Raw genomic sequence first — 275434 nt, forward strand, 5'->3', positions numbered from 1 at the left:
ATAATGTTGGGGTATTGTAAGGGTGAGTGAAAGGGGCAATTCAGAGTGTGCAGCTGGCATCCCCAGTGCTCTGTCAAATGCAAAGTGAAGCTAAAAAATTCAGAAGAGCTTCTCAATTTTTAAATTTCCAGTTACCACGGCCACATTTCATATGGGGATACAATATCCAAATGGGTTTTCCCTGCAAGTAACCCTACTAAACACATTGCTGTGAAGATGTGCAGTGATGCTGGCGTGCCTAAACCTCAGCACATAATCTGAAGCATTGTTAAAATAATGCAGTGGTGTTGTGGGCCTCACTGCCCTGCAGCCCTGAGGAGCCTCTGCCTTAGCAGGGAGCTCTGAGGGGGCTGTGGTCCCCTGGCAAGCCCCAGGAGCAGTTTGGTGCCAGGGTTTGTCCCTGAAGGTTTGTCCCTTTGTTTCGTCCAGGGTTTGAGCCCCTTCTTGAAGGACTGCCTGAAGAAAAGGGGGTGATTTTTTACATGTCATAGGCAGCTGCTAACTTTAAACAAACAATTCTCTCCAGGTGTCAGGACATCAGGGAAACACTTTGCCATTCTGACAGCAGGCATCAGTGGGAGCTTCTCCCAGACTCTGCAGTGCACTGCCCTGAGCTGGAGGAGCTGAAGAGGGAAATTAATCTTGCCAGGTGTGACTGCAGGTGTGTGTTTATCTATGGCAGGCGCTGTGAAGCATTATGAACCCAGTGCTCTGCTGTGGGTCTGAAAACCTCTGACCATTGCCATCAGGAAGAATGAATGAATGAGCCATTACCAAATTCCTGCTTGTGCCAGGTGCACTCTTAGTCTGCACCTCGAGGGAGCATTCAGACTGTGTTCTGACAAGGAAGGAAAAAAAGACCTGGATGCAGTGGAAGAAAAGAACTGCACTGAAGCCTGGGGAGGTGGGTTTGGTATTACTGGGCTGCTGGTGCTGTCCAGAACAACCTCAGCAGGCTGTAATGCCTGTGGCCACAGTGCAGACAGATAATGATGGTGAGCCCTGCTCTGTCAACAGAGGAGCTTTTCTGCCTGTCCATGTGAGGCTTCTTGTATTCATGCCAGATAAGCACTGTTTTATTCACTGCTGTTTAATTCCTGGAGAACAGGTGAAGTGTGTGAGGATGGGAGCATGCAGAGTGCTGCTGCTGCTGCTGGGTTTGCTGCTGGTTTTGGGGCATATTTGGTGACAAGGCACAGCAGGGATAGTGCAGCTGTGTCTGGGCCAGGATCTGCTGATGCAGAGCAGGAACCCAGGGTGTGCCTGGGAACATTTGTGCAGCAGGAGATTATCCAGAAAGACAGGCCCTCCTCAGCCTTGGGAGAGTGAGTGGGGTGTAAAGAAACAAAAACTTACTGGAAAGCAGGGAAAAGCCTTACTTTTATAAGAGATTTTTGCCTTCAGTCCTTCTGCTGCGGGTTGGGGGTTCTCTGTCATAGCAGAAGTCCTTCTCAAAGAGAGCTGAGAAGCTGCTCTTGTGGTTTTCTGTTAATTTTTTTTTGAGAGCCCGTGGATGAAGACAGGGAGGGAGGGAGGGAGAGGCTGCAGTCCCTGCCTCCTCGTGTTTGTGTTTGGTTATTTGAAAAAGTAACTGCAGAATGTGCAAAGCAAAACACATTACCAGGAGCAATCACCTCTGCTGCTGCCAGACAACATCTTTCAGTGAGGGAATTCTCCAGAGGAACTCTCTTTGTGTTGCATAGTTTTCCAGAGGTATTTATAGAAGTGACATGAATTTGCTAACACAAAAGTTCACAAGGTGTGTAAATCAATTTAGGGATCACTGAAATGCCAGCTGAGTCAGGTATAACAAAAAGCATGTTTCCTGCAATGAAGTTAATGTTTGCTATTGATAGGTATCTAAAAGTAAATTATCCAGATATTTCCACTCTATGTTAAAATACTGCTAATTTATTGAAATTATTTTAGTAGAACTATTGCAGTAGTTTTGACATAAATTACTTTTTTTTTAGGTAAATAAAGTTTTGGTGGATTGAGCACAGAGACATAGTGGGACTTCTTCAATTACATTACATTCTATAGAGATTTTTTTCCCTGCCTAGACTTAGGGACAAGTAGAAAGCAAAGGATATTTTCTTAACCTCCTAAAAATCTTTACCACTTTCTGAAACAGTCACCTTGATTTAAGATGCAAGTCCTTGCAGGCCAGGCTGTTCACTGTGAGGGACTCTCTGAAACTGGACTGGTTCAGCCATAAGTGAACTGTAGAGAGAGACTTCTAACATGTATAGTTTTCAAATATTTATGTTTTTTGCACTTGCAAAGAATCTGTAATTTTTTTATTGCCCTTTTTCCAGGTGTTTCCTTGAGAGTAGGTAAAAGTGTTTTTTCAGGTGTTATAAAATGAGGTTGTTTTTATTTAAAATACTCGTAGCTGCCCCTAGTAACAATAATGAAAAAGACTTCTGATGTTAATGGAGTTTTTAACTTTTTTATTTTTTAAGCAGTCAGTTTCTATGACTTTGCAATGTGCTATAGGAAGAAGGATGATTCTCGGGAAAGAAGGGATTGGAAAATACAACACACAGCAAATTTCAAATGCACAATCAGCAATTAGGAAGCAGAAATCAGTGTTGGGTTTTCTGAATCATAATAATCCCAATATCTAGGGTGAATTAAAACTCAAGAGTGTGCCATGAAGATTACTAGATATAATTATCTCTCTCTTATGTAACACCAAATAAAAGTTCCAGTCGAGTGCTGAGCTTTTCCCTCTGCCTACATTTCAGGTTATCTTCTTTGCATTTTGCTCTCTGCAGAATGCTGTAGGAATTGAGGTTTTTTGTCCTGGTTTAAGCCAGCCGAACCACAAAGTGCCCTGCCAGGGATTGATGCACCTTATTATTCGGATTTTTTGTCCCCAAATGGGTGTCAAATTAATTAAGGTGTAGTAATGCTAGGTGGAGAACACCATGGAGCCCTGAGCAGCCTTCCCAAGACCATTCCCAAGGAGGCAAGGACAGCGTTCCTGGTGTCAGGAAATTTAATACACAAACAGCAGAGGTTTATGCCCAAAAAGGAGACGCAGGAGTCCTTTGGCTTTATTCCAATAAAGGGAGAGGCCATGGGGCATCCCCTGGGGTCTCTCACATTTTTGGAGGGCTCAGCCTCCTTTTTATCCCAATTTCCCAGCCACATTTCCCTTCTCTGTTTCCCCATTTCTGAGGCACTTGAGAGGTTCAGCCTTTCCAGAGCACCTGATCCCAAAGATTCCCCTCTAATGCACAACCCTCCCTTTTCATTTTTAATTCTTATGGAATTGAGGGGTTTTCCTTCCCCATTGTTTCTTTCACCTTTCAATGTTCAATTTCATTTCTCAGCAAACCCAAAGTTTATTTGTAAAAGCAAATCTCTTTTTCCACTCATCAATCAGTGGGATCCTTCCCATTGTTTCTTTTCTCTCCCAGAGCTGTTTTATCTACCAGCACACCCACAGCTTGCCTGGAAAGACAAATCCCCCATTCCTGTCACTGGGACCGCCCTGCTGCCCACAGCTCTGTCCTCCTTGGTGTCCTGTGCCCACCCTGAGCTCACCTCGCCTCTGCATAAATTGAGATGCTGCCTCTATTTGCAGTACTTTGCCTAAGCAAAGGCTCTATTAATGCAATTAAGTAGCTATGTTAAATGAGCTGATCTTCTAGGTAAGTTCCTATTCTTAATAGCTCGGAAAAGAAAACTTTGCTAATCCTTTAATTAAATTGCAAACTAAATCTGTGTAAGCCCTTTGACACATTTTTTTGAGAAGCAATTAAGGCTTAGAAGGGATCTGTGGCTGATGATACCTTTGGTCTGTCCCACAACCATCAGGCAGCTTTCCTTCTCCCCTTTTCCCCAGCAGCAAGGCAAAAATCTCCACCTGATTTCCTCAGGATTTACCTTCCCTCCCCTTTATAACTGTTACAAAATGTTTTGTTTTCTGTTCTTCACTTCCAGTGCTGTGTGCCACACCCATCTCATCTACAATTGCCTTTTTCTTCCTCCTGATCAAAAAAGAGGCTGCTCAGCAGAAAAGAGCTATTTTTTAAAAGCCCTAGATCCTATAATGTAAAGGATTTCAATTTAAACTTTATATAAATAAAAATATAAATAAATGCCAACTTTCCCCTCTACAGTAGCTCCTTGCAGCTAAGGGGAATCCCTCTCCTTCAGTGGAGGCTCCAGCAGTGCTCTGCAGTTTATATTCCCCACACTTTGGTGTGAATATGGGACATTCCCCGTGTGTGTTCTGCGTTCTGCCCTGCCCGGGGTCGGCACAGCCCCATCCTGGCTCACAGCAGCAGCTGAATCTTCAAAAGGATGGATCCCTTAAAATGTGCCCAGGACTTCAGCAAGGGTCTGTCTAGGCTCTGGGTTTGAAGTCCCTGTTATTTATTTCCCTTGTGTTTCACCAACTCTCACCTGACATCCTCTGTGCTGCTCTTTGTAAATTGTTACACATTTAATAATTTCTCTCTGCTGTATTTTTGAACTGTAGGCAAGAGAACAACAAGGGGAAGCATTTTGACTCTTTCCCACCTTTGCACACCAATCCAGGAATGCCCTGCTGATCACTACAGTATTGCAATAAAGCAATAATAATCTGACATTTTTTCAAATAAAAGTAATCTGACATATTTTCAAATCTGTATCTCTCTTGGTTTCTCAGGTTTAGGTCCCCAGAGTTTTGAGACAAGCTCGCAGCAAGTCTCCAGTGCTGTGTGTGAGTTTGCCTGAGCTCAGCAGATCTCCGTGGTCACCATCAGGGATTTCAGTCCTCCCCTTTTCTCTCCTGTGCCAGTTTCTTTCTGCATCACTGACAGCTGCCCTGCCAGGCACTGCAGGAGCTGGGCACAGCACTTGGGCTGGGCTTGCAAGTGAGGAAATGGAGCTTCTGACAGGACCCGAGGCAACACAACCTTTCCTTTGCTGGCAGCACGAGGCAGCAGTGTCAGAAGAGTTTATAATGCTCACAGCAGGGAGTGCAGAGGAATTATTTGCAAGAGCAAATCCTGGCTCTGCACCAGTGCCAAAGTGGTTTTGTCACACACGGGCTATGAGCTACACAGCGTGCTCCTGTGAGTGCTGGCCTTAAGGTTTACAAGCTATGGGGAAGGAAGTGATGGACAGAACTGCACTGAAAAGTGCATTTTTTGTTGCCTGGTCCTGCTCTTTTTTCAGCATCCAAGGGCTGTACATGGTGCACACACCTCCTGAGTGTCCCAGCCCTTGACTCACTTCAGCTCCACTTCTTGTTACGCTCACAAAGAAATTCATGTTTGGCTAGTCAGACCTCTACATGATTTGGAATTTATAGTTTTGTAGGATTGGAAGAGATTGTCCAAAAGGAAACAGGATCCCAAGCGAAACAAGGGTAGAGTCACGTTTATAAACACTGAAACATTTTCAGCTGTTTTACTGAAAACAAAGCCATGAGAACTGGACTTGGTGTGGCAGCTCTGAGGTTGTGTCCCACAGATGGGGCTGGGCATTTGCAGCCTTTCAGGGCTCTGAGCCTGTGCTCCCCCAGGGGTGCTGGGGGTGACAGCCCCTGCTCCCCAGGCAGCGGAGGGATCTGCTCTCACAAAGCTGAGCTTTCATATTCTCCAGATTCTGTACTGCATTGGTAAATGACTCTGAACTCCATATTAAGTGTCAGCAGTTCTCCTCACAGCCCAGTCACACAGAACAATCCTTTTCCATCTCCAGCCCCAAAAAGTGCAAACAACAGGGAATGGAGGGGAGCAAACTGGGAGGGTGGGACTGCATCACCTGGAGCTGGAATCGGGCAATCAACCCCAATATGGAAATGGACCAAAACTCATCAAAGTGTGAAAACTTGTGTCTTTGAGTCCGTCTTGGGTCTATCTTGGGTGCACCTTGGGTGGAGCCACAGCTGGGCTCTTATAGTGCCCAAGGTGTGTCCTTTGAAGGTCTTTTAATGAATACCCACTCTATTCCTTTAACACTGTCTAGCTCTGCTCTAGGCAGCCTCTCCAGGCATCACAACCTCCCCTGTCTTGGTTTGAAAGGACAGGTGTCTGCTGAGGAAGGCAGGAGCCTCCCCTGAAATGGAAAATGCAAACCTCCTCCCCCTGAATTACTGTAATTTTGAAAATAAGGGGCTCTCAGGCAAAGATATGGGAGCAGGAATAACAGTTCTGCACTAAGAAAAAATAAAAATAAATTAAAATAAAAGTGCAGTAATACACAACACCACTACCAGTGCCAGAGTGATCGCAGTCCCTGCCCCCTGAGTGCCAGGGCGGTGTCCCAGCCCCATCCCATGGGGGCTCAGCCCTCCTGCAGTGCCAGCTGTGGCTCTGCTGCAGCAGGGATCCTGCACGAGGGGGGAGTTTTCCTCTGCAGCTCCAGGGCTGCTGCAGATGGGCCTGGGCTCCCTCTGGCCATGCGGGGCAGCAGAAAGCCGCTCCTCTGGCAGTGCAGGGGGCAGAGGCTGCTGGGGCGTCCCAAAGCTCAGATTGGATCCAGGTAGGAATGCTTGGCTCCTCCCCTGGGCGGGGCATCTCCCCATGGGATGCTGGGATTGGATCAGCCCTGCAGGGACACTCCCTGGCCAGGGACAGGAGGTGATTAATAATGAATGGGCCATGAACTGAGGCACAGTGGAAATTTTCCAGGGTAGAAATCCATTTTGATTTAGGTGAAATGATTAGACTTGATTTAGAGTCATCTTTGGGTCTGTGGCTGGAAAACACAGCTATGTAGCCTGACTGCAAAGGCCTAGGCTCAGGGACACTGCTTCAGTGAAGGACAGAGAGAAGGGGGGAGACAGAGGGTGATAGAGAGAGACAGAGACTGCTGTGAGAGCAGGCCAGCCTGACCTAGGAATTCTTCCTGATAAACAAGAACCAGCGGCAAATGTCACTGAAATTTGTAAAATGAGTATGTATGAACCTACTGTGAAACTGTTCGCAGATGTATTTGAGAGGGGGATAAAAAGGGACCTGAAGTTCCCAGAGGTACATGTGTCATTTTAGGGGAACAATTCCCACATGCGTCCAGCGCTGTAATAAACATACCAGCTTTACAACTTTCACAAAGTTGTGGAGTTTTGATTATCTCTGCAAAACAGAACAGCAGAGATCTCCTGGAGGGAGGATTGGCTGTGGGAGAGATAAACAACAACTGCCCCACCTGGTTTTAACTGGTGGTGGTGGAATACATCTGTCTTCATGGTGCATTGCAACACTTGTGGTCACACCAAGCCCAGTGGATAAAACCAGCACTGAGGGAGAAAAGAAACAATGGGAAGGATTCCACTGATGGATGAATGGAAAAAGAGATTTGCTTTTACAAATAAACTTTAGGTTTGCTGAGAAATGAAATTGAACATTGAAAGGTGAAAGAAACAATGGGGAAGGAAAACCCCTCAATTCCATAAGAATTAAAAATGAAAAGGGAGGGTTGTGCATTAGAGGGGAATCTTTGGGATCAGGTGTTCTGGGAAGGCTGAACCTCTCAAGTGCCTCAGAAATGGGGAAAGAGAGAAGGGAAATGTGGCTGGGAAATTGGGATATAAAGGAGGCTGCGTCCTCCAAAAATGTGAGAGACCCCAGGGGATGCCCCATGGCCTCTCCCTTTATTGGAATAAAGTCAAAGGACTCCTGCGTCTCCTTTTTGGGCATAAACCTCTGCTGTTTGTGTATTAATTTTCCTGACAGATTGGATCCCTGGAAATGTGCCAGGCCAGGCTGGATGGGGCTGGAGCAGCCTGGGGCAGTGGGAGCTGTCCCTGCCATGGCAGGGGTGAAAGGGATGGGCTGTAGGGTCCCTGCAGCCTAAACTATTCTGGGACTGATTCTCAGGCTCACTTGGGAGATGCAGCAGCATCAGCCTGGATGTTCTAACTTCCAGCAGCTGATTGTACCTGAGCCTCTTACCCAGGAGTAATCTACCAACAGCAAATCTCACTGAGAGACAGCTTGTCTATTTTGATTCCTACCAAGGCTTTTTTTTTTCCCTTCCTCACATTCACCAGGAATTCATATTGTGCTGTAAACAAAATGTAGTTCAAGGATTTTTAATTTTTTTTTTTTTTATTTTATTCTGAATGGAAGGCCATCTGATGCTACATGAAAAGCAAAAGCTTTCAAGAGGACAATTCATGACAATCTCTGTAGAAAACACAAAACTAATTCATGCATCCCTCAGCTGGGGGTTGTTTATGTGCTGCAGCAGTGAACTGCTGGCAGAAACCTTCACCTCACACACAAATAGGAGGCAACAGTCTGTCAGTCATGTCCTTTAGGAGCAGACATTGTTTGGATAGCACCAGCATCACTTTCACATTTGTGCAGTCCTGTCAAGGTAAATCCCTCTGAGAGGCATGGAAGGAGAGCTTTAACATTGCTGTGGGCAGCAGCATTGCCCACTGCTCCCAGCCCAGGGCTGGGAAAATCCAAATTCTGCCTGGGGATTGCTCCTGGCTGCTCATTCAGGTCCCAGAGGGGCAGGGCAGGTGTGATGTGGGAACCCAGAACATCTCTCTGGCTGGTCAGGATGGCCAGGACCCTGCCAGGGGGCTCAGGGACCCTGGCGCTCAGAGAGCCCAAAACACCTGTGGGTTTGATTATGACCCATAGAGCACATTGCCAACCTTATATGAGGATCAGCAAGCTGCAACTGTTTAGGTAGAATAATAGTAAAGTTATCTCGGGGTGGAAAAATAGATTTTGGGGTTTTTAGAATGGGGGTTCAGGAGGCAAGATGGAGGGATCTGGGCATGTCCAGCTTTTCTCCTTCTTCTTCTTGGCCTCCATCTTCTGGGTGATGTTGGCACTTTTAGATTCGTCTAGAGTAGAAGCTCAGTGTCTAACACAGGTGATGGGTATTGGGAAGTAACTGTAAATATTGCACATGTAGTTTTTAGTATAAAAAGGTAACACTGCCCTGGGGCAGGCAGAGTGCCTCTGACTGTCCTGCTGGACGGACCTGGGCAGGGCAGGAGAAAGAATTTTATAGACAAGGAACAATAAACACCAAAAATGAAGAGCCCTGACTCCTTCTTCAAGTGCTGGGCTGGGAAAAGAGACTTTTGAACATTCTCGGGGTCACAGTGATCCAAAAGACCCCAAGAGTGTGATGCAGGGAGCAGGGCAGGGATGCTCAGTGTTTGGGTGCTGTTTGGGATGTGCCCCATGAGGAGCACAGGGGCAGCTCCTGGCGAGCACAGAGAGGGGCCAGCCACTGCCTGCAGTGAGAGCCAGCCTGCAGGACAACTCTGCACCACACGGCACTTGCCTGCCCCATTGCTCCTCATCACTTCTCATGGGTGGAGCGATAAACAGCAGGATTGCCCAAAGCACACGTTTTAGGCCAAAAATGCCCTCTGCACACAGAGCAGGACATAGAGGGAGAAAATGTCCAAACATGCCCTTTGGTCCTTGGGTGTCTGCTCTTGGACTCACAAAATCCCAGAAGGGTTTGAGTTGAGAGGAGCCCTAAATCCCACCCAGTGCCAGCCCTGCCATGGCAGGGACACCTTCCCCTGTCCCAGTGTCCAGCCCGGCCTCGGGCAGTGCCAGGGATGCAGGGGCAGCCCCAGCTGCTCCGGGCACCCTGTGCCAGGGCCTGCCCACCCTGCCAGGGAACAATTCCTCATTGCCAAGATCCCGGCCAGCCCTGCCCTCTGGCACCGGGAGCCGTTCCCTGTGTGCTGTTCCTCCATCCCTTGTCCCCAGTCCCTCTGCAGCTCTCCTGGAGCCCCTCAGGGCACTCAGGTGGGGGCTCTCAGATGTCCCTGGAACTTCTGCAGGCTGAACCATTCCTCTCTCTGCCTCTAAGCTCCCCTCTGCACAGTTAACTCTTCCTCTGCCAGCAGGTCCAGGAGCACTGTGTGCCCAGTCTGACAGCCCAGACACCTCACAGCTGCCTCCAAAAGCAGCTTTGCTCTTCCCCCAGACCAGTCACAGGTGGGGAATGCCGCGTATGGCATGTTAGCAGAAACCTCAGGTCTCACTCCCTGCCTTCAGATCCTGCCTTTTCTCTCTCTTTTTGAACTTATTTCTGGTCAGTTCTGAGGGCTGTGACAGTCACAGGCACAGGGAATTCCCAAATCCTTCCTTCAGGCTGTATCTTTCAAAAAATGTGAAAGACCCCAGGGGAATACCCCATGGCCTCCCCATTTATTGGAATAAAGTCAAAGGACTCCTGTGTCTCCTTTTTGGACATAAACCTCTGATGTTTGTGGGTTAATTTTCCTAACAGATTGGATCCCTGGAAACGTTCCGGGCCAGGCTGGATGGGGCTGGGAGCAGCCTGGGGCAGTGGGAGCTGTCCCTGCTGGAACAGGACCCTCCCTGTGGTGCAAGGGTTCTGACAGGAGTCCGTGCTACCTGGCAGGGAATTTTTGTGCTGAGTAATTTTTGTGCTGATAGCAATGCATGAAAATGGACCAAAGAACGTGCAGGAAATCCAGTAGGGGCTGGGCACCAGCTGTATGCTGAGGGTGTGAGGTGGGACAGGTTCCTCTGCTCCTGCTCAAGCATCTCCCCTGGCGTGGGCAGATTGTTGAGAATGACCACCCCACACCCCTGGTGACCCCTTGGACACCTGCTCTGGCTGACTGTCCTGGCTCAGAGCAAATGTGGGAGAGAACCCCCAAAGGGGCTCCTCTAGGAAAGCAGATTCGGCTCCTCACCCCAACCTGTCCGGGAGAAGACACCTCCTTAGGGAAGAGTGGAAAACATCTGTTTATTAAACAATAAACCCTAAACAATATTAACCAATAAAACCCCTTGTTGCTCCAAAAGAAATGACAAACTGAGAAAGTCCCTCCCTGGGTTGCAGCTGAGCTCACTCAGGCTCTGCTCAGTCCCTCAGTGCTGGGAATGTTGCAGGCCCAGGCCCGGCCTAGTGGGCCTCAGGTGTGAGCTGCCGGTGCTTCCCTGGGTGTTCAGTCCAGAGCAGGTTAAACCGGGCCAAAGAAAAGGGAAAAGGGAAAAAACCACAGTCCAGGGAACTTCTTTGCCTCAGCTAGCTAAACTAACTAAAGCAAAGGAGAGCTCTGTCCCGCTGTCTGTCCATCCGCAGACATCACAGTCCAGGAGCAGGAATGCGGAGGAGTGAGTGCAGTGTCTGAAAGCAAACTGTGCTTCTTCCCTTCCCCCTTCACTCTCTGGAACAAGGCTTAAAGGTGCAAAAGTTATTATTCAACATGAACAGAACGAGACAACTGGGGATAAAAGCATCATATATATAGTCAACCCAGGACAGTGACTGACATGCAGGCAGTCAGGATTCATCACCACCCCAGCCAGGAGCTCCCCAGTGGGTGCTCTGCCCACCAGGGCCTCTGCAGGGCTCCTGGCACAACCAGGTCCTGCCAGGGCACCAGCTCCTGGGAGGGTGTTGGGACACAGGACACCCCCCTGGCAGCCCAGACCCTGCCAGGGGGCTCAGGGACCCTGGCACAGAGCCCAAAATGCCCCTGTGGGTTTGATTGTGACCCATGGAGCAAGTTACCAACCTTATATGAACACCAGCGAGCCACAACAATTTAGGCTGAATATTAGTGAAGTTATCACGGGGAGGAAAAGTAGATTTTAGAGTTTCTGGTATGGGGGTTCAGGAGGCAAGATGGAGGGATCTGGGCATGTCCAGTCTTTCTCCTTCTTCTTGGCCTCCATCTTCTGCTGTGATGTTGACACTTTTAGATTGGTTTAGAGTAGAAGCTCACTGTTTAACGCAGGTGATAAGTATTGGGAAGTAACTGTAAATATTGCACAGGTAGTTTTTAGTATAAAAAGGTAACACTGCCCCAAGGACAGGCAGAGTGCCTTAGACTGTCTTGGTGAGCTGATGTAGGCAGGGCAGGAGAAAGAATTTTATAGATAAGGAACAATTAACAACCTTGAGACCGAGAAATGAAGAGCTCTGACTCCTTCTTCAAGTGCCGGGCTGGGAAAAGAGACTTTCCAACTTTACTTGGGGTCACTCTGACCACCTAGACACCCTGACAGGAGGGGACCAGGATGTTCCTGAGCCCGGCAGGGCTGGGGGCACAGGGGCTGCTGGTGCTGCCTCGCTGCCTGGGACAGCCAGGGCTGCTGCTCTGCTCTGCTGCAGAGACGTTCATGACAAACCCCTGGTCTCCTGGCTTTACATGAGGAAAAAGGTGCTATTGTGTACACATGGCATAAGGGATAGCTCGTTTGGGTTCTAATTTGCATGATTAGAGGCATAATTTGTTTTTTCTTTGCCATCCATAGAGCCTGTTATTCATGCTGCTACAGCTATGAATGAGATAAAGCCTGTCTCTGCTCCCACACCTGAAACACCGTCAATTTTGTGCATTTTGGGGGATGAGGTCAGTTCTGTGGGTTCAGGGAGTGGTGAGGGCAGAGAGCAGCTCCTCAAGGCAATGTGGATGGCATCAGTTCTCACCTGTCCACCCCTTCATCACCCGGGCCTGGTTCTCTGGCTGTCCTCCGTGTGCCGTGGGATGGCACCCAAGGCTGTCTGCTCCATGGTGAGTGTTATGCAAGCACACTTCAGTGCGACAGAAACATACTTTTCCTCCCAAGGGTTTAGATGACACCTTCACTCTTCACAAGAACTCCAGAGGAAGGAAGGACAGCACTTCTTGCATTTGTTGAGCAAGGAAGTAAATCCTTTGCTGTAGTTTCCTCATTATAATTTAAAGCATTCTAAAATGACCAGCCTTTAAGTCCTTTTCTTCAGCAACTGCTACTAATCCCCCCAAAAGCAGGGTTTAATTCCAAATGCCACCAGTCACTTTTGTTGGAGGTCATCCCCACCACACCTTGTCCAGTAACTAGGCCAAAAATTATATTAGCCTTTCCAAGTTGCTAATTACCAATTTTCTAGACCCGTGAGCTCATGGAGAGGAAAAGGCTCCAGGCTGGGCAGGAGTCACCAACAGCTCAGAGAGGAGGCTCAGCTGAAATCAGCCCCTGAAGTTAAAAATCCAGGCTGGTGCCAGTAGCGCCCTTCCAAACAAGGAGGCTGAGAACCCCAGAGTGGTTTGGGCTGTGTGAAAAATGCGTATTTTATGATTGGCTTTTGGCAAAGTGAATATTATATGTGTTTATTATAATATTAATTTTATTTGATATTATATGTCTTTATTTTAATGTTAATTTAAATATTATTTATTTGATTTTTTATGTGATTTATGTGATAAATGATTTTAAATTTATTTGATATTATATGTGTTATGTGAGAAAGTTATGCTGTATTAATTTTCTCAAGTAGTGTGTTAAATATAGTTTTAGGTTATAAAATAAAGTTAAAATAGAAACTATGCTATGTAGGATACTCTTTTAAAGAAAGAACTCATAGTGAGATGGCAGCCACAGGACACCTGAATCTTTCATTGAAAGAGAATTTATTGCTCCATTATCAGGAGAAATGAACTTTTCCTGCCTCGCTCAGCCCTGGAGACACCATCAGGATTCAGAGGAAGCAGCTGACACTGCCCAGACAGAATCCTGTGTTTGAATGGAATTTATGCATCATGGATGAGGTGTATGAATATGCAACAGGCTGTTGCTTTTAAGGGTTAATCCTCTGTTAATGTGGGGCTTTTTTTGGGCCTATTTTGCCCAGAAAAAGGTACCTGGGCTGTCCATAACTCTTTGTTTCTGTTGTCTCATATTGTCCTAATCCAAATTGTCCAAATTATTATTACTCTAATTATATTACTATTTTATAACCATTTTATTACTATTAAACTTTTAGAATTTAAAAAAACAAGTGATTGGCATTTTTCACAGCTCATTCCAGGGCACGGGCACCTTCCACATGGAGAGCAGGGGTTGTGGGTGGTTCTGGGGAATTCTCTGGTTTTGGGTAATTTTTACCAGCCTGTGAGTGGAAGCTTTTGTAGGAGAGAGGGAAATTGATGTAAGGCAGTGGTCTGGATTGTGGTTTTTGAAAAGCATACTGCCTTTCCTGCAGAAGTGTATTTGTGAATCAAAAGCACAGATAAAATCAGTAATAAGGGAAGCTCTGAATAATGGAAAGGAGAGCTGGAGGCTGGGCAAAAGTAGGTGAGAATAAGTTCAGTGCAAATAGTCTGCAGCACTCATGGAGGGAAATTTCTGTAGCGATTGAAGGATGAAAATAAACTTTCTCAACACAGTGCTAGTACTTCTGTGAGAATATATATTGATTTTTTCAATTTTTTTTTTTTGTTTTTTACTTTTGCATAGCTTTATTTCTCAGATGTTCTGACACCAAAACAACATTTTCTCAATTAACAAATCAGCTTGTTTGACTTGCCTGGAGGATTCACAGGTGGATTACTTCAACAGAAGACACAGAGATTGAGTATAAACGACACAAATGAAAAAAAAAAAAAAACAACCTTGTTACTCCTGGATTGAAAGCAGAATCTTTTACTGAGCCATGGTGTGTGTGTGTACGGTACTTCACAGAAAATAAAGGATATTAACTTATCTTTTCAGCATATGGAAGCCACAGGTTCTCATAACTCAGCTGAAATTGTTAAGAACTGAAACCAACCAATGCAATGCCATCTCAAGGGTTTCAAGATGAGTTTTTAATGCGTTCTGCAAACAGAATAATGTTGATTTCTTTCAGAAACAATGAAAAAAATCCATCTACTGTTGCTAATAAAATCACACTATGTCTCATTACAGTTCCGGGCTGCAAATTGTATTTATTTTTCACAAAACAAATTATATTATGTCAGGCTGCTGGAGTGAACAATAGTTATTGTTGGGAAATAGGTTCAGATAAGTTGTACAAGCTACGCTTCCTGCCTTTAGAGTTTCCCAAATTGAAATTGCAGGTTGTGGCCTGGGGACAGGGCGTACCCTGAGCTCTGCAGGCTCCTCAGTGCTGGCAGCTTTCCTTGGGGTCCAGGGGTGTGAAACAATTAACACAGCAGCCCAAGTTAAATAAATTAACACAGCAGCCCAAGTATTTTCTTATTTCATGAATCCCCACCCAGGGTCTCTGCACAGACCACAAACAGGACAGGGCTGTTGGGAACTGCCTGGAGCTGTTTGATTTCCCAGCATCACTCTCAGTCCATGGCTATGGCAATGGGAAGGTGCCAGCAGCTCACATCCCAGGCAGCAGACACAGAACTCAATGTCACAACTCACTTTATGAGCTTTGTGACCAATCACACAAAGCAAAAGCACACTGACAGTATTTATATCTGTACAGTGTATATTCTGTATTGACAGTAGTTCTGTCCAACCACTGTGAGCACAGGTACCTTTGGTTAAACAGTGCTGGCTTATTTCAAATGCAATAGCTGCTTGTGAGCCCTCAAACACAATGCACAGAGCTCCGTTATTAAGCTTCAACCTTCCTAATATCTTGCTAGATAAACTTTTCTGTAGCTTAGGGAGTTATTCTAGACAAGCATTAATACACAGACCATTGTTCTATTTGTCCTTGCTTTTCTACAGTTTCAATAATTTTTCTGCTGCCCAATCTCATGGCTGCTGCTTGGCTCCCATCACAGTTCTGCTGTCTCTGAGGCTGCCTTTTGCAGCTTTCCCAAACCCTCTGATTTTGTGGGTTCCCACACTTAGGGTGTGAAACAATTAGCACAGCAGCCCAAGTTTTCCCTTATTTCATGAATAAAGCACATCAACAACAAGGTTTTCCTTTCTCCCCATCTGGCTAACCCAGCACAGCCACAGGGACAGAGAGCAGAGTTTCCAGAGTTTTCAGTGGGTAAAACTCAATTTCCATGACCATCTCCCATGCGAAAGAGGGAAGGGCTGCAGGAGGAGCCAAGGCACAGGGCTCAGCTTCCTACATCAGTTACCCAAACCTTGCTGATGTGTTCAGGGCATTCCCCCACAGGGAATGAGGAAGAGGAGCTGTTGGGGAGTCTGGCTGCTCTTCCCATGCAGTTTCCAGCTGCCAGGAGTGTCCCTGCAGCACTGCTGGGCTGCAAGGAGCAGACAGAAATTATCTGGGAACCTTTCCCATCCCCTCCCCGTGTCCCTCTCCCCTCTGCTGCCTGAAACCTGCTGGAGAAAAGATGGCACAAAATATTCTGGCATCATCCTCCACCTCTTCAGTGCCTGAGGTACCTTTCTTCATTCCTTTTCCCTTCTCAGGCAGGTAAGTAGATGAACAAAAAGTTTTTTTTTTTTTTTCTTCTGCATCCATTTATCAAATTGTATGTAGGATGCATTTAGCCATTGCTCTGTATGTCCAGGAGGGCATTTTAATCAATTAATAAATAAATATGGTTCCTGAAGTACGACTGATTATCTAAAACAACTATAAACTGGTTCTCCTTGCTGTTCAAAGTAACTTTTATTATTATTGGCAAAAGAAGGCCATATATAAACACTCTGTCACTCTGACTTTGATTTGATATTCTTCATGAGAAATAAGCTCTAAAATGGTGTTACAGAAATGCTGACTTTCTCCTGGAAAATAGGAGTATGATGTATGTCTTGTGAGCTGGATTCACTAAGGTTTTTAAAACCGATATTTGGCAGTGATGTTTTGTTGGCAGTTGATGCAAGGAAGGTTTATTTTCATGAAATGCATTTATGTCCCTTCAGAAACGACTTCATGTCCCCAGAACTGAACCATGGAATCACAGAATGGTTTGGGTTGGGAGGGACCTCAAAGGGCATCAATTTCCAGCCTGCTGCTGTGGGATCCCACCCAGGGCACAGGAGATTTTTGGAGGTTTTGCTCCAGTTTGGAGGCTCCAGCAGCAGCTGGATGAAGACCCAACTTGGACGCTCCAGCATCCTGTCACCTGGCTGGATGAAGACCCAGAGCTCCTCATCCTCACCAGCTGAGCAGGTTTGACCTGGAGGGAGGAAGGCACAGCAGAGTGGGGGCTTTGGAGCCCACTGTGGGCCCCTGTGAGAGGAATGGGGGATTTGTCTTTCCTAACAAGCTGTGGGTGTGCTGGTGGATTAAACCAGCACTGGGAGAGAAAAGAAACAATGGGGAGGATTCCACTGACTGATGAATGGAAAAAGAGACTTGCCTTTACAAACTGGATATTGAAAGGTGAAAGAAACAATGGAGAAAACACTAAATTCCATAAGAATTAACAATGAAAAGGGAGAGCTGTGCATTAGAGGGAAATCTTTGGGATCAGGTGTTCTGGGAAGGCTGAACCTCTCAAGTGCCTCAGAAATGGGGAAAGAGAGAAGGGAAATGTGGCTGGGAAATTGGGATAAAAAGGAGGCTGAGCCCTCCAAAAATGTGAGAGACCCCAGGGGAATGCTCCATGGCCTCTGCCTTTATTGGAATAAAGCCAAAGGACTCCTCTGTCTCCTTTCTGGGTATAAACCTCTGCTGTTGGTGTATTAATTTTCCTGACACCTGCTTCAGCTTGGCTGGGAGGATCCAGCTAAATAAGAGGGATGGAAGCTGTGGAACTAGCCAGAAAATAAAAACTTTAACAGTGAAAATAACAAACGTGGTGCAGGTAGAGAAGCCCCTGGGTGGGGCAAGCACAGCCAGGTACAGGGGCACAGACCCAATCTGAAAGGTGAACTCAAACATGACCTGATAGGAAAAAGGTCTTGACCAACAGTGAAGGCAAAGTGGAAACTTGATCAAATTTAGGAAGGTTCTGTTATCAGGACTGGCTCCCAGAATGGTTTTTGTGGTGGCCTGGTCATGTGTCCCCTGCCCTCAGTGCCCTGCCTGCCATGGCTTGTGGCCAAATCCCTCTGTGAAAGCATCTGGGGCAAAAACCTCAGCAGGGTGAGATCCCACAGGACAATCCTGGGCAGGAAAGGCACGGAGCAGGCAGAGCTGTCAGCACGGCCCTGGGCAAACAAAACCCCAGGGGTGTGCCAGGGGAAACCTCCTGCAGGTGAGCAGGGCTGGGCACTCACAGAGATGCTGTGAGCTCCTGGGGGGGAAATGCACAGTCCTGGAGCGCCCTGAGCCTGCAGAGAGGCTGCTGGGGCGAGCTCCTCTGGCCCTCAGAGCCAGCTCCTTACAGGGTGCGTTGAGATTTCACACCCACACAGTTGCATCATGAACAGTATTCCTGGCTTCTAGCCACTCTGTGATTTCAGGAGTCAGGGAGGATTGCTGTCCTGCTGTCCTGCGAAACCCTCCCTCAAAAGCTCAAGGGTGTAAGTGACTTTTTTTTTTTTTTTACATTTTTTTGGTCGTAAGACACAAACCCATTTGGAACAGTTTAAGGACAAAAAGAACAGAGGGTGCTGGTGTTTGTAGGACATGAATTTGCTGTTGTGTGTCTCCTGTGTCTCGACATAAACAATACAACTGCTGCCTGAACCTTTTCAGCTCGAGCTGCACCCCAGGTGAGGAGTGTGCAGCAGAGGTGTTGGGGTGTCTGGTTTTTGGGATATCTGGTTTTTGAGGTGTCTGTTTTTTGGGATATCTTTTTTGGGAAGTGTCTTTTTTGGGATGTCTGTTTTTTCTGATGTTTGTTTTTTGGGGGGGGTCTATTTTTTGGGATGTCTGGTTTTTGGGGTATCTTTCTTAGGATGTCTGTTTTTTTCGGGTGTCTGTTTTTTGGGATGTCTGGTTTTTTAGGTGCCTCTTTTTTGGGATGTCTGTGTTTTGGGGTATCTATTTTTGAGGTGTCTGTTTCTTGGGATGTCTGTTTTTTGGGGGTGTCTTTTCTTTTGGGATATCTGTTTTCTGAGGTGTCTGGTTCTCGAGGTCTCTGTTTTTTTTGGATATCTGGTTTTTGGGGGGTGTCTGTTTTTTTGGAGTGTCTGATTTTTGGGATGTCTGTTTTTTGGGATGCTTGCTTTTGGGGGTGCCTGTTTTCTGAGGTGTCTGTTTTTTGGGGTGTCTGTTTTTCGGGGTGTCTGTTTTTTGCGATGCCAGTTTTTTGGGATGTCTGTTTTTTTGGAGAGTCTGATTTTTGGGGTGTCTGTTTTTTGGGGTGTCTGTTCTTTGAGATATCTGGTTTTTGTGGTGTCTGGTTTTTGGGGGGTGTCTGTTTTTCGGGGTATCTGGTTTTTGCGATGCCTGTTTTTTGGGATGCCTGTTTTTTGGGATATCTTTTTTTTTTTGGGATGTCTGTTTTTTGGGATGTCTGTTTTTTGGGGTGTCTTTTCTTTTGGGATATCTGTTTTCTGAGGTGTCTGGTTCTTGAGGTCTCTGTTTTCTGAGATGTCTCTGTTTTCTGACATGTCTGTTTTTGCTGCTGGCTTTGGTGCCTCGAGGAGCAGCCCTGAGATCTCAGAGTGGCCGAGGCTGTGCAGGTGGCCCCGGTGTCCCCACGCCCTGCCCGATGGCCCTGTGACAGGCATGGTGACATCTCAGCCACGCTGCCCTAATTATTTCTTCCTGAACAGTTCTCATTTTGGGCGTATGATTGTTTTTACCACCAGCTGTGTTTGGCCTGAACTTCCAATATAATTGATTGTAATGAAAGATGTGTTTGGGGAATAAACTCTTGTTTGTAATGCAAATAGATTCATACTTCTGCTCTTACTTTTTTTTTTTTTAGCTTTAATCTGGGTAGAGGAGCACTGCAGGAAACCTGTGTGTTTTGTTAGATTAATTAAGAAGATAAGCTGAGAAAAGCATGTTTTACCAGTAGCAGAATTAACAAGCACTTTGAGATTTTATTTTCCTGATTGTTTTCTTTACAAAGTGTCTTGCTCCATATGGGAAGAAAGCAGCAGAGAGAATGACAAGAGCGAATATTAGTGAGAAATCCAAATTAAAGCATAAGTTTGTTTCAGGCTTTTCCACTGAACTTCTTTACCGAACTCCTTTTCTTGACTGTTCCTCAGTTGTGCTTGTACTTCTAATTTTAACAGCTATTCTGATGCATATATGTTAATAGACTTATATAATTCATAGGGTACATCCCTGCTAGGCTGACAAGGCACAGCTCAGAGCTCAGCTCAAGTAGGAGCAATAATAATCCAAGACAACAGAGCATAGAAATGGTGCAGAGGAATGAAATCAGAACAATAGTTTTTATATAAATTATATATATTTCATTTATATTTCATACCCGTTTTTATGTAATGCTCAGTTTCAGTCATATCTGACGGCTCTAATTTTAGGCAATTCAGGTCTTTAAACTGTTACAAAGAAAGGACAGGCTGCACAGAACAAAAAAAAAAAAAAAGCCTTTATAGAACACTGGAAACAATAAACCCTTCATCCCTAACTATCTGTATGTTATGTGACAAAGCCAGATGCGAGTCAATCATTTAGCACAGGTATAAAGTGTTCCTGCAGCCGTAGGCGAACATGACAAAGCCAGTCCAGCTGTGAGAGCTGCCTGCAGCTCCTGCACGTGTGTGGGTAGCATTAATCACACAGGATTCACCTCAGAACAGCAGGAAAACCCCTGGCAGGGTTTGCTTTTGGGAATGCCATTGTGTGCCTGCCGAAGCGCTGTCACTGCCCCGGGGGGCTGGCCGGGGACAAGGAGATGCCAAAAGCACGGGAGAAAAGCCTGTTCACTACCTGGAGGGCTCCCCAAGGGCTTTTGGGGTGTTTTGTGGGAATCCACACAATCAGAGGGGTTTGGGAAAGCTGCAGAAGGCAGGCCTCAGAGACAGCAGAACTGTGAGTGGAGCCAAGCAGCAGCCATGAGATCGGGCAGCAGAAAAATTATTGAAACTGTAGAAAAGCAATGACAAATAGAACAATGGTCTGTGTATCAATGCTTGTCTAGAATAACTCCCTAAGCTACAGAAAAGTTTATCTAGCAAGATATTAGGAAGGTTGAAGCTTAATAACGGAGCTCTGTGCATTGTGTTTGAGGGCTCACAAGCAGGTATTGCATTTGAAATAAGCCAGCACTGTTTAACCAAAGGTACCTGTGCTCACAGTGGTTGGACAGAACTACTGTCAATATAGAATATACACTGTACAGATATAAATACTGTCAGTGTGCTTTTGCTTTGTGTGATTGGTCACAAAGCTCATAAAGTGAGTTGTGACATTGAGTTCTGTGTCTGCTGCCTGGGATGTGAGCTGCTGGCACCTTCCCATTGCCATAGCCATGGACTGAGAGTGATGCTGGAAAATCAAACAGCTCCAGGCAGTTCCCAACAGTCCTGTCCTGTTTGTGGTCTGTAAATAACCTCCGGCTGGCGATAGTGGTTTCCCCATTTTCTGAGCCCTGGGCCACAGGAAGGTGCTGTGCACGTCCCCAATCTCAGCAGACACCAGTAACCAAAGGGAGATAAATGAGCATCACTTACTGCGGTGTAATTTCGGAAGTCAGAGCAGGATTTGTGCTGATTACTGCCCTTAGCTGAACGTGACCCAGTGGCTGGGAGGCACAAAGCTGTGTGTGCCACGGCTAACCCCACCTCAGCTCACTCAGAGTGTTTGGAAAGCTTTTCTGAGCAGAGACTGGAAACCCTGTGTGAGGCTTTTGGGGGGATTGTGAGGAATAACCCCAAAATCCATCTCTCAGAAGCCAGGGATCCCTCTGTCTGTCCCGAGCAGCCCAGACCCTGCCAGGGGGCTCAGAGACCCTGGCACTCAGAGAGCCCAAAATGCCCCTGTGGGTTTGATTGTGACCCATGGAGCAAGTTACCAACCTCAGATGAAGATCTGCAAGCCACGACAAATTAAGTAGAATGATAGTGAATTTATCACAGGGTAAAAAATAGATTTTGGGGTTTTTAGAATGGGGGTTCAGGATGTGAGAAATGCATGTGTTTTATGATTGGGTTTTTCCAAATATTCAAGTATTATCTGTGTTGTGTTAGAAAGTGATGCTGTATTAATTCTCTTAAGTAGTGTGTTAAATATAGTTTTATGTTATAACATAATGTTAAAATAGAAGCTGTGTGATGTAAGATTCTTTTTTTAAAGAAAGGACTCACACCAGATAGCAGCCACAGGACACCTGAATCTTTCAGAGAAAGAGAATTTGTTGCTCCAGGATCAGAAGAAATGAACTTTTTCCTGCATCGAGGGTGCTGTCAGGATTCAGAGGAAGCAGCTGACAGTGCCCAGACAGAATCCTGTGTTTGAATGGAATTTATGCACCATGGATGAGGTGTATGAATATGCAACAGGCTGTTGCTTTTAAGGGTTAATCCTCTGTTAACGTGGGGCCTTTTTTGGGCTTATTTTGCCCAGAAAGAGGCACCCAGACATCCGTAACTCATTGTATTTGTTGTCTCATATTGTCCTAATTCAAATTGTCCAAATTATTATTACTCTAATTGTATTACTATTTTTAGAACCATTTTATTGCTATTAAACTTTTAAAATTTTAAAAACAAGTGACTGACATTTTTCACAATGGGGCAAGATGGAGAAATCTGGGCGTATCCAGCCTTTTTCTTGGCCTCCATCCTCTGGGTGATGTTGGCACTTTTAGATTGCTTTAGAGTAGAAGCTCAGTGTCTAACACACAGGTGATGGGTATTGGGAAGTAACTGTAAATATCGTGCATGTAATTTTTAGTATAAAAAGATAACTCCACCCCGGGGAACGTGCAAAGGGAAATTGAGAGATGCAGCCCGTGAGGATGACACTAATCTGTGCTAAGGTGTCAGCGATGGGGAGAGACAGGGAGGCTGATGGGGATCAGAATCCCGTTTTACTGTGGGACATTGATGGGGATCCAATCCCGTTTTGCTGTGGGACACTGATGGTGACCCAATCCCATTTTACTGTGGACACTGATGGGGATCCAATCCCATTTTACTGTGGCACACTGATGGGGATCCAATCCCATTTTACTGTGGGACACTGATGGGGATCAGAATCCCATTTTGCTGTGGGACACTGATGGGGATCCAATCCCGTTTTGCTGTGGGACACTGATGGGGATCCAATCCCATTTTACTGTGGGACACTGATGGGGATCCAATCCCATTTTACTGTGGGACACTGATGGGGATCCAATCCCATTTTACTGTGGCACACTGATGGGGATCCAATCCCGTTTTGCTGTGGGACACTGATGGGGATCAGAACCCCATTTTACTGTGGGACATTGATGGGGATCCAATCCCGTTTTTCTGTGGGACATTGATGGTGACCCAATCCCATTTCGCTGTGGCACACAAGCATTCCAGCCCCCACGGCTGCTGGTAAAGCCCAGGTAAGGGAGCACCAAGGGCCCTGCACGGCACCCACAGGTGTTTGGGTGACCCAGCCGTGCAGGGAGGGGAGCAGCTCCCAGGCACACACACAGGCAGGGCCCAGGTTTGTCTGTCCCTGTCCCCAGCCTGGGGCTCACCCTGGTGTCAGGGCAGGGCAGAGATCGGGGAATGGGGAGGGAGCAGCTCGGGGACACGGGGACAGACACGGGGACGGACACAGGGACGGACACAGGGACGGACACAGGGACGGACACACGGACGGACACAGGGACAGACACAGGGACCAACACACGGACAGACACACGGACAGACACAGGGACAGACACAGGGACAGACACAGGGACAGACACAGGGACCAACACACGGACAGACACACGGACAGACACGGGGACAGACACAGGGACAGACACAGGGACCAACACACGGACAGACACACGGACAGACACACGGACAGACACACAGACAGACACAGGGACAGACACACGGACAGACACACGGACAGACACGGGGACAGACACAGGGACAGACACGGGGACAGACACAGGGACCAACACACGGACAGACACACGGACAGACACAGGGACAGACACGGGGACAGACACAGGGACAGACACACGGACAGACACAGGGACAGACACAGGGACAGACACAGGGACCAACACACGGACAGACACACGGACAGACACAGGGACAGACACAGGGACAGACACACGGACAGACACAGGGACAGACACAGGGACAGACACAGGGACAGACCCAGGGACATGGGGACGGACACAGGGACAGACACAGGGACAGACACAGGGACAGACACAGGGACAGACACGGGGACAGACACAGGGACAGACACACGGACAGACACACAGACAGACACAGGGACATGGGGACGGACACACGGACAGACACAGGGACAGACACAGGGACAGACACGGGGACAGACCCAGGGACATGGGGACGGACACACGGACAGACACAGGGACAGACACAGGGACAGACACACGGACAGACACAGGGACCGACACAGGGACAGACACACGGACAGACACACGGACAGGCAAGGAGCCAGTGAGGCCTGACAGCTTCTGGGGGAGCTGCTTCTGTCCCCAGCCGGGGGACGCCCCCAGGGTCTCCACGTACAAATGTTTACGTGCTGTCCCAGGGAGAGCAGCAATGTGCGCTGCAGTGAGCGGGTTACGGCCACAGACACAAACCTACGCGTACAACATCATCTCTGCCTTCTGCAGAGTTTGATGGGATTTTCTTTTTCCAGTTAACCTGCCTGATTGAATCTTCTTGCAATCCAAAGATTGCAAGTTCTTTTGCTTTTGCCAAGGCACCCTGTTATCAAATCTCTCATGTTAACCAGGTCCGGAGTCCCTCATCTGCCTTGTGTCCCTCAACATTCCAACATTAAGGAAATGGGTGAAATGCACAAATGTGAGAGATTTCTGTCACAAGTTACTGAGAATGATGTTTTGGGTACAGGTTAAACTTCACCAGCACTGCAGATGCCACGGAGAGCTACTCAGGATGTGTTCTCCATCAGAATGGGGAAAATTGTTGAAAAATACAATTATTCTCATGCGTTCCTTCCCCAGGGTATTGGAGAACTGTTTTTAGAGGTTTCTGCACAGCCCTGCTCTTACTGTGCTGTGGGCTCCTGTGCCTATAGCACATGTTACATCCAGATATTTTTTACTCTTCTTGACAAATCCTCTAAGGCATTATCTAATTAGCCTTTCCTAATATCTGACAAAACTACTATGCAATAGCTGTGTCTGATCTGTGTGTCTACATGTGTCAGAAATTTAGAATTATTTCCCCAAAGCCATTAAACACCAGAGCGAGAAATAGAAAGAGCACAGATCATCAGGAGCAGTATTTTCATGTTGCCTTTTTCTTTGGTGAAAAATAGCCCCACTGAGACAAGGAATAACCTCACTCAAAATCCTCGAGTATTGACAATCTCAGTTTATTATTGATACAATCAAACAGGATGGTGAATTGGAATAAATACAATTTTCAGCACCACTTGCGACCACCAGTGTATAACAAAAGGGATGTGCTAACATTTGAAACAATACAAATGACCCAAGAATTAAAAACAAACAAAATAATAAAGGTGTGAACACAATTGTTTCTTTATTTTCTGGTAAAATTATTTTCATTTTATGTTCTTACTATGCATCCGAGGAGAACCTACTTGTGAAATAAACTCAATTTTTGCAATAAAAGGACCAAGTGTACTTTGATATGGATTCAGGCCTTTGCTCATTTTAGCATGTAGCAATTGTGGCTTTGTGACAAGTACAATAAATGTTTAGTTTTGTATTCTGTTAAAAAAAATATATGCATAAATTTGAAGTGCAATTAATATACTTATCCCCTGGAAAGCTTCCTACTATTAATGATGAAGTTACAAATTTTATGGAGGTTGTTGATACAATTACAGATGGATATTGCTGATTTTTTTTGCTTTTAAATTATATTTCTCTGAGCTATTTTTTCACTTTTTTTCCCTCTTCATTTTTTCCCCTCCCTCCACATAAAATTACAACCCACACCTCCCAGGCAGCCACAAAACTTCTCAGCTGAGAACGTGAACCACGCAAATATGGCACCAGGAAGAATGTACATTATCAACAGTGGGTCAGCAGTTAAAGACACCTGCTCTGCACCTCCCACCTGCCCAGAAATCCCCACAATAAACAGGGACCTGATGTAAAGCTCAATTAATTTTTATTTTTTACTTTTTCGATTTTTTTTTTTAAGTTTTGCCCTTGTTTAATTGGAGGTTGAGTGGTGTATCTTTGCTTGCATGTGAGGGGTGAAAACATCGGCTGGATCGCTGTTGTCAGGGCTGCTCTGCCTACAGCCTTTTAGGATTTTTTTTTTTCTTCTGCTGTTACACACATTTTCTCCAGGCGTTTGTGCAGCCCCAGCTGCATCTGAACAGATTCATTATAATGATTTTCGGCGCGTTGCATCCATATCAAAAACAAAAGCAACGTGGGGGCCTTGTCCCCTAGCCTAGGCCTAGCCTTCCACCAAACCCACCTAATCTCAGCCCTACTATGTTTAGAGAGCATAATATTGTCCATATACATCGCCCTAGCCATATGACCCACCCAAATCCAATAATCCGTCTCCACTATCCTGCCTATCCTCATACTAACACTTTCGGCCTGCGAAGCAGGTACAGGCCTAGCCCTACTGGTAGCTTCAACCCGAACCCACGGATCCGACCACCTACACAACTTTCACAACTTCCGACCACCTACACAACATTCACACCGCCCTGGGAGGATGAGGGTGCCCTGCACTGTTTGATTCCTGGCTCGGGGCTCCGTTTGCCACAAACCCCCAAGGGTTTCTGTGGCCCCCCAGGCTGGGTGCAGGCAGGAGCTGCTCGGCTGCACAAAGCAAACGTTAAATGTCTCTTCTGAGGCTTCCACGGGGGAATGCAACTGGTGGAGTATCAAACCTGCCTCTATTGAATTATGCACCCCTGCGGCAGATTATTTGCAGGCTTCATGCCAGATGGAGAGAATTCTCTGTATCAGCGCATCAGGCCTTGTAAACATCACCATTTCTTCCCAGGGTTACTTACTTATTCCAGATGGCACCCGCTGCGCTCTCTGTATCTCTCTTCCAATCTGTGGGGCTTACTTTTTCCCAAGAAATGAGAGTGCTTAATATTTTACACATTTTTCCTATTTCTATGCCAATATGTGAGAGTATCTTGACAGAATAAGCAAAGAGTGATTTGCATTTATACTCGGTTCGCATGGAATAAGGAATTAAAAAAAAAATAAAAAAAGAAAGGTCTTTTTTTATTTTTTTTTAAATTCCTTATTGCTTTGTCTTTTTAATTCTAAAGTAATTTTCCCAGCAACCAAAGGCTTTCTGAAACTGAGAGCAATCACAGCCCAGAGTCTGCTGATCCCCCTGCTCTCAGGAGCTCAGCCATCACACTGCCTCTCCCGGCTCACATTTGGAGAGCATTATGAAATCTGTGTTGGGACATGCCAAAGCCTCTGGAACACTGAGAGCACTAATTTGAGAGATCTCCCCAGAACGTCGAGACAGTTTCATGCTTTAGCAATTTGTGAGCTGTAGGACAATACCCTTCTTAAGGACACCACACTAATCACAGGGTCTGTGAAATTCTCATTACACAGCTCCCAGAGCAGAGGAAAAGGGAGTAATCTCTGCTAACTTTCAAATTCAGGGCTCTGCTCTGGCAGTCATGTTTCCAACAAGCGAGTGTGTGTCTCCATATGAAAATTTCAGTCATGTGAATAAAGTTTTGAAGCATTATTGTCACTATATTTCGCATTTAGCGCTTAGCCAATGCTTGTTGCATCTGTATTAAATAAAATAGTGCTGGAACTTTTAATTAACATGTCTGGTCAACAAGCTGAGTCCTGGCTCTTCCCTTTTAATCCCAGCTGGCAAACCTTTTGCTGAAAAAGGAACCAGCTGAAAACAGGCTTAAGGAGAAAAGCTGCTGTCTTTTCTTCCCCACGTGATTTCAGTGCTGATTTGGACTATCAGCATTTCCACGTCTGAAATGCCACTTTCCTTCCCAGCACTGCCCTGGACCCAATCCTTTCCCTTCACCTGCCGTGGTGCCCTGGCACCTGTGTCACCCAGCCCTGCCCTGCTGTTTCTGCCCAGTGTTGGCCTCCTGTCCTGCCCCAGGTCCTGCTCTCACTCCCAGCACCTCAGTGGGTGTTTCCAGCTCCTCCGTGCCCTGCTGCAGCCATGCCAGGCACCCAGGGCTCTCCTGGCACGGCTGCTTGGCTTTCTGCAGGGTTCCCTGCCTGCCCTGCTTTGTCTCCTGCCGCCCCTCAGCTCACAGGGTTTCCCTCTGCTCTCTGCCGACCATGCTCTCATTACCATCATTCTCCCTTCCCTTTGCCTCCTGCCTTACTAGCGGTATTTCTCCAGCTTAATTGAGTCCCTTGATTCCAGCTTTTCTCTTTTTTTTTTTTTTTTCCACTTCTGCTTTTGATTTTCTCCAGCCTGACTGTGAGACACCTTCCGCATTGCATTTATTTTTCTCGTTTCTTTTCAACAGTCCTTTGTATTTTCTCATGCTGTCCTTGACCACAGGCAAGAACTCGCCAACGACCTCTGCAGACACACCAAACTGTTTCTTTCAAAAGTTGCTCTATAACCTTATTTAGCTAATCTTCTCCCAAAATACCAGCAGCAAATATGCCAGCTGTGTGCTGGGGATGCCGCCTGTCACAAAGGGCAGCACGCAGCCCCTGCACTCCCTTTTTGCCTCTAGGGATCTGATCTTGCGCTCAGACTGAGTGGCTCCTGGCTCGGATGGTTTTCCTGTGCTTCTGCAACATTTTGCACCAAGAGGTTAAGGCATGATCATAAAAAATGATGATGATGATGATGATGATGATGATGATGATGATATCCTCACCTGCATAACAGGTGATTTGCAGTTGCCTGCCTTCTGCTGGAGCTCCCACTGGGCGTTGGGCTGGGATTCCTGAAGGAGGGAATCTCATGGACACCTGTGTCACCACCTGTCTCACCGCCCTGAGCAGCCACAAGTAAATCCATCGGGAATGAATTACCACTGTGGTATACAGAGTGACTTAAAATCGATTTAACAAGGAAACTCCATCCCAGAATGTCTCCACAAAGCAGGAATAGTAACTCTCAAAGGGCGTCATCAGCAGCATTAAACTCAAACTTGTTTGCAAGATATTCAGGACTTAGAATGGCAGTGATGTGAGGTGCGTATTTCACAGTTTTCCTGCTTTATCAGATAACTGAATCTTAGCTGAATATCACAAATACCTTTCAGGTAGCCAAGTTACACTGTGTGCCTTGAAGAGCAAACAATTAGATCAGCAAAAATGAGTAAAATCACAGAGAAGAGACTTGTTCAGTTCTGCTTCTCAAACAATCTGCAAGAGGAGACAGAGAGGGGCATCCTTAGCGAAACTGGTTTTTTTCCCCCAGAAGTTATTGCAGCACTTCTTCAATGGCTTTACTAAACCGTTTTGTACATGATACATTACCTTGATATGAAAATGCAAATAGTGATTTAGTGACATAAACATATTAAAAAGTAGAGCACGTATATACAAAACCAGACATAAAAACAGCAGTATAATGTTGATAACTTTTCCTCCATTGCTTTAGTCAGTTTTTACTGCCTTTACATTAACAGCACTTTTTCTGAAGTGCTTTTTAGGATAGAGGCCTAAATTTTACATGATTTCTAAACTAGATTTTCTAGATTTTTTTGTCACCCAGAGGACTGACAACTCACTGCCCCGTTCCCCAAATTCCCAGGGTCAGTTCCGGGTGTGGGACTCAGCAATTCCACTGCTGTGGAACACAACTCCATGTATTTCCCTGCTTATGGCATCTTTGAACACCTTGCATGGGACTAGTTCCCAGAGGAAATTTCAGGTTAAATGTAGCCTAATTGGGTCAAATTATCTCTGCTGAAACAGGACCACAACTTTCCCCTGTAGTTCCACAGCGAGGTCCTTGGAGCCCATCCTGGCAACACTTGGGAATGTGTTTTCATAAATGAATGCCCTGGAATTAAAATACAATAAAATGAAGATTGGGATATAAAATAAAGTAAAACAGTGTGCTTATGTGTATGTTCTCTTCCTCAGAGCCCCATGGAATAAATTACATCCACGGATTCCTTTTCATCTGTTTGCACATTTAACTTGATCGTGTTCATACATATGAATTTGGGCTAGAATTCCTTTTTTTTTAAAGCACAAAAAACCCCCTTCTTTAATGTTGATAATGAAGAATTTTAAAAAATAATCCCATATAGATACACAGAGACATTTGGATGCATTAGATAGCATATACATTCATATATATGTTGTATACATTTAAAGCAAGAAAACGAAAGTTGTACTTGTATGAGAATGATCAGGTATAAGTAATAAAGATAATATCATGGAGAGAACTAAATCATACTTGAACAATAAAGGACAAGCTGATGGTTACACAAACAGCATTTACTGTAGTGACCAGGAATATTAGACTCCTTTTAGCTCCTACAGATTGCTATGCAATGACATATTCAACATTTTCAGCTGAGGAAAAGTGCCTGCATGTCTGGGAGAAAATGATGCAGTCAAAGAAAACTCTCTCTTTCTTTCTTTCTTTCTTTCCAAAATTTACCTCCTGTCATTTGCTTTTTTCTGTGTGTCTCAGGTGACCTGGTGGAACAGATGACGTGTGATCATTCGTGACTTGTGCAAAAGCTTTATTAAAGCACAAATGACGTCAGCTGGGACAAAAGCCCGCAACTTTATCTTGGCAAGGATGGGCTCTTGCTGTAGGATTTCCCCGTGATGTACGGCGTGCTTGCTCTGGAAAGCCGCAGCTCCTCACTGAGTGTCAGATGTCTGCTTGCTGCTCTGGCTGCCTTGCCCTTTGCTGCAGGAATTCCATGGAATTCCACACAGGAGCTGGCGCACTGGCAGGGGCACCAGTCCTGTCACACCTGCCCAAAGCCACGGCTTCCCTGGCCTTGGTGCGCTGGGCTCTGATTTCACTGCGAGAAGGCACAAGGCAAAGGAAATTCCAGCAGGGTTTGTGCATCTGTTTGTGTTTTTCCAATACAAAATTGTCTGTCGACAAGATGAGAGCCTTACAACCCTGCACAGGCCCATAGTTCCTGCAAATAACGCACAGAACCACAGGTGCTGACACAGATCACACAGGAAATATTTTCTAACCCATCCTGCGCATTGTACGGCAATGCTGAGTATTGTAACTTCCACATTTTTATTCCTTTGTCTTTTTTACTCACGAGACGCAGCAAAGCGAAAGGCAGTGAGAGCTACATATGCAAAACAGGTTTTCAAATGAAAGAGTTCCAAGGCTTTTCCCGAAAGAGCCCTAAGAGGAAGTTTAAGTCGCTCCATTTCCATACTGGTGTGTTTTATGCAAAGCAATTCTGGATGCCAGCTCGCTGGCTGTGATGAAGGCGGGCAGGTGCCGGGGTGCAGGAGCCAGCCCCTGCTGCCCCCCTCGCTCCCCCATCTCACTCCCGAGATGTTCCTCTCATGTGTGCATCTCCCCGGCGCTGCGGGATCTGTGAATGGTCCCGTTTGCGGCAGGCGAGCGCCGCAGAGCCCCCCAGCCCGAGCCGGAGCTCTCTCTGCGCCCACCGCCCTGCCCAGGGACACGCGGGGCTGCGGCGACCCCCGGGACGCTCTCCCGCGCCTTTATCGCGTTAAATTTCGCGTTAAAAGTGACGGGTTTCTGGTGCTTCTCTTGTGTTTCCCTGCTGCCTTTTGCTTTAATTCTTTCGCCACAGCTCGAGAGCGAAGTTACCCGGCTCCGGCGGCCGCGCTCGCCCGGCCCTGCCGCTTTCCAAGATTTTCGCTCGAAGAACGGGAAAAAGGCGGAAACTATCGAGAAACCACGGGGCAGCCCCAAATCAGCCCCGCGGCTCCCGGGCCGGCCCGGACAGCGCTGCGGGGCCCGCGGGGAGCCCCGCTCCGCATCCCGGAGGGACGGGGGGATGGAGGGATGGAGAGATGGGGGGATGGAGAGATGGGGGGATGGAGGGATGGAGAGATGGGCGGATGGAGGGATGGAGAGATGGAGGGATGGGGGATGGAGGGATGGGGGATGGAGAGCGGAGGGATGCGGGGATGGGGGAAGGGTGGCGGGGGGCAGGGACCCGGGCGCTGCGGCGGCGGCGACTTTGCTCTTTAAATCGCTCTCCAAAGCGGATTTACGGCTGATCCCCCACGTCAGCGCCCGGGGGGCCGCTCGCCGCCGGCGGAGCCGGTGCCTGGGGCGGCGGGAGGCGGCGCGGGGCGGGGCGGGGCGCGGGGCCGGGGCCGCCCCGTCGGTGCGTGCCGGAGCCCATGAATTGCTCCGAGAGCGCCCGGCGAGGCTGCGCCGCGGCCGCGGGCTCCGGGCACGATGCAGAAGAGCGTGCGGTACAACGAGGGGCACGCCCTGTACCTGGCGCTGCTGGCCCGCAAGGAGGGCACCAAGCGCGGCTACCTCAGCAAGAAGACGGCGGAGACCAACCGCTGGCACGAGAAGTGGTTCGCCCTCTACCAAAACGTGCTCTTCTACTTCGAGGGCGAGCAGAGCGCCCGCCCCGCCGGCATGTACATGCTGGAGGGCTGCAACTGCGAGCGGGTGCCCGCTCCCAAGGGATGCGCCGCGGGCAGCGCCAAGGATGCCGCGCTGGACAAGCAGGTACCGCCCCAGCCGCGGGTGGAGGGCAGCGGGGAGGGACAGCGGGCCCTCGGGCCGCCCCCTCGCATTCCCGGCGGTGCCGCCCCCGGCCCGGCCCGGCCCCGCCGGCGGCGGCTCCCGAGCGCGGGCCGAGAGCGGGGCGGGCGGCTCCGAGTGCTCGGCGGTGGCTCCTCGTTCCTCGCCCAGCCTTGTGTTTGCACGCCCTGTGACAGCCGCCGAGTTTCGGTGCGCTGCCCGGCGAGGGGCGTTTCACAGGGCAGGTGCGGAGCGGTCTCGGTGCCAGCGCTTGTGCCGCGTGGAGGAACGCAGCCGTGCGTTTCTCAGCAAACTCAGCACGGGGCCAGAGTCCCGGAGCAGCACCGGGCACCGTGAGGAGTCCCTGAGCCCTTCCTGCCCCTGGGGCTGCCCCGCTGCCAGCCATGCTCTGGGGACACACGGGCGGGTGAGCCCTGCCCTGATGGCAGCCTGCGACATCCCGAGGGGTCCCTGCCAGGCACGGATGGCAGCCCTGGGATGGCACTGATGGCACTGATGGCACCGAGCCCGAGCCGGGTCCGGCCCGGGGCTGCGGGGCTCGCACCGCCCGGGGCTCGGCTGGGATTCCTTCCCCGGGGGGCGACCGTGACCTGCCCAATGCCGGCCCCATTCCTGCCCCATTCCGGCTCCATTCCTGCCCAATGCCGGCCCCATTCCTGCCCCATTCCGGCTCCATTCCTGCCCAATGCCGGCCCCATTCCTGCCCCATTCCGGCTCCATTCCTGCCCCATTCCCGCCCCGGCGGCCCCGCTGATCCTGCCCAAAGCTGATCCGTGTGACATGCGTGTGTCAGAGCAGCAGTGGTTAAACACTCGCGTGTATTACATAACCGGGAAGGGAAGGGCGCTCTGCTCGCTCGGCGTGGATAGAGAGCGGGTGTCGTACCCACACACCGCCTGTTGCCTCGCAGTCTGAATTCCTGATCTCGTTTGCAATGTGCTCGAAGCCGGTGCTGGCGTGCCCCGGTGCCTTTCCCCCGGCACGGGGCGGGTTTGGGGAAGTTTGGGTGGTTCCGGGCGCTGTTTCGGGCTGGCTGCAGGTGTTTCCTCACGCTGGTGAGAAAGTGACACGGACCGCAGCCGCGTGCTGAAACCCAGCGCATCTCTGAGCTGTCCTGGAGTTGGCATCTTTGCCAGGAGAGCTCAGAGCCTCGCCTTGTATTGATGTTTATTTCCCCCACCTGTAAATAACCCTGGTGTGCCCAGGCAGCCTCGTGGTTGAGCGAGCGAACTCTGGGGAGCCGGGATGGTTGTGGTTGTGTCGTGTTCACCCTCCAGTTGCTGCCCACTGCTCTGAGGCTCCTTTTCATGGCGTTGTAAATGGAGTGCTGGAGGATCCCAGATGATATTAGACATGGATGTCTCCTCCTTTACACCGGCTGTTTACCGGCGGCGTTGGTAAATTACGGCTTGGCCAAGGGAACTGCCTGAAACCAACCCCTGCCATGTCTGTTCTCCGCCAGCCTCAAGTTGTGCTTTTGTAGTGATGAATGAGTTGTTCATAATTACATCTAGTAATAATTGCAGGGCAGGAAGCTGAGCTTTTATTGCTTCAGACATCAACTATGTTGGGTGCTCTCAAGAATCGCAGGCTGCTATTAAAGAGGCAGAAGAATGCCTTCGTTTTGGTTTTTTTTTTTTTTTTTTTTCATGGGATGCTGTTTGAATTTTCAAGAGAGACCATCAGGAAATATCCTTTTCTGTTCACCTTTTGCTTGATCCCAAGCTTCGTTCAAAGCTTTTGAGTGTGAGTAGCTTTTACAGGTGTTTAATCATTGAAGTGTGCCCTTGTTTGTAAACACACATACAAACACAAATCTTTGCTGAGGTGTACAGGAAATTCCCTCAGTGGCCAAAGCTGATCCATTGCAAGAAAAAAAAAAAGAATGAAAACATTTGAAAATTAAGCAGTCTCTTTCATCTAAAAAATGCGCTCACATTTTTAAAGGTGTAAAGCAATAAGCCACGAACCTTCAGTTTATTAACAGAGGCAGGCAAACTTTAATCAGATGATAATGAAAAGTCGATATTGCACATGCTAACTCCTGGCAGTGAAAAAATACTGCATAGATTTAATTTGCTTTGATTTCACCACACAAATGTATTAATAGAATGAAAAAAAAAAAAAAAGAAAAAAGAGAGAAGCTCTGTGGCAGTTTTTGAAGAATCAGCTTGCTCCAAAGAAGGGACGAAAGACAAAAGTTATCTGCTTTAGTTTGGGTTTTATTTACCTGAGTAAATTAGAGTGATGTGATAGACATCAGAGTGATATGTGCTATAAAATTACACAAATGAGGGAGAGAAAGAGGAATTAATCACACGAGAGAGCTTCATCAGCATACCTTGAGTGGATATGTGAAAAAGCAATGCATTTTGTCCAAGTTACATAATAAAGATTACGGAAAATGCTTGTAGGACAAATAGATTTTGCTTTCCTTGTCTTGCAGGTCCTTTCAGTGCTGGTTTCCAGTTGTTTGGGCGCTGACTGTCAGGTCATGTGCCGGCTGAAACTCTGTGGATTGCCAGGGCTCAGTGGTGGGACGAGGGCTGGGCTGGGCCGTCCTGCACAGCGCGCAGGATTTTGGCCGCCAGATGTGTCCAGATGTGGTGTCCCTGTCCCGGCCAGCCCGGGTGCTGGGCAGTGACACATTCCACCCTGCTGGGATGTTCAGGTGTGACAGGAACCACGAATCTGAGGGCGATCCAAACGCCTTCACAAGACTTGCTCTGATATTGCAGCATTAAGGGCTCGAGAAACAATTGCCATGGCAGAATGTGCTTATTTTGCCTTTTCCATTAACATATTAGTGTGGTTTTTTTTCCCCTTCACAGGGATATTTGCTTCAAAGGAAAATCTGTTAAAAGTGCAGAGCCTGTGTTGATAATGACTGCATAAGGAGTGAATCAACTGATATTCTGGAAATGTGTGATCAGATTGAGCGTGCTGCATATCCTGAACGATTTGCAGAGGGAATTCTTGTTTTTAAAGAAAAATCTGAGTTTTGATCTCCCTCAGATTTTAGAAGAGTTTCTGTAAGCACCAAACAGGTGTTGCTGTACACTCTGATTTCACATTTCAGGCAGAAAAAAGAACACATGGATTTATTGAAGGAATGACAACGTGGAAGAGGCTGAGTTTCAAATCAGCAGATTAGGACATGTAAATACCACGTGCAGATAGGTTCTGATTTTAGTTAAACTGCTTCTTCCCAGGGGAGCTGAGGGCTGTAAACAAGAGCAGCTCCCAACAGGTCCTTCACTGTGGCGCTGGGAGGCTGGATGGGAACACATTTCTGCTTTTCTTTCCCAAACTCTGGAAAGAGAATGGCTGGCTCTGTCTCAGTGAGGGGTTAGACTCTTTCAAAAATAAAGCAAAATGCCCCAAATTATGCTTTTTGCAGAGCCTCACAGAAGGCTTGCGCTTGTTACCCAGCAAGTTCACAGATACTTTTTGAAATATTACTGGAAACAAGTGATTAGACGAATGTAAATATTAACATGATTATTATTGTCCACGTTGGGAGGAGGCCTGTGTGTTTAGTTTCTTTCGTAACTGTGCATTGAATACGTGGAAATGTTCTGGTACTGTTATTAATAACTGCCTCGGAGTATTTAAGGTTGTAAATGTTGCATGATTGGAGCAGAGGTATTCTTTGTGTCTTGCCTGCAATAATCTTCCTCCCACTTGGCAAAATTAAATGCAGTATTAGGTGCATGTCCCCAGAGATTAACAGAATCCAATCATTTGAATTTTTTTTCTGCCTGCTGCAGCTCTGGTTTTGTAGAGGACACAGTGGTTCTGTGGATCCTCTCTGTTTTACACTCACAGCTTGGCACATGCTGCCAACAGCTTTGCTCTACCTTCAGCTGCTTTAATGTTCAACCAACCAACAGCACTTAAAGGGCATTTTTTAATGAAGATGAAATTTATTAAAAGTTATTCAGATTTGTTTTTGGGCAACCCCCCTGAGTTGCTCAGCATCCTGTGCATTTAATACTGTAGATGACTGTTGGGATCGGCGGGAGAAATGCGGCACGCGATATGAGCGATCAGCAAATCTCAGACAGATGGCTGAGGAGTGTTGGGGTTTTTTTGGCACCCTCAGGATTTGCATTGCCCATAGATGTTACTGGCAGGTGGGCAGGGAGCTGCCTGTGGTGGCAGAGTCTCTCGATGTTCTTGTGTGGAGGCAGCTTTGGGGTGACCTGCTCTTGGCCACCTTCCCAGGTTGTCCCTGTCCCCCCAGTCCCTGCTGGGGACATCAGAGTTTGGGGGCACGTTCCCCAAATGTCTCAGACTCCTGTGGTCTGTGTTTGGGTGGGCAGCAGAGCACGAGGCACTGGCACTGAGCTTCCCTCTTTCTCTTGAGAGGAAATGAAAAGTGAATTTACAGCATCCCTCGTGACCTAAGGCAGCAGAGTGTGATGGTGCTCAGAGGGGTCCCAGGATGAGGGGAGACACGAGGATCTGACCCCATGTTTCAGAAGGCTGATTTATTATTTTATGGTATATATTACATTAGAACTATACTAAAAGAATAGAAGAAAGGGTTTCATCAGAAGGCTGGCTAAGAGTAGAATAGCAAAGAATGATAACAAAGGCTTGTGGCTTGGCTCTCTCTCCGAGCCAGCTGGGCTGTGATTGGCCATTAATTAGAAACATCCAACATAGGCCAATCCCAGATGCACCTGTTGCATTCCACAGCAGCAGATAACCATTGTTCACATTTTGTTCCTGAGGCCTCTCAGCTTCTCAGGAGGAAAAATCCTAAGGAAAGGATTTTTCATAAAAGATGTCTGTGACAGGTGAGAAATAAATACAAAAATTAATGAAACCCCCAAACCAACAAACAAACAAATGGAAAAGAACACAGCCCAAGCCAGCAACCAGACACACAAGTAAAAACCCCTCTGTGATCCACCCAGGGACTGAGCTCTGCTCTGTGAGAAATGTTTCGTGAGCGCATTTTGCGAATAAAGAGAAGGACGGGAAAACCTCACAGCCATATTTATTTGCAGATTTGCCAAAATTTAGGCATTTCCTCCCAGCTCTTCAAGATGTATGTTCCTTGTGTTGTGCTGCCAGGTGGGTTGTTTGTGGCTGTGCAGGTGTGGGGAGCCTGCACAGCTGACAGTGGAGCTGCAGGGACGGGTGGTTCATTCCTGACACCCCTCCTCAAGGGTCTGCTGGATCCACACAGACAGAGCTTGGAGAACATTGATGACATTTAATAGTTTATTATTAAACCTTTGGCAGCCCTCATCCACGTGAAGCGGTTTTGGTCAGGCACCTGAGCCTGATCCATTTTGTTTTCTGTTCTTGACTTTTGGTCCCCCTTGAGGGTGAAAGGCAGCAGGAGACCCTACGAGTAATTAAAATGAGTGCGGGTAATAAGATCAGATTGTGGTGAGACAAAGTTTTACTGGATAGAAAACATGGACTGAGATCCTCAGCTTTCCCCTGCAAGGCATTGTAATATCCCGAAACATCACAATGTGCTCTAACAGAAGTGCATAATGTGTAATTAAGTTATTGGATGATAATTAGATCCCCAGACAAATGACATTTGGCAAGGGCTTGTTTGTGGAGTTGCTGGGAAATGCTCTTGGCCAGCAGGTGAAATGTCAGTGGCTGCAAGCACAGGTCAGAGCTGGCTTGGAAATGCAAAATCCCAGGGCCTGGGGACCAGAATGTCGCTCTGTCCCTTCCCTGCAGGAATGATGTGAGCCACAGTGCCAGCCTCCAGCATGCCAGGGTGGCCAGGGGCTCCTGCTCGTGGTGGGCGTGAGAACGCTCAAATAAAGTCCAAATAAAGCGCTCCAACAGTTTAATGTGGATTCCATTCTCCCACCTGTCTCACAGCCAGTGCTGCTGCTCATTTCGTTTTGTCTCCCTTATTGATGGAGCTGCATCGATTTGGCCTCATCTGCTCAGTTCCTCAGATGTGCCAGGAGATCTGTGCAGAGCAAGTTCTGAGCACAGAAATAGCAGCTCAGTCCCTAACTTACTGAGTAATTGTGCTTCATTTATCTTAGTTTACCTTGATTTAACTTTTAAGCTTGATTTTTAATTTTTTTCACTGTTTTTTTTCGGGCCAGGGTTTGTCAGGGTGGAGAACGGTGCTGGTGGGGCTGTGGGTCAGGAACCTTCAGTTTTGGGGAGCACCTCTCCCCAGCTTTTTCTGTGTTCCAGTCATTACTGATTGAGGGATGGGTTTTTTTAACACTGTGCCTCTGCACTGAATGTGTAGGAACATATGCTTCCAATTGAGCTTCCAATTTTAATTTTTTTTTTTTTTGGATTTACCAATCCCGCAAGGTTTTCTGTTTGAGCTACAGAATCAGTATTTATAGAAGCAGAGGCTTCCCCAAGTCAGTCCAGCCATTTCAGTTTCTTTTGGTGTTTGCCATGAGCTCAGAACCAACTGAGATTTTTTAGGAAGTGTTATAAGCTGCCAATTCTGAAAAGAGCTATATTATAATTTGTAATTTTACTTTTGGAAGTGTGTTGGTGTTTTCTTTTTGGTGGTTTTTTTTTTAATGTGTGGTTTTTTGGGGGGTTTTTGTGTTTTGGTTTTTTGGGGGGGTTGGATTTTTGTTATTTTTCTTTAATTTGGGGTAGATTTGATCATCTCCACTACATATTTAGAAAAAAAAAGGTTGTGTTTTAGGACCCATGTTGGGTCCTGAACCTCTCCACCCTGCTGGTGTTTTCTCTCTTATCAAAACCAAGTTCCACTATTTAAATTTTCTTAAATCAAAGTTTAGTGAGCGATAAAAGGGACAATATCCAGTGCTGGGGTGCCTTGCCAAAATGCCAGAGGCACACCATTAGCTTAAAACAATTTTCCTATGTATTTTCATTACAGTGGGGAAATGCGTATTAATGAGAGTTACGCATATTGAAACATTTTCGTGAGTTTAGATGTTCCAGGAATTTCTTTTGCTTGGTTTTACCCTTTGACTTGTCTGCATGCCATCCTGTAGATTAAATCCATATATTTTATTTCCTCTCCATTCTGGTGTTTTGACACTGCTTGATAACTGGAGGGTTGGTAGTAAATTTCTCCCTTGGTGTTCTGGTTTTTGTCACTGTAATCTTATCATTCAGATAAAATGTGAGAAACAACATTGTTATTTCATAGTATTGCTTGAGTTAGTTACACAAATAAAGGCATTTTAACATTACATAGTGTCTATTTTAATATTATGCTAAGGCCTAAGATATATTTATCACACTACTATTTCTACATAACTGTAGTGTGATAAATATACTTTTATATATTTATTAAAGTATATTTTATAAATATACTTTTATAAAGGTTATGTTTTTATATATATAATATGTAAAAGAATATATTATAATATATTATAATATGTTCTTATTAAAATATATTATAATATATTCTTTATAAAAGAATATATTATAAGATGTACAGTGTATAAACTGACAGATTATACTATACCAAAAGCAGGTAAAAGGAATTACAAATAGCACTATATCAGAATATTCATGATAAATAACAACTTGCAAAAGCCAATATGTAAATGTGAAAGCCAATAACTATATTTTTCATTTATAACTAATTTATAAATGAATGTCTCAGGACTTGCTGGGTCCCCACCTGTTGGAAATTTAGGATGGCTGCTTCTGTTTCTTTCCGATTTCTCCTCACTGCCTCTGCCTTACACAAATTGTTTCTCCTGTTTCAGCAAGTGCCAAAGATTTGATGTTCTGTCTGGGATTGTGGGGATGATGCTCAGCACCTTTGGCAGGATGTGTGTGATGTCCTCCAGGGTGGAGCCAGGGTTGATTTTTAACCCTGTGCATTCACGGAGGATCAGGCACGACAAGAAAATTGCAGCCTTCTTCTGCACCAGTCACATTCTCTTCAGTTTGGCGCTCGCAGAACAATTTCAGTGAGCTATTAAAAATGCTTCCTCCTGATAAATAAATAAATGAAATCTGCTGGGAGGAACTGGAACGGTGCAGGCCAAGTGCAGAGCTCTCCTGAGAGAATGGTGGATAAGAAGTGGTGGGAGAGTGGAGGGCTCCAGCAGGGACACCTGTGCAGTGCCAGCTCTGTCATGCAGGAGTTGTGTGGGTTTTCTCTGGGTCTGCATTGAAGGCACTTGAGACAGTAGTTCATGTTCTGACTCAGGTGTTCATTATTTCTTAGCAGTAAAACAGTCTCACTGCTCTGAGTTCAGCAGCTTTTCATTAGAAGGCACAAAATGGCCAACAATCTCTTGTTATAAGATCTTTTAAGACTGAACCATCCAATTAAGAGCTGACACTTGGATTCTTTCCCTTTTAACCCAATAACTGATCCCACAGAGCTGCAATGGGGACTTTTCTGCCCAATTACAAAATGCCACCCAAACCCATGGAGACAGAGGAAGAAGCAGCATGAAGAAGAAACCCAGGATGACACCCTGTGCCCTCCACCTTGCTGCCATCCACAACACACTAAAAACCCCAAACCCTCAATTTCTCACCCAGTGACACACCCACACTGCTCTCCATAATCTGTTTCCCACTTTTGTGGATTCCAGTCTTGCAGTCTGGGAAACGTTCTGCATGGATGAGGGTCAGAGCCAGTGCTGCCCTGGGGGTCAGGGCACCCCAGAGCAGACAGAGATATAATTACATATAAATAAAAGAAAATATTCCCGGTGGTGCCATGGGTTTGCACAGTGTTTGTGTGCAGGTGAAGGGAACAGCAGAGCTGATGGCCCCGGGGTGATCCATGCAGGAGCTGATAACCAATTGATAATCAATGGCATTTGATTTCTGAAGCATTGTCTCCTGTTGTGAGAGCTTGGTCAGGAGCAGCAGGCAAGGCAGGGCTGCTGGGGTGCAACTGAGCCCTGTGTGTGTGATTATTTCAGGTTTTTATGTCGATTTTGTGTCGCTTTGTGAGGTCTTGCCGTCGTGCTGCTTTGGCCCAACAAGCACCTGATGGCTGAGGGAAACAGCAGGGCCTCCTTTCTTGCCAGGTACTCAGGAAGGAATAGAGATTGTGATTAATAATGGTAATTAATCCTTGTTTTGGGGACCCATATTGGCTCTGGAGGGAGGCATGCTGGGGGGGCAGAACCAACCTCTGTGAATGTAGTGGCTAAAATATAAACGTGCCACTCGAACACCAGAGATCAATGGCTGTATCTCACCAGGCCTCCAAGCTGAGTTGCATGAAACCTGCTGGGGCTTGTGCTGAGCGCTGCTGCAGTAATTCCTGCTTACCTGACTGGCTGTTGTGAAAATAAACGTGTTAATTGTAGGGGAGTGGTGAACGATGATGCAATGAGAGGTGTCACAGGACATGGTGTAAGAATTTCTGTCCTCTGCTGATCAGTGTGCAGGAGCTGTGCATCAGAACAGGTCCCAGCACTGCTGTGTTTGCACACTGGGGCTGCATTCCCTGCACCAGGCAGCCTCAAACACACGGCCTTGCTACAGAAGGTCAGAAATAAAAAAAGAACCCCCGAAAAACCCCAACCAAACAACACAAAACAAAACAAAACAAAACAAAACAAAAAACCAAAAAAACCCAAACCCAAAAAAACCCAAAACGAAACAAAAAACCAACAAACCCCAAAACCAAAGAAGCAACCCACTAAAAACCCCTGTACCTGCCTTTGCTACATAATGCCAAAACCGAAAAAAGGACCCCAAAACAAAAAACAAAAAACAAGAAACCAAAACAAAACAAAAACCCAAAGAACCCCAAAAACAAAATCAAAGAAGCAACCCACTAAAACCCCCTGTACCTGCCTTGCTACATAAGGTCAAAACCAAAAAAAGAACCCCCAAAAAACCCCAACCAAACAAAACAAAAACACTAAAAAAACCCCAAACCCCAAGAAACCCAAAACAAAACAAAAAACCAAAGAACGCCAAAACCAAAACCAAAGAAGCAACCCACTAAAAGCCCCCGTACCTGCCTTTGCTACATAATGCCAAAACAAAAAAAAAAGAACCCCAAAACAAAAAAACAAAAAACAAACCAAAATAACCCAACAAAACAAAACAAAAAACCAAAGAACCCCAAAGCCAAAGAACCCCAAAACCGAAGAACGCCAAAAACACATTCAAAGAAGCAACCCACTAAAAACCCCTGTACCTGCCTTTGCTATATAAGGTCAAAAACAAAAAAAGAACCCCCCAAAAAAACAACCAAGCAAAACAAAACAAAGAAAAACACCAAAAAAACCCCCAAACCCAAAAAAACCGCAAAACAAAACAAAAAAACCAAAGAACCCCAAAAACAAAGAACCCCAAAACCAAAGAAGCAGCCCTCTGAAACCCCAAACTGAACGTGAAATTGATGTACAAAACTTTCGAGGTTTGATAGATTTATGATTATGTTTTACCCAACTTGTGTTGTTATCACTGGGTTTGGGATATTTGGTTCTTTAGTGTGTAACTCCAAACTCCACATTCAGTGTCAGCTGCTGCTGTCCCATTTTGGGCAGGCACAACAATTCCTCTCCAGGCCTGGCAACCGAGGGCACCTCACTGCCCCAGGGCCCAGAAACGCAAACAAAAGTGAGTTGGGTGGGCAAACCTGGGGTAAATGACTTCATTACCTGAGGCTGGAATTGTTAGATTAACCCCCAATATGCAAATGGATCAAAGTTACAAAATCATGAAAACTCGTGACCTGTTGTTAATTTTGAGTGTAGCCCTTGGGGGGCTTTGCCTGCCCTAAATGTACCTGAAGACCCTTTAATAAATATAACTGCTTTTTATTCTCTTAATTCTGTCTGGCCTCTGTTTTCAGGTAGCCCAAAAGGCATCAACCCGACAAACTGAGAGTGATGCCAGGTGGTTCTGTTTGAGACAAATAAATATATTTACCTCCCATGAAACGAGGGGGAACTAAAAATAAATTATCTTCTCAGCACTGTTTCAAACAGGTTTTCCTAAAGATCATTAGCTTTCTACAAATGTGTCTTTCATTTTTTTATTTTATTTTTAATTTTTTTGAGGGTGTTTGAATGCACATGTTATATGTGTTCATTTTTGGATGATCCAGAGCAGAAGGATGCTTGTCTGGGCTATCTGTGTCCCGACTCGCTTGCCTCTTGAGCCCCTCTCACCCTGGAAAGGTGAATGTATGAGTTTTGAAATAAATGACATTCATTGCCAGGGTGATACCAAATGTTTGCTCACACATTTGGTCCCTCTTTGTGGTGTCCCCCTTCTTTGACCCTTTCCGTCCAGCATTTGTTTTGCCTCATGTAAATTTCAAGCTGCTTGTGGTGCACGTTCCTGGCCTGGTTTCTGCCCCACGGGTGTTAATGTGGTGCTTCCAGGCTGTGCCCTGTGCTGGGAGCTCTGGGTCAGTCCCTGCTGTCACCAGGACCAGGTCAGGACATAAACAGGACAGAAAGTTCTGCAGGAGCAGAACAAGAACCTGTGCAGGACTTTGCTCATCATTCGTGTCCTTTCCCATGGACTCTCCAGCTCACTGTGTCCTGCTTGTGCAGCTCCTTCAGCAGCTCCCAGGGCAGCCACACTTTATTTCCTGCTGTGAGCATCCCTCCTCTCCTGGCTGAGAGGTCCTGACTTTCTGCTGCTCTTTTAGGGTAGGTGGAGAACTGTAAGCAACCAAGCCCTTTTATTCTGTGCAGTGCAAGGCACCTCATCTTTCTGGATTGTGTTTTTCATCTTTCCTAATAAGTGTGGATATTTATACTTTCACACCTTACAGTAATGTCAGCATTTGACAGTTACACGCAGTAAAAACAAACATTTTTTTCCCTATAAATTACTGTGGTGTAATACAAAAGTTCAAAATTTTCTAAATTCTTGAGTGACTCAGAATTTTTTTGCTCACGAACACAAACCTGTTTGACTCGGAATCCACCCATATTCTTCAATGATTTCCTGGTGCAGTCCAATGGCACCCAGACTTTTTGCTGGAGTGACCCTTGAGAAGTGTGGCATGGTCACAGTGCCTGGAAAAAGCTCCTGAGGACTGGGAGGGAGCAGATCTCTCCCAGATATCATCCCTCACATCCCCAGGGCTGGTCAGGACAGGGCAGGACCGTTGTATTTGCAGGAATGATGAATCCAACTCCATGTTCTCAGAAGTCTAATTTATTATTTTATTGTGCTATGCTATACTAGAGAATACAGCAAGGATACTTAGAGAATGCTAAAAAGAGAACAATGAAAACTCCTGACTCTCTCCAGAGCCCCGACACAGCTTGGCCCTGACTGGCCAAAGAGTGAAAACAACTCCCAGCAGAGTCCAATGGAACAATCGCCTGTGGGTGAACAATCTCCAAACACATTCCCAAGGGGCAAAACACAGGAGAAGCAAATGAGATCAGAATTGTTTTCCTTTTCTCTGAGGCTTCCCAGCTTCCCAAGACATACATCCCGGCCAAAGGGATTTTTCAGAAAATGTGAATGGCACACAGGACCATCAGTGTCACTGCAGCCCCTGGGAGGGTGGTGAGGAAAATCCTCCTGGGAAGCATTTCCACAGACATGGGGGCAAGGAGGGGATTTGGGGTGCTCTGAGGGCTCCCCAAAGGGGAAATCACACCTGACCAGCCTAGGTGTGATATATAGGTGTATATATCACACCTATATACCCTCCAGGACTGATACAGGGATTAAAACTCCCTGAATGACCAGGCCCCAAGGACAGGGGAAAGATGATACTGAACCTTCACCCAGGACATTCAGTTCTAAGATCGGACTGTTGGCCCAAACAGTAGGAATTTTTTTCTTTTTTTGGTAAGGAAAACCAGCAAGGCTTCCCACTCTGCTTTCTTAAATTTTCCTCTCTGCTTGTTGTCAGGAAGTGGAATCACGTGTAAAAAGCAATATACATGCCAGGACATTGTTTCAAGTTGCTGTACAGTGATCAGTCTCGTCTTCTTTCTGGAAGAAATTTACAATTGGCTCAGAACCATAACGAAAAATTCAGAATTCTTACAAGTTTATTGCAAAATAAAAAGATGAAAACTCTCTCTTTTTGTGCCTTTGACATGCTTTTTTTTGTTAATGCACATGTTACTTCACCCTGTATGTGGCATGTATTTCCTGTTTCACTTATTTAATTTTTTTTTTGCTGGGGTAGTAAAAGAGGTTGTTTTCTTTTTTAATCGCTTCCCATCTGATTTAAATTTGAAGTAGTTCATTCTGGCTTGGCTCACGTTTAAATTATAGCAGGAAAAAATTGTGCAACTAGAATAAACTTAACTTTAAACTTTTATGCACTAATGAACAGAATGTGATATAACTGCTGCTAACTCAAGCTGAAGCCTTTTTTCCTTGTCTTGAGTTACTTGGAATATATCTGTCATTCAGTGTTTTTCTGCCTTTTGTATTCTCCTTGTGCTGAGCAGTAACAATATTCAAAAATTAAAAAAAAATACCAAGTTTTTTTGCCCTGGGGATTGTGAAATAAATTCTTTGGGCTGCATTACTGCAGAGGTGGAAGACATGGTTGTTCAGCTTCACCATGCTCAGACACTGCCCCAGGACTCGCCTTGGCTCCAGTGTTTGTCACTTGTGTGCCCATTTTCTTTCTGATTTTTCCCTTGCTCTTTCCTTGTCCCTGCTGTTCACCCAGGTGGCTTTTTAATTTAATCTCCTCCCCCTGGGGTGCATTTGGGGAATCCCTTCCTGGTACTGAAGATGCATCATGTGTAAAGCCCCCTAGCACAGCCCAGCATTGTGAAGATTTCTTTATTCCTACTCCGCTTTCATAAAAATACATAAGTGGTGTTTCTTACATCAAAGACATAAATTAAACGTCTGTCCTTTACCTGATGCAATTTCACAGCGGTGGATTATTTAATCTAAGTGACTTCAGTAGACTTTTCTAAATATATCAAGTGGGACCAGGTGCCTGATCTGCTTTAATACCATGTACCTTTTATTAAGGGTTGATCAGCTGCCATTTCCATTTATACTTCCTGATGTTCTTTCTTGATTCAAGGTTATTTTTAAGTCACCCAGGTCAGGAAGGATATGAGTGGGGTGGAGTGCTGAGGGGAGGGTGGATAATTAATGGAAAACATATTTGAAAAGGAGTTTTGAAAGCTTCCAAAGAACAGTATTCAAATGTAATTGACTCATTTGATTAAAAACGCTTACTAGATTCAGGCTGCTCCCTGAGCCCTCTTAAAACCCCCTGAATCATGAACCCATCCAATTAATTATTACTAAGTAATACTTATATCAATAATATATCCAGTTCTGCATGTATTTCATGTATAACCTGCACCTTGCATTGTAGATTACTCATGCCATGAAAATGTTGGTATATGTTCATTTTTAGTTGTTATTTGGAAACTGGAGTGTGTTAAATGTGCTTAGAGTACCAGCACTTTCCATGAGCTATTTGAGACAAGCACAGGTCTGCTAAGGTAAAATTATGGAGAGTTTCTGCCTGGAATTATTGGCACCCTGTCTTGTTTTCAATGTTGGGATCACAATGTGGCACCATACAATATGTCATAACATTGTTTCTTGGGCTTATTTATTTATTTTAATTTTTTTTAAAGTAAGGACTTAAAGGGCAACAACTAATTTAGTGAGATGCTGGAAACTCACTTTGTCAGTGAGGGCAGGCTTGGTTGTTGGCAGTGTTTATATTGAACAAGACCTGTGTCATGGAAGAAATTCTTATGGCTATTACTGTCAGTAGGCTACTAAATCCTTCCCTACCAGCAAAGAGTCTGAGTACCTCTCCTATTTTCCTCGTATGCCCCTTGTCCTCTGTCAGATGGCTGTGCTGAAAATCTTTGGTCTCTCCCTGCTCAATAAAGTTCTCCTTCACAGGCAGGAGTAGCTGCAGGTTTTATTTATGAAGCTGGCATTAGGGATTCCTAGAGGTGCCTGGCCCTGTGAGAGAGGAAATTTGGGGTGCTGTGAACTCCCTGCAGGGAGTGGGTCTGTGTGTGGGTCACAGCTGGACACCCTGTGCTGCTGTGATGTCCCTGGGGCACCCATTAGCTCAGCCCTGCTGCTGACACCGGGCTGCTCTTTGTACTTATTGGTGTCACCAGAACTACCCGAGCAGCAAACATGTCTGTGCCACACGGAGTAACAGATCCATCCATCCATCATCCATCCATCCATCCATCCATCCATCCATCCATCATCCATCCATCCATCCATCATCCATCCATCCATCATCCATCCATCCATCCATCCATCATCCATCCATCCATCATCCATCCATCCATCCATCCATCCATCCATCCATCATCCATCATCCATCCATCCATCCATCCATCCATCATCCATCCATCCATCCATCCATCCATCCATCATCCATCCATCCATCCGTCCATCATCCATCCATCCATCCATCCATCCATCCATCATCCATCCATCCATCATCCATCCATCCATCCATCCATCCATCCATCCATCATCCATCCATCCATCATCCATCATCCATCCATCCATCCATCCATCCATCCATCATCCATCCGTCCATCATCCATCCATCCATCCATCCATCCATCCATCATCCATCCATCCATCATCCATCCATCCATCCATCCATCCATCCATCCATCATCCATCATCCATCCATCCATGCATCCATCATCCATCCATCCATCATCCATCCATCCATCCATCATCCATCCATCCATCATCCATCCATCATCCATCCATCCATCCATCCATCCATCCATCCATCATCCATCATCCATCATCCATCCGTCCATCATCCATCCATCCATCCATCCATCATCCATCCATCCATCATCCATCCATCCATCCATCCATCCATCCATCCATCATCCATCATCCATCCATCCATCCATCCATCATCCATCCATCCATCCATCCATCCATTCATCCATCCATCATCCATCCATCCATCCATCCATCCATCCATCCATCATCCATCCATCCATCTGTCCATCATCCATCCATCCATCCGTCCATCATCCATCCATCCATCCATCCATCCATCCGTCCATCATCCATCCGTCCATCATCCATCCATCCATCCATCATCCATCATCCATCCATCCATGCATCCATCATCCATCCATCATCCATCCATCCATCCATCCATCCATCCATCATCCATCATCCATCCATCCATCCATCCATCCATCCATCATCCATCCATCCATCCATCCATCCATTCATCCATCCATCATCCATCCATCCATCCATCCATCCATCCATCCATCATCCATCCATCCATCCGTCCATCATCCATCCATCCATCCGTCCATCATCCATCCATCCATCCATCCATCCATCCGTCCATCATCCATCCGTCCATCATCCATCCATCCATCCATCATCCATCATCCATCCATCCATCCATCCATCATCCATCCATCATCCATCCATCCATCCATCATCCATCCATCCATCATCCATCCATCCATCCATCATCCATCCATCCATCCATCCATCATCCATCATCCATCCATCCATCCATCCATCATCCATCCATCCATCCATCCATCATCCATCCATCCATCATCCATCATCCATCCATCCATCCATCCATCATCCATCCATCCATCATCCATCCATCATCCATCCATCCATCCATCCATCCATCCATCATCCATCCATCCATCCATCCATCCATCCATCCATCATCCATCCATCCATCCATCACCCACCAGGCTGCCTGTGCTCACACTCCAGCTGTCACCATGATATTTTCTGAAAAATCCATTTGCCCAGGATTTTTCTCCCGAGAAGCTGAGAATCCTCAGAAAAGAAATGCAAACAATAATTATCTGATTGTTTGGAATGTGGTCTGGAGGTTGCTTCCTAACGGGCATCTTTGGTTGGTTCCATGTGAATTGTTTTTAATTAATGACCAATCCCAGTCCAGCTGTGTCGGACACTCTGCTCAATCACAAGCTTTCATTATCATTCTTTTCTGGCCTTCTGGATGTCTCCTTTCTCTTTCTTTAGTACCGTTTTAGTATATGTAATGTAATATAGTGTAATGTAATGTAATGTAACGTAACGTAATATAACATAACATAACATAACATAACATAACATAACATAACATAACATAATATATATATCAGCCTTCTGAAAACTTGGAGTCAGTTTTCATCTCTCACCTCATCCTGGGGACCTCACAACCCCACGACGCCCAAGAGCCATTTAGGTGCACAGAACGCCTCAGCACCAGCCCCTGCCATCACCAGCACTGAATACACAACACGGGCTTGGGAGGGTGGGGAGATGCACATTTTCTGTTGTGGGTGTTGATACTGAAGGCTCTGAGGATGTCCTTAGGCTTAGCAGTTGAAATATTTGTTTTAAAAACTTATGTTGGGTTATTTTCTTACATGCTGGATAAGCAGCATTGGCTTAATTTTTGGCGTGGTTTGCTGATTCTCACTGTGGGTTGTTTGTGGAGCTGGAACGTGCTGGGTCTGTAGGTGAACATAGATGTTCTAAAATATATTTAGTGTTATTAAATTCAGTGTTATTAAATATTACATAAAATTAACATATTTTGTGTCAGTAAATGTTAAATTTATTAACTTCTAGAGTGTGGCAGAGTATCCCAAAGCTTTGCAAAATTTATAAGTTAGGTTTCCAAAGTAAGCCCATTTAACCCTCTCTCATCACCAGGAAGAGCTCGTTCTTCAGTGCTGAAATGTGCTTCCTAAACAAACGTAGTTAAATGCATTTTTTGAGGTGTGCCTACATAACTCCTATCATCAAGGTCCTCCAAATGTGGCAGGAATAATTATTTCCTACTGTACTTGGCACCCATCACACACTTGGTAGTGTTGGCCTGAGTTTTTTCAATTTTTATGTAACTGCCATGTCCCTGCCACAGGCTGTGTTTTAAAAATAATGCTTGCACATCTCCTGCAGGGCTGGGCACATCACCAGCAGGCCAGAATTTCAGGTTTTCCAGAATCAGTCAACAGCCAGCAGGAATAATATCTTTGTTTTAAATATATACTGTCAAATAATCTATTTAAAAAAGAAGAGAAAAAGCCATTGAAAACCAGCAGTACAATTGGTCTCCTGGCCAGACACCCACACTCAGATGTGGAAGCTGACGCCTGGTGTGTGCTCTGATGGCTGCAGAACAGGACATCACCAACAATTATGGCACTGCTGCCTCTCACAGCTTTCCACCATCGGCACCAAACCCCCAATTTATTTTCTCCGAATTTTATAAAAAAAAATTAATTTTCTTATAAATTTATTTATTCATTGCTGTGTCCCAGCGCTGCACCCCTGCCTTTGTGCAGAGGAGCTCTGCTGCCTTCTCTGAGCTGAGTGTGAGCCCTTGGGGCGCTGCCGATGCCCAGGACGCTGAGGGCTGAGCCTGCAATTTGTCTGAGAGCCTCTGAACACTCGTGTGTGGCTGCAGACCTTTCATCCAGGGCGCTTTCTGATGGAACAAAAGACAAAGGAGGGACTGCAGTGCTCCTGTAGCGATGCCGCGCAATTGCGCCTTGTTGTCAGCAGACGATGTTTGCCGGCTGATGGCCTGCCTGCCCTGAGAGATGAGTGAGGCCAAAAATCCCTCAGGTTTTGAGGCCGGAGAAGCTGAGTTGTGTTTGCAGAGCCGCAGGCATGGGGGCTGTGGGTTGGGGTGGTGCTGGGGCACAGGGCACCCCTGGGAGGACATTTGGGGACAGAGAGCACGAGACAACCTCTGCAGAGGTGGCACCAGCGCTTGGGGTGTCAGCCCTGAGCTGTAAGGCATTAATTACCGGCCATTCATAATTGCTATGTAATTAATGAGGGACGGTTCCAGCCTGGCTCCTGCAGCAGACTGAGTGTGGATTATGTCAAAGCAGCTTCACCACCACACAACAAGAGTTTGATCTCCACTCTCTCCTGGGCTCAGCAACTGGTGGCTGGGTAGAGTTTTCCAGGGAATTACATGAATTTTAGACATTGCATGTGTTGGAAATATGCTGGTTTTATAAGCAGTTATTGTCCCACACCATGCCTTAAACATACACAATAATTTCACAACAAAAGAGGACAATAATTTTCAGGGGAAATCTTGTTTCTCTGGGTATGTGTGCAATACATTTAGCCTTTCTTTTATGCAAAAAATTGTTGGGAAACTGCATGGTAGCAGCCTTCCTATTTAGCAGTGAGAGCTTTCCTTTGTGGTTCAGGAAATTTTCACATTGGACTTCTGCCAAATTTTGTTATACACCTTAAATACATGAAATATTTGGAATGGCCACCTATGATGAAAGTAAGCAAGTAGAAATTGGCAATGAATGACTTGCTGGGCAGTTAGTCACACAAAACCCAGGGATTTTTTGACTGGATTGCCAGCTGAGCTAGAATTAGCAGAAGTCAGGAAGAGGGTTGAGGTCAGCTGGAGGCTGAGCGTGGTGCCTGTGAGAATGGGGCACTGGTTATGGGAAGCAGGGAAGAGCTTTTGGGGCTGCACAGGACTTGCTATGGGATGACTCCAGGAGGAGCCTAATGCAGGGAAAAGGATGAGTACACGTGGAAAATAATGGAATTGGCCAATTAAAGCGACCAGTCTGGCCTGCCCAGGTGTGTGATCACCACAGTGGGTCCTGTCCTTGCCCTGAGCTCTGAGGTGCAGGACATGGTCAGCCCTGAGCAGCGCAACCCTGAGGTGCTGATCAAAAACCAAAAGCTGTTTCTTTGTGATCGTGATGCCTTCAAATTTTAGCTTTTATAATTTCCATGTATTTGTGATCCTGCAGTTCTTTAATGTGACACTCCAAACTCCACATCCAGTGTCAGCTGCTGCTGTCCCATTCTGGGCAGACACAACAATTCCTCTCCAGGCCTGGCAACCGAGGGCACCTCACTGCCTCAGGGCCCAGAAATGCAAACAAAAGTGAGTTGGGTGGGCAAACTTGGGGTAAATGACTTCATTAGCTGAGGCTGGAATTGTTAGATTAACCCAAATATGCAAATGGACCAAACTTACAAAAATGTGAAAATCCGTGACCCATGGTCCATTTTTGGGTGTAGCCCCTGAGGGAGGGTTTGCCTGCCCAACATGTACATGAAGGCCCTTTAATGAATACTACTGCTTTTTATTCCCTTAACTTTGTCTGGCCCCCGTTTTTAGGTAGCCCAAAAAGCATCAATAGCACGGAGGGATCCCTCAAACTGCTGGCAGCAGCCACTGGGGACTGCTCCCGTTGGTAGGCCGGGAGGCAGGAAAAAGCATTTGGCAAGGCCTGAGTAGGAAAATGGCTATGGACAGCTTTTTAGAAGTGTGTCTGAATTGCAGAAATCACTATAAAACCTTTTCCTGTGTCACTGCAGCACCGAGCTGTGTGAAGGTCACTTGTGCACCTCAGCACAGGGGCAGCAAAGCCCTTTCTGGGGTGAATAGTGAGGAATCTGGGCAAAGTGCAGCTGTGGTGGTGCAAAGTGTAAGATAGCTTAGTAGCCTCCTCAGGACCAGATTGTTTTTGTTGTTCCTTCAATTATTTGCTGGAAGAATTTTATGCTCTGCTCACCTGAAACGAGCTCTTTTCCACCCTGGCTTTGGTGTAAAGGTGGAGAGAAAAGGTTTTGCCCCATCAGCATTACAATCTATGCCTGTGGCCCAGAAATGGTTTTTGTTTTCTTGACTCGTGGTAAGTTCCCACATTACATTAAAAATAAATTCCTAATACTTTTTGTGCCTATAAAAGTCTTCCAAAAGGGATACTAATTATTATTTTTCCAGCTCTTTGATTTGTTTTATGTAGCATGTAGTATTTATTTTCCTTCATAATCAAGTATGGAAAAGAATTAGGATAGCAGACAGAAAATGCAAATTTTCTATTCCTAAGGTACCTGCATCATAATGATAACATGTTTGTTGATCTGTGTTTGCGTTGTGTCTGCTTTACATCTTGTGGTTTCTTTTCTTTCACAGGTAATAGGTAAACACTTCAGTACTTTGTAATAACGTGTTTTCTCTTCTTTGTACTGAAGAAATAATGGCTGGTAGGTTTTGGTTGTCCGTTGAGTTTTTTCAAGTGAGCAGGTGATGTGACCTGCTGCTCCTCACACCTGCACACAGGACATGGAAAACTCACTGAGCAGTGCGGGTGGAGCGAAAACAGCAAAAAGAACCATTAATTTCTGTGAGCACCTCCAGCATGTGGTGTGTTGTCAGTGCCTGGAAACTTGTTTGGGAGTTAGTGCAGGAGGGAGAGGGGCTGGGAATGGTGGGTGGTGCGGGTTGGAACTGCAGCTTTTTAATCCCCAGTGACACCAGAGTCAGACGTGAAGGCCCCAGAGTCCTCTGCATTCAGGTGGAGCTTTGCATTTATTTTGGTGATTATGGGGTTTCAGCATTGTGGTCCTAATTCAGCCAGGTAAATCAGAGGGCACATTGCTGGGACTTGAACACCCACTACCCTTAATTATTCTGGTGCTGTTGGGTGAGTGGTTGGCAGAAGCACATTGAAAATCTTCATCCCAGCTCTCCACCCAGCAGTGTAAATAGCTGTATTTGCATGACTGACCTTCTTAGCAGGACATGGTGTTTTTCCTGTACACAGGCCCCACATTATACTGGGACATCTGTCACTTTGTTAGGCCGCAGAATCGCCTGCAGCTGGTTTTATTAGGACTCTGCTGCATAACCCCTTTAGCTGAATGACATTATCACTGCCCTGCTCTGTGCTCCAGAGGAATTGTCAGCAAGTTGCTGTTCAGTGTGTCACCTTTAAATGGTAGTCATTTAGCTGGAGCAATGGCATAGACCAGCACTTGTGGAAATTTAAAGATTTATCTGATATAAATATTTACAAGAAATGGGTTTCCCTGGTAACTTGAAATATCTAAAAGGCAAACCTGTAAAAATGTAGGGAGCTGTGGCATGTCTCTTAGTGTTAAGATTTGTTCAACTATTCAAGCTGTGGTACTAGAAAACCATCATTTTTTGGGGGGAAAGCAAACTTTTTTAGTTGTACTGCAAGACAAAATTAGGTTCATATCTCTTATGAAAAGAATAAGCTCCTTGCAGCATTGATAGTGTAAGTAAAGCATTTTGACAGCTGTGTTTTGTAATAGCACATACCTTCATTTAAAAATTATTAGAAAGAGAATAACTCTGGCATCTCAATCACTGAGTAGCCACTGAAAGCAGCCCCTAAAAGTTGTGTTTTTGTGATTTTATGGCCCATTTTTGGGAACACTCTGCTCTTCCCCCATTCTCTGATCATTTAAGGACCAGCAAGTGGCTGTGGCCACTGAGAGGTGGCTGATTTGAGCCAGCATAGCAAGACCTGCAACCACAGCTTGTGGCTACCTGTCCCACGTCTGGGCTGCGTTCTGTTTGTACACAAATTGTTTTATAACTCTGTTACATATGCGGCTTAACTCGGCAGCTCCTGAGACATGAACTTGTGTTCATAGAGCCAACAATGTTCTGTTGTAAGGAAAAGGTGTGGGAGGAGAATAAAAAAACGATCCCGTGGGTCTTGTCAGCGGAGTTTAAAGTGGTTTTTGTGCTTTTTGATTGCGCTTGGAGTTCCTCTGAGGAGGAGGAGGAGGAGGAGGAGGGAGGAGGAGGAGGAAGAAGTCCTCACACATCACAGTGACACAGGAGCTGTTTGCTGGGAGCCACACAAGGCTTGGGACGCTGGGTCTGCACACAGAGTTTGGGCTGAAGGCTGGGCTTGGTGATCCATTTCATGTGCCTTTTATGCCCTTTTTTAAAATTTTAACATGGGGATGTAAAACTGGTATGCTACAAGATAGTATGTTTCCCCAGCTGTGTTAAAAATGTGAACTTTGATTCTTCTTTCTTTAGTTATCTAAAGCACTTCTGCATTGTTTTGTCTTTGGAAAAGATAATTTTGAACGCTTGATAGAGATTGCTTTGTGGGTTTCTTTTTCCTAAGAAACCTGAATTAACCTGGTTATCTTTCTGACACCATGTCAAGCAGTAGGATGGCAATCTCCATAATTACTACAACTCCTGCAGTAGTAGCAGTGATATCCCATTTTATGCAAGTGCTAGAACAAAGACATTTATTAATGTTTTACATTACAAAAGTTAGAGAGGAGGTGTCAGAAATAGAATTCTAAGAATGAAGGCAAGAAGTGGGGGAATCCAAGGGAGGGGTGTCCCTGCTTGCTGCTCTTCACCTTTTTGTCAGAATTATTTTGCATGGAAATAAGAATTTCAAAAGACCTGGGGGGAAAAAAAAGTAATTGGTTCAATCAACACAAAGTGCTTTTTTTTTTTTTTTTTGCTTCGATTTTATATTTTTAAACAACTGTTAATCCAGAGAAGGATTTAAATTTCCTTTAGGACAGAAAGGTGGGGGGTTTTTAACCTGTGGCCACCCCCTACCCATCCCTTGACCCACGCTGGTGTAAATCAGAGCAGAAGATTCCAGTAGTATTTCTTTACCTCTTGTTAGAAATAGTTTTCAAGAAAAGATGACTTAAGGAATATTTTATCTGTTGCTGCAGAAACAAACCCACATTTTCAGCAAGAAAGTGATCGAGACATTTAACTGACCCGAAGGCTGTAGCTGAATTCCTACTGTATTTTTACATTATGCCCTGTATGCCTGCTAATGCAGAAAATGAGGTTTTTTATGGTTTCCCTTTCTTGTTATCAGCAGCAAAACTGGATGGCTTTTCCATCCTTACACACTGCTGTGTGTTTCTCTGCCTTTGGAAAGGGTAATATTCATGTGGGCTACAAAGCTCTGAAAAATGAGAGGATTTTGAGAGGAGAAATTGAATTTCTGACATAGTCTTCCCACAATACATTCCAGTGAGTTAAGAACAAAAAACAACAGAAACTCTTTGTATTTAGATGCAGTTCTGAGTGATAAACTGCTTCTCAGACATTTGGATGGAAACTGATGGTTTAAAGATGGGCTGTTTTTCTGTATTTAAGAAAAAAAAAAGATCAGTTTTGGTTACAATTAAAAGAAAAAAACAGGCAATGTACTTTGCTTGACAGGGAGAGGGATTTCAGCTAAAACCAAGACTTTTATGTGCAAATGGAAAAAAGAAACGAGAAGCAAATTGAATTTCAGCGTTTGCTATGTGGATACTTCTTTGATCATTCAGGCTGTTCTATTACATGATATGAGATATGTGGATCTTTGGTAGAGTTTATTGAAACTCCAGTAGAAGGGAAGAAATCCCAACTTCTAAAACTTGGTATTTGCACCACTAAAAGAAAGAGCAATAACATCCCCCAAAATAATTCTGTTTGTATCTAAGCTGAAGCTGGTTTTGCCACTCCGCTTCATTCGCTTTTTCCATATTTTTCAGCAATTTCAAATGAACAGCACTGTGAAACAAACATAGTGGGAAGCAGAGCTTTACTTAAAAGTTTCTTTGATTGTATGGCAAGTTCAAGACTTAATGAACTGCAGCTATCAAACACAGCTGTCTAACTGGCAAGGAATAGTAAATTTGGCCTTTTTCCTGCCACAGAGGAGAGATGAGGATGCTGTTCTGCACCTCTCAAGCCAGGGCTTTGCAGGATTTATTGTGGAAGAGCAACAATGGGGAGGCTTTCCTGCTCAGAGACGATGTCCCCTGGGAGCCCAAAATCTCTGTGTTTATTCAGGTTAGCTTGAGAAAGCTCTTGCTGCTGGGGATGTGTATTGACACAGAAAGCAAAATTTGAGGTTGCATAAGAAGGAGGAACATAAAATATTCTCTTTGTGGAAAATGAACAGAAAACCCCATTGTTCTGCATGCAATTTACTCTCTTCTGGGGGAGAGAAAGTGATGCCTGTGCCTCTCTGCCCCCCTTTTCAACCCTTCTGTAACCCTGTCCTCTCCAGATTGATGCTGCCTGCTTGGGATTGCCCTTGGTGGCCACTGCCACCTGTGCCTTGCATGGAGGTGACATTCCCAGATGAATTCTCCAGTTCTCAGATCCATGAGATTTGAGATTCTCAAATCCCCTGTGTGTGCACAGCAGGGTCAGGCTCTGCTCTGCCCAGGATGTTGGAGCCCTGACTACTGAGAGTTTTGAACTTTGTGTGCTCACAGACACTGACCCCCCCAAAAAACCTCAATATTTGATCTGAGACTGTAAAAAAAGCTTCTAAAATTAAATTATAAAACTGAGATTATGAGTATATAATTTAAATAAAAGTATATAATATCACATGATAGAAAACTTAGAGTTCAAAGTTTCAGAATATAATAATACATAACAAAAATATATTATTTATATATTGTTCATACTAGATATAATATAGTATATAAATTATTTATAATAGATATATATTAGGGGTCAGTGGTGGCCACTGGGCTCTGATCTTCGAGGGCTTTCCCGACCTAAACAATTCCATGATTCTGTGATCTCTGTGATTCTGTAGCTCCTTCTGGTCTGTTTGGTTTAAACCCCTTCCCCTCTCTCTCAGGGGTTCAGTGTTTGGGTGGGTGGGAGGTTCTGCACAACAGTGCAAAAGGAGGGCAATGAGTGAGGAAGGGATTAAACTTCCTCCAGTGAGTAATTTACACCTTTGCTGCTCAAATAATAGTGCTCAAATAGGATTTTCTCTCCTGTTATCAGAGAATATGAGTAATTGTTGAATTATTTAAAAAGCAAACTTCAACGTGTCCTTTGATATATCATGACACTAATTTGGGTGAGTATTAGGTGTATTGTCTCAGTGTTTAAAGTACTCCACGCTGAAAAACCTTCAAATGGAATCAACTCCAAAATCTCTCTTACTAAGCTATTGAGTGTAGCACAGTTAATATGATTGGGGACATATTAGTAAAAACCTGAAAAGAAAACATGTGCTGTAGTTCCAGTCAGGTAAGTTGTTAAAAACTGAATGTGTGCTTAAGTGGGCCTTTGACAGTCAATGTTATAAAATGTGGATTCTATCTCTAATGCCATTGGTTTTATAGCCCTAGCGTAATTTCATTTGACAAAAAGCCTGAACACATTTCAGCAATCTCCAGCCAAATTTTGAAAACTTAATTTTCAGCTCACAATTGGTGTAGTGCAACTCAGTTCTTATCCTTCTTATCAAATGTTGGTGGCTGTGGCCCTTGTCAGTGTGAGATTTTTTCTATATTTGCAAACTGAAGTATTGGAGTATTTACTGTTACAGCATGGCCAAATAATGTCAACAGTTAAGGAAATGTCAGACAATTATTTTGCAAAACCAGAAATTGAAAATGGATAGAGAGAAGTCCTGGGGAATAGGGGAAGGATTGTCATATGATGGAATCATCCTAATTGTTGCTTGGCCAAGGTGAGGTGCATCACTGGTTTGTGTTTGTTTGGTTTTTTGCTTTTGTTGGGGGTGTGGGGTTTTTTTTGTTTGTTTGTTTGTTTTGTTTTGTTTTTCTTTTTTTTTTGGGTGGGGTGGGGGTTTTTTTGGTTGGTTTTTTTGTTGTTGTTTTGTTAGCTTTGTTAGTTTGGGGTTCCTTTCATTGTAAATTTGGAGAATTCAAAGGTCAGTAAATTGAAGAATGTGTGTAAAAATGTCATGGAAATTTCATCTGTATTTCTTGGTGGGTGAGACAGGACAGGACTCAGTCACTGGATGGTTGATGTGCTGAGGTGAGTGTTTTATCTCCCTGTGATAAAACAGGCCAGTGTTTTATCTCCCTATCTCTCCTATCCGAGTGCACCCCATCTGCTCAGGGGGTCGGCGCGGTCCAGACCATCCCCTGGGAGGCTGGAACGTCCAGATGTGCTGGAACGTCCAGATGTGCTGCGGGAGGCAGTTCCAGGTTCCCTAAATGGGAAGTTTTCTCCTCGCAGTCGTGGAGGTGAGGCTGGGAAATGCAATTTTAGTGGAGACCCTGTTCCTCTGAGCGCTGTGGCTGGAGCAGCTCCGTGCTGTGCTCCGCGGCCTCTGGGATGTCCCTCCCTGCCCTCCTGCCTTGGATCCAGGTGGCCAGAGCAGACAGTGGTGGGCTGTGAGTCCAGGCAAGGCGCAGGTCGATGCTCTGGTGCTGCAGTTGCCTTTTGGTGCTCAAAGCCGCAGTCTGCCACTTTTCTTGCCACTTTTTTTACAGGGTTGCAATGAGGCTCTGACCCTTCAGGGCTGCTTAACCACAGAGTGTGGCTGCGAGGGAGCGTGGTGCCAACACAAGGGTGCTTCCCCGTGCAATAACATCATTCAGGTGTCATGAAAACCTTGTATTTTGCTCTTTGCAGGGGTCTTTCATTTTCCATCAGAGCCCTGTCAGTCCCTGGTGTTGGCGTGTGTCTGTAGCAGCCTTGTCCCTCATCTCACACAAAACTGCAGAGGCTTGAAATTTCAAGCGTTTGGTTTTTTCCCCTTGAAAATGTTTATAGATAGAAATTATTATATATAACAGGGGTGTAACAAGGTCTGAGATGTGCTGACTTCTTATTCTTGCCTCCCTATCGTGTGTTGGCTCACTTCAGGGAGAGAAGCTCTGTTTATAGCAGTCTTGAGTTGAACTCTTTTACAGCAGATCTATATTTGGGCATCTTTGCACATATCCTGGTGTCTAAAATGGGCACCATAATTCTTACCTTGTAGAGGAGTTTGGAGATTAGTTACTGTCTGTAAAGAGCTTTGAAAATGTCAAATGCTGTGTTTGCATATTTTGAGAATATAATTAGAAGACAGTAAATTAATCTTCTTCCTGTAAATTAATACATTAAAATTGTTTGCTCTGTGGAAATTGTATTGTGAATGCTTAGGGGTGGATTTATCTTTGTTCCTTTTTATTTTTGGTACATATGTGATGGTGTTTGCTGAGGAAGCCAGGCTTCACTTTTGCAGTGCACAGTATAGGAATGCAATCTTCAAAATCCAGGCTGTTCAGATAATTTCATTATTTACCTGCCTGCTCATTCTTTGAAATGAAGCTGCATGTTTTCGGCAGCAAGGGTAATTTATTACCTAGAAAATTTTAACTTGGGCTCAGGAGGGTTTTTCATTATTTTCTGTGTTTCTTTTCTGTGTTAGGATGGCTGAAGGAGGATGTGTGTCTCATCTTGATCCTGTGTGTTTGATGCAGGAGCTCTCTGGAGAGATTTTTCTGGTCCATATTACATAAGTAATCAAAATGGAAGGTTATAAATGTTCGTTCTGGCCTTTAAAGTCCGATCTTTTAATTAAAATACAGGGATGTCTTCTGCAGGGCAAGCCAGATGCTGAGGTTTGTGTCAGAATTGGTGCGGAGGAGCTCTCAGCACTGCCACTTTCAGAGGAAAGGGCTGGAGAGCTCTGGCTGCTGTTTGGACAAGGAGGGGAAGGCTGTCAGTACAAGCAGAAAGGTTAAGGTTGTGACAACTGCTGAAAAAATTAGAGCGTGTGGAAAAAAAAAAAGAGCAAAACACAGAAAGCTTTGAGTCCTGAAAAACGTTCAACACTGCAAATGATTACAGTACTCCCTTTGGTCTGTTTCTGTTTTCCCCATCTGTCCTTTCTGTGTCAGCTTGAACATCACATTTTCTATTGATGCAGGCACATTCCTACTGATACAGCTCCATTTCTACTACTTTAGTTAGATTTCTTCTAATTTATTTGTATTGTGCTTAGTTTTGTGGTACAGCTGTGGTCCCGGTTCCTGTCACCTGTGCCATGCTTGAGGGGGGACCAAAACGTGGAATGAGTTGAGTGTTCATTCCCTCCAGTTTGGGCCAGATGGAAGCTGCTGAAACCCTGAAATGGGGCAGGGGCAAGGAGTGAGGGGCTGTGCCCCCAGCCCACGTGCAACAGGGAAAATGGGATTTCTGTGCTCCCTCTCCATCACTTGCACTGCAAACATTTCACTGCCGCGGTCCCCGCGGGTGCCTGCCCGTTTGGTGAGCTCTCCACATGAGAGTGTGTGTGTCCTGAAAAACCTCTCAAATTGCCATTAAACCAGCACTTTCCGAGAGCAGTTGTTCCTTTGCCAGCATAAGGAATGTTTTGGAGAGAAACAAAAGCCTGGGAGGGAGCAGAGGCAACAAGTGGTGCTGGAATATTTTTGTGTTTCAGTGTGAGCTGCGGCTCTGAGCGCCGTGTCCTTTCCTCGGCGTTTGGGAGGATCACAATGCTGGGAATGGGGTGGAGGGTGAGCACAGAGCTGGCTGTGTCCACCACCAGGTGTTTGGAGCAGTTCTGTCTGTCTCTGGGCTTGGGCAGGCTGGGTTTGGCCGTGCTTTGTAGGAATGCAGCCTGCAGAAGTGTCCTCAGGGCGCATCTCAGCATCAGTCACCTGGGGAAATGAGATGCAGAGATGTGTCAGTGGCAGCCCCAGGAGCCCTGGTGCACGTGGGAGGGAGGCAGCAGCCCTGGCAGGGCTGTGAGTGTTTACTAGAGACTGTGCTGTCGCTGCAAGGCGGCTCTCAGGTCCCTGGGAAACAAGTGGCTTGTGGTTTCTGGCAGCAGATTCCCACTGGGCTGTGTCAAATGCGCTTTGAGATGGAGGTACCCGTGTTCAGTTTATTATGAGTGAATAATTTAGCTGCACTTACTTGTTGTACCCATTCCTGTAGGTTTTACTTGTTAAAATTTTCCTTTTATGTGGCAGAATTTTCCCTTGCTGATAAACTGCTGCTGAAGTACAAATGGTCTGCATTGAAAATACAGCAGATGGGGCCATATTAGCCTGGTTCTGTCATCCATGAAAACAAGTGCTGTAACCATTGTAATTTGGTGTAATTTCAATGCGAGTCAACAGAGTTGCAGGAGAATTTAGGTCCTCAGTGACCTTTGTGTATTCCTTGACTTCTGTTTTGCGTGCAAGTTGGTATTTTCTAATTGACAGAGTAAGAGTTTATAACACAGGGTGCATTTATGTGTAATCTCCCTAACTGGAAGACTGTTGATTGCATAATTACATATAATTACCTCAGTTGTTCTTGGCCTGGCAATATTTGCAGGACGGCTCAGGAAGGCAATTCACTGTCAGATGTCAGAATAGATTTTATGGAGAAGGTTGGCACTTGATTAATTCAATATTGGCTGAAGATAGGAGACATCAAGCCATCCCATCCCTCACCCAGTACAAGATATTTTGTATTTGTCCAGTTTGAAGCTAAACCTGGAGCAGATATCACAGCCCATCTCTGAATATTCTCAGTGTGGGAGATCCAAATCAGTATCTTCTAATGTGCTCTAGGCAGATAAAAGCCCTATTCTAATTTCCCTGTGGAATATTTTTCTCCCTAGTTCTGTTCAGTATCTGATGTCTGCCTATCAGGGACGATGAAGTAACATTAAAATGGTAAAAAAACCCCCACCTCCTTAATCCCCAGGTGTCACCAGAAAGAAACACAGAACCTGAAATACTCCAGTGTGTCTCTACCAGGTTTGCAAATTACTTCTTTATTTTTTAAAAGAATTAAAAATTGAACCCAAAATCAGCAAGAAAAACCCCAAGAAACTTGTTAGAGCCAGCACTTTATGAAGGCACCAGCACATCTCGTTTATAATCAGGTGCAGAGCAATCTGAAGGCTGTAGAAGACTCTTATGCCACCAAGGGAAGTTTTAATTAGCCCCTCTAGGACTATGAGAAAGGTTCCAACCAAAGGTCCAACTGCTCTAATTACCTGTGCCACACAGTGGCTGTGAGGACATGCTGGGGAAGGCATCTATTTAATGCTTATTTTACTTTTCCCTTCCCTCTGCTCTGACTTTCCAGTTATTTTCAGCTTCAGGACTGTTTGCATTACTAATATATGAATTCTGTGTGTTTGCTAGCCCAGAAATCCTGCACAGTGAACCCTCTGCTCTGCCTGCACATCACTGCCACTGCATTTACCACTTCCTTTGTCACAGAGCAGCGCCAGGCTATCACCAGCTCTGTGAATTACCACTTTCTTCTGTTTATTTGAAGCTGTTTTCTCTGACCTTTGTTTAATAGATTTTTTTAACTTTTAATTGGAAAAGAAGTAGACCTGTGACACCCTATTCTTGCACTTTGCACACCTCCTGGTTTTGCAGACTCCTGTTGTATCCCCAGAGTTGTTCCTTCCATGGAATTACAGAACATTCTGGTTGGAAGGGGCTTTTTAAGGGTTTCCTAGCCCAACCCTCCCTGCAGTGAGCTGTGACTTTATCAGGTGGGTCAGAGCCCTGTCCAGCCTGGCCTTGAATGTCTCACCACCCTCGTGGTAAAATACTCCTTCCTCATATCCAGTCTGAATTGGCCTCCTTCATCTCAAAACCATCATCTCGTGTCCTTTCCCTGTGCTGAAGAGTCCCAGATTAAATTTTTAGTCATCCAGCTGGGACATACCCAAAAGTGCCCACAGTACTCGGGATGTTTCATGGTGTAACTACCTTGCTCACGTTGTTCTGTTCCTCTCCCAGCCATCCCTGCAGTCTGATTTGCTTCTTTTGGCATTGCTGAGCACTGGGATGGTGTTTCCATGGAACCTTTCCTGGGACCTTGCTCCTGAGTGGTGCTACCAAGCACAAAGTCCATCTTCCCACATGTGAAGCTTGGAGTGTTTTTCCTCACGTATGTCACTTTGCATTTGTGACAATTAATTTTGTCTGCCCTCTTGCTCTCCAGTAACTCAGGCCTGTTGAAGTTCTTAATAATAGATTCTCATCGTTACTATCTCAAGTAATTTACAAACTTTGTCATCCTTTGTAATGGCTGTCCCAGTCCTCAACAGAATTCCCTGAGAAAGTCCTTTGATGACTGTTGCATTCTAAGAACTGACAGATGGCTCAATATTCCAACTGATTCCTAGCTTTTGAGCAGATTTTTTTTTTGCTTTTCTTTTTTTTTATTTTTCTTTTTTTTTTTTAATCTGTGGAATGACCTTTTTCTTTTAAGTCCTACATGCTGTAGCATTTCCCTAAATATCTGTCAAAATCACTGTGAAAACCATTTTTGTTGCAACCCAAACACCTGTTGACCCCTCTGAGAACTCCTCCGGGTTTAGAGCAGATGACATCCTTGTACAAAAACCATCTGACTCTTCCCAAGTACGTCGTGTTAATTCTGATGTCCACTAATCCTGTTCTCATTATAGCTTCTACTAATTGGTGTGATACAAGCATGAAATGTGTTGGCTCAGTAGATCTCCCTGGAAACTTCAAAATGAATTCTCAGTCCTGTCATCATTCCGTTCTCATGCTAATTTAGCAGCAATGGGATGTGGATTTCCTGCCAGGAGTGGTGGCACAGCAAGTCCCAGCATGGGGGAATCTTCCCTGGCAGAGAGGAGCTCTCCTGCCCACCCTGCTGCTGGCACAGCCATGGAATTACGGGAGGGTTTGGGTTGGGAGGGACCTTAAAGCCCATCCATCCCACCCCTCCATGGCAGGGACGCCTGTCCCAGCCTGTTCCAGCCTGGCTTTGGGCATTCCCAGGGATCCAGGGGCAGCCACGGATGCTCTGGGAGCTCCATCCCAGGGCCTCCTCACCCTCCCAGAGAACAATTCCTTCCCAATATCGCCGTCTCACCCTCCTGTGGTTGAAACCATTCCCCTTGTCCTGACACCACACATTGTTGTAAACGATCTCTCCATGTGAGGGATTGCTGCCTTCTCCCCCAAACATTTCCCTCACCTCCTCATATTCATCCTTGCCCGCTTATTCCCTCCTAGAGGTGCTGCCTTCTTCCCAACATTTCCCCTTCTTTTCCTTCCCTTTCCCCAGGGTGTGAGTAATAGAGTACACATTTTGTTCTGCGTTTCAGAAGCTGGGCAAAATACTGTCAGTCGAACACATCTGAAAACTCCATGAGTTAATGTGTCCTTGGATAGCATAAGCTGCTTTGATTTAGACTGCAATTTGCTGCTTTTCCTTCTGGGATTACTGAGGAGTTTTCAGTTGCTGTAGTGATTGTTCTCTTTTGCTCAGCAATTTGCTTGCATTTCAGGTTGCACACAGGCTTCCAGGTTCTGAAATGAAAATGTCTTTAGAAGTCAAGAACAATAAATATTTTTAACTTGTCATGTTAAATTTTAATTAATCACCCCTGCCACCTTTTCCAGCCTCAAAGGTTTGCAACACGCCCTTGCAAACATCAGGCAGTGAATGTAAGCCTTAAATACATGGCAAATGATTAAGCTTCCTCATGTCTCACATTGAAGACTGGCTTTTGTTATGGCTCTTAATGTTTTGGTAGCAATCTTGGTACACAAACAAATTTTCCACCATTGTTTTTCATCTCTGTTTCCCATTCTTATCAATATTGACACCCGTAAATTTTCTTTTTAACTTACTCGCAACATCCCAGCTTGAATAGTTAAACCAGGACTGCAGTAAATCAGTGAAAGTTCGGGAAATAGCACCTGGCCAGATCATGGCACAACTAAGTTTTAAAATTACGATTTCACAGTGCATTATTATAAATTAGTTTTATGTTTAGCGTGGAAATCTTTGGAAAAGGCAGTTGTCTGGGGCATTGCCACTTACTGACCTCAGTGGTCTGAAAAGCAGTATTTCTGTTACAGAGCACGTATCATTTGAGTTAATTTTTTTTTTCTATGGGTTTTTTTTTGGGTTGGCTTTTGGATTTTTTGGTTTTTTTGTGGAGTTGTGTGTGTATTTTTTGTTTGCTTGTTTGTTTGTTTGCTGTGCTGTTGCACTTTTTTTGGTGAGAGTTTGTCTGTTCCATTGATGTTTTGGTAATCCGAACAATGTTTTTTTCCCTTCTGAAGGGAGAAACTCTGGTCAAGCCCAGGTAGGGGCCAAGGAGTGACACACAGCAGTGCTCCTGATGTCCCTCAGCTCCTTCCTTGGCTGTCAGTCATGCCTTCGTACCTGTGCCAGGTACCTGAAGCTTCCCCTCCTCTTTTTTTTCCTCCAACTTTACCTTCAAGAACTCTGCCAAAGGTGTTTTTGTGCAAATGAAGCCTTGCTGTGTCACTGAACACTGAAGAGACTCCTTGAAATGAAATTACTTCATTTGTTTTATGTCAAAACACAGATTGTTCATATTACCCTCTATGATTCCAGTGGTTTTCAGAATAAACATAAACCACAAAATTGTCTAGCTGAAGTTGAAACACAAGTGTGTTCCTGATATCCAGCAGACAGGATAATGATGGTGATGAGGGTAGTTGATGTAAATATGTGCTACAGTGCTTAAATATTTACTGTTTTCCCTTCAGGAGGAGGATGGTGTGTATGCAGCAGGGTGTTTTTTACCTGTACTGTGCTGCAGTGATGTGCAAGCTGAACTGTTTGGCATTGTATGGCAGTGCTAAAATTATATTGTCTCTGTGTAATTATATATACAGGCCCACTCACATACATCACTTACTGGGGAATGTAATAGTGCATCACAGACACCATCTTATTTTCTTGTAGTACATTAGTTTTTTAAATGAGCGACATTTATTTTGAAAAGAGAATTTAAAGATGACTTTGAGATTCTTTTTAGAGTCATGTTATGGTATTTTTCTTGCACTTTTCCTGGTCTAGAATTGACGATTTCTGGATAAATGAAGTGAGACCTGATCCTGATGCTTGAATGCAACATGCCTGTTTAGGGGGCTGACAGATGTAGGTGATTTCAAAACAAATGCCTTCTGTTATTTAGCTTTAGTTGCCATTGGGTCCACAGCTGCTGTGGTTGCCCTCTAAGTTAGTTTAAATGTATGCGTTTTCTTGGTCTAACTGTGTGTTTCTGGCGTGCCTGTCACCATGGTAACTGCACACCTCTGAGTTTAAATTCCGTGACATGAGATCACTGCAAGTCTTGCTTTAAAGAGGTCTGAGTTGCTGCACTTTGAAAGTAGGGAGGACTCTGATATTGTCTCTCCCTTCAACTTGAGTCCCCACACAATGGGATTAAATCCAGTGCTTGTCTGCACTTGTGTCTTTATTCTAATTTTATATGTAACAGCTTTATGAAACGCAAATAACTTGTTACATAATATGCAGTGCTGAACAGTGTGATTTATCTTTAAATATGCTTTTTAAAATAGACTATTCCACTCTATAAACAGAGTACATTTGTGTGTAATCTTGCTGCACTTTTCACTGTGCTGTAGGTTATTTTCAACTGCACTGTATTATTGTAAAAGTTTTTATCTTTCGCTGCTATGGAGAATCCTATGGACCTGATTAAATGGGTTTTTCCTTCCTATTCATGGTATTCAGGTTTAAGTGATATGCTCTGTTGAAACCCTACAGCTTATAAGATTGTTCTTCTACTCATTTATTATTCCTCATTTGGGCTCTGGAGCTGTTTAATTTCTGAGATTTAACAGGTCTGAGCCTGAACTTCATTTAGTTAAAGCCTGTTTAATGTGAATGCTGCTTCTGATTTGGCCTCGTTTCTGTTGTGATTGTCTGTAATCCTGGTGCTCTTCTGCCTGAAGAGTGCTTTTTATATTCAGAGCGATGTTTAACAAACTAATACAATGCATAAGTGAATATTTTCTCCTCCTGGAATGCCTTTTTTTGTGCTCATGTTACCCAAAAGGAAGCCAAATGTAGGAGTGCTCGAGTTTGGCTGTTGGAGCCCAGACAGGAATTTCTGTTCCCTGTGCACAGATGTGGAGGTGGACGAGGGCTGGGGGAGTTCTGGGCGGTGAGGACAGTGGAGGGATCCAGACAAGTTCAGTCAGAATTGCTCCTGAATGCCCTCCGACCCACACCCAGATGTTTTTATGACCCTCACTCGTCCTCCTGCCTGTGAAACATCTGGATTACTAAAGGGTGTGTTTAGGGTGCTTGTGGAAATTGAAGGTGTCTTTAGGTAGAATATTTTCTGACCTGTTTTCATCTGGGCTGGAAGAAGCCTGTTTGCTGCCTGGCTGTAAGTTGGTACACCAGCTGTGCAAAATAAGGTTGTAAATATCCATCCCTGTCATGTGGGAGCTAAGGTGGCGCTCCCCTCCCCACCAGCTAAATCTGCTCATGCTGCGTTCTGACAGTGGCAAAAACCTCCCTGAAAGTTCTGTGGAACACACCAGGGCAATGTCCTTCATACAAGAAATGCCACATTTTGGGTGAATAGCATGTTCTTGTGAAGAAAAAAAAAAAAAAAGATGGTTGCCATATAGTTATGGGTGAGACTTCTTGAGAGAGGGGAAAACCTGTTTTGGGAGTATTATGGATGACAAGGGTCCCCGTTCTTCTGGGAAGGTGGGGAATAAACTGGAGCCAGTGCACAGTCTGCATTTTTGGGAGGAGATGGTGGTGGCTCCAGGCTTGGATCCCCATGCTGGCTGAGGGAAGTTTGAGGTTAAAAATTGTGAGGGAGAACTGCAGACACCCCACTGTAGTTCTGTTATTGTGCTTGGCTGTAGGAGCTCTTTAGGGAATTGTATTTTGTTGTCTTGGATGTGGAAGTTTAAAACAATAACTTAGCAATAAGTACATGAAAGCTATTACCTTGATACACAGGGGAATATTTTCAGGGTAGTTTTAACTTCAATCCATGTTTCAAGACTAAAACTTAAAACACATCTTTGGGCTGGCAACACACTGGGCTGAGTATAGAAAGTCTTCTGGTGGTTTTTATTTGCTGGGTGGGATGTTTTTTGTGTTTTCTATTTTTTTTGTTTGGTCGGTTTTTGTTTATTTTTTAAATGATACATATTTTTTTTAATTTAAGAGTTTCTGAACCCTTTTTTCCTTTGTTCTAATTTGCAGCATTATTTTACTGTTCTCTTTGGCCATGAGGGGCAGAAGCCACTGGAACTGCGTTGTGAGGATGAGGTTGATGGAGATGAGTGGGTAGAAGCTATTCACCAAGCAAGGTATGGAACTCGGTTTGTGACCCTCTGATCCATTTTATTACAGATAAATGGATAATACTTTTTAGAACCTAAACCCATCTTCCAAACAGAAAGAAATGATTACATGTATTATCTGGGTGTTGTTTCCAATTCATGAGTACCTTATAGGAAAAAAACACCTTTAACATTCAATGCTTATTTCACTGCCTTTTATCTTTCATAAGCAATTGTGCTGCAGTTGAAATTAGTTCTGGAAGAATATATTATTTTATTAGAAAGAAGCCCTAGGATTAGTCTTCTGTTAGAGACAAGCGTGTCATGTGAATGAGGAAATTAATGATATGACAGATGAATAAATGAGTTTTTCCTTAAAAACTCTTGCAGAGAAATAAGTGTAAGAAAGAGGACATCAAGCCATGAAGATGATTAAGCGTGACAAATACATTTTTGACTTTGAAACCGAAATTCTGAATGACCTGAACCACAGTTTTGTGAAAAGGGACACGGTAGGACCTTGAGCCGTGCAGTATTCTGTGCCTGAGGAGAGGCCCGGGTGGCAAGTGGCCATGGTTTAGGTGTAGTCTAAATTAAAGTCATCTCAGTGAAGGCCTGAGGAATGCAGGAGGTGTGAGAAAAGATGCTCAATCTTCAAAGTTTTTAGAAGTTTAGTAAGGGATAAAAGGGATAAAATCCAGTGCTGGGGTGCTTGGCTATTTGCTAAAAGCGCACCATTAACCTAAACCATGTTCTCTATATACTGTTACATTGCAGGGGGTGCAGGCATATTCATACGAGTTTGAGTTGAGTATGTATATATTCAAACATTCCTTTGGGTTTAGATGTTCTTTTGCTTGGTTTTAACCTTTGGCTTGTCTTCATGCCATCTTGTAAATTAAACCAATATATTTCATTTCTTCTTGTGGTTCCATCCTGTTGTTTTTACACTCCCTGGTAACGAGGAGCCAGTAAATTGGGTTCTGGTTTTTGTCACTCTTATTTTACCACTCAGTCCACAAATGCAAGGAATCACATAATTATCTTACTCCATTCTCTGAGTTAGTTACATAAAGGCATTTTAACATCAGATAATATCTATTTTAATATTATGCTATGGCCTAAGATATATTTATCAAATATTTCAATACCTATATTTACAACTTATATTATACTTATATTTATATTTTATAATTCTATTTATATTTATATTTTCAATTTTTACTTCAATATTTACCAAGTATTTCTATAAGCTATACCTAAACGGACTGATTATACTATACCAAAAAGCAGCTAAAAGGAATCACAAATTTCACTATGTCAGGATCTCTGTGATGAACAACAACTTGCAAAACAAAAGCTAATACATAAATGTGAAAGGCAATAACGGTATTTGTAATTTATAACAGGAGGCAAAACTGCTGCTGAAATGCACTTTCTGCAGCCTCCTCCCATCCACACTCACCTCAGCTAATCTGCAGTGCCATGGTAACGCACAAGGAGCCAGGCAGCTCCCGAATTGCTTAGGACACGAGCCATGTAAACACAAGTGATTCTGCTTCAGAACTAAAATTGAACATGAGCAGCTCGTAGTTTTTAATTTAGAGCTTGTGAAGTGAGGCCCTGGGGCTGCAGGCCTTGTGCTGCCTGGGCAGCCTGCTCTGGGAGCTGTGTCCTCCTCTGGTGATGCCTAGAGCAGAGGCTAGACAGCGTTAAAGGAATAAAGTAGGCATTTATTAAAAGGCCTCAAAGGATGGGCAGCACGAAACTGTGGCCAAGGCTCCACCTAAGATGGACCCAAGATGAACTCTGAGTCGCGAGTTTTCACACTTTGATGAGTTTTGGTCCATTTCCACATTGGGGTTGATTGCCCGATTCCAGCTCCAGGTGATGCAGTCCCACCCTCCCAGGTTGCTCCCCTCCATTCCCTGTTGTTTGCACTATTTGGGCTGGAGCTGCAGCGGTGTCCTTGGTTCTGGAAAAGGATTGTTCTGTGTGACTGGGCTGTGAGGAGAACTGCTGATACTTAATATGGAGTTCAGAGTCATTTACCAATGCAGTACAGAATCTGGAGGATGTGAAAGCTCAGACTTAAGGTATTGCTGGTGCCACTGAGTGGGGCTCTGTCCTCTCCCAGGCCAGCCCTGTGGGTGGGCAGTGGAGAGCAGCTCTGGGTGACAACATCATCCCATGCCCTGGGGTCCCTGGGGCTCAGGGCTGGGCCAGTGTCCCCTGTGTGACACCACAGCCCCGTGCTGCTGCAGGGCTTGTCCTGGTCTGGGACAGCTTTTGCTGTGCAGTGTCCTGGAGTGGCTGCCTAGAACGGGAGCTGGATAACATTAAAAGAATAGAGTGGGTATTTTTTAAAGGCCTTCAATAGGTACATCTTGGGCAGTCAGAGGCCTCCCATGGGTTGCACCCTAGATGGATAATGGTCATGAGTTTTTCACACAATTTAAAGTTTGGACCATTTGCATTTCAGGGGTTAATCCTCCAACTACAGCTTCAGGTAATGAAGTCCTTTAGCCCCAGTTTGCTCCCCCTCAATTCACCTTTTTTATACTTTCAGGGCCTGAGGCTGTAGGGTGTCCTTGAGTTTCAGGCCCAGAGGAATGGCGTTGTGTGACCAAAATGTGAAGACAGGAACTAACACTCTAGATGGAGCTTAGAGTTATACCCTAAAGCAGCACAGGATTTGAAAAATACAAAAGCTAAATCAAGGCATCCAGCTGACAGTGAGTGAGGAAGGGAACAGGGCTTTTTGCCTCATGCTCGTGGACATTCAGGCACTGCAGCATCCTGGGCTTCCCTCTCTGCAGCACCAGTTTGGTTTTGCCACAACCTTTCCCTGCCAGGGGGGACACACAGGGGAGATTTGGGCTGTGCTTCCAGGGAACAGGGACAGGAGCAGAGGGAACGGCCTCAGGCTGGGCCAGGGCAGCTCAGGGTGCGCACAGCAGGGATTTCCCCATGGAAAGGGGGCTCAGGAGCTGCCTTGGCACTGCCCAGGGGGGGCTGGAGTGCCCAGCCCTGCAGGTGGCACCTGGAGGTGGCACTCGGAGCTCTGGGCTGGGGACAAGGTGGGGATGGGACACAGCTGGGACTCCATGGGCTGGCAGGGATTTTCCAGCCTCAGTGATTCTTGTCCATTGCCTGGTGTAAAAGGCACGTAAGCAAGAAGAACTTCATAACATGAGGCAAAATTTTTATCCTTGTAGTTCAGTTTGTAAGTGTGTCACACATGAATTTTCAAGGTAGAAACTGACATGAAATGAAGGCAATGGTAAACAATGCACAGCTGAAAACAGTGAGAACTTGCAGAGGAGTTGGTTGTGACATTCAGGGTCAGGGTGGCTGACTTTTGACTCCACCAGGGAGTTGTCATTGCAGGTTTTACAGGACAGCTGAGTAACTAAGATCAGTATTTTTATCTCTACCCCTTTTGCTATTTGCCTGTTTCCACCTTATTTGGGCCTACCTCCTGCTGATATTGAACTATGGGCATCTCCATGAGGGACAGTCTTGAGGTCCTTTGCCATTTGGGGGATTTTCTTCATCACTCTTTCTGCACAGGTATCTAAATTTTCTTTGGGAAGTTTCCCAGGGATACAGACACGGCTTTCTTGTGTTTTCTTGGACAAAATTCCAACAAGTGACCAAAAAAATTGTAAAATTTAGTTGGTAAGCATGGAGTGTCATTCCCTGTTGTGGGTTACCTCCTTGCTCTGATGATTTTCTCCTTCACTGGAAGCTGCTTTTGTTTGCTTTGCATTGTGTGGAGCAGAACAGCCTGGAGTTTCTAATTAGTTACTAAACCGTTGGGTCTTTTGCTGAAGATAGATAAAAAGAGGCAAAAATAATGGTTTTTGAGTATTGTGTAAGACTTTTCTTGCCAACTTAATTGAACAAAAGAGCACAGATTGTCGTTAGGGATTGAATTTTGCCTTCATCATGATCTAGACCTTTTCCCTTAAGTTTATCTGTATTTTTGACAAATGGGAGAAGTTTTGGCAACTTCTGAAGTGCCACTGTTGATTTGAGCCTAACCTAAGGGGTTTTTTTAGGAATTGATGAATGGCATTTTATGTAGCACTTTTAAGATGCTTTTTTGTACTGTCTAGGTGTCTTAGTTACAAATTGTTGGAGGAATTGAGAAGACTGCCACTACTCTTATATTGAAAAGAGACCTGGGAACATTTTGTTCTGTGTGAATATGCTGGCATTTGAGAAAGGGAAGTATTAAATTGCTTTCCAGAGGGTCATATCCTCATGAGAAGCTGTGGTAATCCCTGTGTTAGCTGAGACAATGCAATTGAGGTAGTTGAGGCTTTTTGTTTTCTTAGATTGACATATAGAAAATCTAATTTTGTACTGCTTTTTGTTATTTTTTTTTCCCCAACACATATTTGTAGCCATCAAAATTTCTTCCACGTCTAATTTACTTTGTCAGTTACAAACAGATTGTTGAAAAAAGGGTGCTGCAATCTCACTGCACCCCATGGACCACTCTGGGTAAATAAGAATTTTATTTGGGTGCCAGTACCTCATGAAAGGATCTTTTCTGCTGTGATGTTGTCCATTGTTCCTGTCCATAGAGCCCTCTTCTCACATGGGGGATTGTTTGGCTTTTGAGCAGGAATTGGGATCTATAATCCAGTATATTTTACTGGAACCTCATTATCAGTTCCATATCCTGTACTTACATTTTTCCACCTTCCATTTTATTTGGCTTTTCAATATTTTGGTTTCTCTTTAATATCCAGGGTGGCAGAGCATGGTTTGCTCCTTCTGAGCTACAATTTTGGGCAAGAGGATTTGTTCCTGGCAAGTCCTAGTTCCTCTGTCAGTGACTGCATCAGGAAGTCCTGTTTTTGGCTGTCTTCCAGAACTTGTTCTCTTATGAAAAAATCTCTTTCACCCTCAATACACTGAGGTGCACTTATCACTCTCTCTTAGAAAATCTTCTGCGTTTTAGGGCGTTTTTGTATTTCGCTCAAAAACTCTTATGCTTTTTTTTTTTTCATATGAATGCAGGATTAATAAAATTTATTGGACTTCTCCGCTTTAGCTTATTCCAAAGTCTTAAATTCCCACGTGTGGGAATAAAAACCCTCCTTTCATGCAGGCACAAGTGTGAATTTAATTGGGAAACTGATTTGAAAAGGAAATATGCTTTTTTAATTTATTGCCAGCTTAGTTGTAATCAATCTCATTCTTCCAGGTCTGCTCACTGCACAGGTGATGTGGGAGAAGATTAGGGAGGAAAATGGGAATAATTCTTTCACCTGGGTCACTGTTTAAGGTGTGCGAGGAACTACTGCCCTCTAACTGGCAATTTAAAATTAAAAACAAACAGGAGCAGCAAAGTTTTCTCTCAGATTTGCAGGCACACTTCTGCTGTATATTTTACACAGTATTTTGCAGGTGTAAAAGTAAGCTCACTGTGGCATCTCAGAGCTGCGCTGTGCTGATGCCTTGCTGTCAGTAAAACTGTATTAGCTGAGGCCTGGTGCTTTAATAACCAGGATTTTGTGGTTTCTGGTGGGCTGGGAGTGAGGCAGAGAGGTGCATCCAGTGCAGACACCCAGTGTGAGCCCCGCAAAAATCACTGAGCTGTGCAAGCTGTCCAGGGGCTGCTCCTGGACCTCCATCCCTGTGATGATGCCTTGGAGTGGCTGCCTAGAACAGAGGCTGGATAACATTAAAAGAATAAAGTGGGTATTTATTAAAGGCCTTCAATAGGTGCATTTTGGACAGTCAGAGGCCTCCCAGAGGCTACGCCCAAAATGGACAATGGTCACGAGTTTTTCATACAATTATTTTTCACACAATTAAGTTTGGTCCATTTGCTTATCAGGGGTTAATCCACCAATTCCAGGTTCAGCTAATGAAGTAATTTACCCCCAGTTTGCTCCCTCCCAATTCACTTTTGTTTATACTTTTTATACTATTTATACTTTCAGGGCCTGAGGCTGTAGGGTGCCCTTGAGTTTCAGGCCCAGAGGGACTGTGTTGTCTGACCAAAATGTGAAGACAGTAGCTAACACTATATATGTAGTTCAGAGTTATACCTTAATGCAGCATAGGATTTGAAAAATATAAAAGCTGAAATTCCAGAGGCATCGCCCTGCAAGTGCTCATGCTGCTCTGGTCTCCAGACGGGCACACCGGGGCCTGCAGAGCCGTCCCTCAGCCAGCCACCCAGGCCTGTGGTGTTCCCAGAAGCTGCTTTTGTTTGCTTTGCTTTGTGTCAAGCAGAGCACCCTGGAGTTTGTAATTAGTCACTAAACCATTTGTTTAGTAATTAGTTGGGTTTAGTTTAGTTTAAACCGTTTCCAGCAGCCTAATCACCAATCGCTGTTGGTGCAGGCCGGCCTCGGTGTGTCCCCAGTGCTTGGCTCTCCTGGCTCGGCCATGGCTGGTGGTCACACACCTGGGCCAGGCTCACACCTCCAGCTCTCCTGTGTGCCCCTGGCACTGCAGGGACCTGTGGGCTCGTGGTGCCAGCTCCAGAAAGTGGCACTGAGAGCTGTAGGGATGCACACTTGCAGTCCCCCTCACCAAGGAGAGGAGAGAGAGGTGGGTTTGGTGAGAAGGCAGGATGGGTAGTGGTGGTGATGTGCAGGTCTTGGCCAGACAAGTGTGTTGATCACTGTGCTTACCTGAGATCCTTTATCCCCTTTTATCTCCTTATCTCTGTGTTTTCCAAAGCTTGCTGCTCCTCAAACTTATTCCATGCCTCCCTTTCCCTGCCTTTTGTTCCTGCACTTCCATAACAGGCCTTGTATAACCCCAAAATGTTGTTCCCTCTAGCCCATAAGAAGTTTCACACCCCTGTGGTTGGTGGCTGCTCTCAGCCTGGGAGGAGATGAGGAGAGGCTTTCCACAGGCTCTGGGCACACCTCATGGCAGCTTTTCATGAGCTTCCCTCTGAAAGGGGGCTCCTGCAAAAGAGGGAGAATGATGTTTTACATGGGCAGATAACAAGAGGATGAAGAGGAATAGTTTTAAACTAAAAAAAGGACTTAAAATTGATATTGGGAAGGAATTGTTCCCTGGGAGGGTGGGCAGGCCCTGGCACAGGGTGCCCAGAGCATCTGGGGCTGCCCCTGCATCCCTGGCAGTGCCCGAGGCCAGGCTGGACACTGGGACAGTGGGAGGTGTCCGTGCCATGGTAGGGGGGCACTGGCTGATCTTTAATGTCCCTTCAACCCAACCCATGCCATGATTCTGTGGTTCATGGCTGCTCATGCTTTGAGTCCTGTCTGTTTTGCACAATGGGGTAGGGTGCCATTCTCCTCCATCTTGTTTGTGGATGAATTCCTAAAGAGTTCAGATCTGACCATTCCTTAATGGTCAGATTTTCCTGGCTGGAATGCCAGGACAATGGGAGCAGCTGGTTTTGGTGTGAGGTGGGAGTCTGGTGGGTGACACACTGGCTGGTGAGGGCTGTTTCCAGCACAGTCTCCATCCCACAGAACAGGGTGGCCTTCCCTCCCCTCACACCTTGCTCCTGAGTGAGCCATTCCCCATGGACATGGTTTGGGTGCTTTGGTTGTTGGGCCCACTTTTCCAAAGGCTCTGTCTCCCAGCTGGCATTTCCCCCCACTCAGTTAAAAGGATCGTGTAGTAAAAACCATTTGGGGCGTGGAGTCATCAAAGTGCCCTGTGGCTCTGTCTGGCACAGGGATCCCTCAGAACCCTGGATCGCACCCCAGGGCACCTTGCTTGGAGCCACAGGGGTGGATTGGTTATGTTCTAGTGCAGCTTTTACTGTTCCCATCCCTGCTGTGGCTGTGACTGTGCCATCAGGCTTTAAAACCTGTCTGGAGGCTCTTTCTCCTCTGTTGAGGAGTCCTGCAGCAGCTCAAGGTGGGTGTGGGGACCATGCAGGCAATTTCTTCTGCCTTGCAGACAGCCAGGGCCTCGTTTTCATAAGGAGTGAGTTAGGCTGTGCATTTTGCTTTTCAAGAGGGTGATTTGATGTGGCCAGACCAAGTGCTTGCTTCTCCCAGCACCCTGAGCAGCTTTAGGGCAATTAGCATGGACTGCTCCAATGAACTATAACTCTGGTCTCATTCTGGGACAAAACTCAAAAGTATTTGCTGGTAGCACTACTGGAACTTGTATCCTGGCTTGCTGCTAGAGGCTAAAATTTCTCCAGTTTTCCTAGGTTTTCTGAGTATGTCAGACTAAATGGTGCAAGCATGTTTTATCTGGGTTTTATTAATTTCTTCCTCTCTCCATGTGGTGGGTGATGGTCAATCAGGGGTTCTTGGAATACCTGGTTTGAGTCCTGTTCATACAGATGATGGTAGTAGACAGGTTCAGCCTCAGCTTTCAGGATGTTTTAGACACTACAGAATTGCTTCCCTCAGAAAAATATTAATAAAAAGTCATATAAGCAGTGGTTTGCAGCAGTTGTTTCTTTCTATAAAACGATACCCTAGACAAAAAAACAGACCTAGACTAGTTGCTTACAGGTTGTTTTATATATTTTTCTGTGTTGCTTTGACATCTGAATGTTTTGGTACAATTTTCTCCTACAAGGATTTTTTATACATGTGTGTTCATGTCAGTATCGATGCCCTGTCCTCTTGTAAGGCTCCTGGGTTTACTCTGGATATTCAGATTAACACATTTGGACATGGTGATCTCTACTCAAGCATGGAGAGAGATGGATGGAAGGGACTGTTTGAAGGATGTGAGGTTTATTCCAAAAGCCTCTGATTTTTCCTTTCCCAGCAGTAGTTTGGAGAAGGAAAATGGATTTTGCCTATTATAAGTTAGTGTAGGTGTAGAGAGTCTTTTCAAATTAACTCTTCTTCGTAGTGCTAATTATGGGAGTGAAGGAGATGTTGTTTGGTTTCCAGGCTGAATCTGACATTTTAGACAGCAAAAAGCCCCCCCACTGAATTGCTCTAAGAGCATCTCAAAATAACAAAATCTTCAGTCTTTCAGAGCAAAAGTTTCTTGTTCCCCAGTAAAGCAAAGCTGTCCAGCTTAATGCATTTAAAGAATCCAAGAAATACACATAATTTCTTCCCCTAAAGGAAGAAATAAAAAAGTGAAAGAGAAGCACTGTATGTAACAATATATTGAATCCTACATCAGCAGTTCATCCTTGTGAGTCTATGTCCTACTATTTTCCTCAGTTTAAATAAAACCAAAGGGAAACCCCTCAAATTCTCTATTGAAAACGATTGGTCGCAAAACTTCTAGAACATTTTGAAAATTATAAATAGAAAAAGAGAGTGTTTCACCTGTTTGGATTTGGCTTTAGCTGGGAAAGACTATTTATATTAAATTTAAATCAAAGCATTTTATTACATATGTTACATATATTTTTATCTTAATATTGTAAAACAGTTAGTGCTAACTCAGACATGATTAGTGCTTTTGATTCAGACAATTTTTAGAATCTACAAATGCCTTTTTAGGGTGAAAAGAGGTGAAGTACTCTGGTTTCTGAAGAAAAACCCCAGAATTCTTGCAAAACAAACAAACAAAAAAAATTGAAGAACTAATCTCATTCTTTACTGATGTTTGTTGTACAGCTGAATGATAAGTGCATTGCTTCATGATAGGTTTATTTATGTGTGATTTTTACTTCTTGGAAGAGGTGTCCTGACCTTCCTTTTTCCAATGTATTGTTTACTTCTGCAGCAGTGAAAATATAACAGCAAATGTAATAGAATTAAATTCCCTTCTTATTCTTTTTATAGTCTGTACAAGGAAAAAAACTTTTACTTTATGATAGCTGTGGGAACTTATTCTAATTATTTTAAATCTAAGCTTGTTTTCCAGGTTAGGTGTTGAATGCAAGAGCTGTGGTTAATATTGGCCCCCTCCAGTGTGGAGATGCACTAACACTGATTGAAATACAAGTAAATGTTTACAGGAAAACCACATTGTAGAGGATGCACATTACTGCAATTTTAGGAACCTCACGGTATTTAATAGCAAATATTTATTGTTTTATGAGTGCTGTAACAAGCAGGAAGATATTTAAAGGGAAGAGATTTGCAATCAGAAAGTTCCTGCTGTTAAATGCTGTGCTCAAACTCAGCAATAGAAAAAGATGTGATATCAAACAGTGATGAGTCCCTTGTCAATGATTTAGGGCCTGAATTCTGCTGTGTTTTATTTGGTCCTTATCTTGTAAATTTCCATAATTCTCAGAGGAACAACCTTCCTAAGACTCAGGGTAAGAGGCAGCAAAGTGTCTTGATTTTGCTGCTTCAGGGGAAGTCTGGTGAAGATGCTGTGTAGGGAAAATCTGATTTCCCCTCTACCTGAAGCTGGGAAGCATTTCTGACATGGTGCTCTGATTGTGGCATCTGATTGCACTAGGGATATTGTCCCTTTGCAGGGAAAAGCTGCCCAAGAGCTAAAGGAAAGACTGATACTGTGGTTCCTGATACTGATTGGATTAAAGGCATTTATTTCAGTAATTTTAAAAAGGCCTAAAAAATAAAACATGTGTTAGCACACTAAAGTGACAGTTTTGATGGGAATTCTTCCATAAATTGATCTGGCAGATGGAGAGAAATAGTTCTGATGAAGTGCTACATGCTCCCCCAAGTTCTCCCAAAAGATGGGAAAAAATCAGGACCTTAAAATACATAAAACAAATTGAATTTACTGAGTTCTTTGGCCAAGCATGAGAATTAGAAGCTCATAAAAAGTGCAGTTATCTTGCTCTCAGTAGCTGAATATTGTGAAACTGGGTACTGTTGCAGCAGTCTAAAAAAGGATGTTAAACTGTCTCAGTTTGGATGATTTGGTGATTAGGATTTGGGTGGTTTATGATCAAGCTGCACATTATAACTTAAGCTAAACAAGCATGGTTCTGCAGTCTTATTGCCACTGGGGCTCTATTATCTGTCCATGTCCCATGAGGGGCTTTTCATGCCTGAAGACACCTAGAACAGAGACTAGGCAGAATAAAGAAATAAAGTAGGTGTTTATTAAAAATATATTAGGCTGGAAAACGATTGTTTTGTCTAAGCAAACTTATATCAAGTTCAGAGTTATATACTGATGTGGTACAGAATATGGAAAATATGAAAGCTAAATCCTAAGGCATCATTCCCCCCTTTTAGATGCTTGATAAAGCCTCTTCCTTGTTAAGTCTCTATTCTAAGTACCTACTAATAATAGGTATTTAATAATAGATAAATATCTAACAACAGTAAATATCTAACGATAGTAAATATCTACCAATAGTAAATATCTAACTAGATAGTTAGATATTTACTATTGGTAGATATTATCTAACTAGTAGTTAGATATCTAACAGTTGTAAATATCTAACAACAGTAAACATATAAAAATAATAAATATCTAACAATAGTAATGTTTTGCACAGTTGGCCATCATGCCAAGAATAATAATTATTATTATGTGTGGCATTCACATTCTCTGAGAAATCCCTTTGCCCAGGATTTTTCTCCTGGGAGGCTGAGAAGCCTCAGAGAAAAGGAAAACAATTCTGATCTCATTTGCTTCTCCTGTATTGTGCTCGTGTGGAATGTGTTTGGAGATTGTTTACCCACAGGTGATTGTTCCATTGGACTCTGCTGGGAGTTGTTTTCACTCTTTGGCCAGTCAGGGCCAAGCTGTGTCAGGACTCTAGAGAGACTCACGAGTTTTCATTATTACCTTCTTAGCACTCTGTCTGCATCCTTTCTGTATTCTTTAATATAGTTTAGTGTAGTATTGTTTAATATATTATACCATCATAAAATAATAAATTAACCTTTTGGGAATGTGGAGTCAGATTCATCTTTCCATCCTTCATTGGGGCACCCCACAAATACAATAGTTATGAACAGTTCTTTAGGCACAGAAGAGGAATTATTTAAAACATGTTTTCACCTGAACCAGTCTCTGTTTTCACAATTGCTTCAGGACCAGAAGCCTTCTTAAACTAAAACCACTAAAACCCATTATGTGGCTGTTTTCACTGACCTGTTCTTTCCCTGGCAGCTACTCAGACATCCTGATCGAGCGGGAGGTGCTGATGCAGAAGTACATCCACCTGGTGCAGATCGTGGAGACCGAGAAGGTGGCGGCCAACCAGCTCCGGCACCAGCTGGAGGACCAGGACACGGAGATCGAGAGGCTCAAGTCCGAGGTGAGTGCCAGAGCCACCAGGCTCTCCCTGACTGGAGCCTTCTGCTGGGTGCAGGGCTGTGGGGCTGCCTTGGGAGGCTCCTAGAGCAGAGCCAGACAGAGTTAAAGGAACAAAGTGGGGGTTTATTGAAAGTCCTTCAAAGGACACACCTTGGGAAGTACAAGATCCTGACCATGGCTCCACCCAAGGTGTATAGCAGAATCAGGAGCCCTTGATACAGGGAATGATTGGCATCTCACTCCATTGATTCAGAATGCTGAACAGTTGCTTTATTGAAATTATATTATATTCTATTAATTATATTATACTATACTACATTAAAGACATACTACTCTAAATAATACTAAAAGAATGCTAAAAAGATATTACAGGAAAACCCATTACTGTGTGAGACAGTGAGGACACAGCTTTGACCCCATAGGCCAATTAATATAAACAACCATCACCAGAATCCAATTAAGAACTCTCTTCAATCTTCCTAGCATATTCCACATGTGCAAAAACATCAGGAGCAGAGAACAGAGATAAGAGTTGTTTTCTCTTTCTCTGAGGTTCCTCGCTGCAATTTCCAGGAAATATCCTCAGGAAGTTGTGCCTGCCTGCCCTCTATGAAGAGAGCTGTGGCTACAAAGGTGCACCCAAGATGAACCCCTAGTCATGAATTTTCACACTTTTGATAAGTTTTGGTCTATTTCAATGTGGGGGTTAATTGCCCAATTCCAGCTCCAGGTTCTGCAGTCCCACCCTCCCAGGTTGCTCCCCTCCATTCCCTGCTGTTTGCACTTTTTGGGCTGGAGCTGCAGTGGCATCCTTGGTTCTGGGGCTGGACAAGGATTGTTCTGTGTGACTGGGCTGTGAGGAGAACTGCTGACAGCACTTTATACAGAGTTCAGTTATATCCTAATGTAGTGCAGAATCTGGAAAATATGAAAGCTCAAACTTAAGGCATCAGTGATGGTCAGAATTTCTGTAGTATTCCGTGAAAATGACAGAACCCAGTGAGGCTAATATATAACAGTCCCCTAGTGACTCCTTAGAATAATGATTTTCTTTGAAATATTGAGGTCTGTTGGGCTGATTGGGTTACTTTTCCTGACATCCTGTCATGCTTTCATCCCCCTAAGATGACACACTGCTTTGCAGAGTGGGTGCCACTGATTTCACTGTTTCCTCCCTGCCTTCAGGTTTGAGTTTGGCTGTGATGGTGTTAAGGGCTGTCCAGGACTGCTCTGATTCCCTGGATGTTGTTAAAAACCTTGTGGCAGTCCCAGGCTGATAAAGCCCAAAAGGCATAGTTACTTTCGGGGGCAGAACCTGCTGGTTCTGGGTCCCCCTTACAGCTGGACAGGGATCTGTACTGGCCTGAAGTGCCCCAGTCCCTGTCCCCAAATGTGTACTGGTCATTCTGTGCCCCTTCCACAGGCTGGGGGAAAGGGAAATTGTTGGTCTGGTAGTTCTCCAGCCAAGGGTTTCCTTAACTTGAGGAAGCATTTAATGAGTGTTTGGTTTTGTCAGATTGTAGCACTGAATAAAACAAAGGAAAAAATGCGACCTTATCAAGGCAACCAGGAAGATGAAGATCCAGATATTAAAAAAATTAAGAAGGTAAACATGAAGTCTTTTGTGCTTAAAGGGAGGAGGGTGGGATGAGGGGTGTGCTTCTGTTTTTTGGTCTAGGTTTTATTTTTTTTTTTGTTGTTTGTTTGTTTGGCTTTTTTTTTTTTTTTAAGTACAGTCGAATAACAAGTTTTTCTTTGCTCTGCCCCTACTTAAATCTCTTCAATTACATGTATTTTTGTGCCACACTTTATCTTGTGATGTATTTGCATGAAATCCTTTATGGGACGTGTCTGGTTTCTGTCTTTTTCTGGGGTGTGCAGTCTGAGCCAGGGTCAGCCTTGAGCTGGTAACGTAGTGTGAGTTTTCCTTTTCGTGTAGATTAGCCATTGTTGCAGAAGCTGGGAATGCCCCTTTTAGTAGCAAGAGAGCTTTGAATCTGTATGTAATTCACTGTATTCTGTGTCTTGATCATTTTGACAGCTGGGCCCCTTTTATTTGAAGTTATTTTTTCAGAGTAAACTGATACCAGCAAAGTTTTCCACTTCTCATTCAAGATGAATCAAGATCAGGGCACAGACATAATGAAATTTCCTGTGACCAGATGTAGACCTCTTCTGTAATCTTTAATTCACTTGTAACTTCAACAGATATTATGCTTAGTTAGATTTTTCCATGACATAGAGGTGCTTTTTAAGAATGCCAAACATCTGTCTTTTTGAATACCATGTTTGTTGCCTTGGTATCTGATACCAAGCAATGTATTGATACCTAGCTTTAAATACCCATACCAATTGTTATCCATTCAAAATGGAAAGCAAAGTGACCTTAAAAAATAAAGAATTCTGCCAGTAATGATATTGAGTCTGTGCTGGACTGTGTTACCTGGAGGTATTGCAGGACACCTTTGGGGTATAAGAGAAATGTTCTAGGGGGAGGAAGAAGGAACTGCGCTGGTGGTGATGGGAAGGGGACAACACTCCAGCTTGCAGTGAAAGATTCCCTTCTGTGTATGCCATGCTTTACAGTCTGTTTCCTGGCAACAATTATGACCCTTAACAAACAGAAATGTAAAATATATTTAATTACAGAACAATTATGTATCAATAAAGGAACCTTTTTATTTTTGCACAAAGACTTTTAATTTTGCGAGTTGTTTCTACAGTGAAGAGCTTATGATAAGTCACGCAATATGTTTTTTTAACTTTCTTTTCCTGCGTGATCCCTTTTTAGGTTCAGAGCTTTATGCGGGGCTGGCTGTGCAGAAGAAAATGGAAAACCATTGTCCAAGACTATATTTGTTCTCCTCATGCAGAGAGCATGAGGAAGAGGAACCAGATAGTTTTCAACATGGTGGAGGCTGAGTCTGAGTACGTGCACCAGCTTTATGTCCTGGTGAACTGCTTCCTGCGGCCCCTGAGGATGGCAGCGAGCTCCAAGAAGCCGCCCATCAGCCACGACGATGTCAGCAGCATTTTCCTCAACAGGTAGAGGGGACCTTTTTGGGAATTTTTTTTGTTGGTTTGGGAGGTTTCTGTGGCTTTTTGTTTGGGGTTTTTTTGGTGGGTGTCCCAGAGTGCTTGTTCCCATTCTGGTTCAGCTGAAGGCAGAGTCCTGGCTCCTGTTTTGGATCTGGTGCAGGTGGTGTCACTGAGCCAGACACTTTCCCAGGCTGAAAGGCAAAGATGCTGCAGGTGATGCTGTTGGAAACCAGCATGACCTCTTTACCTCCCTGCATTCTCTGTCTTCCTCTGCTAAAGGCAAAAAAGGACAGATGGTGCCTCTTAGGGCAGTTCCCATAATTTTCTGTCACCTTTCCTGTTTCTTTTTTTCTCTTAAGAGAGCAAAACTGGACTTAGTGGCCTCATATGATCCCGATAAGACCCCGAGGATGAGAATGTCAAAGCTTCTATTTTCTGTTGTCCTGCCTAAGGAATCTCATTCCCTCTCACTTGTCTTTTCATATCCTGCAAAAAAGGAATTGTTCTTTCATTAGGCATCCAAGTACTGCTGTAATGAGCATGTTCAAGTAGCCCAGGAGGCATCTAACATTAGATACAGGACTGGGATTGTATCCAAGCCTGCCCCAAACTTCTGAGAAACAGAATATGTTCCTTTAGTCATGAGGCAGGTTTCCTTTCCCTTGCTAGAATATGAATACGATGTTAGAATATTTATATTGAATACTACGAGTTTTTTAGAAGCAGTGAGCTAGTATTTTTAAACAATGCAATAAAAGGAAGCACTTATTTCCATAACAATAACTGTCTTCTGTTTTTTTTTCTAGCAAAGTGCAAAAGAGGAAGAGATGTTTCTCTGTGAATTATTAATCAGAAAATAAAACAGAATTATCTTTTTGTTTGTTTAAATACTTGTTTTTCAGTGAAACAATCATGTTTCTTCATGAGATATTTCACCAGGGCTTAAAAGCAAGAATAGCTAACTGGCCTACCTTAATTCTAGGTAAGTTACTTTATTTTCTGTAGGGGTATAACTTTCATATTTATTTTTGAATAATCAGTAGGGATTTTTTTTTTTCTAAAGACATGACTTCTTAAAAGTCCCTTTTGAAAGGAATATGCATATGCAGGGTTAAAACCACAAGATGAGGTTTAGTGGGAATCCCATGCGGGCAGTAATGGTCTGTATATGAGAATTCCTCAGCCCTAATCATTGATTGGACTTTTATTTTTGGTAATGCTATCTGACTATTAGGTAATCAGAACAACCATCACTGGGCAGGTGAAAGAGCTATGTTTAATGTTTCTAAATTGTCAGTGTATTGGAAACAGAACTGATTATAGCAATTCACTTCCAGAGAAAACACTGGAAAACACATTTTCTTTAAAAATGTATTTCAATACATGAGTAGCTGGGGAAAAAAAAGGCATTTTCCTGCTTTTTTTTAGCTGACTTATTTGACATTCTGCTGCCAATGCTGAACATTTATCAAGAATTTGTTCGGAATCATCAATATAGCCTACAAGTGCTGGCAAACTGTAAGCAAAACAGAGATTTTGACAAACTCTTGAAGCAATATGAAGCCAACCCAGCATGTGAGGGCAGGATGCTGGAAACTTTCCTTACCTACCCCATGTTTCAGGTATTCCCTGTGCATTTTTTGTGTATATTTGGTTTTACTGTTTGGTAAATTCATTTTATGTTACTGACATTGCAATCGATTGAGGGCTCATCTTGCTTAACTAGAAATGCTCTCCTGAAAATCAGTTTGGTGTAATTTATTTTTTTGTTACACCAAGACTCTGCCTGTGGAGATCTCCTCCCCAGCTATGCTGGCTCATCTTTGCTCAGTCTCAGGAATGTTGAGGGGGAGTGTAGGATGAGGATGGCACCGAAGAAAATTAGCAGGGAGCAGGTCCTTGACTTGGGACCCCTGGTTATAAAGCCCAGAGAGAGGTGATAGTCAGGAACTTAGAGCAGCCATAGGCACCTTACTGGGAATTCATTCGGTATCTTTCTCCCTGCTTTGCTCTTGAGCGACTTGGTCTTTAGCAAATGAAAAATAAACTGCAGAAGTTTCGAAAACTGTGCTTGCCCTCCTGATTTTTACTGTGATCTGCCTGGAGTAGACATTTTCTGCTGTTTTAAGATGTCTGTGAAGCACTGGCATGAGAAATTGATGTCTTTTCCATTTAACCTGACATTTTGCTCATCAGAGGAATAGTGAACCTTCTCAGTTTGTGCAGTTATTGGAAAGCCAGATAGAGAAAAAAAAAATAAAAGGAGCATCAGTGACACTTATGTTGAGGGTAGTTATTCATATTAGCCTAAGGAGCCATTAGCACCTGCAACAATACTTTTTTAATTTTTGAAGTGTTATATTTTAAAGTTTTTGCGGATTTGGGGCTCCTTTGGGTTGAGTTGAAGCCAGGTCAAGGGAGGGAAGGAAATGGTCCTGTTCCTGGGTGATGAGGAATGTTATTATGTCATTGCTGGTGACTTTCCACATGAGCATTATTTTGCCTCTCCTCCTACATAAATCTTGTTGTGTCAGACCAGTTATGCTGCACCATCACTTAGTTAAAAGCTCTGAAGGGTCCTTCTTTCTGTGGTTAAAAGCTCTGAAGGGTCCTTGTTGCCCTGTAGCCTTTAATAGTCAAATACTGGACATTCTTCCATCTCCTTTTGTGCAATGTGAATGTTATCTGAATGCGGCCAGGTCACGTGGTATTTTCAATGTCAAAAGAAATTTACATGCTCGTAATTTATTAAAATTGAGGGAAGGTATATATGGATTTACTGATATTGTATCTTATTGGTTTCAAGATTCCCAGATATATTATAACACTTCATGAACTTTTGGCTCACACACCACATGAACACGTTGAGAGAAAAAGCCTTGAATTTGCTAAATCTAAACTAGAGGAACTTTCAAGGTAAGATTTTTCTACCTTATCTCTGATTATTTTGAATTTAAGGTTTTGAAAAGAAAAACCAGTTTTCTTTATTTTTACTTGTTTTTGCTCTTTCAAAAATATATGCATTATAAAGAAAAGGATCAAACCCAAAACAGAAGATAATGAAAAATAACAAAAATATCTCAGTGTTATATTTTGTCTGTTCTAATATTTTTTTCTTTTTGGCAAATTTAAATCTCCAAGTGTCTCCTTGTATTTTGGTTAGGGAGAATCGAAATCACTATAGAAACCACCTACTCCTGGATTATGAACAGAGCAGTTCTCTTTACATAAAGAAATTTTATTTTTCTTAATTTAAAGAGAGAAGAGCATTTTAAATAATTATGGTCTTGGAAAGCACCTAGTTCTCTGTCTGTGTTATAATTTTAGTGTGCTAGTGTGCAAAGTGAATTTCTTATTTGCTTTAAATCATGCCAGATAAGCAGGAACTAAAGATATAGTCTGAGAACTTTTGCTCCCTGTGGAAACCTGCGCAATGAAGCTCTTCCCTGAACCCCCAGACCTCTCTCAGATGTTCCTCTCATCAGCCCAGTGGGAAATGTGTTTCTCCTCTCTGGGAAATGCAGTTTTCTGCTGAGAACAAAGAGACCATGAGTGAACTCCAGGATATAAATATTCAGTGTCTGGAGTATTCACTTAAGATGTGCTTGGAGAATATTTAGTTGTAAAAGATCTGCACGAGCAGATAAATCAGCTTTGGACTGGCTTCATCACATAAGTCAGAGTTCACTGCTGATGCATCTGATTCACCGCTGAACACTCAGAAGTGTCTGTGGAGTCTGAGACTGACTGATCCTCTCTGCTCATAAAGTCAGTAGAGACCATAAATGTAAAATTAACTGACTCATTTCCATCCCTTTAAGGTAGTTCTGAGGGAGGAGGAGATTCCAAGAAGTGCAGTCCAGTCTCATTTTAGGAAAATATAATTGCAAGAGCATATAAACTCTTGGATTTGTTTCAGCACCAAAAAAAAAAAAAAAAAAAAAAAAAAAAAAAAAAATCTGTATTTTTCTCTGTAAGGGGAGAATGCCTATAGGAAGAACAATAAGAAAAAGGAAATGTTGAAATATCAAAGCTGTGGTTGTTGAGGGAAAGGAAAGGAAAGGAAAGGAAAGGAAAGGAAAGGAAAGGAAAGGAAAGGAAAGGAAAAAGGAAAGGAAAAAGGAAAGGAAAAAGGAAAGGAAAAAGGAAAGGGGAAAGGAAAGGGGAAAGGAAAGGAAGAAGGAAAGGAAGAAGGAAAGGGGAAAGGAAAGGAAGAAGGAAAGGGGAAAGGAAAGGGGAAAGGAAAGGAAGAAGGAATGGAAAGGGGAAAAGAAAGGAGAAAGGAAATGATACATTGAATTGTATCCTGAAACAGGGACAGAGGAGGACCCTAAAGCCATGGAAAGGAAATCTTAAATACGCCCTACACAATTCTAGGCAACACTTTCCTGTTTGTGCACTAAGGATCAGGTTCTCTTCTATCAGCTGTGAAGTGTTTGTAGCTCGGTGGCATCTGTCAGATGTGCTCAGGAACAGTCACTAATCTGCCAAATTGGCTCCTCTGCTGAAAAATCAAAATGATCACAAGAACGGTTTGAAAAGGAGAGGAAAAAAGGCAGGAGACCTGCGCTGGAGTGGTGAGGCACTGGGTGGGTAGATCTGTAGCAGGTGGTGAAGGGCATGCACTGTGTCTTCAGAGACACAGCAGGTGTGAGGCACGTTTTGGGGAGATAAAGTGCATTTTTGTCCCCAACAGAGTGATGCACGACGAGGTGAGTGACACAGAGAACATCCGGAAGAACCTAGCCATAGAGAGGACCATAGTGGAGGGCTGTGACATATTGCTAGATACCAGCCAAACCTTTATACGCCAAGGTAAGACATTCCTCTGCAAAGCTGCCCAAAAATCATGAAAAATACTGCACTGAAGGCAGCAGGGCTCACACTGCCATCATCAGGCTGGGCACTGCACTGGGCACTTGTCAGCATCCTGAGCCTGTCCCTGCAGGGTGAGTCACAAAGTGCCCTGAAAACGGGTGATTTTGGGCTGTGGTTGGACCTCAGTTCTGTGCTGCTTTCTGCAGGAAAATCAGCAGCACGTGAGTGGTAAAGCCCCCATGAGATTGTGATTCACATTCTGCCTGGACTGTGGTCCCAAGGGGATGGAGCAGGGGAAGAGCAGCACTCTTCTCCTCTCTGTCTATTGATGGCAGCTTTGGAAACTCTTTCTGTTGAAAATCAGTTACAGCAGAGGTGGAATTTGTTGTTAAGTTCCCAAAAACTCTGCTAGAATAACATTTCCATTTTAAATAAGGGACAGGGGTTTTTGCCAGGAACTGCAAATTGGTTGCAATTCTTACTTGGTGATGTTTACTTTAGCTGCTTATTTTTCTCCCATTTATATAATATTTTACTTTTGGATCTTTTGAAGCCAGTTACTGGGTTTGTACAAAATAGCTACAGATCTGTACTGCAGGATTATGACAGATTTTGCTCCTTTCTGCTGAAAAGCATTAAAAATACTCAGGAAAGGTTGGGAATATAATTTAGGTGCATCCCTTCCTCAAACTTTTCCAGATAACCTCAGCAGAACATCTGGTATTTGAAGGGGCCATATTGCACTTGGTAATTAATAGGCTTTCTGTACATTTTGTAATGCATTTTATGCTGTTTCTGTAGTTATGTGGCCAAACTATGAATTTTCTCTAATAACTTCCAATATTATTTTTACAGTACACTAACAATATTGTTTTTACAAACCCTGTTAAATTACTTGATTCTTCATTACATGCATTCATTTTAATCTCTGAGGTGTTTTAAGAGTTATGAATATGGCTTTCAGAAAAAAAACAAGTTGTTTTGCACCCACAGCCAAAAAATTATAATGCTGTGATTATCCTAGATTGACTTGTACTATGAAATCTAATTAAAGTTTAGAATTTTTTTAAAGATTATTACAATATGTAATACAAATATGTATTTTTATTTATTGGGGTTTTCCCATTAAGACTGACTGACAGTGTTTTGTCTGTGTACCGACTGCTTCAAAAGTAAAATTTAGAATTTTTTTCTGTGGGAATCAATCTGTACAAATTACTGTTGTCTTGTTAGTCGCAAGGCCAAACCCTGTAAGTAAATTAAATTCAGATTTATTTCTAGGCACACAGTCAGAGGGCAGTGGTCAGGAGTCTGTGTTACAGAAGGTTGTATCAGCTTATCTGGTGGAACATCCACTGCCTGTGATTCTTGCAAGGGCAGAAATCTGAATAAAGCAAATGAAGTAATGGAGCCCATTTTCCTTTTACATCTGACAGTGGGGTCACGTTGGCATGGTGTCCATCTCCTCTGGTTTCAGTAAGGCTTCCATTTGTTGTCTTGATTAATGTAGATGGGCACAGGAACCTCTTTTCCAGCTTAAAACAGGAGAGAGGAGCCACTACCTTTGTTCAGGCTTTTTTTGTGGATGTTAATGGCAACTTTTTTATGTATTACAGACTTAGAAGAGATTGATTCTGTTGAGTCGTACATGTTGAGACCTCAGGAACTGTCCCTGGCAGTGTTTTGCAATGCAGATTGTGAATTCTCATTCGAGTTTCTTGGGGTCTGATTTTCCCTGCCTCTCACTTAGGTACAGATTTTATAGTCAGGCACACAAACAAGTGAGGAATGTTTTCTTTGTGAGGCTGAAGGACACTCAGGGAGTCTCAAATGTGTTGACATCCAAACAGCTGAGCACCCCAAGCCCCTCTGTTGCCTTCAAACACTGATGCTTCTACCATCAGCTGCTGTGAATTTTCCTCTGCTGATAAAGATATTGTAACCACAAAGTCATGCTGAAGCTGGAAGGGACTTTGGAAATTACCTATTCCAGTCTCAAAGCAGCACCAGCTGGAGGAGGTTGGCTTCTGCCATGCCCAGTCAGTATTTTATTCTTTCCAAGGACAAAGACTCCACAGCCTCCCTGAATTCCAGTGTTTAACACTCTTCCAGTGTTTAACACTCTGAGCAGTAAAAAAGCCCAAAAACCTCCAGCATGGGGTAACCCAGACTGAGCTGGTAAATCAGACAGCTCAGTGTAGACTTCTGAATGCTTGGGTTTGTTTATAAATCCAGCCTTTTTTATTCCTTGGATTGAGCAAAGGCTGAGAAGGGTGACTGTTGAAGCATTAAAGTGCTGAAAGTGCTTAAGGCCTGAGGCTGGATAAAAATTCATGGGATTACACTATTGTCCAAACTATACTGTTAATGAATGTTCTAAAATTAGCTTCACTTGCTCATTGCATCTGTGCATTGGCCAATTGTGACCATTTTTTTTCCTTAAGAGGAAATCTGTGGTAGAGCCAATGCCCAGTTTTGTTAACCACTAAAGCCTGATGAGAATGCCCAAGGTCCTTGCTTGGGGTCAGCCATGCAGTATGTGTAGGAGATGTGTTCCTCTCTGCACGTTTGAAAGAGATAAAATGCAGTGTCTGTTTTCTGCTTTTAGAGAGAGGTTTGCTCTCTATTACCTTATTAACAGTATTTCAGCTCTGTGCAAGAATATTGTTTAACCTCAGCCCATTATGGCATTACAGAGCATGTTAGTCCTGAAAGCATTCCAATGAAAGTAAAAATAAATAAATAAACAAAAATTACCAGTAACCTTACTTCTGTAAGAATATCATATTTATAGGTACTATTACTTTACTAAGCAAAGCAGAAACAAAATGTACAGATTGAATATTGCTTCCCTAAATGTGTAGATGGAATTTTAGGACTAAAAGTACCCAGGGAATTTTGTCTAGGAGCTGTTTTGAACATGCTGGCCTTGCAGCGTGGCTTGAGGGACAATCAGCGTAACACGGAAAAGTCACGGTTCCAACACATGGAAATGATCTCCTCCCTCTCTCCTACAGCTGAGGCAGGTTGGCTGCTTGTCCGGGGGAAATGCACAACAGCCAGTAAATATTTATGGGTTTGGGTCAGAATGTAAGTGAATCTGAAATGTTCCAAACTCCTCTGCAAAATTCTAGAGCGTAACTTCACTGTTGTGTTTCGGTGACACAAGTTGTGTTATACATTTAGTCTAAGTGTGAAATGTCTGTCAGAGAACACTGTTCTCTGGCAAATTTACTGCTGTGTAATTTCCCATGTCAGTAGAACTTTATATATTAATACTTTAAGACTACTTAAATATATATAGAGAGAGTTAAGTGTAGAAAAAAATGTAGATAAATAGCACCTTTCTCAGTTACTGCAATTTCTCTGTTTGATAATTTAAGATTGCGTATGTGAACTTTCAGAAAGATAATCCTTTTGACAACACAGAGTAAGAGTTGCTAATTTAATATTCCATGGATAATTCTGTCAGGCTGACGTTGTGTCAGGGTGCCACCACTACTTTGAGCTTTGATGCAGCTGTGCCACTTCGTATCTGGAAGGGGCAGGTCAAAGCCTTCTCCTCCTGCTTGTTCTGCTGTGCAGCTCCCTTTTGCATCATCAGTTTCTTGGTGCTTTCATGACCTTGCTCCTATCAGGGAGCTAAGTCAGCTGCCTCTTCCCAGCATTATTTTCATGCTGCTTTAGCTGTGTGAGTACCTGATGCTGGAACAAGGCACGAGCCAGTGTAAAGGTAATAGTGAGGAGAGATGTGTGGGAAGGAGACTAGGAGGTCTCTTGGCTGCCCTGTCTGCTAGCAGCAAGTTGTATGGTAGAAATATTTCTGTTTAATCTACAGAGGAGTTGCACTTCACCGCCAAATTTAACTCCTGCTTCAAATTTGGAGGTGATACACATGGTGGGATCAATCTGGAAAAGTTGGTCACAGACTGAGATGTGAAACAGCAAGAGAAGCAGAGCTGTCCCCAGCCTGGAGCTCTGCAAAGCAAAATTCAGGCTTATGCAAGCAGGTTCAATTTAGTTCGGGAGTGTTTTACTGGCAACACATTTCAGATGAGCTGTGGAGCACTGACAGTTGTGCAGTACAAGATGAGAAGAAGAGATATGCTTCATTTCCATCTCTCTTGTACATGGGCACACACACAAACTCTTTTCCATCAAAAAGAACTTTCCATTCTCTGTCTCTTTGGTTTGGAAGTGTCTTTTGCAAGTGTAGTGTCTGTCAGAGTGGTGTTTGCTGTTCAGCCACGTTTTCTGATCAATGGCCTCTTGGTGTGTTTAATTGCCTAATCAGCCCTGGATCTAATCCTGCCATGTACACAAATGTTAGTCTAGACTGTACTTGAGTCTATTTATGATAACAAAAAAAGGGAATCTGTGCAGTAAAAAAGAGATTGACTTGTTCTTGAAAGAGACGCTGATACACATTGATACTGGAATGAAGAGTTGTGTTAATAATATAATAGTGTTCAATGAATTAACAGTTTGAACATTACCTACTAACTATATTATTGTAATACAGTAGATTTTGCACCTTCATTACCAGGTTCCCTTATCCAGGTCCCCTCAGTTGAGAGGGGAAAGCTGAGTAAAGTTCGCCTGGGCTCATTGTCTTTGAAGAAGGAAGGAGAAAGACAATGCTTCTTGTTTACAAAACACTTCTTAATTTGTACAAGAAGTTCAGGAGGAAAACTGCATCTTCTTAAGGTATGGACTTCATATTATGATTTAATTGTATTAAATTTAAATGTTGGCAGTTCATCTTTGGTGAACTGCCAACATTTTGCTGTTTTATGGGTTTCATGTGAGCTTTGCATTAGTGGTTATAAACAAAAGTGGGGTGGTGCACAATGTTTAGCTGCTTTATCTTTTCATTGCAAATAATAGAATTCAGTCAATTTCCTTTTATTAGACCCAGTTAATTCTAGTAAACCGGAGATTAGAAACAAGGCATTGATGTATCTATTTGTTTGAAGTGGTGAATAAATTCAGTGTATGTAGCACTGAATTTAAGTCAGTTTTCAGTGCATAAATCAGTCAGTACAACCCTGCAGAATTGCCAAATAACATTTTCCAGAGCTCTAATAAAATTAATTTTCAAAGTCAATTCAGTTTTCCTGAACAGCATGTTCTCTTAAAATAAAATGTAGTCTAAGAACAATCTAGTTATATTTGTTGAGAATCTGTCTTTCATACTGCTGGCTTGTGGGTAAGGAGATGTTGATAGTTCATGGAGTGGGTTATGTTGAATGGAATTTTAATTTGGCATACCAAGAGGTTATTAAGGGTCATGTACTTTACCACTTTGCACCTCTTACATAGTTCAAGTACTTATGCAAAATAAATAGAGTCTAACAGAACCTTTAAGAAAACTTGTATGTATTTCACTTACATTCAGAAGATGAAATTCTAGTTAATTTTTTTGGAACTTGTGAGCAAGTCTGTGTGTGCCATAAATTAAAGCATGGTAAAAGTGAAAGAAGTTTTGTGCATTGTACTATTAATCTGCTGGATTCGGAAAAACATTACATTTAATCAGTTTGAGTTTAGTTCTTTAAGGAAAAAATGTGCATCATGAAATTGATGTATCTTAGAGCTCTGAGTAATGTAAAATGTTAGAGTCAGGCCTGTCAACATTTAAAAAAACCTGTGACAAATGGGAATAAATAACATTTGTGTGAAATGTGCTTTGTTTCCACAGACAGGAGGTGTTCTGTCTCTGATAGAATGCACTCTGGTCGAGGAGACAGAAGCGAGTGATGATGATTGTAAGTTAAATTCAGCTGTCAGTAGTAAGTACAGTTTCTAGTTTCCTAAAATTAGTACCCTTTTCTATTTTTTCCATAAGAGCAAATAGATATGTTGTTGTGAAAGCAGTACAATACAGTGTAAAACTGATACATTAAAATTGCTGTTCTACTAATGGACATGCTGGCTTGGATGGAGCATTGTTTTGTTGTATTTGTTCCTGCTGTTAACACCCCTTACTGGATTTTCAAGAGGGTTGGCTGGAGAAATGTGGCTTTTGTATTCAAGCTCACCCAGAGCATCTCGGAAAAAAAAAAAAATTGAAAATTAAAAAAAAAGGAAAAAAGCCTTAAATAAGCTGCATAATAATTTGCTTTCTGGAATGCATGGGAGTTGACTGATTTGGAAGAATTAATGGGAACTTTTGGCCTTGGGCTCCCCACAAATCTGGAGTGCAAGCTTATTCAAATGGCATTACAAAATACAGTCTCAGGCTGATTTTATTGTTACTCCTTTTGTTTTCCATCCTGCAGTTTGTCAAGTTTTGCGCTTGAATTGTGAAAGTAGTTTTATTAATTTGAGTGATACTTGTAGTATGGTGAGGATGTATTAGCATAAAAGTGTTATAAGAAACTTTATCTTGAAGAGCAAATCCCAATATGTGAACAACAAAATGAGTTGTTGGATACCTAATTGGATTTGCTCTTTATCAGCAAGATGTTTTATAGCTTTTCCATTGTAAATGAAATCACTGTTTTCTTTGCCCTATGCTGTAATGTTTCATGGTGTGACTTTTTTTCTCCCCCTCTGGCTGTAAAGCAAAAGGCTCTGGGCAAGTGTTTGGACACTTGGATTTCAAGCTGATAGTGGAGCCCACGGATGCTCCTCCTTTCACTGTTGTCCTTTTGGCCCCATCACGGCAGGAGAAAGCTGCGTGGACAAGTGACATCAGCCAGGTACCTCAGTGCTTCTCTTTCTTGGTTTGAAAAGCCAGGTGTCTGCTGAGGGAGGCAGGAGCCTCCCTTGGAATGGAAAATGCAAACCCCCTCCCTCTGATTTATTGTAATTTTGAAATTATGGGGCTCTCAGGCAAAGATATGGGAGTAGGTATAACAGTTCTGTACTAGGAAAATTAACAATACAAATGCAATAGTACAAAAAGGAAATAAAACAACTGCCAGAGTGATCACAGTCCCTGCCCCCTGTGTGTCAGGGCGGTGTCCCAGCCCCATCCCATGGGGGCTCAGCCCTCCTGCAGTGCCAGCTGTGGCTCTGCTGCAGCAGGGATCCTGCACGAGGGGGGAGTTTTCCTCTGCAGCTCCAGGGCTGCTGCAGATGGGCCTGGGCTCCCTCTGGCCATGCGGGGCAGCAGAAAGCCGCTCCTCTGGCAGTGCAGGGGGCAGAGGCTGCTGGGGCGTCCCAAAGCTCAGATTGGATCCAGGTAGGAATGCTTGGCTCCTCCCCTGGGCGGGGCATCTCCCCATGGGATGCTGGGATTGGATCAGCCCTGCAGGGACACTCCCTGGCCAGGGACAGGAGGTGATTAATAATGAATGGACCATGGACAGGAGGTGATTAATGATGAATGGGCCATGGACAGCAGAGAGCTCCTGGAGGGAGGATTGGCTGTGGGAAAGATAAAGAAAACTGCCCAGTGAACATGAGAGAACTGCCCCAGCTCTGACAGGTGGGAATGGAATACACACCCCCATTTCCAACCTAAGACCTTTTCTCACCTGGTTTTGGTGAGGTCTTCCTTCAATCTGAGCTTCTGAAAAGCAACCTCACACAGGTGTGATGAACACCTTTGATTTGCTGTGAAAAACCATTAGTGCTGCCTGTTCTCCTCAAAATTCTGTCGTTGCATTTGAGTCACCAGGGAAGTGTGTTTCTCAAAAACAGAGACGGTGTATAAATTTCAAAATTGTCCATCAACAAACATAGTGGTAAGCATTTTTATGTCTAAGGAGAGCCCATCTAGACATCTATTTTGATTTAAGAAGGTTTATTCATGTACTGATTTATATATGATTTTCATACAGATCAAAACCACCTGAGTCCTAGCGTGAAAGTGATACCCTATCACATCACTAATGAAGTAAGAAAATGGGCTAAATTCTTTTTTCCACCAAAAAGGAATGCTAACAAACCATTATAAATAATTGCTGAGCATTCTGACAGTGTGCAGGAACTGTCAATGTTGTGAATAAACAAAAAGGGTATTTAATTTTTTTTAAATGTCAGGGATAAGTTGTTGGGGTTTTTTAAAATTGCTTTTTACTTTAAGCATAATAGACAAACTTTGTCATAATCTATTTGTGGAACGAAGTTGAATGCAAAAACAAACCAAACAAAACAAAAACCCTGAACTTCCAGCTAACCAGAGCTAAATCAAGGCTATTTGTGTTTTGTTTATGCACACAAACAAGAACATAAGTCTCTCATAGTTCTGAATTCAGATCCTATCCTCTATTAATTTAGAGAGAAATAGCTGATTAGAGGAATATCAGCATGGAATGTCATGCATTTCCAAAGTTGCTATCATTGCTGGCAACATCTCCAGATGAATCATCATCATAATGAGAAGAAATTGCTTAAAAAATAAGAATTCTGACTTATTTTGTGCCAGATTAACATTTTTGAAAGGACAAAAATATGCAAATAAAAATCTCAAAATACAGTATGAGCTACAACTTGCTATCTTGCAGACAGACCTGGTTGGAGAATTTTTTACAAAACAGATTTTTGGGAAATTATTGTTATTCCATTGATATGTAAAATTACTGGAGTAATTTCCTGGCACAGATAGACCATTGAAGAATGCTACCAAGTCCATTCTTAGCCTAAATTATAATAATTTTAAAAATCATCGGATACCATGATTGGTGCTAAGGGCTTCTTTGAACTATTTCAAGGTCAAATAGGGGAAATATAAGTACTTCTATTAAATGTGTTTCTCACTGCTTTTAGGTAATGATTTGAGAAAATCATATTGTGAATTACTGCAGCTGTACTTTTCAAATAATCCTAAAATCCTGAATTGAAACCTGCATAAAACTGCATAGATGATATTTTAAATTTAAAACTATAGATGCAATCTAAACCTGAAGAGGCCTGTGATTATCAGGTTTGAGCAATTCTGTATCAGTCATTGGTTTGAAATGAAATATTCCACAGCCTGAGGGCAACATGTATTCTTGAAGTCAGGATAAATGTGTGTGATAATTTCTGGAACTCCTTTTTACTGATGTAAGGAGGTTGTCCATATATTAAAAAAAAAAGTATATGTATATATGTATACATATATATGTATATAGATATACGTATTTATAAAAGTAGAAAATATAATGAAGACAAGAGCCCTGTAGGGTTTGGTAGAGGTCCAACCCCTTCCCCAGCTCTGTTCCCTTCTTTGGGCTCATCTGAATTACATAAAACTGCACTTAAAAGTCCCTCCTAATTCCCAGCCTCAAACATTTATACAAGGGTTTGCAGGGAGCAGCTTGGACAGCTTCCTCACAGCTGCGTTTCGCAAGGAGCACCACTTGAATTTGTTTTTACAAATGTGTTTCTGGAAGCTTTTATATTCCCTTATAGTCTTTTGCACAGAGGTAGAGGTTAAGGTATTACCATACCCCTTGGAGTATAAAGCCTTCTGACTTTCTTGTGGTCTTGATTTCTCAAGCTTACACTCTTTCAGGAAACACTAGAAATAATGAGTTTTGTTCCCTTTCAAAGGAGCTTCAAAGGAAATATCACTTCCAACTCAAAGTACTTAATCATGTGGAAAAGAAAAGGTTTCTGAACTGAATACCCTGAGAGGCAAAGGCTAGAGAAGCATATCGACTCTAATTCTTGCATCACTGCTTTTCATTTGAGATAATACCTTGTCTTAATCAGCCCATAGCCTGCAAAAGCTGTGCTTTGAGCTTATAGGGATATGAAAAGTGTTTTGACTTTAACAGTTTTCAACGTTTATTTCCACAGTGCATTGATAATATAAGGTGCAATGGATTAATGACAATAGTGTTTGAAGAAAACTCCAAAGTCACAGTGCCACATATGATCAAGTAAGTGCAACAGAGAACAAAATATGTTGTTGTGTTTCTTCAATAAAATTTTTAACAAGAGAAAGCATGTGTTTAGAGAATGCAAATCTTTAATTTCTTTTTTCTCGCATTTTTGTGGAATGGAACCGATTCTCTATTCCAAAGCATATATTTTCAAACTCCTTTCTTGGAGTTGTAGGGATCACTCAGAGTGGTAAATTCTCAATTCACAGTGTTGCATCACAACTCAGATTTTTCTAGGTTTTCAGTAGCTGGCTTCAGTTACGCCTCTGATGAATGATTTTGTTCTCAGCTTTTCCTTGTCATCTCATAATTTTATTGGACATTTTTACAATGTCTTCAGAATTTATGTGACTGCAGGCAAGTACCATTTTCAAAGGTATTTTGTTATAATAGCCAAAGTTTTTGTTCTCTGTATTTCTGTTATTTCTGTTAAAAAATTACTTTCTCTCATGATTTTAACTGATCACATCAAAGTAGCATCATTGTTTATAAGGCTGCTTCCTTTACCTTTGGATTCTCTCAGTTATTTATTGTAATAAGTGTTTTTTGTTTCTAGTGAGATATTTTCAGTACATGATTCCAGATTTTTAACACAACTTGGATCTTCTGCATACCTCAATTTACATGAGTTTTACTTTTTAGAATCCAATGAATATATAAGTGAATGGAACATAGGGATAGACATAAAACTATTACTTTTTCCACTATTATCTGTCACATCTCTTGGTTTTTCAAATGCCTCTTCTGTAGTTGTTTCCTCTCCTCTGTGCTTAGAAATGGGAGAGAGAAAGCATCTGGTGTGTGCACTGTTAGGGCACACACCTTTGATCCCTGGAAATAAGGCATTTTATTGTCCTCAGATTTATTCCAGGAACTCTCCAGTGTGTAAAAACTTCTGTCACCTGCTGAGTTTTAAAAGTACATTTGTCCCCTTTCAAAGTACAGCAGGACCTCAGTCCCCATGCCAACAAAAAGGAATATTTATTCTGTAGAACATACAGGACTTTCACAACAAACACAAATTTGGTGTTCTCCTTCTTAAATTTGACTTGCCTGATTTGCAGCACAGTTTGACTTTCAGAGTCAGACGTCATTGAATGATATAAACAAAAAATTGCCACTTTTTGGAGGGCCTAGTTTAAGAAACAAGATTTTGTGGTTGTTGGTTCTTTTATGTAATACAGTGTAGAATTGTGTGGAATATCCTGATCTTTCTTGTGAGAAAATCTAATAATTTATAACAAAATAGGCAGAGAGAGATGGGGTGTATTGAAAGATGCTTTACTTAGTATTCATCCCATTTATTTGCAAACTAGACAAAACAGAATTTGAGGGGAAACCCCTCTCCTATTATCGGTAGGGTTATGTAAATGATTCTCTTTTTTTATTTCCAAGCAGAAATTTATTGTTTTTTGATTTTGGTTTTTCAACTAAAATTAAGTTTTTTCTTGGTTTCTGCTTTGAAATTTGAAATGTTTTGTGCTGTTCCCTCTTTCTTCTCTTAAAATCAAAAGTAATTCTTGGAGCTGAAGGCAGGTGTTAATTTGCAGGTAAGCCTTAAACCTAACTAAGGGATTAATTTTTAAAATCCATTACTTTATTTTAGAAAAAGTTTGATCCCAGCAGAAAACGTTGCAATCAAGTATTCCAAACTGAGATTTTAGTAATATTGACCTATGAGCCACAATGGCCTGAAAGAGACAAGAGAGGACAATTCTGCCACCTGTTCCATTTCAGAAATGTAAGCATGATTAACAGTTTCTTAGGCTTTGAGGTGCAAAGCATTTGCCAAAAACAAAATTTAAGTTCCCTTAGTTATGGAAGCATTTGTCACCACAAATTAAAAGTTTTCCTGCATTGATGAAACACAATAGTGCATAAATTTTTGCTTCTTTTGTGTTGACAGGAACAGCTAAAGGGGTATCACTCCTCCGATGCCTTGAAAAGCTGCCTAGAACAGAGGCTAGACAGTGTTAAAGGAATAAAGTAGGGATTTATTAAAAGGCCTTCAAAAGACACAACTAGGGCAGTACAAGAGCCCAGCTGTGGCTACACCCAAGATGGACTCTGAGTCACAAGTTTTCACACTTTGATGAGCTTTGTTTCATTTCCATATTGGGGGTCATTGCCCAATTCCAGCTCCAGGTTCTGCAGTCCCACCCTCCCAGGTTGCTCCCCTCCATTCCCTGTTGTTTGCACTTTTTGGGGCTGGAGCTGCAGCGGTGTCCTTGGTTCTGGGGCTGGACAAGGATTGTTCCGTGTGACTGGGCTGTGAGGAGAACAGCTGACACTTTATATGGATGACTCCTCTCCTCTTGATGAACTGAGAATTGATTATCTCGGTGGTAGACCGAGAGTTGGTGATCTGAAAGATGAATGTACTAGAAATTTGGTGGTGGGGGGAGGAAATGTTTTTGGAAGGTTTTCATGTTTTCCTGTGTGTTTCTTGTTGCATTTAGTTGTAGTTTAGTCAATAAAGTTTTCCTTCCTTTATTTCTAAGTAGAGGCCTGCTTTGCTTATTCCTGGTCACATCTCACAGCAGGCACCAGAGAGAGTGTATTTTCATAAGAGCACTGGCATTGAGCCAGCGTTAAACCATGACAATGGAGTTCAGAGTTATGTACCAATGCAGTACAGAATCCAGAAAATATGAAAGCTCAAACTGAAGGCATCATCTTAGCCATGATGACTCCTTGGTAAAGTGTTTTAAATTTGACTTTTGCGTAGATCCGACGCCCGTCTTCACAGAGATGACATTGATATTTGCTTCAGCAAAACGCTGAATTCCTGCAAAGTGCCCCAGATCCGCTATGCCAGCGTGGAGCGCCTCCTGGAGCGGCTGACGGACCTGCGGTTCCTGAGCATCGACTTCCTCAACACCTTCCTGCACACCTACCGCATCTTCACCACCGCCGCCGTGGTCCTGGAGAAGCTGTCTGACATCTACAGGCGCCCCTTCACCTCCATTCCTGTCAGGTGAGCCTGGGGTTGGCACCTTCCTGGGACTTCTCTGTCAGAGATTTCTGGGAGAGATATCACAGCGTTGGTCATTGTTTGTTTTGTGGGCATTTTTCTCATTGTTTTCTGCTTGTAAATAATCTAAGAGAAAGGTTCTTAGTGTGTAAACAGGACACCAGTTTTATGGAGGGTCTGTCTCAGCTATATGCCCAAGCTTTGAGGATGAAGTGTCACACAGATTTTGCAGTGCTATGCAGATTTGTTAAAAATTGAAGCGTTTTTACTTAAATCTGTTCAGTGTTTGCTACCATGTGTCACATTCACATTCTCTGAAAAAATCCCTTTGCCCAGGATTTTTCTCCTGGGAAGCTGAGAAGCCTCAGAGAAAAATGAAAACAAACATCTCATTTGCTTCTCCTGTGTTTTGCTGCTTTGGAATGTGTTTGGAGATTGTTTATCCAACAGGTAGCTGTTTCATTGGATTCTGCTGTGAGTTGTTTTCACTCTTTGGCCAATCAGTGCCAAGCTGTGTCGGGACTCTGGAGAGAGTCATGGGTTTTCATTATTATCTTTTTAGCATTCTGTAAGTATCCTTTCTGTATTCTTTGGTATACTTACATAGTACAGTATTCTTTAGTATGAAAAAATAATAATAATAAATTAGCCTTCTCAGAACATGAAGTCAGATTGATCTTTCCTTCCTTCATTGGGGCACCCCACAAATACAATAACCGTGTGGCTCTTTTTGTGTCTCTGCCTCTCAGGTCCTTGGAGCTGTTCTTTGCCACCAGTCAAAACAACAGAGGGGAGTACCTGGCTGACGGGAAGTCGCCACACCTCTGCCGCAAGTTTTCCTCTCCTCCTCCCCTGTCCCTCTCCAGGACCTCCTCACCCGCCAGGACCCGCAAGCTCTCCCTGACCTCCCCGCTGAACTCCAGGATCGGCGCCCTGGACCTCTCGGCCTCGTCTGTGGCCAGCAGCCCTACCTCAAGCTACAGCCCGGCCACGTCGCCGCCGCCCACGGGCAGCAAGGCGCCGCTGGACCTGAGCCGCGGGCTGTCGTCCCCCGAGCAGAGCCCGGGCTCGGCCGAGGACAGCCTGGAGAACCCGCGCCTGGACCTCTGCAACAAGCTGAGGAGGAGCATCCGCAGAGGTATTCCATGCCCACTGGAACCCAGCGTGCTGCTGCCTGCTTGGGAACAATGGATGTGGGCGTTTGGATAAGTCCCTGCCCTTTGCCCAGGCCTCTGGCAGCAGGCAGCAGCTTTATGGAGGTGCCCAGCATCCCAAACCCCACTCTTGTTCACAAGTGCTGTGATAATGGCTGATTCGGTCTATTAGAGAATGAATTATTTATTTATTTGTTAGACAAAAAACTAACAGATATAAGACTTTTAACAAACTAATACCAGAGAGGAATAAGGACAAAAGCAAAACTACTAATAGATATATACAGCATGAGATTAAAAGGACCTATAAATGCTACAGCTAGTGAAGAAATGATAGAACTTAGGATTCAATGGCTTTTACCATCCAGTCAGTTGTTAGTGAGGCACACATGGAGATCCTTTCCCTCAATCCCCAGGGAAGCATCCATGGAATCTGTGTCCAAACTCCAGAGAAAAGTCTCAAACACTTTCAGGGTGTGGGAGGCTTCTGCCTCTGTGGTAACTCGTGTGTCTTTTACAGTTTGTAAGACAGTCAGGAATATTTCTTTTATCTCTTCCCACATCTGCTCTCCAGACTGAGATGTTGATTGTTAGCTGGGCCTGAGCCCTTTTGGTGCTGGAGATGATCCCTTTGGGCCTTGCAGCCTGGCTTATCTCTTCATATCTGCACCCAGTCTGTGGTAGAGAGGGGAGGACACTCCTGGCACACTGCTGCTCCTCTGGCCGAGGTTCTGCTGAGCTCTCTGTTCCCAGCCCTTTGCTGCTCCTTCCCAGGATCACAGAATGGTCTGGGTGGCAAGAGACCTTAAGGCTCATCTCATTCCAGCCCACAGCACTTTGTCTGTTTTCACTTCAGTGCAGTGTAAGGAGAAAGGCAGAAGAGAATATTTGATGCCAGTTGTGTTTGCTGAGGTGAGAGATTTTTGAGTTGTACCGTGTACTGCAGGAAGTGAAATATTAAGTTAAAAAGAAAGATCTAACAGCTTTAACATGTTTGCATAGAGGGCTGGTTTTCCAGGGAGATTCCATCAGTAATCCAAATAAATAATGCCTTTGATGTGCTCGGTACATTGGTGACATTTGTTCCAGGTGGTGTGAATGTCACCTGGTTATCCCTCCAGAAGGTACAAGTCTAAAATAGATTAATTGCTCCTGAGCAAATGCCTGTTTCCTCTAGGGATTCTGTAAGGCACCTTGAAATATGTTTTACTTCCAGAGGGCTGAAGCTGGTTGATAAAAGCCTCAATGTGGGTGTCTAGGGTTGGGAGCATTGTAGTTATAGATGGCAAAGCAAGGAAGTCTCATAGGAAACATAAGTGGACATTATTTCTCCTTTGGGGACAGAGGAATGATCTTCTTAATTGGAATAGAACTTTGCAGTAATCTTTTTTTATTGTTGTAACACTAAACAGAAATGATGCAATTTAAAAATGCTTTTATTATTCCTAAAATTAATATTTAAAAATGGTTGTACATGGCTGGGCTTACAATCTGAGGAATTCGATCTGTAAATCTGAGCAAAATGTAGCTCAATTTTAGTTGGCAGTACTATAATAACAAAAAATTAAAGAGAGGAAAAAAGAAAAGGATTACCAAATACAAAGTAAGACAAATGTGTTTGAAAAGTTATGTCTGCTCCCTACTGAATGAATTAGCAGTGCCCTGCTAATAAATTAGATGTTTCATTGTGCCAGGGGATTGTTTTTACAGAATGCTGCCTATTGTTTAACAAAAAGAAATCCCATTTTAACAGGGAAGTTATCCACTGTAGCGTTCTAGGAGCCTGCCCATCAAAGCAGGGGCTGGTGTCATTAGAATAATGTTGGGTTTTGGACCATGGGATGGTCTATACAACACCTGATCTGCTGACACCTGATGGGATGCACCTCTCAGACGGAAGAGAGTTTCTAGCATATGAACTAGGAGGATTCATCAATAGAGCTTTAAACTAGTTTGGAAGGGGGAAGGGACAAAACCAGATCGTGGGAGGCGGTGGGGTGATGCACTTGAGGAACTGAGGGCTGGTGGGAGGTGTTGGCTACAACAGACCAGAGCTGAAGAGTTTCTGCTCCAACACACACAGCATGAAGGCCAAACGAGAGGTGCATGGATCCTCGGCCCAGTCCCAGTGATTTGACATCACTAGCATAAGTGAAACTTTACCAGGATGAGTGCTGTGATTGAAGTGCTCTATTGAACAGTTACAGACTGTTTAGGAAGAACAGGGCAGATGAGGCAGAGGGAGGCACTGTATGTAACAGAAGGGTTAGAATGTAGGGAAGTCACAGCTGAGAGCCTCTGGGTAGGAATCAAGGGGCAGTGAAAGGATGCAGATGTCTCTGTGGGAGTCTGCCTTTTTCCCAATCTGGAAATGGAACTTGAAATAATTTTAGACAGAAGGTAATATAAGAGTGGAGCTTTATTTGAAGGCCTTCAGAGGCAGTTATGGAAAAACGTCCACAAAAAACCAGCCCCACAGGGGTGAGTACCTTTTATGGGTGTTAGGAATTTGTAAAATTGATAAAAAACACCAATTGGGAGTACAAATGGTGAGGTAACTCTCTCCCAGGTTAAATCCCTTCTTTAGAGTCTAAGATTACTAAAACACCTGGATGCCAACTTCATGTACAAGTACTAGGAGGGCTGACTAGGAAAGGTGCCCTCCTTGACTGGTTGCTTGTTAATGGAGAGGGTTGTATGAATGACATGATTGCTGGCTATCTTGCTACAGCAGCCACAAAGTGATTTAGATTAAAATCTCTTTTGCTAGGAGGAAAAGTGTCAGAAAATTTTCACCCTTGGACATGAGTAGAGCGGACTTTAGGCTGCTCGGGGAAATAGTGATCAAGATCCCTGGGAAAATTCTTCTGAAGGTGCTGGGGTCCATTAGTGTGGGTCACATTTAAGGTATCACCTACAGGCACGGGAAGCAGCAATTCCAAAATGCTGAAAGTCAAACAGGTGCGACAGGAGGCTGGCTTGGCTGAACAGGGATCTTCTTTTGGAGGTAAAGCAGAAAAGGAAGGTGTGTGCCCAGCAGGAGAAGGTAGGGTGACATGGCAGGACCACAGAGATGGTGCTCTGCAGGAAGAAAATGTTTGCAGCCAAAGCGTAACTGGAGGCAAAACTTGCCAGAACTGTGGGTGGCCATAAAAAGAGGATTTTAAAATACATTGGCAAAAAACAGTGCAGAAGTCACACTGGCCTATTCCAGAATGAGGATGGTCAACTCACAAATAGAGAACTTGACAAGACAGGGATATGTATTGTTTTTCTTACCTCTCTTCAGCATGGGCTAAGGGAGTCCCAGTGCCCTGAGCTGAATGACCATGGTTTGAGAATGATAAACTCACAGTTAATCCTGAAGTTGTAGGGATCTGCTGCACCAGCTGCATCCCTATAAATCTATGGAGCCTGATGGGATTCATCTCAGACTACTCAAAGAGCTGGCTGATGTAATTGTGAGGCTTCTCTCGATATTTGAACAGTCTTGGATGTCTGGAGAGGCCCCAGTTGAGTGGATGCTGGTAAACATTGTCCCAGTTTTCAAAAAGCGCAGGAAGGGTGACCCTGGAAACTACAGGGCCATCAGTCTCACTTCAGCACCTGGTAAGGTCATGGAGAAAATTGCCCTGGGAGGTATTGGAAAACACCTTGAGGCATCATGTTACAGAAAAGTGGACACAACCTCCCTAGCACCACTGCAGCACTGAGCAGCAGCCAGTCCTCATTCAGCTGGAGGCACAAGGGGCTGTCCCCTCTCAGATACTGTGTGTGCATGCTGAGCACAGAAAAGGCTCCTGTTCCCAGGCTGTGTTGTACAGGTGTGCTCACAGGTTCTCCCAGAACAAACATAGATAGGATAATCATCCCCCCAAAGTCATCAACCCTTTTCACATGAGTTTGTCTGTCTGAGGGGTCCAAACAATGGTCTCTGGTGGTGGTAGGCCCTGAAGTGACAATTGACCACCCCATGAGTTCAGTGTTACTTTCCCAAATATGGAGCTGAGTTAGTCTAACTAATGTAATTGGTTATTTTGGAGATGAAAGTGTATTCTCCTGCTCCTCTTCTTGGTTGATGTTTAACGTGATCCCCATTATGCAGTTCCACAGGCCAGTGATTTCACAAAATAATCATTGTCTTTTCCCTACCAGCTGAGCAAACAGGTATTCATCTGGCAACAATAGGTCAGCATGGCTTCACAAGGGGGAGGTCCTGCTGGTCACACCCGAGTTCCTTCTGTGACAGGGTGACACACCTGGGTGACCCAGGAGAGGCAGTGATGTGATCTTTCTGGACTGCATCAAAGCTTTGGATACAGTCTCTCCCAGGATCCATCTGGACAAAGTGTTCAGCCCACAGGTGGTTAAAACCATCGTGGGCAATGGGCTCCTGAGGCAGGCACAGAGCATGGCGGTGGCTGGCACTGGTCACTGCTGGGGTTCCAGGGTTCTGTCCTCAGCCCCTGCTCTTCAACATCTGCATTAGCAACCTGGACACAGGACTCTAAGGAGTACTAAGTAAGTTTACTGATGAGATTAAATTGGGAAGATCTGTCAACTCCCTTGAGGGCAGAGAGGCCCTGCAGAGGGAGTTCAGCAAATGAGGGGTGGGAATTCACCAAGTGTGCCGGGTTTAACAAGGGATTCTGCACCTGGGATGGGCACCCCTGGCTGTGTGGATGTCCTGGGGAACAAGGGCTGGAGAGCAGCTGTGGGATGAGACTTGGGGATCCTGGTCCATGTCCAGTTTGATCTGAGTCAGCGGTGGCCCGGAGCCAGGAGGGACATCCCTGTCCTGGGGGGTACCAGGCCCAGCATCACTCGCTGGGCCAGCCTCACCTCGACTCTCGGGGACAGTTTTGGGCATGTCAGAACGAGGTAGAGCTGTTAGAGAGTGCCCAAAAGAGAGACATGGGGATGGTAAAGGGTCTGGAGGGGCCACACGAGGAGCAGCTGAGGGTGCTTGGTGTGTTCAGCTGGAGCAGAGGAGATAAGGCAGAGCTCAGCAGGGGCTGCAGCTCCTTCCAAGGGACAGCTCCCATCTCTGCTCCCTGTGACAGGGACAGGAGCCAGGAGCTGGGACAGGGCAGGTCAGGCTGGAGGTCAGGAAAGGTTCTGCTTCCCCAGAGGGTAACTGCTGGCACTGCCCAGGCTCCCCAGGGAATGGGCACGGCCCCGGGGCTGCCAGAGCTCCAGCAGAGCTTGGACAGTGCTCCAGGGGTGCCCAGGGTGGCATTGCTGGGGCTCTGGGCAGGGCACGGGTAGCACTGGGTGATCCTTGGGTCCCTTCCAGCTCAGGAGATTCTGTGGTTCTATGATATTTGCTCACGCTTTATGCTTTCAAAAAATATTGGTCAGCTGTTGTGCGTAATCATGGATATTACATATGCAGTATGCTGGATGTTTTTACACTAATTGCGCCACAGAATATTTGTGTATATATAGAGAGAGAGAGAAAGATATTGTTTTTTCTGTGCAAAGTTGAGCAAATTCTTCGTGTGCACCACTTTAGCCACCGATGTGGCTAAAAATCAATGTGATGATAGCACAGCATATCCCAAAATACAGGCCATGTATTGAAATTAATCACAGACAGGTAACTACTGTCTTAGCTGTAACATTTTTTTCTAGACATTGTAAAGTGAACTGGTAAAGAGCAGGTTGTTCTACCCATGTGTAGGCAGTGGGCACTGTTGGGGAGTTATTCACATTTCTCACTGTGGTCTGTCAAAGCTGGAAGCATTACCTGGGCAGCACGAGGAGCATTTGGAAATGGCCAGAGGCCCATATAAATGATAAATTGCTGTCAGTGCAGTCTCCCACCCCTTTGGGCATCTCCTGCTGAACAGCTTGCGCTCAGTCTGGAGGAATTTGCAGGCAGAGAGTTCTCTCCTGCAGTAGCTCTGTCCAGCTGCATGCAGAATGCTGGTGAAAATGAGGAACTTTAAAAAGAAATCTCATCAGGGGGATGAAAATGGGTAGTCCTGTTGCTCTGATACTGCCAGAGTTCCAAAAAAACATCTCTGGCTTACTTTAAGTCCAGCACAACTGCACAAATTCTGTTTCTGAGGACATATTATTATGGTGATTGCTGTTCTCTATGACTGTTGTCCGTTTACAGGCTGGGATTTTCACCTTCTTTCCCTACCTTCAAAGTTGTTTGCTTTCAGAATTTCAGTTTTCCAGAGTTTTTGTTTATATTTAGCCCTGTAAACACAATGCTTGTGCTGCAGGCAGAGCTGTCATTCACATCAAATGCAGGATGTATTTTGTCAGCTTGTTTTCCCTCAGTTTGGAAGTACTGTTTATCCCATTCCTCTTTTTATTCTTCTGATAAAAGAACTCCACTGTAGACTAGTCTGCTCTCCAGTGCTGTTTAGCAATTCTATTGGTCAGATTTTGATTACCCTTTGTTATTGAACAAGGATTATTTTCCCTAGGTCATAGAATATTTGTGAGTTCAAGTACCCTTATTATGTGTGCATGTCACTGCATATTCTCCTGATTGAAAGTGCAGTTTTATCCAACACACTTTAAAACTGACAATTTGCTGGTTTTCACCAACTTGTTTGTTTATTTGTTTTTGCTGTTTTCACCGAGCTGTTTTTTATTTATTTATTTGTTTGTTTGTTATGAGCTTTTGTGTCAGTGGTACAAGACTTTCCCACTCCTTTAACTCCATCCAGAGGATAATTATTGCTGAGTTAATGGCAAAATCGCATGGCAAATTACAGGCGCGGCACTGTTTGAAACAACAGTAAACCAAATTACGCCTGATCATCAGCACTGACATTTCTTCTCTTTTAAAGCAGCAGTTCTGGAGACTGTGTCAGTGGACAGGACGATTCCTGAGAGCGCCTCAGTGGTGGACACTGCAGAGCTGTCCCCGTGCAGGTCCCCTTCGACGCCGCGTCACCTGCGCTACCGGCAGCCGGGAGGTGAGAGCACTTCCAGCAGAGCTTGGGCACTGTGCCCGTGGTCTGTGCAGGGCAGCAGAAAGCACTAATAACGTCCCAATCGTCCGGCTTGCTTGCGTTTTTCTTGTTTCTCAGGTGTTAAAAATAAAAGAGCCATTAAAATGTGAAGTGCGCCTGTTAAATTTGAGCGGCAATAATGAGGCATGGAAGCGCGTTGAGGCTTCAGTATGATTCAGTGTTCTGAAATAGCTCAAGCAGGATGTGCCCAAGTTCAAGACTAATATTGAATCAGTCCTGTTCTCACAGAACTCTCAAGACTCTGACATATTTTTTTCAGCTGATGAGGGGACATATTTTGGGCACCATCTGTAATCATGAAACACACAGCACCCATTGTTGTCAATGGGGAGGGACTGCGTCTGTTTCTTTGTGTGATGCTGAACATTTACAGATGGTCTCACATTATTCATTCCAAAATTTGAAAAGGCTGCTCAGTTGAAGAGGAAAAAGAGAGCTGGATCTCCTCAAATAACTCTCACGTGGCTCTTTGAAATCATTAGCAGGGCTGTGAGCTGCGTCCATGAAGACTTAAAATGCTAACAGCTCCTGCAGGACAAGTTTCTGGGCAGGTGTTTCATACCTGGGACTAAAACAGAAGCAGAGCAGAGCCTTCTCACCTGTTCCCAGGACATTTTAGATTCAAGCCAATAGTAATTTGATGTGATTGGGCACATTTGTGGCAAGAAGGCAAGATCTGGGAGCTGGAAACTGTGGACAGTGTCATCAGAATTCTAGTTAAAAGACAGTGTTCACAGCACTCCCTGTAGAGAAAGTTTGATAGAATCTGCAAAACTCTGCTCATCCTGAGCAGTGACCAGGGTAAATATGTGAATCCAGTTATCAGAAGATGGTGAATATCTTTAACTCTCTGACATAACTTTTTGTTTAGGTTAATTTTCTATGCCATTGCTTTTTCTTTAGATATTTTTCCCCCCTCCTATTTGGTTAATATCTTGTTCCACCTCAGCAGTGTCTTAGATGTTTTTCCTATGGCAATATTAATTATACCAATGTGGAAATATAAACCATATATATGATTAGTATACTTCTACTGTCTTTCACAGAAAATCATCTGACAGTTTAAATAAATACAATGTCCACAAAGTTACGAACATTACTGAAGATTCTAAGTCTTGTGGCTGGTTGATAAAATGTTTGTAGGAGTTAATTTTTTCCTGTCCTTCCCCTTTACAGTGCAGACTGCTGACAACAGCCACTGCTCGGTGTCTCCTGCTTCTGCTTTTGCCATTGCCACAGCAGCAGCCGGGCACGGGAGCCCACCAGGTGAGGGGTGTGCTGTGCAAGCAGGTGACACACAGGTGCTCAAGGGGTGAATGTTCCTCAAGAACAGACCTCTGTGTTCTCATGAGTGATGTTCTCATCTCAGCCTGGGCTAGTGGAAGGCGTCCCTGCCCATGGCAGAGCTGGAACTGGGTATTTTTAAGGTAATTTCCAACCCTATTGGTCGATTTCTTAGTATTTCTAATCCATCCTATTACTGGAAAATTAATATTTTACATGTACATGATGTGCTAAGCATCCAAATAATATCCTTCTTGTTTGGCTTTTTTTAAAAATCACTTACAGATTAAGATTTCATTTCTTAAAATGAGGTTTTCTATGTCCAAAGGTGGTCAATTTTACTTATTGCGAGTGTATACTGTATTTTTCTTTGGAAAGCAGCTACTGACTGAGGGTATTTAGTGCAACATAAAATACTTCATTTAAGTTTTGAATGTGCTGCTTATCTTGCTGTGTACCCTTTGACATAATAATATCTTCCACTAACAGGGTCCTTTCATAGGTCATGTTGCACATAAACAGCAATTTTTTTAAAGTCTACAAAATCAATTTCCCTTTGGCTTGACAAATCCACAGTTCATTTTGAATATGTGTGACAAAGCACAATCCAGCTGTAAACTCATTCTTGCCTCTTTCCCACTGGAATGTCAAAAAATTGCTTTGAAGACCTCAGTCTCAAAATCACCCATGAAAATCTGTGTAAGACTGTAAATGGTCCCTATGGATCTCAGTGGATTTTGTATCCAGTATGTCTAGAGCTCTGGTCATTACTTGATGGGTGAGATGACACCAGGAGAAAATAATTTCTGCATGAGCGTGCATCACTGCTCCTCTTAGCCTTGTGTACTTCCCATGATCTTTAGATTACAAGACAGTGATGTTCAGTGTTAGAAACTTTATCAGAGAATCATTTAGGCTGGAAAATCCCTCCCAGATCATCAGGTTCAGCCTGTGCCTGATCCCCACTGTGTCCCCAGCCCAGAGCTCCGAGTGCCACCTGCAGGTGCCACCTGCAGGGCTGGGCACTCCCAACCCCCCTGGGCAGTGCCAAGGCAGCTCCTGAGCCCCCTTTCCATGGGGAAATTCCTGCTGTGCCCACCCTGAGCTGCCCTGGCCCAGCCTGAGGCCGTTCCCTCTGCTCCTGTCCCCGTTCCCCCTGGCTGTGCCCTCCTGGCAGGAGCTGTGCAGAGCCACAAGGGCGCCCTGAGCCTCCTTTGCTCCAGGCTGAGCCCCTTCCCGGCTCCCTCAGCCTCTCCTGGGGCTCCATTCCCTTCCCAGCTCTGTTCCCTGGTCAGGCTCCATTCCCTTCCCGGCTCCCTCAGCCCCTCCTGGGCTCCATTCCCTTCCCGGCTCCCTCAGCCCCTCCTGGGCTCCATTCCCTTCCCGGCTCCCTCAGCCTCTCCTGGGGCTCCATTCCCTTCCCAGCTCTGTTCCCTGGTCAGGCTCCATTCCCTTCCCGGCTCCCTCAGCCTCTCCTGGGGCTCCATTCCCTTCCCAGCTCTGTTCCCTGGTCAGGCTCCATTCCCTTCCCAGCTCCCTCAGCCCCTCCTGGGCTCCATTCCCTTCCCAGCTCTGTCCCCTGGACTCTCCAGCCCCTCAGAGGGGCCCAAGCTGGACCCAGCCCTGGAGATGGAGCCTGGGCAGGGCCAGCACAGGGACAGTCACTGCCCCGTGCTCCTGGCACAGCCCTGGGCCCTCCTGGCCACCTAGCCCCCCTGGCTGGTGTGCAGCCTGTCCCAGCTTCCCAGCCCCTCTGCCCAGCCTGGATTGCCAGGGGTTGTTGTCACCCAGGGGCAGGGCCTGGCACTTGCCCTTGTTGGCCCTCATAGCCATGGCTGTGGCCCACGGTCCAGCCTGTGCAGAGCCCTCAGTGCTGCAGAGCCCTCCTGCCCTCCAGCAGATCCACACTGCTCCCACCCTGGTGTCACCCATGAGCCTGCTGGCAGAGCACTCGGTCCCCTGGAACAGGTTGTGAACAGGATGGCCCAGCACTGCTCCCTGGGGACACTGCTGGTGACGAGCTGGGTCAGCACTGTGCCAGCACTGTCCCCACTGTCCCAGCACTGTCCCCAGTGTCCCAGTACTGTCAGCAGTGGGGCAGCACTGTCCCAGCACTGTCCCAGCACTGTCCCCACTGTCCCAACACTGTCCCCAGTGTCCCAGCACTGTCCCAGCACTGTCCCCACTGTCCCTGGGCCAGGCCACCAGCCAGTCCCTCTCCCAGAGCAGATGCCCCTCTGCAGGCCCCAGGATGCAGCTTTTCCAGGAGGTGCAGTGGCAGTCCAGGTGACACATCCACACCTTCCCCTCACCTGCCAGGGAGATCAGCTGGTCACAGGAGGAGAGCATGTTGGAGCTGCCTTTCCTACACCCCTGCTGGCTGCGTGCGGGGATTTGTGAAGGAGTTTTGAATGAGTTAGAGGTGAGAACTCTGAGTTTTTTAGGTGATGTGGTTTATTGTTCTTACCTTTTACATAGACAGGAAAGGTAAATTCTGCTCACATCCTCACCACATGGCTCAGAAGGTCACAAGACCTCTAGTTACAAGACATTTTAAGGATTTATTGACCAATAAAGCACTGCCAACAAGGATATTTATGCTTTTGAACCAATCTTTAAATATTTTGTCTTATGGACACTTGCTACAGTGCACGTTTTCTTAGCCAATCATGTAAATGGCACACAAACCTACAGTGCTGCATTCTCATCTCCTTGTTTACCTCTGCAACTCCTTTTATTTTTTCTATATCTTAAACTCTAAAACTCTAAACTTTCCTTTATTTAGCTCAGTGTGTCTCTGCTTTAAACTATAAATCCTCATTCTCACTTCCAGCACCTGAGTTTGGGAGCCTTTCCCAAGGTCTCAGATCAAATCCTGGGTTTAACTCTAAGCTTTGGCTGACAGGCCCAAGGTTCTGAGAATTCCCTGCATTTCAGATTTCAACAGCTGGGTCTGGCTCTGTGCTTGTCCTGTATGTATGATCACACTGTCTGGTGAACCTGTTACAAACTTCTGTTTAGCAATTTTTATTTGAATGATGAATATTCTCTGCCTTTGGAATCAGACTCTGCATGAAAACACTGACACAATTTGCTTTATGATTTAACCCAGTACATTTACAGATTGTTTGGAAAGCAAAGTAAGGATGGAAAATACTGGGGTTTTCCCACTAAGAACTAATTCAATTGAAAAATACTGCTTTTGTATTGTTAAAACTACTGCTTTTCAATATTCATAGTACTGAAGTATGAGAGAAAACATGGTCTTCAATTATGCAGTCAGTAGAAGGAACATCAAAGCTTGGGAATGTTGAAAGGGAAAAACAACATTCCTAACATTTGTAAGTTCTTTTTCCTGTTGCAGTTTAACTGAGCTCTTCATTGAAGGTCATTCTCCCAAATGATGTAAAAAACAGAAGGCTGTGCAGCCAATTTGACACAAAAATGTGTGGTTTTGACTCTCAGAAGATTAAGTTAGAGTTATCCAGCGTCCACCTGAAATGAGTAGAAAAACTGAAGGTTGCAAACCAGACCTTATACCATGGAATCACTTGTTTTGTAACTTGGTGTAATTATTCATGGTAGAGGCAGTACTAAACTTGCAACGTCATGAAGTTCAAATTTGGCTAAACCAAATTTTATTTATTTCCCCTGTGTGTTTTGTCGTGATTGTGAGATTTTTTTTTTTTGAAGAGCACCTTTTATTCCCCTCTGGTTCCTGGCGTTGTTTGTTTTGTAGGCTGGACATGACCAGTCAGTGAATCAGTTCGGGGAGTGAATGACATTGGTGGGGCTTTTTGTTCTCTGCTCAGTCATTCCTTGGCTTCCCTGCTGCAGACACTGTGACGTGTGTAATTTACAGTACTCCTACGTGGAGCATGAGCAGAGTGGCAGATGAAATCCAGTGTTGGTTAATACCAAGTGATGCACACGAGGCAAAGCAGTGTGAGCTCTGCACCTGGAAGGACTGGCTCAGGACTGGGGATGAGAACAGGTCCTTTCCTGAAGTGATCTGGGTGCTCAGCAGGAGCCAGAAAGGTGAAGAAAACATCAGGAATTGTATGGAAAGGAGCAGGAGAGACGACTATGGTACCACAGTACAAATGCAGAATTTGTACAGATATTGAAGGGTATGTACAGTCCTGACTGAGGTGAGAGAGTGAGAGTTTGAAATCAGGGATGGGGTGAGGCATGAAATAACTTCTGTGCATGTGAAGTTTAGAGAAGAGAGGGCTGGAGAGTGGGTGAGAACATTCTGTAAAAGGCTGGATGGGTAAAAGGGAAGGATAGCAGCAGTGGTGAAAACAGTGGTGTGGGTAAAGGGTTGGACTCAGTGCTCTAAGAGGTCCTTTCCAGCCCTACCAATTCTACAATTCCAAGACTTTCTGTCTTTTCTGTTGCAAGATGTAGGCCATCAGATGCTTTTCATGGAGCCAGGTTTTAGAATGAGCTGGAGTTTGTGGCTCTTTGGGCCATCAGTAGAAGCTCAGTGAGGTTCTGCTGAGGAACACCCCAAAGGGAACAGACTTACCTGGGTTCCAGAGTAGAAAGTTACCTGCAAGCAGGGGTTGTTTGAGGTTACCAGACTGGCACAGTAGAACCAGACCAGCAGCTGAAATCAGCTGGGCATCGTGGGGGAGTATTAGGAGGTACAAGTCGCCTGTGTGTCTTCTGTCCTCACTGCTCCCTGAAGTCTTCTGGCTATTTGGTGTTTTGCTGTTATTTTTTAAATGTTATGTGTGAGTTTATTTAGTTATTTTATTTTGGGGATCTTTGGGGTTTACTGCTGATTGTTTTATTTTGTTTACCCAGGGTATGAGGCCTTAGCTCTTCTCCCATCTCCCAGTTGTGCCTGGGATGCACTGGGACACACTGGGTAACAGACTCACAGCAAAGGCCTGTGCTCACACACTCCCTCAGAGCCAGCCATGGAGGACATGCAGTTATCTTCTGTGGAGAGTTCTGGCCACAGCGTTTCAGCATGGCTGTCCCCATGCAATGATAACTTTGTAAAGTGAGAAGTATGCAAAGCCCTGGACAGCCCTCACATGATGTACATTGGCTTTAACTCTCTTTAGATAAGCACCTAGGGGAGCACTGCCTGTGCTGGTCCTGAATTGTGAATGAAACCTTTCTCTAAATCAGGATGGTTCAGTTTCTCATGCCTTTCAGCAGGTGTTTTTTAACTTACTGATTTTATTGCTATTATTTCCATTTATTTTACAGTTAACTGCTTTGATGATGTCAAGCAAGCTGTGCTGCTTTCCCTATTGTTTAATTTATCTGCTTGGTTAAAAATTAATCTCTACCTATCTTAAAAATATTCTTTCTGTTCTCTTCGAGAAAACTTGCATTTTAGTTGTTTATTTTAACAGCATCATAAAGATAAAAAGAAACATGAAGTGAAAGTACAGAGAGTTAAATAAGGCACCCCATGTGCACAACTTGGGGCCTGTATGGATGATAATATTCACAATAGGGATAAATAGAGTAGGTTCTGTCTTTTACGTGTCATTTCTCATCTGAGGGATGTGAGGGATGGCTCATGGCTTGCTGGAGCTGAAGTGCTCTGTCACCATTAATTGGCTGTTGCACACCTTATTCTTTTCCCAATTTGTAAAAATAGTACAGCCATACTAACAGATTCTAACATAGGAATGGACTTCAGCAGTTTCTTCTCCCTCTGTTTATATACCTCTATAAAACTGGTTCTGATTTCTGCTTTAATCAGTGACAAATCCACACAGACGTTCTTTAGATCTGCTCCCACGTCTGCCTTATAATAATGGAAAAGTCCCTACAGAACTGTGAATGTGAGTGGTCTCATCCCACCAGGTATGCTGCTAATCCCTTGTTTTAGCTTTGCCATGAGTAGTCGTGGAGCAGAGCTGCAGCTGCAGGGAGCCCCATCTCCTTGGGAGAGAATTCCTCCCCTCTCCAAGTCTGTCACACAGGCAGTGTCAAAACAAGCAGAGAGACTGGAAACGTGGGAGAGGAACCTCCTGCCAAAATACTCACCAATCATCTCTAGTCTTGCTGCAGAAACCCTACAGATGTTACAGCAGTTAGGCAACAGCAGTGTAATCTACACAGCACCCACACAAACCCTGGCACTAGATAAAAACAATTTTCATGGAGAATTATTTCTTCCACCTGTGGCTGCTGGAACTCATGAATTTCCCTGGTTTATTTTTGTACAATTCTTTGAGACATGTTGTTGCTTTTTTTTTTTTTTTTTTGCATTCCTTATCTTTTTATTTACATCTCTCCTGCGCAGAATCAGTGCACAGTGCCAGCATTAGTAAGATATCACACACTGATTCTTAAAGAAAAAACACCTTTTGGTGTTTCTTTACCAAAACTCCTCTCCCTGCAGGCCCTCATACTTGTTAACACTCACAAGGTATGAAGGTGCTTTCTGTGACCTGAGGAAATTTGATTTTAAAATATCTGAACAGTTCTATGGATGAAGCCAGCTTAGCAAAATAATTCCATTTTTGTTAATAGTTAATAAAGTAAGAAGTATTTGCATAAACATAGGAAACATAGAGATTTCTTCTCTCCTGTGAATGTAATACAACTTGATGAACAGCCGTTAATTCCAAAACCAGTCATTTTATTTTGAAATGGTTCTATCAAACATGAGCTTCAAGGAGACTGTTCTGACAAAAAATTTAAATTCAAAATGTAAACTAATCTAGGGCATTTTTTATTTAACAATTCTACCAGATAAGTTGAAAGAACTCTGAGAATTTTGGTGTTCCTCAGCTCAAGCTGGAGGATGATCTCCCCACACGGACAGTTAATATTAGACAAGAAGCAAATGCTTCCACCCAAACAAACGAGCTGTTCCCTAATGAACACAGCAGCTTTATTTCAAAAGCTCTGGCACACGATTTTAGCTGGTACATTGTATTTCCAGCATGCCTCAAAGCTGCCTTCCTCCTCTTCCTCCTCCTCCTCCTGCAGCCCACCGACCACGCTGTGGGAAGGTCCCATTTCTCACCAGAACAAGGTGACCTTGTGGGGCAGGCTGGCAGTGGGATGGGAGCTGTGGTTCGCACGAGGGCCTGGCTTCCTCAGTACAAGCATTTGTTTTTTTGAGGCACATGTGAGAGGCAGAGGGCGAAAAAGATGCAGGGGAAAAAAGAGTCTTTGGGGGAGTATCTCTGACAAATAATGATCTTCACATAGGAAAATCTGCCCTGGGCTAGTGAGAAGGACAGATAGGTTTAATCTCTCTAATTTTAGTGATTTAAAGGAGCGATTAAAATGACAGCTTGGAGCTGCTACACAAAAATGAATTGCATATATATGACCCCTTTCAATTAACTGACTGCACACATCTTGGGTGCTAAATTACCTTTGGCTTGAGTTACTTATTTCCTTCTCTTTTCACAAAGAAGCAACCTTAATCTAAATTGCCCTCAGTTTTAGGCCAGAAAAACTGACCTGACTGTTGACTATGCCTTTTCTTGGCATCCTCTGGTTTTGCATAGCTCTCACAGTCTGCCTGCAGAAGCGACCAGACCTTTCCAGCTGCAGCAGATTCTCACTGAAGCCAGTGCAAAACCCGCTCTGTTCATTTGTTGCATGCCAGTGGTGCTGAATGCCAGTGGTGTCATCCTTCAGAGCAATGCAGAGCACCTGGGCACTCCAAAGTGCCTGCTGGTGCTGCTGCCATGTGCTGCCACTGCCTGCTCTGCCCTTTGCACGAGGCTTTATTGCAGCCCGTGCGTTCTGGGCTGACGGATCTGCCTTCGTGTCACTGCCTAGGGAGGGATAGAGTTCCTTTCTGAATCTAAAACTGTGTAAAAAAGGTAGTTGTAGGCTACATTTCACCGATTTTTAGTGCAGTAGCTACGTGCATAACCCGTGCGTCAGTGAAAGAGGAGATGTACAAAGGGAAGTGTGTAATCCTTTTGCATTGTAAATGTCTGATTTATTTTGAGCTGGCTATTACTCTATTCTTGATCACGGTCTGGGGTGAAACATTGTAGGCCCTTTCAATAGTTTCTGGGATGTAGAGCTGCCAAACCTCAATTTTGGAGCAGCTGAGTGTGGTTGAAGACAAGCAGTGTGGAAATACTTTTGTGAAAGTGTCAAATTCAGTAGCCACTGGAATGAGAGTGGAAAGTTCTCCTCTCTCAGAGGTGCTCTAGGAGTTTGTCAGCTGTAACATAACCCAACTGTAACAGCAATAGCAAATAGAAATGGACCTTTGTAAATTACAGCTGTGGTTTCCAGAATGACAAATCTCTAGAAAGCCATATAAGCACTGAGGTTGAGCCAGATGAGTCCTGCGAGCTCTCAGGCTGACACACTTTAGCCCTGCTTGATTGCTCTCACAATATTAAGAGGGGATGAAAATTAGCTGGAAGTAGTAATTCACGTTCCATAAAGATCCAGAGTGGGTCTTGTGTGGGTCTTTCCATTCTGACAAATCAGGCACAGCCTGATTAAGGCTGTTTATCTTAAAACATCAAAATTATCATGAGAAAGTTTCGCAGAAGTTTTCAGGGAGAGCTGCCTGGCTTATTTTGGGTTGTGACCAGCGGAGCTGTTCTGCAGTCATTTGGACAACTTGCCAGCTCCCAGTGCGACAATATTTTTGTTTTGTTTGTTCTGGCAGAGGCACTAATTGGAGTAATGGAACGACAGAGCTCGTGCCAAGTGATGGCAGGGAGCTCAGGCCTGGCGTGTGCTGGGAGGGGACGCGGTGGCTGCTCTGCTGCTGCCAGGTGCACCCAGCCCTCAGCTCGGGGAGGAGACCCGGAGGGGCAGCACAGCGTGGGCAGGCGCTCCCAGGGGGATCCTGCTGGCCCCCGCCATGGAAAACTGTGTGCAAACACACTTGATGCTCTAAACAGATGCAGGGTTCCCTCTTGGCTGCCACTGTCTTGCACACACACACGTACGTGTAGTTCTGCTTTCAAGGGTGTCAGCTGTCGTGTTCGGGGAGAATTTTCCTGATTCTGAGCACAGGAATAATAAAGCGGCATTACACCATCACGTTTCCTGAGATGGAGATTCTGGTGCATGCAGCTGAGTTACTATGGGATTTGGCAAAGATTAGAATTAAGCGAGGCTTTTAAGGGAAATATTTGCTTTCTTTTTTCCATTGTGAGAGGACAGACTGGGAGAGATTTCCTTGCTGTGTTACGTGGAAGGCAAGCAAACAATATCTGATGTGATTTTGAGCTGGCTTCTACACTGTGTGGCTGGCTGGGTTATCCAGCCCTGTGCTGTGCTAAATGCCTCAAATTGCATCAGTGGCTACATGCTGACCTTTGGAAAGGTATATATTTCTTCCTGAATTTGTCTGAAAGTATCCATGTCTGAAGCAAAACTGGAAAATGTGTGTCATTTTGTAGTTGATTCTCAGTGTGGTGTCACAAACATTGCTGGTTATAACAGTAATTCTGCACTCCAGTAATAATCTGGGCTATAACATTTCAGTCCTCTACTGGGAAAGCTTCGTGGAACTTCCTTCTTCTGACTCCAGACATGAAAGAAAACAATTTTGGTGGTGATGTCCCAAGTAAAAATTAAGATAAGGCTTTCTAAGTGGTTGGTAGAAGACTGTAATTTTATCTGTTCTTCCTCAGGTTATGGTGAAACTCCAGGTTTGAGTCTAGGGGCACCTCATCTGCTGTCAGAGAGACAGGATGCCATCAAATCGTGCCCTGCTTATCAATCCTGCTTGTGTTCTGACTCTCCCAGTGCCACTCTTCGTCAGGAATTTAACATGTTTAATTCCCAGAAAATCAAGATGTAGGACCTGTTAACCTTCCCTGGTCCTTTACACAGGACAGCCAAGTCCTTTTCCTTGTCATTTTTGTGTAACTAATGGCTCTAGGCAGGAACTGGGGAAGTGAGCACTTGTTCCCTCTTGGGAGCACATTTTAATGAGTTTCCCAGACCCATTTCTGCAGATTCACAGAGGTCTGAGAGGCACTGTGGCCTGCACGTTGAACTTCCTTGAAGTTCCCATCTCATTTAAAAAAAAACTCTTTGTGGGAAATGTTCACTGTGTTACTCCACAGCTGACACTGTTCTCCCCTGAAAATGATTGTGTGACCAAAAAATGTCAGTTTAGCCCCGAGCAGTGTCCCTTTCTGAGGCTGCAGGGCTGTCACCAAAGCAGAGTGACCAGGGCTGTGCCTGATGTGGGCTCTGTGAGGGGTTGGGGTCATCAGGGGCTGTCCATGCCCTGGCAGGGGGCAAATGGGACCCCTGTTCTGGGCCGCTTCATTCACAAATTTTAACAAAAATTTTTGCTTTGCGATTTTAGATAATTGGCTACACAGTTGATTCTTATTTGCATTTTGCTTAGACAATGGCTTGAAAATTAAAGGGTTGCATCAAAACTGATCCCTGCTCTGGGAATTAGGAAATAGGAGAAAATAATGATTTTTTTTCCCCTGCCAGTTTGGCAGAAATTTAGGATCTCTTGCTTTTACTTATGTATTCCTTATTTTGATTTAATATCTTGCTCCTCAGCTTGCTCTGAGGAGCTGGCTGCTCAGGAAATAAGTATTTTCACTGGACACTTCCTGAGTTACAGAGCTGAGAAACATTTGTTTCCTGACCTATTGGAGCAAGTCCTGAGCAGCTGCAGTGGCGTGCAGTGGAGAGAAGTTTGGGGAGGATTTTTTATGCCTTTTTTCTTTCATTCCATTCCCCCTGCACCCAAGTGTTGCATGCGTAATTAATATTAGTTTAAGCTTCCAATATGACCCAGTCCTAAATGGTCTGAAAGCTGCTTGTGAGACAGACATGTTGTTCAGAGATTTTTTTTGGTGACTGGTGTGCATCCTGCCAGCTTTTGTTTTTCATGACAGTCAACTCTCTGTTCACAGATGGTCTGAAAAATGATACATTTGGCTCCTTGCAATTATCGCCTCCTTTCCATTTAACCTTTATTCCCACTGACATTATAAAAATATGAATAATCTCACAAAGTACTTCCTTCAACTTTAATGAGTTAAAGGTAAAAATTCAAAGAGCCATTTTATGTGATTTCCTCTTTTTATCTGTACATTGTCACAACCTGTATTTCAACTTTTTTTCTTTGTGGTACTGAGCACTTTAAGCATCTGAAAGCTTCCTTTGAATAGTTCTTGAAAAGACTGTGAACATTATGCAATAAATATCTGCTGTACTCCTCTTCATATTGATGATAGAGCAAGTTAAAAGTGTAGATGAAGTGTCATTAGGGAAATCAAGAGCAAGGGATCATTTGAGATGCAGAAAAACATCAATGGGTAAAAATTGCTTGTCTCCTCCCTGAAAGATAAAAGATGCAGAAGGAGCACGGACAAACGTATAAATGTATAAGAAATATCAGCTGCAGTGTTGCCATTCTTCTGTTCAAAGCAGATAATTCAAACATTATTGCGGTGAAAAAAAAGAAGTCTCAGGTGTACTAAAGGTTTAATATAATTGTATAGGGTTATATACAATATAATTGTTAAGGCCTGCTCAGAAAGGCTCTTCTTTGTCAGTTGTTCCCTATAGATTTTTATGTAAGTTGTAGGGAAAAAAAAAAAAGCGCCGTCGCATTGCACATTTTCCATGGTATTCAGAAACCTGAGAGCACAATTGGCAGCAGCAACCTTTGAAATTCAGGATCCGCTCCTTCCTACAGATACATCTATAAACAAAGGCACAAGATTTGGCTGGTTTTATCTAAGGCTCCACCAGGAAAATTGGGCTTGTGAGTTTACCTATGGATGCACACAAAATCACTTCTTGTGTGCAAAAAAAAGTGATTTTGAAGATGTACACAAGTGGTTTTGGTTATGACATTGACCCGTTGTTGTCTCTCTTTGCTGGTGCTGAAAGAAGAAAAGGACAGAATGTTCTTCTGTTGCTGCTGAGTTTTAGCTTAACCAAATACAGTACATTTTTGTATTTTACTTTAAGATGAGCTACTGATTTTTAATAATAAATTGTGTCATTCGTAACAGCAAGCATGTTTTCAATGTTTAGCAATTTTTAAATATATTTTTCTCAAGAGTGAGGTTGATGTGCTCTCCTGAGAGAATATTTCTATTAAAAAACCCAGAAATCTCAAGAGTGTTTGCTAATTATAGCTATAACAGCAATCGTGTTTTTAAGGACTTTTGAAGGACAAATCTTCAAATTTGAATATTTCTGTGAGCTTAAAGGAATATTTTCATTTTTGTGGTAGTCATGCTTTAAGCATATAATCTCAAAGATTATAATAATTCTCAGAGCAACCATAGTGTTATAATGAGGAGATAAAATACATTCTTGATCTTGAAGGTATTCTTTAGCCACTTACCTTTCTCTCCCAACCATTAAACTGAAATTATTTTGCTGGACTGATGTATTTTTAGACTTCTGGATTTAATCCAAGTTTACTGCATAATCTTGACACGGCTGCTTTATCTCAATGCCGTGTTCTTTAAATTTCTCTGATTAGAAAAAGCCTTTCTAAATCAAGGGTCATTTAAAAATAGTTTACCAACCTTTCCCTTAAATATTTTGCAGAAATTAAACGCAGTCACTAGGTCTCTATCTGTGTTACACTCTTGTACATCAGCCGGTCCATGTGAATCCCTGGGATTTACCTTACTAAGACCATAATCCCTTGACTTGATTTGATAGTTAGATTGTATGTGTGGCAGAGGCTTTAGGCAGAAGAATCAAATACATACTTGGAATTATTTCTGACGTGGGTGGTTGCAACAGGGATTTTCAGTGGCATATTTCTTAGAACAGAATGATTTCATATGTTCCAAGGACCAGTGAAAGTGAAATTAAATGCCTGAAATGCGTTGGACTCTGGATTGCTCCTGGTTCCTAGCAGTCAGTTCTGGTGCTGATTTAGTTTGTAACCCTTTGTGGAACAAACCTCAAAGCCTGGCATAGTGAATGATTAAATCTTCCTCTCCTATGGACACAAGACTGCTGATAAATGTTACAGTTTGTGCTCTCAAGCCTCAAATTGTTTATATAAAACCCCACAGAATGGTTAAGGTTTGGAAAAAAGTCTAAGATCATTCAATAATAATAATAAAAAAAAGGACTGTATTATTGAGCAAATAGGCTGTATTTTACACATATAATGGGATCACATCACCTTCATCCTTCTTTTCACTTCAGCTCATATGGTCTCCTTTCCCAGCTCTGCCATTATTCAGCTGGATAATGTATGACAGCCCAATTCCATAAATTAAAAAATGGAGGAGGGCAGGATCACTGGCAGTTTAGATTTCTTACCAATACTGAAATACTCACTTTCTGACACGTTTCTGTGCAAATGTGTGAAACCCATTTACTTGCTTGAGAATGCATGACCAACAAGGGTGGCAATATACACTCATCCAAACTTTTTTAGGTATGTTGAGGTAAGAACGATATAATCCCCTTTTGGGGGCTTCTTGTGCATTGGGAAGCCTTTTCTTTTGTGCTCCCTGTATTAGAGAGGCTTTTTCAGTTTTAATATGTGGATAAAAAGTGCTGTGCCCCACGCCTGGGGTTTTTGGTATTTGTTCTTTATGCAGGTCAGAAAGCAGCACCGGTGCTTGCTGAGGCGTCAGGATCCAAGCCAGGCTGAGTGGTGAAGCTGGCCTGCAACTCTGGGGTGCATCTGATGGATATTACCAGACGGAGATCAGATTATAATCTTTATTATTTTGATAATACCTCGTGGATAATATCTGATGGATATTTTTATCTGATAGATATTATTGATTATTTGTCATGTGCCTGGTGGGCCCTGAATGTTCTCCTTCCATCAACATCTCTGGGGCTCTCTGGGGTCTCCCTGAAGCCTGTAGTGTGATTTTCTCTAATTGCTGGGTGCTAACACACCTTCAGCGTGAGACTCCAGGGTGGTTCATTGAAACTGGAACATCAAGTCAGCCTCTGAAATGAATTTTTTTGCTGGGAAAGACACCAGAAGCTTCATGCCTCTGAGCAATTTGCACTAGTTCTTGTGAACAGATTTCTCTTTGTGTAGATAAACCCTTAAAAGTGGATATTATTATTATACCATCAAAATTTTGGACAAGTTAATTACTATGGTCAGGAATCATGTGCTATTTTATTAATCTCAGGCTAATCTTAGAAAGGTTTGGTTTGGAAGGAACCCCAATGACATCTTGTTCCAGCCCCCTGCCATGGGCAGGGACACCTATTGGATACAGAAATGCTGTAACTGGAGTGAGAGATTTTGACATCCTAACTGAAATAGAAAAGAAAATGTGCATGTTTAATTTCTTTAAAGTACATGGTGCAGAGTTTACTGTGATAAAACCTTTCCTCTGGGGTGAGATGTATTTTAAAGGAGTAATACTGTAATTTATCTCTCTATCCAGCACATACTTTTAAAAATCTTTGGTAATAATGGTAGCTATAAAAGTATTCACTTTTTGATAAGGTGTTTAATGTGGAGATTTATTATTCAGCACCTATATTTTTAATCTTTGGTAATAGAGGAAGCTATAAAAATACCAGGTTTTTATTGCAGTGCACTAAAGAAAACACGTGCAGGTGAGACTGCATTTTTTGCATAACACAATCCAAAGACAAGTGCATGAACAGAGTGATTAAATAATATTGAAAAAAGTAATTCAGTGAAACTAGCAATGCTGTCAGGTCAACTTTGTGTTTGACAGCCTGTGGTAAAAGTTCTGTATCACCATTATGTGAAGGTACTATTTGTGGCACCAGTGCATATTAATTTCAACAGATAATGGTGAAAAACATTTATTGAAAGTAGCACTCACTGAGGCAGCTGCCCACTTAGATGATTAATAATTAGAAATACTGCTGGCATTTCTAATGTGGAAAGATTGCTTCCTTCAGGAGAGGAACAGATATTTACCACAGAGTGTCTCAGGTTGTTTCACCGTTGGGTCTGGACGTGGGCAGGTCCACCCAGAATCCCAATCACATTATTTGTTATTGTCAGTGGGCACATCAGGATTTGTAGAGGTGTGGAGGGAGCTGGGGGGCTCAGCCTGGAGGTCTGGGGGGACCTGGCTCTGCACAAGTCCCTGACAGCAGGGGCCAGCTGTGCTCAGCTCAGTTCTTCTCTCCATTTATTGGTTCAGCACATCAATATGAAGTGCAGAGAATGTGGATCTGGGTGAACGTGTGGCTCATTCTTTGCAGCAAGCTAATTACTGCTTAAAAATTGATGAAATTCTGAGGGCCATACGGGTTTGCTGAAGTGATCTCTGGAGGCTTTAATTTTTTTGCCTTCCCTCTTTTTATTTTTTTGTAGCTCACTGAAAACTGTCTCTGTAGGCTTCTCTCTCTTTTCCTCCCAGCTTACTGAAGTTCTTTTCCTTAATGTTACCTTGGTAAAGACTTTGCTGCTTTAATATATAATTTTCATTGTGACTTTCATTGCTGCAATTAAGTGGCTAATTGAACAGTTTATAATGTCTGTTCCTAATTGCTTCTGCAATAGGTTAACTGTGAAAGGCATAGAAAATTAACATACAAAATGTTGCCTGCGTTACCTTTTGCTGAAAAAAACCTCAGATATTTTCTTTATTTTTTTTTTCTTTATGGGCAAAAAAACCTGCTTAAAATGCTTCAATATTAAACCATCTTTGATATTGAATCTTATATGCCATCTACAGTGTAATATGCCATAGTTTAAAAATGTCCATGAAATGTAAGTGTAGATAGAAAATACATTTGAGATTGAGGTCTAACCTGCAGTAAAATATGTGAGACTGCAGTTTAACATTTCCTGTCTTGCTTATCTTGCCAAAAATACAGAGCAGAGCAGCGATTTGGGCTTTCTGGATTGTCTGTTGTAAGAATAGAGCAAAACTAATACAAGCCTCCAGAACACCCTCCAATGGGTTTATAACAGAAGAAATAGAAGTTTAATCTGCCTGTGCTATTTATAGTACAACATGGGCTTTCCAGCAGCTTTTATGCCAAAAAATAGTAAAGTAGAGGTCATATGGGAGGGTGTTCCCAGCTGTTCCTGGACTGTGCCCTGAGTGGAATGGAGAGCAGCACAGTGCAAGAGCAAATCTGACAAAAACTTAGAAAAATGCAAGCTTCTCAAGTCTATCTTCAGAGTTGTCATTGTCAAAAAAGACATTCAAGGGCTTAGTGTAGCAATTTCATTATTAGTAAAATAGTAAGGTAATCATCATTTTAGCATATGGATTTTTTTTTTACTAAAGCTACAGCAGAATAAAAAGAGAAGGAGTAATATGAATGCAGTGAAAAAGTTTCTTGGTTATTATTAAAACTATTTCTTTATAAGTAAATATTGCTGACCAAAAAAAAAAGAAAGGGGAAAAAAAAAAAGAAATTGTCCATAATACATGAGTAGGGAAACACTGCATCTGGAAAATCTTCGTTTTCAGGCAGTTGGGTCTATAAATGTGTTCTCCATATATCTTTCCATTTTCTTGTCATCCCAGTGGTAAAAAACCCCAAATAACTTATTTGATGTGTTGATTACTCGAGCCTGTACAATACTGCTCTTGAGAAGGAAGATTTCTCACGCTAACCTTTTTCTCCTCTGTGTTTAAACTGTTCTCCTCTCCTTGTTCTTTACTAGTTTTGAAATTTACCTGTTTCCCTTTCCTAAGTCATACTGACTTTTCAAATCTGTTTGATTACAGGCCTAGCTTTGGTCTGGTCCTTTTCCTTGCTGTAAATATCTTCCATACTGAAAAAAACCAAAATCCTTCTTTGTTTTCAGAGGTTTTTCGTTCACTTTATTTCTTGATACACTTTATTTTATTTCTTCCATGCTGAAGGGAGGCCTTGAAATTTAATTGCACAGGCAATTATTCTTCACCTTTCTAAAGCTGAGTGCTGACCCCAGGAGGTGTCTGTGCTGTGATGGGCAAGGCTGTGTTGCACTGATGCTGCAGAATGTCTTTGCTCTAGATGTTTATAGTAATATAGTAGGAGTCCTAGTAAATATCTGTATTGTGTAAGTGGCTGTGCCCCAATTCTAGTTGTTCTAAATGGGCTACAGCTGTGAAGTCCTTAATTGAGCAGCAGCTGTGGCTCGTGAAGGCATCTAGGATATAAGGGGGTGGGCTTTCTGGTCAGGGAGAGCCTGGAAGGAGCTCTGACTAAGAAGCAGCAACAAGCAGAGGAAGAAGTCTGTGCTGTGAGGAGCTGCCCATGAGAAATATCACCGAGAAGGTACAGGACTTTAGAAACATGATTGCAACAGTATGGGACTCTAGAAATATGAAATACAACAAGATAACAACCGATGTTCACATTTCACCGTCTGTCGGACGCCTTTCCTTTTATTGCACAGAAATATCCTGTTAGCCTTCAGTCTACCCAGGTCACCTCCACTGTTTTTTAAATTTTAATTTTACTTTTAGTTTTCCCCATCCCTTTGACTGCAGCGTGGGTTTGTTTGTGTGCAGGGTTCAACAACGCGGAGCGCACGTGCGACAAGGAGTTCATCATCCGCAGGGCCGCCACCAACCGCGTCCTCAACGTGCTGCGCCACTGGGTCTCCAAACACTCACAGGTACCCCCTCCAACTCACAGGGCTCAGCTGCTCATGCTGCTCCTGCCATGGGCAGCCCTGCCCAGCTGCTCTGCCTGGAGTAAACAGCTCCTGTGTTCAGGCAGAACTGCATCCGTTTATTTATTCGCGGTGGATTGCACACGGGAAATCGTGTCGGTGGGTTTGGTTTGTGATGGCAGAACGGTGTCGGCAGGGGAGGGAGGGCAAGAAACACGAGAGGTTTGTGTAATATCATAGATAAAATATCCTTTAGGTTGTCAGGTGGGGAATGTGCTGGGAGAATTTGACATGGCTGCAGAGGAGTACTGAAAATAGGGAAGGGAAGTTCAGGAAAAGGAAAGGAAAAAGGAAAGAAAGGAAGGATGAGGGATTTTTGTATACCCTGTGCAGATGGTGCTTCATGACACTTACAGACTGCTTTGTCACTTCAGGCTGCTAATAAAGGATACTTAAAAGCTAACTGCAGCAATGTCAAACTCTCTTATGTGAAATCAATTCCCTTTTTCCCATATAAAGGGTTTAATTTTCATAGAGGCTAAGTTTGCTAGAGAATTAACTCAGTAAGAGGTGTAAGTGGGAAAATTGGTTTGTTTGAAAAGCTGAACAGCCCAGAAGAGATTACTGAAATCTATCTTGGTATCATGGGAGTGATTAATCATTTCAAGTTACTGGGAGCAGCCTATGTACACCAAGTTTTGACTCCGTGTTAAATTAAAGTCAGAATCAAGCAAATATTGAGCTGTAACTGAAGTGGCAGCAGACTTTTATTACAGTTTTGTGCTACTCTAGGTGCTTATTGTGTTCCAGTTCATATTACATGTCTTCTATGACTTGAGCTGATCCTCTATGCTAATTAAAATTTATGTGATTGTGGAAATGTGGAAACTTTTATCTATGTTAGGCAATGACTACAAGTAGTTTCACTTAATACTTTTGCAGTTGCTTTTGCATCATGTTTACAATTGGTATTGTAAAAATACCAGTAAAAATATGAAGAGGACAAAAATAATGAGTAATAGTTCATTGTGCATTTTCAAAGTGGAAGCTGTTACCTGCACTCCCTGGTCTCTCACTGCCATTTATTTCTTCCATGGCAAAGGTGTCAGATTTTAATTTTTTAGTTCTTCTGGTCCATTGTTCTTCCAATATAGCAAATAACCCAAAATGCAAGGGCTTTGGCATGGGAAGTAAGAAATGCTACAGCAGCAGAGCATATAATCAGATTTTTGTGTTGTTTACTTGTGTTGAGACTAGGGAGAGAGAAAGGACAGGCCTGAGCAAACCAGAAAAGACTGACTAGTTGCTGCCAAAAAATATGGGACAGGATTACTTTAAGGAGGACTTGTGAAGAATTACTGTCTGGCCAAACAATGTGAAATGTTGGCAGTAAAGATGTGGAGTCCTGGGAGAGCAGTAGCTCCAAGCTTATTTTACAGTAACAACACAAACTGCAGATCCTGAGCCACCAGTGTCTGGTGAGGGAATCCTGATTCAATTTCCAAAATGACAAAACAATGTAAGCATTGAAATTCTTTAAGAACAACAGACCTGCCAAAAACTTTTATACCTTTTAAGGTATTTCCATTGCTCTCTGGATACTCAGCAGCCTTGGCTGAGATATCCTTCATCTTCATGAGCAGCCAAAAGCAGGTTTGAGTCTCAAAAGAAAGGGCAGATTTTATTCTAAAAAAATTCCAAACAACAACAACACAACCCCCCGCCCCAAAAAAAAAACCAAAAAAAAAACCCCAAAAACCCAAACCAAAAAACCAAAACAACCAGCTGAAAAAAAAAAAAAAATCCAGCTTACACAATAAGTAAAAATAAATGAAAGTAAGTGGATGTTTGCATGGACAGCATTTAATGTGGAATTCTCTGTGAGCAGAAAACAGAATCATTAAAATTAATGAATCAGCCTATTCAGTGAGGATGGGCTTTCATAAAATGGTTTTATCTTCAAACCATTCTAAACAATTCTTTAGAACGAATTAATTGCTCTTAAAACATGGGTTATACATTATAAAAGCCTCACTTATATTTCAAGTAAATGAACACATGGTAGTGCCAGACCTGCAGCCCTTTGTGGAGGGCACAAGGAGCTAATGGATGTCCTGAGGAGCTGTCAAGGCAGAGATAAAATTTTGGGAACAAGCCATCCCCAGGTGAGGTGACACATACTTCCCTGTTTTTACCACCCTGAGCAAGAGCAGCCAAACCTGTGCTGCTCATCATCCAAAACCAGCACAGTATGAAAGGCAGCTTTAGGTATTCCAGATTGTTTTGTTTACATTTCTGTTCTTTTTATTCCATAGCCCTCCTTTTTTATCTGTTTTTTTTTTTTTTTTTTTTTTCATTCAGACACCTGCATGCCAGCAAAAATCTTTCTTTTTGCCCTAAATAACAGCAGAATGCTCGTGGTTACATTCTGGTTTTGAAATGTGACTGAGAGGAGCAGATCAGGATTCTGCTGTTGCAAACAATGAACACACAAGTGATGAGGCAGAGGATCACAGGGAGCAGAAGCCTTGCTGGGGACAGAAAGGGCTCACGAGGATAAAAGTCCCACTAGCTCCTGCAGATGTGGAAAAATAGGAAGGCAAAAGGGGCCAGGGGCTGAAAGTCTCAGTATGAGTTTCATTTTCCAAGTGAGGTCTTGCAGCCTTGTTTTATTTAGCAATGCTTCCTTGCTTTTTATCTAAACACTGGTGGTGCAAAGGGAAGCTCCTTCAGCTCCTGTGGCAAGCAGACTGGAGTGGGGCTTGTCCAGGGAGGGACCTTTCCCATCTGGCCCCTGCAGTGTCCCCAGCTCTGAGTGGCAGCTGAGGGCTTCTCCCCACGGCCCTCTCTGCGGATCTCAGCTGCAGCAGCTCTCTCACAGCCTCTGGGCTGCCCAGCAGTGTCCGTGAGCCACTGCCTCGGTGAGCTGACAGGTGTCTGCTAAGGAAGGCAGGAGCCTCCCTTGGAATGGAAAATGCAAACCACCCCCCCCCCCCGAATTACTGTAATTTTGAAATTAAGGGGCTCTCAGGCAAAGATATGGGAGCAGGAATAACAGTTCTGCACTCGGAAAATTAACAATACAAATGCAATAGTACAAAAAGGAAACAACCCACAGCCAGAGTGATCACAGTCCCTGCCCCTGAGTGCCAGGGCGGTGTCCCAGCCCCATCCCATGGGGGCTCAGCCCTCCTGCAGTGCCAGCTGTGGCTCTGCTGCAGCAGGGATCCTGCACAAGGGGGGAGTTTTCCTCTGCAGCTCCAGGGCTGCTGCAGATGGGCCTGGGCTCCCTCTGGCCATGCGGGGCAGCAGAAAGCCGCTCCTCTGGCAGTGCAGGGGGCAGAGGCTGCTGGGGCGTCCCAAAGCTCAGATTGGATCCAGGTAGGAATGCTTGGCTCCTCCCCTGGGCGGGGCATCTCCCCATGGGATGCTGGGATTGGATCAGCCCTGCAGGGACACTCCCTGGCCAGGGACAGGAGGTGATTAATAATGAATGGGCCATGGACAGCAGAGAGCTCCTGGAGGGAGGATTGGCTGTGGGAGGGATGAAGAACAACTGCCCCATGGACAGCAGAGAACTGCCCCAGCTCTGACAGGTGGGAATGGAACGCACACATATCTTACAACCCAGGAGAGTTACAGAGTGACCACAATGCCTGGGAAGGGGACCATGGCTCATATTTGGGCGTACAGGTCATGATGTGTGCCTGGTGCCTGCCCAGCCCCAGTGCAGCCTGTGCTGTTGGCCATCCCCACGGAGCTGTGGTGAGCTTCCAGCAGGAGCATTGCCACTGGGAGCTCCTGACAGCACCTGGGCAATGGGGACAGCTCCTGGAGACAGAGCGCTGTCTCTGAAAACATGGTTGCAGTCAGCAAAAAATAGTGTTAGCTCACATGAATTGGCCCATTCACTTTCTTTCCATTTCGTTGGAATAAAAAAGTAGATAGAAAATCCATTATATGAGCCCCACTTACCTCATATTAAATGGTATAAAATAATGAATAAGATATTTGGTGAGTTTATACTAGGTTAATTGTAGAAATATTAGCAAACTACATTTCAGCCGCACTAAGCAAGACACGCTATATTTTGACTACACTTCAAATGGACCCCAAGCTGCCTTGAAACAGCTTTATTCTTGAAGTAAGCCAGATGTATCTCAAGCTCAGGGATGATTTTCCTGAAAGCAAGTTATAACTGCATTTATCTCTGCCTTCCACCTGTGCCAGTGTTTTGTTGCACGTGAATTTACACAGATTTTGCTCAACACAATTGTGTGTGGTGGGTGAAGTGTGTTTTTATGCTTCAAAAATGAAATACTGTAGTGGAGGACTGCAGCAGTGAGTAACTTCACTGAGCTCTGATGGTGTTGGATCTCCTGTGCACAAGATTAAGACTCACTCATCTGCTGCAACTGGAGTAATTACCTGCTTTCTTTTTGGCATGAGGACAGTTACAGGAAAATTGTAAGGCAATCCCCATCTACTTAAAAATATTCCAATTTCCTTGCGAAAAGTCATCCAGTTGATCTCTCTCCCCTCCTGCCGCTTTCTCCCCTCCCTCCTGTTCTTTTGTAGTTCTTTTCACTGGTCTCCTCAAATATAAATTATGTTTACTGTTTTAGCTCGATTTTACCTGTCTGGATTATTCAGAGTTTTGATGCAGAATGTTTCCTCTCACTGAAGAACACTTAAAGAAAAGGGAGAGGGAAAGCTTCTAGGGTTTTACTGAGCTCATGTCAAATCTTGAAAATATATTCTCTGTGTAAACCACCTACAGTAAATCTACTGGTTTTAGTTTTAAAATGCATCCTGGCATGTTTTTTTTCCCCCCTTGCTTTCTTCTGCCTCTCCTGCCCTCTCTTTTCTTCTGGCCAATGATTTGAAATCTGAGTAATACCCACAAATCTTTAGGGTACTGTAGACTCTAAAATATATTAGAGGTATGTGACCCTCTAATAGAGAACCAAACCACTGTCAGATTGAAATCTGCTGCTGGGAAATTGAAAGATTCCTGGCTGACCAACTGCATTCCTTCTCTGATACACAAATTAGAACTAGAAGTCAAAAAAGTGGTGTAAAATTATGTAAAATTAGATACATACACATGTATCTAAGGCCATAAATATCTACCTGCCTGTGGATCTAACTGTCCTATAGCATAAACAGATAAATATTCATGTGTGACACCCATAATACAGCAAGAGATAATTTGCATGTATTCCAAGTTATTTAGTTATTTTTAAATTATACTTAAAATTGGTTGCTAAGTATTTTGGTGTTTGTATCATTCTTATGATACAAAACTTTCAGCCTTTCTCCACAAAAGTTAAGTGCATGTACATGTTTAAATGCAATACTTTCCCTGTTATTTTTTTAATATATATGCCTCATCACACTGGAATCTCAGTTTCATTTAAATAATGGCCTTCACTAGAAGAAGAGATTAGTTCTTAATTTTTCTTCTGATTCCCACCTTTATTCATAGGGTTTTTTTCCCCCTCATCACACTATGAGAAACAGATTACATTACTTTAAAAAAGAAAACCATAAATTTGAGTTTCCCCAGCAATTCCAGCACAACTATCTTATGGACATTACTCAGTAAAACAAGTTTTAATGATAAAGACCCAATTATTAATTCTTGTAAGAATTAGCAGGTAACCATGCAAAAACTGGAAATGCTTTGGTTTGGCTGAATCTGGTAATTATGGGCGAGGTTCTCTGATCCTATTTGCAAATGAAAAAACTTTCTAAATTCTAGACTTTTTTGGTCATGGGTGTGTTTTCAATACAACAAGTCATCCTGAGGGAAGACGTCTTGTAATGAAAAGAATTAACCAGTTGTGGTCTGAAGGCTGTGCTTGGAGATGGAATGCTGGCCAGGATGATGTGATCTGCCTGAGGGTGTTGCCCAGCAGGGCTGAGTGAGGATGGGGGATGTGTCACCTCCTGGGTGATATTTGGGATTCTGCCCATTTGGGATATTTCTGTAGCACAGGCTGCAGAGATACCATCCTCCTTCACACAGTGTCTGCCTCTGAGTACGTGAAAAACTCATTAATTACACTGCTTGCTTAGGCTTGTGCAGACTCAAGGTTTCTCCTTTCACTAAGTTTTGATAGTTTTGTATTTCAGATTATTTTCTTTTTGAAACCACAGGAGTGCACAGTACTGTCATGTAGTTTAGTTACATTCCTCGTGTTTTGTCTAATTAGTCTCATTTCCGTGCCCCAAATATGTGAAAAGGCTCTCTTGTCTTTCCTTGCAAACAGCTAAAACAGCTCCTAAGGGAGGCATTTCAGAGCATGGCTATACAAAATGTGCTTTAGAAAACAGAGTGCAGTGCCCTGCAATAATTCTCTCTTGGCTTTGAGCTGAGTGTTTGATACCCCAGCTTCCTGTTCTCCAACACCCTCAAATATGGGTAAATATCTCCAGAAAAAATAAGACACAGATATTAATCAGTTCCAGAATATTAATTAGCTGAGGCCCAGGTGAGGAGACTCTGGAGGAGTGAGGAGGAGGTGCTGTAATAGGAGGGAAATGCCCAGAGCAGGTGATGTCTGAGTGCTGTTAGGAAAATTAACCCACAAACAGCAGAGGTTTATGCCCAAAAAGGAGACACAGGAGTCCTTTGGCTTTATTCCAATAAAGGCAGAGGCCATGGGGCATCCCCTGGGGTCTCTCACATTTTTGGAGGGCTCAGCCTCCTTTTTATCCCAATTTCCCAGCCACATTTCCCTTCTCTCTTTCCCCATTTCTGAGGCACTTGAGAGGTTCAGCCTTCCCAGAGCACCTGATCCCAAAGATTCCCCTCTAATGCACAACCCTCCCTTTTCATTTTTAATTCTTATGGAATTTAGGGGCTTTTCTTCCTCATTGTTTCTTTCACCTTTCACTGTCCAGTTTCATTCATCATCAAACCTAAAGCTTGTTTGTATAGGCAAATCTCTTTTTCCATTCATCCATCAGTGGAATCCTCCCCATTGTTTCTTTTCTCCCTCAGTGCTGGTTTTATCCACCAGCAGACCCACAGCTTGTCTGTGAAGGCAAATCTGCTGTTCTTCTCAGCTCTGACACTGGAGCAATAACCTTTCTCAGAAATGCTGTGAGCGTGGCTGTGGCACGTCCTGTGATGAGCACTCATTCCTCTTCTGCTCTGAACTGTTGCCTCCCATTTCCAAATGAGGCTCCACCTCAGGTTTTAGCTTTTCTACATTTCAGGTTCTGTGCTGCTTTAGTGTGTGGGTCTGGGCTCCACATCAGGGGATGGTGAGCTCTGTGCACAGAGCAGGGACACAAAACAATTCCTGCTCCAGCTGGAGCAGGACAAATGATCCAAATCTCAGACCAGGAGCACAAACCCCGTGGGCTGGAGAGAGAAAAACAAGCAGGGTGGGACTGCCTGGGCTAAAGCTGGGATGGGACAATGAACTGCAAGGGGCAAATGGAGCAGAACTGATCCCAGGGACAGACCCCAGGAGCGCTCGTGCATTTTGGGGCCATTTTGAGTTCATTTTGTGACCATTTGGGTTCATTTTGGGTTCATTTTGGGGCCATTTGGGTTCATTTTGGGTTCATTTTGTGACCATTTGGGTTCATTTTGGGGCCATTTTGGTTCATCTTGGGTGCAGCCCTGGCTGGGCTCTGGTGCTGCCCAAGGTGCATCCATGGAGGAGATCCTTTGAATAAATCCCTGCTCTATTCTGGAACTCCGTCCAGCCTCTGTTCCAGGGCAGCCCGAACAAGCCATCACACCTGTCTTGGTGGCTGTGGGAGTGCTGTGGTGCTCACCTGGGCTGTGCTCACCTGGGCTGGCTCTGCTGCTCCCTGAGGCCCACATCTCCGAAGCCCCTTGCCACAGGAGGGGCTGTGGGGATTTTTTGGGAGTGAAACACCATGCTCTTGTGTCGAGGTGCCAAATCTTGCCCATTTTCAGTAACTTTGTGCCTCCTGTTGCCATGGAAACGCGAGGGAGCTCTGCACACACGTGGCCCTGCTTGCAGGCAGCTGTGGGTTATCAGGGAGCATCTGTTGGGGTTTGCTTTCCTATCAAAACACTATACAACAGCTGAACACAAGAGTTTTGGGAGTCTACCCCCAGAGTTGCCTGTAACTTCCCATCTCAAAGCTTGTACATTCTGTGTCTGCAGGTTGTCTAATACTGTCTGATTTCTCCAAATTCAGATAAGTGATCTTATCAGATGGGATAAGAGATCAGATAAGATCTGATCAGGTTGAGATCAGGTTGCTGCTTGTCCCTGAATCTCAGGCCTGTATCAGGTATCAGCCTGCCCCAGAGATGATGAAAATGCCAAGGCTCTTCAGTGCAGGGACAGATCATTTAGTGAATATTTTGGTTTGAGGACTCCACAAAAAGCAGACGTTCCCACAGGGTGGGAGGGAGGCAGGAAACACCAGAGGGGAGGGAGATGAACAGAGAACCTCAAGGCAGCAGTGAGAGGAAGGGTCCTGCCCTGCTGGGCAGTGCTGCCAGAACTGCAGTTAAACACAGAGAGGATGTTGTGGGTCTTGGCCAGAAGCAGGTGATAATTCAGAGGAGGAAGGCTCCCTGATCATCCTGTCTCCACACAGAAGGCAAAGCTCAAAAAGGAGAAAATTTGCAACCTTTGGGACATCCTACTTTTGTGGCCAGTTTACTTACATACCACAGCTTTCTCTAAATATTTTCAAATGAAATAGTAAAACAAAAATAAAAACAAACAAAAAAATTCAAACCTAATCGAAAAAGAAAAGGCAAGCCCATTACAATATAATTTTTCAGTTGTTTGTTCAATGCCGGTAAGACTAAACGTAGTAAAACGTTTTTTCATTTTCAGGATTTTGAGCTGAATAACGAGCTGAAAATGAATGTGTTAAATTTGCTGGAGGAAGTTTTGAGAGACCCTGACCTTCTGCCACAAGAAAGGAAAGCCACTGCAAACATACTGAGGTAAATGCATTTCTAATTATTTCACATATTAACTGTAGCACAGAAGGAGACATACCGTGTATCATAGAATTCACAGGGCTGGGTTTCCCTCCGGAGTATTTAATTTTGAAAGATTGCTAAGTGTTTTATGAGCCATAAAGCAGAACCTGTTTTAAGTTTCATTCATAAAAGTGCCTGTATTGGAAAGCTTTGCTGCAGGACAGCTGGCAGCCTTGAGTTCAGCCCTCAAGTATGAATGAAAACAGCTCTGTCTGCAAAGTGTGAATATTTTACATCCACTGGTTTCAAGTCCATTGTTCTGCAATCCTGTGGAGCAGTAAACATGTAAAGATTAAGCAAATTAGGTTGCTTAATAATAATAAATAAATTATTTATTTATGATTAAATAAATAAATTAGTTGAAACATCTGTAGACTAAGGAGTGATTAAAATAAAACATCATGAAAAACACAGATAAATCTACAGTATGCTTTATTATAATTTATCTAAGTATTCTGCAGGTAAACCAATAAGTGTGCAATGAATAGAGTATGCCTGAGTTTTCTAAGACCACTTGACAGGTTTCCAACAGATATATGAAAAAAAGGTGTGAAAAAATCACTTGCGAGGACAAATATCAAACAGAAGATAAAAAACACAGATAAGTTCTTATTAAAACCACGTTTCTTCTTACATAAACAAAAATAATCCTACTTTTAATAATACTGTGTGTGCTGCTATTCCAAGTAAAAACATTGTTTTAAGTTTCTTTGGAAGAGACAGCAAGTCAAAAGAGCAAGAAGGATGAGGATGATGAGGGCTTTGATAATGTGTGTGACAGCAAAGGTTCTACTCACAGTGGGTAAAATTACCCTAAAACTTTCAGCTTCTTAAGAAAATGTGTTAAAACAAGCCCGGTCTGCTCCTGAGAGAGTAATGGATTTATAGGCCTTCACCATACAACAATTTCTTCTACCCAGTTTCAAATGAGCCAACTTCCACTATAAGTTGCATCAAAAAATGAACCTTTGTGTTTATCTGTAAACAATGAATTGTCTCCATTTGCATCCTTTTACTGCTGTTCTAGGAAATGGTTGTTATTGTTTGTCCTCTCTCCCCTCCTAGAACTGATTACTGCATACCTGAGCACAGAGTCTGATCCACCAGTGAATACAGTTCATCAGATACTTCCATTTTTACAAATTTTTCAAAAATTCAGACTGAATTTTTGACCATTCTCTAAATTATGTTTTTTTCAAAGCAAAAAAGGAAAAAAGAGTTTTTTCTTTTAGCCTTGGCTAAAAACTCCTTTATTGCTTTTCAAGGCTGGCAGTGCTGCTGAACAGACATAGATGCTGGACAGCCTGATGTGAACTATTTCAATCCTGCTTCTATGTGAATTAAATTTCAATGCAATTTCTCACTCTTTCACTGGAAGGGGGAGGTGTTCAGATCACCCCTGGGAAATGTCTGGTAATTAAGAGTGATTTCCAGAGTTTAACAAAGCACTGTAATTGCTGCTGGAGACACAGGCTCTCAGCAAGGCTATACAGCTAATTGAGTGATCAGTTATAGGATACAAAGAATAATTTTACAGGCCATAAGGATATAATAATCCTTATAGGATATAGGGAATAATCAGCAGCTGTTTGTGTGTAACTTTATCTGTGATACTGACACAGGAGTGCACGTTCCTTTGCTCTTCCACAGTCCTTAATTTTTACTGCACATTCTTCAAATAGAAATATTGATAAGCTTTAAAAATAAGCTTTATTCGTGGTGGGAGCAGGGACCTGCTGTCCCTGTGGAGACTGAGCACTCAGTCCTGGGGCATCCAAGGGTCCCTCTGCTCCTCAGCCCGGTGGTGGACTCAGAGGCAGGGCCAGCTGCTCTTTGGCAATTCAACTTTGCAATGACCCGGATATGAAATGGGGGAATAGCTCCTGTCAGGGGGCTCAGCCCTCCTGCAGGTTGCAAACATCCTTGTACAATTCTGGAGCTGGTTTCTGAAGGCTCAGAAACGAACAGAGTCAGGAGAGGTGGCACCTCTCCTGTGTCCCCTCTGAGAGCACAGCTGCAGGAGTCCAGGAGGTTCGTGTGTTTCCAGGGCCAGAGGAGCACAGCTCTTTGTACGTTTCCTCTGAAAGCAGAGGTGCTGCCGTGGTGCAGAGGAGGCTGTGATGATGTGGGGTTTGCTCTGTGCCCCGTGGTGCCCTGGCTGGTTCAGTAGGTCAGCCAGGACTGAACCTGCTCTGCCCTGGACTGGAGAGCTCTGGCTGTTTGCTGTCTGCAGGGATCTCTGTAGGTTTGCTGCAGATCCAGCTCCTGCTGACCCAGAGCTGCTCAGCTTTGGGCCAAGGCTCCCCTGAGCCACCCTGGAGGGGCTCCACGTCCTGCAGGGTCCATCCCACGGCATCTCTCCCTTCCTCTGCAGCACACTGGGGATCCTCTCTTGGGTTACAGTCACTGTTCTGAGCATGGAGAGAGGGCCTGCAGTGGAAAAAATATTTTCTGAGTTCCTTCAAGAAGGGTTTGCATTACCAAGGAGCCCTGTGGTGGGAGCCTGTGGTTACCTGAAGCACCAAACCACAAAACTGAGGTCAGGAAAGGCAGCACTCCGGCCACAGTCTGTCCCTGTCACAGAGGAGATGCTCTATTGTATTTGTGCTGCCCCCAGATGAAGGCAGGAACGAAGAGTCTGACTTCATATTCTCAGAAGGCTAATTTATTATTTTATGATACTATAATATATTAAAGAATGCTATACTACACTAAAGAATACAGAAAGGATACTTACAGAATGCTAAAAAGATAGTAATGAAAACTCACTCTCTCTAGAGTCCCGACACAGCTTGGCCCTGACTGGCCAAAGAGTGAAAACAACTCACAGCAGAATCCAATGGAACAATCACCCCTGGGTAAACAATCTCCAAACACATTCCACACGAGCACAACACAGGAGAAGCAAATGAGATCAGAATTGTTTTCCTTTATCTCTGAGGCTTCTCAGACTCCCAGGAGAAAAATCCTGGGTGAAGGAATTTTTCAGAAAATGTGAATGCCACAATCTTCTCCACCAAAATTCTCTGAATTTAGGCATCCTGGCTCTTGCTGCATGGACAATGACAGAACCCAGGCAGGGACCTGTGAATCTCTTTGGTCTGTTGCCTTGCAGAATATGCAGAGCTGGTCCCAGTGTTTGTGTTTCCCTCCTGGCTCCTGTTCAGGGTCTGGCTTGGAGAAAAGCTGCTCAGCCTATGCCCTGCTCCTTGGAGAGATGTCATCCTCCTCAACTGAGACCTGTCATCTAATTCTGCTTAGAGGGGAAATACAAATTACCTGGAACTGAAGGACTTTTATTTACTATTGTTGCAAATATTTAGAAACCAATTTGTTTGAAGCTTTCTGACAGCATGCTTTTCATGAGCAAGCACAGATCTGTCGTAACTGGTAGATTTGATGAAACTTTCATTCAAAAGGTTTCTCTGGAATGGGTTGAAAATGGGAAGAAGGAGTAATCCAGTTGATGTGTCCTTCATGAAAATAGTCACTCACCCCCTTGCTAAGTGAGTGCTGTAAAATTTTGTTGCTCTGCAGAGGTGCTTGCTGCAGGCATTTTGTCTAAAACATGTATTCTATCAGAATTCTGGGTTGCCTGTCAGCTGTCACTGTAGGCCCTGGCTTCCCCACATCTCAGTTTTTGTAGTCTACTCTTGAGTCTGTAAGGTTGACAAATGCACAATGGGCTTAGGACAAGCATTTCTTGTAAAAAATTCCATTTCAAACATTCATGAAAAAACGTTCACACTTTCTGAGGCATAACACTTGCATTTTCTATGTCACCCTGAAGGACATTGGGTAAAAATACATCTTTTTTACAAACTGCCCCAGCCTTTGCATGCATGCACATCTTTGGAAAATCCATCCCCTTGTTAGCAGAGGTCAGAGGAGCAGGAAAGGTTGGTTTGTGTTCCAAAGATCCATCAGGTCCGCTCTGGGAAAGGCTGTGTTTGGAATATGAATGACAAGGAAAATGTTGATGGGAGATGCTGAGCTGCTTCATGCCTTGAGTCATCAAACAAAGCAGCTGGTATTTCTTGCTTGATGGGATTTCTGCTGTGTGGACTGACAGGGTTTCTCTTCAGGGTAAAAATGCTTTTTTAAATTCAGTATCTGTTCTGAAAGCTACACAAACCTCCCAATGTACGTTTTGCTTGAGACTTTATCAGCCTGATTTACTAACCCTGGAAATCTAGATAAAATTTAACTGATAATGAAGCAGGAAGGTGTAAGTTCAGACTGAACAGCAGTGAACAACATTAATAGATAATCCTATCTGGAGAAAAACAGGTTGCTTCCAGAAACAGCTCCCCCTCCTTCTTCTTCTTCAGACTAAACATAAATGAAATTGAGGGATATGCAGATGTCAAAATGTGACGGATGAGCAATTTTTCTGCCTTGTATGATCTCACCAAACAACACATTTCAGGCTCTCTAACTTGCTCTAGCTTTTAAATATTTTTAATATGCTTTATGTACCACAAAGAAAGGATGAGACTCATGCTTAATACTTTAAAGTAGAAAATTATTTTAATATTTGGCCTGGTCAGGCATGAAGAATAGTGAGAGAGCGAGAGTCTTAACTGGTGGTTCTAAAAATTAGAAAGGTATTTATTTTATATTTTCTTCCTTCATTTCTGAAGATACTGGAGGAGTGACCCTGTTGAGTTGTCCCTAAGGGTGACACTGCTCAGGAGAGCCCCTCTGTGCCTTTGCTGTCTCCTGTGACTCTTTCCACAAGGATCTGCTTCTTGCCAGCTCCCAGGAGCTCTGCAGGGAGGGCAGTGGGAGCTGTCCAGTGAGTGTCCCCAGCCCTCTGCTGGAGCTGGGCATCCCAAGGCTGAAAGCAGCACAAGACTGAAGTGGAAGCTGCTGCTGATGCTGTCAAAAAATTACCATTATCCAGTCTTCAGATCTGTTGTCCTCTCTGCAGATTTCACTGTAGAATAATTATGGATAAAAGGAGAGTTGGTCTTGGGTTTTTTCATGAGACCACTGTGCTAGGAATAAAGCATCTGTTTAGAATGACAGATTGAAAATCTACATAAGACATGAGATGTGATGGTGGAGAGTACCAGGAGGCAAAGATTAATGTTAACTGCTTTCAGTCTTTTCAGAATTCATACTTTATTTCACATTAACCAAATACAACAATTTCAGTATCAAAGGCAAGAACCTGATCCAACATCAACATAACATAACACGAAGTTACATTTCAGCATCTCAGATTTTACAGGACTGATGAGGATTCCTGGGGCAGAGGCACGGGGCCTGTGTGGTGTTCATTGCCAGCGGCTGTTGTCGCAGGATGAGCAGCGCCTTCCTGCAGGCCCCCAGGCATGGGGAGCAGCACAAAATAAGCTGCTCTGCGGGACAGATTGGCAGGCTATTTACAGCAACTGAGGTTGCGCTCCTTATTATCCGGGCAAGAAGCTTAGGGCTCTCCTGGAGAGGTAAACACGCCTTGCCCTGCAGGCGCAAGGTGTTTCCAGCCCTTATGGGGAAAAGAAAAAAGGAAAAAGTGTGCTTTCTGACAGCGTTTTACATTCCTCTCCTGTTCCCTCTCCCTGAATCTTCTCACTCCTATATTAGATAAATCCAGTGTTGTCAAGGTTTCTTTCTGTCTGTTATTTCCACATGAAGGGGTAAGATCCTGTGTATATTCATATTATGTGCCAATATGCTACATCAGGGAAGGTGTTTGATCAAGACTTGCTTTTGCCTAGGTAATTTTTGACCCATTACTCTGAAATAATCACGGGTTTCCTGTAGCAGAATTGGAAACATTCATTAACACTTATTACTGAAAGGAAATCATGTCCTTGCTACAAGTACAAGCTGCAGTTTGCTGTCCATTTCCACACACTGAGCTCCGTGTGGGACACTGAACAGGACAATTTCCAGGATTCATTAGCTGAGAGATTTTAAAGCTCCATGGAAATATTTCATCTCACATGTCTCTGATGCTGTAATAGTTTACACATTTTTACTTAAAGCAAGACATGACTTTTTAGGCTACAGATTTTTTTTTCCTTTACCTCCTCAATTGCAGACTTAGGATTTATTTTAAATAAACCATTTTGCTGATCTATGTTAAGGTTTTCTCATAACCACGGACAGTTATATTTATATAGGATGTTCTGCCACTTTATTTTTCAGGACTCTTTCTCAGGACGATCAAGATGATAACCATTTGAAAATAGAGGATATCATTCAGATGGTAAGTTCATCTTGAGAGTTAAACATAAATACTCCTAGAGAAATGCTGCGTGTTTGAGTCAATGAAATTTAACACAACTGCAACTTGTAAAGTACTTCTGGATAGATATACTGTTTTTTATACCAGGAATGTCAATTTCAGTTTAGAGATTATAAGATTTGGGAGCCCCTATCAAAAATGAACATGTCAGAACTTTAGTATTTGGATAAAATCTCAAGACTGTAAAAAAGGAGAAGATATTAATATACGTGAAAATACAAGAGGAGAATATGCAGAGTTTATTAACTTATGTTCATACCCCTGAGCTGGTGCGTGCCTGTTTTATGAATTTCCAGGCCAGTGTTTGTGCTGTCTGCGATTGTTGCTAATCCTCATTTCTCCTGATCCCGAGGTTAATTACAGCCCCACTGCGGGCTCCCAGGCAGCTGCTCGTGCCCTGTGGCCCACGGAGAGCCCCCTCAGAGCTGTGCTTGCTTTGCAGGCAGACTGCCCCAAGCCCGAGTGCTTCGAGACGCTGTCGGCCATGGAGCTGGCGGAGCAGATCACCCTGCTGGACCACGTCGTGTTCCGCAGCATCCCCTACGAGTGAGCTCCCTGCACGTGGGGCTGGGGGTTTGGATACCTCCCTGCCCTTTGCCCAGGCCTCTGGCAGCAGGCAGCAGCCTTATGGAGGTGGCCAGCACCCCAAAAGCCTCTCTTGTTCACAAGTTCTTTCATAAGGGCTGATTCGGTCTATTAGAGAATGAATTGTTTATTTAATAGACTGTCTTGGTGTGAAAAGCCAGGTGTCTGCTGAGGAAGGCAGGATCCTCCTATGAAATGGAAAATGCAATTCCCCTCGCTCTAAATTATTATGATTTTGAAACTAAGAGACTCTCAGGCAAAGATATGGGAGTAGGAATAACAGTTCTTTACCAGGAGAATTGAAAATACAAATGCAATAGCACAAAAACAACCCACAGCCAGAGTGATCACAGTCCCTGCCCCTGAGTGCCAGGGCGGTGTCCCAGCCCCATCCCAGGGGGGCTCAGCCCTCCTGCAGTGCCAGCTGTGGCTCTGCTGCAGCAGGGATCCTGCACAAGGGGGGAGTTTTCCTCTGCAGCTCCAGGGCTGCTGCAGATGGGCCTGGGCTCCCTCTGGCCATGCGGGGCAGCAGAAAGCCGCTCCTCTGGCAGTGCAGGGGGCAGAGGCTGCTGGGGCGTCCCAAAGCTCAGATTGGATCCAGGTAGGAATGCTTGGCTCCTCCCCTGGGCGGGGCATCTCCCCATGGGATGCTGGGATTGGATCAGCCCTGCAGGGACACTCCCTGGCCAGGGACAGGAGGTGATTAATGATGAATGGGCCATGGACAGGAGGTGATTAATGATGAATGGGCAATGGACAGCAGAGAGCTCCTGGAGGGAGGATTGGCTGTGGGAGGGATGAAGAACAACTGCCCCATGGACAGCAGAGAACTGCCCCACCTCTGGCAGATGGGAATATAACAAACACCCAGCTAAACCTGAGACATAGATACAAAATTAACAGACATAGGACTTAAAACAAGCTAATACTACACAGGAATAAGGACAAAAACAAAACTACTAATAGATATATACAGCATGAGATTAAAAGGACCTATAAATGCTACAGCTAGTGAAGAAATGATAGAACTTAGGATTCAATGGCTTTTACCATCCAGTCAGTTGTTAGTGAGGCACACATGGAGATCCTTTCCCTCAATCCCCAGGGAAGCATCCATGGAATCTGTGTCCAAACTCCAGAGAAAAGTCTCAAACACTTTCAGGGTGTGGGAGGCTTCTGCCTCTGTGGTAACTCGTGTGTCTTTTACAGTTTGTAGCACAGTCAGGAATATTTCTTTTATCTCTTCCCACATCTGCTCTCCAGACTGAGATGTTGATTGTTAGCTGGGCCTGAGCCCTTTTGGTGCTGGAGATGATCCCTTTGGGCCTTGCAGGCTGGCTTATCTCTTCATATCTGCACCCAGTCTGTGGTAGAGAGGGGAGGACACTCCTGGCACAGAGTGTCCCTTGTGGGGCCAGTGGCCACCAGGCTGGCATGGCCACCACCCCCAGCTCAACCCTGACAAAAGGGTTTGCACACATACAGGGATAACCTGGTGTAAATAGGGTCACAGTGCTGGAAATTGGGATGAGGTGACAGGGAAGAGGGGATTAAAAGAAAAATAAATCTTTACACTATTTACCATTTCAGTCCGCATTAAAAATGGTATAGTGAGATGCTGGAATTAGTGTAAAGCTGTGTTATTAGCTTCCAGCAAATTGAGGTATCCTTGAAATCTGCTTAGGCTATTACAGACACATTCTCTACTGTGTTTATGAAGATTTTGTTTGCTTTTTCTCCTGTCAATGTCTAGAGAGTTCCTTGGGCAGGGCTGGATGAAAATGGATAAAAATGAGAGAACGCCCTATATTATGAAAACTAGTCAACATTTTAATGATGTAAGTAGTCTCCAATACAGACTTGCTTCCTAGGAACCCCATCTACTGTCTCTGACCTCTAGAACAGAAATGTGTTGTGTTGCAATGTGATGTCATGTGTTATCTATTAGTGACTGAATGCTGTAGCCTCTTTGTAATTAACAATTTAAATCAAAGCAGATGAAGATTCTCATTTTCAATAATTGGTACTCAGCATTTTAGTGGCAATTTAAGAGAGTAGAACATTTTAAACTGTAACACAGTGCTTTTTAGCCTACTGAAGAAGCTTCAATTTCTTCAGAGAAATATAACACCAATCCTGTTTAATGCCTTTGTATCACTTCACATGTCTTTTTCCTTTATCATTTTCCTTGAACTTTACTGGGAGACTTCCCAATCAGCTTTGGTGCTGATGGCTTGGAGACCTTCCCATTGCATCCCCAACCTTTCTTTCCTGTCCCCATCCCTTCCACCTGCCCCAAGCTCTGTTTCCAATGCCCTTTCCCTGGGTTTATGAATCACAGAACTCACAGAATCACTGGGTTGGAAGAGACCTTCAAGACCATCGAGTCCAACCCAGCCCCAACCCCTCAACTGAACCCTGGCACCCAGTGCCACATCCAGGCTTTGTTAAACACACCTAGGAATGGTGACTGCACCACCTCCCTGGGCAGAGCATTCCAGAACTTTATCACTCTTTCTGTAAAACACTTTTTCTCTGATATCCAACTTGTATTTCCCCTGGTGCAGCTTGAGGCTGTGTGCTCTGGTTCTGTCAGCTCCTGGGGAAAGAGCCCAGCCCCACCTGAGCACAGCCACCTCTCAGGGGGTTGTAGGGAGTGGTAAAGTCACCCCTGAGCCTCCTTTTCTCCAGGATAAACACCCCCAGCTCCCTCGGTCGTTTGTTATTACAGAGTCCTGAGTGGATCGCTGGGGGTGAGAGAAAGACGAGAATCTTGTTTTTTGATCAGAAGGCTGGATTTATTGATATATGATATATAATACATTATAACTATACTAAATAGAAAATAAAGAGAGAAGTTGCAGAGGCTTCTTAAGCTAAGAATAGAAAGAAAAGAATCTAGAACAAAGTTGTGTCCAGGGACTCTGTCCCCAGCTTGCTTCTGTGATTGGCCCTTAATTATAAACATGGGAACATGAGCCAATCACAGGTGCATCCTATTGCATTTCACAGCAGCTGATAACCACTGTTTACATTCTTCTTCTGGGGGCCCTTGCTTCCCAGAAGCTACAGAAATCTGAAAGAAAGGATTTCTGTGAAAAAATGTCTGCGACAGTTTGTGTTCCAAGAGCCATCATTTCTGCCATGCTCACCTGGGGGTTCTCCTGCCTTGGCCGTTAATTCCCGACACGTTAGAAGGGATGGTGCTCCATCTCCCTGAGCCCCTGCCTCTCTCTCCATGGCCAGATGAGCAACCTGGTGGCCTCTCAGATCATGAGCTACGCGGACGTGCCCTCGCGGGCCAGCGCCATCGAGAAGTGGGTGGCGGTGGCCGACATCTGCCGCTGCCTGCACAACTACAATGGCGTGCTGGAGATCACCTCGGCCCTCAACAGGAGTGCCATCTACAGGCTCAAGAAAACCTGGGCAAAGGTGTCCAAACAGGTGAGAGGGACGCGGCCACGGCAGGTTCTTGTATTTGGTGCAGCGCCCGTCGCTGGAAGGAGGGATGAATCTGACTCCATGTTCTCAGAGGCTAATTTATTATTTTATGATACTATTTTATATTAAAGAATATTATATACTAAACTATACTAAAGAATACAGAAAGGATACTTACAGAAGGCTAAAAAGACAACAAAGACAATTTGTGACTCCTTCCAGAGTCATGACACAGCCTGACCATAATTGGCCAATGAGTCAAAATAATTCACATGAAACCAATCAAGCAACCACCTGTTGGTAAACAATCTGCAACCACATTCTAAAGCAGCAAAACACAGGAGAAGCAAATCAGATAATTATTGTTTTCATTTCTGTCTGAGGCTTCTCAGCTTCCCAGGAGAAAAATCCTGGGCAGAGAGATTTTTCAGAAAATATGACAGTGACTGTGAGGGGTTCTGATTCCATCACCCGCTGTAAACAACCTTTTCCTAATATCCAACCTACATTTCCCTTGGTGCAGAGGCTTTCCCAGGGGCTGAGACAGGGCCCCTCCTGTGAATATTTGTGCTTTTCCACCACCTGGGATGTAGGAAATGGAAAGATAGAAACTTCCGCAGGTACTGAAGTGTTTGAGTTGCAGCCTTGGAAGAAGCTTGGATTGATGAAAAAATAAAAGTACTCAGACATTTAGCAGAAAAATGATAAACTTGTTTGTCTGTAGTTGTAAGTAAGACTATGCCTTCAGTAAGTGAGAAACTTCATTGGGTAAGATGGTGAAGGGTTTTATAGTGTAGTAATGTAATTATATAGAGTAAGCTAAGAGATTAGATGTTATAATAGAAGCACATATGTGTACGTGTAATTCTATATATAATTTTATTATTATATATATATAATTATATGCAATTATTATATAATAATGATCAATTATATATTATATTTATTATTATACATAATATATAATATTTTATAAAATAATATATAATTATATATTTATATATTATTTGCTATAGCATATTATATATTATAATATATAATATAATAATGTATAATATCAAGAAATAATATGTTCATAATATATATTTATTATAATACATAATTATTATAAGTATATACATATAATTATATCATTTTAATAGAATTTTACCCTATTGGATAAAAGTATTCATAGTGCTTTTATAACACAATTAAGTAAAGGTAATAGGTTAGAAAAACAAAAGAAACTGTCACAACTCTCCATTGGATTAGAATGTTCTATATTGCGTTGTAATGAAGAACTTGTGACTACCTTGAGCTATGGTTAACTTCTTACTCCTCTAAAATCTCACAACCTTTGAGGCTGATGTTTATCTGAGTAATAAATTGTTTTTAGCTCAACCATAGTCCCATCCCTTCATTAAGGTGTTGATAATATTGGGACTGGCATTTTCTGTCCAGGAATTTTGCATGTAGCTTTTTTAATCTGTGGGAGCAAAATCTTTTCAAGGTAATTGGAAGGTGCCAGAGACTATTTGGCCTGAATGGCTGTAATGTTCAAGTAAAATAAATTTAGATATTTTCTGATAGACACATCTGGCGGTTACAAGCTCTGGTTAACGTCTGGTCACGTGCCTAAAATAGGAACTGCCTGTGCAAAAAGCCTTTAGGAAGGTCAGGACCTCTCAAATTCCTGAGCTTTTCTACCCAGTAAGATACTGTTGATAAAAAATCTTCTTTCTCATTTAGGAGCTCAAGTTTAGGTGCAGTGAACACCTCCTTTAAACCCTTAATGGCTGCTGAGAATGTCAGCAAAAACTGCCCGCCACAAAAACAAGACACACACATTTAAAAAGAGGCCTGTCAGGATGAAGATAATCCACTCTTTTATGTTCTGTGTTCTAAATGGTTCAAAGAAATACAATTCAAATAAATTCTATCTGTAGCACCTTTTCCAGGCAGCTTTTTCTCAGCTGCTTCACAGCTGGTGCTGCGTTCTTCTATTTAAAAATCTGTTTAAAATTCTTTCAGTACAAACTTTTATAAGTGAGTTTGCCTCCCAACATTTTTATGGATAGAACTTGTTTGATTTTTAAACTTTTCAATTAAAAAATAAGAAACCAAACCCACAGCAGACTGATGTTGTGGCATGGTCCTCTGGTACCTATTGGGAATGCAATCTGGGTTTTTCATCAGCCTGCCAAGTAGAAGAAAGTGACTCTGTCTGCCTACAGCTCTCTCTTAATTGGAAATTCAGTTTCAAATAGGACGAATTTCTCATAGTTCTCTACACTCAAGTCTCAAGTCAGTAGCCTAAACAGCTGAAAATCAAATTTATTTCACTTAAGAAGGAGCCAGGTTCTGGTGATGCCCACTGACAGTGATTTGTGTAAGACATGAATAAATTCTCATTTACATACTCAGCTTTTCTCTGGAACTTGGAGGCAAAATCAGCTCAGTGCAAGCTCCAAGGCAGTGATCACCCCTTGCTGTCACCAACCTCAGTAAATGCAGCTGAGCACCCCCAGCCACATGTAGGATCTGCAATGTTCTTGTGTGCACAGCAAACTGAATTCCAGACCATCAATGTAATAAATATGTGGGTTTTCCTCCACTTGCAGGGTAATATCAGCCTAAATGCGGGTTCTGTATATCACTCATCATGCTGCCTAATCTCCATTTGCAGAAAGACAGGAGGAACTGCAGTAGAGCTGAGTTCCTATTTCAGTAATGCCTGTTACGCTGCTCTAGGAAATGGGGTGGGGATGGTAAGTGAATTACAGCTCGGGTAGAATCTCATTCCAGTCATTTACATGCACCAGCAATGACATCTGAAATGCATTTTCTTCCCAGACAAAAGCACTCATGGACAAGCTTCAGAAGACTGTGTCATCTGAGGGAAGATTTAAAAACCTGAGAGAAATGCTCAAAAAGTAAGCCTCCCTACAGTGTACAACTGTGTTTTGTTATAAAGAGTGGATCGTTCATGGTAAAGACTAATTGGCTGTGATTAGGCTTTAATATTTTTTTTTCCTAATAACCTTTTAAATTCTAGGTTGGTTTTATTTGGCAATATGGTTTTGCTGCATATGCTGTGATTTAATACCCCTGATGGGTAAACATAGTAGCTCCAGAGAATTACTGAAACAAATTAAACTATTTTTCTGTGCGAACATTCCCTGTTGGGGTTTCACTTACACTGATAAACTCTCTCAATAAGTGTAAAGCCAGCTTTATAAATTGAAGTTTTTATGAAAAACAGGATTGTTCTAGTTAAGAATTTTAGGATTTGGTACTAAGCCTGTGTCAGGTCACGGACCCATTCCTATGACAATAAATTACGATTCTGACAAAACATTATGAGAGGAACATAGAGATAGGACAAAGGCACAGGGATATTTCTTCTCCTGTGGCCTCCCAGCCTGCTGCAAAAACAGCCTGCTGCTTTTGTGCAGCAGTCCTTGAACATTGTTTTCTTTAATTGCTTTGCTGGATTGTGTTTGACATTCTGTAATTTTGGTATCCAGAATATTCCATGTCAAGTGTTCTACAGTTTATGTAGAACTGATTTCAGCCATACAAAAACCTGGATTTTTGTGAGCTTTGTAATTGGGTGCAGGCTTTTCAGAATTGAGTGGCATAAGTACCTCAAGTGATCTTGAGAGGAGCTGAGAACTGAACAGCCAGAATAATTAATGGTCTATTTTAAAGATGCCATTAATATTAGATATTGGGCAGAATGCATTCAATTTATCACAGGCAGATCAAACACAACTCAGGCAGAGCCAGAGGAGCTGTTTGTCCTGGGAAGGAATACAACCCATGGAGTAGAACTGGGCAAATAATAAAGAGTTTGTGCAAGTTGGAGAAAAATGCATTTGCAAATGTAGCTGCAGGCAAATAAGCTGGTTTGTTGGTTTACAGCTGCAACCCACCTGCTGTTCCCTACCTTGGGATGTACCTGACTGACCTGGCATTTATTGAGGAAGGAACACCCAACTTCACTGAGGAAGGCCTTGTCAATTTCTCCAAAATGAGAATGGTAATTTTCAGTTTCCTACATGCTTCGCCAACAGGTGTTTAACTGCATGAGTTAATTATTGATTTCACTGCAACTCCTCTGAATTCACCTTTGGAGAAGCTGCTTTGGCGCTGTGCGCTAGAGGCAGCGTTGGGAGAGCAATTACTCGACCCAGTCTTCTATCCCCACCTTCTGGCAGGCTGGGAGCTTTGACGGGCTGAATTTGTCCCCGGTTCACTTTCTCAGAAAGGACAGCAAAAGCAGCTGCCTGGAGCTCGTGGTGGAGCAAGAAAAAGCTTTCTTAAATAACCAGAATTACAGGAATGCAGTGATTCACCAGGAAGCAGTAATCACAATGTTCCTTTCAGAGTGTGCTCTGGTCTATCTGCAAAGCACTTTAAAGTTGATGTCTCTCCCAGTGCCATGTAATGCTGTTTTGTAACAGCTCCTCGGAGGGAGGCATGGAAATTTCTCCTCTAATCTCAGCTTAATGCCCATTTTAGGGCTACACTCTGCAGCAGTCACTCGAGGCAAAGAATGGGGAGGTTTCATTATGGGCAGAGTGTTTGCTCACTCGGGGCTGGCTGGGGAATAAATGTTTTCTTTGGGAAAGTGAAGTCCTGGGGAGCTGTTGGGAGATGATCTCTACCCTTCCCTTCCCTTCTCCTGACAGAGGAGGAGTTAGCAGAGGCTAGCAGAGACAGAGGAAAGTCTTGTCAGGAATTAAGTGTTGTGGCTGTAATTGTGACAGGCAGCGATCTCTACCAGGTCTACAAGCAAATAAATATGTAAGCTTCTATAATGAAGTTATATTTTTAAATATGTAAGTTGAAGTTATATATATATATATATACATATATATATATGTAAGTTGAATGGAATAATTTGGTGCAGAATTCTTGCTTTGTGTAGCTTGGCTGAAGCAGAGCTGTGCTTGAGCTGACGTGCATGTGTTCTTTTGAAAGATCTCGCACATCATCAGGGAAATCCGCCAGTTCCAGCAGACCTCCTACCGCATCGAGCACCAGCAGAAGGTGAGGCTCCGGCTGCTCCTGAAATCAGGCTGTGGCAGCAGTGACTTGGGAGCCACAGCTGCCACTGAGAGCTCAGCCTGGTGTCTTCTGCTGCCACGCGTGGAGGAGAGGACAGACAGACGCACGGACGGGTCCTTGGGGTGGTGGTGAGACCCTCACCCCGCAGGACCTCTTTGTCTGATGCCTTCCAAAGAAGTGTTTTGCTCCTTTGGGAGGTCCCTGGGGATCGCAGCCTTGGAGGGTGTGAGGGGTTCAGAGGGAGGTGTGTTCCCCCTGCCCTGAGATCCTGGGATGAGGGTCAGGAGGTGCCCCAAGCGTCTGCTGGGGCATCTGCAATTCCTTGTCCCTTTGCCCTTCTTGGGGGTGATGCAGCTATTACCAAAGCGGGTCAGTGCCTTCACAGAAGGCTCATCTCAGACTCCAAAAGAGCAGTTTGGGCTGAGGTAACCTGACAAAGGATTTGCTCATTCTTAAGAGGAATTAATCCTAATTAATTCTCAGGGTACTGCAGGTGCATCTTCATGCCAGCAGCATTCCAAGCTGGGTTGCCCAAGGAAACAACACAACGTCAGGACCCAAAATGTGCTGAAAGGGAAGGAAAGCTGTGAGGTTTCTGTGTCAGCTGCATGCAGCCTGAGCCTCTGTGTTTGCCCACAGGTCACTCACTACCTGCTGGACAAGACCCTCATCATGGACGAGGACACCCTGTACGAGCTGTCCCTCAAGATCGAGCCGCGGCTCCCCGCCTGAGCCCTGCTCACAGCTCTGGGATGGAGCCACGCCTGCCACCACCCAAACACAGCCAGAGACGCTCCGACCAGAGTGCCAGCTCTCTTTTCCAATAAGAGTCTCACAGCCTTTCCCTCTCAGGCAGCACAACACCCGTGTTGGAGGTGAAAGGCAAAGACCCTTCCTACCCGGCTTAAGCAATTTCTGCTTTGCAAAGATCATGTTTGGCACTAGGGACCATGATTTCCTGGAAAACAGGAGACTTTCCTGTGAACAGGCACTCACTGCAGCCATCTCACGTGGCAAATCAAGGGTACAGATTTAAATGGTGGTGATGGACTCAGGTGTGTTAGGATAAATAAGCAAAGTGAGGTGGCTGGGTTGATGGCAAACTATGTGTTCACTGAGGCAGTAATGGCTGTGGTGTTCTCCTTGTGTTAATTTCATTGAAAAAGCAGGATTTTAGCACTCATCTACTGCTTTGGAGTGATATTAAGACAGCATCTAGTAACTTCAGATCTGCAGTTGTTCAAAACACCTGCTGTACATTTCATGCTACTCATTACAAAACATTTTCTTCTTTAAATGTCTCATCAGCCTTTTCTAAGGTGACTGATTGTATCTGTAAAAAGTATTTGTAAATATGTTTTCCATCAGTGAGAGTATTTGCAGCATGGGAAGCAAATGGGCTGGTGGAATAGTTGTAAATAGTTGCCAGCTGGGAGGGTGAGGGACCCGGAGGAGAGGAGCAGGGGATGGGGAGCACACAGCTCTGGAAGAGGCACTTTATTTTCCTGCACCTCCTGCAGCTTCTCTGACAAGTCAGGCTACAGGGCACATTCTGGACACACTGTGCAGAGAAATACTTGTCTGTCTGGCAGCAGGTGGTGATCAGCAGTGAACACTTGGAGCTGCAGTGGCAGTTTTGTTTTACGTAGTGGTGTGAAAGATGTCTTTTTTTGGGGTCGTTTTTGAGGGTTTTGTTTTTTGTTTTTTGAGTTTTTTTTTTGTTCAGCCATTTGGCGATGGCTTAGCTGTACAACTGAACGTGTCAGTGGCAAACATTGAACGCCAGCAAACACAAAGTATCTATTCTTATCTGAGCTGGTAATTATCACTTGCTTTTGTTTGAGAAAATGTGCTATTTGTAAATGTTTTCAGAGCCTCTGCTTTTGTGACGTACCAGGTGGACAGATATCATTTCTACAGTAGTTGTTGTACTTCTTGTATTTTCCTCATCAAGAGTGGCCTGTTGTATCTGCATGGGAAGTGAGCTCAAATGCTGTAAAGGGCATCATAGTATAAAACACAGGTGTTAGCACTGTCGAAAACAAAAATTGGCTGGAAAAGTGTCCTTACTTTTCCAATGATACTCAGCCAGTTGAAGAAATAGGGCTATATCACCGTATACCTCCCTTAAATCCTCTCAGGGAGACAGATGTTTAAAACAGATTGTGACTTAGGCCTATTTGATCTGACATCTCTTACACAGTCGTGATGCTTCTTAACGCTGGCGATGAAAAATGGACCTGCCTGGCTTGTGGTTGTTGTCTTTATTTGCACTTTAATTACATTGCTGGCCCAGCCCAGAGCTGCACAACGAGTTCCATTTGTTCTGTCTGAGTGTGAGCGCCAGCATCTACAAATGTACCTTAGCAACTGTAAATTTCATTAAGGTCCTTCTCCACAAGGACCATCTCCTTGTAAATAGCTGCATGGGGAGGTGTCGCAGGGACTGGAAAATTCCTCCATTAGAAAAGCAGACAGCAGGAGAGAAGGACATGCTAGGAACACTTTAAATAGTTCTGGCTGATGGTTGCTGCAGAAATGTTACTTATAGAAGCTTTTTGTTGTTAAAAAATGTGTTTGTTTCTTCTGACTAATGATTGACAAGAAGCTGATTGCATCCCAATGCATGATATGAGGAGAAAAAAAAAAAGAGCATGGTTTATTTGGACCACAAAACCAACTGACTGTGGATTCTCTGTGCAAAAGCAGTTACCATTCAGTAGTTCGATGAAACACTTTGAAGTAATGGAGCACCAGGGAAAACGTGGTCCAAAAAGTGATTTCTTATGTTGTTTCTGTTGTTTCTTTGTTAACAAGGAAAACGTGTAACAGCGGTCAGTGTGAATGGGTGAATGGGCATCTCTGTTGTACGCTGTGAAGTGCTGCTTTATCTGCCTGTACCCGGTTTTACCAAATCTCGATGTTCTTAGGGTTACAGGGTCCGAATGCTCGTCGTGCTCGTGTCAGAGTTGCTTGCTGTGTGCTTCTCACGCTGCTCCGTGCATCAGCGCTGGCTCGCAGGGCTGTGCTGCGCTCCTGCGCCCGTGCCCGCGGGGCTGAGCTGGAAACCGCTGCAAACCGCTCGTTCAGCCCCTCGGGGAAAGCACGTCCTGCTCCTATGCCAAAGGTTGCCTCTTGCCCCGGTGGCCGGTTTGGGTCAGAATCGGGAGAGTTGGATGCTTGATCCGTGTTCGTAGCGGCAGCAGCAGCAGAATTGTTTAAAAATTGTTGTGGTCACAGTAATGTTTGACTCGCTGATGGCTTCACGTCGATGTTTTTGCTTGGGGATACAATGCTTTAGTTAAAGCACAGGGAGAAGCGAGGATGCGCCTCGTCGCCCACCGCCCTCGCCGGGGCTGCAGCGGCGAGCGCAGCTGGAAACAGCTGTTCTGCAGCCCCGGCAGCCGGGCTGTGGGGGCAGCGGCGAGCGCAGCTGGAAACAGCTGTTCTGCAGCCCCGGCAGCCGGGCTGTGGGCTCGGCGCTGCCCTTGAGCGGCCCGAGTGCCTCTGCCCGAGCCCTGCCGCGTGTTGGGCTCCGGCCGCGCCCGCTCCGTGCGAGGCTCGCCCGGCGCCGGCCCGGCCCGGCGCTCGGGGGACGCGTCTCGCTCATCGCGCCCCTCCTCGCCTCCGCCGTTCGGGGCAGCGCCGCTCCCGCTGGGGACTCCGGCTCTGGGCTGTCGCTGTCTCTGGGGTCCTCCGGGCCCCTCGCAGCTGTCGGCCGCGGGGGCATCCCAGCCCAGCATCCCGAAGCGCCTCTCCTGTTGCCTTCAGAGCCGCCAGCGTGCCCGGGGCTGCCGCGGGCCGGGCGGCGATGGGGATAACGCGTTGCTCACCCGCGCCCGGAGCGGCACAGACGCGGCCCCGGCGGCGGCCGAGAGCGCTGCCCGCACGCTGACACCGGGTTAGAGTTGCCTTCACCCCCAGCCTTCACCCCCGCCCCCGCTGCTGTTCGTGACCGAGCGCTCACGGTGTCGGTGCAAACCCGCAGAGTTCTCAGTGGCAGTGTGCGTCCGTCCCGTCCCGTCCCTTCCCTCCGGCTCGCCCTGTGAGAGGTGACAAGCGGCGCTGATCACCCCGAGCTCGGAGTCAGGAGGAGGTCCCCGTCCTCTTTCTGCTTTCCTAGTTTTTAATACTGGTTATTGTTCTGTAGGGTAAAAAGGAACTTAATTATTTTAATTATTTATTAACTTAAACCGTGTTGATTTTGATTTCAGAACATGTTAATTATCCCAAATTTCCCTTCATGTGTATTATTTATTTTAAGGGTTTTACAAAGACGTTGTTTTGTTTGTATGGACATTCAGTCTTTCATCCTTTCACTCTTAGCAACAACACTAAACCCTGATGATTTAAAACTCTCACCCATTGTGGCATTTTTACCTGCTCATAATTTCACTCACCAAGGGCAAAACCCTTCAGACCTCATTCTGATAATACCTTAGGCTTCACCGAGAGCTTTTCATAAGTCTTTGGGGATCTGGCTCTCAGCTATTTGCCTGTTACAGTTTTTGCCTCCAAAGGTCAAATGTCTCTGTCTAGGATGCTTCATGTCCAAAATGCTGCTCAGTGATGGTCGTTCTGTTGTACCTGGGGTAGTCTGTGAAGTTGTGTTACCTAGGGCAGTAGATGTGTGTTTATTTGACAGATGTACCTATATGGAACGTGTTGCTTAGTGCACAATCCAGATGTTTTTGCATGTATTGCAACTTCTCTTCTGGCCCGAGGTTATTGCTTTGTATTGTTAGTAAGGCATACCAGGCAAGCTGTTGTGCCTGTGTGCTAATAAACATCCTTTTCTTTCCTGAGTTTCAAGAGTCCTCACTGGAATTTATTAATTTACCCCTCTTCATGAAAAATTCAATCTACTCCTTCTGAACTACCGAGTCTTTTAGAAAAACAAGTCATTAAAGGGGAAAACAAGTGAAAATTTTGGGTCTGTAATGGGAAAGAATGGTTTGAATTACTGTGTTTTACTCTTCTTTTTCACTCACGATGCCTTGCATCACTGCCATGGGCATCAGTGGTAATAACTGACATTGGGTTTGGACTTGGGTCTACACATCCCTTGCTTTCTTTGGGCTGCTGTCCTGCCCTGGATTTAAAAGAACAGTAAAAAAAGCACATTTTATACACAGAAAAGGCAGAAAACACAGTGGTTTGTGAGTAGGTCCTGACCCTCCTCTTGTGATACAGGAAAACAAGTCACATGGAGAGAAATGAGTTGCAAATTGAAGAAAATACCTGACAGAGGTTGGGAGTTCAAAACCAGGTCTCCAGCTGGTGTTACATGCTTCAATCACTGGTTACAGCTCTTCTGTGTTGAACTCAGTAATTTCATGAAAACAGAAAGGTTCCTCTTACACTTGTTTAAAGAATTAACATTTTAAATAAGTAAACAGCAATGGCATAGCAGGTCTGTGCAAGAAGGAGACACAGCAAGTGACATAATAAAATCAGCTTCTATTCAGTACTTTGTGACCTTGTGGCCACATCTTCTCCATTCTGCTTACATTTTTGGTGTTTCACATAAAAACTGAAATTAACTGAGAGAGCAACTTACCCTTGACGCTGTCAGCTACTGTCAATGGAAGAAAATAAATTATAATACTTCCCAAGCAGCCTTGTTTATAAGTGCTGCAGGATAATTTAATTTCAAGTTGTTTCCCCAACACTTTAAACCATACATTTCACTTATGCCAAGCAGTTGGCTGATTTACACATTTATTTTAAGGCCATCGTTGTAGGATGACAGATTGGTTTGGGTGGGAAAGGACCTTAAATCCCACCCAGTGCCACCCCAGTGCCATGGCAGGGACACCTTCCCCTGTCCCAGTGTCCAGCCTGGCCTCGGGCACTGCCAGGGACGCAGGGGCAGCCCCAGCTGCTCTGGGAATCCCACCCCAGCCCCTGCCAGGATGAGGGGAGAGATGAGGATCTGACTCCATGTGTCAGAAGGCTGATTTAGTATTTTATGAGATATATACATTATATTAAAACTATACTAAAAGTATACAAGAAAGGATTTCATCAGAAGGCTCGAAAAGAAAGAAGTGGAATGATAATAAAATCTTGGGACTGACCAGAGAGCCCTAGACAACAGACTGTGATTGGCCATTAATTAGAAACAACCACATGAGCCCAATCACTGATGCACCTGTTGCATTCCACAGCAGCAGATAACCATTGTTTACATTTTGTTCCTTCTCAGGAGGAAAAATCCTAAGGAAAGGATTTCCATAAAACATGTCTGTGACAAATAAGAGTTATTTGTGAAGACTGAATAATATCTTGAAGGCTACACCCCAGTATTCTGGCCCCACTCCTGTGTAGCCTTAAAAGAAGGAGAATTAGAGAAGACCACATTTTTGCTTGAAATTTCCAGTTTCAAAGAGGGCTGAAACAGTGACTGGTGCTTGTTCCAGCTCCTGGCTGCTTGACACAACTCTGTGCAGGGCTTTGGCAGAGGTAGGGGCAGCAGAACCACTTCAAGTTTGTTTTCTCAGAGGTGGCACCTCCACTGTGAGACACTCTAGGCCGGGTGGATGGGCAAGAAACAGCGACAGAATTATTGCTAAAAACTTATCTTCCATCACCCTACCCTCCCTGGAGGTTTATAGCATTGGGGACATATGTACATATCACATCTAGATCCTTGACGTGTTTCATGCAGAGCAAACCCAGAGCTTTTCCAGACAGAGAAGACACAACCTCCTATCAGCACCTCATATTCCATTTGAAATAGTAATATTTTGTTAATTCCATCTTGTTTGCTGTTATAGTTTCACATCCAATGGGAAAACCACCTGAAAGCAGAGCACTTTTTTAATTTTCTAGCCATTCCTCCCTGGGTTTCCACGACAAAGAAATGCTGGAACACCATGGTGGAAAGAGAAGGTGTCCAGAGTTCAAGATACCTGAACTCTGTGGTTCTTGTGACACCTTGTCAGCTGAGGTTTTGTGGTCACTTCTGGTTTGTATCCGCTGACAATCAACATCTCAGAACTGATTCACTTGTGTCTGCAATGCAGCTGGGAAAAAAAGAAAAGAAAAGAAAAGAAAAGAAAAGAAAAGAAAAGAAAAGAAAAGAAAAGAAAAGAAAAGAAAAGAAAAGAAAAGAAAAGAAAAGAAAAGAAAAGAAAAGAAGCCACTTTTTTGATTTTGGAGATTCCTGCTTTTCCAAAGGGTCATTTCCATGTGTAGCAAAACCTTTTCTCCTCCCTTTAGCCAGAAAACACACTGCTAATTATAGACAGCCTTTCCTCTAGTGGATGTCCTGTGAAAAGCAGCTTTAATGAGTTAAAAATAGCTGGGGTTATTTTTAAAACGTCCGCTGAGCTCTTTATTTAGTGGAGATGCATTATCACCTTGGGGAGGCTTTCTCTGGAGGAGTCACCAGTGTGGGATGGCTGCTCTGTCCCCTTGGCCAGCGTGTGCCCGTGGCCGGCACCAGGTGCTGGCTGTGCTCCCCAGCCCCTGTGTGGGGATGCAGGGCCTGGATCCCCCCAGAAAAGGGATTTTTCCCCGGAGGCTGCACGGTGTAAGGGGATCTTGAGCATCCACAGTCACGAGGAATTCTCAGGGAGAGGTCAGAGTAACCCCTGGGTGTCAGCTGTGCTCGCTCTGCTCCTCTGCCTTACTCTGAATCCCAGGAATCTCAGAGCCCTGGAGCTGGAAAACCAGGAATTGCCATTACACTGAGGGACAGCCCAGCCTCCAGGACAGAAGGACATTGTGTCCAGGGGCTTTTTGCTGCTGTAATTTAGCAGAGCTCTGACTTTGGCTGCGGGAGAGACACTGATCTGTGCGTCCTTGCAAAGCTCAGGATACACACAGCCCCCTCCAACCCCTAATTCCACGCACAGGATTTGTGAGAACAGCTCAGCCCATCACTCCTGTCCTGACTCCTTTCACTGCTAATAAATTATGCCCTGCACACAGAAACTCGACTTCAAATAAATTCTCTTCTAAATCACTGTGGCAACCAGAAGGGCCCTTCCATGAAACCTTTGCCTCGCAGGTGACTGCCCTGTCCAGCAGGTCCCACGCCAAACTCCAGGTGCTGTGCAGGGGCACAGGGATTGGTGTGAGCTGCAGCTGAATTAACCCTCAGCTCTGCTGCTTCCCCAGCACCAGCAACGAAACCACAGCAGCTGGTAGGTAATTGTATTGGAGATGAAAATAGGGGGTTATTTATGGATGATCCTTGGCATCCCAACTGTTCCAGCAGCTGAGATTCTCACTAAATAGACTACAGCAGTAAAGCCAAACTGTTTTTTAAGTATTAGTGATATATTCTTCAGAAATCATTAGGGAACTTGCTAACAATGTTTTCCCTGGTGTTTGTGCTGTAAATTCACAACATGGGGTTTGTTTGGATCTCCTGCTCTCTCAGGCTCTCAGCTGGCAAAATAGCTGGAACCTGTGCATAATCCAGGCAGGCCCTTCATGCCATGCCCTGCTTCCAGGGGAACTCCTGCTCTGTTCAAGGCCTTCATGAAAAAGAGGTGAAAAATGAAAAAGTAGCTGTGTGCCTCCATCACGAGCCATGGATTTCCTTGCTATTACTATTTCCTTACTCATGCTACCTCATGAGATCCACGGTTGGTTTTTTCCTCTATCAGCACCAGGAACACACTGCGGGGTTGGTGGAGAATTGGTGTGCCTAACAGGCTGTTTCCAGATGCATTGATCTGGAATGACTGTTTTGGTTTTAATTATTGAGGGTGTGCATGGCTCCCATGAGCCCAAACCAGGCATGACATTCTGGGAGAGAGATGTCTGTGCTTTGCAAAGTTTCAAAATTCTGAAACGCGGGTTTAGGAAAATCCTGTGTGAAATTGAAAGAATATTAAATGTACAAAAGGAAAATTAATTTTTTTTTAAAGCTGCACAGTGCTGGCCTCTGTGCTCCTCTATCAGCCCTGACACATGCTGAGCTCTGGTGGGAGCACAGCCAGGTTAGAGAAGCTGATTATTCTTTCATGGTTTCCAAACCATTGTGTGTTATTTCCTACTGTAATTCACTGCTACAGAGCTATAGAGATACAGCAATTCTAAATGCAATATAGTAATATAATAACAGTAATTCTACACGAGAGGCTTCAGAGGCCACTTCATGCTTCTCTGCCTTACAAACACTCAGGAATTAATGCCATGAATTAAAAAGTGAGGGGGAGGAAAAACAACCCCAAATTCCCTGCTGTGACCTCAGCTCAGCTCCTTGCCCTGACCCATTCCCACTGGGATGGGAGTGAGCAATTCTGGCATTGCCCTGCCCTGGTGTCCCTCTGGGCAATTTTGGGCAGGACTGACCTTTCCCCTTCCCTTTCCCTTTCCCTTTCCCTTTCCCTTTCCCTTTCCCTTTCCCTTTCCCTTTCCCTTTCCCTTCTGGCTGCTCCTGAGCAGCTCCTGAGCCTCCCTGCCCGTGTCTGTCTGTCTGTCCGTGCACAGAGAGGCGTTTGGGGGATGATGTTTGTGAAAAACGCCCATCACTTGTTTTTAAAATTTTAAAAGTTTAATAGTAATAAAGTGGTTATTAAAAATAGTAATACAATTAGAGTAATAATAATTTGGACAATTTGGATTAGGACAATATGAGACAACAGAAACAAAGAGTTACAGATGGTCTGGGTGCCTCTTTCTGGGCAAAATAAGCCCAAAAAAGGCCCCACATTAACAGAGGATTAACCCTTAAAAGCAACAGCCTGTTGCATATTCATACACCTCATCCATGGTGCATAAATTCCATTCAAACACAGGATTCTGTCTGGGCACTGTCAGCTGCTTCCTCTGAATCCTGAAGTGTCTCCATGACTGAGCGAGGCAGGAATAAGTTCATTTCTCCTGATAATGGAGCAATAAATTCTGTTTCTCTGAAAGATTCAGGTGTCCTGTGCCTGCTATCTCAGTGCCAGTCCTTTCTTTAGAAAAAGTATCCTACATAGCATAGTTTCTATTTTAACATTTTGTTATAACCTAAAACTATATTTAACACACTACTTAAGAGAATTAATACAGCATAACTTTCTAACATAACACAGATAATATTTATTTTAATATTTGCCAAAAGCCAATCACAAAACACACATTTTTCACGATGTTGCTGCCACATCCTGCTGACGCCCTCAAGGGCACCCCTGCCCAGGCAAATGCCACTCACGTAACCCAGCTGGGCAGGATTGGCCCCTGCAGCAATTATTTTGGTTTCCTCACCTCCTCCTGCCCCTCTCAGATTTCCTGGGCTCCTGTCCCTGCCCAGCTCCAGCTCCCTTCACACTCTGGGCTCGCTGCAGGCAGCAGGACGTCCCTACCTCCAGCTCCAAGGTCAGTGACGCTGCACATATATTGCTTTTCTACCCTCAAACTGTAGCACTGCCAGTGCGAGGGGTTGTTAAAAGGTGATTCAAAGCACCGCAGGATGGTGGTGTTAATTTGGTTGTAATTTATTGATTTGTGCAAGTACTTAGGTGCAGGGAAGTATGTGCCAGCCCCCACTATGCAGCTGCTTCAAATAATCTAATGACAGAATTATTAAGGTTTGGAAAAGACCTCTAGGACCATAAAGCCCAGACATTAATGCTGACCCTTAAGTAACAATTTTAGCTAGAGAAAGATAGGTCTCTTTGCAGATGTATGCCTAGTTCAGAGAAAATGTCTCTAACTACATGAGTTTTTTGTGGTTTTGATTGTAGCTCTCTGCACTGCGAAGATGAGAGGTTTATACTGCACAATGGCACCAGATTGGCTCAGGAGGGTGAGCGGTGCCTGCACCTTGGCTGGGCTTTGGCAGGAGAATTTGGGCACCTGGGTCTCACCTGGTCGGGCCCGACCAGCCAGACCTTCAGCTGACAGGAACCCAAAGCCATGGTGGTACCCAGGGGTTGGTGTCTGAGCTGTGAAGAGTTGCCATGCCTGCTCTACCCACACACATCTGGCCACAGCTGCATAGTTTGGAATTTTATCCTTTTTTCTTCTTTTTTTTTTTTTTTTTTCTTTTCTTTTTCCCCCCCCTCCATATTAGTAAGCCCTTATAACCTTTTGCTGTCCCTCTGGCATGACGGGGAGGAACAAACTGAGACGTGGTTGATGTTTTTTGGTAGAAATGCTGCACGCTGTGATTAAGGCACTGCCAGAGCCACGCCTGCGCTTGGTGCTGTTTCTGCACTTCGGAGGCTGCATCCCAAAGCCCGGATGAGTCAAAGGGGTCTGAGTGATGCCGAGGGTGGGCGGGGAGGAACCGCAAACAAAAATCCCCAATATCGCATTTCGGGCTTGGCTGCTTCACTGTGCGTCGTGTTCTCTGAGCTGCAGGGCGATGCAGCAAACCAGGAGGGACGTAAACTGATTTCTGGGTGTCTAAAAATGGCCTCTGAGGCCAGCAGTGACGCGTGACAGTCGCTGCAGATGTTTCTGAGGCTCCAGAACCTTCCATGGACGGGCGGGGGAGAAACTTTCCACTGCCCTCTGTAGGTTTAGCTGGAGCTGGGGATGGCTTGGAGGAATTGCTGCCCCCGTGGAAAAGGCCAGGCTCCGTGTGCCTGCAGCACGTGGGACACAGGGAGGGTCTGGCCGGGGGCTTTTGGGCTGGGATTTGGTTTTGCACACACACAAATGCAGGGCCCTCGGTGGGAACCTGAGCTGTGGCCCTGCCATTCCTCCCAAATGTCACTCAGCATCACATGGCGTGGCAATTAATACCACCCAGGACACGGCTCAAACATTTAATCTGCCTCTATTTCTAGAAATGTCACTGTAACCCTGGCACCTTCCTTCCCTCCGGGCAAGTGTGAAATACTGGATGACCTATACCTGCTTGAAAGCACCCAGGGGGAGGGTGGAGCAGGAAACTTCCTCCTCAAGAGCAGTTCAAGAAAGTGAAGAATTAACAGGAAAAACACTTCTTAATGTCATTTTAAAAGAAATCTTAAAATTTGAAAGAAATATTAGAATATTAACTTCTAATGTTATTTTAAAAAATTATTTCTAATAATTTCTAATAATTCTGCCAGAGTTATTTCTAATAATTCTGCCAGAATTAGAAATATTAGAAGTTTTGAGGTTCCTGGGGTTCAAGCTGGGGTTGCAAAGGAATCCTCCACCTGAAGTGACTCCTGCAATCCTTTGGGCTGAAGCAAAGTGAAAATTTTCCAGGATAGAAATCCATTTTAATTTTGGTGAAATGTACATTTTTGAGTTGAGTCTGTGGTTAGAAACCATAGTTATTTAGCCAGACTGCAAGGCCTAAGCTCAATGAAGTTACTTCAGTGAAGGACAGAGATAAAGGGGGGGAGACAGAAGATGATAGAAAGAGACAGGGACTGCTGTAAGGGCAAGTCAACCCGACCTCGGAATTCTTTCTGACAAAAAGGAACTAGTGGTACAAGTCACACAAAACCCATAAAAATGAGTAGGTAAGAACCTATTGTGAAACTGTATGCAGATGTATTTGAGAGGAGGATAAAAAGGGATCTGAAGTTCTCAGAGGCACGCATGCCTTTTTTGAGGAGAGCGATCTCCGCATGCGTCCAGAGCTGTAATAAACACACCAGCTTTACAACTTTGACAAAGTTGTGGGGTTCTCTTCTTGTGGCTCGGACAGAGAGCCGAGCCAGCTGTGCTGTGATTAGCCATTAATTAGAAACAACCACATGAGCCCAATCACAGATGGCACAAGGGCATCCCCAGCAGGAGTTTGGGGCAGAGCAGGCTGAGGTGAAAGGGGGAAATGCACAAGGCGAGCCCTGCAAGCATTTTGGCAGATAACACAAGTGTGCACCGCTGTTCTCAAGGTGAAGGAAAAAAGGGAAGTTTGTTTCCTGACTCCGACGTTTACAGATTTCCAAAAGTGGCAGTGGATTGGAGGGTGACCGTGCCACCTCTGCAATGGCACTGGACAAACCAACAGCGCATCAACTCTCTCCTCCTCCATAAAGGAATGCAAAACAATGAGTTATTTACAGAAACTGTGTGAGAAAGTTCACTACAAGAATGGGAACATCAGAAGGCTTAGAAAATCTTAAAAAACCAGGGTGACAGGCTCACACAGCGTAAAACACCTTGGAAGGAAAAGCTTGAGGAATAAGAGGCAAACCCAACCCCAGCCCTACCTGCAGGAAACACACCTGGTGCAGAAAATGGGCTGGGACACAAAATCTGAGCGTCCATCCCCAGCAGGAAAAGGGGGAACTGCTGAGGACTGTGCCCCCTGCACAGGACAGGGGCACAGGGAGGCTGCAGGGCACAGCAGAGCAGCAGATTCCAGCTGGAACAGCCCCGTTTGGGTCACACCTCTGAGCATTTCTCACACACCAAAATATCCGCAGCGTTAAACTGCTCATGGAGGGGCTGCCTCTTGGTGTGCTCACCCATCACGCTTTGGAGGAAGAGTTTTATTGCTGCTGAGCATTTCCCGAGTGATTACATGACTGAGGCCTCGTGCCAGGAATCCTGAGAGTCTTGTTAAAAATCTAAAAAATAAAATTGTTACGGTTTGTACCCAAAAGAGGTGTTGTGTCTAATCACGTAACAATCAGATCTCTCATGGACAAATGGCACAGTAATAATCAGTTCATGATTTAGCTAAAATAAAGCCCAGATTCTCATGGAGCTTGTGGTGGACTGAAAGATTTTGAAACTTATGGAAGGTTGGTGCAGTTAACAAACCACTTACCGCAGATAAAATTCAAAGTAGAAATCAATAAATCATTATCAAGAGCCCTGTAAGAATTTTTTGTCAGTGCCTTCAGAATCCTCCTGCAGAGAAGAAAACTCCTTTGTTTATGAGGAGCCATTCCAGTTTAAGGAGGAAATGAAAGTAATGGTAAAACAAAAACCTTGGTGGGACTGAGAGGGCTGCAGACAACCCCACCACAGACCATTGATTCAAACTGAACAGATATGCAGGCCAGGATTTAGAGGGTTTTGGGGTTTTTTTTAACCTCAGGTTGATCAATCCTTAGAATTTATTTCTCTTCTCCAGACCACGCCGTCTCTGCATGGTTTTGAGCACAGAGCAGATGCTTCCCTAAGGGAGGTGTTCTCCTTCACTCAGTTCCTCCAACAGGGTCAAAACTGACACCTCAAAAATTGTTCTGGTCATGAAACATTGCTCTTTCCCCTTCCCAGCTGCGCTGTGGCACCACCACAGACGCTGACAACAACGTGGGTTTTCTATCATGGGCACCAGGGAAGGCACTCAGCAAAGTCCTGCAAGAGGAAAATATCTGCAGCTTCAATTTTTAGGCTGCGCAGTGGTGAAATTACCCAGATGAAAGTGAAATCCGTGCAGTGGATTGGTCTGTGGTGAAACCTGAATGGCAGCACAGCAATTCTGGCAAAGTGCTCCTGGGGAAAACAGACCCCTTTAATCAGAGGCAATGACGGCGCAAACCTGCTGCGGGGGCAGGCTGACCCTTTCTGTGGGGAAAGAAGAGCTGGAGTTATTAATGATCTGAGGTCAGGCTTCACAAAAACAGCTTTGATGAGGGTCTTTCCTTACTTTGGGGCCATTCCAGTCAGACTCTCTTCAAATGAATCTTTCAAAAATGTGTGTTTTGAAGCAATGCACTGCTTCAAAGTCATGCTACCTTTTGAAGAACGGACCACACCCCCCACCACCCAAATGACGTTGTTTCTTGTCAAATAGATTATTTTATTCATTTCGTGCCCTCGTTTTGTAAAAACTGTTTTGGCTGAGCTGTGCACCGTGTTTTTGTGCAGTTTTTGCACAGCTTTTGCACTGGTTTTGTGCAGTTTTTGTGCAGTTTCTGTGGCACTGCCTGGGCTGCAGGACATTCTCAGGACTAGAGCCCACCCGTGTGGCCAAAGCTGAGAGCAGGAGCCACAGCCCTGGGCTGGAAAGGGTCACACTCCCTTTCCCACTGGTATGAATAAGAAGCTCGACTAGGCCAATATTCCAGCAGCAATCAATTTATTAATTAATTAATATGGTAAAGAATGAGCAATACAGCGCTGGGTACAATGGGGGAAGTTTTCCCTCCCACTGCACACCGATAATTGAGGGTTACAGGTGTTTATAGGGGTACTCATCAGCTTTCTCAGCAGTTTCTATTCTAATTTTTACTCATCAGCAGTTTCTATTCCCAATTTTTACATCACAATTCTATACATTACTGTGGTTTAGTTTTTCTCAGGATGCATCCCAAAAGGATTATCCGAGATGGCGGTGGTCAGGTTTTCGAAAGAAGAAAGACAAATCTCATCTGGTGAAGTCCAGCTCTCCAGATGTGGGTCCACCCTTTAATTGCAGAGACTCTAAATCTCATAAAATGAGATTAATATATCTCATAGTGATGCCCAGCTTCTCTTGGTTGAAACCATAGATCCTTGAGGTGATGTTCATCTTCCTTTCTCAAGCTGCTTTTCTCTGCTTCAATAAGGTGTGAGATAGGCATATTTCCTTTATATATATTCCAAAGCTATAGTTTCAAGGATACAAGTAATATTCCAAAATTATACTTCAAAAAGTTATTATTGCAGAACTCTTTAAGGATTAACTGCAAGCAAAATGCAACATCCTTAACGTTTTAATTCCAATGCTCCTAAATCAACCAGGGTTAATTGCAAACAAAAGATAGGTTCAAAGGCCTTTTTCCATGCGTTACTTTCTTCAGTTATTATTAGAATTCGCAACTGTCCCATGGTGGGTCTCCACACATATCACAATCACACATACACACATTGCCTGTATGTACCTGACACCAAACACAGCTTTGTATTTCACACCACAGCACCCCAGGTGATGTTTTCCTTGTCCTTTCACCTTCCCCTGGGCACCAGACCGTCACAGACTGGCAATTCCCTGCTGCCATCAGCAGGCTGCACCTTCCACTGTAAGGAGAGATGCGTTGTTGACTGTGACTGTGATCACAGGGTCTTATGCTCAAGGAAGAGACGAGGATCTGACCCCATGTTTCAGAAGGCTTGATTTATTATTTTATGATATATATTACATTAGAACTATACTAAAAGAATAGAAGAAAGGATTTAATCAGAAGGCTGGCTAAGAATAGAAAAAGAAGGAATGATAACAAAGGTTTGTGGCACGGACAGAGTCTGAGCCAGCTGACTGTGATTGGCCATTAATTACAAACAACCACATGAGCCCAATCCCAGATGCACCTGTTGCATTCCACAGCAGCAGATAATCACTGTTTACATTTTGTTCCTGAGGCCTCTCAGCTTCTCAGGAGGAGAAATCCTAGGGAAAGGATTTTCATGAAAAGATGTCTGCGACAGTTAACCACTGTGTCGTTTTTTTTTTTTTTAATCCTGTTTTACTCTGTTTTATGTTTTTTTAGGTAGACAACCTGCGCAGTCTGTGGCGTCTCCGGTGTGGGAGGCTTCTGAGAGCTGCCAGAGAAGTGTCTGTCAGGTAAGGCAGAGCCTCCTGAGGGCCAGGGACGAGCCTGCAGCCACAGGGGACACTCCTGGGCTCTGGGGCATTGAGGATTGATAAATCAACCTGAGCTGTGGGGATTAAAGCCCAGTGAGAATCAGAGTGAGGAGGGGTCCTCAGCTCCCTCAGCAGCACAGCCACAGCCTCCCACACACAGCCTGCACCCTGTGGCTCACCAAGGGGGTCTCTGTGCCCTTTTGGAAAGAGACCCTATTACAGCGACCTGAGTGGGTCGCTGGGGTGGTGAGAGAAGGACGAGAATCTTGTTTCTTGATCAGAAGGCTGGATTTATTGATATATCATATATAATACATTTTTGGTGTACTAATAGGAATAAAGAGAGAAGTTGCAGAGGCTGCCAAGCTAGGCTAAGAATAGAAAGAATAGAATCTAGAACAAAGTTGTGTCCAGGGACTCTGTCCCCAGCTTGCTCCTGTGATTGGCCCTTAATCATAAACATGGGAACATGAACCAACCACAGGTGCATCCTATTGCATTTCACAGCAGCTGATAACAATTGTTTACATTCTCTTCTGGGGCCCTTGCTTCCCAGAAGATGCACGAATCTGAAGGAAAGGATTTCTATGAAAAAATGTCTGCAACAAGACCCTTCCCTCCAGGGCTCATCTCTCCCTTCTCCCAGGTGCTTCCTCTCCCTGTCTGCTGACAGGTTCTGGTTTGTGCTGGCGCCCTGTGCCCGCAGTGCAGCTCAGCAGAGCTCAGGGGGCACAGACAGAGCCCCTGCAACCTCCTCACCTTTCTTCTGGAGGTTATGCCGAACCCCTCAAAGCATTTGATTGTGTTTCTAGTGAGCACATTCCCAATGATTTCCTTACAGATTTGGGTTGGAGCTGCTCTGGGGATTCCAGGTCACAATCAACCCTGCTGTGCCTCACACTCCTTCCTAAGCACACCCTGCACCTGATTCCTCTGATTTAATCACACGTGCAGACCATATTTGTCCCCTGCACAGCACAGGGCTCAGAAGCTCCCCAAAAACTCCACGTTGGGGCTGCTCAAGTCACGATATCATCATATCATATATCATAAATCTGCGCTGGGATTCTGTGATATGGCTGGCAGTTTTCAGGACGGGTTTCTGACTGCCAGCCAGCTCCTGGCAATGGTGAAACAGAGCTATGAACACACAGAGCTGGTGTGACAACACACACGGTGCCTCACAGGTGTGACAACAATGGTTCTGCGCGGATTAGTCATCAGGAAATATTTCCAGAGTGTGGGATGAGGGTGCTATGCTGTGAAAAGGTGCAAGAACCATCTGCCGAACACACAGGAAAGAAGTCATCAGAAAAATCTCCACCAGAAACCTCTCACCTGATCTTTATTTACAGCAAAACACGCTCATACTGCGTTTTAGGAGGGAAAATCCTGTTGCAGTCACAAAAGCCTGTCCTGAAGCTCACCTAAACAAACTCCCAGATCCAGGGAGAATCTTCCTGTGAAAAATACTGAAATTTCTGTCAAACAATCAGCACCTTTCTCTGGAAATGCAGTTATATTAACTGGATACTGTGTTTCAGAGGCATGGAGGACACAGAATACAAAGATTCTGGTAAAAAAACGCCAAAAAATGAAGCACAACAGAGGACATGAAACAAATTACTCCAAACTTGGAACACATCGTGTTACTCATCTCACAAATGTGACCAGCATAGAAAGAAAACACTGGCTTGCAGCATAAAAATATGCAAGCACAAATGAAAATATAGAACCAAAATAGAACTAAAAATATGCAAGCACAAAAAGAAGAACGTTTTACCAAGTGAGAAGGTAAAGGTGCAACATTGCATCTGTCAGGGCAAGAGAGAGAAAGACAAAGAAGTAAAGGGTTTGGGTGTCACTAACCCAAATCTACAAGAAAATTATTGGGAATTTGCTCACTAAAAATAAAATCAAATGCTTTGAGGAGTTTAGTATAACCTCCAAAAGAATGGTGAAGAGGTTGCATAAAAAATAACACTTGGAAAAACTTTTGGAAAAACAACTGAAACAGCAGATCCTGGGAGAAATGTCATGGGTTTCTTGCAAACCTTCCATGCTCATTTCCCAAAGGTGATTCACCAGAGTCCAGCTTGAAGAAAAAGCTCCTGTCAGTTATACAAATTAGAATTTAGATTCATAGATTTTTCCTTGCTTTGGACAGGAGTTGTATCTTTCTAAGGAGATCACATCCACCACCAATCCTCATCCAAATCTGATTCCTGTAAGGAAAAAGATTCCCTGCCTCCTTCAGACCCCCACATGCCAATATAATATAATATAATATAATATAATATAATATAATATAATATAATATAACATAACATAACATAACATAACATAATATAATATAATATGATGTAATATAATATAATATAATATAATATAATATAATATGATGTAATATGATATGATAACATAATACAATACAACATAACATAACAACATAACATCACATAACATAATATTATAATTATATACTAAGACCATACTAAAAGAAAAGAGAAAAGATACATCAGAAAGGTAGCAAAAGAAAAGAATAGAATGATCTTGATAATCTTGATAAAATCTTGTTAATCTTGTTAATAATAAAATCTGACATGCCAATTTCCTGGCCAGCCTTAGAGCTCAGGCACAGTCCCAGCAGGACCCAGCAGGACAGATACAAGTTATAGAGCAAATTTACATGTTCAAATCCCCAAATTTCTCTGAGCACCCCAGTGCAGCAGGAGCTGCCAAGGGAGATGAGTTTGCTGAGCTTTTTTGGGGTGAGGTGGGGGTGCTGCTGCAGTGCTGGAGCTGAGAGAAACAAGGTTCACTCTAAAATTTTTAAAAGTTTAATAAGTTATAAAAGGGACTTTTGCAGCCCTGGGTGCATGGCAGCTGCCAGAGGCACGCAGTTAACTGCAACAATTTTTCTTACTTCACTTTTCATTGTATTGGTTAAGTACATATTTATGAGGATTATACACATTCAAACATTCCTTTGAGTTCACATGTTCTGGGAATTCTTTTGCTTGGTCTGACTCTTGATTGGTCTTTTTAAAATCATACTGCATACATGTCATACTGCAGATGAAATTTATAAATTTCATTTCCTCACAAGGCCCCCTGTTCTGTGATTTGACAACTCTTGATAGCTGAAGGGCCAGTGGTAAATCTCTCTTTGCATTCTTCCAATGTTTATTTACTTGGTTCTTTTCAATGTTATCTTACCATACAGATAAAATACTCCACCAGTACATTAAATCAACATTAGCTATTTCACACAACTATCCAAAATATTCTCACCATGGTCAGTTTGTGACACAAACAAAGGCATTAACTACTTCTACAACAGGTAATGTTATAATACACAGCACACAGTCTCTATTTTGATATTTTGACAGAGCCTAAACCACAATATATTTATCACACTAAAACATATAACCCACACAGGATTAACAAATTACACTACATCAAAAGTAGATAAAAATGTTATAAATGAATTAGCCAATCTGATTAATGAGGAGAATTTATTCCATAATTAAAATACAATTGTAGAAAGGCCACAAGCAAAGTTCAGACCAGCGTTGGGTGGGACAGGTGGGGCACTCTGGCTCCTCTCCTCTGTACATCACAAAGACACAGCTCTCACAAAGTCTTTTTTATACATTTCTAAGCTCCAAGGGTTGCCAGGGAGGGTTACTTGCTTTCCTATCATTGATCCTATCCTTTTAGTATATTCATGTAGTTTCTCCTTTCTTGCTGCCGCTCTTGCTGAGAGTTTCCCGAAACTGATAAATTATTCACTTTGTTAGAGGTAAATAATTTCTAAATAACTCACTTTGTTAGAGGAAAATCTCCTGCAATATCCATTCTAGGAGACACACATTTATCTTATGGATGATGCATATCGGATGCATGTTGCTGGGATTTGGTCAAAGGAATAATCCTCTGGAATCAAAATTTCTGGAGATGAATATTGCTGGGCTGGGATTTTGGTGCATATCGCTGTAATCTCATCAGAGGGAATTTCCCAGAACCCTCCTTTGTTATGCCAGGGTTTTCATCAGGTGAGATTACTGTAGCCTCAGCATGAATTTATACACATCATCTGTGGTGGTGTTCGCAGGGGTCCCAGGACGAGGGAAGAGATGAGAATCTCCACTCCATGTTTCAGAAGGCTAATTTATAATTTATATTATATTATATTATATTATATTATATTATATTATATTATATTATTACATTGCATTGCATTGCATTGCATTACATACTAAGACTATACTAAAAGAGAAAAGAGACATCAGAGAGCCATCAAAAGAAAATAACAGAATAACCATAAAATCTTTTAATCTCCTTAATAATAAAATCTGACTGCTCACAGCATCAACACAGGTGGCTGTCATTGGTCATCAAGTAAAAACAATTTCACGTGCTAAGTAAACAATTCTCCAGATCACATTCTAGGGCAGCAAAACATGGAGAAACTGAAGCTTCCCAGCTTCTCAAGAGAAAAGATCCCGGCAAAAACATTTTTCATAAAATATGTTGTCTTGGTTTGGAAAGGCAGGAGTCTGCTAAGGAAGGCAGGAGCCTCCCCTGAAATGGAGAATGTAAACCCTCCCCACCCCTCCCAATTGCTATAAATTTTAAATTAAGGGGGCTCTCAGGCAAAAATATGGGAGCAGGAAAGCAGTGTTCTTTAATAGGAAAGAAAGAAAAAAAAAGGATAAAATGAACAATGCAGTTCACTAGAACAAGACTGACGGAGTCAGAACCCAACCTGACACCCTGTGGGTCAGGGTGTTGGTGGCAGTCCCATTGGAAATGTGGCTGAGCCCTCCTGCAGTGTCAGGGGTGGTTCTGTTGGAGCAGGGGGATCTGCAGAGAAGGATGTGTTCTTCCTCTGAAGATCCAGTGGGAGGAGAGACAGCTGCTGCTCCTCTGGGGAATCCCGTGGAGAAAGCCGTGCTGGTGTCTCAAAAACCTCTGGATTATATCTGGGTAGCAATGCTTGGCTCCTCCCTCTGGATTGTATCTGGGCAGCAATGCTTGGCTCCTCCCTCTGGATTATATCTGGGTAGCAATGCTTGGCTCCTCCCTCTGGATTGTATCTGGGCAGCAATGCTTGGCTCCTCCCCCTGGATTATATCTGGGTAGCAATGCTTGGCTCCTCCCTCTGGATTATATCTGGGTAGCAATGCTTGGCTCCTCCCTCTGGATTGTATCTGGGTAGCAATGCTTGGCTCCTCCCCCTGGATTATATCTGGGCAGCAATGCTTGGCTCCTCCCCCTGGGCGGAGCATCTCACAACGGGATGTTATAGTTCTTATCAGCCATGCAGTGACATTCAATAGTCTGTTATCAGCAATGTCCCCTCCTGAGGGAGGTGTGAATGTGGTCACTCAAAGAGAGAGATAAGGCAAACTGCCCACTTGGCAAAGGTGATCTGCCATACAGATGGTAATTGAAAACATCTTGCATTGCAATCTGGAACATATGTCTGCGCCAACCACCCATTACCCAAACCACGCCACATTAGAATAACACCCAGAAGCGCTCAGGACACTCAGGGAGCGGTTCCAGGCCGGGCTGACCGTGTCTGTGCTCCTTGCAGAGAGGAATGGCTGGCACCTTCTGCCGTCTGCTGGCGGGGCGCGCGGCGCCCGCGCTGTTCGCCGCCGCGGGCACGGGCGTGCTGGCCACGGGCTACCTGCTGGGCCAGCACAACTCCGTCAGCGCCGCCGTGCAGGAGAAGAGGAAGCTCTTCCCCCCCAGGTAAGCAGCACAGGTGGGCAGGGATGGGGTGCCACCACAGCCCCCCAGCCCCGGGTGTGGGATGCAGAGCTGACAGCGCCTCTGAAATAAACACGGGCAGGAGATTTTTCTCCTTGTTAATGACTTTATTTAAAGCAGTCAGCTCGGGTGGGGAGAACCACGCTCACGCCACCACTGCTCCCAGGAGGGACTCCTCCTGACCAGGGGGCAAAGCTGCACTCTTCTTCCTCCCAGCTTTGTCCCATGGTCTGTGAGCAGAGTTGGAGGTTCCATCCTCATGAAAGCATAGGAATAACACCTTGTTCTTCTAGTTTGGCCTTCAGGGTCCTGCCTCTAGCCAAGGTCCTCGTGGTTAGGGGCAGAAAAGGTCTCAGCGTCTCTGCAGGCTCTGGGCGTTGTTCATCACGTCCAGACATCACTTTGATTCATCAATTTTGTCTAGGCCCGCTGTTTTAGGGGTTTTTGGCTAGGTTTGGTGAGGGGCCTCTCCCGCTGCATGCTGGATCTGGTGTCATTTGCATGTTGACTCAATGCCCTTCCCCTCCATCTGTTTTGTGGAGAAAAGAAAAAGTACTCCACAACTTTGTGAAAGTTGTAAAGCCGGTATGTTTATTACAGCGCTGGACACGTGGGAATTGTTCCCCTAAAATGACACATGTACCTCTGGGAACTTCAGGTCCCTTTTTATCCTCCTCTCAAATACATCTGCATACAGTTTCACAATAGGTTCTTACATACTCATTTTTATGGGTTTTGTGTGACTTGTACCACTAGTTCCTTTTTGTCAGAAAGAATTCCGAGGTCGGGTTGACTTGCCCTTACAGCAGTCCCTGTCTTTATCATCTTCTGTCTCCTCCCCTTTATCTCTGTCCTTCACTGAGCTTAGGCCTTGAAGTCTGGCTAACTAACTACGATTTCTAACCACAGACTCAATTCAAAAATGTACATTTCACCAAAATTAAAATGGATTTCTATCCTGGAAAATTTTCACTTTGCCTCACACCGTCTGGGTGCCATCTCCTAGGAAGCAGCAGGGTGTCACTTGACAAAAGGCGTAATTCTTAACCAGGTATCATCAACAACAGGTAGTTAAGGAAAACGACCAGTGATTACAATAACAAACAGGTAGAACTCCACCCTGGCAGCAACCTGCCCAACCTGTGAACTCTGCAACCTTTTAAAAAAAATAGGCAGCTTTTTGTACTTATAACAACCTCCAGGTCCAGGCAGCTCCAGCCTGCCCGGGATGTGAGGATGCCTTGGAGTGGCTGCCTAGAACAGAGGCAAGATCAAGATAATAAAGTGGGTATTTATTAAAGGCCTTCAAAAGGAACACTTTGGGCCGTCAGAAGCCTCCCAGAGGCTGCACCCAAAACGGATTTTAAAAAATGGTCACAAATTTTTCACACAATTATTCGTTTGGTCCATTTGCATTTATGGGGTTAATCCTCCAATTACATCTTCAGGTAATGAAGTCATTTACCCCCCAACTCATTTTTGCTTATACTTTCAGGGCCTGAGGCTTCAGGCCCAGAGGAATTGTTTTGTCTGATTAAAATGTGAAGACACTAATTCACACTCTATATGGAGCTCAGAGTTATACCCTAAAGCAGCACAGGATTTGAAAAATATTAAAGCTACAATCCTAAGGCATCACTGAGATAATATCAGCTCTCAAAAAATGCCCCCAAACTAACCAAAACCAACACTGCTGAATGACAACAAGCTTAATATATGCCTCAAGTTTAGTACTATATCATTACATTTAACTCACCACCAACCAACAGCTTTGCAGGTCCAGCTATTGGATCTGCTGATTGTATCGACCCTACTACAGGAAAATGTGAAAATATTTTCTCCATGCAAGCAGTAATAATGCCTTGTGTTACTGCTGTACTGGAAATACTCCTAATTCTGTTACAAACTGACTGGCTGATGGTTAGAAATTAATTACAGGCCTTTTTCTCCATAGATTGACTATGCCAAAGGTAATGTGGATCACGCTCTGACAGACTTATTTTGTTATTTAAGTAATTTATACAATCCTAGCTAAAATATATTCTTAGAGAAGCACCACAGCTGTACATAAAGCAAATCACTGCCAGTACAAGGTAGCTGGGGACTGACAGTTGAAAAATCCCTTGCTGAAGCCTAACATCTTTATTTTCCCTGGCTTCATTCACCCTGCAGCTTTCTGGAAATAATAATGCCAAATTAAACCAAACCCTGATATTTCAGAAGAGGCATTTCCCAGCTGGCAGGTCACACTCTGATCTCCACAAGGCTGTGAGAGCACCTGGGGCTGTGAACTACAGAGCACCTCTTCATCTGAACTTAAATCTCTGTCTGACTGAACAAATCAGTGCTGGGGCTCTTTCCTGCCTGGCTGAGATGTGCCATGGGGCTCGGTGCCCTCTCTTTGTGCCCCATTTCCCTGATGGCCCCACAGCACAAAGCACAGAACAATGCAGGGTACGCTCAGCACCCGCACCTTCCTTCCCTCCTGAAACCCAATGCAGCAAGCAGACCAAGGATAATCACACTTTTAGCTTCACAAAGTGCCCAGGGTGATGTCACAATCTGTCCTTACAAATGGGATTTGTGATGGTTGTTTCATTGATCTCAGAGTGCAAAAACCGACACTGCACAGGGGTTTGCAGTGATAGTCAAAATCAAATGCACCTTTATTGAATGACCACAGCAAACGCGTTAAAGGGAATGGGGGGGAAAGGGAAAAAGTAGGGAAAAGAGAGGGAGGAAGAGAAAGGAAGGCATATAGCTACGAAATGTAGAACAAAGTCCTTCGAAGTCCAGTCAATGAAGTTTGTCCAGTCATGTCAGGGGGGATCTCAAAGACACTGCTCAAGCCTTTATAGGCTCTTTATAGTCAGCAGTAGGTGAGAACCATTGTCTTCTTGGTCCAATGGCCACACCTGCAGGCAAACGTCTGGCTTTGGTCACGTTGGCTCCCCCACACACCTCACCAGGTGAGGGGTTTCAGTCCCAGTCTTTGGGAGCAGGGGGAGCTTCTCCATTCAGGGGTTTCATGTCTCAGTCCTTGAGAGAGAGGCTTCTCCCATCTCAGTCTGTCTGTCACGGTGGTTGTAAAACACATGAAGGGTCTTATGTGGGGAGCACCAAAAGTTACCCCAGAAAAGTCCAACCAGGACAAAAGGTAGGGAAATTCCAGGCTATTGTTGCCAAAAGCAGGTGCAGGGGAAGAAGGGCAAGGTGCCCCTTCTCCTTTCACTGGGTTCAGTGTTGCATACAGCAAACACACCTGCAAACAGTAGCTTGGCAGGCCAGAAGCTCTGCTCAGGCCTCAGGATCTTGGTGAGCAACCATCTCCAGCAAAGCCAGGATTCCCACCAGGGCCTTTGTGGTGCTCCCAGTTTCTGTCCTTTCACAGATCATGAGGCAGATGAGAGAAACTTCAGACAGAAGTTTCTCTGTGTGACTGTCCAGGGCACACAGTAATGCCTTGGTATTGGAAAAATACCAATATAGCTGGATGGGATGTGCCTTGGCTTGTCTGGCCCTTGCTGCTTGACCAAACATGGCAGCTGTGGTGTTTCACCCCACAGACACCTTTGGCTGGTGGGTGTGTGGTGTTTCACCCCACAGACACCTTTGGCTGGTGGGTGTGTGGTGTTTCACCCCACAGACACCTTTGGCTGTGCAATGTGTGGTGTTTCACCCCACAGACACCTTTGGCTGGCTGGGTGTGAGGTGTTTCACCCCACAGACACCTTTGGCCTGGTCTGTGTGTGGTGTTTCACCCCACAGACACCTTTGGCTGGCTGGGTGTGTGGTGTTTCACCCCACAGACACCTTTGGCTGGTGGGTGTGAGGTGTTTCACCCCACAGACACCTTTGGCTGGTGGGTGTGTGGTGTTTCACCCCACAGACACCTTTGGCCTGGTCTGTGTGTGGTGTTTCACCCCACAGACACCTTTGGCTGGCTGGATGCTGCAGCTGAGCACGTGGAGACAAGTCCAGGCTTGAGGAGCTCAGGTTTCCCTTGGTGGAGAAGCTTTGAGGCGATGGTGAAGGAAAGGAGCCGGTTCTGAGGGAGGGTTTGGATCCAGAGCTTTATTCTGGCCCACAGGCCTCTGAATGCAGCACCAGCTCCAACAGAACTCCCTGGGCCCGTGGTTGCTGCTCCTTTAACCCCGGGGAGAGGGGCAGGGAAGGGGCAGGGAGCCACCAAGCGGGGACAGGAGGGGAGGGACAAAGGGCCAAAGGACACCTGGATGGCCCAATGTCCTCCAGGGGTGGAGGGCATCTTTGGAATTCAACGCCCTTCTGGAATGCCAGGAGTGACAGACAGTGCTGGGAGGGGAAAGGAGAGGCTGACACACCTGGGGAAGGAATCTTCATGGAGAAACCTGGGGTGTGTGAGGCAAACCATGGCATCACCCTGCCCTGTGCTCTGTCCCTGCAGCGCTGACTACCCCGACCTGCGCAAGCACAACAACTGCATGGCCGAGTGCCTGACCCCGGCCATCTACTCCCGCCTCAGGGACAAGATGACCCCCAACGGGTACACTCTGGACCAGTGCATCCAGACCGGGGTGGACAACCCTGGCCACCCCTTCATCAAGACCGTGGGCATGGTGGCTGGGGACGAGGAGTCCTATGAGGTGAGAGGATTCCGCAGGACTGGCCGGGCCTGTGCTCATGGTGTTGTTCCCATCACAGATTCCCTGGATGGAGCATGTTCCTAAGACAAGTTGTGTCCCTGAGGGTACACTGGGGGCAGGCTTGTTTTCCCTATTTCTCCCGACTTTTCCACATTAGGAAAAGCAGGAACATGTGGTATTACCACAGGTGCCCCCTCTGCTGTAGCTGAAGGTAATAAAATGTACCTGCTTGGCAGCAGCTGCTACCTGCCTCCAGCAGCTCTCCTCCTTCCTGAAACTAAACCAAATTTATGGGAAAACTGTCCAACTCTGAGGCACACCAAATGAACCTAATGTGGAAATCACATTGTGAAGCAGCAGAGGCAGAAGCAAGCAGAAATGTCTTCTGGGCAGTGCCATGCATCACTTTGGATACGAGGAATACTGAAGACAAACAGCATCAGGGCGGACAGGTCATTGAGCTCTGCAATGAGAAGTGGAAAACAAAAGAAAGATCTCATTGTTACTGACCCTATGGTCTGCTTCCTTGCTGCCTGTTCCTCTGCAGCCTCGCCCGTGTCCTGTGAGGGGGCCTGGGACATTTGCCCCTCCAGACTCGCTGGGTTTGGGGTGCCTGTGCAGATGTGCCACTGCCGCTCCCCTGCAGGGGCTCTGCTGGGGCGCACCTGAGCCCAGGGGCTCAAACCACAACTGCCCCCACAGCAGGGAAGACTCAGGGCACTCCTGCATGGCTTAGAGCCAAGAGCCAAGAGGCTGGGGGGCTCTGGGTGCGTGTTCTGGCTGGAAATGCACCCCAAACCCCAGCCTGGCTGCTGGGTCCCTGTCTGTGGTGACTGCAGACAGGAACCTCTGCCTGCCTGCAGCTGCTCTGAGGATGTTTCTCTGATGCTGCAGACTCTCTCTATATTCTCTTGCCTCCTCAGGTGTTTGCTGAGATTTTTGATCCTGTCATTAAAGCCAGGCACAACGGCTATGATCCACGGACAATGAGGCATCACACGGACCTGGATGCATCCAAGGTAGGACTGAAATAAATCAACGAGACAGGAAAGGCTCTGAGTTGCTTATTCCAGTGATGGTGCTGTGTGCAACAGTACTTTCATTTTTTCTTGATCCAGCCGTGGAGACCCAGTTTTAAGTTTAGGGAAATTGGGATGCCAGTCGTGGCCCTGTCAGCTGCATCCCTTGTTCTCAGCAGGGAACTCCTTTGTTCGACCTCTTCACACTCCAGCTTGTCTGCATGACATGCTGCGTGTCAGGTCAATATATTTTCTTTCTTCTCGTGTCTCCATCCTGCTCTTTCACATCCTCTGATAAGGGTTTGGTACGTCCTCCTTAAATTTAACATGGTATTCCCTAATTGTCCTCCAGTGCTCTGGTTTGTGTCACAGCTTTATATATAATATAATATATATAATATCACTTGGACAGGTTGGTCAGCGGATGGTCTTACACTGCTTTTAGTTACACAAAAGCCTTTTTTACATCTGATGTTTTGCTAAGGTCTATAACACAGTGTTGGAATGCCAGGCTCTTTCTTGCACCAAGGTCAGGGTGAATAATACTCAGGAAATGTTTTTGCAGTCTCACTCTGAAGTTTACTATCCTTATCTATTACAAACTCACAAGATGTGAGCTCTCCCTAAAACGTCCAGAAAGTGCCCCAAAATGGTGTCTGTTCAAGGCTACTTAAGTCCCAATTACATAATAACAATAATAATAATAATAATAATAATAATAATAATAATAATAATTGAAAATTAGCCAATAAACAGTTGACATCCATATTATTTATGCTTCTAACCCAGCTGTGATCACTCAAAACAATGCAGATATCTTTCACCCTGTTAGAGAAAACCACCCAGATTCGTGAAGAGGAAGGACGAAGAAGGTAAAAAAAGATAGCTAGTCCACACCCAAAATTCTCCGACTTGGCTCCCATATACTAAAAACCCCAAATCTAAGTTTTTTTCACCCTATGAGATTACACATTTCTAACCAAATACACACCTGTGCTATTAATCAATTTTGGAAGCCTTTGCACAGCCTCAGGTCAAATGCAGTGCTCCTTTGTGGGTCTGTGCCTTTCAGCACAGAAAATTTAAAATTCTCAGCATCCAGGGTTCCAACAACACAGAACATTCCTCACACTATTATTTCCATAAGCAATACATAGATATTGTTATAGATGCATATTATATGATTGGCTCTTCACAGATATTAAAATGAATACTATATGTGTTATGTTGGAAAGTTATGCTGTATTAATCTCTTTTAAGTACTGCTGTATTACTCTCTTTTTAGTAGTGTGGTAAATATACTTATAAGACTATAGCATAATATTAAAATAGAAACTATGTGATGTTTGTAACTAGCTCAAGGAATGGAAAAGATAACCAAGAAATTCTTTGCATTATCCTAACTGGTAGAGATAACAAAACCAGACACCAAGATCCCAAGAAAAGAATTATTGCCTCCTTATTGGGAAAGCTCAGACTTCGAGGAATCAAGAAGGTTGATTTACAAGATGGGGTGAAGCTGAAATTAAGCAGAAATACCCTGTTTTGAAAGGACTGTTTGAATCATGTATGAGATACATGAATATGCAAAAGGCTATAGCTTTTAAGGGGTAATCCTTTGTTTGCAAGGTGTGCTCTGTGACAGAGTACCAGGCACCCAGACATCCGTAATTCTTTACTTTTTATTGTCTTTCATTGTCCTAATTTTTATTACTATTTTCATTACTGCTTTCATTACTATTAAACTTCTAAAATTTTAACACAAGTGAATTTAGTTTTTCCCAGATATTGTATTCATTACACTACTATTTCCACGAGCCACACAGTGCACACTTAAGCTGATAGATTATATTTTTCACACTAACATGCAGATAGAAAAAGTTATAATTGATACTATCTCTAAAGAGTTATAATCACTAACAACATGCATAAGCCAATGTTATGAATGAGGACCCTATATGTCTAATTTAATAAACCACAAAATTAAAATTTAGCAGCAATTTTGATTGAGCAGCAATCTTATATAAAACGATATAATCAAATATAATCAAGCAGATAGACACAAAAAGAAATTGGGCAGTGGTTTGGATAAAACATAAGCAAAACTGATTGATCAGGGTATGGGGGAGAGTTTTTCTCACTCTGCCTCATGTACAAAAGGCAAAAGGATCCAAACACAACTTATGTACTGTATGCTAATATATATTCATCAATATTCTCCTGTAAATCTCCTCCTATTTTTGGTTCTTGAAATCTGTGTCACCATACTGCACAGCACATGCTCCAGTTGTTGCTAAGGGGCCTTTTGGCTCTTCTGATGAAGGCTTCTCCTCATCATGACTGTCCTTTGAACAACCCCTCAGGCTGCAGATGTGCCCCAAGTCTTGTGTCATAGAAGCCAGCATTATATTCCAAAAATAAGCCTTATTATTTCATAGATACCTGGAATCATCCCAATTTTGTCCATTTCAAGGCCGACTAATTATCCCGAGGCCTATTCGGTTTGGGATGTTACTTATCTCATACTACACCCTGCCTCCTATTTTCCCATGAACATCTGAAAACATATGTTTCATGGCACTAATTACATCTCCTGTTTCTCTATTACTTTTTTATTGTACTTGCCAGGAATGATGCATCTGACTCCATGTTCTCAGAAGGCTAATTTATTATTTTAAGATACTATATAATATTAAAGAATACCGAACTATACTATACTAAAGAATACAGAAAGGATACTTACAGAATGCTAAAAAAATAATAATGAAAACTTGTGACTCTCTCCAGAGTCCCGACACAGCTTGGCCCTGACTGGCCAAAGAGTGAAAACAGCTCACAGCAGAATCCAATGGAACAATCACCTGTGGGTAAACAATCTCCAAACACATTCCAAAGCACCAAAACACAGGAGAAGCAAATGAGATAATATTGTTTTCTTTTTCTCTGAGGCTTCTCAGCTTCCCAAGAGAAAAATCCTGGGTGGAGGGTGTCACTGTAGGACATGAAATAACACAACACACACACACTGCTGTTCTCAAGGCAAAAAAGGGAAGTTTAATTCTGACTCCAACATTCACAGATTTCCAAAAGTGACAGTGGATTGGAGGATGACAGTGCTACTCCTCCAGTGACGCTGGACAAACCAACAGTCCATCAGATTTCTCCTTCTCCATAAAAGAATGCAAAACAGCATGTTATTTACATAAAGTGCGCAAGAAAGTTCATTACAAGAATGTAAACATCAAAAGGCTTAGAAAAATCAGGGTGACAGAAGGGATTTTTTCAGAAAATGCGAATGCCACACTTTTAAACAAATATTTTCTAAAATATATAACCGATATAGTTACAACGGTGAGCAAGAATCACACTAGTTTATCATACACATAAACTACTATTGGGTCGTTTTCCACTGCAGATTTATTACACACATGTTATATTTGCCTAAATATCCCATCATCCAAAAAACCAAAAAAGGTAGCAGCAATTTTAATTGAATAGCTTAGAATATCTAAAATCGGATAGACTTGAAATATTGACAATATAATTTGGTTAAAATAAGGGATAATTTGGTTCCAATAATAGTGCATAAGGAAAAAAATAACCGCACAGGGTATGGAGTGCAGGGTCCTTGGACACCTGCCACCTCACATACGAGCTTGTCAAGCAAAAATTCCCCCTTTTGTGCCATGTGTCAATGCCATCTCCTCCCATTTTTGATTCATCGCACTTCTACCTCCGCCCTCATCACCACCTTTACTGCGCATGCTCCACCACTGGTTTTGGTGGTCGCACCACTCTTTGGGGGTCGTCACTGATAAAGGCCTCTCCTCTTCCTCGATGTCCTTTAATTCACCCTTGGCTTACACATGTGCATCAAGCTATTATAATGTAAGCCAAAGCTAATATAATATAAGATAATATTATATTTAAGCATCAAAGCAATAAATCTCACATAACATTTTATAAATGTTATAAATAAATCTCTCAACATTTTCCTGGGACCCAACTAGATTTTCCTTTCTTTCCGTTAATTTTTAGTAACTGTTATCCCTTGCTTTTTCCTGCCTTGAACGTCGCAGGAAAAGGGGTGTGTGTGGGGGGGGGGTGTATGTGTGTGGAACGCCCTCCTCTCCCTTTCTTTCTTGGCATTACACCTTTTAACTGTTTTATTATTTCCAAATATTAATTACTGTATCAACATTGATGACTGTTTCAATTTTGTCAGCACTAAGTTTTTCACAGAAAGAGTGGTAAAACACTGGAATCATCTACCTAGGGAGGTGGTGGAGTCGCCATCCCTCGATGTGTTTAAGGGAAGACTGGATATGGCACTTGATCTAGTTGAAGTGTTAGAACATGGGTTGGACTCGATGATCTTAAATGTCTCTTCCAACCTAAAAATTCTGTGATTCTGCGATTCTGTGATACCTATTTACCACGTAACTGATACAGCCACAACAATTAGTGCAAATCACACTGGTTTATCGCGCACGTAAACGCGAAAGCCAATACCGTCGGGTCGTTTTCCGCCGCAGACTTATCACACGCATAAATCCAAAGGCCAATACCACTGTTGTGGTTGTTTTCCCCCCCCAGATCACGCACGGGCAGTTTGACGAGCGCTACGTGCTGTCGTCGCGGGTGCGCACGGGGCGCAGCATCCGCGGGCTGAGCCTGCCGCCCGCGTGCAGCCGCGCCGAGCGCCGCGAGGTGGAGAACGTGGTGGTCACCGCGCTCTCCGGCCTGCGCGGCGACCTGGCCGGCAAGTACTACAGCCTCACCAGCATGACCGAGCGCGAGCAGCAGCAGCTCATCGATGTAAGTCCACCGGCGTAGGATTGATGGGGGTAGCACGGTCAGGATGGAAGGAGATGAGAGATCTCTGAGGCCAGGTCAGGGATTTGGGGTTTATTGCAAAGGGCCTGGGTGCAGGGCCCTGCTGGGAGCTGCCAAACACAGCTCAGAGCACGCCTGAGAGAAAAGAGGGGCAGAGAGGATGACAGGGTGAGAGAGTAAAAGTGTAAGAGAGTAAAAGGGGTAAGAGCGTAAAAGGCAAGAGCTAAGAGACAAGAGGTTAAGAGACAAGAGGTAAGAGTAAGAGTAAGAGTAAGAATGCAAGGTTCCCATTACAATACCATAAATTATCTTCTGTGCTGAATATTCTGATTCTCACTAACCAGTCTAGTACAACATGCAAAACCTACAAGCATTTCCATACAGCCTATAAGAATCATTACATTACCATCCTGTGTTACATTTCAAACCCTACAAACTCCTCTTTGGGCCCCTTCTGCCAAGCTGTAGGGTCTTCTCTGACCCTTGGGCCTGTCTGCAAGCAGAGGGTGTTGTTCCATCAATAGGGGATCACCTTCAGCCAGCCATGTCATTGTTTTCCCTTTGTTCAGTAACTGAGGCACCTCAAAGCTTGCTTTCATTTCCGTCTCTCTTATAGTTTCTATATTCCCAAAATCTTTTGCCCGACAATCATATTTGTAAGGCTTTCCTGTTCCATCTTCCCCAACACGCCAGCAGCGCCTGCGTAGGCTCCGGTTTAGTTCAATCTCTGCTTTGCCCGCGGGCGCACACTGCCCGGCGGGATAACGGCATCATTAACCTGTCCCTAACGGGCTGTCAAGGTTTGTAATTTAGCAAGCCACCCAGGGTCTGTATTTCTGTTAAGTACACCACTGTGCGGGTCTGAGGCGTGGGTTTATATGCCAGAGAGTGAGGCCTGTGTCAAATCAAATCCACGTGGCTGCTGCCACCTCTGTGGGCAAGTAAAGAGGTAAATTCAGGACCTTTCCTTGGTTGTCTCCTTGAGCAAACTGTGATGCTTTCTGTATTAATGATTCTGACTAAAAGTATTGCACTGGGATAGGTTTTACATGGGATCTCTACTCCATTCTGTGGCGGTGGGGGTCTTTGCTTGTGATTTCTCTACATCAAAATGATGCTAATTCTAATTTGCCAAAACTTGGTGGTAATTTCATAAGCAAACACTACACAAATTCTAATTTTCCAAAAGTAGACCTTTTCCCAGCCCTGTCATTGTGGTCAGGGAACTGAAGGACCAGGCCCACAACAAGAGTTTTCATTGTCACACAGATGGAAAGACAAGGATTTCACCATGGATTTTGTCACAGCATGTGATGTGTCAAACAAAGCTTGAATGTGCATTTTAAGTGTCCAAAGGAGTGGCTGTACCCTCTTAGCTATACTCATGGCACATTATTCCATAACATCAACCAAAGGGGAACCGATGAAGTAACATGACTATTTATAACCCTGGAACCAGGTGTCTGGATTAACCAGGAGTTAAGAATTTATGTAAGGTCAGTATTGAATGTCCGTGGTGATACGTTTATTAACAAGATGTTGATGACCTGTTGCAGGTTTTATTTTCAGCAGGAGACAGCTCTTCAGGATGTAGAGGTTGAAACAGGAATGTGGAAAATATAATTCCTTCATGGTTTAAGGCTAAATCCTGTGGGAAGTGGAATAGGCTTCCCTGAAACAGCACTTTATCTCGTTTTCTTTTGTTTCGTGATTGATAACACAAATTTGTAGAGATCAGACACTGATGTTGTGGCCTGAGATTCATTCCTCACCACACAGCAGTGCTCACCCCTCCAGCAGCTCAGACCTGGCCCCTCTGTGGGATCAGGCTTCCTGCCAGCCTCCAAAGGCTCCATCTCAGCCCTGCAAGAGCAGGGTTTATTTCAGTGAGATAAATCAGGGCTACTTGAACGGCACTCGGCACAGAAGGCATTTGGCGTTTTACAGATTCGAGCCATGTGCTCATGAGGAAAAGTAACATCTCTTTTCTTGCAAAAAAAGGGGGGTTTGTGTTTCAAGGAAAGTGTCAAGTGGAGCAAGCTGAGGAAGGGAATTTGGTGTCCCTCTGAAGAACAGAGAGAACTCTACACCTTTTCTTCCTGCACGGTTGGGGTTCTGCACGTATCGTGTCCATTGCAAACAATTCAAAGATGAAAACCTAAGTGAAATGAGGAAAATAATTATTTCATTCTTCATTAAGGGAAAGATTAACTAAAGCACATCAATGTGTCTACCACGTCATATGCCTTCTGGATAGATTGGTCACTATTTCTAGTTAAGCTCTAAGTTTAAAAAAAAAAGGAATAAAATCAACAACACTGCCAGCAAAAAGCCCTCGATATTTGATATGGCAGTGTTGAAGGAATTAAGAAATACTAGTTTTTTTTGGCACACACATGAAAATCAATATAAAATACGTATTTTCTTGGGGGGGGGGGGGGTGGGGTGGGGTGTGGAACCCGAAGCAAATTGTTTAAAAAATTCTAAACTATTAGGCATGGGGCAAGCTGGTGGCACAGCATGTGCTACATTTATTAAGTCACAAACAGCATCTCTGTTAAGGAATATAACAAGCCTATGATTCCAAAGGCTTGAGATTAGCATTGATTCAATTCCTACCTTGAGTTCATGCTCAGAATAAATATCTAAATCTCCATGCTGGAGAAATATCTTTTCAGAACTAGCTCTTGTTATTGTCTGGTTTTTGTTGTTTTCTTTTTCCCAATTTCTCTAAGAACTCGTTGACTTCTCCTATGCTGAAATGTGTCTGAATGCAGAGGAGATCTCTGGAGCCAGGTCCTCCAGAGCATCCTTTGCTGTGTCCATGTGGATTTAGACCCCAGCACCCACCCCTCCCTACATTTGAAAAATGGTTTTGGCAAAACACATCAGCCAGCATCTGTGAGAGTTAAGAAAATCTCCTGGGTAAAGAGATTTTAATTTCCAGCAAAGGTTCCCAGGCTGCGCTGTGCGATTTGCTTGCGCTTCCACTGCCCTCACGAGAATGCACTGGACAGGGTTGCGGTGCTTCCTGGATAAACTGGAGCTGTGTTCTGTTTTCTCTGTCTCTCTGCCTCCCTGTGGCCCTGTCCCGTGCCCAGGATCACTTTCTCTTTGACAAGCCCGTGTCCCCGCTGCTGACATGTGCTGGCATGGCCCGTGACTGGCCGGACGCCAGGGGCATCTGGTAGGTGCTGTGACCTGCAGGCTCCCGTCTCCTGCCCCAGGATTGTCTTACAAACCTCCTTGCTGGTCCTAACCCTGCACGAACCCGGGCCCCGCGCTCACAGCATGCCCAGCTTGCTTCAAAAAGAGAAATGTTTGAATTCCCAGGGCTGAAAGCGCCCCTTTCCTTCCAAATGAGCTGGATGAGAAGGAGACAGGGAAGTTGGATCTCCTGCTCTGTTCTAGGTCTGTTTCTACTGCCCCAACACACTTGATTTTGGGCCCAAATACAATATCTGCTGTGGAGATGAAGGGGTAGCAGCTCTGAGAGCCCAAACCAACAGCAGAGGATGGGGCAGCTGTGCAGTGCATCCATCCTGCTGCACTGCAGGCATTGCCAGATGCTTCAACCCTGGAAAAACGGGCAAAAAGCATTCTGAGGAATCACCTAGTGTGACACCTGATCACCCCCAAACCCAGCGACCTGCTGGAAAACTGTGAGGATTTTTTAATTTCAACAAGCTTCCTATGAGATCAACAAGCTGCAGGTTCTTTGGTCCCAATGGAAGTTTGAGGAAAAGGATAAAGCTTGAGGCATCCATTCATTGTCTCTACAAACAGAAGTACCAGCAGCATAATTGCTATCCAGGGATTTCCTGAATAAAACAGACCTGGGTTTTGGCTTCTTTTACATGTGACATACCAGGGAGAATGGAAGGGAAAAAATCAGTGCGATTGGAAAGTTCTTCAGTAAGCCGCATCTTGAAAACCTGCCTTTCTCTTGCAAAAAAAAAATTGCTGTCAAAAAGCGTGTACATTGTGGAAATAATTTTGCTTTTGACGATCCTGTCCTTGTCATGGGCTGCAGACCATTTCCACCAACAGCACTGCCAGCAACGGCACAGTTTGAGTGCATGGTCCTGACAGCAATGGGGACGCTCGCTGAACTGAAAGGGGAGGGGAGCTAGGCCAAGCTCAGACTACTTATAAAACCCTCCCTCAGCATTTGAGCACGACTGAGGAGGAGGTGGCTGGACCTGGCCTGGCCCCAGTGTCAGGACGCAGGATGCGTACCCTGCTCAGCATTGCCCTGGCCAGATCCAACTGCAAGAAGGAAAAGGAGACGTGGCAAAAGACCAGCTGAAAGTCAGGCTCTCAGTGATCCTGAGCTTTCACTTTAATGTGCCTCAAACCTGGTGGTGTTTCACTGCTGGCACAAATGAGTCTGATCCCATCCATCACCCTCTACGTGCTGTAGGAAGGTGTCAGGAGCCAGGGATCCCTCTGTCTGTCCCGAGCAGCCCAGACCCTGCCAGGGGGCTCAGAGACCCTGGCACTCAGAGAGCCCAAAATGCCCCTGTGTGGGTTTGATTGTGACCCATGGAGCAAGTTACCAACCTCAGATGAAGATCTGCAAGCCATGACAAATTAAGTAGAATGACAGTGAATTTATCCCAGGGTGAAAAAGTAGATTTTGGGTTTTTTTAGAATGGGGGTTCAGGAGGCAAGATGGAGGGATCTGGGCATGTCCAGCCTTTCTCCTTCTTCTTCTTGGCCTCCATCTTCTGGGTGATGTTGGCACTTTTGGATTGCTTTAGAGTAGAAGCTCAGTGTCTAACACAGGTGATGGGTATTGGGAAGTAACTGTAAGTATTGCACACGCAGTTTTTAGTACAAAAAGATAACACTGCCCTGGGGCAGGCAAAGCACCTTAGATTGTCTTGCTGAGTGGACCTGGGCAGGGCAGAAAAAAGAATTTTATAGACAAGGAACAACAAACAACCTTGAGACCGAGAAATGAAGAGCTCTGATTCCTTCCTCAAGTGCCAGGCTGGGAAAAGAGACTTTCTAACATTTCTTGGGGTCACTCTCCCTGGCTAGAGAGCCCAACAGGAAGGCAGGAGTAGGAGAGTGGCCAAGCAGAGGAAAGGCCAGGAGAAGTGAGCCAGCACCTGACAGCCAGCCCTGACTGCCTGTTTGAGGCAGGAGTGGGTGCTCAGTGGTTCTGTCCTTTCTGGCTGAGCAGAAAGGACAGAATGAAGGCACATGAAGCATCCCAGACACATCCCTTGAGGGATGCAGACACCCAGTGCTCCCAGGGACACTCAGGCTTGAGGCAGGGGAGAACAAAATTAAATTAAATTAAAAATTAACTAAGTGCACATTACTCGGCTGCCAACAGCATGCATGTGTTTGGGTTTTCTGGGAGGGGGCAGAGCTTGGCTTCTCCCCTGGCTGCATCCCCAGCTGTGCTCCCGAGGGAGGGCCACAGCAGCATGATGTGACACAAAGCCCTCCCCACGCTGTGCCCAGGAGGCCCTGCAATGCCACAGGGATGCATGAGGGATCCCGTGGTGGAACCAGCCCCCATCCCTCACAGCAGCTCCATTATGGCACTTTAACATCTCTGCTGCTTGGGAAGACTGTGATAAAACTAAGGATGCTGACAGTTATTTCTCAGGGCTTGCCTTTTTAAAGATATTAATTTTTTTTTTTCCTCCCCTCTTGACTAGGCACAACAATGAGAAGACATTTCTCATCTGGATTAATGAAGAGGACCACACCAGGGTGATCTCCATGGAGAAGGGTGGCAACATGAAGCGTGTCTTTGAAAGATTCTGCCGTGGATTAAAAGAGGTAGTGTCTCAATGAGCTCATCATTCCTGCTTGTTCACTGCTGTCACCCCTGCTCACTGTGGTTCCCACTGAGCTGACATCTCCAGGGGCAATGAAATGAAGAAATGAAGTCACATCAGTCCACGCAACACCCCACATCAATGCAGCTGAAGCAGGAAACATGGACAGATTAATAGCTGAGTTGTAGGGGGAAATAAATAAATATCCTGTAGTCGCAGACCCCCAGCTGGGTAAAAATTAGCATTGACTCCATGATGCTCAGAAGGCTGATCAATCTTTTATTATTCCACAATTATTAAGAAACTCCTTGCCTTTACAGACAGTCATGATACAACAGGTGGACCCAATTGATCCTGGAATCCAAACACCATCACCATTGTCCAATTAGGAAACCACCCTTTGGTAAACAAATCTCCATAACACATTCCACATGTGCACAAGAACAGGTGCAGCAAGTGAAGATAAGAATTGTTTCTCATTATTTCCTCTTATCTTCTCACAGCCTTCCCAAAGACAATGCCTGGGAAAGTTGTGACAGAGAGCTGGTGCCACAATATTTTTTCTTTTCTTTTCTTTTCTTTTCTTTTCTTTTCTTTTCTTTTCTTTTCTTTTCTTTTCTTTTCTTTTCTTTTCTTTTCTTTTCTTTTCTTTTCTTTTCTTTTCTTTTCTTTTCCTTTCCTTTCTTTTCTTTTCTTTTCTTTTCCTTTTCTTCTTCTGTGGGAAATCATAAATGAAGCACTTTGTTTGGGTCATTTGATTTGCTTGATTGAAGACTTTATTTGGCCCATCGTCCTGGTTCTTATTTCTGAGGCTGGGAGCACAGTGGAAGCTGCTGAGGTTGTGCACAGGACTGAGGGTTTAGCACCCACTATTTTGGGGAGATATGGGGGTTTGTGATTAAAATACTGAGAACTGATAGTCAGGGCTCCTGGGTATTATTTTGGTGTGGCTAATCACAATGATAAGAAAGGCTTCCTGGGACAGGGTATGGGTTAAAACAGTTTTGCCCAGACCTAGGTATGACTCAGGTTGGGTCTGGGCTCAGTACAGCCCTCTCACCTGCTCTGGCGCCAAAAAAAAGTTGATTTACCAGAGAAATAGGTACTACTGTGCCCCACAGGCAATATCAAGGAACCCTGGAATGGTTTGGGTCAGAGTTAGGGTTTGCAGTGGGTTTTGGGGCACAGAAAAGCAAAGCCATCTGAGCTATGCTCTGCTGGCACCAAGGTGGTTACTGAGAGTTTCCAGGGGGGGTTTCCAGGCACACCTGTGAGACCAGCACCGCACAGGTGGTGAGAGCCCCCAGGTGCCGTCCCCAGGTTTGCCCCTCGTGCCAGCCTGTGGACATGGGCATGGAAAGTGGTGGGGCAGCTCTAGGGAGCTGTGCCCTCAGCAGGGGTCTGGGGCAGAAAATCAGGTCTGGTTTCCCACCATCCATTGTGTGACCCTCACAAAACATAGACATTATGCTGGGAGAGTAATTTATTCTGTATCCTCCTGCAGACCTGAAGTGTTCAGCTGTATTCATGGGAGTCCTGTGAGCATGAGCTGATTTATGCATCCAGTTCTCCTCAGGGGGAGAGGAGAACTGACCTGGAATTGTATTGGGTTTGCACAAGCACAGGGGGGTGAACAGAATACCAGGTTACTCAAATGGCAGTAGATCCTTGTGATGTTCCTGCTGGTAATTATTTCACTCTCCTGTCAATTCTGGTCAGAGACCTACTAATTAGAAGTCTTACCTACAGGCTGTGTTGTCTCCTTACAATGGAAGTATGGCACTTAAGAGGCCAAATGTTCTCTTCAAGGAGTCATGACATCAGCTAGAAAACAACACAAAGCCCATGTTCAGGTCCCTCTGTTTGCTTCATAGTGTTTGAGTCCTTTGGGCACCTGTGTTGCAAACCTGGTTCAAAACTACTGAGTTATAAACAAATGGCAAAAGCCACAACTCTTAACTGAAATCCTACCTGGCTCCATGGGCCGAGGCTTTACCAAAACACCACAACAGGGAGTTCTCTGGTGAAGTGGCCAAGAGCCTGCAAGGTAATTTCTTGGATTATACTTTTTTCTGACCCAGAGATGGGGCAACTGAGAGGTGTTTTAAAAACTCGTATTCCATTTTCAGTCTCATTTGAACAGTGAGGCAGTACAGATGTTATAATTCACTCCATCACAATCAGAAGTTAACTATTTGTTAATTGCAGTACACTGTAAGAGTTTCTTGGCCTGTCAGCTTTAGCCACACTGTGCTGTAGATGCCTTAAAGCCAATTATCTAAAATTACCCCTTGTGGGTCCCACTACAGTGCATCTTTCACAGTTCTGTTTCTCCAAAGTATCCAGCCTTATTTACAAGGCCACCTTTTGAAACTTTTTTCTAGCTCCATTTCTTTCTCAGCAATGTCTGTCCATTCCATGGCATTTCTAAGTCAAGATTTCTTGTCTCAAGGTCTGTACACTGTGTGAGCCTTCTGCCAGGCCCTGAGAACTCTACAAATCCATTTCCCACATCAGTAGTCATGAGAAGGCAGTGAATAAATCCTTCTGGTTACCTGAGGAGTGCCAACATTTGTACCACACCTAGACCAGACTGCACCCAGCCGCAAACTCCTGCCACTGCGCTGGCACCTGGCAATCAGGCACTTGTAAACCTGCCCCTTTGTGTTTTGTTTCTGTGCCCGCCCAGGTGGAAAGGCTGATCAAGGAGCGCGGCTGGGAGTTCATGTGGAACGAGCGCCTGGGCTACGTGCTGACCTGTCCCTCCAACCTGGGCACGGGGCTGCGGGCAGGGGTCCACGTCAAGCTGCCCAGGCTCAGCAAGGTACACGGCACTGAAACGGGGCAAGGGGACACAAATGTGGCATGGTTTAAACGTGACATGGGCCAGCTCTCCTGGGGTGTAAGGGAGCAGAGGAGAAATGGCAGCTTACATTAAAAGGACATGTGTAACAAGGTGTGGGGATAGGGCACGGCTGAAGGAGCGTGCTGTAATGCTGCGAATTGCTGTATTTGTTGTGGAAATCAATCTGCCTAGCGGGAAGGCACAAAGAGGGGCTGTACCCCAAGGAGTGAGAGAACTCTCCCCCTCTGCCTGTCCTTGTGGCAGCGCTGTGAGGGTCACAGCACCGCGGTGACTCTGCTCATACACACAGTGGGAGGCACACTGGAAACTCAAGGCTGTTTCTCCTGGCAGGACCCCAGGTTCTCCAAAATCCTGGAGAACCTGCGGCTGCAGAAGCGCGGCACAGGCGGGGTGGACACAGCAGCTGTGGCTGACATCTACGACATCTCCAACCTGGACCGCCTCGGGCGCTCGGAGGTAAGCTGCTCCTCATGGGCTCTCCTTCTGTTTGGAGTTTCCTCCCTGCTTTTGAGCTGAGATCTGTGCTGACACTGGCCCGTGTCCCTCTGCTGAGCTCACTGGATCCATGGCTGTGACCGTGTTCACAGGGGTCTGAGGGTGAGGGGAGAGACGAGGATCTGACTCCATGTTTCAGATGGCTTGATTTATTTTTTTATGATAGATATTACATTAGAACTATACTAAAAGAATAGAAGAAAGGATTTCATCAGAAGGCTGGCTAAGAATAGAAAAAGAAGGAATGATAACAAAGGCTTGTGGCTTGGACAAAGAGTCCAAGCCAGCTGACTGTGATTGGCCTTTAATTAGAAACAACCACATGAGACCAATCCCAGATGCACCTGTTGCATTCCACAGCAGCAGATAATCACTGTTTACATTTTGTTCCTGAGGCCTCTCAGCTTCTCAGGAGGAAAAATCCTAAGGAAAGGATTTTCCATAAAAGATGTCTGTCACACCATGACAGTTTTTACTCCTTGTGAATCTGGTCCAGTGGAAATGCTCACTGAAAGGAGAACTGTTAACGTGCATGAAGTGCTTGGTAAATGCTCCTGTCCTGGCAGTGAAGAAACCAACCCTGAGCAAGCTGCACAAATATGACCATGTGCTGAGGATCCCCATGAGGGTATGCAGGTGCTGGAAGGAAGCAGGCACGGAGTCCTAACCCACCCAGGGACTCAGGCCCTAAAGCAAGACTTGGTGAAGGCTGTTGTGTTCCTTTCACTGCTGAGTCACACACTTCCTCCAGGGTTACACAGCAGCACAAGGCTTACATCCACAGTGACTGAGGAGCTGGGGCTGTTCTCACATGTCCTCTGAGAGCTGTGTTGTCTTAGTGTGAAAAGCCAGGTGTTTGCTAGGAAAGGCAGGAGCCTCCCCTGAAACGGAAAATGCAATCCCCCTCCCTCTGAACTATTGTACTTTTGAAATTAAGGGGTTTTCAGGCAAGGATATGGGAATAGGAATAACAGTTCTGCACTAGGAACATTAACAATACAAATGCAATAGTACAAAAAGAAAACAACCCACAGCCAGAGTGATCACAGTCCCTGCCCCCTGAGTGCCAGGGCGGTGTCCCAGCCCCATCCCATGGGGGCTCAGCCCTCCTGCAGTGCCAGCTGTGGCTCTGCTGCAGCAGGGATCCTGCACAAGGGGGGAGTTTTCCTCTGCAGCTCCAGGGCTGCTGCAGATGGGCCTGGGCTCCCTCTGGCCATGCGGGGCAGCAGAAAGCCGCTCCTCTGGCAGTGCAGGGGGCAGAGGCTGCTGGGGCGTCCCAAAGCTCAGATTGGATCCAGGTAGGAATGCTTGGCTCCTCCCCTGGGCGGGGCATCTCCCCATGGGATGCTGGGATTGGATCAGCCCTGCAGGGACACTCCCTGGCCATGGACAGGAGGTGATTAATAATGAATGGGCCATGGACAGGAGGTGATTAATAATGAATGGGCCATGGACAGCAGAGAGCTCCTGGAGGGAGGATTGGCTGTGGGAGAGATAAAGAACAACTGCCCCACCTGGGTTTAACAGATGGTGGTAGAATACACACTTCTGCTTACATCTTGCATTGCAACATAAAACATGTGTTTAAACCAGAGATTGAAATCCATTAATGATAAAAAACAGGATTACACAGCATGATGAATTGAGTCCTGCTGACAGACAGCCTAAGCCTACACATTTTTGCTTACATGAAGAGTTCCACTGAAGTCAGTGATGCCTCCTACGGCAACGATCCAAAGGATTAAGGCAACAGATAAGACACAAGCCCTACCTTGGAGACTCTGAAATCTAAATAAGACAAGACATACCCAAGGGGATAAGAAAAGTTTTATTATAGGATAAATTTTTTCAGTACATAATTAAATAAATGCCATTACGTGGTAAATGTGTTTGCAGAACTGAATTATGCTCCCAAAGGTGCAAGATAAAACTGTTTGTATTCCTGCTCTGTTTCAGTTACTGGTCAATGCAAACTTAATATGAAATTGGTTTTCTCATGGAGGCTGCAAATTCAGACCTCTGAATTCCCAACACAGCTAGTCAGTAAAAGACAATAAAATGAACTGCTAAGCCACTGAAATGCTTTATAGTAAAAACAAATCCCTTGAAAATCGGCAACTGCCACAATAAAGAGACAATGGGATTTAGTCTTCACACTTGGTTTCAACGAGCCAGTTATTAAATTTGCTAATGAACCACTTCATGGAGATTAAGAAATACCAGATTTATCTTGCTGCCTCACAGTGCCACAGGGTCTATGGTCCTTAAGTGTTACCTGTCTGCTGGGGACAGGGCCCCTGTTCAAACAGGTTATGAAGATACCACCACTCCCTGCCATGCAGAATTTTGAATTTTGGTGCTGCTCTGGGCCTGGAGTGAATCCCACCCCTGGCAGTGTCACTCTGATGGTTGGAGTGGCTGTCTAGAACAGGGGCTAGACAAGATTAAGGGAATAAAAGCAGGTATTTATTAGAGGCCTTCCATGGGTACAGTCCGGGCTGCCAAAAGCCTCCAATGGACTACACCCAAGGTGGTTGATGGTCACGAGTTTTTCATAAAGGTACAAGTTTGGTCCACTTGCATTTCAGGGGTTAATCCTCCAATTACAGCTTCAGGTAATGAAGTAATTCTCTCCAGGTGTGCCCCTCTTAATTCACTGTTGTTTTCATTTGAGACAATAAGGTGTCCTTGAGTTTCAGGCCTAGAGAGGAATTGTTTTGTCTGAATAAAATGGGAAAACAGTAGGGAAAACACGGTGTGGAGTTTAGAATTACACACTAAAGCAGTACAGGGTCTAAAAAATATAAAACCTGGATCCCAAGGCATTAAGTGAGGAGCGCTGGGTGCAGGAAGATTCCTGAGCTGCGTGCTGAGCCTGGCAGGATGGGCAGGCTGCTCTCCCCAGGGCAAGGACACAGCCGGGCCTTGTGAGCCCCCTCAGGCACTGCCGATGTCCCTGCCCTCCTGCCAGTCCCAGACACATCAGGGACGCCCACCCTGAGCCCCCAGCAGCATTCGGGGCTGCTGTGAACCAGGACAAGCCTCCTTTGTGCTCTCCTTGCACCAGCATCCCCCACAATTCACTTCCACGTCTCTGTGCTCACACATCCCGCAAGCACGGGGTGTTTGGGGCTTGGGAGCTGGGAGACACAGCAAGGACTTCAGTGCTTCATCAGGCACTGCCTGGCAGGGCTCAACACTCACAGCACAGCTGCTCTGTGCCCTCGGCCCCTCGTGCAGCGTGGGGAACACTCTGGGCCGGGCCGCTCTGCTCAGCAACACCCTGCACCCTCTCAGGGCTCATGGTTGAAACAGGTCCCTCAGCTCCTGCCTGATCACCTTGTATAGGGACTTCTGCCTGGCTGGTTTGCTCCTCTGGGAGCACAGTTTGGTGGAAATAGCTTCATGGACCTAACTGAAAGTTTCTGCTGCTCAGGGCAAGCAGGAGAAGGGAAGTACTGTGGCTTTGCACGGTGTGTACTCCCTGAGCCACAGGAGATGTGAAGCCTGTGACCCTCCTCACTTTCAGCTTTGTCTGCTGTGGTGACAGCACAGGCCAACTTCCCCCTCTGCTATTAACAGATGAGTTAAACCCTCCGCTACTACAACTCTCCTCTTGCTGTTGTAGGTGGAGCTGGTCCAGATTGTCATCGACGGGGTCAATTACCTGGTTGACTGCGAGAAGAAGCTGGAAAGAGGCCAAGACATCAAGGTGCCACCCCCCCTGCCTCAGTTTGGCAGGAGATGAAGCTGCTGGTGATGGCCGCAGCTGAGGCCAAATGTGGCTGCCTTTGTGCTGGAAAGGCACCCCTGTACATCTCTGTATAAATGCATTGTGTAATAAAACACTGCCTGACACCTCAGGTCTCCTCCATGCCTGCCTGCACTGGCACAAAGTGCTCTGGGTGCAGCTCTGTTGGGGTGCACCCACACAACCACCTTGGGATGCTTTTTTGGGGGATTGCTTCCCTTTCTTGGCTGGTGGTAAGAAAAGTACCACTCCAGCTGTGCAAGAAGCACAAATCTCTAATTCTATGCAGCACTTGTGGACGTATTTACAATGCCATCTTGCCCGTTTCTGCCCCGTGCCCTTGGGCTGCAGCAACCTGGCCCCAAACCCAGCAGGCAAATCAGTTTGCTGATATTGTGCATCTCACCTAAGCCTGCCCAGCTCCAGTGCCCCCTGCAGCTCTCAGCTCCAGAGGTGGCAGGGTCTGGCTCAGCTGCCGCTCCCCAGAGCCCCTGAGGATGTGCTGCCACTCCAAGGGACATCTCCATGCTCACCATGGTCCACGTGCTCAGCAGCACAGGGGGAAGGAAAAAACCAGCAAGCGCTGACAATCCCAATGATTGCTGCTTTTTTGCATACGGAAACTCAGTGTTTCACAGCCAGAACACCGGTTCCCAGGCAGGTCCCTGGGTGAGTCATATCTGCAGAGCTGTGGCTGGATAGCTGGCCCATAACTGGCTGCAGACTTTTAAAAGTCACAATTGGAAGCTAATTGAGAGCTGGATGGTGAATTAGCTGCTCTTGAAAATCAGCAGCAGGGTGTGCTGGCTCAGAAGGAGAGCTGCAGAGTGTAGAGCTTCCATGTGATTACTGTCGCTTCCTCGTCTATGCTGGGCGCATTCCCTGGCATTTTGCTGCTGGCTTTCCAAATGCTGGTTAATAACGGTAATTCTGGGGGAGGGAATCAGACTATTGCTGATTCTACATAGAAGGCAAATAAGCAAAGCTGGAAAGGCTCCACTGTTAGCCCTCCAAAAACTCTCAGGTCAACACAAAACCCAGCTGTGGGCCAAGTGTCCTCAGATTTTAGCCTGCATTTTGCTTTTCTCCTGCTGATGGGCAGCAGCACAACGTCCAGTGGGCTGCCCCTTGCTAACAGCAATCCTGAGGGGCTGCTGTGGGGCTGGTGGCTCTCTCAGTGCCCTTAACAGCCTGGAGGATGAGGTGCATCACTCACCAGCCAGTCCCCTGATGGAACTATGGGGTGGTTTGCAGGGCTCCCAGGACCACGGAGGAGAGGAGAATCTTGGCTCCATGTTTCAGAAGGCTGGTTTATTATGTTATGATATATATTATATTAAAAGAAAATGATATATTAGAACTATACTAAAAGAATGGAAGAAAGGATTTCATCAGAAGGAAAGAAAGGAGAAAGAGAAGGAGAAGGAGAAGGAGAAGGCACTGCTCCAACTGTGGCATTCTTTGTTGTTGGCTTCCAAGCATGTCCCTCACAACCAAAACACTCCTCCTCCTCACACGGCTTATTTTGCAAAGGCTTGTTGTCACCCACATTTTCCTCTTCTGTGACCTTTCTCTCTCTCCATGATCTCTATACAGCCAGCAAGGGCAACTCAGCTGCTTCACATGAATGGTGTGTTTTCATTCTTCATGTCACATCCCTAATTAATACTTTAAATTAAACTTGGACAGTGACTAGTCAATGCAGGATGTCTTTGCTCAGTCCTCCTCCCTCATGACAATGCTCAGGGCAGTTTTGTGTGTGCTTGGAGCCCAGCCTGGGGATGGGGTGTGGGCAGCAGGCTCTGTGCCCCTCAGGGCCTTCAGGGGCAGCTGGAGGGTGGCTGCTCTGCTCCACAGGGGCATCTTCAGGAGAATGAGCTTATCCTTGTGGAGCACAGCAACAAGCACAGTTTGTTTCCTGCTGCTCCTTGAGTGCTGCAGCAGGAAACAAACAACCTGAAAGGCTGTGTGCCCACACAAAGGAAGAAAAGCATACAGATAATGACTCAAAAAGAAAATATTAAAGGTTCAAAAGCTAGGTTTGTGCACCAACTCTTGACATAAAATGCTATTTCTTGTTTGTCATTTTTATGTTCCCCATGCCACAAGTACTGCACTGCTGAGACCCTTTTCTGCCAATAAACTCTTTGCTGATAGACTCTGATTCTCTATAAATCTTTGAAATTTATTTGATTAAGTGCCCCAGGAGCTATGTGCCATGCCTCAAGCACTTCTCTAATGCTCTTGACAAAGCAGCTAAGGACCAGCAGAAATAATCTCTCAGGTCAAGCTCCATCAAAGCCCAAATGCATCAAAGCCCACCTGTGCTCCATTAGGCAGTTCATGGAGGGTGAGACCTGGGCAGGAATTTCCCATTACAAGACCAGAGAAAACAGCCACTTGAGGTGAGGTACTAGGAAGGAATTGTTCCCTGGCAGGGTGGGCAGGCCCTGGCACAGGGTGCCCAGAGCAGCTGGGGCTGCCCCTGCATCCCTGGCACTGCCCAAGGCCAGGCTGGACACTGGGACAGGGGAAGGTGTCACCAGCCAGGGTCTCTGCACAAATCCCAAACAGGACAGGCTGTTGGGAACTGCCTGGACCTGTTTGATTTCCCAGCATCACTCTCAGTCCATGGCTATGGCAATGGGAAGGTGCCAGCAGCTCACATCCCAGGCAGCAGACACAGAACTCAATGTCACAACTCACTTTATGAGCTTTGTGACCAATCACACAAAGCAAAAGCACACTGACAGTATTTATATCTGTACAGTGTATATTCTATAGTGACAGTAGTTCTGTCCAACCACTGTGAGCACAGGTACCTTTGGTTAAACAATGCTGGCTTATTTCAAATGCAATACCTGCTTGTGAGCCCTCAAACACAATGCACAGAGCTCCGTTATTAAGCTTCAACCTTCCTAATATCTTGCTAGATAAACTTTTCTGTAGTTTAGGGAGTTATTCTAGACAAGCATTAATACACAGACCATTGTTCTATTTGTCCTTGCTTTTCTACAGTTTCAATAATTTTTCTGCTGCCCAATCTCATGGCTGCTGCTTGGCTCCAGTCACAGTTCTGCTGTCTCTGGGGCTGCCTTCTGCAGCTTTCCCAAACCCTCTGATTTTGTGGGTTCCCACAGAAGGTGTCCCTGCCACGGCAGGGGTGGCACTGGTGGGATTCCCTCCCAACCCAAACCAGTCTGTACCTACAGCAGGTGCCCCTGATCTCACCTGTGACACCTCACACCTGCAATCCTTGGCTGCCCCAACAAAACTGACAGTGGGCTCTGCAGGTTCATGATTCTGTCACTCCTGCAGGATCAATGCACACCTGAGCATGCCTGATATAATGTTTCTCTGGAAACATCAAACCCAAAAGGGAGCAGATAACATCAGAAATAACTTACAGCTAATATTTATACACAGAATTACTTTACTAATGAGATTTGCTGGAATGCAATTTAAGAGTTGCATGCTCATCTCTCTCCTGCAATGCCTCTTACAGTCTGCCTTCAGCCTGAGGTTTAATTAAAAGATTAAAGGCTTAAACAGTCACTTCTTTTGCCTGCAAAAATGCCTGTGGGAAAGACCAAAATGCACTGCATATGGCACAGAATCTTACCAAGCCAAAGCTCCCAAGAGGGCACAGAGTCACCTACTGCCCAGCCTGGTGCTGATGACTGATGACACATTTTTAATTCACTCTTAATTACTACACAAAAATATTGAGCTCCTAATGAGAAAATATCAGCTATATTACCGTAATAAGTCTATCAGTAAACAGGGGTAATGAAAGTATTTTTTTTATCTACCCACTGTTCAGGGACCTTAGGTGGACCCAGTAGAGAGGAAAGAAAGAGGAAAGAAAGCTGACAAATTATGCCAGTTAATTTTTATCTATTTTATGTCTACTCTGTTTTGAATATGCTGTAAGTTTTCAGTGTACACCTTTAAGAGGCATCTGTCCTAGCTCTCATTCTCTCATTCCAGTTTTATGCTCTGCTTTCTGAACCAGCATTTGGGCCTCGAAATTACTGCTAATCTACCTGGTACTTGGCCATAACTGCATGAACTACTGGAATATGTTTCAAAATTTATTTGTATTTATTTTTATTTTTCTGTAGAAATGAGGAATTTATCCTTTTCTTGACCAAGAGGACTATAAGAAATTAGTAAGACTGAAAAGACTAGAGCACTCTCCCTTGCTGATCCCTCTGCCAAGGAATCTGCACCTCTGCTGCTGCCTGCAGTTTCAGCCTTTCCTTCTCCTTTTCTCTGTGAAATGCCGCACTTTTCCAAAATACAGCCAATCCTGCAGAAAAGGATTGTATCCAAACACAGGAGGGTAACCCATTCCTCCTTTGTTCACCCATACCTTCAACCCTAGAAATTACAACTTTGTGATCTGAAGACACAAGCTTAAGCTAAGTGCTGTGCAAATCCAGTTTAAAGTCATTCATCTCCTCACTGTGGGTTTCTGGAAAAAACAAAATTACATTCTCCTGTGAGAAAACAGAGTTTTCTGCTCAACAGGCAGCCACCTAAAGCTGAAATAAGGGAAAATTCTTGTGCTATCCTGACAGTGAATGTCTAACATTCCAACCTGAGCCAGTTTCTCAGATTGTCATTTTGATACAAGAATAACAAACAGCAGCTTTGCAGTGTAAAACAGCCCAATAAAATAACTGACCACAGACCTTAACCTTCAAAGGCTTCAGTTCATCCAGGGATTTGAACATTTCCCAGAACATAAACCAATAAATATCTGTGCTGACCCAGCAACAAAAGTTAATGGAGCAACTTATTTAAATATGGTTGTTAAGTGTCCTGAAAGGGTCACAGCTGTGAGCAACACAGCCCAGTGGAAATGACATCCAGGGCTGGTCAGCTGAGCAGGCTCACTGAAGGGGATGCTGCCCTGGCTGTAGCCATCAAAATCCATAAATATTTAAGATTAAATGTAGCACAGGTAATCCTTTAATACTGACAAGAAAGCAGAGCAGTAAATGCTAAACAATCTGTTCATCTTATAGAGAATAAATCAAAGGGAACCACCGGCACAGGAGCTTCAGATTGTTGCAGATGTAACAGAACTTAAGAGGGAACAGGGCCTGATTTTCCCTTCTCTCCCCAGGCTTACATTCAAATTAAAACCACCAGGAAAATGTCACCCTGACACTCTGCCAAGAATTATTAACTACCCAAACCACACAGGCAGAGAAGAGTGAACAAAGATAACATCAGTCTGCGTGTGTGTGTGTGTACAACCACAGCCTCTGGTGCCCCTTCAGCAAACAAACCCTCCTGTGTGGGGTGTGAGCATTATGAATGTATGAACACTGTGCTGTGTTCACACAACTTGCTGCTTCTTGGGAAAAACTTTAAAAATTAATAAAAAAGAAGAAGTTACAATTATTTGCACTGCTGCTGGCTTGCTCACAACTCACCTGGGGAGCTCCCAGCCCAGTAAATGTCAACCTGGAACAAATCCCACACCAGTGCAAAATAAACCAGGTGTGGCCGCTGCCAAACAGGTGATATTGGAGGTAAATGCTGTCTGGCTGATTGAGCAGGAAGGTGTTAAACACCCTTTTCCACTGCCCGCAAAGCTGGATCTTAAGGGTGGCCGATCCTGTCTAGATACACACATAAAATTCCAGGCTGGGAAAGAGAGGACAGCACATTTAGGACTGCATCAAAGCAGAAAGCAAGCAAGCTGCAGGAGCAACAGGGACCTCACGCTGTGGCTGAGCTGTAACTACACCAGCAAAGGAGGTGGTTTTAATTTCAAGAAGACATACTGGTCCCTTCTGGTTTTATTTCCTGGCTTTTACACGGCATTCGTAAATAATTTTTTTATCTGCAGTCAGCGCTAATTGCTCTTAAAGGCGCGCCTGTCCTGCCAGGCAGCGGCGCAGCGCTGGGAACTCTTTGGGCACATCTCCCTCTAGTGGGCTCAAAACCCCGGAAAATCGGCAAAATCCGCCAATTCATCTGGGGACACTCAAGTGTTCGGGATAACTACCAGGGGAAGTGTAATATCCTTTATAGGTTTTATACAGCGTATGTATAATGCATATACCTTTATAACACCAACCAGGAAGCGTCATGGGTGTGAAAAATGTATATTTTATGATTGGCTTTTCGCAAATATTACGAGTATTATATGTGTTGTGTTAGAAAGTAATGGTGTATTAATTCTCCTAAGTAGTGTGCTAAATATAAATTTAGGTTATAAAAAAATGTTAAAATATAAACTATGCTATGTAGGATACTTTTTTAAAGAAAGGACTGGCAGTGAGATAGCAGTCACAGGACACCTGAATCTTTCAGAGAAAGAGAATTTATTGCCCCATTTTCAGAAGAAATGAACATATTCCCGCGTCGAAGGCGCTGTTAGGATTAAGAGAAAGAAGTTGAAGATGACCAGACAGAATCCTGTGTTTGAATGGGATTTATGCATCATGGATGAGGTGTATGAATATGCAACAGGCTGTTGCTTTTAAGGGTTAATCCTCTGTTAACGAGGGGCCTTTCTTGGGCTCATGCTGCCCAGAAAAAGTACCCGGACTGTCTGTAACTCTTTCTTTCTATTGTCTCATATTGTCCTAGTCCAAACTGTTATTACTTTAATTGTATTACTATATTTATAACCATTTTATTACTATTAAACTTTTAAAATTTAAAAGAAAAAAGTGACTGACATTTTTCACAATGGGGATCCAGTAAAATGCTAAAAACACAAGAGGCAGTAGCCTAACCTGAGGCAAGAGGGAAGCATTATTTGGCTTATCAACATTAATTTCAGCTGCTGAGTGGCCTCCTCTGATAACAATACCGGGGATTTACTGGGTGACCCCTCACTGTCCCCAGGTGAGACCGCACCTGCAGAGCTGCCCAGCCCTGGAGGAGCCCTGGGGCTGCTGTGGGGCATGGCTGGGACCCCAGAGCTGTGCTGGGCCCGGACCCCAAAGCCCCGAGCCCGGCCCAGAGCCCCGAGCCCAGAGCCCAGAGCCCCGTGCCGGGCCCAGCCCAGCGGGGGCAGCAGGGCAGGGGCCATTCTGCCCCTCTGCCCCTCAGGCAGAGCCCACCTGCAGAGCTGCCCCAGCCCCGGCCCGGCCCAGCAAGGAGCTGCAGCTGCTGCAGCCGGGCCAGAGGAGGCTCCGGCACGGGCACAGGGATGGAGCGGCTCTGCCGGCACCAAAGGCTGCCGCGGCCGCCATCGCTCACCTGGGCACCAGAAGCTTTGGCCTGAGCTCGGGGCGGCCTCGCGGGGCCCGGAGGGGCCGCGGCAAAGACGGACACGGACGATTGCCGAGGGCCGCGGGGACGGCGGCCGGGGAACGGCTCCCGGTGCCAGAGGGCAGGGCTGGCCGGGATCTTGGCAATGAGGAATTGTTCCCTGGCAGGGTGGGCAGGCCCTGGCACAGGGTGCCCGGAGCAGCTGGGGCTGCCCCTGCATCCCTGGCACTGCCCGAGGCCAGGCTGGACACTGGGACAGTGGAAGGCGTCCCTGCCATGACGGGTTCCCACAGCCCCTCCCGCCCAGCTCCCCGCTCCGCCTGCTCCTGCTCCTGCTCCTCCTCTTCCTCCTCCTCTTCCCGTCCGTCATCACCGTGCGCGGTCCGGCCGTGCCCGAGCCGGTGTCGGAGCCTTTTGCGGGGCCTTTTGCGCAGCCTTTTGCGGACCATGACCCGCTGGGCCCGGCGCAGCGCCCCGCCCGGGGCCCGGGCTCTGCCCGCCACCCCTTGGGAGCAGCTGGCGCCGGGCGCGGGGCCGGAGCCGCCGCCGCCAGCCCGGAGCAGGAGGAGGAAGAAGAAGGAGTACGAGAACCAGGACGTGAACGGGTTCGCGGCACACCGCGGGGAGCAGCAGCAGGAGGAGGAGGAGGCGCGGAGGAAGGACAGGCGGCGGGAGAGCAGGAGGCTGAGGAGGCAGGAGAGGAAGAAGAACGCCATGGTGAGTCCTGCCCTGCAGGCGCGGGAGAAAAGGGAGAAACCCTTTCTGCTCGGCGTCTGGGGAGTGTGTCAGCTGGCATGAACAGTGAGCACAGTTGCACCCTTTGTAATGAAATGTGTCGGGTTAAGGCTGGGGGGATGCCTGTGATAGCTTGTCCAAAGTAATCCGATCAAAGCAATACAATTGCAAGCTCTAATTCCTAGTGAAGCTCGCACAGAGCACGGTCCTCACTCTGTGGGGAAGAGACCGTAGGTTCAGCGCATCCCACAGATTACGATGGAGTCTTTCCAAACTTCTCCCTGCTCCTGACCCACTTTTATACCGTTTATTTGCTTTCAGGTGGAGATTCAGCGATTTCAGTCTCGCATCTTAGTTAGGGGTGGTCGTACCTGGGGAGTGGGTTGCTCAGGGTCACCCTGGGCTGGGATGGGGTCAGAACAAGCACAGGGATTTCACCCCAGCTGCTGATCCCACACAGCATCCTCCTTTACCTCCCTTGCCTTTCAGCTGCTGTGTGGGATCAGCTGCAAGGTTCCTTCCCCTGCAAGGATTTTGGCACGGCTGCGGGGTCTCTGCCCCGCTCCCATTAGTCCTGCCTGGATTGTGCTCTGTGTCGGGGTCCCATCCAGGGAGCAGCCACTGTATTTTCCCCTGAAATTTCCCCTTTTAACTCCCAGTCGTTTTCCCACAGCATTGTTAAAAGAGGTGCAGCTCTCTCTCTCTCTTTCCCTGTGGTGGTGCTGCTGTGGGGCTCAGCAAGGGCTCAGCCCTCCCCTGCCACAAGCACAGCGTGTTTCAGGTGAAAGATGTGAAGTTTGGAACAAAAGGAGGCTTTCAGGTCCAGTCGTAGCCTTTGGCATGGCTCTCCTGGCTCAGTACTGTCTTTGAGGAGTTCCCAGCCCCTCTTGGTTCCTGGCTGAAACTAAGTCATGCAATTTCAGTGTGTGATTCATCAAACTGTGTGTTGCTGCTTAAAGGAGAAAAGTGTCCATGTTTTGTGGTTTGATGGCAGGGCATAAAGTCTCTTCCTGGCTGCTTTTTCCCGGGGACAAAATGGTGTTTGCCCTTTAGGCCCTGGGATTTCCAGGTTTTCAGCACCGTTCACGGAACTCATCACTGGATTTTGCTCTTCCAAGGTGTGTTTCCACTGCAGAGAGCCTGGCCACGGCGTGGCTGATTGTCCTGCAGTGCTGGAGAGCCAGGACATGGGGACGGGGATCTGCTACCGCTGCGGCTCCACGGAGCACGACCTCGGCCAGTGCAGAGCCAAGGTGGATCCAGCTGCTGGTGGGTCTCAGGAAGTTTCGCTGTGTGTGAAATGCTGGGCTCTGAATTGTCCCAGTGCTGACCCTGAAGCTTTGTGTGCTAGAAATTTAACTTTTCCAGTATTAGCAGGGAGCCCGACAGTAAGCTATAGCATGAAGTGATGAAAATATTGTCATTGCACTGTGTTGGGTCTGTGACTTCACCAGGGTTTTGATGTGGACCATAAACCCTGTTGTGGAACTTTGCAGGGCCATTTCCATACGCAAAGTGTTTCATCTGTGGTGAGATGGGACATCTGTCGAGGTCGTGTCCGGATAATCCCAAGGGGTTGTATGCTGAAGGTGAGTGTTCTGAGTCACTAAATTTAGTGAAATTAAAATTTCTGTGTCCTTCCTACCTGACACAGAGCAAAGTAACTCTGCAAGAGAATGAGAATGTGGCTAAAAGGAATTGCTGTGTATCTTTCAGTAAAAGCAGAGTTAATTCTGGGGAATTCATTGTCAAATAAATTACCTGGGGATTTCTAATTTAAGGGTGGGTTTAGTATTAAATGACAGGATGAGGTGCAAAGTGTGAGACTTCGCTTGTGCCTCAGCATCAGGACATGCACCAAGGAACAAAATCCTGTGTGAATGTAGGCAGTGTGTATCTACATGCACCAAAGTAGGTGGTAGGAACATTCTTACACATTAGCTTAAAATTCTGGGAATTACAAAACACAGGCTGCCACTAAAGGGAGAGCATCTTCAGTCCGAGTAACTTTAATGAGAATTGGGGTCTAACTGAAGGTTTCACTCTTCCATTGGCTCCAACAACCAGCATTCCCTCTCCTGGTGTTTCCCTGCACAAACGTGGGGCCTTGGCAAGCTCCAGAGGGTGATCTTGCAGCACAGCTGGAGTGCAACAAAAATCACCTTGCTTTCAAGTGTTTGTATTGTGGGATTTCGTGTTGTGTAGAATTTCACATCTCAGTACCTGCAGTTGGATTACCTGCCTCTCAGGAGCCCCTGTCAGTTTCATAAGTTGCTTTGAGTGTGTGTTTCAGCAGAATTCAGCCTGTTTCTCAAAAACAGAGCTTCCAGCAAATCAGAAATACCCCGTGAGCAGTGGCTGGCGTTTGTGGTGCGTGGTGCTGTACAGCACAGCGTGATCCCAAGCAGCTGTGTCCCTCACAGACACAGGCAGGGAATTTGGTTGGGTGTTTTTTGGGCGTTTTGTGGTGTTTTTTCCCCTAGATGAGTAACAGCTTTCTGTGTGAACAGGTGGGGGCTGCAGGCTGTGTGGCTCTGTGGAGCACTTCAGAAAGGACTGCCCAGAGCAGCAGAACGCAGGTGAGCTGCAGGGCTGTGGGGTGGCTGTGGGGTGGCTGTGGGCCCAGCGGGGTCCAGCTGCTGCTCCGTGGGGCTGTGGGAAGAGGGCTGGAAGCGGCAGAGGTGCCCTTTTGTTGGGACAGCAACAGGGAGGGTTCCTCCTCGGGGAGGGTGTGCAGGAGGCAGTCAGTTGCGGTGCAAAACTAAGGCAATTCTTTTTTTTTTTAAAACAGAAAGTTCATCTTGTGTGTATCTGGAGGCCATATGAAATAATCTGTAATGTTTTTTGGCCAGTAGCTGTGCTGCTGTTCGCAGTCTGGCAGAACTGGCTGCTGCTTGTTCCAGATTCCAGTGTGGAGTGGTGGGGCTGAGCCCAGTGCCAGGTGCAGGGTGCTGGTGTGTGCAGGGCAGGGACAAGGAAGGTCTGTCCTGCTGGATTCACAGCTCATGAGCTGCTTCCTTACATGTTCCTCTGCTTTCCATGTGGGGGAAAGATTACAGTAGGTACCCCAAACCGCCACTGTCCCACAGGAGGCAAAGCATCCCAAAAGGGTTTGAAGAATGATCCCGTTACTGGAGTGGTGACACACTTGGGCATTTTTCTGCTTAGTTTCTATGACACTTAGTTATTGTGCCCCTTAATAATAAGCCACTTTGGTGAAATTTGTGTAAGAATTATTTATGGCATTCTCTATATCTGATCTTACATTAATGATATTTTTAGGTCTGAGACCCTGTGTAGGATTCTAGGTGTGTACTGCTTTGCCAGTTTAGAATGGGTCAGATTCAGTCTGGGTGTAAACTTCTAGTATGACAGAAGTTTATGACACCAAAAGACTCTGAAATTGCCCCAAACTCATGAGCAAGTAGCAAGGCTGTCCCCACCTGAGTTTTAGAAGCCTGTAACAAGATTTTTTCTATATTTTTTCTGGTAAGTTTTGCATCCATCAGGACTGCAAGTGCTGTTTATTTTCCCAAGGGACTTCTTTCAAAACTAGCACCGCTGGTTAAAAGCAGTTGAGTTTCTTGGAACTGTGACACCATTGGTGAGAATTGTGATATTTAAGATCACGTGTGCATTGTGCAGGGTACGATCAGGTACCGGAGGACAGCTGAGAGCTGGCAAAGGAGCTCAGGCACTACAGATGCCAGTTTCCTCAGGCAGATCGGGCCAGCCTCAGTGCCCAGAGGCTGATATGGGTTGCTGCGGCATTCCCCATGGGCAGCAAGGCAGAATCCCCCCTGCCCCGCTGCCCGCGCTGGGCTCTGGGCCCAGCCCAGCTCTGGGGTCCCAGCCCTGCCCCACAGCAGCCCCAGGGCTCCTCCAGGGCTGGGCAGCCCTGCAGGTGGGGTCTCACCTGGGGACGGTGAGGGTGCCCCGGTGAATCTCCAGCCGTGTTCTCAGAGCTGGCGCTGCGCAGGTGGATTGTTGGTGAGCCGGTGTGTGCGGTGCTGGGCGCGCTGCCCTGCTGGGGCTCAGCCCAGGCCGTGCAGGGGCAGGGCTGGCCTGGCACCGCTCTCCTGTGCCCTCAGAGCCGGTGACTGTCGGCCGCTGGATCCCCGGCCTGAGCGCGGACCACGAGGACGTCGCGGCCGCGCCGGCGCCGCAGAGAGCGCGGCCCCAGCGACCCAAGGTTGTCACTTTCTGAAGGCTCCGGCCTCTCAAAGAGTTCTCCTGTGCTGCTGCACTCCAGTGCTGACGACAGAGAGCGGATCCAGAAAATCAAGCGAGCTGCAGAGGAACTGTTGGTTTTCTGTCTCCCCTCATTTTCCCGGTTTGCCTCCCAAACTTGCCTGGTGCACTGTAAAGCTGGGAGCAACAGGAGCACAGCAAGTGGCTGCTTTATTAAAGGAATTGTGGGTGTTTTCTAAAGGCTCTTGTTGGATTCTGGTTTGGTTTTGACTTTTCCTTTTAGGAATAATGAACTTATTCCTCCATATGTTCCAGCTTGAGCAGTCTTGTGAAGCTTCAGATCAGCCCTGTGGGCTGCTGGGCTTGGGGTGCAGTTCCTGATGGTTGTGGTGGTAATTATCTGCCATTAACCTAATTGGTCATGCACACTGGGTCATTTCAGTGCGTTCACTAACAGAATCCAGCCCTTCCTCTGAAACCTCTGGTGAAACACACCCCTAAGGAATTGGAGAGCAAGTGAGAAGCTTTCTTAGTTTACTTACTTATTTTTCAAAGAAAATGCTCAAAAATCTGCAGTGTTTCCATGCCTTGGTGAGCTGGGAGTAAACTTTTCTTTGTAAAAAGAAAAAACCTGGTGGATATTAAACAGAAAAATTAAGAAACCAACTCCAAACAGAGTTCCTGCATCCACCAGTATTACTGGAGAAGCGCACCCTGACCTTCCCTCACGTATTTTTCTTGCAGCAAAAAACAAATACGGGGAATTAAATTTTGTGGGGATATTTCATATTTGTACAGGTGATTATTTTTAATAAAATATTGCTAAAGAATACAGTGGTTAGAGGTCATATTTTAGATTTCTTGGTGCTGCTGTGGAGACTGAGGTAAGGGGTGTATGTTCAGTTGGTAATAATCACAGCACATTTTTAAATGGGGAAGAGGAGTGGATGTGAACGAAACCAAGGATTAATTACGGAGTTGTAGTTAACTGTTGGTAACAGCTCAAAGCTATCAGTTTAATGTGGACATTTTGGCAACAGACAGTTATACCAGCTTAAGAAGCATTTCCCTTTCTATTTTACGAATTAAGTACATTGTTTAAAAAGCGTATTTTTAGATAATTTCCCAGCTCCTTGGCTTTGTGATGTGTTCCTGCAGCCCTGGGGCCGTGGCCCTGGCCTGTCCTGGCGGTGCCAGTGCTGCCCAGTGAGGGCTGGTGCAGGCCGTGGTTGTGCAGCTCCCGAGGAGGGGCTGGTCTCCAGCTCCCGCAGAGCAATCTGAGCTGTTGGTGCTGCACAGAACCGCTGGCTAGCTGCTGTTTCACGGAGGCGTGCGTGGCTGCAGGAGGCTGTTTGGAAAGCACCTGCAGAAGGTGCTGCTTGCCAAGGGGTCAATCCCTGAATTTGCAGCGCGGGGTGCAGCAGCATCGGGGCCGGCTGTGTCCAGAGCCAACATCAGGGGTCTCCCTTGAGCAGCGCTGGGAGCCCGGGTTCCCCGTGCAGCCAGGGCTGCTCTGCCATCGCCTGCGCCGGGGAGAGCCCCGCTGCCGGCAGGGAGCTGGGAGGGGGCACCCACCACCTCGGGCCTTCTGTGCTCGGGAGGGAACGCCTGGGCTCCCAGCGTGAGCTGCTGCACTTTGTCCACGTGAAGGAAATGCTGACCCGGAATGAGATCTGGATCTGAGAGCCAGAGGCCGGGAGCTGTGTGTCTCCCCGCATGCCTGGGGAAGCACAGCCCGGTGGGGTGGCCCAGCAGGCAGAGCTGTGCCCAAAGGGAGGCACAGGCCAGGGGACACCGGAGCGGTGATGCGGGGGTCAGGTAGATATGGGGGAATATATGTCCACTTGTGTCAGGAACCCACGCATCACCGAGGAAAGCGTGGGCCGCGGCAGTTACGTCCAGATACGGACAACACTGGACAAACCAGACCAGTGAAGAGCTTTTTTTTATTTTCAGCACATCAGTCTCAGGACATTGTTAGACAATGGAGACAGGATGTTAACAGCTCGCTGATCCACAGGGAATGCCAAGGAAGGTGGGGTATTACAGAATGACATAAAACCATCTCAGTGTAGATTTCAGCCAATCATACATAGAACGACACGTATTGACAAGCATTCTATCCAATCTTAAAAAACACACGTAATGGTAGTTAAAACAAAGACTGGTTCATAAGAGACAAAGAACAGAGCTCTATTCATGCTAACCTTCTAAAGATATACATTAAATAACCTTGTTGCCATCCATAAGCCAATTCTACAGAGGCCTATTGTTATTTGTCAGGTATGCTCTACTGCTTGGGAAACTTTTCTGCTGTATTTGCAACGCTAACAAAACTTCAGTCTGAGGCCTATACTTTTTTAACCATTTCTAAAAACCCTCGAACTTTACGGATTCCAGCAAGGTGACAGCCCCAGGGCTCCCCTTGGTGCCTCCTCCCCTGCCCCCCTTCTCACGTGTGGCTGGTGGGTTCCGCCAATCCCTGCAGCAGGCTCTGGTCGGGCTGAGGGCACGCTGGAGGTGCGTCCAGTGCCAGCCCTGAGAGCCCTGACCCTGGGGCGGTGCCACTGCAGTGACACAGAGCGGCAGCGCTGGCCCTCACCAGGATGCGATGGCTGGTGCCACCCTCGCTGCTCTGCAGGGCCTCTCTGAGCCCAAAGTGAGCAGCACACAGGGCAGATGCAGCTCAGCACGGCTTGCTGGGGAGGAGGGCACCCAGGAGCTGCTGCCGTGTGTTCGTCTCTCCAGCCTGGCACAGCTGGAGCTCAGGGCTCGCCTGCAGAACCCACCTGGGCAGCCTGCTGCACACACTGGGATGAAAACTGTGGTGAAACAAACCTCAGAAACAATACTTTATGGGAGTCACAGATAAAGGGACAAGTACTAAAGTACAGACATTAGCAAACGCTAATTTACATGGGCTGTGCTCAGTTCATAAATAATGGTGTGCAAGGACCTGCACGGCCAGGTCAGAGCACTGGCAAAGCTCCTCGGCAGCACTGGTCTCTGCAGGTTACAAGGGGTGTGTCAGGGTCCGTCCTAAGGAACAGATGTCCTGATGGTTCGTGGGAGTGATCTCACGGGGCAAAAACCAACACGGTACAAGGGGGTTTGCAGTGATAATCAAATCAAATGCAGTTTTATTGAAATAACCACAGCAAAAATGCGATAGAGGGATTAAGGGAGAGAAAAAGAGAGAGAAAGAAAGAGGAGAGACAGAGGCAAGGAGAGAGGATATAGCTACCAACGCAGAGACGGAGTCCTTTGGTGCAGTCCAGCCGAGGGTCCGCCTGTTGCGCTGGGGAGATCTCAAAGGCTCTGGCTAACTCAGAGGCTTTTATTACTGAAAATTGTGAGGGGGGGGAACAGATACAATAGGGAACAGATGTAACAGGTAGTCCATGTTCTCAGCAGTGAATGAGAGCCATTGTTTTCTTGCTCCAGTGGTCACAGTCTGCAGGCAAACATCTCGCTTCGGTCAGCTTGCCTCCCCACACACCTCCCCCGGGCTGGGGATCTCAGTCCCAGTCCTTGGAAGGAGCAGAGGGGCCTTTCAGGAGTTTCATGTCTCAGTCCTTGATGGAAAAGCTTCTCACATCTCCGTCTGTCTGTCATGGTGGTTGTAAAACAGGTGAGGGTCTTTGGTGGGAGACCACCTGAGACTCAGGAGAAGTCCAGCCAGGCTGAGAGCTGGGACAGCTTCCAGAGCTGCTATTGTTGCAAACGGGGCACGGTGCTGCCTTCTTAGCATGCAGCAAACACTCCTGTGGAAACAACAGCTTAACACTGAGCTTTCAGCTCTCAGGGCCCGTGGCGTGTGACTTTTCTCCTTCAGAGCCAGAGATTCCAGACAGGGGGGGTCTTCTCTTCAGTGGGTTCCCAATGACAATTGTGAGGCAGAGGAGGGAAAATTTGGACAGACTCTCACAGGGTGGTATTTAAAGCTGCCTGGATGCCACTCTGTTTAATGTAACATTAAAACAGTGAAATAGTCTTATGAACTACAGCTCTACTGAGCCAAGTTCTGCCTCCATCTAGATGAAATTCATTCATGCAATCAAAAGCAGAATCTGTTCCCTAATCTTTTTTAAATTAAAGATTGAATTTAGAGCCTAAGGTCTAAGCTTGGTTTGATAGGAAATGCTTGTACCAGGTATTTTCAGGCTGAAGCCCAATATTGACTGCATGATCTGAAGCAAGTCAGCTACAGAAGAATGATCCACACCCTTGCAGGAATTTCAACCAGAACTGCTTGATAATCTTCAGATGTCCCTTCAGAAATCTGCTTTTAACTTCAGCACTTGCTGCCTTCCAGCTCCAAGAACTTTATACAGTCCAAAGCAGTGACTTCAATGGATTTTGATGAGCCAGTAAGATTTGCAGTTAAGTAAGGCATAACTCCTGATGTCACTTGATTGAAGTAACACACCTGTTTGAACAAAAGGAAATGAAACTTACTTGGAATGGATTGCAAGCAAGCCATTTTTTTGCAGAGCCTGGATGAGTACCATAGCTTTCATGGATGTGAATAGAAGCCCACAGTGCTTGTGAACCTGAAGGCAATAATTTGCAAAAAGCATGCCTTTTTACAGCACCCCAGTGATCTGGTTTCCTCTCTGCTCCCAGGCCCTCCAGCATCTGCAGGTAAATGTACAGAGCAGTGCAGCAAGAAACACTTGTGTATAACATATCAAATATGTGTGCTCTGTGAGCAAACCTGCTGCCCCAAAAAAGGAACTGCAGCCACCAAGCGCTGCTGGAAGTTTCCAGAAATGTGTTTTCTTAAATGGGAAAGTTTTAGCCTTCCCATGGCAAAGAAGATTGGCCATGGGTCCAGAGATGGGAATCAGATTGTGTGATTCCTGGCATATGAAAGTGCAAGCAATGAATTTAATTTGAACTAATTCCTTGGCCTCTGTAGTCAGTGGAAAGACAGACACACCGCCAGAGGCCAGTGCAATGCACATCCTCTAGGGGTGTGCTTTAGAAGCCTGCAGGGGTCGGGGTTCAGGGCTCATTTCTAACAGTCAGATTGGCCAAAGCTGGGCAAGGCAGACTCCACACACACCCAGACTGAACTCCTTTTCTGGAGGTATTTGGCTGCTCCCTCTGCAGCCTCAGCTCAGGCGAGGTGACGGCCCCAGGGCAGGGGGCACAGCTGGGCCCTGCAGGGTTACTCACAGTGCAGGAGCTGCTGCCGGTGCTGTGGATCTGGAAGCCAGCACAGAGGATTTCACTCCTCGAGTACTCTGGGCGTGGGGGCATCGCCCTGTGGATTACCGACCTCACTGCCACGGTGTAGGGCATCCTGCGGGGCGGGGACAAGCATCACTGGCACCGTGATATTTTCTGAAAAGTCCCTTCACCAGGATTTCTTCTCCTGGGAAGATGAGAAGCCTCAGTTTCACCATGTCTTGCTCCTCTGGAATGTAGTTGGAGATTGTTTATCCAAACATGTGAATTGTTTTTAATTAATGACCACTCACCATCAGCTGTGTTAGACTCCAAGTCAATCACGAGCTTTCATTATCATTCTTGTCTAGCCTTCTGATGTATCCTTTCTCTTTTTTTAGTATAGTTTTAGTATAGCATTTCCTTTAATATATCATCATAAAATAATCGATCAGCCTTCTGAGAACATGGAGTCAATTCTCATCTCTCACCTCGTCCTGGGGACCTCACAACACCACACATCTCACCCTTCCTCTTGTTGAAAACGTTCATGGGAGTGACAACAACACATCTTTTTCACAGGAGGGCAGAGGAGCTCGGGTGTTTTGCACGATCCTGGCTCAAAGCTGGGCCCCTGCTGAGCCTCAGTGAGGCTCCACACAGAGCCCAGTGCGGGAGACCTCTGTGGCAGCCAGAGAACAATTCCCCACCTTTTCTTTTTAATTTACCCTGCTCTCCTCAGCTCATGTTTACTGCATCAGGGAACAACCCTTACCCAGAGGCTTCACAGTGTGGCCACAGTAAAGGTATCCACACTCATTCAATCCCCTCATGCAGGGGGAAGGCAAGCACAATACAGAGTGCTGCCTTTTAGGGCTAACTGGAAGAATCACTGAATGGGAAAAAGAAACAGAATAGAGAAAGGTAAGACAGACCAAAACGTTCCATTTGCCCATGTTTCACTGTGTAAGAACAAAAAGAGATCTAATAAAAATAATAAAACTTTGAAAAGCAGGAAATGTTAAACTGAGCAAGGGACTAGGCAGAATTTACAGATACAATAAATGTGTGAGGTGTCAAGAAGTTCCTTGACTAAATAAAAACTCTGTAATTGCGTGAAATGGGAGTACAAAGTCACTTCAAACAAAGAACAAATAAACTCCCAGCTAGGTGCTTCAGCATACTGACATGCTCTCTGGGACATGAGTTTTTTTCTCCATTTGCCCTTTTGAAATTCTGGCCTATTTGTCCTCCTGGTAGACCACTCCCAAAGAGTCCCTGTCAGGGAATCAATACTGGACTATGCTAAAAACTTGTGATGATCTGTATTTATTTCATTGCACCTTCACATTGCACAGCAAATCTGGCTGTACAAACTCAGGCATCAACCAAGGAATCTCGCTCCTTAGAAAGCAAAATGCCCTTTTGTCACCCAGTGACAGCTCAAGGTGACAGCACCCCAGACTGCGTCCCCAAAGTGCTCAGAGTGAAAATCAGAGCCATACTCACTGTGGCTGGCAGGGCTCCCTTAGGGATACCAGAACCACAAAATCCTGGGGCTGGCAGCCTGCCGTGGGGCCAGAGATGATGTGGTAAATCTTTTCCCTCTCACTCACATCCTGCAGGACCTCACACGCCCTGTGAAGACATTGAGCACACACCTCAGGCCCTGTGTGTGCAACTGCAGCTCCTCCAACACACTCAGTGCAAACAGGCTCATCCTGACACTGCACCCTTCGTTTTCATGTTCCAGCAGCAAGGCGGAGAGAGTGAAACATTTAGGTTTTCTGCAACACCTCATCGGCAGGATTTCTTTAGGTTTTGTTTGTTACAAGCTGTAAATTCAGTACAGTTTGTAGATTTTCAAATGTCCCCAAAGTTCCACTTCCACCCTCAGGTAAAAATCTGTCAGGATGGAATAACTAACTGAAAATGCTTCACCATATCAAATAAGTACAATTTCAATTCAACTGTCTCTAATCACTATTCTACACCATAAAAGATAAATAAAAAACCTCAAACACCTTTTAGAGCCATTCCAAAACTTGTTTCAAACCGTACAAACTTTCAAACATGTTATTTTTTGAAAATACGAAGGACCCCATTACTTGATTTCTCACTTTGACTGTGAAATTGAGCATCAGTGTCTCCAACAGCACAAACATGAAGGAGTCCAGCTTTTCCCTAATTTTTAAAGCTAGCATGCACAATATGTCCACCTCAGTTCTTACTTTAAACTTTTTCTTTTTTTACTAGTTTTGGGTTTTTGTTCAAAAACTTTTAACATACACCTGCCTAGGACTGGAGCAGTGCTTATTTAAGAAAAAGATGACCTCTGTCCTATCCCTTCCTTTGAATGATACAGAGCATTCAATTCTTTTGAAAAATACAGTGCACTCTGTATTTTGGAATCAGACTAAGCACAAACCAAATTTTACTTCTACACTACAAAAAAACCAAACCCCATATTTTGACTAATCAATGTTTGATGCCAAACTCTTAAAACACTTTGTTCCTAAGGGGCAGGGCCTCACAGGAGTGTCTGTGACAGAGGAGAGGAGAGGTCAGGGGGCTCAGAGCCCCAGACAAGGACAGGTGTAGTAGGAGTCCCTGTAAAATATCTGGATTGTGTAAATGGCTGTGCCCCAGTCCTAGTTGTTCTAAATGAGCCACAGCTGTGAAGTCATTAACTGGGCAGCAGCTGTGGCTCGTGAAGGCAATGGGATAAAAGGGAGTGGGCTTTCTGGTCAGGGAGAGCCTTGGAGGAGCCCTGACTGTGAGGCAACAATGACACTGCTGAGAAGAACTGCTCACGAGGTATGGGACTCTAGAAATAATATAACAACAGCGTGAATACAACAGACAGGGTCTCACAGGTAGTGCTTGTCCCAGCGCTGGCGGAGCCTGAAGTCAGACAGCAGGGAGAAGGCCACGTGGGATGGGACCTTCACCTGCATCTCCACCTTAAAGGACAGCACATCACCCTCCTCGTGGGTCCAGATTTTCACCTGGGGGAAAAAAAATGAAGGCAGCATGTATTAGAAACAAAGAATTATTACTGTAAATGTTTAGATGCATAAGTGTTACACATTTAGGACTTCAGGCAGATTTTCTCAGGAGTTCCTGGGAAATGCCACACGCCCTTGTCCAGGCAAATCAGCCACACCTTGGCTTAGCCCTCTTGCCCCTAGAGCAACCCTGCACGTCCCTTTCCAAAATATCCTTCTTTTTCTCCTTTGCTCTCTTCTGTGAAGCAGAGCACCCAGAACTGATGGTACTCTGCATAACTACTTAAAATCACAGTTTTGCATCTCTCATTCCCCACCTGTACTATCTTGTCTTGATTATTTTGGGTCTATTTCTATTCATAGGCCTAAACCCCAAAACAGAGAATTCAAAGGGAATAACCTGTACATCACAATGCACACACAAGAAGGGTTTGTCACCTCCCACAAACCCCATAAAATGAAAGAGGATGGGTACAACAGTGTGTTTAGAATTAGCGAATTTTACTCCCAAATTCATGTGCTTTATTGCCTCTCAAATCCTGAGAAGTTTAACAGATTTGCATTTCCAAGTGATGCAAAATTCATAAGGTTCATCATCACTTTTGAGGTTTTGTTGTTTTGGTTGTCTTTTTCTGCATCAAAAATGAGCAATCTTTTGTTTCTTCTGCATTTCTGCAACAACACAGATTTTGTATTTCTCTGGATTATCCTATCTTGGAAGAGGAAATAAACCCCAACTTAATCCAGCAAGCACCTTTCTGAAGTTAAGTTTGGTGTAAAATTAAATGCTTAAGACCTTTAAAAACCATCTACAGGAGGTCTGCATCAATATTCCTCTATGGCACAGAACAGAAATCATGTTGTTCTAGGAGTCTTCTAGACTTGAGAAATCACAAATAAAAGCAGGAGGTGCAGCTGCCAAGACACCTCTCTGCTAAGTGAACATTGGCAGGGCTGGATTATCTCTGCAGCCTTACAAGCCTTGTGGCTTTGTGTCAAAGACACAAAGAATGCCATTTTTTACCTTCAAAAACTGTCAAGTCAGCTTGGGGTCATTCCAGTTGCAGGGAAAAGGGAACAAACCTGCACTTTAGGATCATTCGCCCTCGTGCAGTCCCTCTCCAGACTTCTGGTACCTCCCCCTTTAGGTACTGGGAGGTGCTTCAAGGTCTCCCCAAAGCCTCCTCTTCCCCAGGAGGAACAACCCCAGTTGTTGTCTCTGCCTGTCTCCAGGAGCTATTTCAAGCTTGCTTTTCCCAGCTCTAAATACAAATACAGAGTTGCCTGCTGCTTATTTGGCACAGCAGTGTTTACTGAAATATTTAACCACTGGAACAACCTACACACGGCACTGGCAGCTTTGCCATCATTGGAATTCCTTACGATTTGTATCTGCTCTTACTTAAGTATCCTATTGTCTACATGCAAGAGTCACTAAGCAATGTTCCATAGCCTGCAATGCACAGGAGGTCAGAGTAAAATACTGAAAAAGTCATTTATTGTCCCCAAACACCTCTGGATTGACATGATCTGGAAGTAAACTGCCAGTCACTAACCACATTTCAGAAACTCAGCCCTGGCAGATGCCAGATGTCTCTCCATTTTCTGGAAAACATGCACTGCAACAGGGTTAACACCCTGTTTTCCCTTGCCCGTCTCCTGCTTTTCCTAGCAGCGTCCTCCTCTGCTAGAACTGGTTTACACAGGTGTCCTCACTGATTTTGGGTTTATAACAACCCTTCACAAACAGGGAGGTGCTCTGCTTTCAGATTTCTGTAATTTCTTTTCTGCACTTACATCATCCAGAGTCTTGGTTATGTCCCACCCTGGTTTTCCTGCCAGAAGTGTCAGCGCAGCCACATTTTTGTAATTCAAGTACGCCTGAAACACAAGACACGTGTCTGTAAATGGAGGGGTAAGGGTACATTTCACTGAACATTGCAGAAATGAGGTGCTCTTTTTCCCCATCGTTATGCTTCAACTGCAAACAAATGTTTATTCTCCTTGTAAGGGAAAACACACTTCAGTAGTTTCTGAATTAAAACACTTCCAGTGGCTTCCTGATGCACTCACATGGCTGTTGGCAAAACAATCTTAATTAAAGGACAACAAAACACTATTTTCAGCTTCTCCAGTTATAAAGCTGTGAAGAGCAACTTTGACCACCAGGGAGACAATACAGATAACCTCTCAGACCGCCGAATTAATGGTTTTGTCCATCTTCCTCTTAAGCAATTAGAATCTACTCGAAAATTAACCTCTTCTTTGCTACCAAGCTGGGTCCATCTCGGCAATTGTTTTTCACAGCAGGCTCACAAGCAAAGAAAATGCAAATATAGCCATTCTTTGTGCTTGGCTACAGTGGATGGAGTTCTCATTTAACCACTCCATAAAGAGAACACAGCCTCAGAGTGTTTATGACAGGTTTTGATTTCACAGGAAATAAATCTTAACCAAGCGATTTTTATCATTGTGTGCATATTTACATTTGTTGCTCTGCATTAAAAAAAAAAAAAAAAAAAAAAGGGAAAAGAAGCTGCTTTAGCTACAAAAACTGGACACTGAAACAACATTTAATTTATTTATAAATCCACCTAAATTCATCATTCACTACAGGACACGGACACAGTCAGTGGCCCATCATGTCCAAACCAGAGACACTTGGTGCAGGGAATCTGGGAATGAAAATTATTTCCCCTATCTTTCCATTAAGCTATTCCAATGTTCATCTCTCTGGTGCTATCTCTCCCCCCACTTTTAGCACTTACTAAATGGTTTCCAATTTTTCAGACATTCTGTGGCTGGATAAAGACAAAAACCAAAACCCCAAACTACTTCCTCCACAGGAGAATTCAGCTTTTATAACAGCTGGGGATACTGAGGGATAAATCTGCAGGAGACCTTAAGGGACCACTTGTATGCACGCGTTTTAAAGACTATTTTATATCCTTCTATTGAACTCACTCTTAGATCAGTAGTGAACCATCTACTCCCTCTTTTCAAAAGAGACATTTCACTGTGTTACACATCCATCCATTCCTCACGACTACCACAAAACTTCCGAGGGTCCACCTGTACTGCCACAGCCTGAACAGTTGCTTCACACACCCCAAAAGGTTCACAAATACAGCTTTTTATGCACCTACAGATTACCTTGTTTCTCTCCTCCCACACATCAGAGGGCTTGTCTGCTCTGGCGAATACGATGCACATACTAAAACATAATTAAAAAGAGACACAGTAGCATAAACTGGTTCTTTACACATCTGTGGATGCTAGGAAAAATCACTTTCTATAGGTTTAAGTGTCTTCTAAATACAGGTACTTTATCAAGTTTTGGTTTGCAATAACTGCTTTTTCTTTCCAAGAAAGACAGTGAAACACAATAACCTCCAGAGCAAACAAGTTTTGAGACAAGAATTTCTAACGATTTCAGTGCCATTGAAACAAAATTATTTGCAAATGTATGCCATGTAACAGTCATATATATGTTAAGGGGAGTTCAATTACTTTATTTAGAGGATTAAGAAATTAAGTTTTCAAAATCAAGACCTGCCAGTGACCCAGCTATACCTGTTGAGCAGAATCCTCTTCCTGGCAATAGCTCCATAGTACCTCCTCACACCAACCTGCAGGAAAAGTCAACCAGAGAGCAACAAATCTCATTATTTTAGAACAAAGCCTGAAAAAAAACCAACTAAAAATTATTTATTCCAGATGGGCAAATGCCAGAGCAAAAATACAAGCAAATAAAGAGTCATTGTGCAATGGCCTTTCTACACGCTAACCCAGAAAACTAGTGGTTTACTTTTTGCCTAAGCAACATTCTCTGAAATTTGAAAAAAACCAATGGGACAGAAGAGTTGTATTATTGCAGCATCCTCCAGGTGCTCTTTGGTCCTAAAGCAGTTGCAGCTGGGCAGTGCACCACACATTCTGCTCTTTCTAAACGTGCCACCCACCAAATAAACTATTAACCTAATTTATCATCATCTGGTGTTCAAAGCACAAAGGGAAATTGTATTTTTCGAAGTCAGTTTCTCCTCTTGGACAGACTGCAGTGGGCAGTAGTAAATTTACTGCCCCAGTGAGTACATGAGACACCTTGATTAATTTGTCTAGTTCCCATCCTATAAAAAATAAGGTCTCTGATGTTAAAAAATAATTTCATTTCTGCCTACACTGGCTCTCTAAAATTCTTGTAACTGGAGCAGGAAGATTAGTGACAGGTGTTAACACAGCAAATAATTCAACAATAGCAGTCAAACTGCTTCAAGTGCTTCACGAACCACTTTCAGGGAAACATGAACTGAGATCTCCATGTCAAAGCGACTGGAAAGCCCACCCACGTCATGGGATTTGATTCCCACAGACTTCTTTATTCACTCTATTTCTCACCTTTGTTAAGGGTTTATAAAAATAACTATTCACTGAATACTTATAAATTTCATCTACAGTCAGTGGAACTTGCACAAGAAACAGACAAGTGGAAAAATCTCCTAACACATCAGATTCTTCTTCTCTGTGGTTCTCTCCATCAACCACGGAGCCTCTCACTTTTGGAAGACTAAAGCTGACAATAACAAAGCTCTCACCCGAGGGCAAGCGCTTCATTTGGAGCTTTTCTCTCCAGCAAGAAGATGCACTGCAGTGCCCTGCTTGGTCCTTGCTTCCCCAGCAAGGCTGTGGTGCCACCCCGCTGCTGAGAGCTCACCTGAGTAGCGGGCCTGACCCTGGGGAAGGCGAGTGGCTCCCCTCTGTCATCCAAGGCAGAGAAAGTGAGGAATGCGCTGCAGATGTGCCGCGGCTGCTCCTGGATCCACTGCCCACAGCTGTGAGCCTCCACACGGACACCAACCTCCACACTGCAAGGACAGCTTAAATACTTCACTGAGCTGCTGCCAGTGGGGCAGAATCAGCCCTGAGACATTCTGGAGAGGACTGCAGTGCCTGCAGGTGTGCAGGAAGCCTGACTCAAATACCGTCTGTAGCATAGCAAATCAATTACTCAATCTGGACAGGCACACCTTTGAAATAAAATAAACGATGGCAGTAGCTAAATAGTGTTACCAAAAATAAGCAATAAATAGAATGCAGTCTGTCAATAAATGCCAAGATGGGAAGATCCTGGCAAGAAGCTGGAATCTTCTCAAGAGTCAAATCTCTGGGAGCAACTCAGCCCTTGAAAATCCCTGATTTTCAGAGGAATATCTATTGTGTGAATTTGCAGGAGTGGGATTTGGTGACAAATGATCTTTAAACTGAAAGTCAGAGAATATTTTTTTTAAAAAAACTACCACTGATAAAAGTGAAACCAAAAAAAAAGGGCACATATAGGAAGTTACAGATACAGATACATGCCTCCAAGTCCCACATGAAAAATAATTAATTGACTAATGAAAATCCTGCTGATGAAACGTGAAACACACAGTGCTGGAGATGCCCAGGGAGAGGAGAGATGAGGAGCCTCACCTGCTGTGGAAAGTGTTGTTGACAATGGCATTGAAGACCAGGCGGTCACCCACAAAGGACGGCCCCCAGAATCTGAACCTGTGAACGGCCTTCAGGATGGGGTGAGAGCGACACAGGCGGCTGGAACAGAAACACAGAGAGAGACAGACCGAAACACAGCTGTGCTAAAATCACAGCCAGCGTGACCGACCACAGAAACAGGGCTTGCAGGACCTGGAAGGTCACTAAATTACACTGATCTACTCCATGCTAGCACGGTCAGCTCCAAGAGCATGTAACTCGAGCTTCAACCATCATGATACCACTTATGCCATGCTGTTACATTTCCAGCACGTTTTAGAAACGCCAATTAATCCTCACTGCTTGAGACTGCCCTCTCTCAAAGCCAGACCACGAATCCCTTACCTACAGCGTAACCGCTTACCTCACAGTTTCATTGCTTTCTGCAGGACTGCATGGGGAGCAGGCCCCTGAGCAGTGTAAAAATGCCAGACCTTAAGGCCTTTAAACAATTAAAGAAAACCTGAACAGAAGGCTGAGCACCAGGCACAGTGTCCAAGCAATGCCATGTCAAGTTATCTAGTCTTAATATTAGTACTTTTCGTTTGGTTTTAGATGCTTTCTGCTAGTATGATATGAAATGAGAATTAAAAAACCGTCACATGGCTACCAGATGCAGTCTGAGGGAAAAGAATATTGTTTCCAAGCTCTCTGGAGCAGGCAAAAATCAGGTTTCTTCATCAGTTCTGCATGTATTCAAAGCCCCTCACTTTCCACTGGGAAGTCTGCGCATCACAGGAAGAGGGGACAATTTACAATATATGACATTTATTTTTGGCAACACATTGCTCTCAGTAAGGAGCCCACGTGCACATCTAGGATAGACTGTTCCATGGTGAGGTTTCCTAAATTTCAAAATACAGTTTTGTAGCACTTCTAGCTTTTAACTCAACTGCACTTTGAAAACTAATGTACCGGTATTTTTAAATGCACACAATTATCTGCAGCTAATTAACTGACTGGTACATCTCTTCAATAGTCTAATACATTGGAATTACTTTGTAATTAAATTAAAATAATTTGCTCCTCTGATTTAAAATGCTAAGCGTTGATTTTATTTACAATGTTCACTCTAAAGATGCAAACACAATAATGATGAGGAGAGGAGCAAGCCAGAAATCAGGCTTAAATATTAATTTCTTTCCTGGAAAAGTACACCCTGAATGCTTTTATTGAAAATGTAAGGAATAAGAAAGGATCCATCAAGTTCAAGCTAGTATTACTAATATTCAAATGGTCTTATTGCTATCTGCACAATTTTATGCATTGACCAAAAAGAGGTGGTGGGGAAGTGAGAAGAAGAGTGAGTAACCTTTAAAATGCCCTTAGAATTTTATTTTTTCAGGCTTATCCCTCCTCTCCTGTTCCTCCATCACAGTTTGTGGCCATAGAAACTCTTACCTGGCACCTTCAGAGGTAGGGTCTGAGTGGCCTCACAAAAGGTTCATAGTGAGAGTAGTTACTTCTCAAGCAAAAACTACAACATCTCTGCTTTCAACCAGCCTCTGACACCAGCTATTACTCCTGAAATTCTCAACATGAGTAATCATGTTTGACATTAATTAGTTCAAAGAAAATTTGTCCAGTACTCCATTTGCTGACGTCTCCCTTCCTTTTTTAAATCTAAATGTGACTCCCACAAGGTAAAACTCATCAGATGAAAACAGGTAAATATTCTGAGTCATATTACGGCAAAAATCTGCAGCAGTCCCATCAAGCCACTGGAATTGCACACGGGGGTAGGGTCAGTGCACTCTGTTGTTACTAAAACAAGTTGTTCATCCAACCACTACAGAAAATCTGTTGTTATCAGTACAACCACTGGATACAAATCAAAACCATATGAATAATGAATGGAGAAGTCATTTAATTATTAAAGATAAAAAGGGAAAACATATCTAACGTCCCTGCGGTGAATTAGGTCACTCGGTATGCGAGGAGAATTCAGACTGAAACTTGAGTGCTGCTTACAGAGAAGCTTTGTGCAGTGTCCAGGAACAGGAAGGGAGACAAACAAGGGTTGGACTCCAGGGAAGAGGAATTAAGTGATTATGTGCCTGGGTCACACTGGCAGGCAGCGTCACAAAATATATTTTGTTCTCTTTACCTGAAGATGCCCGAGCTCTTTAAACTGCTAAAATTGTTGTGACTCAGAGGGACTGAAAGGCTGAAAGGTCAAGTGACTTGCTGAGGGTTATGCATCCGTTCTGTGCACACACCAACCACACAGAGCCTGTTTATGTGGATCCTTTTTCTCTGACTTATTTGTCTTCTGGCATCACGAGGATCTGCAGACTAAGTTCTGGCAGGCTGTTCCTTTTTGGATGCCACTTGATGCAGGGTGAGCATTGGTTTGATCCTGGTTAAACAACTAACTTTGTTTCTAAAGCACTGCACCAGGCACAAGGAGAGCAGGTTTCTGTTCCTGTATCCAATGTTAGCTTTCTGCAAAGATTCCCAGAAAGGTAACACAGCCTCTTTTGCCTTAGGCTCTGTATGTGTAACAGAATAATGCCTGAGTCTCAGTGGCATGGCATGCTGTGGGAGATGTACCACTTAAATAGTTCAAAGGCCTCCTGTAATGTGAGGAGGAAGACAAGTCACAGAGGCCTGGGTCTGTATTCTTCATAAAATAAATCCCTGTGAAACCTTGAACGTTAAAAGCACATCCACTTAGAACCACATGCAGAGACAATGCTGTAGGAAAGTACCTTGCTGAAATGCTTGCCACTGTCTGCATCCAAGCCATGATCTGGCCACCAAAAGTGTTCCCATGATGGTTTGCATGAGGAGGCAGGACAAGCTCAGTGCTCTGTACGTGGGTATGCTCAGCTGAAACTGCATCTTTATCTTCACAAGGATCTGAAACAGAGCAGCAATGCATCAATGAATGCTTTCAGAAGGAAGCACACCCGGTGAAGAGAGCAGCTTGTTCAGACTCAGCAAAAAGACGACAAACAGAAAGGCACAGAAGAGCCTTGTGGTTTGCAAGGGAAGCAATAAGAAGCTGGACGTTTTCTCTGTTCTCCCAGGAGCTGCTACTGCCAGCCCTCAGTGCATGCCCACATCCCTGTGTCAGGGGCAGTTCTGTGTCATTTTTGTCAGGGGCAGTTCCCGTGTCAGGGGCAGTTGTGTGTACCTCTGTCCAGGGCAGTTTCTGTGGCAGGAGCAGTTCTGTGTCCCTGTGTCTGGGGCAGTTCCTGTGTCCTTCTGTCAGGAGCAGTTCTGTGTCACTCTGTCTGGGGCAGTTCCCATGTTAGGAGCAGTTCTGTGTCACTCTGTCCGGGGCAGTTCCTGTGGCAGGAGCAGTTGTGTGTCACTCTGTCCGGGGCAGTTCCCGTGTCAGGGGCAGTTGTGTGTCACTCTGTCCGGGGCAGTTCCTGTGTCAGGAGCAGTTGTGTGTCACTCTGTCTGGGGCAGTTCCTGTGTCAGGAGCAGTTGTGTGTCACTCTGTCCGGGGCAGTTCCTGTGGCAGGGGCAGTTCTGTGTCACTCTGTCCGGGGCAGTTTCTGTGGCAGGAGCAGTTGTGTGTCACTCTGTCCGGGGCAGTTTCTGTGTCACTCTGTCCGGGGCAGTTCCTGTGGCAGGGGCAGTTCTGTGTACCTCTGTCCGGGGCAGTTCCCGTGTCAGGGGCAGTTGTGTGTACCTCTGTCCGGGGCAGTTCCTGTGTCAGGAGCAGTTCTGTGTCACTCTGTCTGGGGCAGTTCCTGTGTCAGGAGCAGTTGTGTGTCACTCTGTCTGGGGCAGTTCCTGTGGCAGGGGCAGTTGTGTGTCACTCTGTCCGGGGCAGTTCCTGTGTCAGGAGCAGTTCTGTGTCACTCTGTCCGGGGCAGTTCCTGTGGCAGGGGCAGTTCTGTGTCACTCTGTCCGGGGCAGTTCCTGTGGCAGGGGCAGTTCTGTGTCACTCTGTCCGGGGCAGTTCCTGTGGCAGGGGCAGTTCTGTGTCACTCTGTCCGGGGCAGGTCCTGCAGGGGAGCAGCAGCTGAAGCCCCAGCGTGTGCTGGCTGTCAGGGGCTGTCAGAGCAGTTCAGCACCAACTCAAATGTCTGTCAAAGACTCTGCACTGTGTTTGATGGGCACCTATACAGGTGTGTTGAATTAAGACTAGAGCAGGACTTGATTATTTCACCTTCTTACAAACCTTTAATTGCCTGAGACAACACCTGCGCGAAATGACTGAAATGAGGATCTGAATCGCCTTGTATTACCCGAACAATTCTGAGGTCACTTTCAAGTGTTCAGCCTTGCATCCTCACGCTAATCTCAATTCTTCTCGGTGGTGTTTCACAGGAGAAGATTTAGGCATGAGATTACATCAAGTAATTTTAAAAGTGCCTATCTGTGCTCGGAGCTGCTTGACCTGAATTGTACTTTTGACTTGTGGCATAATTAGCTAACTTTGTGATTATGTAAGTGTGTGGACACATATGACTAACTTGTACTTTGGACCTACTCAAGGTGTTCCCTAAGATCCACTCGTCAAACAAACCTCACTTTCAGGGTATGATTTGTACATATGCTGCTCCCTAGCAGCCTTTACACACAATGTTCTCTCCTCTCTTCTCCCACTCTGCTTGTTCTGTCTCCTTAAGGAGGTTAATTAGTGCTACAATATATAATATCCTTCAAAGAAATTTCCAGGAAAGGCAGTGGAGACAAAACCCATCAACCTCTGATTTGTCACTCAGGTTATTAAACTGCAACCCTGTGAGACAGTTACCATGAAGACAAATAGCTTGTTTTCTTGTACCAAACATGACTCTTCAGTTCTACGAAGTCTTACTAAATTGTTAAGGTTAGATTTTTGTTTATAACAGGTTTAATCTCTCCTCAGTAAAACCACATAATGCCTGTTACTTATACATGGAGCTACAGCTCAGATTTTCCAAATACCAGCATATTTTCCTAACTGCTCTGAGTAATTTCTTTTGTGAGGGAACACAACAACTTACAAGCACAACTTCCTTTAAGAACAGAAATTACTACCATAAATAACGAGGAACCTGTTTCTTTGTTCAGTTCTCCTAACTTTTTTACCTGTTTTGACCTCCACATAGTGAAACTTCTGCTTGCTGGGAATCATCTCAGGGCATAAACATAGTTCTTACTTTCCTTTCTGGCAAAGACATGGCCATAAGCCTGAATGAATGTCCTGCTTCTGTCCACATCACAACTAGTGTCACAGAAGTTTATTTACTGCTGTAAACCTGTGAAACCTCACACACAGAACCACATGAAGATCTGCATTTCACACCTATTTAATGCACACCCGGCCTTCAACCCTGTGTTTTTACATCTGGACTTTCTGAGAGACAAAGAAATAGCACTCTGTTAGAGTAACTGCCTAACACACCTCTGGCACCTCTACCCACAAATCTGGCACAGACTTTTCTACCTGACACCACAACCCCAAGGAGATGTTTTGCCTGCTTTTTTCCTTCCTTCCAGCTGCTCATAACTGTTTGTTCCACCTTCTGTGCTGAGTAGGAAACTCACCTTCCTTACTGCTCTCCTGCATCACCTTCTGAAAGACCTCCAAATAGCCCCTACGGATTATGCTCCTCTCCAGAGCCAGCAAGTACTCCAGGTGCTCTTCTGGAGACTGAAGCTCTATGGGTTTTAACTCGATCTGTGCAAATGGAGAGGAAAAAATACAACAATTCTGAATGTCACAATTGTAACAAAGCGCACTGTGAAGTTAAAATGCCATCAGCATTTTCTACAGCTTTTTCCTATCAGCTGTCCAAGATGACCAGTTTAATAATACAACTAACATGGGGTATAAAGTTCAAGAGATTCTGCATTATCCTTTCAGAATCATTCATTAAAACTCAATGACAAAGTGCTTTTAGCTTCTAAATACAAACATCCATGACAACACACAGTGTTGAAGACAGTTCTCATTTAAGAAAAAAAACAAATAAAAAAGACAGGAAAAGATGAACTTCATATGAAGGTTTGAGGATAGAATTTTGGAACCAGAAAATAAATACAGTTGCACTGGTCAGTGGTGTCAGTGCAAATTCCTGTGTATTTCAGTTCAATGACAAACTGCATCCAAAGCAAATGCAGTAACGTAAAGAAAATTACTACATTTGGATAATTACACCACAGGTGACACTGAACAATCACCTGTGAGATTTGTCTAGAAGGCCTAGCCTCAGAAGCATTAAAATAATGCACAAAGCAGTGCACCACAGACAAATTCAACATTTTGTGTCTTGCAGTGCAGCCACTAATATTTCTCAGCCTTTGACTCTTCCCTCTAACCCTCTTCCAGATTCGCTGCCTCCTTTCCAGCCCTTTTCAAGAGCTTCCTAGATTCTCCCATGTGGCCCAGTTAAAATATTAAGAGGGTGGTTATACTGACATTCTCTCTGTTCAACCTTAGAAACAGTTGTTCAGAAAAGTGGATTTGAAAAAAATATTCTTCAATGTCTCTGAGATTTTAGTTTGTCATGGAATTTGAACTGGACTCTCAAACTCCCTCTGGGACATTCCTGTCTTAAGCCTAATCTTAGTTAATCATCACCAATTTAATCCTGAATTAATCTCCCCAGAAATTTGGGCAAAAGGTGAACAGGTTTATGTTATGAGTATGATATCAAAGTAGGAACAAACAATTCTTACTTGATAACATTTTAGTGCTATCAGAAATTTAGCCATTAGCCTTTCAGAGACAAGAGCTGGGCTTTAGTTTTAGCAGAACTGCTCCAGTCTGTTTCTTTTCCAAACTGTGGCACATCCTCACAGAAGAGAGAGCAGTAGTGATTGGATGTATTAATTGCTCATGGGATGACTGCCAATCTCCAGTGGATGTTTAACAGCCAGATGTGCTGTCATAACACATGCAGTCAGACAGGAAAGGCAGATCCATGATGTCACATTAAAGAAAGCAGAATTTTAAATGCAAAGGGAGTTTTTTTTTAGGAGAGTCTGAGGAGTGTCTGGCCTTCCCTACAAGAAAATTCTAAAAAGATTGTGCCTGTCTGGCACAGTGATGTGAAGGCCAACAGTACCATGACTGATTTCCAAACACTGGGGAGAAGAAACAGCCCTGGTGTGAAAACCAATCAACATAAATGGCAAAGAACCAACTTAGATTGGAAGTGAGCTTAAAAATAATGTCTTCTGTCTGAACAACCTCCCCAAGAGGGGAAGTAAAAGATAAAAGAGCCCACTCTGCAATGAACTTCTGAAAAGGACAGAGACTCACAAGGATCTCCCTGTCACAGCTTGCCTCCATCAATACTGCAGCCCTCAAAGACCTCACTTCTATAACGAACAAATGTGCAAGGGGAAATAGAAATAATAATAATAGCAATAATAGCTATTGCAATCATACTGTTGTTATATTATTTCTAGAGCCTGTACCTTCTGAGCAGTTCTCCTCACACACAGCTCCTCTCAGCACTGCTGCTCCTTGTGGCCTCATCAGGGCTCTTCCAAGACCCCCAACCCACCCCCTTTTACCCCAGGTGCCTTCACGAGCCACAGCTGCTGCCCAGCCAAGGACTCCACAGCTGTGGCTCATTTAGAATAACCAGGACTGGGGCAAGGCCACTTATACAGTACAGAGATTTTACAGGGACTCCTACTACAGACAGCAGCAACAACAACCTAACCATTTCAGAGAAACAAATTAGAAATAAATCCCCAGACTCCATCTTAAAAAGTCTGAACTTAATGCTTTTTTCCTATCACTGATCAGCATAAACAGTGCTTCTGCTATGTTACACGACCAGAAAAGGTGGGTTATTTCACAGAAACTCAGTCACTCCAAGCTTAGGAGAAAGCAGGAAAAATACCTTTCCACCACCAACTGGTTTGGCCTCATACGTTGCATATGCCACACTCACAATCTTTTCAGCATTAGTCAAAACATCCTGTACTGTCACCTTGATGCCAACCTACGAGGAAGAAGGTGGTGGAAGAAGGAGACAAAAGAAGTATTTACATCATAGTCAACTGATTTGAGACAATACAGTGCAGTTTTTATCAGTCCTTACACCTAAAGCATAAAGGTAAAAAACCTGCTCTAATCACTAATACATATCTGGTGATCACAATATTCAGTCAACTCTGAAAGGATTTTTAGTACCACAACTTTTATGTTTGTCACTTGTAGGGTAAAATTACAAAACCAGGAAAGACACTTAAATGTAGTTTTATGGATATTATCTTCCATTTTCTTCTGTGGCACTCAGAGCCCCCATCTGAATGAGTTTCTAAGGTCTGTACGTGCAAAAAAGGTGTGTTTAGGGGTGCAAAGCAAAATGAAACACTTGCACGTGAAACACTGGATTCGATCCTGTGGCATAGGCCTGACACACACCAAAATTCTGATTTTTTCTAATTTTTAGAAACTTTTGGAATACATTACCTGTGAGATGCATCACTCCCATTAATAATAATGGGATTTGGACACAGGCACAATGCACAAAAAGCACCCCCAAAGTTCAGTTCTGATTTGGAGTGATCAGGCAAGGCATTGCATACTGCCTGCAGTATGAAGATTAAGATCATGTGTACACCTGAGATACGTACATTTGTATCAAAAGTTTCAAAAATGCTTTGAACTTCACCTGTTCTGTGGATCTGGCCTGGACCAACACCACCTCTCCCATCCTGCCCACTCCACCTGCCAAAGGCTTCAATTCTTTGGGGCCCAGCTGCTATCTGCCACGGATTATTTCACAGGAACACACAACTGCAGCACTCTGAAAGCAGTGCCATTGGGCAGCGTTATTGTTCAGATATCTGCAGATATCTGGAGCAAATAAACCTGGAGCCACGCTGTGCTCCTCTGCTGCTCCCAACTCTGCTCTATTCCTTCAATAGCTTTAGAAAAGAGAGTGCTGATCTCTTACCTCCATGAGGGTTTGGAATTCTCTGTTCACCTTTGTTCTGATGGCAATAATTTGTCCAACCCTGTTAAGAAGAGTAAGACCTTATAGCAGGCAAACATGCAGCTTTATAAGGGCTTGAGTCTGCCTCTCTGTGTACTCCTAAAAGTGGTGAAGAACATCTCATAAATCAGCCTGTGTCTTCCACACTGCACTGAGAATTCACTGAAAAAAAGTGAATTTTTCACTGAGTTCAATTCAACACTGTTATTCTCCAGTCAGACTTGGTCAATAAAATTAGAGCCACTGCACAACCTTAATGGCAACATTGCTTCTCTCTGCCGGTGTCTGAATGGCAGCAGGTGTGCTCAGGCACAGCCAGGAGTTCTGGCTTTGCTCACAAGCACATCCTGCAGAAATCACGGAGTACATACAGCTGCAGGAGCACTCAGACACACTCCACAAGCACCCCTGGCACACAGGGGCGTGCACATGAGTAGATAACTCCAGGGAAAAAGTGCTCTTGGAAGGGGGAAAGAATTCATGTTCCAAGTCTGGGCCAAGAACAGGACTGCTTGTCCCTTCTGTGCTAACCTCATCCCTCTGAAAACCACTCTTCCCCATTTACCTACACAAACAACTAAACAGAATTTTTACCTTATTATCTAGTACAAATTCTTGAGATTCTGGAGTACTAACTAGACAATTATCTAATGTGATTTCAATATATTATACATTATTTTACTATATTTTAATTTTTTATTATATTATTGATTTTATTATTTGTTACCTTTTAAATTCTCCTTATTATGTCATCAAAACAAACTTAAATGAGGAGGTATTTTCTTTCCTCCTGGAATTCCTAAAGCACCTGCTCCGTGTTGCAAACAGGAGCAAACCCTGTTTCCAAACCCCTCAAATCCCAGCCCTGAGCAGTGCTGAGAGGGTGGCAGGAAGGCAGCTTGCCCTCGAGTTTTCCCAGTGAGCAGGAAGTAAAAGGACACAGTGTGCAGGGTAAGCCAGAGGCACGGCCAGAACAGAAGGGTGTCAGGCCACTGCCTCCAGGGAATGCAAACTGAGCTACAAATGCTAAAGAGCAGCCCTGGGGCCGGAAAAGTGGAATTAATGACAGCCAAGACTGAAGTAAAATGTAACTCAGAGCACTTGGGTACTGACTGAACATTCACAGCAAAGCATTTTGTACATTTACTACCCCAGTTGTTTTACTACTACTACTACTACTATTATTATTATTATTATTATGAAGAAGAAGAAGAAGAAGGGAGAAAGAAGAAGAAGAAGAATAGTGGAGCCCTGGAAAAAGTTACAGATAGAATCTCAAATGTTAAGCTTTGTGTTTTCCCAGATCAACTGCACCTGCGTAAGGAGTATGATAAATTATATAATTGTTAATTAAATATAACCATTATATAACCATAAGAAGAATAATGAGAAACTATGTTGGAAATTCAGAGGGGGACTAAATCTATGTGTACAATAGAACAATGTCAGTCTAATAATTAACATGAAAGTTACATAGCGATACAATATAAAATATGATGATTTCGGATGTATGGTCGGAGTCAGATTTGGGTTGAATATACTCTGGCACCCAGAGCTCTTAATAAAAAGCACCACATATAATCCCCCGTGATTATGTGTTTCTGAACGCTAACAATAATAATCATAACAGTCGTTGCTTACTAATTTAAATGACTCAAGCTGGGACATTTAAAGGTAAAGGCTTACTTAAATCGCTTCTTCCACTGCAGCAGTGGGATGGGAAATGGGAAATGGGAAACAGGAAACCTGCTCTTCCAGAGGACCTGACCAAACAACAAACTAGACAGTGATTTTCTTTGTCTTGTTCTCACCCAAGAACACCCCAGGTGGAATCCTTTGGGTGCACAGGGCAGGGGAAATGGTCAGTGCAACGAACCAAGGCCAGCTGCAGGTGCACAGCCCTCATTAGCTTCTGCAGGAGACGCTCAGAAGCAGTTTTTGCATTATTTATTGCAAAGAAAAGCACAACTCTTAAGGCAATTGTTCCCAACTGCACAGCTAAGGGAGCCACCAGCTCCCTCCCAGATAGGAGAGTGGTCAAAGCTACAGATTTGCAGGGGCAGAAGTCACACAACACCACACTTCCACTTAAAACTATCAGAAATTTACCAGAATGAAGTGACTATCATTCACAGACAGAAGACTAACAACATTTAAATAAATGCAATTTAAAATCAGAGGTATCAATTTAAAATCAGCAGTTCAGTAATACACTGAACTGCTGTGTATTACAGGAAGATGGAGAGGTTATCATGGTATAAAGATAAGTTTTGAACTATATAGATGTGTGACAATTTCTCTTTACATAATAAACACAGAAGACTTAACCCCTGCAGAAGATTTAGTCACCTGGTTTAGGTAAATAAACCTTCCAGTAAGCCACTTACTTAAAAACTATTTTATTAATTTACCAGAGAGAGAAGCAAGAGCTCTTTTATTTATGCAAGATGTTTGTATAATGAACTAGATGTGGCAAAATTTAGGAAATTGCACAGTAAACTACATGAAGGATGTTAGGGATGACCTGGCAGAGAAAAATAATTTCTTAAATAATTTCTTTCACAGTTACAAGATTGGTACCTGAAATTCTTATTACAAATGGAACATTGGTATTACAAGTGAGAGAAGAAATAGAAATATTCAGAAACAAATTTGCAAGGAAAAGTATTTTCATCACATTCCAGAAGCTCTGTTCTGCTGTCATGGAACAAGACAGAAAAGTGCTCAGAAGCTACTAACTGAACTATTACACCTGAAAGGGAAACATTACCCTAACTTTGATTAGTTTTCACAAACAGGATTTTCTCCTAAGGACAAAATTAAAAACACAGAGCAAATCAAGACAAGACAAACACTTCAATATTGTGAAACAGACCAAGAAATTCTCTTTTGAGTTCCAGATTTGGTGTGATCACTTTCTCTTCTTTGTCACTGGCTTTAGTTCTTACTCTCATGGGCACTGCCCTAACAGTCTCAAGTCTGAGTGGATGCTTATTTTACACTTATGAACAGTTTTTAACTGCCACCAGCCAGTGTTGCTGTTTTCACAGCCACAAAAGCTGCATGTGCACTGCCCCCTGCAACCAGGCCTATCCCATCTAACCTCTGCTTAATCCTAGATTGCCCTGTGTGAAGCCACACTAAACCCAGAAAGTAATGGCTTTAGCTTTCTGTAAAGGTATGGGTAAGGAATAAAGGGCCTATTTCCTCTTACAGTGTCTTTTATCCCACTGAAAACCATGAGAAATGGTAAAACAAGTTCAGTCCCGTGTTATCTTGTAGACTCAGTTAATTCAGTGCTCAGTGAATGTAAAACATTTATCTTGTTTATAAAATAGCTGAAAGAGAAAGATGTTAGGAAGTGAACCGAAAGAGTCCTTGCAGCAATAAAAACACTGATAACAGTAAGTTTTATAGGTAGCATTGCTTATTTAACAGAGATAAGCAGTGGCCTGCAGCCATCCCCCAGAGCCAGAGACCACTGGGCCATCAGTTTCTCACCAGGCATCCCAACTGCCAGGTGAAGTTAACAAGAGTTTATTTCTGCCCTGTGAGATGGATCTGCTCTCTGCGTGGGTCAGGCTATCACAGGTAGAAAAGAGCAGTTTTGAGACCCAGCCCTGTGGCTGTGGTGAGTCCACGGGTCTGCTGTCTCCCATTTCATAATGCCTCAGTTTATCTCTGCCAAGGAAGAGCCTGCAGAAGGGAAACATCTGAGTGTTGTCAGCCGGTTTGTACCTGGCAGCCTCTTCAAACTGAATGTCATCCATGGACGCTGTCACGCAGGACACCCCAGCATGTTTCTCAGCTGCAGAAGAGACACAGGGACACACAGTTATCACTCTGCACTGCAGCAGCCACTCCCCCTGCGCTGGTGCCTGACAGGCAGGGCCTGCACGCAGCAGGGCCCTCTGCTTCCTGTGAGGGACCAATGCAACTCTGCAGGGCGCCCCTTTGGAAAAAAGAGAAGCTAAATAAGACTAAAGTTTACATTTTTTGTAATGATTCTGTTCTAAAGGGTGTTTGTATTGATGGGTAACATCAGGAGATGAGAGTAGATGATAGTGACTAACTTACTCAGTTAGAAAACTTCCACCGAAGGTCTTTCTCTAAAAATGAACATTCTGGTAAGAGAGCCTTAACAAGCATTTTGAATGACAGAAAGAGTCACAAAGAGTCACAGAAAGCTCATCATTCTCCCTCCAAACAATATGTCAAGAGCATCAGCTAGGGCAATCCATGGGGAAGTTTTATGTCAGCAGAGGATTCTGAGATACAGAAGAAAAACCTACTTATTAGTAAGTAAAAACCGTGGCCGATTAGTGCAGTCACAACAGTGGAAAGCACTGTCCTTATTGCTGCAACAAAAATGCAGGAATTAAATAAAAACAAAGACAAACAAGATTTAGAAAATTCAAAACCAGAATTCACCTGCTGTAAAATATTTTCACCTACACATGAACTGTTAGTCATCTCCCGTCGCAGACATCTTTTCATTAAAATCTTATCTTAGGATTTTCTCGTGCTGAAGCTGAGAAGTTTCAGCAACAAATGTAAACAATGCTTATCTGCTGCTGTGGAATGCAACAGGTGGATCCATGATTAGTCTCCTGTGGATGTTTGGATTTACTGACCACTCACAGCAGAGCTGCTCTCGCTCTCTGCTGGGACACAGATCTTTGTTATTCATTCTTTTCTCTTCTTATCTTAGCTAGCCTTCTGAGAACTTTTCTCTCTATTCTTTTAGTACAGTTATAATGCAGTATATATATAATAAAATAATAAATCAAGCCTTCTGATCATGGAATCAACATTCTCATCTCTCTCTCACCCTCAAAACCCTTGTGACCACCGTCACAATCTCCCTGGGGTACCTTTGGCTGTGAAAAAGTAAACATGCTTTTGTATTAATCATGAAAGCTAATCTGGAAAGGGTAAACATCTTATTTACTGTTAATATTTAATCACCTGATAGTTAAGTTTTACAGCAAGTTAATATGATGTATTATTTATTTGACCATAGCACCTGGGGTTTCCAGGGACGATTGTTCCAAAAGGCAGATCTGCAATGTACTAGGAGTGCATAAACACAGAGAACCTCTGCTCCAAAGTCCTGAGTGTCAGAGGCAAGAGAGAGGGAGCCTGGAAAACAGCACTGCACGACAGGCAAGAGCTCTCACTCCCCAGCAGCCCCGTATTTTTAGTGAGCATCACATGAGGAGCTCAGAGAAATCAGAGCTTTCATATCAAAATCTGAACACCCCCATCTGAAAATACGAGGGGAAAGCACAGCCCCTGCTCAAAAAATCCCTTCTGAGGGTTAAAAGACTGAGGGGCTGGAATGGAATCCATTTAGTCCAATCCTCTGCCAAGGCAGTGGCACCTTTCCTTCTTTTTGGCACACAAGTGCCAATAATCTTAAATTAGTACTTTCCTTCCTTCTCTTGCTTATCTCTTACCACCTCTTTTCTTCCCTTCTGCTGCTCCTTTTTAAAATTCTCCTCATCCTCACATTCCCACCACCTTCCTCACTCTCCCGTGCCATCTGACGCCTCACCCTCCTGGTGTCTGTTCCCAACTGGACCCCAAATCTCCTGGGCTCCTCCAGAGAGACGTGGAGCTCCAGCATACCAGAATGACTGCGGGACTGGAGCATCCTCCTCTCGAGGGAAGCTGGGTCTGCTCAGCCTCGGGAAGAGATGAGTGAGAGGGTCCTTCATCCCTTCATCCCTTTGGCACATGCACAAATGTCCAAAAAAGGTGTCAGAGCATGGATCAGGCTCTGCTTGGTGGTGCACAGCAATGCGACATGAGGCAAGGGGCAGAAAATGATGCCCTGGAAGTTCCATCTGAACACGGAGCTGTGTCAGGGCGGACATGAGGGAAAGATTCTTCCCCAGAGGGTGGGGGGGGGGGGGGCACTGAACAGGCTCTGCCAGAGCTCCAGGAGGGTTTGGAGAGCGCTCCAGGGATGCCCAGGGTGGGATTGTTGGGGTGTGTGTGCCGGGCTGAGGTGGGACTGGGTGATCCTGTCCCAGCTCAGGGGATTCGGGGATTCTATGATGACCTTTTTCAGAGAACACTGAACACACTGCCCATAGAGGGTGTGGAGCGGAGCTCACCCGTCCCGTCCCGGCAGTGTCTGTACGATCCCGTGTCCCGGGCTCTGAGGCGGGACAGGAGCGCTGCTCTGACCACTCTGGCCCCTTCCACCCTGCCCGGTGCAACCTCCAAAGCCCTCTCTCCCTTCCACGGGCTGACACCTTCCCTCCCCCAGGGCTGGGGCTGTCCCCTCCCGTTCCCGGGCTGGCCGGGGCCGGGCCCCGCTGGCCGTACCTGCAAGGCAGGCGGCGGCGTCCATCCATCGCAGCAGCGGCCCCGCGCCCAGCTCCCCGCGGGGCCCGGAGTCGGCCGGCAGCACGGTCCGGCACATGCACACAGCCATGGGGGAACGCTGCCCGCTCCGCCCGGCACCGCGGCCAGAACCCGCTGCCTCCGCCGCCCCTCAGGGGCGGAATCGCCTCCGCTGACCTCCCGCGGAGCCGGGACGGGCTGAGGGGAAAGGGCGCCTGGGGTCAGGGGAAAGAGAGCCCGGGCTGAGGGGAGAGGGAGCCCGGAGTGAGGGGAAACAGAGCCCAGGCTGAGGGGAAAGGGAGCCCGGGCTGAGGAGAAAGGGAGCCCGGAGTGAGGGGAAACAGAGCCGGGGCTGAGGGGAAAGGGAGCCCCGAGTGAGGGGAAAGGGAGCCCGCGGTCAGGGGAAAGAGAGCCCGGGCTGAGGGGAGAGGGAGCCCGGAGTGAGGGGAAAGAGAGCCCGGGCTGAGGGGAGAGGGAGCCCGGAGTGAGGGGAAACAGAGCCCGGGCTGAGGGGAAAGGGAGCCCGGGCTGAGGAGAAAGGGAGCCCGGAGTGAGGGGAAACAGAGCCGGGGCTGAGGGGAAAGGGAGCCCCGAGTGAGGGGAAAGGGAGCCCGGGGTCAGGGGAAAGAGAGCCCGGGCTGAGGGGAGAGGGAGCCCGGAGTGAGGGGAAACAGAGCCCGGGCTGAGGAGAAAGGGAGTCCGGGGTCAGGGGAAAGAGAGCCCGGGATGAGGAGAAAGGGAGCCCGGAGTGAGGGGAAAGAGAGCCGGGCTGAGGGGAGAGGGGGCCCGGGCTGAGGGATGAAGGGGTACCTAGGGTGAAGGAAAGAGGGGGATGGGGCTGAGGTGAAAGGAGGGCCCGGGGTGAGGAGAAAGGGTGTGTGAGGATGTGGGGCCAGGGGTGAGGTGCGGAGGGGAAGAGGGGGTCTGGGGCTGAGGGGATAGAGGTGGCAGGGGTGAGGGAAAAGGGATGAGAGTAAGGGGGTGTTGGGGATGAGAGGGTGGATGCCAGTGCTGAGGGGAATCATGGAAGGAAATTTAAAGCCCTCCCAGTGCCAGCCCTACCATGGCTGGGACACCTCCCACTGTCCCAGTGCCCAGCCTGGCCTCGGGCACTGCCAGGGATGCAGGGGCAGCCCCAGCTGCTCTGGGCACCCTGTGCCAGGGCCTGCCCACCCTGCCAGGGAACAATTCCTTCCCAATATCCCATCTTCACCTACTGTCTCAGTTTGAAGCCATTCCCCCTTGTTCTGCCACTGCCTGCCCTGGTACAAAGTCTCTCACCAGCTCCCTTTAGACCCTTTAGGTACTGGAGGGTGCTCTCAGTCTCTCTGCAGCCTTCACCTCTCCAGGCTGAGCAGCTCCAGTGAAGGTGCTGGTTGTGTCCAGGGCACCAGGGACTGGATGTTCCCTCCACTCCTGTCCCAGGACTCCTGAGGTCACCTCACAGCCTGGCAGCAGCCACAGCTAGCTTTGGTCTGTGCACTGTCACTGAAATGCCCCAAACTCATACTTTCATTTTTATTTCTCTTTTGGAGTCGTGCCCTCTTGTGTTGTCACCAAGTTGACATCCCAGCAGATGCATCCAGGGCAGACATGTTCCCATTCCAAAGGCAGCGGAACCAGCATGGATGTTTGGATTCTCCCCTCTGTGGCCACAGCCCTGGTCACGTATTCCTGCAGGAGTCAACAGAGAGCCCACAGAGAGCTCCTTCTCTTACCTCCTCCTCCTCCTCACACGGCCGGTAAGGACACTGCTGCCCCTGCACACTGTGACAATACAAGCTCTGCTGAGGAAGAGCTTGGGAGCTGTCGGGAGGGTCAAGGTTTTACTTTTGCCATGGACAGTGTTATTGCTGCCGAAGGCTCAGCCACTTTGGGGATGCTCAGTGCCTGGGCTTGCCAGTGTTGGTGAGGCAGATGTTTTACTGCAATGTAGCAGAGGGTATAAACTGTAAATAGTTTTCAGGAAAGAATGCAAGGCTTATATTTGACTGTTGTGCCGTGTGGTTTCACGGCAGCACCAGGACTGTTTTCTGTAGCCCTTCCTTACAACCTTTCCTCCCGGTGGTTACTGTTCCAGAGAGGGCTTCCCACGTTTCTCAGAAACATACATCCATGAGTTTACATCGTGAACACTTGTTCATTTAAACACTGTTAAAGATCCAGCTTTAATCTGTAACAGCCAGGAAAATTTGGATTTTAACTGAGTTTCTCAGTGCAGTGGGAGTTCTTTTCCCACACGGTCTGTTGCTGTCACTGCACTGCTATAACACTATCTCTGTTTCTATGCACATACTCTTTTTATCAAGCAACACCACGGCTGTATTGTCTCACTTGTTACACTTCAGAAGACACTGGCTCTGAAAATCAGCATGTTGTGCTATTCCCTACATGTATTTTCATTCTGTTGCTTAAAAAAAAAGGCTGGTATCTCTCTCCTTCTCCGGCTTTTGAAGGGAAAAAAGAGTGTTGTGGCCGTGAGACGCCTTGGCCTTGTTATCTGAAGGGAGTGTGTAAAAGGTTTGCACCCAGTGTTTTCCCTGTCCTCAACTGCTCAATCCAGATGACAAAATCTCAAATTATCAGTTTCTCACACTGTGGATCCTAAATGCTAGAAGAAAAGGTCTGTAAGCAGAACATTTTCCTATTAAAAAACCCCTTACATTACCTTTTGCCTGCCTAGGGCAGTAATTTGTGAATCTGTTTTCAGGTTTACCTTGTCATGCTCAGGCATTCTCGAAGATAATGCTGTTTGTTGTTCTGTTGAACACAGTCCCGGTGATCAGGTGCCTGGCCTGGTATAGATTCTCTTGTTTGCTGTGAGATGAGGAGCTACAAAGCTGCTGGAGTCACAGAGGGGCAAAGTAAAATCGAAATCGGCTCACGTGAACAACCTGCAGTGTTGGGGTGAGGGGAAAGAGGAGCAGCTGGAGCAAGGGAAAGCTGCTGCTTCAGAATCACCCCTCTGATGTGCACAAAGCTCTTGGCCTTCAGGGAGGGATTCATGCAGGGGGTGTCCTGTGGGGAACAGGGATACAAACAAGCAGTGCCCGTGGCAGACACCCCTGGGCAGTGCAGCCAGGGCACTCACACTCTGAAATGAGCTTTCCCAAATGATTCTCTGCTTTCACAAGCTGCATTTACTCTGCCCTCCAGCCACAGAGAGAGAAGCTAAAGGAGCGTCATGGACTGCAAAGGAACCACTGAAGCTGACTCCTGTAGCTCCTTACAGAGTCTCCACTGGACTAGAACAGTGTTTTACAGCTTTTGGTGCTCAAGTAATGTAATATCTGCCAAGTCGTACTGGTCTCCTTTCACTGCTGAAAAAGAGAAATTAAGCTGCTGGCACCAGTGTGGCAGTTTCAGTTTGAAACCAGGTAGAAACATTAATTTCGTGTAGTGGTTTTGCTTTGGTAATTTGAGATTTTACTAATTTTGAGATTTCCTGGCTGAGGTACTAAAGAGTGTGGTGGGTTTGGTGTTGGTTAATTATTAGTGTAGGTCACTAATGATGGTTTCCCACTTTCTGTGGCACAGCTACAGCAGCACCTGTGGCATCACCGAGGTACTGGACCTAAGGCACCTTTGTGGAAGCACCTTTTGTGCATCTTTTAATAAACAACAAGCTCAGTCTTAGATGTGAATATATCTGCAAATTAAAGCCATTAGAGCAAGCAAGAAGTGCTCCAAAATGCATAGTTTTGGGAACGTTTTAGATGCAGATGTCAGCTACTGCAGTAAATCAACTGCAGTACAGAGCTGTGCATTCTGTATACTTTCAGCATACTTCTATGTTCCAGAAACAAATCTATTACTGCCTGAAGTTATAAATGTTTTTTGCATGCTTCTTTCATAACCCTAGTTATTTATGGAAAAAAGGTGTTTGGTTGCAGGGTTTTTTTGGGACACAGCTTGTGAAAATACAACTACTTCTTGTAAAATGAAACTTTATTCTAAAATGTATCCAAAATTGCAAGACACAAGCACCATTAAACAGATAAATAGACATATATTTATATACAGAGAGCATCAAAACACAAAACAATTGTTAATATAATTCTTATACCATTTTAATGAGTATCCATCAATAAAACTTTACAATTTAAAGGAGACTTTTCAGTTGCAAAACAGTTGTAAAATCATATGTATAAATTATGTTTACTACAATTCCAATAACAGAGGCAAAGTAAAATACAAAAATAATAATCAATACTGCAAATTCAAATACAAACCCCAAAAGTAATGCTGCACAGGTACGTATGTACACTGGATGAATTCATGCAGCCAGGCAGTGCAACAAATTAACTGCTGAGTTTAACTTATCACAAAATGGAACCACCATGTCGAAAAACAGAAGAAAATATACTTTTGTAATAAATCATAGTGCATTTTGAAGTTAGACTTTATAAAATGATTGTTGAGTGATATACTTCTAATATTCCCCATGTGATCTGAGATCCCCCCGACTCCTTTTTTCACAAAATAAAATACAAATGACAAAAGCTAAAAACCCCACTGTAGGACAGAGTCTGATGTACTGGTACCATCCTAAACGCATTTGTTTTAATTCTCGGTATCAGACTTGTTTGCAAGTGTCCGTGTCCACAGGGACACGAGTTTTTCCTTGCTACCAGGAGTAAATCTTTCCCGCTCCAATGCTGTCTCCATCAACTGCATCTCACACGATGCTTGGACTGCACTGGTTTGAAGAGACACAGCTGAGCCTTGAAAAAAGAACCCTTAAATCCCTATGAAGCACAGAGAGAGTAAATGGAGGATAGAGAGACCTCATTATTCCTGAAGCTCCTATCCCTAATTGCTTTAATTACATAAACAGAGATTAACATAAGAGGCTTTTATGGCTTGGGTGAAATTTCTGCTAATTTGCTGGGCAAGTGCGAAGCCTGTGTCTCTCCACAGGGCTTTGCCTTTCACAGTGCAGAGGGCTACAGACTCTTTTGGTTGGTGAAAAGAAGCCTCAGGTAACTAGATAGAAAAATACCTCTGCAGTGAAAATGTGGTAAAGAAACAGAAACTCAGAACCTCTGGAAAACTGCGACTTCTTGTGTAACAAAAACATGGCTGTCACCTTTCAGGTCTGTGTTGGTTGGTACAGCATGAACACGTAGATAGAACTGCTTAAGTGTCAAAATTATATGAGATACAATTACACAGTCTGACACTTTTTTCTTACAATCTGAAGTGATAAGCACGCTCAGTGTTTTCACTAGGAAGTTACTGCTAAAATGCTACATTTCGTTGCTGAAAAGACATTTCTAGCAGCCTGTAAACTACTGAAGAGTTGCTTCCTGCATCCTTTGTGCTTCCAAAACCCCCCTCTGAGCCATCACTAACTTCGGAGTTAATGGGGTTTTGAGCAAAAAAGGGATGCGGAAAACCACCTGTATTGGGTAAATAATGTAGCAATTTACACAGCAGCTCTTCAGATCTTCCAACATGCAAGCACGTGTAGAGAGAAGCTAAGAGACAGCATGCACTGCAGTGTTATGTCATTGTGCTTATGTCTGCTGAGGGCACTATGGCATTTTCACTCAGAAAAACAGAAATGTTAGCCCCAGGAGACTAAAAGAGCCAATATTAATGAAGCCATCAGCTACTGTTGCAGTAAAGAACACCCCAAAAGAGGGAGGAAGTTCATCTGCTCGCAGCGTATACGTACTGAAGCTGAAGAGAATTATAAAGGCACAATACAAGCCTATATTTCTGGTAAATGATATATATTCATAAATTTCTGCTCATACCACCTCAAGATAATGAATGGTACAATAATAACTCAAGGTACAAATGTTAATTGAAAGTGAAGCTCTACAAATAAAGGACTGCTGGAGAACATAGCTCATTACTTGCTACAATTCTACTCTTCCCAGGTGGTGAGCTCATCTACCTTTCCTCCACTGGCTGACAACAACATGGTGAGCCAGTGAGAAAACTGGAGCACCGTCAGATGACAGACAGAATGGCTTTGTGCATCTGAAAAGGTGTCAGTGAGGGGCTGCCACAACAATCTTTCCCACTGCTTTACCTTTGGCTCAGAATTCACAGGGAAACCAGGAACAGCAACTGGAATTTCATACCCATTTTCATGCAGAGCTGAGGCTGAGATAACCCATGAAAGTAGCATTTTGGTTAACTTCAGCACTCAAAACTATTGAACAGCAGAGCAGGAATTGTACCAGCTCGTCATAAGAAACAAATCTCAATTTTTCTATTCACAGCTACACAAGATCCGTATCATTTCCAACAGCAAATGACTCACAACTTCGGAAATGAAGAGAAGGGATCAATGCTGCTCCTGTTAAACTCATAAAAAGTGACACCCACTTTTGTGTGATGAAATTACAGGGCAGCTGTGGAGGCGACTGCTGTCCCAGCCCAGCTCTGAGAAGTGGATGCCTGATGAAGGTGGAAGGTGCAGCGCCAGCATTTAAGCTTTAGCCTGGAGCTGTTCCTCAGCTCGCCACAACAACGGGCACGAGTGCTGTCAGGATTTCGTACCGCAGGTGATGGGGAAGGGATTGAGGGGAACGACAGGAGGAACCTGCTGGAAGCAGGCTCTGCTAACCCACAGTAACTCTGCCTGCAGATCTGCTCTGTCTGACACGGGATATTCCCTCATTTCCAAACCAGCACGCCAAATCCCAACACGCTTATCGCACATTTCCCTCACAAAACCTATCATAAACTGCCGTTACCACATGCATTCTCACAATGCTCAACCAGGACCTCCTAGATTTACTCCTAAAAGCTCTCAGGAAAGGAATCTTTAGCTACACCTGGAAAGTATGAACATTAATATCTTAGTTACAAGCTCACAGCTGAATTTAAAAGCTGTATATGCTATTGCTGGTGTTGATTGATCTATGCAATGGTTCTACCCTGCGTTGCTTCCAAAGAAAATCAGTGCAGGTAACAAGGAAGCCCACTCTGAGAAATAAAGGTGAGATTTCCTAGGCAGGGGTAATCCCTCTAGAAATGTTTCAACAATTTGCAAGTTCAAGCTACAGCTGTTCATTAAAGATGAAGTAAAAATAAAGAACATAGCACTACAGGGCAGAAATGTCATGCTTGAGATTGAATTCAGAAAGTCATCTGTGAGACACTCGGATTCAGGTTCAAAGAGGCTGCATTATTCTTGCCCATTCCAAGCTCAAACAAATACAAGTTTGTGTAGAGGTGTGAGAAGCCAATTGTACACACTTGGATTCATCCCACCTAATTCCAGCCGTTCATCAGTGGTGAGGGCAAATGATGCCACGATGCAATCTTCCAGAGGCATCTCCACTCGTGTCCCTCCTCTGACTCACACAGGAGTCCCAGACTGTAATTTTTAGCCAGCTGAAATTAGGGCAGGATGAATCAGGCCACAGCACGGAGCGGAAACAAGTCTGATGCGGTGGCACAGTATCACCGTGACCATCCAGTCTGTCACAGGCCTGTCTGAGGCTCCCAGCCAGACACGCTGCGGGTCAGTGACCCACACCAGCCGTGCCTTGGCAGCTCCCAGTCTGGCGAGGAGCTCCTCACACACTGAGCAGTGAGGCTTGAGTTCATGGTGATCCCCCAGAGCACGGCCTGGAGCTGCCTGGGACTGCACGGGGACTGCAGCCCTCCCAGCAGCCCAGAGGCTGCCCTGCAGAGTTACACTCAAGGTCTGCAGGCTTTGCAGCCGGAGTGGTTGCTCATCCTAACGCAACACGCACACGTGCCCACGTGCCCGTGGTGCTGTGGGAGTTGTGCATCCCCACGCCTTGGCTGGGCCACGGGCTGGCTCTTGGCAGGAGCTGTGGGTAATGAGGATGAAGCACACACTGAGGAGAAATACAGCGTTCTGAAACACACATTTGTGAGATCCCCAATAGTATCAATAGTAACGATTAAGGTCAGAGGCAGTATCAAGTTTTGCATGCACTTTCTACATCAGTATTTATATAGACAAGTTTCATTCTTGCTGGTTTGTTTGCAAAATTACTGAGGTTTCCTTTACTTCCAGAGACTGGAATATTCAACATTAGTTTCATTGATGATGTTGAAAGTCATTCTTTGTCTAAAATACACCTACAAATGCTTGAGATTATGGGACAGGGATTGCCCTGTTGTAAAGGGCTGAAGTAACTGTAGAAATGTTTTTTGATCTTAGAAATACAGGGAATTTATCTACAAATTGGACTGTAAGCATGAGGAACACTTATTGCAAGTTCTCAAAGTCTTACATGAAAGGGTGAAGGTGCAAAGTCATTAAGACTGCCTTAATTCTAAAGATTAGCCTACTCATTTAATTAAACTATCAATAGAAACACAGAATTTAAAGTAATCCAAGTAAGAATCCCCTTCAACTTTCCAAGCTTCTTCGCTTTTCCCATCATTGCCTTTCAGACTAGACAGGACATGAAATTCTGATGTCAGAAACCAGCAAAGAACACACAGACATTTTCAGGTCTTTGTTGTATATCATAAAATACTGTAAAAAAAGAATGCAGAGTCCCAGAATTCAGGTTATTTTTCTCTCTCAGTAACCAGACAGAGTTTGAATCTCCTTCAAACACCACCTCAAGTAAAGCCTGGGGTGGGTGGGGACGAGGACAAAATGCAGGGGCAGTGCTGTGCCTCTCGTGTGCCCCTAGAGACGGGCTTCTGTCCTGGCTCTGCTGCAGTTTGTGGGCAATAAAAAACACACCAGCTCACACATCTCTGTAAGGCAGCAGCCTGCCCAGGTGCTGTGCCTGGGGCACCCCCTAAAAAGCCAGGGGACTCTGCACAGCTGTGACACCTCTCAGGTGCGCAGGCACAGGCACCTGGGGTGCCCCAAAACCTGCAGCTGCCTGCTCCAATCCAACCCCCAGCTCTCAGAAAAGGATATGAGCTGGGTTGAATTCTCTTACATTACATTTAATATTTCTGCAAATGGCTTATAGATCTGCTGTTTGAAATAAATTCTGAAACCACTAAGCGTGCTTAACAGAGCTTCAACTCTATGTGGACAGCGAGTTCAGAGGACAGAACAAGGACTTTTGCAGTATACAATACACATGGCTGTACAGTCAAAGGCCACCTCTTGCTTTAAAACAAGAATTTACAGTAGCAAGCAGTGGTGGCAAGATTTCTTACACAAAACCTACAGGAATTTACAGGATATGCATGGATCACCGAGGTTATAACACCAGCAATAGACAACACAGAGTATCTTGTGCAATGTGAACAAAGTTGACAGCAGTTTACCAATGCTGTAAGTAATTCACATAAATATGCTAACCCACCAGCTAACAAAACTTCATCCTCTTTCCACCAGAACCAGATGCGTGTACAGCAATCCATATAAACAAAACTGGTTTGTTTTTGTGGTTTTAGCCAAACATGCACAAAGCAGATGCACTCCAAGGGGATACTTGCAAAAAACCAAAAAAATCCCCTCAAAACTGGTGTCCAAGCACACACAGCAATTGGATTCACACTTCTCAAACAGCTATGACAGAGCCAAAGTTTATTGTATGGATGCTTTTTGTCCTGGAAAAATAGTAATATAAAAACTCACTTGATTTATAACTGACAGAAAACTCCAACTTTACTCAGGCCACTCATCCGTGTCTCCAATTCTAGCCCTGATTCGTTCCAGCCCCACTTTGGGAACTTGTGTTCTCTTCCTTATCCATTAATGTAAATGCAAATCAAATAAAAACTACAACATAATCAGAAAAAATAAAAAAGACTAGAAAAATGAAATTGAAGATAGCTTATACCTGCTTTTGGATGTTATGCTTATTGACAACAATTTAATAACACCACTTTGCTTTCCCTCTAAACCGCTGGATGTGCTCTGTGTCTCTGTTACAGAGAGCTTTAGTAAATTTCTATCTCAATTAAATATATCCTGTATTTGGAATTTTATTTTCATCCAATCTGCAAGACAAAAATGAGCTTTTCTTTCAAGCTGTTTTCTATCATTGTTAGGAACCATCTCGTCTGATTTGTGAGTATGTGGGATGCTAACTGTCCTCATCTCGAGCACTGAGAGCTCTCAGGATGCTGCACTGCCACTCCTCATCTGGTGTTATGCTCAATTCCTCTCTATTAATGAAATAAACTCTTGACAGGAGGGCTCTAGTTACAGGTATGAACAACTTCCTGCATGCTTGTTGGGCAAAATGCTCTTATTTTTGTGCAAAGATCTGGCACAGTACATTTACTGGGGAAGGCCAAGTGAGAGAGGGTAAAACATGACAAATAAAACAACAGAAGTGAAGCCTAAAATATCCAGTTCATCCAGTTGACAATTTGACTCCTCAGGGGTCAGAGCAGTTGTTCCACAACAATAGTTTTCCCCATCAAAAACAATTACTGAAGATTTCAGTTTCTCTGCAATAGCTCAAACTCCTAGACTGTACAGTCCTATTTCCTGGGCTATTGAAAACACATCACCTTTCAAAATCCCCATGTTTTGTGCTGTTTCCCTATGAAAACTGATGCTAAAACCGCCAGAATTTTCTCTTAGCAAAATGCAGCCTCTTGTCTCAGCACTGTAAAATGGTGAAGGGATCCCCAGAACCTAACAAGAATTGTTGTGCAAGTTCTCAAGAGAACAGCGAGGTAGCGAACGAACGCCTTGTTTCTGGTGGATAACTGCCCACGCCTGAGCCCCCTGACCCTGGGAACAGCCTGCCCGACCTCAGTCCCTCCTCTGAGAGCACAGAACCTGCATCATCCACGGGACACGCTGCAAACACTGACCAGGCAAATTCAACCGCTGCTGGTGAATTCAGCTTTGTGCAAGGTCTCGCAATTGGGATGTCAAGCTGTACACTTTTGGGGACGTGGAAGGAGCTTTCAGCATGAAGTCCAGCTGTATTATTTATAGCAACTAGGCAGCAAATCTCTTTTTTATCTGATTTCCCCAGAGCCATGTCTTTCAGCAAATATTTACAATGCTGAAGTAAAAGAAAGAAAAAGAAGGTGATTTTCTTTTTGTCTCTCCATTTCTCTTGCGCACAAAACTGAAATAGTGGCTAGAAAGTGACCGTTTCAAATGATAACCGAAAACTGCATTTATTAAATTTGAAAACATGTACCCAAGAAAACCTTTATACATTTTGATGGCAAGTTTTCCTATTACATGAGAGGCTTTCTGACACATTTTAAGCTTAAATGAACAGCAACCAAACAGAAGTGTGGACTAAAACTGCAAAGCTGGTGCTGTGTGGAGGGAAACTATGGCTGCACAACTGAAAACAAGATGAAAGAACAAATTCACAGAAATAGTTCATGTAATAGTGAACAAAGCTCTAATAAAGTAAGAAACAGAAGAAAGCCAAATCTGCTCCGCATGTCAGTACTATTGATACATAAACAGGCTCCTGCACTAGTAAAATCTGTGAAATAATGTCTGCTTAGGAAAGACTTAATTTGAGCTCTAGACTGCCCATGTTTAAGCATGGGTTTAGATTACTACAGTGCTACTTTTTTAATTTCCTGAAGGATACTACCTGTTCTTAGATCTGGTTAAAATTAACTATGTGCAGGCTCAATTTGAAATCAAGGTGAAGCTGTTGGCAGGATCAGAATTTTCATGTGCTGAGTAGATGAGAAGTTTATTTTTTCTAGATTTGGTACTGTAATTTGTTTCCAATATATAGACACTATACAGAAGTGCACTCAAAGCAGTATTTTAAACTCTCTTTTCTCATTTTTCAGGTTGAAACATCATTTTGGTAATTTCAACAGACCCTCTGTATTTTTCTCTATGTACTCGGTTTTTACATCTGCCAAATAATGTTACACCACAGGTAAGTTATATATTTGACCCAGACTAGGGTGAAATCCTACCCAAAAATGACCTTATGTGAATGGTTTCATCAACGTTTCAGCAGAACTGGCACAAGCAGCAGTCTACAGAACTGTGCCAATATCTGAAAAGTAGGAAGAGCTGCAAACAGCAAAATTTAAACCTAACTAATTTATTTCTGAATTTCTAGAATTATTTTGAATCACTAAATCACAAACTGGATCCTCACTGTGAGATAACAGTGTTGAAGTAGTTTCTAGGGGTTTATTTGAAAGATGTGCTTTGTCAGTATTCCCATCCATAAGGCCTGATCAAACCCAAGTGTGTCTGTGACAGCACCCACAGTTCTATCACCACTTATGGTGAATTAAAGAAAAATAAATTTACCTGTACGTTTTACATCATTAAGGTATATTTTACATTCTTGACATGCAAATGTGTAGGGTGAAATACTGAAGAATCCAGCCCATACTTAGCCATGGCAACAACAGTGGATGAGAGCTGACTAGGGACAGGGGAGAGCACTTAATAAACAACTGATACAGAAGTAGGACCCTGTGTAATATGTATCAGCTGAAAAGCCATTTTTGAATAAAGTGATCAACACTAAATATTGTAACAGCTGGTCCCTCATTAAATCTAATTCCAAATCATTTGCACATGCAGTATTGCCACAGAACAGAGGAAAATTCAACTGGTTTTAGGCAGGTCAAGAAGCTTTCCTTTGCTGCATCCTTAAAGAAGCAAGGTTCTATTCCACTTCTTCCCAAGTGGAATTATTTAAAATAAATGATTAGCCTGTGTATTTCTCATTGGGTATTCCTGTTGTAAGGGAAAGGAACAGCTGGATGTCCTGGGACATGGAACATTTAATCCTACACTATGAGGAACAGGCTGAAAGCCTGAAAGTTGTTTCTGTCTCTGAATATGTGACATATTGGGTGGCTACGGCTCTGCAACCAGAGGGCTTCCAAATAAAAAATGGAATTTCTGGGGGTTGGAAGTGCAAGTTCCAAACTGCAGGTTTTCCTCATTCTCAGGCAGTTAGGAAAATAATGTAATCCCTGCGTGCAAATATCCAGGGACTTTGTTAATGCACACCAGGCCACGTGCTTTACCTGTGATTCAGACAGGTAAACTCCTTCCTTGCCTCAAACCCTGCTCTTAGAGATGGCAATAAAATCTGGGTGACATGGAAATACATCTGCATCTGATCGCTCCTCTCCATAGGTTGGAGCAGCAGGTAAGACCCTGGTTTCACTGTGAAGTTCACAGGTGAATCCAGTTTCAGGTGATTTCTACAAAGCTGGAATATTTGCAAGAGTTCTCACAGCATACAGATCCCTCACTCTCCGTTTCTGCTACTCTAAGATCTAATCACTTCTGGTTTTAAGAAGGCTTACTTCAACTCTGCCTGAAATACCCATTTACAGAATCACCTTCTATTTACTTCTATACTAAAGAGCAAGATCCATCTAAAAAGCCAGTGTGAGAAGATCTACCCTGCACCATTTAAAATGAAATTCCTACCAGAGCTGGACAAGTTCTGCCATTATCAACAGTGCTGTTGCAAAAGAACAGAACCAAACAGCAGTTACATTGTTCCTCGTATCTGGAGCATAAAAAATTTAAGAGGGAGCAAAAACTGAGTGCTTGGGAATAGTCTGTCCTCCCATATTGATACTCCAGGTACCATGAAAATCCTACAAGGATTTGTAAGCAAAGGAAAGAGAAATGGACAAGCAAAAAGCCCTATGCATATTAAGGAAGAAATGATCCAAAGGTGTAATTTAGAATTTGAGTAATTAGCACAAAGGATTGTTTTCTAATGGTTCAGCTGCAGAACCTGGCCTCTCCTGGAGCCTGGTAAAGCCCTGGACAAAGCACCAGTGGCACCAGCTGCTGCCCGTGGGGCTGCGTGGGTGTGAGAAATGCAGGACACAGTGAATCCATCACGTGCTGAAAGGACATTGTGCTCCTGTATCAAAGTGAGGAGAACATGTTTCAATATTGATATCAATCTGTGTCAGCAGTTCCATGCACAGGTTTAAAGGTCAGACTCCATCCTTCCCAGTGCCCAACAGCTCACTGCCCTGGGAATGGCCTTTGGCACTCGGTGCACTGCTCCCATCTCCCTGAGCCCAGCAGCAGGGACACCAAACTGGGCCAGAAGGAGCCCTTGGGTGCCTGGAGGGCGCCCACAGATAACACAGGTGGCCAAGCAAGGCTGCAAGGGCACCTGGACTCTGGGTGTAACGGGGACACGCCAGTGGTGTTAGTGACAACAGCAAAGGGTCTGAAGAAATTACACTCGATTTTGTGTTTGTGATTCGAGCCAATAGCAGGGTCTTCCAGCATCTCTGGAGACAGCAACAAAGTGCTTTCCAAAGAGAAGCAAATGAATGTGACCTTCATAATCAATAAGAATACAGCCTACAAAACCATCTAACGACTATCTAGGTCATGTTTACATCTAATCAAGTAGTTCTTACTAAAAAGTAACGCTAACAAAATCTTTGATACTTCAATGTAATTTTGATCCTCTGAGACTTTCATCTTTGAGTAACCCTAACAGGAGAGTAACATGTTAAACCTTTTTATTTCCATATGTCATATATGTATAATATATGGAAATAAAAATGAGTCAGGAGATTGTAGAATTCCTTACACATCCAGCTACCATCACAAGCCCATCACATATGGGTGACATTCCTTTATCACAAGCTCATGAAAGAAAATCCCCTTGCACATGGATATACCACATCCCAGAACTGCTCCTGCTCTGCAAGTGGCTCCTCTGGATTAAAGTCCAAAGAGAGGAATTTGCTGTTTGTCTGTGGCACAAATTTCTGCTGAGCCACTTTGTGCCTGCATTGCTGATCATCAGCTTTTGTATCACTACAAACCGAAAACCTTTGTTTTCCTGGGGGAGCTGAAAATCATCAGGAACTAAGTAAAAGTACCACAGTCTTGGTTTCAGAGCTCTGCCTCAAGAGAAATGGGAATGCTTCCAGAAGCGTTTCCTTTAGGCCTTTTTCTGCATCCTGGCGCCAGCTTTCATACCTAACTGTATGTTCCCCCTCTAAAAGGACCCAGACCTTTGCTCCTTTCTATTCATGGCAAAAGGTAACACCCTCACAACAAGGCTAGTAGTCATAAAAAGTTTACTGTGGCATTTTGGCTCAAAGAAAAAAAAAAAGGCTGCTGACTGGAAAGTTTTGTGGGAATTAATTCTGGCAGATATGGCAGAAAACACACACCCAAGCAGCAGGGTGACCTGATTTTCTAAATGGGCTTGGGAAATACTGTTTATAATCGGGAACACAGATTGCTCATATATGTTTGAGAATCGCTGAAAATGGGAAACATAATTGCAGGTTGTTGGAAAATGTTTTGGTGATAAGGACTCTACTGTATTTCCACTAACTACCACCCCTACAGAAGACCATGCTAAATAGAAAACTCAATTCCGAGGGCAGGAGAACCCCTGACACTTTATTGCTAGATTCTATAGCAATTGGAGCTCACTTACAGTAACCTTATAGTACTCTATATAAACTGAGAAGCTTGTATCAAATTCAGGCTTTCATTTAAAATAGATATTGCAGATATTAGGCTTCAATTAAAGAAGAAAAATAACCTTCAGTGCTTTTTTTCTCTTAAAGGCAAAGTATCAAAAAAAATCCCCAAACTAGGTGGAAGTTATTAAATTTCTCCAAAAAATTAAGATGAGCTTTCTTCTATTTCTTGAGACAGTACAATTTGTGATTCACAGGGTAGCTGGTATCAAACACAAGGTAATGAAAGCTCGTAGAAGCAATTTTATTCCTATCCATAATGGCAGACACTAACAAAATCAAAAGAATTTATCCTTTGAGTTCAACTTAAAAAATAACTTACAAAGCAGTGATATATGCAACATAAAACAGTTCAGGATGGGAGAGGGAAAGCAAATTTTAATAATTAAAATGTAAACGTGAAAAAAAAAAAAAAATGGAATAAAAGTCCCTACTTCTGATTTCTATGCAAGATGTCATGTGATCCTATTTGACAGTGTCCTGGGGTCTGTGTGTGTGTGTGTGTTTGGATGGCACACACACACACCCCACGCTGACCCACACATGTACACACACAGACAGGCGCTGGCAGCTCCACCTCGGGCGCTTCTCTCATGCCCCTCCTTACAGTTGTCTCGAGCGTGTTTGGGACCCGCTTTCTTGACAAAACAGGGGAGATGGTAGGAGAAAAAAAAACAAACAGGTGGGTCTGATTGTGTCTGAGATCCTTTAGTTAAACTGTACACTGGGACGAATAATTTTCTTCTGCAGTAGCTCTCTGGGGAGGGCCAACTCACTGTGGTCTTCACGGCGACGCTTGCGAACGGGTCACACGCTCATTGTCATGCTAGGGGAGTACTGAAAAAGAGCAATCACAATTTAACAAACATTCTTCCCCCCCCCACAGGCAGCAATGGGTTCAGAGCTCCTGGGGCGCCCTCCTGAATCTGTGCCGCAGCCTCTCTTGGGGCTGCAGTTCAGTTTGTGCTCAGAACTTCTGCTGAGCTTCTCTCCTGCCACAAGACGGCCGCTGCTGAAAGGCAATGCCCCTGAGGGCTGCTCTGCTGTTCCCTGGGTGCTGTGATGAGCCAATCCCTCACTGAGGCTTTCCACTCCCCTTCCTGCCCACTGCTGGCTGCTGGGGAATTCACCTGGGCAGGTGCCCGGTCTGAAATGGACTGGCTGCATTCGTGGCCAGCTGAACCACACAAGATTCTGGGGAGGTTTTGATTGCTTTCGGGGAAGAAAGGAACAAAGATAGGTATGACTGTGATTCAGTTAGGCTTTTGGTCTGTATTATTTTGTGTTAGCAATTTTAGGGGGCAAGCTGAATCACCAGCGGTCATTCTCCTTTATGTGAACCAAAAATCCAATCCCCACAATTCACGATTGTAGTGACACAAACTGAACTGCAGCCTTTACCCAAGCTACAGCTACCCTCAGGTTAGCGGTGCTTCATTAAAGTAATCAATGGGACACCACAGTGCCTAGAAGAAATGCACATCCATACACCTAATTTGCTTTTAAACTGAAAACTGTGGACTGCAAAAACAGTTAATTTGGTCTAACATCCTCTAAGCAGAGGAAAATGTTAAAATGCAAGAAGATTAGCAGTTTGAAAATTGACAGAAGAAAAGGAAAGGTAAATTTGCCGGTGCAAAACCACACGTGCCCTACGTATCCCGTCAAGTCTTGAGTTCCAAGCTGGCCATTTCCAAGTGCCCAACCATATGGAATGAGTATTTTAGAGGGGTCTTGCCTGTAATGTAAACTACAGAGGTCTGACTACCAGCTCTGAGGCTTAAAGCAAAGCACCTGCTCCAGTAATCTCCTGTATCTGAGCCAAGGGATCTGGAGAATCACTTTGGGAAAGCATGCTCTCAAGTTGTTTAGGACTTTCAAGTTGTTAGTAAGCCCTGAATTGCTACTTACCCCTAACCAAAATTCCTGGTGAACTGAACAGCAAATCTCCCTGAGAAAGGACTGCATGATAACACCTATTCTGAGCAGCCAAATGGCAAAACATGGATCAGAAAGCAAAGCAGTCCCCCAGGATGAGAGAGCGATCCACGTTACAGAGCCTGCAGTCCCTGGGAGCAGACAGGGACACCCCTGGCATGTGCCACTCCTGCCTTGCAGGCACACATCTCAACAAAACCTTGAGAAATCCGAGTGCCTGGCTCTTGCAGGCAGCACAAAAACACCCAGAGCCCAGGCAGGGTCTGAGAACACTGATTTTCTCCAGAGCACCACTGCTGTCCTCTGGTTCCCACGGGCCTGTGCCAGTGACCCTGGCTGCCCTCAGCGCAGCAGAGCGTGCCAGGCTGGGAGCCAAGGGCTGCCAGGAGTGCCAGGAGCAGGGACCGTGTCTCATGGAGCCCCTGTGCTTTCTGCCATTCTGGCAGATATTAAACTCTGCTCTTTCTAGGTTGCGTATGACAGTTTTCTTCAGCACTCCACACAACCTGAATGTGTGCCCACCAACAGCTAACTGGCAGAAACTCTTCCTTTTCACTACCTGAAAAAGAAACCCTCCCAAAACCCCTCAAAATCAGATTCCCAGGAAATTTTCCATGGAACTCAACTCTGCTGAGATCTAACAGAAGCTGTTTACTCAGCAGCAGGTCACCACTGGCACAGGCAATGAGGGTACACTCCTATTTAGGGACCTGGAGGTGGATTTACAAACCCAGCCTCAGGCACATGAGTATGACAATACCACGCTCTTGCTCTCTAAAATGTTTACATACATTTTGCTGCTTTGAGCGTTCCATATATTAAATAAAAACAACATAATTTCCCCCGGAATGAACACTACTGGAACCTCTGCCTTTTATGGGTGTAACAGCACACTGCAACATGGAATCTGCTGGTGCTCTCATCACATACTTCAGTGTAAATCCTGCTTTTGCACTGACCTCGTGGCCCTAAGAGTTTCTGCAGTAATCCTACGCCTCCCACCTATTCCAGTTTCAGCTCTCTTTTGCGCAGCATTTTTTATTCAAATCAATGCTGTACTTTCAGAAACTATTAAAAAACATGCAAGACCACAGTGCTGCACTACAAGCACACTACAAAACTTGTAAAGGTTCTTTTTCTAAACAAAAGACCACAGATACATGTTCACCTCTGCAATCCAACAAGCCAGGTAATGGGATACTTACACTCTCGCTCTGAAAAGGGTTTAGGAAGTTTCCACCCATCTCACTGTCATCCCTGGGAGTGCCAGGCTGGTTGCTCATGCTCATATTACTGGGAGAGTTCTGTTAAAAAAGATTACAAAATACAGATTCAGTGCTGCTTCAGGTTCATTTGCAGCCTCACCAGGTGAGCCCAGGGCATGCTCCACACAGAACTTGGTGCACTCAGGTGCCCTGGGCCTCTCAAGGATGAGAAATCAGCCCCAGCAGGGTTCTGCATCATTCAGTCACTAATTTTAGTCTGTTAAGTAATGTTCTCTTCCCTGAAGCAAGGATTATTTACCTGTGCCTCATTTTCAGGCTATAGCCTGCATCTGCTTTTGCTGAAGTCAAGAAAAGCTGTAAAAGGCTGCAGCAGGGATGTGAGGAGGTTCTGTCACCACATTAAATCACGTGGTTGAATGCAGCCACATCTGTGAGCCCTGACACGTGTGAGTTACGGGTATGTACTTAAAGATACACAAAAGATGTAGTCAAAGGCAGGATGGACCAGGTCTGCACGGACCTTTGCGGACTGAGGGCTGCTCTTCATCGTCACAATTCACTGAAATAGTAACAGTCTAAAGCCTTCCAAAAATTCATTGTTACTCTTTTCCTTACAGAAGTGCACAGAGACCTCTGCAACTCCAGAAGCAGAATGGCTGAAACAAGGTAATTGCCACAGAAATTACTGTGCATCAACAGCTCACACGTGGTTATTTTACACACTACCATCAGTCAGGTGCTCTTACAAAGCTGCTTTGCAGCACCCTGCCATGCCTGGACCACGGGCAATCCTCCTTCCATCACATCTACATCTCCTACTCAGAGGACTCATGATGGCAAAAGAGTAGTCAGGGAAAAGGAGCAGTGAAACCATGGACCTCATAATGAAATCCTTACATCTATCACAGTTCTTTCCTTGGATTTTTTTTTTTTAATTCAGAAAACTGGAATGCAATATAAATATAAATACCAAACTAATTACATACATGACCTACAAGCAGAAATTCTGTACCAGCATCTGAAATGCAGAGCAGAGAGCTGGGTCAAAGCCCTGCCTTAGCCCTTCTGCTTTCTTCAGCCTAATTCACTACATCCACAGCTGAGATCCTCAGGCCACTGGACAGCACGTCCATCACAGACAACTGCAGCCTGACGAGGTTATTGACATCAGGAACAATACCAATATTGACATCCATCAGTCAATCAAGGCTGCTCTGCAGTGCAGCCAGCACGCCAGGGACCCATGGCTCAGAGCAGGCTGCACCCACGGCCGTGGCTCTGCCCCTGCTGCTGTGCCCTCATGAGCAGCATCAATTCAGGGCAGGCCAGAGCCTGAGTTACACAGGAGCTCAGGCTGCACAGCCACAGCCCTCCCGTGGCCTTGGCATCCAGGAATATACACACCTCCTCATTTATTTTATGTGACGCTCCTGCGCTTTTGCTTGTTCCTGGGGGATTTCCCCCTGTTTCATGTTGCTCTGTGTAGAACTAAGCTTTGGCATTCTGCCATTGCTGCAGCACTCCAGCCCCAAAGGGCCAAATTCCTGAAAAATCCCATTTCAGTGACTGCCCCAGGCTGCTTTTGTGGCCACTTGAGGTCCAGCACTATAGCTCCAACTGGGATTTTCCAAAGCAAGGGTACCCCTGCACAAATTCCATGGGCATTGCAATAAATGCAGGTTGGTAATTTTTATTTAACATGCATCATTTCAGTTCATTTACTGCCCTTGTCTGAGCTCAGTTCATAAAAAACTTTATCTCTGCCATTCAGCTAATGTAGTCAAAATCTTCTCTAGAAAGCAATGAATTCTGTGAGCTGTACTGATTCTGCCAGGACTGGATCCATTTTCTATGGACAGCTGTTTTACAGGCAAAATTAACAATTTTATTTTACCTGTTTAAAAAACACATAGATCAAAAGTTACTTCCATGAGTTATTCATGCAGGCTAACATATTATGAGACTTTTAGGTAAATTGTTTAGGATCCAAGTTTTCAGAGCTGCTGATACCTGTACCAGCACATACTGACCAACTAAAAGGGGAATACAGGCTTTAAAAATTATCCCATGGGAATGGAAATGTTTTGGATTTTTTCCCCTTAAAAATGCTGCAGTTTCCAGTAAGATAGTGAAGAAAAACCACAGACTCTGATAAAAATGTGCTGTATGCTGGTCATCCCACAGGAGGTTTTTAGTGAATCCCTCACTGCACGGCCCAGCACAGCACAGCTGAGGCAATGTGGTCTTTTCCATCCATCACTTCACATCATGAAGAGTCTGAAAATGTTATAAAATTTAAGAACACAGGGTCCTTTTTATTTATGCCCCTTTACCAATACTACATCGGCTCATTAATTCCTAAGTTAATGATGATCACATCCACAGAAGTTTTATTTTTACAGAAGTAACATATTCAAGTATTATTTTTGTAGATGCAAAATCCCTGCAGATTAAACTCACATCCTTTTCCAGCTATGTAATGATTGTGGCATCAAAACAGTGCTTCTGCTGAAAGTACTTCTTAATCTCGTTTTTGGAAATTTATCCTGAGGATTAAGATATTAACATTACCTTAGAGAGGTGACAAACCAAATCCTGCAACACCCTAAGGAGATTGTCCCAGATTTACATTTGACTGGAATTGATTATTAGAACTGGTTTCATTTATTTTAAGAGCACCAAAGACTACAACATCCTCAGTCAGATTTTGAACTGGAGGTAATTATATATAATATAGATATGATATAATAAATGTGTATAAGGAAAGGATTCATAACGGAGACAAAGGAGATGAGTTTAGAGTGAAACACTCTAAAAATTCCAGATATTTGATTAGATACTCACTTTGGAAATACTGTCCATGTCTCCTGAGCCTGAAATTAAAACAGACAATTGCTCAGTAAATTTTGAGCTGAAGCTAATCCAATAATTATTTTTTTTCCACAGAAAATACATAGTGCAACATCAACATTTTACAGAATAACCAACTTAGTAAAAGTTAACACTTGGTACAGAGTAATCCACTCAATTAGTCTGAGGCTCCATCAACTGTTGCTGCACTACATGTACTGAGTATCTCTTAGAAGAACACAGATGATCCTGATGAGCACAGTAATGGAAACCAAATGAAATTAAATATAGTGAGTGCAAGACAACTGAAAACTGAGGGCTTTTTTCACATGCTGTAGCCCTCACCTCAGGTAAAGCAGAGAATAGGGGAAATGCAATTTTAGGATACATGAACAAAGAAAAGCGTTATTTTAGCAGCAAAAGACATGTATTTTCAGGGAAGACAAATTCTGGAAGAGTACTGAGTACAAAACTAGAAGAGATCACAGCAAAACCATCAGAAATGGAGCTGTGGGAGAAGACTGAAACAGCTCCTTCCTACAGCCAGGTAAACTGGGGCTGAGAAGGAATATGATTTCCCTCTCCAAAAACTCCAGATACATAGATGTTATCAGGAGTTATTTTGTCCTAGCCCAAAAGGATAAACTATGTGCTAGGTACATGTAAAATCCTCCCATAAGTTGCAATTGAATTTTTCATTTTAGCTGAGAAGAGAAAATTCTCAGCTTGCAGAAAGTGATAGAAAAAGGTGTGGCAGCCTCACACAGTTTTTCATTGACTTGAATGCAATTTTGCATCATTACTAGTTAAACCAACTACCCCTTTTAGGATTGAAATAGGTAAAGAAAGGCTGCAAAAGTGTCCCTATATAAAGTAATCCAAAATGCCCGGGACATGTTTCCTAAAACAAAAAAAGGAACTCTCTTCAGGAGACAGAGGCTCTGCTGAATGGTTATTGTCCACAACAAGTCTGCTCACTGAGCTTCAATTACTTCTTTTTTCATTGCCACAGCCTCTTCAAATCACTCCCTTCATCTCACTGATGGACACAGAGATTTTTCCACACATTTTAGCAAAGTGTCTTCCCCAGAACTCCCAGAATTGGTCCCATAGAGCAGCAGGGGCAATGCTGGGAATCCAGCATTTCCTGTTGCTGTTACCTAATGATCCGTTCATGTGGTGCGAGTCCATTCCACCCAGTCCGCTCATGGGTCCCTCCGAGCCTGGCCCCAGTGGGAACTGCAAAAGGAGCAGCATTAGTAACTGCACAGCTGTTCATCACACAGCCTGACCACGAGAAAATGCTCCTCAGGAGAAGGGAGGGGAAAAAGGAACGACAAATCCTGAGCTCTGAACGAGAAGAGACTCCCAAGTCCCATTCAGACCTTTATGAGAAGGTGTCTTGTGAAGACTGAAAACCAGCATTTTTTGGGGTCAATTTCACGATTTTTGGAGACTGTCATCTCTGTAAGCTGGAATCCAATAGAGTAATAATTTATTATTTACTTCAGTTTTGGTTTTGTACGGCTTTTCAGACTGCTGCTGGCAACTCAGCCTCATCGCCACTGGAGTTATAGGGAACTTTTATAACTCCCTAAAATCCATCAGTGATTAATTAACAGCTTTCAAACCCCACCAGACCTATGCTAAGTTGTAAAAGCTCCTCATCACCTTCACAACTTGAGCAGTTTCTATCCAATTACATAATTAACCTTCAATTTAGCTCTTCACACATTTAAAAGATACTACCATTATAGCCAAACAATCTGCAATTTACTGCACAATGACTTAGCATATCTACATATATTTACTTCTAAGTTCTACAGGCAGGTTTTTTTTCCCAGAGGCCCATAACTGAAGAGCCACCCATAAAAAAGAAAAGCTTAGCAATAATGATAGCTGCTGGAAATACAGTGTTTGGATAAACAACAGGCTGCACTACTGAAAGAAAGGTGTAAGAAAATTCATATTTACATTAGGTCTGTTGGGCCCAGGTGGCACAGCGTTCATTAAAGTGTACATGTTGTCTCCAGAGTTGGTTGAATCTGCAATAAGAGATTATTTTAAGCGCTAAAATACACTTTTCAATCAAATTACTCACCTCATACGTTTCCTGTCATTTTGTTCATATTATTACTGTGCCTCGATGCTATACACAGTGGCAATATAACGGCAGATTTTATTCTCTTTCTACCCACTGCTGCCACACAACAGGGCTATGCAAAGAAATAATTGCAATGGTCCCCCAGTGACGGCTTCTGGGCTCTAGCTTTATGCATGACGGTTAAAAGGCACATAAATCACCAAGCATCTCTAACTACTGAATTCCTAAAATCCTGTTTCCTGGAGTTCTAAATGTCTTCACTCATCTTCAATATTATTCATAGAACAGGAGTTTGTTTCTTATCAGTACTTCCTGTAATTTGTTTTCCATCTGTAATAGATGACAAAAAGCTTCTCCTTACACAGACCGAGAGTTACAGTTTTTTACTCTCATCCCTGTCAAGGCCATATGAATTTGAATATATCCAAGTCTTCAATGGAACACTGTGCAAAGGCCCTTCACTCCTGAGGGAGGCTTTAGCTGATCCATCTTCATGGTGCAGCCTAGTGCGATGCTTGCAGAAAAACACCAAAATAACAAAAACTGAAAGGACAATGACCTGACAAAAGTCTGTATACATCCCTAAGGGGACAGTGTGATTTAAAAAAAAATATTGGCAACTCTGGAAAATCAGTATCTGCACAGAGAATAAAAAGAGCTCAGCACTCTGCATCCAGACCCATTCCACACCCAATGATATTCTATGCACAACCGGAAGGTAAATCAAGGATTTTGTCTACTAATCAATATTTCCAAGAAGATTTTCTAAGCATTAATCCAAGCTAATAATTCCATTATACACAGAGCACTACACATCACTAGAACATTCTACGGCGCTGTCTGAGGAAAAGGGGAAACAGAAAGGCTTTTAGCCTGAAGTAAAATCAGCCTGTTAAGTTATTTTTAGTATTCAGTGAGGCAGGCAAAAAGTTCTTTGTCCACCAGAATCTTGTGCAACACACACCCCTGGCTGTCCTCAAGTTCTGGGAAAAACCTGTCTGCTGTCCTGGCTCATGTCAGAACACACAGGGAGGGCTGGCCTGTGGAAGCTCTGAGCTGCTGGTCTCACAGGTGAGTAAATGCCTGGGCAAAACTCACAGGTGGCCAATTTCTAAGTGTTTTCATGCTTTGGAACACAGAACTTCAAAATATCTTTACCTTAGGTTGCCTTTTTGGTTTGTTCATTTTTTGGAAGGGTTTTATTTGGCTTGGTTGTCATTTTTATTTTTATGTATCTAAATCCCTAAAATTGTATTCAATGAAGTAATGTACTGGTGCAGTAAGTTTTTATGGCCAGTTAGGAAAATTCCCTACCCTCCTGTGCTGGAGAGGTTAGCAAGTAGCAAGTACGGAAAAAAACCCCGTGATACAGAAAATATAGACCCAAGAATTTTGTTATTTGATTATTAAAAAAAACCCCCAAAAGCGTACTTCCTAAAATCTTTGTTTTGCTAGTTCCAAGTGTATTTCAGTACCTGCAGGACTGGGCATGATGGGTGTTCCTGGTGGCCCTCCACCGCCTGGAGGACCCTGGGGAGAGTAAAAACTGTCAGTTAGCATGAATTAAAAGGTCAGAAAAAACCTAAAACAGACACACAGACCCCCCCCGCCATATCAAGGAACATTTATTTTTTAAAGTTTTGGGTTCTTCCGTGTCACAAATCTGATCAAGACTAAGAAACAAAAAATGCTCTGGCTGTTACACAAATAAATATTGACTTTCTCTAATAAAACATACATAACTGCTAGAAACAATTATAATTTTCATTGCCATATGGATGTTACTGTACTTTACCTCTTTTGTGATCATTTAAAACAGCAGATACTCTGTTCAGACAGGGATATCTTTTCAGTGGCAGTGATTACGAAGGTCTGGGTATTCTGTCTGCTTACAGGATACCTGTCCATATAGTTTTTACCTATAAACTTTTATCCATGGATTTATATCCACATTTTATCCAAACCCATATGACTCCCTAGGCATCACGGGCTCTCTATATACCTGTGCACTAAGCTCACTTACTTGATTTTTTAAGGGCTCTGTCTGCATGTTTTAAACATCTGATGAAAAGATGTAGGAACAACTAACTGACCATTTATGAGAGAAATTACTTGTCCTCATTAACTTTTTCGTCTCATTTTAAATTTGCTCTTACTTTGTGTTTTTTTCACTGTTAGACAGTTTTTTGTTTTCAACTATTTTCACTCTGAGAATATAATGTTATTAATGTATAAAAAGTAGATATTTGCATGTTTATACGTATTATATATATGTCTATATTAGTGGATAAGTTTTTATACCGGTATATATTAATATATTATATATAGATTAATCTTATTAAGTTCTCAAAGTGAGTAATTCCAGATTACAAGTCTTTTCACTAAAAACCTTTTTTAGGAGTTTTCCAGCCCATCCCTCATCCCCAAAAAGTTGCTCTCTATGGAGTCAAATATTCCCAAAATGTCTTTAAACTCTTCAACAATAGAATGTGGCAAACCCACAAAACCTCCTGAAGCAGAGAGAGCCCAGTGAAGTTCTGCACTGAAAGAACTGATTTGGAGACAGCAAATATTGACTGTTTCCACCAAGCTGCGACAAAATGAGGCCTACAGACACAAACACTTGCAAGAATCATAACTTTTCTCCCATCTAAATTTTTTAAGAAATGACAAAATAAACTGCTTTTAATTATATAATTCTCCCTCCTCGCCCTGTGACACCAGCCCTGTGCATGTGATAAAAACAGAGCGAACGATCTGCCTGGGAAAAGCTCCTCAGCCATACAGATAACGTGAGTGCAACAACAACAACAATAGGGAGTCTAAAATAACAAAGTCAATCTCTAGTCACAGAGACAAAATCCAGCATGACACACTGACACCTTTTTCCTGCAGAAGTTCAAAAACTCTCCCACAACATGGCTTTTCTGAGAAAGCCAGGGGGTTTTTGTCCTTCCTTACTGTGGACAATACATGGCAGGAGGTTTTTTCTGGAGTGAGGCAGCACCAGGGCAGTTCGGAGCAGGCTGACAACGATCCTGAGCACCCACATCTGCCCCAGAGGGGCTGGGACACCTCGGTGCTGGCCAGATGTGCAGCCAGCACACGGGGGCTCCCCTCAACATCTGGGCTGCTGTTTCTCTGCCCAAATGAGGGGTGATGTCCAACAAACACACACAAAGGCACTCACCACGTAGTTCCCAGGAGAGGCTGAGGAATAAGGGATCTGTAACATCAACAGAAAAAACAGTGATTTTGGGTCCCTCTGTGCTGGGATGGGCTCCTGCAGCTGCAGGTGAGAGCTGATTCAATCAGAGTGACTAAGGACACAGCTAAAATCATGGGGAAATGCTTCTGCTGTCAAAATAAACACTTCTTTTCAGCAATTCCAAAAAATTGACTAAAAACCAATGAAGTATTAGAATGTTAAGGTATAAGATTACTAAGGCAATGTAGTTTATTAGGTGCATGGACTCAGGCAGCACATACTTGTATTTCAGTCAGCAGGACTTCAGTCAGCCAAGCACAAACTGAATTTCAATGTTCTTGAGAGATACCTAATTTTCAATACAATCTTGACCACAAAAGGCAAAGAAGCTACCACATCTTTCAAGGTAGAAGATACTGGTATTTATTCCCATTTTTTATTTATGTTTTCTGAAGGACACTGTCCTGGAGAAATCCTGTGAATAATCTTGTTTTCTTCTTTGTTTCTGCCTTTGCTGTTATTCTCCCCAAAGGAACACAGGCCAGTGCTGTTGTGGGAGCAACAAGTGCACTGACAAACACAAATTTCTCTACAGACAACTTGTCAGCCAAACTACTGTTACAAATAAATCTATTACTGAACTTGCCAATTGATTTCAGGGACTGAAAAGACTTTAACTATCAGCTAAAAAATATCAATTTTAATTCCGTATATGCAAAAGAAAATAGAAGAATTTCACTAATAGAACTAAAAAGCCAAAATTGAGAAAACCAAGAAGAACTGTTTTGCAGGGCAAGCCAGATCCACCTTATCCATCTACCAGTGCCAAAATGGACACTTTTAAACTAATGATATATGATCCCTGAATAAAAATGAAGAATTTCTGCCTTCTGGAGAAATACCAGAAATGTCCTGTTGGTGTAGGATGCCAGGACAACCTTGATGGTACAGCAGGGCTGGGCCTGGCATGAAGATACTTCCCTAAACACAAGAGATGTCAAATATATTTGTAATATTTACTTACAGAATTGGCATTGGTTGGGTTTGGCCAAGGTCTACCACCCCCAGGACCCCTGAAACAGAAGAAGAATGATGAGACACAGAACCACCCTCATCCTCTGACCAGCTCTGGGGTAAAAAAATCTGAATAATCTGTTTCCAGAGGAAGGAAATGGCTTTTTTTCAAGCACAAGTGTGTTTACAAACCATAACTACACTAAGTTAAAATGCAAGAGCAGAATTGTTGTTGTGGCACTGCTATTCAGTCGTTTGGTGAGTTGATTAATTTATTTACTACTCAGAAAATAAATTCAAGTCATAAAATAAATAAATGTTCAGTCATAAAACCAGTGATCTTGCTCACAAGATGAAGCACATGCCTGAAGCGCTGAGGATGGATTCATTTACTGCGGATCTGCAATACTGCAGTATCGTCAGGTTTCATTAGCAAAACTTGTGCAATTAGCTAATAAATGTTTTGGGAACACCTAATTTGTAAAAGAACAAGCCATACAAACCCTACAGGTTGCTATGATCCCTGTATGGTGATGAGGATGGTGATGGTGACCATGATGAGAACAACAACAGCCATGATATAAATGTCATGTGTTACATCCAGAAAACCCTCAGAGGGCTTTTCTCACAACTTTTGCTGTTATTTTAGGTTTCTCACCCTCAGCTAAACCCAGAAAAATATTTTGGGGGTGAGGCTTCATCTCTTAACAATGCAGAGGGGACTCAGACACACCAGAGGCAAAATCTCCATGCTCACAGTCACAATGTCTCAAACCCATAATTATCTCTGGGAGTACCAAGAGCTCCTGCTTATTTACAAACAGGGCTGGATCATTTTCTGAAGGCCCTGACAACAGAGAGGCAGAGCAGATGACAAAACTTTCACATTTTCAACGGCCTTTTGGCCTCATTAGCTGTAGAAAAGCAACATCAACCACTGCAGCTCGCCAGGCATGGGAGAGAGACTGGGACAGACAGAAAGAATCACCCTCCATTAATGAGCTCTGAAAGTTCCCTAAGTCTTGCAGAAATAAAAGCTATTAAGTGCATACATTGCCTGGGGGATTTAATATTGAATCTTATTTTTTTATTACATTGTTGATGAAACTATAAAGGAACGATCTCCAAAAAAAAAAATCACCAGAAAATTTATTTATTTCCACTGCCTTTATTGTTGGAATGATAGAACTCAAGAATGCTGGAATGGTCTTTTCTGCATCATTCAAAGAACCACTGAGAGAGAAAATGCTCCTCAGGTCAAATATTCAGCAATTTCTCCTCTGCTGATGATCACATAGTGAAATATTAAATTTTTTTTGGGTCTTGCTGTTCTTTTTCTTATTTTTCAGTGGTTTATTGGATCCCCTCTTTCAGAAAAACCAGGAATATTTGTAACAACATTTAAAGGTCTGTTTTAACCCCAAACCCTTGCACTCATTTCTGTGACATGTACTGACTCAGAGACAAAACTGGGTTAAGCCACAGGAATATGGAAACTCAGAAATTACACTGAGACATGGGAACTCACCTTTCATCTAAAAAGGTGTTGGAATTTTCAGATTTATTGGACAGCTCTAAATACAGACTTAGAAATCACTGCAGCAGATTCTGCTGGAAAGCCACATGGATTTTGTGGAGCCAAATGCTTATAAAACACACATTAAAACTCCCAAACTGCAATTTTTTAATATGTTTAACTCCATGCAAGCAGGTCTTTTGTCTTTTACTAAATGTTTATTTTGGAAGCACCAACAAGGTCATAAAACATAACCATACAAGCACCAATTCCAAAATACTTCACAAGGTCTCTGTGGCTATGACCATTTTTTTTTCTGTAATTTTTTTAGAGTTTATCCTGTAAGTGTCAATCCTGGCTTGAAAAAATGAAAGTCTGAAATTTCAGTTTCCCAAGAGGCAAATATATTCCACCAGGAAATGAAACATCTAGACTCAAGTTTGTGAATTGAAGTTAAAAGACAAAATCACACCTTTTTCTTTTATTTTTTTTTTAAATCTGAGGCATGACTGAGATATTCTTAGCGCTTGAGACAGCACTGCAGGTCACACAGGGTGTTAAAAATCTCCAGTGAAATATAACACTGAGCTCCCTGAAATCTGCCTTTTTCTTCCAAAAACTGGCAGAGACATGAAACCTTCCTAAAAACGGCTGTGCCAAGTTCCAAGTGAAAAGCTTAGAGCCCAAAATGAAGTTATTCTGTGGAAGAAGATGGGCTGGGCATCAGCTGTGCCCAGCAGGAATCTGATGGTGCTGCTGAGACAAAGGCAGGAATCACCAGCAGGGCTGCAGGTGGGGATTGCAGGGCATTGAACGCTGCCTGCTGAGCCCTCAGGCTGCCCTTTCTGACCACACGGAACAATTTCTCACCCAGGAAAACCGTCACATTTTATATGGCAGATAGTCTGCTCCTAACCACAGCAGCTTCCCCTCGCATCCCGAGGAGGAAAAGCTGGATTTTAAACAGCAGCTGTTTCTGTAGAACACACATTTTTGCACTCGACACGGCCAAAACCCCAAGAAAATGAAGCACAGGGCAGCGGGGAACTGTCGAGTACAGAAAACACTCGGGTGGGAAGGGACATCCTCACGTGCAGGGAAATGTGATTTCCCCAGCGGAGGCACCGTGGGCAGAGTGTGAGGGGAGCACATCTGGGTCCGTCCTGTGGCACTGCCCCCGGCCCAGCCCTCACTGCAGCTTCAGAGACAGCACCAAATTTACAGCAGGAAACGCCCTCGTGTCCTGAAAACGCAATCCAGAGAACCCCAACTCAGAGCAACCCTTTGGTAAAATGTGTTTATAAAGAGCACAGTGTAAGTACTTCAATCCATATTCTCTCTTTCCGGCAGGCCAGGAAATCTTTTGGTCATACAGAAAACTCTTTTCTTATTTTTCCTGGGGAAACTCTCATTTATGTCAATAAAGAGTTTCAAAATATCTTATCCATCCCTCAGTTTACTTCAGGAAAGTTAATTTCCTTTTTTTTATACAGCCTTCTGCTGAGGAAAACTTCTACAGTGCCTATACTTGACTCACACTGAATTTCAAATGTCTAAGTATTTTTTCCACATCAATTTAATTGAAAGCCATAAATGCCTACCCTCAGGAAGGCTCCTAGAATTGTCTTAAATCCCCATAGGTGAGGCATATGATAGAGCAACACACGACTTCAGATTTTAGTTTATCTGCTTCAAGATTTCAAGGTATGTCTGGAAATCCAAACCTGTTAGAGTGGTTTTTCCAAAATTACATTATCTATTTGTGTACCTCTTTGACTTCTTCTTCAGTAGTAACTTTTTACTCGAAATTAAAGTTATCGTTTCTTATTTACGTTTTCTATAAAAACTGGAGTAAAAATGGGTATCTATGATATAATGAGAAAGCATATAGAAATCTTTACTGCTTCCTTAATGTTACATCTGAAATATTTATACACATTTAAAAGGGGGGCTGTCTTCGGGGATACAAGGTGCAACACCCTGCCACGGCTACGCTCACATTTAGAACAAATCTGAACTCAGATTATATCCATTTTTATCAGATGATTTTCCAGACCCAGAAATACACAGAAACACTGACAGAAATACACTCATATCTGTAAACCTCCTCTATGTGTTTAGACTGGAAATAAATGTATTTAAGGAAACAAGAACTGCAGTTGAGGAAGACTTTCAAATCCATTGTGTCTTTCTTGTAAACAGTTCTACACAAAGGCTATTTTGCTGCAATTAAGTTCTGATTTATTTTTGCAGAGAAAAAGCATTCCTCACGAGATATTTGGTAGGTAGAAATATAAATAATGTCATTTTTAAAAATGCGTACAAGGATGTATCAGTGATTATATTGACAAAATACTCCCAGCATTTGAAGTTTGATCTGTGAAAGAAACTGAGTATTTGTACAGACTTGTTAGGACAGCCAAGGCTCCTGTAAGACTGCGGGTTCAGTTCTTAAAATTGCAATTATTGGTCATCAAAGCACGTTCTCGTTGCCCTGTCTGTCCCAATTGCTCCTTCTGCAATGCAATAATGGCATTTTCCATGTACAGTAGGATTGGTGTTGTGCTTACATGTTCATCCCAGGCATCCCCGGGCCACCTAAAGCGTTCAGAGGGGGTCTCATGGCACCTCCATAGTTCTGCAACGACAACCAAGGGTCAGACTACCACAAAACAAAAAAACAAAACCAAAGGGGAGGGGGAAAGAAAGGACAGCAGGTTAATGACATCCCTGTGCAATGACAACTGCTGCCACCACAGGCCATGCCATTCATGCTTTCAGCATTCCCTGACTGTTGACTAAAAACTGGGATCATTAACCCCAGGGAGAAACAACACAAACAACAGAAACCGGCTAAGAACGGTTAACGTGGTTTCAGGGGGAATTAAACTATGTACACATACTGAGTTCAAGTTAATGGCCAGCAAGGGTCAACTTCTAAACCAAGGCAATTCAAAATCAGAACCCCCTACTAAGATTATGAGATATTAAATGGTGTTCTTTCTACCTAGATTTCATTATGTTTGTATAAAATTAAAACACATGATAGAATTTTTCTAATGCACTATTACATTTCTCTTTCCACGATTCAATTCCAATAAATCACAGAATCCCAAAATGGGACCTTAAAGCCCATCCAGTGTCACCCCTGGCCTGGGCAGGGACACTTTCCACTACCCCAGGTCTTTGATAATCGAAATGAAGAGTATTTAATATGGTAAATAATGTCCTAGCAAGGCTAAAAAATTTAATACCCAACACCCATGAAATCTGAGTTTATGTCCTGATACCATGACCAAAGCTTGACTGCACTACTTACAAAAAAATATATAAATTACACCTATTTTTATTCAATGAAATAGAAGCAGAACAATCTGTCTCACCTGACAATTTTCCACCTGTAATTACTGCTAATCCTAAGCAGATTTACTCCTTTGGCCTGAATAACAGCACTGCCACCCATAGAGGTGTCCTTCCAGAGCAGCGATGCTCTCTGCTGAGCCCAGGAATTTGGTGATCCAATTAGGGAGTCATTTGTGAACTTAAATTTTGAGTACTTAAATTTTGTGTAGGTTAGGATGTTGAGCACAAGAAAGAAGAAGCTTACAAAAACACTGGATCTTAAATGACAGCAGAAATGGAAAAATTATCCTCCTAAAAAGTGGCATGAGGTTTGCCTGCAGTGTGACTAATGGTGCTGCACAAAGGATCAGCTCAATCTCATATGGCAGCACAGCAGAGCTTCTCTTTCTACCTCCAAAAAGGGCAAATACATTTCAGGGCTACATTAGAAAAATAGCAAATATCTTTTATTTTATATTTGTATATGTTTTGCCAGTCGCTCAGCAGAGATTGTGAAGAACTGCACAACCGGTTTGTAGCAAAAATACCCAAAACTGTACAGACAGTTGTGAACAGACTTGAAAGGCAAAGCTATTCAATAATTTAGAGTTCAGCTGTTATTCAAACAAGAAGCCGCCAGGGAGATAATCTGAAATGGGGAAGCAAAAATGCACAGTGTGGGCACAACAAGCACGCTGTGACACAAAACACTGGCAGCACCAGTGAGGAACACCACCACCCACGTGCTGCTGGCTGGAGCGCAGACAAAGCGCAGAGGAAACTCCTGCATTTGTGTTCCAGGGGTGCCCCGGGCCTGTCCTTGTCCCCCGGGACAGAGCCAGAGACGCTCAGGGGGACAAACGGCAGCCTGGACATCTCCCTTTACATTAAAATCTCTGCTGCCTGTGACAAAATTTACATCAACAGTGCATGAAAGAAAAAGTTTACAGAATTTGGAGAGGTATTTTGGGCAAACTGAGAAGGTATTAATATTTTCCTCCTAAACAGCATAATCAGTGAGGAGGAGGAGGAGGAAACACCGACTCCACTCTAGGTCTGCCTTGCCAGTGTCAGTCCTTGATTGCAAAAAACACTTTTCTAAAGAAAGCAAGTGACAGGATTCTTCTTTAAATCCCAAATATTTAAGAAAATGACAGATTTTTCATTTTGATTTTGTACAGCTGCAACTTGTAAGAGATTTTTTTTGTTTGTTTTAAAAAGGGATTATGAAAACAAGTCCTGGGAATCTCCAAGCTAAGCCAAGACAGAGAATATAGACTAAGTATAGGCCTGTCACTAAGGATAACCCCTCTGTAGAAAGTACCTGTGGTCCTAATGGCACCATTCCCCTTGGAGGAGTCATCCTCTGCATCGGCCCACCCATGTTTGGATGACCTGCGAACAAAATATAAAATACATTATATATGCAATACACAACTGCTTTAGTTATGCAAGACACAATCACTTCTACAGCTACTTGTGATGAATCATCCTTTCTAATTACCAGAGAAGGCTGAGGATCAGCACTGTGGAGATGCCACACTCACCCTGCTGCCGTGTGGGGTCCATCCCGCTGGGCAGGAGGGGCTGACTCCCCGGGACACCTCCGAGGGCCTGGGGCAGGGAAAACACAGCAGAAAAGCACAGAATGCCTTGAAATTCATGTTAAAGACACAGCACACACGTTTCATTCCTAATTCCTGGATGTTTCCTCTGAGTATGGTGTTAATGTGCTTTTAAATTCCCACATTAATCTGCCCTCTGGATTTACTGAATTAGGTTTAAAGCTCATTTTTACAGGATTTTACCTACAGCTGGGTCAAGTGGAAAAATGCTTTTATGAATGGATCTTTGTAGCTGATCCATGAGGTGCTATTTAGCATTTCAAAGCACCATCACATTTTCAGTTAAAATGCATCCTGAGTGAGCAGAATGTCAGAATGGTTTGGGTTGGAAGGGACCTTAAAGCTCATCCCCTTCCAGCCCCTCTGCCATGGGCAGGGACCCTTTCCACAATCCCAGGACCAAACTACCACCTAATCAAAATTACGGCCTTAAAGCTGCACCACAACAGTTTATTGCTTCCACACCCTGCCCATCCACGCTGTAGCTTGAGTAATATCAGTGCTGCTAAAGCAGCAATTAATGAATTTGGCATAATGTGAATGTAGCAAGAGTTGCAGTTCACTGGGATTATGGGTTACCTTCCACTCTGGACTGAAAATACCACAGTGTGCAGACAAAAACACTTCTGAAACCAAACCTGCAGGCTGGCAGCACTTCAGCCACCACATCCCACCCGCCAGGATTCACTGAGCTCAGGCACAGAGCGTGTGAAACCCAAACCCTTGGCTCAGGGGCTCAGACACCTCTGGCTCAGATAGTATTGGGAAGTACAAAAATCAGGAGTGAACCGAGCTACAGCAGTAAAATGTTATCAGATATTAAGTGCAGTACTAATGGCACTGCACAGATGATTACCTCATCAAGGTTAATTAAGTCCCTCAGGGCTTTGGTGAGGAAGTAGCCCTGGTAGAGGCAGCTTTACCTGATCCCAAACATCACCTGGACAAGTCTGGCCGCCTGATACACCCAGCTCGCTGAAATTTAGATTTCGTAACTTCTGGTGATAGTATGTCAAAAGTAATGACAAATTTGTTGAAACTGTGTTACACAAATATAAAAAAATAGCCAGAAATGAGGCTGGGATATAGTGTGACAATCAAAAGGCAGTCCTGGAAACCAAAGTTGAACCAAACTACCTGTTCCATTTATCCTTTCTACTTTTCCCAATATTGTAAATTACCTAGTTTTCCTTTCAGAGCTCCACTGATGTTTTTCTGTCTGCTCGTCTTTAACTTTTCATCTGCTGACAACTCTTTCTCCTCCTCTTTCTGCACTGTGGAGAACTTGAAAACACAAATGTTCTCTACTTCCAGAACCCTCTTCTCACAGATGGGCCAGAAAAGGTCCCTGCTGACGAACAGCAGCTCATTACTCATCCTTGTCTCGCTGGCATTGCACATCCTTAGATGGCGATGAGAGAAAATTGGGAATTCGGCGCTTTTAGAAAGTTGCCAGAGTGTCTTTGGGTGCCACAGAGCACTTCATGAGACCTGTTTCTCACCAATAATCCCCGTATTTACTGTGGAATAAATATAATTTGTACATCTAG

At 44.4% G+C, this 275434-nt stretch overlaps 5 protein-coding genes across 11 annotated transcripts in view; 3 read left to right on the forward strand and 2 right to left on the reverse strand.

Annotated features, from left to right (window-relative positions):
• The first annotated feature begins 31908 nt into the window (after nt 1–31908).
• RASGRF2 (Ras protein specific guanine nucleotide releasing factor 2) lies at nt 31909–153691 on the forward strand. 4 transcript variants are annotated; one of them, XM_054287598.1, is made up of 27 exons: nt 31909–32273; nt 68809–68915; nt 80880–81027; nt 82543–82632; nt 83818–84071; nt 84968–85047; nt 85494–85687; nt 86872–86981; nt 88762–88880; nt 93430–93590; nt 94585–94675; nt 95451–95587; nt 98619–98701; nt 101433–101681; nt 102428–102816; nt 109645–109773; nt 111007–111096; nt 128520–128626; nt 137467–137579; nt 143778–143838; nt 144320–144423; nt 146216–146300; nt 147709–147906; nt 150736–150815; nt 151807–151924; nt 152869–152937; nt 153595–153691. In XM_054287598.1, the coding sequence occupies exons 1-27, from the start codon at nt 31989–31991 to the stop codon at nt 153685–153687; spliced, it is 3744 nt and encodes a 1247-aa protein (XP_054143573.1). In that variant the 5' UTR covers nt 31909–31988; the 3' UTR covers nt 153688–153691. The 4 variants fall into 4 exon arrangements, with proteins under 4 accessions (XP_054143573.1, XP_054143574.1, XP_054143575.1 ...); XM_054287599.1 differs by having other exon boundaries at nt 109648–109773; XM_054287600.1 differs by having other exon boundaries at nt 94585–94651.
• Nucleotides 153692–174980: 21289 nt separating this feature from the next.
• Nucleotides 174981–198543, forward strand: CKMT2 (creatine kinase, mitochondrial 2). The gene is made up of 9 exons (XM_054287629.1): nt 174981–175135; nt 179580–179778; nt 180702–180797; nt 185394–185615; nt 188735–188820; nt 191312–191435; nt 194124–194258; nt 194631–194756; nt 198424–198543. The coding sequence occupies exons 1-9, from the start codon at nt 174981–174983 to the stop codon at nt 198541–198543; spliced, it is 1263 nt and encodes a 420-aa protein (XP_054143604.1).
• Nucleotides 198544–206179: 7636 nt separating this feature from the next.
• On the forward strand, nt 206180–210954 carry ZCCHC9 (zinc finger CCHC-type containing 9). The gene is made up of 5 exons (XM_054287626.1): nt 206180–206505; nt 207642–207792; nt 208020–208112; nt 209034–209102; nt 210615–210954. The coding sequence occupies exons 1-5, from the start codon at nt 206236–206238 to the stop codon at nt 210728–210730; spliced, it is 699 nt and encodes a 232-aa protein (XP_054143601.1). The 5' UTR covers nt 206180–206235; the 3' UTR covers nt 210731–210954.
• Nucleotides 210955–215008: 4054 nt separating this feature from the next.
• ACOT12 (acyl-CoA thioesterase 12) lies at nt 215009–239780 on the reverse strand. The gene is made up of 15 exons (XM_054287620.1): nt 239672–239780; nt 237074–237143; nt 233297–233357; nt 232235–232336; nt 229923–230055; nt 227138–227288; nt 224367–224486; nt 223609–223759; nt 222468–222523; nt 222048–222108; nt 220692–220775; nt 218761–218894; nt 217396–217524; nt 215896–216022; nt 215009–215143 (listed from the first exon to the last, which is right to left on the reverse strand). Exons 1-15 carry the CDS (start codon nt 239778–239780, stop codon nt 215009–215011), a joined length of 1623 nt encoding a protein of 540 aa, XP_054143595.1.
• Nucleotides 239781–253798: 14018 nt separating this feature from the next.
• The window catches only part of SSBP2 (single stranded DNA binding protein 2), a 127968-nt gene continuing 106332 nt past the window's right edge, over nt 253799–275434 (reverse strand). For 2 of the 4 annotated variants that reach the window (XM_054287624.1, XM_054287622.1), the window contains 11 exons: nt 273807–273873; nt 273584–273654; nt 271488–271555; nt 267412–267460; nt 266370–266405; nt 264655–264709; nt 263050–263120; nt 262236–262314; nt 261070–261098; nt 258205–258303; nt 253799–255898 (listed from right to left, as the gene is read on the reverse strand). In XM_054287624.1, coding sequence (XP_054143599.1) covers nt 255869–255898; nt 258205–258303; nt 261070–261098; nt 262236–262314; nt 263050–263120; nt 264655–264709; nt 266370–266405; nt 267412–267460; nt 271488–271555; nt 273584–273654; nt 273807–273873 — 654 coding nt within the window. In that variant the 3' untranslated portion in view covers nt 253799–255868. Of the gene's footprint in view, nt 255899–258204; nt 258304–261069; nt 261099–262235; nt 262315–263049; nt 263121–264654; nt 264710–266369; nt 266406–267411; nt 267461–271487; nt 271580–273583; nt 273655–273806; nt 273874–275434 lie in introns of all 4 variants that reach the window. The other 2 variants (XM_054287623.1, XM_054287621.1) reach the window with 1 other exon arrangement.

This window comes from Melozone crissalis, unplaced genomic scaffold (assembly GCF_028551555.1).
Source record: "Melozone crissalis strain CALT ecotype California unplaced genomic scaffold, PUWL_Pcris_2 ptg000060l_1, whole genome shotgun sequence".
NCBI classification, from domain to species: Eukaryota; Metazoa; Chordata; class Aves; order Passeriformes; family Passerellidae; genus Melozone; species Melozone crissalis.

Excerpts from the sequence above, each read along its gene's own strand:
- RASGRF2 (XM_054287598.1), top strand. The coding sequence starts at position 31,989 with ATGCAGAAGAGCGTGCGGTACAACGAGGGGCACGCCCTGTACCTGGCG. Across the intron at positions 85,688-86,871 it reads TTACCTACCCCATGTTTCAG|ATTCCCAGATATATTATAAC; the intron begins GTATTCCCTGTG and ends ATTGGTTTCAAG. Across the intron at positions 146,301-147,708 it reads CTAGTCAACATTTTAATGAT|ATGAGCAACCTGGTGGCCTC; the intron begins GTAAGTAGTCTC and ends CTCCATGGCCAG.
- CKMT2 (XM_054287629.1), top strand. The coding sequence starts at position 174,981 with ATGGCTGGCACCTTCTGCCGTCTGCTGGCGGGGCGCGCGGCGCCCGCG. Across the intron at positions 188,821-191,311 it reads CCGGACGCCAGGGGCATCTG|GCACAACAATGAGAAGACAT; the intron begins GTAGGTGCTGTG and ends CCTCTTGACTAG. Across the intron at positions 194,757-198,423 it reads ACCGCCTCGGGCGCTCGGAG|GTGGAGCTGGTCCAGATTGT; the intron begins GTAAGCTGCTCC and ends TTGCTGTTGTAG.
- ZCCHC9 (XM_054287626.1), top strand. The coding sequence starts at position 206,236 with ATGACCCGCTGGGCCCGGCGCAGCGCCCCGCCCGGGGCCCGGGCTCTG. Across the intron at positions 206,506-207,641 it reads AGAGGAAGAAGAACGCCATG|GTGTGTTTCCACTGCAGAGA; the intron begins GTGAGTCCTGCC and ends TGCTCTTCCAAG. Across the intron at positions 209,103-210,614 it reads CCCAGAGCAGCAGAACGCAG|AGCCGGTGACTGTCGGCCGC; the intron begins GTGAGCTGCAGG and ends CTGTGCCCTCAG.
- ACOT12 (XM_054287620.1), bottom strand. The coding sequence starts at position 239,780 with ATGGCTGTGTGCATGTGCCGGACCGTGCTGCCGGCCGACTCCGGGCCC. Across the intron at positions 216,023-217,395 it reads AGGGAGCCCTGCCAGCCACA|GATGCCCTACACCGTGGCAG; the intron begins GTGAGTATGGCT and ends CCCGCCCCGCAG. Across the intron at positions 215,144-215,895 it reads CCGGCAGCAGCTCCTGCACT|GTGTGTTACTTCAATCAAGT; the intron begins GTGAGTAACCCT and ends TTGTTCAAACAG.